This window comes from Pteropus medius, unplaced genomic scaffold (assembly GCF_902729225.1).
Source record: "Pteropus medius unplaced genomic scaffold, Ma_sr-lr_union100, whole genome shotgun sequence".
NCBI lineage: Eukaryota > Metazoa > Chordata > Mammalia > Chiroptera > Pteropodidae > Pteropus > Pteropus medius.
Window position 1 is genome coordinate 11,952,862 of NW_024342473.1, and position 269,940 is coordinate 12,222,801.

The window sequence follows — 269,940 nt, forward strand, 5'->3', positions numbered from 1 at the left end:
CTGAAGGGCCTTAGAGAAGGGAGGCTGCCTGGAGAAGGTGGTGCTGAGTCTGCACCTTGGAGGCCAAGCACATTTTATCCCGTGCCTGCTCTCTGTCCTCTGTGTCTTCCCACAATCACCCCACCTGGAATCCCCAAAAGCATCTCACCAAAACCTAAAATCACATCTCCTCAGGCTGGAAGGCTCTCAGGGGCCAGCTGACTCGATTTCTCAGCCACCTTTCTGCAAGAAAACAGGCCCAGAGAGGGATATGACGTGCCCAAGCTCACACAGTGTGAGATAGAAAGCAAAGATGGAAGCCCAGGTCTCTTGAATGCTGGTTCAGTGTTCTCTCCTGTGTAGGTAGTGTGTGCAAGGTTCTCTAGGGTCCCATCTCTACTCAAGGGTTGAGTTCATCAAGATGACTCATCCGCCCTATTCGATGGCTGAATCTCCTTCCTGGGGTGTGCTGGGCTCAAAGCAGAGTGCTTCAGGGAGCCTGGAGACCCTCAGTTTGGGCTTGGGTGGAAGGGGGACCATGGGCGGGGCAGGGCTAAGGGACTTTGGATGTAAAAGTCAAGGAAAAAGTGACAAGCTCCTCCCTCCTTCCCTGTTACCCAAGTATCCCCGCCAGGGCACTGGGCAGAGAGGACCCCTCATTTATTCAGGCACTGGGGTACTGAGAACGGGTTGGTGCTAAGCTTGAATGACCTAAGTGCCAGAGATAGGGGCTGGGGTTGGGGGGAATCCAAAACACAAAACAAACACATAACTGCCCCCAAAGGAAAAGTCCAGAGTCTGAATTAAACAGGAAGAACTAGGCGTCAGACTCAGAGGAAGATAACAGGACCTGGCTGAGCAAAGAAACAACAGAAAAAGAACTGAGGAAAGCTGGAGGTGGGGGGTGGAGGGCAGGGTGTTCCTACCCAGAGCCTAGGACCTTCCCAGCCCTCCCTTGTCCCTAGGGTACAGAAGTGCTAGGGTGCCGGCTGCCACACAGTGACAAGGGCATAGGCTCACCTGAGGCACTGTGGAAGGCCTGCTTGGAGGGGTACCAGTGTATTCAGGAAAGAGCCTGGGTTGGGGGCCAGGCAGACCAAGGCTGAAATCCTTGGGCAAGTGACTTTCTGAGCCTCTGTTTCCCCCTCTGAAAAATGTGACTAAGAATACCTACCTTGAAATGTAGAGAGGACTAAGGGAGACAGGAATGACCAGGGCTGGGCCATTTTATTAACTACAGAAGGCATAATTTTTACTATCCCAAGACCCCAAGGTCCACAGGCCCGACGATTAGGGCCTCTCCGCTTTTGGAAGCACTGGGACACACGAATTCTTACCTTCTGCGGGTTCTGACCGTCTGGTGAATCACAGATGGTCCTTCCAGGACCAGAAAGGCAGCATCTAACTCATTAGTCTGCTAGGGCTGCCGTAGCAAAGAACCACTGGGTGGCTTAAACAACAAAGACTTATTCTCTCACAGTTCTGGAGGTTAGAAGTACAAGATCAAAGTGTAACAGGGTTGACCTCTTTCGAGGCCTCTCTCCTTGGCTTCAGATGGCCATCTTCCCCCTGTGCCTTCACATGGTCTTTCCTCCACGGTCTTTCCTAATCACTTCTTCTTTTAAAGACACCGGTAATACTGGATTAGTGCCCACCCTAATGACCTCATTTTAACTAAGTTACCTATTTAAAGACGTTATCTCCAAATACAGTCACATTCTGAGGTATTGGGGATTAGGACTTCATCATGTGAATTTTGGTGGGGACACAATTCAGCCCATAACACCTGCCGAGTCCCCATCTGCCAAGCAGCCCTGTTCCAGACTCCATCCCAGAATCTTCCCCTTCGGCACTGGAAGGAGCTATACCCGTCCTAAAGTCCAACTCCTGTTTTTCAAGAGAGAGTTTATAATCATCTCAGGTACACAAAGAAAAACACCCATAAAATCCAGGTTCCTGGCGGATGGCACATCCAGAGAGAAGACAATGGGAAGAGGACAACCTGAGTCCCTCAGCTGAGGGCGCCCAAAAGTGACATCCTCATGTCTGTGTGCTCTGCCATCTCAGAAAACTTTGGGATTGAAGACTTTGGTGAGGGCAGGAAGGAGGACACAAGTCAGCCTACATCTTTTCCAGAGTGCCTAAAAGAAAACAGCTAGCACTTATGAGCACCTACTGTGTGCGGGCACTGTTCAAAGTACTTTATATGTGTTAACTTGTTTAAGCCGCAGAGCAATCCTATAATATATGTGACAATTTGTATAACCACTTTAGAGAAGAGGAAACTGAGGCACAGAGAAGTTAAATGACTTGCCCATTGTCACCTATCTGACAATGACTGTGTACGACAGTGCCAGGATTCAATCCCAAGAAGTCTGGCTCCAGAGACTGATCTCATCGGCAATGCTTTACTGCAGATGAGATGGCATGGAACAAACTCGGTTGGTCATCTAGCCTGGCACTTCTGTCACTTGCAGTGGGACCCTGGCTTTCAGTATCCTCATCTGCCATAGGGCAGGTAAGAGCAGATGACCCTTGAGTCCAAGGCAAGCTACTCCTTCCCTCTTCCTTGCCCCTCTGAGGCCTCCCTCAGGTACAAAAGAGCCATCTTTGGCCTCACTGCCATGGAACAAAGTTACCTCTCAGGGACGCAGGGTCTGAAGGGCAGAGCAGGGAACAAGGCAAGCTCTAGGCTACATTTGCCTCTGTGCATCCTCCACAGCTGCTCTGCCCACATTGCAGTGGCCCTAGCCAAGGGGCAGCCCACTGCTGGCTCAGCAAAGCAGTGAAACCTATTTTGGGGAAGCCATCCCCAGCTCTGTAAGAGGCCTCATGAACAAGCAGAGGAGGGCTCGGGAGCAAGCAGATCTGCGCTTGTGTCCTGGAGAGCTGGCCCTTCTTCCTCTCCAGCCATGATGTGAGTCCCCTCCCAACCTGAGTTGTCAGGAAACAGACCTCACCACCAGTAGGCCCCCTAGGCCTCTCATTCCACTCCCAGCCTCGCCACCCAGGGCAGATGCCTGGAGGTAGGAATCTTGGGGTGTTACAGTTTCTATCTCTTAAACCACTTGCGCCTCACCAAACCACAGTGGATCCATCCAAAACTCTCCACAGCCATGAGAGGGGAAAGGGTGCTGTAGATGAACACTTGTTGGCAAGGCAAAGTGCTATGGAAATATTGGTAAGTGAAAAAAAGGAGAAAGCTTTATGAAACAATATGTAAAATATTACTCTATAGTCTTTAACACACACACACATACATATATTTTGAAACACATGCATAGAAAAAAGGGGCTCCACCAAAATGCTAATAGGGGTTTCCCTGGGAATTTACACTATGAATTCTTTTCCTTCCTTCCTTCCTTCTTTCTTTCCTTCCTTCCTTCCTTCCTTCCTTCCTTCCTTCCTTCCTTCCTTCCTTCCTTCCTTCCTTCCTTCCTTCTTCTTCCTTCTTTCTCTCCTCCCTCCCTCCTTCTCTCCCTTTCTCTGTCTCTCTCTCTCCCTCCCTCCCTTCCTTTCTTTCTGCTTCTTTCTACTTCCTTACACTGTGGTAAAGTCTGTTTTGGAAGCAATAAAAAGACAAAATTAACCATACAAGCAAATATGAAAAATATAGTAGTAATGTTAAAAACATACACAGAGTTTGGTCACCTCCTGTAATAACCCTTCTCCTTGGATGGTTGTAATCTGTCTGCCCCCGGCCCTCTGGTTTTTCTGAGTTGTCTTCATAAACTCACACATGCCCTTCATTTTATACTTTTCAAAGAAAATCATATCCGTCCACTACATCCATCTTTGGGGGGTGGGCGAGGCCAGTGATCACCAGGAACACATCCTGCAGAGGAGGAAACTGAAGCTCAGAGAAGAGCTGTGACTTGTTCCAAAGTCATCTTGCAAGAGAGAGGCAGAGTGAGCTTCACCCCCTGCTTCAAGATCCCTCCCAGTCTGGGGGTGCCCTTGGGGATTTGGGGTACCTGAGCCAGAGCTTTGGAAGTCAGGGGGCTGAGAGCAGAAGGTGTTGGTATGAACTCTTCTTGACCCAAATGAACCACTTTTTTTTTTTTTTTTGAGGAGGCGGGGGAGACTTGGATGCAAAAGAAGCACAGTTGGGACAAAGTAAAAAAAGTAAGTGTGACTTAAGCAAAGAAAATGTCTTGGGGTGTGGTGACGCCGAGAGGAAAGGACTACAAAGTTAAGCAAGAGCCAGTCAGTTAGGAAAATTGGGTCACACGAAGGAGTTTGGATTTTATCCAAAGATTGGTGAGAAACCACTAGCAGGGAAGTTGCATGACTAGTTTCGACTTTTAGAAGGGTCATTCTGTCCAGAAGGCGGACAGGTGATTGGCGGCATGGAGAACAGCGGGAGTGTATTGCCTTACGTCAGGCGAAAGATGACGGTGGTGGTGTGATGTAAGGTCATTGCACTGGTAGTGGGGACCGGTGAATGATTTGACAGCCCGGGGTAAGTGACAGAAAAGGGACTGTCAGGGTTGACATTTAGGTTTCTGGCTTCAGCAACTAGCTAGATGGTGATGTGATTCACTGAGCTAGATGAAGAATATAATGGATTCTGTTTTGTATCTACTGAGTTTGCAGTTCCTGTAAACTAAGTCCAAATGTCCAACATGCAGGTGGATACATGGTTTTGTTGCTCTGCCAGAAATACCTATTTGAGACTCAGCAGCAGCATTAAGAGTAGTGATCAGAGACATGGGTATGAATAACTTAACAGGAGGAAAATTTTGAGAGGAGATTGCTTAGAATATGAATCACTAACTTACTCTGAAATGTTCTGCCTCAGTTTCCTCAACTGTAGAAGAGCGACCAGTTCCTCAATAGCAGGAAGAACAAGCCAGGCTCTCTCCCTGTCTACTCTTCCAACCTAAGGTGGCTGGAGGGTAAGTGAAAAAGACGTTATCTCCAAATACAGTCACATTCTGTATTTCAGGAGGGGGTCCTCCTGGAATATGGTCTGGGGCTGAGCCATATCCTGTTGTTTATCCTATGCCTCAGGCCTAACCCTGAGAGCCATCCTCCTCCACCCCTCTTCTTGGCTCCCACACATTCCCCACTGGGCCCTGGCTCCTTCGTGGAGGTGCTCGGCAAGTGCACTGACTGAACAGGAAGGCAGGGAGGGAAATGGGCACAGCACTGGCCTAGGGACCAGGCTCTGCTCCCCGCCCCCACCCGCCACCGTCCTGGCTTACCATGTGCCCCAAATCAGCCAGCCAGTCCTCCTCTCTGGGCCTCGTTCAAGAAGAGAGTGAAAGATGTACTTCTGTGGTCCTTGCAGAGCAAGCATTAACTGAGCACAGAGCTATGCTAAAAGAGGTTGAAGCTAAGTACTCACAGTACCATGGCTGCACCATGGACAAAAAGACAAGATCACTGCCCAGGGTCGGGAAAAGAGCTCTTAGCCTGCACTTAGAGGCACAACTCACCACTTAACAGCGGGTGACAGTACTTCACTTCTCTGGGCCTTGGGTTTCCTCTATGTAAAATGCGAGGTCAGTTGAGAGAGCCCTGAATGGCCAGTTTTTAAAAACCAATCATGACAAGAGCCACAGTTTCTCTGGCTCTGTGTCTGACCTGGGGGATGGAAAACCAGAGGTGGCCAAGAATAACAGTGGGCTTACATGGGCCCAGGGCTTTACAGATTATACCATATTCCCCAATTCCCAATGTGACCGCTGCCTCCCCAGATTTGCTAAAGGGTGGGTACTTCTGGTGAACAGATCCAGAGAGGGCAAGTTGCAAGGAGGGAGGGGCAAGGTCATAAGGGAGCATAGAGCACCTGGCCCCAGACCAGTTTGGCCCCCGTAGCCCTGGAGCTGCCCTCTGGCTCCAAAGACTGAGCAATGTGACCACAGAATAATAACAGTGGCATTAATAACAATCAGCACTTAAGAATCACTCACCTTGTGCTAAGAATGATAAGAGCTTTACTTGAATTAACTTGTCTAAACTTCAGACAACCCTATGAGGGAGGTTCTATTAGCATCCTCTGGTTTACAAATGAGGAAACTGAGGCACAGGGAGATCAAGTGACATGTCCAAGGTGAAGCAGCTGGCAAGCAGCAGGGCTGGGAGCTGAACCTAGGCAGCCTGGCACCAGCATTGACTCTCTTTAACCACTGTGTTGCACTGGCTCCCAGGAGAATGGTCCCAGATACAGGAGACCCTCAGTCTCTGTCTCAGCTGCGAGCCTTCCTGCTGCCCCTTGTCTCCCTGTGAGCACAAAGCACTTCCTGGCCCCTGACTGTGACTACAACAGAGAGGGTGACACATTAGGAATACAGGACCAGCATCCCATTATTAACTCCTGCTATGGCCCCATGATGAAGTTGATGCTATCCATCTCCACTTTACTGTTTTATAGGTGGCTTTGTGAGGCTGAATTAGGCAGGTGCCATGACACATCATGCAAACAGCATCTATCATGTGATCCTGTGCACATGAAAATGAATAAACACACACATCTATCTGTGTAGAGACACAACTAGAAGGGTGCTCCCCAGTGAGGTAACCGTGGCCACCTCTGGGTGATAGAACTTGTACATTTCTCTTTATACTTTTCTACACTTAAAACAAATTTTTTTTACGATCACATCATTTCTATCGAAATAATATAAAATTGTTTATAAAGCATCTTAGGACCAAAGCCAAGTTGAAATCCAGGTCTGCGGGGCTCCAAAGCCTTAATTCTTTGCTTTTTTCCATCATACCTCACTGAAATTCTGCTGGGAGGTGGCCCAGGCAGGCCACTCCTTCAGGCTGTGTCCTCCTGAGGCAGAGCCAGATTCCAACATCACCAAGTCTAGTGTTAGCCCCTCCCCAAGCTCTCCTGCAGAGAAGGGTGGTAGCTTATACATTCAGCCTAAGCAGAATAATTTGAGGCACTCTGAGAATATTTAGGCCATCAGCCCACATCCACCTCCAGTGCCTTAAATCCCACCATCAACACTTAATAATAATAAATAACAATAATCAATAGTAATTGGCAAAGGAACTACCAGTGGCTTTTTTTCTTATCTCTATATACTAATACTTTGACAATGATTCATATATTGCTTTATAGTAAGAAAAGTAATCTTTTCAAAATTATAGAATTAGCAGAACTCCAAGCTTTGATTCTTACCCCAGGACATAAAGGTTTTCTTTTTTTACATCTCCTATGTAAAATCTCTAAGCTAAACACTTTATACACATTAACCACAGTCTTCAGGGATATACACACATAATGCCCTTGCAAGTAAGAAACTCTTGTCTCCATTTGGGAGTGGAGGAGCTGAGACGCTGGGAGGCTACAAGGAAAAGTGAACTGCCCAAGGTCACACAGGCAGAAAGATGCCCAGTCTGGGTTCAAGCTCAGGTCTGTCCAAAGCCCAGATCAGGGCTCTCTCCCTGAAGCTGTTCCTTCCACCTTCCCCTGTCTCCTCCACATCACAACACTACCTTGCTTCCTCCCTGCTTTCCCTTCCAATCTGGCCATCAGCATCTGCCAGTCCACCCCCTGACCGACCACCGTAGGAGGAATTGGTTAGCATGCTTTCCACTTAGTAGGAGGAATTGGTTAGCATGCCTTCCACTAGGTTCCTGTAAAACACTTGGGTCCAGCCAGCCACATCCACGCTGTAATTAGAAACACATTTCTTTGGCTCAATGATGCCCGCACCAGACCTAGGGCCAGCATCACACTCTCGTGTGCCTGCCAGGAATACCTACCATGTAATTTCTTCCCTGTTGACAAAAGGTGCTCTTTGTCCTCAACCCACACAAAAACTCCCTCCAGGGGTCAGGGCTCAAGCCCCAAAATTTAAGGCCAGTCTCCTACAAATGAGAAGGATAGGTCCATGGAAAGGAGTCAGAGTCTAGTGGCCCAGGACTGGGCTCGGAACCTGAAACAGAGTACATGGGAGTAGAGCAGAGACCCAGACCCTTCCTCACCTGGAAGCCAGGAAAGGGGAAAGAGGCCAAAGCCATATACTCTTCAAGGCCCAGTGGGGGTTCCAGCTCTCCTGACCCTCAAGACAGGAAATCTCCACGATCCCATTCTGTGAGAACATGCCATTTCCCAAGCCCATTCTGGGTACTGGGAATACTGAGATGAAAGACAGACCCTGCCTTCAAAGAGCACCCAGTCCCACAGAGGAGACAGACACACACTCATAAATCAGAGTCCTTCCACACTGCCTAGCTATGTGTGCTTACACGTGCAGACCCAGAGCTGTGCAGGAGTCATGCAGAAGCAACCAGGGCCTGGGGATGGTGTCAAGAGTGGGGCAAAAAGGGGCCCCAGGGGAGGCAACAGCAGGGGCAAAGCCATAAGGGCCCTAGAGAGCCACTCTCCCCCGGCCGCCGGGCCCCCAGGTTAGAGAGCATCAGCAAGAATAAAGGGGGGGCGGGGCGGTGCTGACATAGTTGATGAGACAGTAAGGGTGCCTCAAAGGCCATGCTAGAGACTTTAGACAGTCTCTCTAGGTAGTGGGAGGCTTTTAAAGGGTTTAAAACAGGGGTGTAAATGGGTCACATCTCATTTTGGAGCTGGAACTTAGGGGAATTCTGGGGAAGAGAAGAGTAAGTGAGTGTTGGGGGAAGGGTGGACAAGTCTGGAGGCAGGGGAGGCCTGCTGGGGACTAGGGTTGGGGTCCTAAGAAGGAAAAGAGGCCAAGCCCCTCAGGGAAGGGAAAGCAGGCCAACGCTAGGGAGATACTGGGGAGGCAGGACTCACAAGACCTGGTGACTGACTGTCCCTGGGGAGTGAGGGGCTGGCCAGTAGCACACTCACATTTTAGTCTGGGTCCAGTGGATGGTGTGTCCCCACAAGAGCTGACACAGCTCTGGAGAGAGGTGATGAGTATGGTGTTGGACCAGCCTCATGGGGGTGCCTGTGGGAGCTCTTCAAGTGGTAGGGCCCAGCCCTAGCCTTCCCCTCTGCCCTGACTCTATCCCTCCAATCCCACTCCCCCACCTCCTACCTCCGGCCTCCAACAGTCTCTACTCAAAATATCCCACAGCTATAGAGAGCTTTGAAGGCTTCTCCTCCTTCCCTCCCTCCCCTTCCCAGCACTCCTCCCCACATCCCCAAAGAAGTGGGTTTGGGCCAGCCAAGCTAGCTAGGCCATAGTCTGGTCTCCCTGGGCAAGAAGCCAGGGGGTAGCTGGGCGAGGCCAGGCGTGCCGTATCTGGGGACCAAACCCAGTGGGGGGTTGACAGGCCTTTTGTGACAAAGGCCGTGGTTGCAGGGCAATCCTCTATCTCCTCCAATCCTGGCCGAGACCTCTGGGAAACAGGAAAGAAAGGTAAACATGGAAGGAGCCCCCACCCCTTCCTCTCTCTGCACACAGAGGCAGAAGTCCCTGTCCCATCCTCACACCTACCCTGAGGGCAGGGCCAGAATATCTGACCCCATCGCTGAGACAGGACAGTGAGGCCCAGAGAAGTCAGATGATGCTTTTCTGATCATGTTCCCCTCTGGCCTCTGTGTCCCCACCTCTCAATGAAGAGGCACTGTGGAGCTCATGGAGAGAATGGGAATACATCTCAGAGCTAGCTCTGCTGCTCCCTTGCCCCCAGATCTAGGACAAACCTGCACCCTCCTGGGCCTCAGTTTACCCATCCAGAAAATGAGCACCATGGTACCCACCTCCCCAGCAGCCGTGAAGACTGAATGAAGACATGGACATTACAAAGTACAGCACAAACTCTCACCCAACTGGTCTGTCTCCAGAGAGGAGGAACTTAGAATTCACATACTAATTATGTTATAAGGAGAATGCACTTTTTAATTACTTGTATAATTTTAAAACAACATCAAAAATCATTCTTTAAAATCCCATAGCAAGCCTGTGGCAGAGCAACTCCTGGGCCCCAGGCCTGGCTTTACACACTCACCAGACACCCCCACCCAAGCCTGACCCCTGGGAAAACACCCCCACTGGTTCCCCACCCTGGGCCATGCTGTCTCTGGCAAAGGACTGGGGGCCACTTTCCCAGCAGTGAGCCCAGCTCAGCCGGGTGGGACACAGTGGCGACAGCTGATAAGACAGCCTGTTTAGTTCTGTCTGCTGCAGGCCTGGGGGGAGGCCCAGGCGGCAGACAGTGTGGCTGTGGCCTCTTCCCCTTCCTGGGCCAGCTTGATGCCCCCCAGGCTGGGACAGCCCTTACCAAGGGGTCCTAAAGCCACTGTCTCCAGGCCCCTGAATGGAATGAACTGGGTGCAGGGGTGAGCGCAGGCGTACACGGTTGTTGGTTTAGATTATTTTATCTTTTGGTGTAGGTATTACATTCCCTCAGTTCAAAAAGCTGCGTAGGGTTTCCATCCCTTATCTCCCACACCTCCCCCGCCCCGGTGCTCTTTCCAGAGGCCACCACTGCAGTAAGACTCGTGGATATACAAACAAACACATATGTGTATATACCTGCCTTACTTCCCCATGCTTCCTCCCCCCAGCCCTTGCACAAGGGTGTCCTGGGTGCATGTGCCCACTGACTGTGGACAAGCCTTGGTCCATGTGTGCCACATTCTCACTGGCCACCAGCTCTGCCCACATGCCATTCCTCTCCCTGGCACACTCTCCTCCACTCCCCCCCCTCCCCCCCCACCTTCCTCTTTCCTTTCTTTGCTCAGCTTATTCTTTCTTATCCTCCAAGTGTCAACTTAAATGTCGTCCCTCTGGAAGCCCACCTTGATCCCCAGGCTTCAGTCCTCCCCTGCTTGGTGCTTCCATGACAGTCCAGACCTTTTTACTGTGCCTGCCTAGAGTAGCTTGTTTAATTTTCTGTCTCCTACTAAATATCAGGGTGAAAAACTTGTCCCGATTTACCACAGATATTCCCAGTTTGGGCACTGATAAGCCCACATTTCAGGAAAATCCCCAGGCCCTGCCAAATGAGGACAGTTGGTCACCCTGGTACATGAGCTCCATGAGGGCCAAGAGGGACTCTGCCTTATTCATCCCAGTTTCTCTAGCACCTACAGGCTCTATAAGTATTTGTAGCATCCTAAAAACAGCCCCATTTACAGAGCAATTACTCCATGTCAGGCACTGTTCTAAGCACCCTACACATATTAACTCATTTAATCTGCACAATAACACAATGAAGCAAATGAAGGCTAAGACAATGGCCCAAGGGCACACAGTGAGGGCTGGAGTCAGGATGTGAGGCTCTTTACCCAGGCCACTCTGGGTGCACAGCTATTCCCAGGTCTCCCACACTGACCTACACGAGCTCCTACAGAAGGAGAACTGGGCAGGAAGAAGCCCCCAGGCTCCCACGGACCTGCAACGGGCAGTCCTGCCAGACACAGGGCTGGCTGGGACCTGAGGAGAAACCTTGCCTTAGGCCTGCACTGCTAGAGTGAAGGCACTCCTGGAACAAGCCCTCCACCCCTGATGCCCCAGAGCTTTGCTACAAAGCTGAGGATTCTCTGCTGTCCACAGAGGGGGCAGGCTCAAAAATGGAAATCAGAGGAATGATAATCTTTGTCCTCATTTTACAAGCATGCTTACAAAGGATTAATAACCTGGGTTCCGAAGGCCTAAGAACTCTGCATAGCTGCCCTTCAACACAAGGGCCATTTTTGGAGAGAGAGAGAGAGAGAGAGAGAGAGAGAGAGAGAGAGAAAAGGAAAGAAAAAACCTCCTCTTTAGCATGGAGTCCTGGGACCTCAGCCCTGGCTCAGCCTCCTTTTCACTCTGGCTATGTGTCCTTGGGCAGGTTTTGAACCCCTCTGAGCCTCTTTTCTCGTCTGTAAAGTGAGAATAACGATAGTATAGTATCTACCTCATTAAATTGTGGATTCAATGCATTAACATATAAAGTGCTTAGCAGAGTCATGATGCAGAGTAAACACTCAAGTGCCAATTGATGTTATTTCATTTTTATGCGGTTCATCTTCCTAGAAGGCCCTTCCCCACAATACGGTGAAATTCCACACTCTTCAAGGCTTTCCTGTCCCAGGGACTCGCACCCACCTCTGTGTGCCTGAGATCAGGGGATACTTTGCAACTTGGGGATACTTTGCTACAGCCTCATCTATCATTTTGTAGTAAAAAGATGTCAATTGGACCTTAACCTAATCAGTTATATTAAACTAGCCATTGGGAATACCATCACAAGGATTGTGGCTTCCCTCAGGAGGTTTGGGGGGTGGGAATGGCTAAGCAGAACCTGGGGCAGTGTGTGATTAGGAGCCACATTACAGTTGTACAGTTGGATCCCAGCTCCCTTATTAGCTAACTCTGTAACCCTGGGTTCGGAGCCACCTAGTCCTTATCTGGAAAACGAGTAAATAAGTACCACCCTCTTTGTGCTGTTAGGAGGGTACGTTTAGGTACTTCTTCAGGACTGTGAAGGACCCGAAATGCAGCTGCATAGCTTCAGGCAAGTACTAGCCCAGGAAACATCAGTCTCTTCATCTACAGATCCACAGATGAAGACATGGAGACAGTACACCTAGCTCACACCATGATTGAGAGCAAAGTTCCTAATAAGGAGCCCGACAATAGTAGGTGTTGCAAACATGGAACTTCTCAACTTCCCTTCCTCTCCTCCCTAAGGGGAGGGACAAAGGTCAGGAGGACTGGGTTTTCTGTCACTCCTAAGTTGCTTTAAGCAAGTCGCCCAGTTCAGCTGGGCTGAATGGTGGAAGGAAGGAGAGAAGGAAAGAAATAAGGGAATGAGGAAGGGAGTTGGGGAGAGACGGAAGGAGGAAGGGGTAAAGGAAGGAAGGAAGAACGGAGGTAGAAAGAGGGGAAAGAAAGGGAAGAAGAAAAGGAGAAGGAAGAAAAGAAGGAAACGAAGGAAGAAAAAGAGAAAGTAACATCACTCCCATCAGCCAGCCAACATGGGGCGGGTGCAAGCTGAGCAGACCAAGAGAGACAATAGTGGGGAGCTGGTTGGGCAAACAATGTCCTCTACTCAGTCTGTGCTAACAGGAGCTTCCCAGGGTGGGAATCCAACCCCATCTTCTCCCCCTGGATCTTCCCAGCCTGCCACCCAGGGATACCAGTTCAAAATCTACTTGATGGAAATATGCCACATTAAAATATGGGGGAGAAAAAAGAACAATGTTGGAGGACTCAAAACATACTACAAAGCTACACTGATCAAAACACCGTGGTACTGGCATAAGACAGACATACATACATACCAATAGAACAGAATAGAGAGCCCAAAAATAAACCCTCATGTATATGATGAAATGATCTTGGACAAGGATGCCATGACTGCATAATAGGGAAAGATAGTGTCTTCAACAAATAGTGCTGGGAAAACTGAATAACCACCTGCAAAAAAAAAAAATGAAGTTAAATCCTTACCTTATACCACATATAAAAATTCATTCAAAATGGATTGAAGACCTAAATGTAAGACCTGAAAATATAAAACTACTAGTAGAAAACATAGGGAAGAAGCTTCATAACATTGAATTTGGCAATAATGTCTTGGATAAGACACCAAAAGCATGGGCAACAAAAGTAAAATTAGACTGTAAGTGAACTATATCAAACTTAAAAACTTCTACGGAGCAAAGGAAAAAATCAATAGAGTGAAAAGGCAACCTACAGAATGAGAGAAAATATTAACGAACCATATATCTAATAAAGGGTTAATACTGTATATATTCTTATAAAGAACTCCTATAATTCAATAGCACGCGCGCACACACGTGCACGCGCGCACACACACACACACACACACACACCCCGATTAAAAAATGGGCAAAGGACTTCAATAGACATTTCTCCAAAGAAGATATACAAATGGCCAACGAGCATATGAGAAGATGTTCAACATTGCTAATCATCAGAGAAAGACAAACAAAACTACAATGAAATGTCACTTTATATCCGTTAGGATGGTCACTATGAAAAAAATAGAAAATAACAAGTGCCAGTGAGGATGTGGAGAAATTGGAACCCTTGTGTATTGTCGGCGGGAATATAAAAGGGTGTATTGCTATGGAAAACAGTATGATGGCTCTCTAAAAAATTAAAAATAAAATTATCATATGATCCAGCAATTCCACTTCTTGGTATTTGCTTTTGTCCATTCAGGCTGCTATGACAACATATCATAGACTGGCCTATAAACAACAGAAGTTTATTTCTCACAGTTCTAAAGTCTGGGTGTCTGAGATCAGGGTGACAGCATGATCATTCCTGGTGAGAGCCCACTTCTGGGTTATAGACTGTTGGCTTCTTGATAGATCCATAGTGGAAAGCAGAGAGCTGGCTAGTACTCTGATCTCTTCTTATAAGAACACTAATAACATTTATGCGGGCTCCACACTCATGACCTAATTACCACACAAAGGCCCCACCTCTGAATACCATCACATTAAGATTAGGGTTTCAACATATCAACTTGGAGGACACAAACGTTCCGTCCATAGCAGTATTTATCCAAAAGAACTGAAAACAAGATCTCAAAGTTGTATTTCCTTATCCATGTTCACTGCAGCACTAATCACAATTGCCAAGAGGTGAAAGCAACCTAAATGTCCATCAAAGGATGAATGGATAAACAAAATGTAGTATACACATGCAGTGGAATGTTAATACACCTTAAAAAAATAAAAAGGAAATACTGTCATAAACTATAAGCATGGATGAACCCTGAAAACATCGTATTAAATGAAATGTCAGTCACAAAAAGACAAATACTGCATGATTCCACTTATATGAGGTATCTAAAGTAGTTAAAATCATAGAAACAGAAAGTAGAATGTGGTTTCCAGGGGCTGAGGGGAGGCAGAGCTGGGGAGTTGTTCAATGCATGCAGAGTTTCAGTCATACAAGATGAAAAAGTTCTAGAGATCTGTTGCACAACAATATGCATACAGTTAACACCACTGTACTGTATACTTAAAATCATTATGATGATAAATTTTATGTTACGTGTTTCTTACCACAATAAAAAAAAAAAAAAGCACAAAGCTAAAGAAAAAAATACTAGGTAAGGACTCTCACCATCCTAACCCAGTTTCATCCTAACCTTTCCTCCTTGCAACCACAATACACAAACACCACTGTATACTTCAGGGGGAAAAATATTCTATTGTTTTGTCATTGCAAAAGTAAAAATGTTCATTGTAAACAACGCACACCACAGAGATACATAAAAATAAACCCACCCCTTCAGCCCACCCCATGGCTCAAGTGACCTCCAACAGTCGGCCATGTCTTTTCCCAGCCTTCTTTTACTTACTTACAAACACAGGCTCTTCCTTTAACACAAATGGAACCACAAGGTTTAGTTACTACCCTGCAACTTTTCTTCTTTGTTGTGTGTGATCAAACTAATTGCAGTTTCTCCAAACTACAACAACACATGTGCCACAACAAGCCAACAGTCACAGAGATGGGGACCAAGAAAAGGTTGCCCCTCTCTCTCTCCACCACCAGTAAATCCATGGAACTATCCAGAACAGACTGGCAGAAACCTTTCCTCGGGTTCATATGCAGGGAAAGAAGGGTTTATATCCCTCATATATGGAATAGCTACAAATGAAATGGAAAAGGTCAAACTATGGGCAAAGAAAAATGGGCAAACAGATTGGTGGTTACCAGAGGTGGGGGTTGGTGGTAGGAGAAGTTGGTGAAGGGGGTCAAAAGACACAAATATCCAGCTGTGAGATAAATAAGTCCTGGGGATCTAATGTGCAACAGTGACTGTAGTTAACAATACCGTATTGTACATTTGAAAGTTGCTAAGAGAGTAAATCTTAAAAGTTCTCATCACAAGAAAAACAATTGTAACTATAAGAGGTAATAGATGTTAACTAGATTTATCATGGTAACCACTTCACAATATATATACATATCAAGTCATTATGTTGTATACCTGAAACTTATACAATGTTATATGTCAATTATATGTCAACAAAACCGGGGGAAAAAGAAAAATGGACAAAACCACTTGCCACTTTCTTTGAATATATGCACCCACTTTTCTTTAGAGTCATACAAACATAACCAACATATCTGCCCTGGTGAAGACTTAGAGGCTTGCCACGCCTCTCTCTCTCTTTCACACACACACACACACACACACACTTTTTAAAAAACACAAAATTGGAACATACTTTACAAACTACTGTACAACCTACCTTTTGTCACCTAACAATATCACAGACAACCTGCAACTCATGGGGTGTAGATTCAAAGAACTCATACTTAGTAGTCCACAATATTCTCCAGTATGGATATAACCAGATTTATCCACCCATATCCCTAGAGGTGGATGTCGAGATTGTCACTATGAAGAACACCAATTTTAAAAAATCTTTTTAGGGATAGATTTTATGGATAAAGTTCTGAAAGTGGGATTGGCGGGACGAAGGACATGCTCTTTTCTATTTTAGTAGTTAGTACTTGGTGAAAAAATGGTATTTTGTTTACGTTTTTATTTGCATTTCCCCAGCAACTGGGGAGATCATGTGCCTTTCTCGTGTTTGCATTTCCTCTTCTGTAAAATGTGTTTTGTCCATTTTTCTATTGTTTGACTTTTTCTAATTAATTTGTAGGGATTCTATATGAGGAATTACGACAGTTATGAGACATGAACCCTTTATCTATTTTATACATAACAAATATTTCCTCCCATCTGCTATTGTCTCTAGACTTGTTTGTGGAGTCTCTTACCATGTAGACATTAAAACATCTTATGTGGTCTAATCTGCCTTGTCTTCTATGGTCCTGGCTTCCTGGCTTGCTTAAGATCCTCTCTATCTCCAAGATTATGCAAGACTTTTCCTAAATATTTATCTTATCTTTTACTTCTAATTTTTCATATTTCCATCATTTATCCAGATAGATACAACTTTCTTTTTTTACTTATTGTGTGCAAAAAAATGTTCATCCTTCCTCATTAGTTTACACTAATTACCTCACTCTTTTTAAATGCTACATTGCATTCCACTGAAAGGTGCACTAACTTACTGAACTCGGAGTATTTTGGGATGTTGAAGTTATTTCCACTTTTGAATACTATTTAATAATAGCTACCAATTATTGAGTTCTTATTATATGCCAGGCACAGACTAAACACATTGCACATACTAGCTCATTTAACCCTCAAAATAGTCATGGAGTAGATTCTATTATCTCTTTTAACAAATGAGGAAATATATATTGTCAAGATTACACAGCTAGGAAATAAGTGGTGAAGGTAGGATTCTGATCCAATCCAAAGTGGAAAGACTCAAAAATCCCAAGCTCTTAACCACCATATGTACTTTCTATCTCTGCATTCACAAATGTGACTTGAAATATCCCATACTTTCATTTCCATAAAGATGGAGAAAGGAGGAAAATAAACATTTCTTAGGTTCTTCCTCTACTCCAAATTTTGTACTAGATGCTTTCACAGGTTGTCTTCTGGAATTCTTTACAAAAGTCTTCTCAGTTGTAGTGCTATCTGCTTTCCAGACACAAAATTCAGCGAGGTTAAGCCACTCACTCAAGGGCTGTAGATAACCATGGTGGGTTTAAGCCCAGTTCCCTATGACTCGTGCATTCCAATTTTTCACTTAAAAAGATATGTTCACTAGCTTTACAAACAACACATTGATAAACTCATAGTTTGGGGTGTTGTTTTTTTTTTTTGTTTTCTTTCTTTTGCTGCTGTTGGACTATTTCCTTGGGATACATTCCCAGAGTGAGTCAAAGAGTATGAATACTTTTATGGCTTTCCATCTATACTGCCAAATTGTTATTACAGTTTGGCTGCATCCACGTTCTCTGCCCACCAGCAAGCACTATGGGGAGTTTCAGGTCCTACAGATTCAAACATTCAGGTGGGGAAAATGAGCTTCCAAAGGGGAGGAGGTGGGGAGGTGCCACATTTAACCCATTAAGCCCAGAGCAGAAGTATTTTAGAGAGATCTGGTGGATACGCTTGTCTTTTAAGGAAAGGACAAATCGGACACCATCCCTCCTCCAAAAAAAAAAAAAAAACACCCCACCCTTTTCTGATGTGGTACTCCTTGGGGAAAGCGCTCCCATCAGCTTGACCAGGAGGGGTGAAATCCCGGGGAGGGGGCAGCCCGGGAGCGTTAGGCCGGGTTGGGGACTGGGGAAGGTGGGGAGCGGGGCGTGGGCGGGCCCGCCTTTGCCCCATCCCGGCGCCCGCGGGGCCCCGGCCCCTGGCGGGGGCGGTCGATAAGGCAGGAGCGGTCGGTCACCAAGGCGGCCCCGGCCGGGCGGGAAGGTGGGAAGGGTCCCAGCCGGGCGAGAGCAGATAACGCTCCGTGCTCGAGCCGCCGAGACTCGGAGACGCCGCGGCCGCGGGGGATAGAGGCGCCCTAGCCGGGGCGCGGCTCCCGGCCCCCGGCTCCCGGCGCCCTCAGCGGACCGGCCAGCGGGCGGCGGGGCGGCGGGCGCGCCCACGTCCAGGAGGCTTCAGGGACGCGCGCGGCCCGGGCCTCCTCTGTGACCTCAGCCTGCCTGCAGCGCCGCAGCCCGGCAGGACAACCAACAGCCCCCCATCAGTGCCGGGATCCTGGCCCTGGCCCATGTCTGCCCTACTGACCCCAGGCAAATGTCTTCCCCTTGAACTTCAGTTTCCTCCTCTGTAAAACGGGCCATTGAGGAATAGTCAATAACCCCTCAACAGGGGGCGTGTGGCAGGCCCTTTGCAGTGTACAAGGACCCTCCTCTCTCTGTTACCGAGCTTGGCTCTCCAACAGCTCTAGAGGAAGGTGGTGGTGGCATTGCCCCTTTCCCCAGGTGACATTGCCACCTGGCCACCTGGCCACTGAGCATTGGGTCAGGGTCCAGAATCCAGAATGCCATACTTCTCTTCTACTGCCCCACAAAGAGGGGCTTCTCCCTCTTAGAGGCATGAGGAAATCTCCAGCAGTGGCATTTGCATTCTGCCTTTTCAAATTCCTCAAATTCCCCACATAAAATTCAGTTGGCTGCCAGACAGCCAGGGAAGAGGAGGGCTGGGAGAGGCAGCACAGGGGCAGCCAGGAGCCATAAACTGGCCCCAGACCTCCGACAGAGAGACAACTTTTGGGGTGGGTAGAAATTCACACACGCACACAGGGAACCTCCCTTTACTCCCCCCACTGCCCAAACCAAACATCTGCAGACAGCAGCAAGCTATCCTGACTTCTCAGCCTGGCATTAAAGGCCCTGCCCATCTTGGCACCGACCCTCCCGTACCTGCCAGGCCTCCATAGCACCCCTTCCACTGTACACAGTTTGACTGCTGCAATGTCTCACTCACTCCTTTTTGACTCCTTGGCAATCCTAAAGCCTTCCTCTTTCTCCCCCAGTCACCCCACAGGATTTAACTCTTCATGGTACCTTCCCTAGAGATTTTTTTTGCATTAAATTGCCTTAAGAACCATGCCCCAAGAAAGATTTGACTCCGCTATAACACGGCTACGGTTAACTGCATGCCTACTGTGTGTCAGGCCCTCTCATACAGTATCAAATACTGTCAACAAGCCCAGGAGATAGGTGATATCACTCCCATTTTACAGATGAGGAAAACTGAGCTCAGAGAGGTTCATTAACTTGTCCAGGGTCACAGAGCCAGGAATTGGATCAGCTTACCTCCAGATTAAGGCAGAACATAAGTAAAAAGTAACAGACTAGAAGACCTTGGTTCTGCTAGGCACTAACTTAGTGTGACTGCTCGTGGGAAAGTTCCTTCCTTTTTTCTGGGCCTGGGATAGCAATGAGCATGATGAGAGGGCCTCCTTCTCAGGGCAGTTGAGGGGCTCTGCAAAGAAATAGACGTGAGGATGGGCCCAGAGGCCAGCATCTTCTCCTAGACAAATCTGGTTTAAAGGTATGGCCCTTTTCTCCTAGGTTATAAGCACCGACTCAAGGAAACTGAATTACCTATGCCCCCTACAACCCAGGCAGGCCTCTCCTGGAAACAAGTCTCCCATTTCCTTCTGGAGTGTGGGCAATACCATCAATCTCTAGGGCCCTTGGCTTTCACTCTCTGTGCACACTCCTATTCCTCTTTCCATTCCACCACCAGGCTCTCAGGGCCCTGTTTCCTCTCTCTTTCCCCATTTAAACTTGATAAAGGATAAGCCACACCATTAGTCAGTTATAGCTGAGTATGAATGAGTTCAAGTTACTAGCACACTCTTCCCAAAATATACATGTTATCAGCCTGGGATTCTGGACAGCTAATAATCTGGGGTAGTAAGCCTCTCCCTCTCTCCAGGCAGGAAGGCTGGTCCTACCCAGTGCATCTGGAATTCCATATTTTTATATTTTTATTGGTTTTTTTCCCCCCTGCCCCCCTATATCCTGAGCTGGGAGAGAGGGTTTATATGAGCCCACTAATTAGCAGAGAACAGAAGCCTTTTTATTTCATAAATAAAAGCATAGATACACTATATGAGTAGAAATGCAGAATGTTCCCTGGAGAGTGTTTAAACTTTTAAAAATATTCCCCCCAGGGTCTGGGCAGGTGGGTCCTGAGGGGCTTTTCCATGGAAGACCTTGGGGGTGTGAGGGTGGGGGGGTTGTCCCTCAGGAGAAGGGAGGTTCTCTGGGCTCTGAGCTGGACCCTTTCACAGCATGGCCTCCAGCTCATGGTGGCCCCCTGTGTGCTCATTCCTGCCTGGTTGTACCAGTCCTTCCCCATGTGGGCTTCTTTACCAGTCTTTGGGCAGCGGTGAGAGAAGAGTTAATGACAGCTGTCTTAAGGTTCAGTGGATCTGGGTTCTGGCATGATCAGGTAGGGCTGTGAGACCTTGGGTAAATCACTTCCCTCTCTGGACTTTCTTCCATCTGAGGAATGGAACGTTTGGATGAGATGAGCCCTGGAGTCTCTTCCCGCTCCAATGTCCTGTGCTGCAGTTCAGAGGCTGGTCTGAGAGCTGAAGGCAGAATCAGAGCTCACCTGTAGGTGGCTGGACTTTGGCCTGCAGGCTTAATACCTCAAATCACTTCAGATGTGGGCTGCTACTCAGCTTCATGACAACAGAAAACAGCCTCTACCATTATACCAATTTCACAGACACAAAAACTGAGGCTCAGTGTTTGACTTGACACCCAGACCCTATGAAGAAAGCCAGACAGAAATGTCTCGCACCTTTCTGCAAATATGGAAACCGAGGTCTAGAGAAATCTAGCAACTCTGTCACAGTCCCAGCTCCTTGCTCAACCAAGATAACAAACCTCGGGAAGCACAAAGTGCAAGCTGAGTGACTGTGCTCCTGGACTCAGTTTCCCTGGCTGCAAACTGAAGCTAATGGGATAGTGGTGTGGACAATGCTTGGAGGAGAGAGGCCACTCTAAAACACACAGGAAGAAACCAGCTCCTCTTCTTTGAGAGTATGGTGGTCTGCGTGTGGCCATCTGGTGGCCAGGTCTCATCACTGCAGAAACTCCAGAGGCTGGAAGGCTCTGGGCCTTCTGGTCAGATTTCCCAGTTTCCAGAAACAGTCTGCAAGAGTTGTGAGCCCAGACCATGATGCAGCCGGAAGAATTCGGAGGAAGACAGTTTGGCCACTGGAGCAGCTTCCACTCTGGCCCTGACACAGGAAGGGTTCCTTCCTACCAGGTCTCCAGGGACCCAGAGTGTAGGCTGCTGTGGAAGCATCTCAAATCCCACTCGAGATTTCTGTCCCCACAAAGGGGAGATTGAGACCCTAGAAAGCCCAGCCCCTGAATGCAATCACACAGCAAACAGAGAAGAAGACAGGCCCCAGAAGTAATTCAGTGCATACTGTGTGCGGCAGAGCCTAACGTGCTATGTGAGCTTGTACAAATGACACACCATCTCTGAGCCCCAGTTCCATTAGAAAAGGAAGGACATTGTGCAGATCAAACGACATAATGTGTGCAAGTTGCTTTGCACATGATAATTAGCTGTGCTTATCATTATTATTCCAGCAGATGTTTCCACTGTTACTTCTCATCCTCTCTACAGTAAGGGGCCCTCATAGCACCGCTTCACAGAGAAGGACCCGGACTTGAACAGCTGCCCTGGAATACACTTAGTAAGTGGCCAGTCAGAAATACGAACGCTGGCCGTTTCAGGAAATGCACGCTGAAGACATAAGGGACGTGGAGGGGTGATGCCGGAAGGCTACTTTCGGCTGGTTCCAGAAAAAGAAATTATAGGGAAGAAAGAATGGGAAAGCTAAATGGACAGAATGTAAGCAATTGGTGAATCTGGCTATAAGTTATACAAGCGTTCTCCGTTCTAGTTTTGCAACGTTTCCATAAATTCGAAATTATATTAAAAAATATGTTTTAAAGCCCAGTTATTTCAAAATTCTGCCGAATTTCCTCTACACACTCCTGGGAAGCAGATGAAAACCCAGTTCTCTCAGAGTCCTTTGCTCCAGACCAGCGGCCCAATTCCCTAGTCCTCTGGTGGAAAACGTGACTGCTAGCAAGAGGCCTGCGATTTCTCCATGGAAAGCCAGAGGCACCCTGCCCGGCAGCCAGTATCGCCCAGGACCCCAAGCTTCCTCAGGGACTCTCCTCAGCCTCCCTGTTTCCCAGGCCCCTACCCCCTCAACTCCCGCCCAGTCCCAGCCAGGCTGTGGTGCGAGGTCGAGGTGGGGTTTATTTATAAGTTCCCGCCGATTATGAATCACTAGAGGAACTGCTTGCAGACTGGAGACAAAAGTCTGGGGCTGCCTGGCCAGGAGGAAACACTCTTTACATTCGACTTTCCCCTTGGCACAGGCCTCCCTGCGCCTGGCCTGGCCAGGCTCTGCCAGCCCCTTCTGTTCTCAGAGGCAGAAGCGCATTTGCCGCCAAGTCCTGTCGGCCCGTCCGCCTTGCTGTGTAAACAGGACCCAAGGCAGGCGGCCGGGCCCTGCACTGGAAATGAGACTGCCTTCCGCAGCCCGGCTACTTCCTCCTCACATCCGGAGACTCTTCAGAGTTCAAATGAGGGCTCTTGGGAAGGAGCAAGGAGAAGCTGGGGCTTTGCCCACTATGGTATTCATCAGCCTTGGTGGAAGATCAATAGACAAATGAAGAAGAGGACTCTTAGGCAGCTATCTAAGCCCAGTATAAATGACACCTCCTCTGGGAAACCACCCCACCCTGGGTCTTCTCCTTATTGTAGTTCACAGTTTAGTTACATTCAGTGAACATGTACTGGGCACCTACTATGCACCAGGCTCTGAGTAAGGTGCCTGTGAAGCATGCGGCATAGAGATATCTTATTCATATAATTATTCATTCTTTTCACTTGACTAGAGCAACTTGGTTTCCCTTTATAAATACCTGAACCAGGTATCTCTCTGAGTAACTAATCATGTAGGTGATTTTATTTTAGGAGGTGCTAGAAACCCTCACCTCACATCACCCTGAAACATCTTCCCTACTACTCTAAGACATCAGCAATTTCAAGGCATACCTCTGGGTTGAGTGTTGCCTTCTTTCCATAGAGTCATTGATTTGATGGTGAATCTCCCCTCTGATGCGTAGCACCTCTGGGTGAATGAGGGAGTTCACTCTTGGTGGTTGGCATTGTATGCCCATTTTACAGATGAGAAAACTGTGGCTTAGAGAACTGACGTGCTTCATTAGGGCTGTTACAAGAGTCAGGTTTTGAGCTCAGCTCTCTGCAGCCGAAGCCCAGGAGTCTTCACACAGAGTCGAACTGCCTCCCCTTTATCTGATGCCAACTTCAAGTAGGAGAAAAAGGGGAAAGCTATGTCTCCTCAGAGGGAGGGAAGAATAAAAGTCAAGTCCAAAAGCTTGCTGTGCTAGCCATTCCAGTCTGTGACTAGTGCAATCTTCTCTTCACTCCATTTATTGATGTCCTCATTTAACAGAGGGCAAAATTGAGGCGTGGAGAGGTTGGAATGATTTCAAGGTCATCGAGCTAGTGATGACAGCTAGGACCTTTATCAGGCCCCCAGCACCGTCTGTACAGCCTAGAGTTGGTGCAGTTCCATGGAAAATCCAGACCGTTGGCCAGGGGCACCTGGGCAGAATGATTGTCAACCCAGGTAGGGTAGATGTGACACCGGGCTTTCTTATGATGGAGGCTGTGGGAGAGGGGCAAACATCTAAAGAATTTTTTATACCAGTGGCTTCTATTTTACTTGCCTCAAGGCTTTTGCAAGAGTCCTACACTGATGCAAAAAGCAAGGCCTTCTCCTTTTCTCAATAGGAGCTTACTCCCTCAGCTGGCTCTGGAAGCCTCTCCCAGAGGAGTCGGGGTTACCAGCTGAGGTCTAAATCCCACTCACTTGCTAGCTCAGGGACCTCTGGTAAAATTGACCAAGAGTCAGTTTCCTTATCTGGTCATCTGCAGAATGGGAATAATAGTAGCAATTCACAAAGCTGTCTTTGGGAAAAAATGAGTTAAGACATGAGATATCTTCATAAAGAGAAGTATGAGCAAAGAGATGGTCATTATGGTGGCCTTCGCTGGTCTCATTATTTCACACAGGATAGTCCTTCCTTACCCCAAGATCCTAAAGTAACTGAGGGAGGACAAGAAGGCTGACAGAGGTGCCATGTCTTGTTTGTCATCTGTACCTTTCCCTCTTCTCATTCCCTCCCACCTGTCCTTGCCCAGTATGCCAAAATGGTATGTACCCTATCAATTCTTACTGATGACCTAGAGTGATTAGACCTGCAGGCAGAGGAATAAGCTCAGGACTTCTCTAAGTCTGTCTTACCAGAGCCTTTTAGGAGATGAAACCCCCCTGAGCAAGTATCCTGAAACCTCCTGCCTCAACCTGTGAGCAGAGATTTTTACATTCGGTGCCCCACTTTTACCTTCACAGAAATCCTACCAATGAGATACTGTGACCCCCATTTTACGTATGAGAAAACCAAGGCTCAGAGAGGCTAAGGGACTTTCCCAAAGCCATTAGGTGGTTCCAAACCGAGGACAGGGGCTCAGCTGTACCAGTTTCAGTATCTGAGGTCTTGGTGCCCAGGAAAGACCGGGGTCTGAATCCTGGCCTTGCTCTCATGAACTGTGTGGCCTGGAGCAAGTTCACTCACCTGAGACTGCGTCTCTGTAAATGAAGATGATGACACCCTTTTGTTGTTGAGAAACTTAAATGAGACAATAGATGCAGACCCAATGCACTATCTGGCATGCATAAGGCCAGATCAATGTTTATGGGTCATTCCACCAACCCCCGCCCTTCGGGTTCACCCATTCTAGGGATTCTTCTTCGTCAACGATGACTGCAGTGTCCCAACTAAAAGAGCAGTAAGGAGGTTTGCACCAGCTCTAGGTGCAGGGGTCTGGCAAGAAAACACAGACCAAATAGCCGCTGAGCTCTGGAGTTTCTCTCTGTGGGCCAGTGCCTGGCATGGTGCCCACACGAAGTGGGTGCTCAGTAAACATTGTTGAATGAATGGATGTTTGGATGCCAAAAGTTTGGCACGGCCACCCATTTGCTGTTCCAGGGGACAATGGGATGGCCTATTTGGAATGGGGGGCTGTCCCAGAATATCTGAGGGGTGAGGTCACAGGGCTTGTGTGCACTGCTTACAGGAAGCACGCTAGCTCAAGAACGCCTGATGCCAGCCGGCAGACATTTCCTGGCTGGCAACAGTTCCCTACCTCTTCCTCCTCCTCCTCCTCCTCCCCTCGAGCCCCAGGCCTGGCCCTGGGCTGGCCTCTCTCCTTGCTTCAAGTCCCACGCTAGGATTGGAATGCCTCTGGGTCACCTGAGATCCTCACATCCATCCTTTCTCCTAAGGACCCAGGGCTACCTTGTCCTCAGAAAAGTCAGAGGAGACAAAACTTCCTCCCTTAGGAGTCCTGGGACCCCGCTGGGGGAGGCACCCCAATTGGACCCCTTCCACATCATCTGGCTCAGCCTAAGCCTGGTCCTGGGGTACCACCACCTCAATGGACTCTTGGATCATCCCATGAGACAGGGGGCCATGTTATACAAACAATGCCCAGGTGCTTCAGAAGCACGGCACCCCCAGCAGCCCTCGATGTGATTGACAGAGGGTGAAACTGAGGCCCAACAAGGTTAAAACAGCTTTCCAGGACTGCCCAGAAGTCCAGACTGGGGACTCCTGCCAAAAACTAGGACTGGCTCCTGTTCTTCCACAGTCTTTGGGCAACTCTCCTCCCAGCCTCTTTTTCCTCCTCTGAAAAATTAGCAGAAAGTGTTGGACAAGGCTTTTGCCCCTTCCAGCAATCTGACTAGAAGTTTATCCTCCCTCCCCAACAAACCCACCCATACCTTGTCTTGTGTTTTCACCAAGTCCCTCAGCCTTTTTTTCTGTACTTTTTCTGCTTCAGTGACAGAGACTTGGGTATAACTGAGCAGTATTAATAATCCCTCACTTGCATACACCAGTACAGTTTTAAAAATCACTTTCACACACAATAATTTTCCTTATACCTCATTTTAAAGATAAGGAAATTGAAGGCCAGAGGAGATATGTCTGTAGTTGGCCAGTGGCAGAGCTGGGATTTGAACCTGTACCTGTGCAGGTGCTGCGCCTAACTCATCATCCCTGCTTTCTTGGAATGGGCACAGAGCCAGGCACAACCAGATGTCCAATAAACCTATGCGGGCATGTGTTGGCCCTTCTGGGGTCTGATGTGCCCATTTGAATGAGGGGCTTCTGGAGACGAAGCCCCTTCCAGGGAATGGATTGGACCTTCAGACCCACAATAGGACCAAATCAGAAGGCACTTTTGTCTTCTCTTCTGCTCATCAGAGCTGGGGAGCAATTCCCTTAGTTTCTCAATTTATAAAATGAGAATAACTATCATGCTGAAGTCTTAGGGATGGTATGAGTACCTACTGGTGCCAAATCATCTCCCTCCACTTAGCCCAAGACAGCGGGCCCTGCCAGGTTCTGTGGTTTAAGAGTAGGAGCTGGCCCTGAGCCACCAAAGCAGGCTGGGAGCCCACACCCCCCATCTTCCAGCTTCAGCATCACTCACATCAAAGCCCAGCCACTCGTCCTTCCCACCAACCCAAACCTAGCTAGCAGGAGGGGATGCAGCCAAGAAAAAGCTGGGCCTAATGGGATATTTGCTGTCCAGCGCTCAGTGATTGTGGTATAATGACCTCAGTGGCTGCCAGAGTCAAAGGGGACTCTGTTCTCTGAAGCCAGGACACCCCCAGGGTGGGAGAGAGCCAGCTACCCAAAGCCTGAACTCAGGCCGACAGAGCCTCCGGCTCTGGGCCTGGCACAGGCCTCCACGCTTCACACGCATGACCTCATTTAATCCAGTGACAACCTTGCCAAAGTAGTTTGACTATCTTCATTGCACAGACAAGCTAACTGAGGTGCAGGAAGATGAAATGACTCATCTATGGTCCCGCTATTAGTGAGAGGCAAATCAGGTCTATTTGACTTCACTAGGCACAACGAATGACCCCAGCACCAAGATCTGGCCATAATCTGTTTCATAGTAAGCTCACACTGAAGGCTGGATTGGATTGATTTGAGCATATACTATGTGCCAGGCTAGCTGCTTTGTTTGAATGTTACTTGACCTACAATTGAATAACTTAGAGAAGGAGTCATCACTAGCCTTATTGTACAGATGACTAAACTGAGGCTCACACAAAATCAACTTCAAATATTCAAAGGCCCAGGGAACTTTCTAGTAGCTGAGCTGGATCCCTTTACCCTCTTCTTCCTTCCATGCTGGAAAGAGAGCAAAAGCACTCAACGACATTATTCTCCTGACTCCTCAGTAACACTCCTATGTGCAAGAGTGCAGCTATATAATGACTCCTCATTCTTTTGGTGCTTAGGAGAACCTGGTCCTCTCCCTTTTTCCTTGGCAAAATCAGAACTGTACAGCTCAATGAATTATAATTTTGGAAATGAACATAAACAAATATTTAAAAATTAAGAAAAAATATTGCCAATAATTATGACAAGCCAAAGATTAATTTGACAGTGTCTTTCATATGTAAAGCACTTTCATAATCAATAAGAAACACAATTCAAAGTGAGTGATGGATATCAGAAAGTTATAAAAGGCCTATAAATATAAGAAGAGGCATTCAATTTCACTTATAGTTGAAGAACGCAAATTAAAACACTGGGATACAAGCCTCACCCACCAGGCAAAGAACGATTTTAAAAATGTCTTGGTCATGATGTGGGGAAATAGGCAATTGCACAGATAGTTTGTGAACATATAAATATACAAAATTTGATTTTAAACTTGTATATTCTTTGACTCAGTACTTCTCCTTCTAGAAAGTTACCTAGTAGATAAATTTATGCAAGTGCACAAGGATTAGGTACAAAGTGTCATATCAGCACTATTAGCAATAATGGAAAACTGGAAATGACCCAGAAGCCCGTTAGTGCAGTCAAACAATGAAAGAGGACTCACGTGCTCCAACCTGGAAGGGTATTTGTGTTGCAAAACAGTATATAAGTTATAATTTTGTTTGTATAAAAAATATATAAATGTTTACACAATTCATATATGCATAGAAATGTCTAGAATGATACGTGACACTTTATATTAAACAATAAGATGGAGAGAGCTTTCATTTTTTTATAAAATCTCATATAATTCTGCAACATTCACCCGAAAGCACATACTACATTTGTTATAAGTAATTTTTTAATGCAATTGGGTTGTACTTCATACTCATTCACTGGTTGCTGGGACAGTGCTGGTTTGACATGGAGGGCAACATGCTAGAACTTTCTCAGAAGGACACATGGAAGTCTCATTTTAATAGTCATCAGTCACCAATACAACAAAATACATGCTATGTGGCTGGTAAAATCTATTGTTTAAATTAAGTGACAAAATATGCCTAATTATATTCCTAGATATGTCTTTATATTGGGCTATAGGATAAAATTATCAGCTCACTCCAGAAGAAATTCAGGGATAGAAGACAGAGAAAGGGACGTGGTCATGGATGACTATTTAATGGCTTATGATAGCACAAAGCTACATGAAAAGTTCCACTAAGTCAACCCTTATCTTCCCAGGGTGTGGGGGGAGGTGTGTGTGAAGGGCCCAAGGGGTGGAGCAGGGTCTTAGCTAGAGATGGGACCTCTTTACTCCAGAGCTTGGAGCAGGACAGCATCTTGGTGTTTGCTTAATTTGCTCCCTCCGCTGAGCAGGTGAAGGGCTGGGGCAAGGAGGAGGGGTTGGTAGGGAATGCTTGCTCTTGTGAATGGCAGCGGAAAGTTGACCATAGCACCCAGCTGACGAAGTCTGGGTCTGGGTCTCACTATGGAATAAGTGCTCACCTGCCATGCCCCTATGGCATGACAGCCCCTTCTGGCCCCCTTCAGACCTCCTGGACTTCTCATGCCCATCCCTCTTTTCTCTGTCAAATCTTATTCTCAAGGTGTGGGGAGGGAGGGGTCATGCTTCCCACCCATGCATTGGGAATCAGAGCTGGATAGAGCCTGGAGACTCCTTGGGACAATTCTCTCATGTTATAGCTGGGAAAACAGACCCAGAGAGAAGAGACTTGCCCAAGGTCATCTAGAAAGTTGGTGGCAGAGCTAAAACTGAGCCTTTGAGTGAGAAAATGTCACAGCCCTTCCCCTCACACTTTTCTGGATATGTCTGGCTGCCCTTCTCCATGGCTCCATCTGTTATTCAGCAAATACTTCCTGAACACCTGCTATGTGCCAGATAATGTTCTAGGTTCTGAGAATGCGATAGCGAACAAAACAGACAAAACTGCTACCCTCGTGAAGTTTATGTTCAAGCTTGATTACATTACCCGCCTGTTACATTTTAGGGGGTGCAGCTGAGAAGACTTGGTCAGCAAAAAATACTCTGCCTGTGTCTCTACTCTGCAGGACAGAGAGCCTCATTCCTAGAGGAAAAGGATCACCACCCACGAGTGGCCCCAAGGGCCTCCCAGGGCCCAGCTCTGCAGGGATAACACACCCCTACCCATAGGAATTATCTCCTTTGATTCTCAGAACCACCCTATGAACTGGGTATTCATATCCTATTTTACAAGTGAGGAAACTGAGGCCCAGAAAGTGAACACACCAGGCAAGTAAGTGGCAGGCCTGGGCTCTCTCCTGCCCACGGACAGGGGTTCTGGACACTGCCCAGGCTCAGGCAAGGTGGAAAGGGTAATGGGAACATTACCCTTTTTCTGTCTGGCTCCCACTTTTGGAGAGGAGAGTGAGGGGCTCTGTTGTCATTTTCTCAGGGTGCTCAGAGAATTTGCCTGCCCTACCTAAGGCATGCTAAAGTGGTTCAGGAGGTAACACTCCTATCCTGGGACTCTGGTACCCAGAGCAAAGCTCCTAACCATGAGGAGGCACCAGCCTTTTTTGTGATACTTAATGAAAACCATGGTCCCTCTCCCCAGAAATATTCTAAACATTCCCCTCACATAGTTTTGCACACAAATTCCCTAAAGCCCATCCTGGCACCACTCTGGGGAGGGTGGGTCCTCTGGGGAGCTCTCTGAATGAGGGGAAGGATCATACCATGAAGTTGAAAGTTCAGTCCCCACACCAACATATCTCCTGCCCCTCCAGAGCGCCACTAACCTAGGGGCCTGCAGACCATCCTGGAAGGTATTTCTGGCCAGACTGTGCTGCCCAGATGGGGCGTGAGTGCCCCCTGGGGGCAGCTCATCCAAGTATCCCAAGAAATATGAAGCCACCCCCTTCCCTACTATCATTTAATTTGATGCCAAGATATGGTCAAGAAAAGTTGTTATTTAAAACACTATTTTTTAATTAAAATTGTCACAGGTGGGTGTTAGAATGCAGACTGTGCTTTAAATGTAGAACAAAATCTTTCAAATTGCTTCATTTCCTGGGAATAGGAACTTGCCCTCCCGTCTTCAGCGGTGTGATCATGTGATAATATCTACCTCTCTCTGCCAAGTTTTCTCAGCTGTAAAATGGTCATAATAATACTCCCTCTCCCTCAGGGCTGCTATGAGCGTTAAATGCATGCAAAGCACTCAGAACAGAGCCCAGAACGGAGCTAGTTCTCAATACTTGGAATCTTTTATTACTGTTGCTACTGTTATTGATATTATCGAAGGTCTTAGGTATTAAAGTCTGAGAACCGCTGCTGGAACCAAGCCCCTGCTAAACAGAAGGACATGAATTCAAATCCCACACCCATTAGGAACCCAAGCTCCACACACCTCCAGTTTCCCCAGCCGTTCCTTCCTTCCCAGCTTCCCCACTCTATCAGGGCACCAGTACCAACACAGCTCCTCCAGCAGCTCAGAGGTGAGCCACAGACTATCACAACCCCCATGTTTGTAGGGGCCAGCCAGATCTGAGGGTCTAAACTTGGATACCCAGCGGCTGTGTAACTCTGGGCAATTCACTTTCCCTTTCTGGGCCTCAGTTTGCTTCTGGCAGTGAGGAAGGTTGGACTCACTGGATGAGTCCAAGTCCTAGAGAGGCCTTGTCTCTAGCCACCTGGTACAGAAATAATTTATTTCTTTGCCCAGATCTGCAGGACAGTGTCCTTGGCCTGCACTTCCCAAAGCCTAACAGTTCAAGACTTTGGCCTCCTGCTGGGCTTTCAAGGGCTAAATATGGGAGAAGTGTCAGGGTTCTCATCTGTGTGGGCTCGAACAAGTTTTGAGAGCTGGAAGGGGCTCAGTAGATGCTCTAAATCCAACCCTCCATTTCACGGCCAAGGATACTGGGAGTGAGAGGAAAGTGTACTTGACTCCCAAGGTCACAGAGCGAGATGGGATGGGCCCAGGGGCTCTACCTCTTGGCCATATTGATTCATAAGCTCCTAGGACCACCTTCAACAGGAGGTCAGCTTGGCGGCAGCCCAGCATGAAGACAGGAGGCACCAAAAATAATCCTTACTCCTTTCCTGGGGGTAGGGACAATAGGGAGGGCCGGAGCTGGTCTCCTTTGTTCCCAGAGACCTCAGAACATGCAGAATGATTCTCAGGCCCCTGACAGGGGCCCTACTAAGTCAGGAGAGAGCTGACCAACTGAATTGAGACCATCCTTTGGGGATAAGGGGAAGAACTCAAACTACCTGAGATTAAGTTGGTCCCACTTCCCCCTCTGCTTCCCCTCCCCAAGGAGGCTTAAAATGGATAGTAAGTGGAACAATGGAAAAAATTCATTTCTATTGCTCCTCATCTGAATGACTGGCCTGAGACTTACTCCTGCTACATTGCCCCATTCACACCCTGAAATCCTCGATCCCTGTCCCCAAACCCCTTAAACAAAGCCAGAAGGAAGGATAGAGAAGCTGATGGAAACATGAAGCCCCATCAGGAGGCACAGATGCATCAGTGTCCTAGGGTTCAAATACCGGCACTGCCACTTACCAGCCACAAGCCCATGCCAAGCTCATAAAGCTTCTGAACCTTGATTTTCCCATCTATAAAATAGGGATAATGAGCCCCACCTCTAGGACTTATGAATGAGCTAATTCACATAGATTGACCCTGAATCAGTATTCATTTCCTCCTTCTACCTGGGGCCTCGGTTTGCCCATCTGTACCATGAGCAGGCTGCACCAGCTGATCACCAGGTGACCTTCTGGATCTTGGGTCAGTTGGCTCAGGCTGGCTGGCTGTTACCCACAGAGGGTTCCAGCATGAAACAGCGATCTCTGCCAGAGAGCAACTCCAGCATTCGGGTGGGAATGCTGATTAAATCCTGCTGACAGATCTAGCTTGCCCTGGCTGGGCCCAACGCCCAGCACACACCTGTCAGGAATGAATACCCTTTATACCACACCCATCCTGGAGACCCCAGGCATCAACCCTGTGCCTCAGATAGACTCTCTATGCCGCCCTCTGTCTGGGAGTCCCCTTTCACACACTCGCACATTTTGTGACATGACTCTGAGTGGAAGAAGTGTTTGAAGCCACAGACAGATGGGCTGGGCTACTGGGCCAGTCACAATGCACAGATGGGGTGAGTTCAGGCCTCCAGGTGGATGGAATCCAGCATTTGTAGGTCTCTGTTCCCAGGATGCTTCTCTGGAGCCAAGAGAGCCTGGGCTTTCAAAGAACTGGGTGAATACAGCCTTTTCCTTGGGCACCCACCTCATTAGCCTGGGGTGAGGGGAGGAAGGGGCATGAGAGAGAAAGGAATGGATGGAGGTGCTGAAAGGAGAAGGGAAGAGATCCAGCTCAGACCCTGCGCTCTTCTAGAAACGCTCCCTGCTGCCCACAACAGGAAGTGGCCACCCCAGCCGGGACTCCTCGGGGATCCAAAGCCTGGCCCTGACCTCCTGGATAATGAGCTGCTCACGGCAACTCCCACCTCTGCCCCAGTGTAGCCACCTGGTTCTCTTCTGGGAACCCACATCGCAGTGTCTCCTTTTTGACCTTCACACCTAAGGGGCTGCCCATTCCTTCCCCGCTTCCTGGACAAGACTTGGTTGTCCCCTAGGGGACCCATGACTCTGAGATGCACACGAAGCTTCCAACAGGTGTGATTCCTCTTTGCAAAGGCACCACTTACCTCTTCCATGAGAAATCAAAGCAAAAAAAAGCAAAAAAACCCCAGCAAGTTTAATCTCCAATAGCGCCTTCTATTACACTTGCCTTGTAGTTATTCTTTTAGCTTTTAGGACAAACAGTTGGGGGTTTGGGTTAGCTTAGGCCTGGGCGATCCAGTGTGGAGGCCGCCTGCCACATGTGGCTGATGAGAACCTGTACTGTGGCCAGTCTGAGGTGAGATGTGCTGTTAGTATAAAATGCACATGAGATCTCAAAGAGTAGTAAAGAAAAAACAAAAAAATCTCGTTAATAATTTTTATATTGATTACATATTGAAATGATAACATTTCGGACAGAATGTCTTAAAGAAAATATATTATTAAAATTAGTTCTACCTGTTTCTTTTTACTTTTTTAATGTGGCTGCTAAAACAAATTATACTTGTGGCTCATATTACGTTTCTATTGGATGGCATCGGGTCGAGTAATTCCTCCCTACCAGGCTGCGTGCTCTCTGAAGGCAGCAAAAGCAGCACAGGTGGGAACATATGTAGAAAAGAATTCAGTAAAAGTCTGATGCCCAGCCAGCAAGTTCTCTGTCCTGGAAGCAAATGGTCTCCTGTGTCCTTCCAAAGATATTCTATACATATATAAGCAAATATAAAAAAAAAAATACACACATATATTTAGATAGATAGCTATACATAGATATCCTTCCCTCTCCATTTTTGTTCTTTATGCAAATGGTAATAAACTATATACACTGATCTATGTATTGCTTTTATCACTTCTAACATATCTTAGAGATCTTTTCATATTAATACATAGAGAGTAATTTCATTCTGTTTCACATAACATGGCATTGCATAAATATATCATAATTTATTTACTCAATCCTGTAATGATGGACATTTGGGTTATTTCCAATCTTTTGCAATTAATAGCCTTATATATTTGTTGCTTCATACATGTGTGAGTATATCTGTAGGATAGGTTCCTAGTAGAATTGGAGGGTTAAAGGGTATGTGTGTTTGTAGTTTGATAGATAATGTCAAATAGTCTGCAATAGAGATTGGTCCAATTTACAATTCCACCTGCAACATGTGAGCACAGAGTCGGATCTGAATTCAGGTCCATCTGATTCCAAAGCCAGCACTTGTTCTATTGCACCTTGACTATCCCTGCCATCACAAGAAAGTTTTTCCTGATAATTTAGGCCACCCCCAAGTCCTGCTTACTCACTTGGAATGCCTGCCTCCTCCTCTAGGAGCACTCAGCCCTACCAAATGCCCCATGCCCGAAGGTGAACTCTGCTTCCCCTGAAATCCTGTCCACCCACTATCAGTCCTAACTGGTTTCCAAGCATCTAACATCTCTCTCCTTGTGTCTTGGGGGTTACTGTTTCCCCTCCAATGCCCCTGCGAGGACAGAGGTGGTGCTCCATGTCTCCAGGCATGGTACCTCCCAAGCGGGATTCATTCAATAAATGTTGGCTGAATAAATGAACCCAATTTTGATATGGGATACACAGAAGTCGTCCCTGACTCCTCCTTCTCCTCACCCTCAATACTTAACTAATATCAAATCCTGTTGGCTCTACCTCTTAAATAGTTCTTAAATCTTTCCACTTGTCTCATCTTAACTGCCATCTCTCAGTCCCAACCATCAAATTTCTCACTTAGATTATTCCAGTGGCCTCTTACCTGGTCTCCCTACCTCCTTGCTCAGGCCTTCCAATCCACTCCTGCTTTGTGGATAAAACCACTAACTGTTCTCCAATATCCAGTCTCCTCTTCTTTATTAACAGAACCCCTGTGTTTCGGCTGGGCACCTTTCTCAGCCTGCAGAGTAGAGGTGGGACCATGTGACTGAGCTCTGGCTTCCAGGTGTGAGCACTTGTGACAGGCACAGCTTCCATCTGCCCTTAAAGGGGAAGGGTACACTTTCTATACCCCCCAACACTTCTCACTGATGAACAGTCAGCTTAGACCTCGAAATGGAGGCCAGGCATTGAGGATGGCAGAGCTACAAACTAAAAGGAGCCTAAGGAGGCCTCTGGGCAAAGGGCAGGGTACCTGGCAGGGACACTCCAAGCAGGATCTCAGTGGCATTGACCACCCTGCCTCCAGCCAGCCAGCGGGGGTGTGGCAGGAAGCAAGACCTGCCATTAAGTGTCTTTTAATTTAAAAATTTCTTGGGAATTGACTTGGAGCTCAGCCATTGAAATGTCATTCTCCTGGGTTCCTGCTACACACGCACGCACTCATGCTTCATGCCTGGCAGCTCTCTGCTAGGAAAGAATGCAGCCTTTTCCCTTTCGTCCATCATCACTATGCTCTCAGACAGCCTGCATTCCTCCTCCCTGAAGTCAGCAGCCTCTCACTCTGGGCAGTCACAGAGAACCTACACATACTCAGTGATCCATTCTTCTGGGCCAGCTCTCTACTATCTGGGCCAAAGGAAAAGTGGCAGAAACAGTCCCCAAAAATGTGATCGGTACACACATATAGTATGCATGTACATATATCCCCTTTATCTATAACAAGGAATGTCTGCTATGGGCTACGTGCTTAGCTGGATCTTACAGGATCCATGAATAGGGAGAAGACGCAGCCCTGCTCTCCAGAAAAAGGAAGCCAGTATTGGTGACATCATGTCATTCAGAGCTCAGATATGTGTATAACCCATCTATGTTTCACAGGTTGCAGTCCCCGCCTGCCAAGGCCACCTGTACAATCCCCTGCCAAGTTCTATGTCTTAGATTTTCAAAGCATATTTTATGTGATCTCACAGGAAAGAACAGTTAACAAACATGAGTTTTCTACCTTTTTTTCTACTATAGCTTTATAGTTAAGTTTTGAAAATAGGTAGTGTGAATCTTCCAACTTTGTCTTCTTCAAAACTGTTCTGGCTTTTCTAGTTTCTCTGATTTTCTGTATAAATTTTAGAATCGGCTCATCGATTCCTACTGAAAATGTACTTTTCAGAACTTTAATTGGAATCGTATTTAATGCATAGATCAGTTTGGGAAAATCTGACATCATATCAATCTTGAGCTCAACAATTCATGAACATAGTATATCTCTCCATCTGTTTAGGTCTTGATTTTGTTGTTGTTGTTGTTGCTGTTGTTATTATTTTGTAGTTTTCAGCATACAGATCTGGTACCTAAGTATTTCATGGATTTTGGCGCTTTCTAAAATTTATTTTAATCAATTGTCTATTGCTACTATACAGCATTAGGATGGATTTTTTTTCTTTGTAATAGTAACCTTTTATCCTGTGATCTTACTAAACTTACTTATTATTACTAATAGCTTTTTTTGTAGATTTCATGGAGATTTTCTATGTAGGCAATATTATATGTGAATTGTGTTACTCTTCCCTTTCCAATCTGTGAAACTTTTTTTTTCTTGCCTTATTGCTTTTCCTGAAAGCGTCACTACAATGTTGAAAAGAATGGGAAGAGTGGGCATCCTTGTTTTAGGTCTTCCCTTTGTGCTTCATCTCAGAGGGTCTCTCCTCCAGCAGTTTACTGCTGACTTTGGTTATTCATGGCTCGCTAGCTCCGTGATGAGAGGTGGAAGTGCTCACATCTTCTGTTCTCAGCAATCTTGTCCCTCCCTCAGCAGTAAAGGATCTCTAGTAATCTGGACCCACTCCTTCTTCTGTCTCTCCCCCATGGAGATGGGTTTTTTCTATTCCCTTTCTCTAGTTGCACTAGGTTTTCCCCTGTGCCCTGAATATTCCCTTTTCTTTTCTAAGCAGCTTAAGGCTCTTGTTTTGTTGTGGAGAAAATGTAGAAGCACCTAGGGTAGAGCTTTGTTTCTATCCTGAAGTGGCTACTATACATCTCCCCCAGGTCTCCCTTTTTTAGAGAGTCTTCTACCCTTTTAAAATCTTTTCTTCTTCTATAAACTCCATTGGTGAGAATTAAGAAGTCCCCTCACCCAGTGATTCTTGTTATACCCAGATGATCGCTCCTCTCTGAGAGCTAAGCTCTTTCCTGGGCCATGTCCCTCAGTCTGACAGGAGTCCAGGAGCCTTCTCTGACCTCATGTAAGTATCCCCCAGTGCCCCCTCCATAGCTCTGCACCTCAACACATCTGTGTCACAGGGCTGCACCAGCTTACTCTCAGGACCCTACCACAATGAAGACAACCTTCCCCATTTTATCCATGAGGAAACAAGCTCAGAGCAACTGACTTCCCCACAGTGCTCAACAATCACCATCAATTATTCATTCAGACATCTGTGAGGTAGGATAGAGGGAAAGATTTTTAGAACTGGGGAAACAAAATGGGTCCTCGAGTTTGGGTGATAGCAGGGACTGGGATTGGAGATTAAAGAGAGAAGATCCGTGGGGTGGGGGCGGAGAGGCAGATGTGAATTAAGGAGTCATTTCAGTTGGAGTAGCAGGGAGAGAAAAAGAACGTAGGGCCTTAGAACCACAACTCCAAAATAAAACCCTCTAATTTGGCCTCTATTTTCTCCAGTGCTGGAGGGTGCAAGGGCCAAGGCTGGAAATTACAGAACTTCAATCAGTTGCCTCCTTGGGCAACTTTCCCTAGCAGCCCTCCTGGCTTTCCAGCAGCCCTCCCAGCCAGGAAGCAGAAATGGAGATAAGATATGGACCCCCAGTGGGATAGGGTAGAGAAACAGAGGGCTGCAAGAGAGGGGCAGGTTGCACTGTGTTGCCCAGAGGGATTGTGCCCTGGTGCAGCCAGTCAGGGAAGGCTGCCTGCGGGAAGTAGACCCAGCACATAGTGGGCAGTCAATAAATGTTTTTGTAAATTGCTTTAAATGTCCCAGGAGACACCTGTAGATGAATTCTCTGAATTCCTGGATGGAGCTGATAGTGGAGACACTGCTGCTGCCATCACTTTGCATGCCTGAGCTCAGTGGAGGCAACTATGTCCTCACACCAGTAGGAAGATGTCTGCTCCTGGGCCTGAGAGAAGGCTCAGAAGGCTGTCTGTGCCAGGTAGCAGAGGAGGAGGGATGGTGAAGGCATGGGGACCAAGGATGCAAAACGGCCTCAGTAAGAGGGCTTTAAATGTCAGGCTAAATCCGATGATTCTGTACAACTGCCCAAGCCCAAGTTGGATGTCAGATGTGCTGCAGGGGCCCTTCATGCACATGTCATCTTCGCCTGTCGTGTTTGTGGCTGTATCTTCAGTAGCCAGAACTGTACACAGATAGATACTTGATAAATATTTGTTAAGTATATGAATTAATAAATTTAATCCTCACAATATCCCTGTGTGATATAATTATCCCTACTTTACAGAGGAGGAACTAGGATCAAAAGACATTCAAACCCAGCTTTTGTGGGAAGCAAAATTCTAAGAATGATCCCCAAAGACCCTTAACCTTGTAGGATCCCTTCTTCTTTGCCTGTAGGTGGTATTTGTGAGTATGAAGAGATTTCATTCTCATTATGTTACATGACAAAAGGGAGATCTGGGTGGGCCTAATCTAATCACTCAAGCCCTTTGAAAGCAGTTTTCTCCAGCTGGTGGCAGAAGGAGAATTCAGAGATTTAAAGCACCAGAAGCATTCAATGCACCCTTGCTAACTTTGAAGATGGTGGGGCCACATACAAGGACCAGAGAGTGGCTTCTAGGAGCTGACAGTGACCCCTAGTTGACAGCCAGCAAGGAAACAAGACCTCAGTGCTGTAACCACAAGGAACTGAATTCTGCCAACAACCTGAATGAGATTGGATGTCAATTCTTTCCCGAAGCCTCCAGAGAAGAGCCCAGTCACAACTTGATTTTGACCTTGCAAGACCCAAGGCAGAAAATCCAACCACCCCGCCTGGATTTCTGACCTACAGAACTGTGAGCTAATCAATGCATGTTGATTTAGCTGCTAAGTTTGTGATAATTTGTTACACAGCAACAGAAAATGAATACAGCCCTGTACACAAACATATACAGAGCACACAAATGCCACCACATTACATATGGTGCATAGAAAACTCACGCTCCACACTCACTGTAGCTCACCATTCAATCCAGCCTTCTCTTGTATCAGAGCCCCTCAGAGCCTCAGAGGGGCCCCACACCTCACTGTTCCCCCATCGGCCTCCAGTGCTCATAAGAAATGTGCAAATAAAGTACCTACAACAAAGGCACATCATTAGCAATGATGATGATAGTGATCAGCCAAAATGACCTTCTCCTCTTACCAGTCTCAGACCGTAAAGTCCTACCTATCCTTCATGATGGCACAAAGCCCACCTCCTGCAGGGGACCTGTAATGTTTAATTTTATGTGTCAGCTTGCTTGGGCTAAAGGATGCTAAAATAGCTGAAAAAGATTATTTCAGGGTGTGTATATAAGGCGTGTCCAGAGAGATTAGCATTTGAATCAGGAGATTGAGGGAAGAAGATCTCACCAATGAGGGTGGGCATCATCCAATCCACTGAGGATCTGAAAAAAAAAGTCAAAGGGAATGCAGTTAGCATTAATATGATGGCTAAGTGGAGGGCCAAGAGAAGGAAGGACATTATAGATGTCTAACCAATATACTGTATACTTGAAACTAATTTAAATAAATAAATTTTTTTGAAAAATCAAAATTAAAAAAAAGTCAAAAGAAGGGCAAACTAGAAGGGCGATTCTGTTCTGCATTTGAGCTGAGACATCCATCTTCCCCCGCCCTTGGACTTCAGAGCTCCTATTTCTCCGGCCCTCGGACTCAGACTGGGACTTACACCATTGGCTCCCCTGGTTCTCAGGCCTTGAGATTTAGACTGAAACTACACCCAACGCTGGCTTTCCTGGGCCCTCCAGCTTGCAGATGGCAAATCATGGGACCTTTTAGCCTCCATAATTGCATGAGCCAATTCCTCAGAATAAATCTCTTTCCATAGATCTATAAATTTCCTACTGGTTCCTTTTCTCTGAAAAACCCTGACTAATGCAGGGCCCTCCCAAATGCTGTGGTGCAGGGGGCCAATCTGGAAGCCAGTAGCTCTGGGTCCCCTGTGTGGCCTCCTAATGCTGATCCTCAGAGAGCAGATACTGTCCCCAGGACAAGTTTTATAGAATTGTGGGTATGTATGTTGGTTGTCACAGTGATGGGGGATAGGCCACCATTGCTGGTGAAAGAATTGTCCCAGCTCCCATACCGGTGAAAAACCTGCTTATAAATCTCCAATTCTAGAACCTAACTCTGTTTTATGTATAAACACAAAGTATTTTTGTTGTATGATTTTAAAAGCATATACTGGAATGCAACCACTCTGTAAATCAAGGAAAGATAGGTACTTTGTTTCGTTTGGAATTTTATCAAGAAATAGTCCTCTTTTAGAAAATCACGTCAGGTATTTGGCTCACCAGAACACCCCTGTATCCACCTGCATTTCACTAGGCACGTTCTTAGTGCTTCTATTTATAGCTAAGTAGTACTGAAACATTACAAGGTTTTCCTAGCGTAGTGATGCTTAAATATTTACAGATTGAAATACATTGTATTTATTCTCAATTGCTTTCTTTTTATTTCTCTTTTATATTACAATTAAGGCAGTATATTTGTTTTTTCATTATGTCTCTAGATTGGTGGCAATATCTGTGGATTTCATTTCAGGATGGTAAAAGGAGCATTCACAATATTTTATATTAGAAAGAGGGTGATAGGTCTGACAGGGTAATAACCTCTAATGTGGATTAGTATCTTCCTCGTGAGCCTGACCTAGCTCTAAAACTCACCCCATCACCCACACTACCATCACCACCACTGGGCAGGTGGGCTCTGAAACCCGTGGTGGGAGGGCGCCCTCTGCAGGCTTGGCCCCCCTCATGGGTGCACTTTCCAGGATTTATTCCGATTCTTCAAGCCTTCTCTGGGTATTTCAGCCAGTGTTACTGGACCCAGGTGGCAGGGAACCTCCTAGGGTAAAGATGGAGATCAGCCCACCTAACAGAGCGTATGGCATCAGTGAGTGTCTATGGGGAGCTCGAGTGTGTCCCAACAACCAGGAAGCTGCCTTGGGGCTAAGTAGGGTTACCAGGTAAAACACAGAATGCCCAGTTCATTTGGATTTCAGGTAAACAATGAATAATTTTAGTATAAATATGTCTCATGCAATCCTTGAAACATACTTATACTAAAAAAGTATAAGCTGCTCATCTGAAATTGAAATTTAACTGGACGTTCTGTATTTTTATTTGCTAAATCTGGCAGCTCCGTTCAGAACCATGTCCACATGTGCATCACCCAACACTGTCAGCGTGACTGAGTGAGTATGGAGACACTATGTGTGTGGGAGGGAGGGAGCCGTCCATAAACCCCAAAAGTACCATAAAGAGGCTGACCTGGAGAATGACTCTACAATGAATGCCAGGCCTAGGTGTGCACCTGTCAAGAAAAGGTGATGGGTCAAGAGCAGCCCATGTGGACACGACCTTGAGTCCTGAGCCTGAAACCCAGTTGTTCTCAATCCTAGTGGGGTTCCCGGTCCCCCAGGGTTCAGATTCTCAGAACTACCCCTTCACATATACATACCTCATCTCCAGATTCTGGTTCATTGGGTCTAGACTAGATCTTGGCTCCCATTTCTCATATACCCTTCACTGGGTTGGTGACAGCTTTGTCATCAGTGTAAGTTAAGGCCTAGATCTGGGCCTTGAGGCATTGGGGGAAGGCAGGGGACTTCCTCGAAGGGGAGTGGCTTCAGACCCTTAATGGATGCACTGGCTGGAGCCTGGCTTACCTTCTGATGATAGCAGTCCAACCTCATGGACACAGTACATCCTTCCTGCCCTCCCAGCGTTCTCCTGCATCCCTGTGGAGAAGAAGGTTCTAATATGGATGACACTGTTCAGATGATGAAACCGAGGCCACAAGATCGGGCCAGGACTGAACCCAGACTGCCTGAGTCCAGGCTTATTGAAGGATCAGATTCCAGAGTGATCCCCACCAGCCAGCCCCAGCCCAGGTCTCCTCACCTCCCCACCAAGGGCCCTCAGGCATGGCAACCATTCATTCATGTTTCCCACCCTGGACCAGCCCAATGGCAAAGAGTTCGTGTGCTATCCCTCCTCAGCCCACATGTTCCAAGTTCCTATCCACTCCTTCCTACCCTCTCTCCTCTACGCTCAAAAGATACCATGCACTATTCCTGCTCGTACCTGCACCATATCATGATTATCTGTGGCTCCCACTACAGGTGAGCACTTTGAGGGTACAGACCCAGCGCTATTCACCACTGTGTCCCTTTGTAGGGCGTTCTGGAAGAACTTGAAGAATGAATGGGGGTAGGGTGGGGACTATCTCATAAGTGGCCTACAAAACTGACTTTTACAACTATCCTCAGTTGCCTGAATATCATCAGAAAGTCCAGGAGCTGCAAACAACACCTTCTAAGAACCTAGGACTGTCGGCTATAGAATGTGAATACTCTCTGATTAGAAACAAATCAAAATGCTCACACATCAGTAAGTCCTTACACAGCCACACAGAAGGAGGAATTGTGAGGAATATAACTCCATGTCATCAGTGCAGTGTGCTATGCAAACACAGCCACATGGACAACCTGGAGCTTCCATTTATTCAGTAATTTTATTGTTGCAGTCATTGAAAAGTCTTTAAAGTTCAATGGAATGGATATTTACATATCTTAGGATCACACATTATTCAGAAGTCTTAGGGTTAAGTGAAAAATTGTATTTATATAATATACTAAGTTCCTATTGTTGCAGTAACAAATTACCACAAATTTAGTGGCTTAAAACAACACAAATTTATCATCTTACAGTCCTAGAGAACAGAAGTCCCAAATGGGTGTCACTTGGCTAAAATTAAAGGATGAGTAGGGCTGCATTCCTGCTGGAGGCTCTAGGGAAAATCAGTTTCCTTACCTTCTCCAGCTTCTAGAAGCTGCTCTCATTTCTTGGCTCGTGGCTCCTTTTCAGCCAGCAATCACATCATTCCAACCTCTGCTTCTGTTATCACATCTCTCTCTCTCTCTTCCTCTTTCCTCTCTCTCTCTCTCTCTCTCTCTCTCTCTCTCTTTCTTTCCTCTCTGTCTCCTGCCTCCCTCTTTCCCTAAGGACTCTGTGATTACACTGGGCCCGCCTAGATAATACAGGATAATTTCTCTTTCTCACGACCCTTAATCACATCTGCAAAGTTCTTTTTGCCACAGGTAACATATTCACAGGTTCTAGGGATTAGGATGTAGACATTATTGGGGGGATATTATTTTGCCAACAATACCTAGTTTAAGAGCCAAAATCCAATCAGATTATTAGTCTGAGAGGGAGCTGCACAAGAAGAACTGAAAAGTGTGTAGAAAATATGATACCAAGGATATGGGCTACTAAACCATGACATTAATATTTTTCTATTAAGAGATATTATATACATATTTGGTGCTCTATAATGCTTATAATGTATGAGATAATTTGGTCTTGTAGAGTGATGGCTTTTTAACTAATAATTAAAAGTGTATAATTGAATAATTTAAACTGAGGGGTTTAGGTTGAACTCTTCCCAACTTCATACACAATATTAGAACATATGCGAGAACTTTAAATTCACCATATTTTAATTTTTACTGTTATTTAATTTAAATTTTTACTTTTTATAAGTCTCACTTACTGGTTTTATAAATATTCCTAAGTTCTCAAGAAGGAAACTCTCGTCGATTGTCAGAAATTGGAGTACTGAAATAGGAAGTCTAATTTTTTAAAAAGTTTAAAGTATTTTAAGGTATTTGATTAAGTTTATAAACTGGACCAAACATTAGTCAAAGAGCTCCCAAAGGAGAGGGTCAAAATTTATATAAATAGGATAGTAAGATTTGCAAGCTGAATTTAAAGTCAGGAAGGCAACCCCGGTTTTATTCTCCTGGTAACATCAGCATAGAGGGGGAAGGTGTTGCCCAGGGCGGCTACGGCAGCCTGAGGAAAGACTGGAGTGAGGTCCCAAAGATGGCACAGACCCAGGATGAATCACAATCGGACTGATGCTGGATGGATGCCTCTCGCTGAGTTTTGTAATTGTTCATATTGGTATTGCGTTTTGAACTTTTTTTTAATATTGTCAGAAAAAGGACATATGTATATTTTTAGATATTGTATTTTCAATTTAAAAGAAAAAGGGGTACAGTTATAGGATCCAAAATTAAGTAGGAATACTATTATGTTAGAATCAAATTGGAGAAGACAGATTTAGATGATTCAGACCAACCTTGCTACTGCAGACAACTTACAAAACTGGCCACAATATTTTAAGAATCTTAAAAGCATCAAAAAGGTGACAAGCTACAAAGAAATTGCCCAGCCAGAGAGCCCAGCTTGAGAGGCTCCTCTGCAGTGATGCGGTTGGCCAATCACAGAAAGGCAGCGGAAAAGCTGAGCAGAACCTCTGAGAGCCTTGAGGGGGTCAAGAAACAGAACTTAGGGTATGGAACTGAAACGCCAACACCCACCCAGGACTGGGAAATCCAAGAGGCTGCATTCTAAGGGTAAGGGTGAACCAGAAGCAAACTGGCCTTTGCAAGGTCTATGCTCTGGTTTTGAATTATCTGGGTAAGCCACAAAGTCTTAAGACTTGAAATTGGACTAAGGTGATCCTGCATTGCTAGTGCAGAAGCTAACTAAATTTCTAACTGAAGGAAGATGGCAACATTTTAGGCCTCAAGTAATTTCTATAGGTAGTGTCTCAAACAATGTCCATCCTACAATTAAAAATAACCAGCACGCAAGGTGACAAGATCCCATAACCAAGGGCCAGCTGAAAGAAGAGATATCAGAAAGATCCATGTGATATGGAATGATCAGATCACACTGTAAAACAAATGTGTTCGTAGTTTTTCATAAACGAAATCATACAGTATGTACTCATATGTTTGTTCTCAAGGGGAAGAACTGGAAGAGAATGCTGGCCTCTGCATATTGGCCTCCTGCCCATCCCAATCCCCCCACTCACAACTCACACCCCCAGGTGACCCTGGGAAGTCTTGATTGCTTTCTTTTCTATGTTTACACCTTCATTCCAGGGGTTCCCAGATCCTACTGGAGCCCCCCACGATGGAGGCCATTTCCTGCAGAAAGCCTTCCCTACTCCCTCCAGCCAGAACCCATCTCTTTCTCCCCTATTATCTTTGTCTCTTGGTACCCTTTTGTCCCTCTGCCTTGTATTTTAAGTTGTTGTGTTCCTGACTCCACCCCTAATGAACCAAGAACTTTCTGAGGCCTGGGGGGACTCCTGCTGTTTTCACCTCACACTTCCTCTGCTCAGTGCTGGGCACTTTGGAGGATGACCACAGGGGGGCAGTAGACAGGCTTGCCAATCAACACCATGTCCGCGTTCCACCACTATCATCTTGCCCTGGGTTCCAAAGGCCAGGAGAACCCTCATACCCTACTTCCACCCAAACCCTCACAGGTGGACATATAAGACCTATTAACCTAGTGCTTACATTTTTAATGCGCCTGAACGCACCCAGGATCTCAATTTTTTCCCAGTAGCTGTGGAGAGTAGGCATCATTAGCCCCACTTGATAGGTGAGAGATCGAGGCTTAGGGAGTGACTAGCCCAGTGGTTCTCAAACCCAGATGCTCTTTGGAATCACCTGGGAGCTTTTAAAAATTAAGTCCGAATTGCTTGGAGTAGAGCCCAGGTGTCAGTATTTTTTAAAGCTGTCCAGGCAATTCTAATATATAACCATGCTTGAGAACCATTGGACAAGCTCAAGGCCCACAGCTGGTGAAAAGCAGAGCCAACTCTGGAATTCTAAATCTTAAGGTAGTGCTCTTCCTTTTATCTCAGGAAGAATGTGGGGAGTTCCTATACCATTGGCTATCTGAGATCCTACAAGTTGGAAGACAGTGTTGGAAGAATAGGCTCCACAGACAGTCTTGGATTCTATGAGGCCAACCTCTTCCCTCCTTGTCCTTCCCTGACTCCAGAACTAAGGCCCAGACAGCCAAGGCCCAGGGGACAATGGGTGACTCAGATGCTTCCTGTTTTCTTGGCCACAGTGACGGGGGGGGATGGAAACAGCCGGGCTGTTTCATGGCCTAAGCAAGGGGCCCTGGAGAGAGGACAAGGCTGAGCTGTGGGGTCAGCCTGCCCTGAGATGCAGAAGGAGCGAGCTAGGCAAAGCTACACAGGGTGATTTTCTGGCCTCGATGAATGGAGATGAGGGGTGGATTGTTGAGTGGCCATGTCAGAAAAGGGAAGGAGGATGTGGGACCAGATTTTCTTGAAATATAGGGATTTTCTGAGTCCTCGGGGGTTGAAGGAGACACCTGCAGCGCCTGAATATTTGGTTTAGGCAAAGCTGGCAAGCTGGGAGACCATTTGGGTCAGAGGGAAAAACTCTGCACCAGAAGCAAAGGATCTGCTTTACCTTGTCCAAGATCTGCCATGAATTACTGTGTGAGCCTGAGCAAGCCCTTACTCATCTCTGAGCCTCTGCATCCTCTCCTATGAGACAGGGAGGGGCTGGAATAAACTGAGCTCTGAGAAGCCCTGGGATTCTAAGAAAAACCTCTCCCAGCTTTACAGAGCACAGTGCAGCCTCTAGGGGACTTTTCATTTATGAGTTTGATCTCAAGCCAGACAATAACCCTGAGAGATAAGCAGGAAAACTACTATAATTACCTGACTGCTATTGTACGCTTTAATAATCAGAGAGACTAAGAAAAATAGATGCTGGTCCAGGGTATGTGGATATGGGGACAGGACTCTCCTGGTGGCCCAACTGGGTCACTCCTTTCCTTGGAGGACAGCAATTTGGAGATGTTTATGAAAAATCATACGTGCTTGAATCTTGGCCTCAATCATCTCCCTGCTGAGATCACCCTCAGGAAATGACCCTAACTTCAGAAAAGGCTTGTTGGACAAAAGGATATTCACTAAATGAATTTCATATTAATGAAAATTTAAACATAGTACAGACATTCAGCATTAAAAAAAATGTCGACCGTAGAACATGTATCAGCTACCTATTTCTCAGTAACAAATTACCTTCAAACTTAGTGGCTTAACAAGCATTATTATTTTCCAATTTCTCTGGGTCAGGAAGCCAGGCACAATTTGGCTGGTTGCCTCTGGCTGAGGGTCTCTCAGGAGGCTACAATCTAGGTGTGGGCTGGGGCTGCAGTCATTTCAAGTTTGACTGGGAGAGGATCCACTTCCAAGTCACTCACATGACTGCTGGCAGTCTCGATGTTGGTCTTTGTTGGTCCTTGTTGGTCTTTGAGATAGACATAGTTCTTCAACTTGTGGGCTCCTCCATAGAGCACCCACAACATGGCAACTGGCTTCCCTCAGAGCAAGCGAATGAACTGAAGGCACAAAGTCCTTCTGTAACCTAATCTTATTTTTCCCGAATGGTCATCTCTCAATATCTTTGGGGAATTGATTCCAAGACCCTTGAAGGTAACAAAATCCAAGGATGCTCAAGTCTCTTATATAAAATGACAAAGAACAATGCACATAGTCAACCCTCTGCATCGATGGATTCCTAGCCACAACTGAAAATACTGTTGAATCCACAGATGTGGAAACCTCAGCTAAGAAGAGCTGACTGTACTCTATTCATTATAAGTGAGTCACTAGGTCTAGCCCAGGTTCAAGGGGAGGGGATTACATAAATCAGGAGGTGGGGCCTGTATGGGAGGGAAAAGATCCCTGGCTGGGTCTGAAAAATAAACTGACAAGGACAGAGATTAACAGGAGAAAAGCACACAAACTTATTTAATATAAGTTTTACATGACACAGGAGCCTGCATAATGAAATGAAGACCTGAGAAATAGACCTGAGTATTTTTATACTAGGCTTGATGAGGAGTAGGGGATCATGTAGAAATATGATGTCAGAGAATATGACTCAAGTGTAGTAAGCTGGGGGAAACATAGCAAGCCCTGCTTGTTTGGATTCTTCTTGGCATCCCTTTGTCTTCAGAGATAAGGATGCTGCTTTTCTCCTGGTATAGGGAGAACACCTCTCACAGGTTTATGACCCGATTCAGGAGAGAAGGGCAGGGGAAGATCAAAGTAAACTTCCAGCTTCTGCTGTTTTCTCATATCCCTTCAGTTGATTCACTGTGCCAAGGTGCCATATTTAGGGGCAGTATGTCTTGATCCCTATCAAGACCACTGAGGGCCATCTTAGAAACTGCCTACCACATAGCGTATGTGAAATGTTTATTGTCTTAAGTGAAATAAAGACAACAGGATGATCACTTCTGAGTAAGAATACAGTAGGGAAAAAATTATTAAAAACACATGTATACACCTAAAAAGCAAATGGGATCTGGATGATAAAACACTTTTACAAATTGGGTCTTTTGCTTTTCCACACTCGTATTCATTTATGCTTCCCCCGCCCCCAATCATTTATTCTTCAAATTTAAGTAACTACTTTTCTGGCCCTGGGGGCCAAGGGGTTGGGTAGGAAGGAGTTCAGGCCCCACCTTCCATCCTTGAGCCTGTGGAGCAATAGGAAGCTACAAATTCTGACACTGGGACAACCTCAGGGAATATATTCCAGGGAAATGCTAACCGCCTCTAATCTAATTACCTATTCCTGGGTTTATTTCAACTTGAGGAGTTAGCTTTGGGGTGATCCTGAGGGTAGCATTGCTTGGGGAGGAGTTGGTTGTAGAGGGGATGGCAAGGAGTAGAGAAAGTGAGAAAGTGACCCAGTAAGAAAGGGAAGCAGCTGACATAGTGGAAAAATACTTGAAAGTTGAAGTTTGGGCCTGCCAATCACTTGTGACTCATTCAGGCCTTAGTTTCCTCATTGATAGAATAGGATGAAAATAAATAAGATTGTCCTTCCTCATTCAATAGGATTAAATGAGATTGATTATGCACAGAAATACACTCTGTAAACTGTAAAGCTCTGGACCAGTGTTGGTTTCTTCAGGGGTTAACTAGAGCAAATATAACCCCCTCTTGCCACTGAGCTCCCAGCAGGAGTCCAGCCCTTCCCCAACCACCTGCAGGCAGGGGGCCGTGTTGGCTCCCACATCCTGAGTCACAGTTCCATTCTCATCTCTAACAGGTTATGTTGGTTAAATGCTGACGTTGAATACATTCAGTTAAAAACAATGAAGTTACCTCTAATGAAGGATGATTTCTCATCATCCATCAAAATCACAATTGATTGAGCTATTCCACTTTTAAGACGAGATATACATACACACAGAGATATGAAATTACATGTACTGGCATATTCATGGCAGCATTCTTTGTCAGAGCAAAGCATGGTTAAAAAAAAAAAATGTCCATCCACAGGGAACTGGTGAGGTCAATTATGGAACAACTATGCAATGGAATGCTGTGAAGTCATTAAAATTAATAAGGCAGCATTGGATGCACTGATCCAGAAAGATCTCCAACATATATTATAAAGTGACAAAAAGCAAATTGCCAAACAATATCACCTGTTTATCTCCACTAAGGTAGAAAATCAAACCAAACTACCTTATTTGTATGAAAATACTGAGGAAATGCAGAGAATGGCTCTGTCTGTGGTCGGAAGTGGCCATCTGGGGAAGGGAAGGTGGGGAGAGGGGATAAAGATGAGGGCCTTACCCTTTTTTATTCCAGATACCTCAGGAACAGTTGCCATTTCTTTTTCCTTTCTTTCTCCCTTTCTTCCTTCCTTTCCTTCCCTCCCCCAAAAACTGTTTGTGTCTGTTTTTGTTGAAGAGTCTGGAAGAATAACTTAAGACGATGCAGAGGTGTTCCTACCCATCCAGTGGCCTGAGCAGTGGGGCTTCAGTAGGGGACTGCTGAGCAGGCACAGGGGGCACCTGCACGCCTCCAGACCAGTCTGCGACCTCGGGTTGAGCAGCAGTAAATTGGGGAGCTGGAGAGGTCCATTCGCCTTGAAATTCCTCATCAGTCACAGCCCTTTAAGCAGCAGCCTGCTCTCCAGGATCTCTGTGGAAGTAGAGAATGGGGTGGCTTCCTGCGGGTGCTCATGGGAGATGGTGCTGCGCATGCGCAGAGCTTCCAGAGCCAGTATGCACCACCTCGGACCTGATTGGGAGTTTCCTTATTGTTTGGAGATGGCCATGTCCACCTAGCGCAGAGAAGAGTCTGTGTTATACAGAACGATGGTAGGCAGGTTAACATAAGATGACTCTGTGAGAGGCTGGTGGTCAGCCCAAGGATCAGTAACCACCAAAAGTCACGTCTCCGGGAAGGCTGCCTGGAGCTGATTAGAACAGGTCACAGGAGTAAAGCACTAGCAATAGAAGTGGCTCCAGGGCAGCAGCAAACTTCAGCACAGCCTCTGGCTGGTAATCCTGAAAGATATGACACTGACATCAGCCCGGTTTTCTATGGCATCTATAGCACAAGCTGCCAACAGAAGCTTCTCCCAGGTTCTCCTCAGATTTGTGATGTAAGTGTCCTCACTTTTCCTTTTGTGGATATGCTGTTCCATTTGGAAGTCGAAGCTGGTATCATCTAAGTGGGTTCCTGTTGCAAGAAATTTGAGGACATCCTTCTACTTCATTTTCAGGATCTCAGGGGCTCTAGTCACTGTGAAAGTTTCCCTTTAAGTTACAACAGGAAAGCAGAAAAATGCATTGTGGACGACTTCTCTGGGTAGCATGGAAAGGAGTCGCCAGTTTTTGTGATGTGAATATGTTCATATATTTTCTGTGTACCTTTTTAATTTTAAAATTTATATATTTTTAATTTTTAATATATTGTATATTTTAAATTTTATAGTTTTCTATAGTTGAATTTTATATAATTATACAAAATCTTTTACTGTCTTTAAAATTTTTAATTCTTAGCTATTATTTTAGGAAACTTCTGAGATCATCACCAGGCACTTATTCATTGAAATGAAGTCACTTCTCTGTAGAAAGACCCAAGCTCCCCTCTTCTTAGATGGCACCTCTTCCCAGGTGAGGTATCTATGTATCTCTGAGGTTTGTCAGACCAGAACCCAGAACCCCTCCCCCAGGCCTGCTCCCTACCCAGGGATGTTCCTGTGAGCTAGTTCTCACACCATCTGTGCAGGAATGAAGGCAAAAAAAAAAAAAAATTTTTTTTTTTTAAATCTTCATTCATTTCTTCCTTAAACGAATAATATTGTCCTGAGCAAAGCCACAGGGATTCAGTGGTGAATAACAGCAGACAAGATTAGAGTATAATGAGGACAAAATCTAATCAAACGCCTTCTAAATAAAAGTGAAATGAGGTCTCTGATGGATGCTCTGGAATTGAGACCCAGAGAATGTCCTGAGGAGAGAAAAGCTAAAGAGGCTTTTCCCCCTCATTTTCACTGAGACTCTCCCTGTCTCCCGACCCCACATCTTCATTCTTTCCACCTTTCATGAACCAGAACCTGAAGACATGGTGGGGTCTTCAGCAGCTGCCCCACGGACTCCCCACAAGTGGAGATGAAGGGGAAAAAGCAAAGCAGAACCCAGAAAATCACCAGCAGATGACTCAGACCAAGGAGCCCTGGTGGGGACATGCTGTCCAGAGGGACAGGCTGTTTCCAGACCTGTCACCACCATCATCTCTTGTTCACAGGTGCTGACCTCGGGCCATCCAAGGCCACAGTCTAACCACCATCTCCCCCCCAAACTCGGCCCTCAGAAGTCCTGGGCAGCAATGCCACTGCTAAGTGAGATCTTTTTGTTTGAAAGCAGTAGTCTCACTACCAATGCCAGTGTCTGGACCAAGAAAAGAATTCTTCGTGTGTGTGTGTGTGTACGCACGTGCGCACTGCATACTATACACACAGGTTCATACTCCCTGGATAGGGTGTCAATTAATTCCAGATTGACTGGAACAGCCTCACTTTTCACATATTTGGATACCACAAACCATTGAAATATCCTGGAAATTCCAATATGATTATTTATGTAGCACTCCTTCAGTCTCATTCCAAAGAAAAGGATTTGAGAACCAGCTTGCAAAGTTGTATACACTTCAGAGGATTTAAACAGACAAGGGAATTGGGGAGAAGGGAGAGTAAGATGATACACTGAAATGCATAACTCAAGTCCTGTGCATCTGCAGGAGGCAGGCCATGAATGTATCTTGAAATTTCCAAGCGGCTAGAGCTAAGAAGGAAACAAGATGGCATGGATTTCTGCCCTTGAGACCTGCAGGAATTTTCCTCAAAAATCCTCAGAAAGATGCAGAGTGACTCAGTTAGAAAGGAACAAATTCGTATTCCATATCTTAATAGTGGTTTGGTTACACAAATGACTGCATTTGCCAAAACTCACAGAATAGTACACTTAAGATTTGTGCATTTTACTGTCAGCAAACTTTACCTCAAAAAGAAAAGAATTATAAACAAATGTAGTTAAATGAGATACCTGCTAAAGTGTTTAGGGATGAAGTGAACTGACATTCACAGCTTACTTTGAAATGCATCCAAAAAAAAAAAATAAGATGAATTGCTAGGTGAAAGGAGGAATAGAGGGATGGACATGCGATAAAGCAAATGTAGTACAACAGAGTCTCAGTGGTGGGCATACAGTGTGGACCGTATGATTCTTTCAACTTGTCTGTGTGTGTGAACATTTTTATAATAAAAGGTTGGAGGCTCTGAGAAATGAGGTAGGCTTTGGAAGTTACCATCAACACTCAGAAGGTAAAAGCCCTCAGTTATGTTCACAGAGCCAGAGCTAGCAGCTGATTACCTGGGTATTTGGCCCATGGGCAGTGACTGGAGCTCTTGCATGAAGAGCTCTGGCCTCAGCAGGCACAGAGATGCCTGGCTCCTGCAGAGCCCTGCAGCACGGTGAAATTTTGGCATTTCTCAGACAGAGTACTCAGATCATGGAAACCCCTTGTCCAGCCATCAAGGAGCAGTTCCCCTCGGAAGCATTGTGCCTTGCCCAGAACACCCTTTTAAGAGGCAGAGTTGGATTTCAGCCTTGACAATACAATGGCGTTGATGACAAGGATTATTTATTAGGGCTTTTCTCTCTGCCAGCACCACATAAAGCATTTACATGTCACTTAATGTTTAAATAACCCTATAAAGCAGGTACTATCTTTGTTCCTATTTATATGTGAAAAATGACTCAGAAAAGTTCAGTAACTTGTATGTAACTCTCAGCTGGTAAAGGCTGAGCTGGGATCCAAAGTTCTTTTTGACTGCGGAGGCTTCGATCCTAACCCTGCCCTTTTCTGCTCCACGACCTGCTCTCTCTATCCCTTCCACTCTCTTTCCTAACCCCTACCCCAAAGGCCTGTCACAGACTTGTCTCTGCTCTGGCCTCAGAAGAAAGCTCAGGAGAAATTCTGATGCAGGCCCAGAATGTTTCTTACAAATCAAGCACCCGACTCCTGCCCCTGTGCTTCTGCTCCCCAGGAAGCTGCTCTGACCGGCTTCCTTGCCTACTGTAAAATCAAAACCTAGATACTTGAAAACAGCCTGCCACCTCTTTATTAGAATCTCAGAGCTAGGGAAGGCTTCAGACAGCTGATAGCCAGGCTCCTTAGCTTTTACAACAGAGGAAATGAAAGCCCAGAGAGAGGCAGTGGCTGGCCCAATGTCACACAGCACACCAGTACTGAGCCTTGTCTCTTGGGGTTTGTCCCTTTAGCCCAGGGCTGGGCAGAGCTGAATTGGGCTGCAGGGCTGTTGGGGTGGTGGTGTCAGGTGTTGGATGGGGCCTAGAGACTCCCCAGGGGATAGAAAGACTAGCTCTTAAGACCAAGGAAGAGAATTGCTGGGCCCTGCACTATTAACCGAGAGGACCTCGAAAGAATGACTCTCATTTCATAGATGGGGAGCCTCAGTTCCAGAGAGAGGAAATACCTGTCACTGGATCCTACAGCCAGTTCTTGGCTACATGGAAGCAGGAATCTGTTTCTTGAACCTCAGTGTCCTTCCCACGTTGCCCTTGAAATTGCCCTGAAGGATTTGGAGACACAGAACAAGATGGGGTGGTCTAGCCCAATGAATCCCTGAGCTGTACCTCCCACCACACCTCATGCCTGGGACCCATCAGTGCTCCCAGGACCCAAGACCAGACCTTTGGTTTTTACCAAGTCCCTTCTTAAATGTCACAGAGCTTGGGCTACAGCCTGGGCCCTGCAAGGGCGATTGGGAGAGGGGCCACCACCTCTGCAGCCCCTGGCAAGGAGGCAAGAGGAGGAACTTACAGGGACCCAAAAGCTAACCTTCCCCCAACACACCTGCTGTTTAGCCAGACCAGGCCTCCAGGGCTTCAGACCCCGCCCGAGGTTAGGGTCCTGTCCCAGTTGCTCCAGGCCTCAGTGCCCAAGCAGCATCTGAAAGGTATGTACATGGGAGAGGGAGTCTGTAGGGGGCTCACCCAGCTGTGAGGCCCACATCCTTCCAGCCAGAGCCAGGCTTAGAGCCACAGAAAGAGAGCAGGATCAAGCACTGGAGACTGGGTCCACAGACAGATCCCAGGCCGCCCTGGCCATGTCTGGCCAACCAGCAGAACCTCCAACACAAACACGGGGCCCCTGGCTCTGTGGGCATTTTTCAGAAATGACATCAGCTCTTAAAGTTTTATGTTTCTTGCCTACCTCAGCCCAGAGAGCAGAGTCCCCAGAGCCCATGAGTCTAGAGAGGCAGGTACCAGCTCCAGTGCAAATGGCACATCACTGACCTTGGACACTCTCAGTAGTCCACCCATAAGAGAGAGATCTCTGACGGTAGCTGTCCAGTGGTAGCTGCTCACTCTGAGGACACAGCCCTGCCTCCGCAGGACAGATGCAAGGGGAGAAAAGATCTCCAGGTACCCAAACATGCCTCGGAGCCTTTGCTTATGCTGTTTCCTCTATCTATTCCCTGCCTTACCTGCTCTACACCATCTAGCAAACACCTCTCTATCCTTCAAGTATCTAGTCTAGTGTCCCCTCCCCTGTGCAGCCAGCCCCATCTCCCAGATCCTCCACAGTATCCTGTCTATCCTTCCACTAGAGATCTGGTCACTCTGAACCATGTTTGGAGCCACCTTCCTTTCCCTTTCCCCTCTCCTTCCCCCATCGGACTAGAGTCCCTGGAGAGCACAGGCCAAGTCCTATTTCACTCTGGTTCCCAGGGCACTTGCTGGAGACTCGGGAAGTGTTTATGGAGGAAAGGATGGAGAGCAGACAATGGGGAGATAGCACTACTCAGCATCCTCCATCCTTTTACCAGGTATTTGCTGAGGGACCAGACCTGGCAACCACTGAGAAAGCGGTCATGCCTCATGAATGTGCCTGGGAAGCCTCAGAGTCTAGAGGGAGAGAGCCTTAGTCTCCTTCCCACAGGCTTTGCCAGTGAAAGCCCAAGGGAGTCATCCGCAGCCCCCAGCTGAGCCGCTGGGGTAGGGTCGGGGAGCCAGAGGGAAAGCAGTCTCTGCCTCTGTCCAGGTACCTGCTCCCAGGCCTCCCTCTGCAAATCTCTGGACAAGTGCTGGGGCGGCAAGCCATGGAGGAGTTCAAGTAGGAAATGGTGGAGGAGTTCAGGATGGTCCAGCAGTGGTGCCAGCCTCAGAGCAGGGCCACCTTCGGGCTGGTATGAAGTTCAAAGGGGCCACTTCTGTCTGCATAGCAGTACAAACTTGCCCTTGTTGGGGGCCCAGAAATCCACACCCTCCTTCCCCAACCAAGGCTGAAGCTGCTTCTGCCGCAGGAGGTGCTGGGAGGATTAAATAGATCAATATGTGAAAACACCTGGACTTCAGGAAGCACCCAGTAAATGTTAGCCATTTTTAGGATAATTACTGTGAGTGTTATTTAGATTCAACTCACATGACTGAGTGCCAACTCAGTGCTGGCTCTGGGAAAGGTGGGTGAGCAAGGCAGGCATGCCCCTTCCTCCCAGGCACCTACAGGTAGGCAGGGGGCACGCTTTAAAAAACAGGTGCCATGGATGTGCAGGGCTGGATGGGTAACCCCTAACCTGGTCCTGGAAGGCTTCCTGGAGGTGGTGCTGCTGCCCATGGAAGACCTGAAAGATGAATAGAAAGAAATTAATCACTACAAAGGGATAAACCCTTCCCAGTTGAGAGAGCTACAGTGAGGGCTCAGCTAAAGGCAAGAAGGATGCGGGTTCAGTGAGGTGAAGGTAGCTGCAGGAGAGGAAGGGGCATAGGTAGAGGTCACTGCAGTGAAGGAAACCCTGGTGGGGAATCTGGACAATGAGGGTGAGGAGGAGATGCTGAGCCTCCAGGGAGGGTGTGTTACAACAGGCAGTCCTGGTTGAATGAGTGAGTGAAGGAATAAATGAGGGGTCTACAGAGAGGAGGGTGAGGTGGAAAAATCAACTTTCCCTTCTACAGTGAATTCTCTCCGGCAGCAGGGAGGGGTAGACACAGAGACAGATGCCCACATATGCTGATGCCCACCCTTCCACCCTCACCTTAAGCTTACCCGACTAAGGTGTGGCACACACATCAGGCCCCTACAAAGGGCCAGGGGGACTGGATCACTGCCCCTCTGCCTTGGGAGGGGGCTGACTGCATGCCCGAGGCCCGGGGCTAAGCTGCTGGGCTGCTGACTCAGGCCCCACAGGCCAACTCAGCATTCCTGCCTGCCCCACTGAATGGGGCTATTGAAGCTCTTTTTAGATCTAGGTTAGGCCACAGACCACGCCTCCAACCGAGAGCCTTCGCTGGGCTGTGGGCTCTGCTCTCAGGGAGCAGCACAAGCCCTGGGGGTCAGTCTGAGAGCCCTCTGGCCACCAGCTGCTGCTCTGCCAGTGTCTGGGACTGAGGACAATCCTAGGTAAGCTGGCTAGGCAGCTAGTGGGAGGGAATCACCCTGACCCTCAGGACTGGGGGTCCCCAGCTTGGGGAGGAGTCTGTCTCTCTACACATACCACAGTGTGTAGGTGGGGGTGCTTCAGGAACCCTGTGGTTGTCCTGTGTCCCCCATCAGACTGGAGCTTCCCTAAGGCAGAAGTCATTTCCCTATTAGATTGAGGCCTCTCACAAAATATGGGCTGGGTCTCTCCCAACACACAAAGGCTGGGAGTGGTTCGGAGCCTTTCCCATCAGACTTGGAGCTCCCCAAGCCCAGCGTTCATCTCCTTCTTAGTGTTTTACACAGGAATCGTAGCTTGTCCCCATCCTTAGCCTCTGCTGGTGGGTCCCAGCGTCTAGACCCATGGACCAGCTGCCCCCAGTAGAGCCAATGCTTCTCTAAATAAAGCACCCCCACCTCGTCCCATCCTCCGCTCCTCCTGGCCTTGCCCCAAGCTGTGATCAGGCCCCCCAGCCCTGGCCGTGTGGGCCTGTACCTGTTAGGTGTACTTTTCCAGGAATGGGGGAGGGCCGGGTGCCATGAAGTCAGTCTCGGCTGTCACCCTTTGGTGGGTGCTACTGCTGGTATCCAGGCTGGGAGCCACCAGGAAAGGGTCCCCAGAAGAGGCCTCCTTCTACTACGGAACCTTCCCACTTGGTATGTCCATTCTTCTGTTTGTCCGTCTGTCAGCTTGCGCACCTTGACTGGCTCGCCAAGGAGTCAGTGTTTTAGCTTCTGGACAGGTAGAATGTGGAATATAATTCTATATAGTTGTCATAAAATAAAAGAAGTTCCTAACAGATTTTTTTAAAGTTATTTTACGGTTAGTATGTTAATCAGAGCTAACTGTGCAAAAAAAAAAATGTTTTTAATGTATTATGTCTTCACCCATGCTGCCACACATGCTCCCACTCCTAGGGAGACAGGGACAGGCTACTGGGGAGGGGACTGCCCTGTGGCCCAGGAGGCACAGACTATAGTCCCGAGGCTGGGTGGGAAGTGGGAGGGCCCAGAGCTCAGCTTGGGGGTCTCTGCTTGCAGGCTTCTCTTGGGGTGTGGGCAGCTCTGCCTTCCAGACAGAGGGTGCCTGGGACCAGGATGGGAAAGGGCCCAGCATCTGGGATGCCTTCACGCACAGCGGGAAGGGGAAGGTGCTTGGGGGTGAGACAGCAGATGTGGCGTGTGATGGCTACTACAAGGTCCAGGTAAGTGAAGGACGTGTGTGTGTTTGAGCACTCACCTCGCTGAGTGGTGGGCAGCGATATACTGGGGGAAGCCCAGGTGACAATGTCAATCCCGTGCTCTGCTAAACACTCCCACCGAAGGATGCGGGGTCAGTGGGGACTGGGGACTGGAGACTGGGGGTGTGTGCAGGCTGTGGGAAGGTAGATATAGGAAGAAAGGAAAGCAGGGGCCCACTTGAGCCAGGACCTTGGTCCAGGTGGTGGGACCAAGGGGCAATGTCATGGTTCCAGAGCCTATAGGCCACAGTAGCCTGAACCCCAGGTCCCTGCAAGTGAATTGACCCCCCGTGGAGTGAGGCCAGCTCATCCTCAATCCCTCTGCTCAGTACCCACTTTCTTCTCTGGATTGACTTCTTGGGGGATTTACTCCCAAGTTTATTAGAAACACCCAGATGGAGTTCTCAAAGTGCCCCCGCCCCCGTATCCTGCATTTTATTTGACTCTTGGCACATCACCAGGAGGAAGCCGGGGCAGGTGGTATTGCACCTATTGTATAAATGAGGAAACAGCTGCTTCCTCACTCACTAGGGGTATAGACAGGAGTGAGCCTTGGCCTGGGGGACCCCAGTGTGACCCCTATCTGCCTACCCCAGGGTCCCCAGTGACCCTGCCTGCCTCCCGCCCTGTCTGCACAGGAAGACATCATTCTGCTGAAGGAGCTGCATGTGAACCATTACCGATTCTCCCTGTCTTGGCCCCGGCTCTTACCCACTGGTGTACGAGGTGAGCTAGGGCAGCCCCTCCCCAATACAAGTGTGACCCTTTTGGCCACGTTGGCTTTGCAGGGACAACAGAGTCCTGCAGAGAGAGGCCACAGACATGGTATTTTCTGGCAGCAGCTCTCACAGGCTCTGCAGGTAGCTGGGCTCCCAGGAGCACCTAGAGCACCTCTCTGAGACCCAGGTGCTGGTGGCCTGAGGTGCCTTCAGTTCTTCTGAATGCTGCATTTCAGAAGGCCAAGGCCATGGTCCTTTCTTGTCAAGTCACCTTTCATCTTACCTTCAGCTGACCAAGTGAATGAGAAGGGAATCAAGTTCTACAGCGACTTCATCGATGCCCTTCTGAAGAACAACATCACCCCCATCGTGACCTTGCACCACTGGGATCTCCCGCAGGTGAGGGCTGTGCAGGCTCAGAGGCCCATGGGGGACTCAGCAGGAGGGAGGCTGATCTGGGGACCTGGGGTAGCTAAAATGAGGGCAAAGACTGGGGTCCGGACTGAAAGGTGGGTTGGAGTAAAGAAGAAATCTGACTCACCCACGGCAGGGAGATCATGCTATTTTAACCGACATTTGTAATAAGTGATAAGTGCGAATTTTGAGGTTTTCTAAAACATGTGCCCTAAAAACGAGACATCAAACTATAAAGAAAGAAACATCTCTTGAGTAAAATCTGATGACATGGCATAATTAACAAGGTTGTTTAGCCTTTTTTTCCAGTTTGTTTGAGCCAGCACCATACGTGCTCATGTATGAGCCACACCTCTTCCCCAAGCAATTTCCATTAAGTCCCAATATGCTTAAGAACATCACTATTCAAGTGACTTATTCATTCATCAAGGCCCCATGGGGATCATGGCCTAACCAGGACAGGAGCTGTGTATGTAACTCTGTGACACAGGGTGGCAGGAAGGAGGTGAGAGGCTAGAGACATGGCTACAGGGAGCTGCTAGGAAGATGGAGTCCTACCAGCACTTTGAAGGGGTGGGGCAAGAGGTGAAAGGAGGGGATCTTCTAGTTGGAGGGAGCATGGCAAGGAGGCAGGGAGGGGCTGGGCAAGTGATTCAGTTAGAATTTGGGGAGTAGGCAGCAGGGGAAGGAGATTGGACAAGTAGCTTGGAAGGCTTCAGCTGCTAAGGTGACTGGGGTTTGTTCTGTGGTAAGGGGAGTCACCAGAGGCCTCTAAAACCAGGGCTGAGGCCATAGAGCAGGCTTTAGGGAGATGAACTGGAAACTTCCTCCCAGGTTCTTCCTTGGTTAACTACTTTCACTAACCTAACCCTTGAGCATCCTCTCAAACCCACCAAGGAGAGCTTGGTAGGTAACATTGATGGAATGGTGAATCTTGAGAAATACACCTTTTGGCAGATGCCTTTGGGTCGGGGAGAGCCCTCTGCTGAAGAAAGCAGAACCCACTCTCATTTCTGGGAGGTTTCTGACATCTACACGGCCCCCAAAATCCTAATCAGAGCTTCCATGCCCAGTATCATACTTTATTTCTTCGAAACTTATTTTCAAGATTTTTTCCCCATTATTGAACCTCTTTCCCTTAGCAAATTTTTTTAAATGTTCCATCTATCAAATTCCTCCATCTTGTCTGTATAAGGTATGTCACACAGCTCATCTCCACATTTATGTTGTTTCACGGTTCATCACTGCCACCGTCTTCAAGTCTTAATGCCCAAGACCCTGCGTCTTTGCTCGCCTTTCCTCTAAACATCCTCTGTAGCCGTAATCACCCATGTTTTTCCCACAAACTTGGCCAACTGGCTCCAAAGGTCTTTTCTGAATACGGACACTTGGGGCACCTGCTTCTCTCTCCACTTGTCTGTTTGCAGCTGCTCCAGGTCAAGTATGGCGGGTGGCAGAATGTGAGCATGACCAAGTACTTCAGTGATTACGCCAATATGTGCTTTGAGGCCTTTGGGGACCGGGTGAAGCACTGGGTCACTTTCAGTGATCCTCGGGTAAGCAAGGCCCTTCTCCAGTGGGGAAACCCACTTCCCAGACTGGAGCATACCCTGCCACTTCTCATGGTCCTGTGGTCCCCACTTGCCATCCATGTAGACAATGGTCGAAAAAGGCTATGAGACCGGCCACCACGCACCAGGCCTGAAGCTCCACGGCATGGGCCTGTACAAGGCGGCACACCACATCATTAAGGTGAAGTGGGTCCTTCTGGGAGGGAAGGCTGGGTTTAATGTGGAGGGATAAGCCTCAGTGTCAACTCGGCCTGCCCCAGGTCCGAGACTGAGCTCAGTCCTCTGCCATTCTACCTCAAAACCAGCATATTCCATAGCACTTTTGCACTGTCCGCTTCCCTTCCATGAGGATTGATGCGGGTGTCTTGTCATGCAGTGCTCTGCTGGACACTGCAACTAAGACAATATGGTGGCTGCTGTCTAGAGCTTGCAATCTAGCCAAGGGATGGAGCACATACATGTGAAAACTTGTCACCTGTAGGTCTAAACTGTCTTGTGTGGAATGGTGACAAGAGGAGGGGGCATGACAGTGAACTAGGGCTAAAATCCTCAGTGAATGAGATGTAGCTGGAGGTTGGTGCAGGACAGCAGTAAGAAGGGGTTAGGAGTGCTCATCTGACACCATGGACTTCAAGAGACCTGGGTTTTTGAAGGAAGAGAAACAGTTTGGAGGCAGCAATAAAGAGCAAGGCAGACACTTCCGTAAGGTATGGGCGTGAGAAAAAAAATGGCCTGTGCCAGAAGAAGTGGCAGTAGAGGTGGTCTTAAGGGGCAGCCAAGCTCAGTTAGGGCACGAAAGTGAAGGAGACATTCAAAGATGATGGTGACTCACCAAGAGTTACAGGCCTACCGGAAAGGCTTGAGAAGGGAGGGAGAGAATTGGGTCACATTATAGGACACACACATATGAGGGTATGGGTGATGATGACTGGAGGACGGGAGTAGGAGACATCACAGAAGGCCTCGACAAACTCTGAGCAGAAGGTGGAGAATCTGATCAAGCAAGAAGGCAAGGGGTCACTGGGGGACATACCAAACCCTCACATTCATGTTAGGAAGAGAACTTTTGAAATTTGGCTTATGACTTAGTAAACTGAATATTTTAAGAGCAGAGCTCTGAAGACATCAGTGGATCACTGGGAGAGAATAGAGAGAGAAGGCAGGTCGGCACATTTTGAATTCCATTTCTTGAGATTTTTCCAGATGCTTGGTATTTTCCTAACTTCCTGAGCTCATTATGGGAAAAGTACTATGTAATTGCTGTAGAAGACAATCAAGAATACAAGAAACTTTAGAAGAAATCTTAGAAATAGGAAATAGCACAAAGCGGTACTTTATGTGTGTATGCCACATTTAGACCAATTTTCCTCTATCGTACAAAGAAAGTAAGTGCCCCTGGAGGTCAAGGCTGGATTCATGAATGTGACAGGACTTCAACTGGATCTCTAGAGTTAGGAAGGAAAGGCCACCTCAGACGGAAGGTGAGGAGAGAAGTGGATAGGGCAGGCATCTCCGCTGATCTTTCCTCTTTCAGGCCCATGCCCAAGCCTGGCATTCTTACAACAGCACATGGCGCAGCAAGCAGAAAGGTGAGCTTTACCGCCACACATGTACTAAGAACAAACGAGTGCCCAGAGGAGCGATGTCATTTCTACCTGCCACCCCTTTTCTTTCTTTTCTTGTAAGGGCTGGTGGGGATTTCATTAAACTGCGATTGGGGGGAACCCATGGACATTAGTAACCCCAAGGACATAGAAGCAGCTGAGCGATACCTACAATTCTGCCTGGGCTGGTTTGCCAACCCCATTTATGCTGGTGACTACCCCCAAGTCATGAAGGAGCGTATCGGTGAGCCAAGCCCCATTTTTAAACTCCAGATGCCACAGCAACAGTATTGAACTCAAGTGAAATGACCCAAAGGCAGGGATGGAAGAACACACTGGGCTTGGGTGAGGCACTCAAGGGGATAATCCAGCCCCCAAGGAATCAGGAACCGGTCATTTGAATTGGGGTAGGGCTGTTGAGGGGGAACACTCAGACCCCTAGACATGGAAATTGAGTTCAGAACCCAGGAGAAAAATTTAGCAGGTCTCTGGGCTGCTTGCTCTTGTCTTCTGCTGTCCTGTCTCCTCCACCCACTCCACTCCATTTTAACTGCAGTGAAGTGGGAGAGAGAAGTCAAAGACACAGCCATAGGCAGTGTCAGTTCTATCGCTGGTTTCATTTGAGAAATACTTTCCAAGCTGTTTTCCAGTGTCAGAGAAGAGCTCACAAGATTGTTTCAGTCTGGATGCTGTTTAGTGCTATATAACAGAAAACTACAACTAAAATCTCTTGGAAAGTAGGGAATTTATCATCTCACTTGAGTCCAGAAAAAGATAATCAGCCTTCGGGGATGTTTTTGAGGACCCAGGCTCATTCCATCTTTCCACTCAGGCACTTTTAGCTAGACCATCACTACTCCCTATGGTCACAAGACAGCTGCAGCAGCTCTAGGCATCACATCTTTACACATCAACACCCACTCAGAGGCAGAAAAAAGGAAATAACTCTGTCATATCTGTTTTTAAGAACAAGAAAAATCTTCCCAGAAAACAGCTTTCACCTGAAGCTGCCTTCCTTTTGTGCCTAAGGGACAGAACTGTCACTTGCCCTGGAATGCCCTAGACCATTAGGACTAGGTTCTCAAAGGCTGGGGAGGAACCAGGACTCATACAAAAGAGACATCCCCTTGGAAGAGGGTGAGGAAGAGGCATGAAAGAAGACAGTATGGGACTACTAGGCAGGCAACCAGCAGTGTCTGGCTTTAGGAATCTAAATGTATTATTTGTGTTTAGATGTACCAGCATGCACTCTACTAATAAAGAGACAAGGATCACATTGAAATAGGTTACAGTCTCACACAACAAGGCTACCTTGGATGTTTGACTAAGAGAGACTGTCAACATTTCAAAACTTTCTCTTTTTAAAGCACCATTTATCAGACTTATCTAGAATAGTAGCAGCAACTTCTGATTCCAACTCTGCCACTAGTGAGTGACTGGACAAGGTGCTTCATCTCTTTGGATGTTAGTCTTATCATCTGAATATGAAGAATTAGACAAAATAACCTCTAACAATCTTTTGGCAATAACCAGTTCTGTGACACTCAAAATATTGAGAACGATTTCCTCAAGATGTACAAGGAGAAAACCCTCATGACCAGACAGTGCCCGTGTTCCTGCAGGCCCATCTCTTCATTCACATAGTACATTCACTCTCTCAGGACCCTCAGAGGCCGTTGCAGGAGGCAGAACAGGATTGCACTAAAAAAGCCAAAGTGATTGGTTGTCACAGAGCAGTTCTTGGGCTTAAGCCAATCAACTTCACTCCCAGACCTCACCAACTTTGTGATAACTAAAGTGGAAACTGGCTGAATTTTCCCTTTGTACAATGTGGAAAGAAGGATCCTCCGAGGAGTTAATATTTTCTTTAGTAGTGAAAGCATTTGCTTGAAATCTTGTTCACAAATTACTTCCAGGCATCTCAAGCATCTTTTTATTCACTATAAATATATGTATGAAAGTAATTCTAGACCAGTGCTGACCAACAGAACTTTCGGTGATGACTGAAATGCTATATATGATGTGCATGTGTATTTGTATATATACACATATATAGATATGACATATATGGATATACATTATATCTGTGATGTCCAATATGATAGCCTGTAGCCATTTGTGTCTATTTAAATTAAAAGCTTAAAGAAATAAAAATTCAGTCCTTCGAGATGACTAAATTAAAGATGCAGTTACCTTAGCCATATTCCAATAGCCACATGTGGTGAGTGGCTATATATTAGGAATAGTACAGTGACAATAACTTGCAATTTTTCTCAAGTTACTAAATATAAAATGGTAATATTTTAAAGGTATTTAATAATACAAACTTTTCACTCATTTAATCTAAACCAATAGCCTCTGTGTAAACATTTTTATGGTTATATTTTTATCAACTCACAAAATGTTACTTTATTTAAAACTTTTTTTCTGCATAGATTATAGAAAAGGACATGCACATTGCAAACTTTGAAAGTGAAAAGTGAAAAGTCAGGCTTCTGACCCTCCTCCTCCCCACTGCTCCCATCCTCCCCAGGAGGAAGCACACTTCTGGACATGGATTGTCCACATGTGAGCAGAAACACTGCTGCTAGGTGGTACCTGTTATTATATGCAACACTCTGCATCTTTGTTCCACTTAAACGTGTATCTTGGCATTCTTTTCATGTTGGTGTGCAAAGTGCTGCTCATTCATTCTAATGGCTGCATAGTGTTGCACTGATGGATATCCCATCATTTTTTAACCAGTCTCTCCTGATAGACATCTAGATCGTTTCTAACCTTTTGCTATTCAATCTACAATGAATATCCTTGTATATACATTCTTTCGCATGTGTAACATGTAGGATAAACAGATTTAGAACTGGTCAGGGAAAGGACATATACGTTTACAATTTTGAAAGCGAGGACAAAATTTCCCAACAACCAGCTTACACTTACAACAGTGCATAGATGTGACCATATCATTCCCCCACTCACTGGGCTTCTTGTTCCCTTCCCAGGGGCAACCAAAATACCCAATTTTGATAGAAGGAATAATATAGGAATCCAATTCTACTTTTTTCCAGATGGCTATATATTTGTCCACATACCACTTCCTGAATAATCTGTGAAAGTATTACTTTTAAGCAATGTAACCTTTTAAATTTGGGATAGTACTCAAATGTCAACATTCCAGTTTAAAAAGCTCAGGTTACACTTTCCATACAAATGAATCCCAAAGCCCAGCATTTGGATAACAGGTTATATGTCAACATGCTTAATCATCATGGTACATAAAATGATTGCAAAAGTAAAACTTTGTTAAATTCGATTTTTCTCTCTTAATAGGAAGAAAGAGCGCAGAGCAAGGCTTGGACTTGTCACGGTTACCAGTGTTCACACTCCAGGAAAAGAGCTACATTAAAGGCACATCTGATTTCTTGGGATTAGGTCATTTTACGACTCGGTACATCACAGAAAGGAACTATCCCTCCCGCCAGGGTCCCAGCTACCAGAATGATCGTGACTTAGTAGAACTGGTTGACCCAAACTGGCCTGATCTGGGGTCTAAGTGGCTATATTCTGTGCCATGGGGATTTAGAAGACTCCTCAACTTTGCTAAGGTAATTGTCACATTGAGCTATTTAAAAGGCATTTTTTGACCTGAATTCATGGTCTTAGAGCTTAAGCACAGGTGCTTACATTTTAAAGTTAATAAAACAAAATAAAAAGTTACTCATACTCCAGAAGCTACCAGATATAGACCTAACAGACTAATGCCTACTATGAATAACCATTTCAATGTATACAACTAGAGCTAAAAGCCTTATCCCACATTTTGTTATTTTGCTGCCCTTTTCATCTGAAATGGAATATGTGGGAAAGAACGAGACCTGAAATACATTTTCTCTACAATGATGCTAATTTGTTAACAAAACATATTCTTTCATATGAATTTGCCTCTTACTTACATGCCTATCTAAATAAACGTGCAAACTGGCATCTACTAAACACTTCTAGACACTCAATTAGAATATAGAAGGCTTGGCCTTGTATGCCAATATGTGCCTCAGACTCAGAAACCCACCTGTAAGTTGGAATTTTTAAGATATTTGTTACTATGACTTCCAGACTCAATATGGCGATCCTCTCATATATGTGATGGAAAATGGAGCATCTCAAAAATTACACTGTACTCAATTATGTGATGAGTGGAGAATTCAATACCTTAAAGGATATATAAATGAAATGCTAAAAGGTAAGATAAAAACCAAGACTGTCTTCATGAATTTTTCTAACTTGGACAAAATTTGATAATATGCATGATTGACTAAAACTTGTTTCTAAATCTCATAAAACATTTATCTTCACAATATTATTTTTCCAAGTAAATAAAATATATTAAATATGCCAAAAAATGTCTTTGCAGCTATAAAAGATGGTGCTAATATAAAAGGGTATACTTCCTGGTCTCTGTTGGATAAGTTTGAATGGGAGAAAGGATACTCAGATAGATATGGATTCTACTACGTCGAATTTAACAACAGAAATAAGCCACGCTACCCAAAGGCTTCAGTTCAATATTATAAGAAGATTATCACTGCCAATGGGTTTCCCAGTCCAAGAGAGGTAGGACTAATTATCCATGTTACTCATTCTGGATTTTAGAAGAGCTAGGCAGCTAGGGTGTAGTTTGGCAAGAACCTGTCCTCTTTCCACCCTGAAAGAAGACAGGGGTATGTGGGAGCATGGTCCTTTGTGTCTTCTCCCAATTTGTACAACCTCTTTGCTTATTTGCTTAGAATAGGGTAAACACACATTAAAATTCAATCCCAACATGCAGAATATTAAGGGCAGACAAGGGTTATGCAGGAGTCCTGTTTGCTTTAGGTTATAATAGAGACTTTTAGTTAAGTATTATTCTAAATGTTGTATCTTATCACAAATACTGCCTATTCTTCAACATATATGAAAAGTTAAGTAAATCAAATATATAATGACCATATAATTTTCATTTCTTTTCCCATCAAATGGCAGAGTCACACAAATGCACTGGTTCCCAAATGAGCTTAAAAAATAATCAAACTTAATAATCCTTTAAAACCTACCAAACATTTTCAATGACTTACACATTTTTCTATCAGCTCTCTATATTGCTGCGCCTAATGGCAGGGAATACAAATTGTATTTGGAGTGTATTAATAAAAATAATTTTTAAAAATAAATCTCACTTGTTTACCAACATTCTTTTAGAGTGAGCCCAGTGGGACTATACATGGAAGCAGTGACTGTTAGCTATCAGGCATTCACAAGTTTTGCATTACTAGAAAAACACTAGATTATAAACTCCTCAAGAATACTGTTTTTTGACCCCCTCATAATGATGCACATTGGTGTTCAATAAACATTAACTAAGCTACAAGCATATTAAATTTTTTTATTCCACATTATGCCAAAAATAACTTCAACAGCAAAAAATTAGTATAAGACAACATTACTCATCAAGTGGCTTTTTATTAGGTGGAAAGTTGGTACTACCAAGCCTTGGAAACTTGCTCTATCAATAACCAGATGCTTGCTGCAGGTGAGTATATTTTTAATTCTTCCCTTTGATAATTAAACCACATAATTATATAATGACATTATCAAAGTCTCAAAATGTTGATCTACCCTAAGTCAATCTTCCAAAACCACAATTAAAAATGGCTTTTTCTTCACTTTGAAGCAATGTCAAGTTTCTATCTTATAAGCATTTTAAATATTTTAAAAACCTTCCAGAAAAAAAATTATTTTATCCACTCTAGATTTATTCTTTCTGATTCATACTGTAAACTTATAAATCTACTATTTTATTATAGTGGGCTTTGTGAAAGGTAGAAAAAATTCAACTATTATATCAAATGGAATGAAAAAAAAAACGGTCAAAGAAAACTTCAGATATTATATTTATCCAGGAAGTAATTGTTAAACACTATTAGCCCGGGGGTGTTTTAAGCCCTAGGGATATAGCAATGAACAAAACAAAGTCCCTGACCTCATAGAAGGCATCATTTCTTATGCAATAGGATCTAAAATGCTACAATGTAGAATAACAAAGATGCAATTATACATCAAGAAATGCCAACGGCATATCATTTGTTTCTGTGAATTTTGTCTTTCTCTAGAAGGACAATCAGAGAAATATGCTTCTTGTTTTAACAAAGTCATCTTTAATGTGGTATCAGAGGTGGAAAGTGCTAGACCAAATCCTATCAATTCAGCTATTTTTATAGGCCAATATACCACTGTGCCCATTCCCCTGTCCCATCTAAATAACCACTAAGGATGTACATTCCATTAAACTAAAATAAAATGCATTTTATCATGTAGAAACATGATAGAGAATTTATTACTAAGCCTATGAACTCCATGAGAGCAGGGCCTGTGTCTTATTTCTGTTGATAACCATTATGTCTGACACAAAACCTAAAAGTGGGTATTACATCAATGTCCACTACTTTATTCATGTACATGGTATATGCTTAACATTTAACTCTTTAAGACTCTTACCGAACTATGTTAAGAACTACCATACAAAATTTCAATATAGAAATTCCTATATCTATTAAGATATACAATAACATCTTTGAAAGGTTGGAAATGTTTCCCACGGATTTTTCTTTCACAAATCCCCCCAGTGAAAATTATAGAAACCATGGAATATAGCTGCTAATATTGTGAGATTAATTATGGTAAGCATTAATTTACATGTAGATTTTATTACAGTAGCTGTGTCAGGCATTTCTTTATCCCATATTTTCTGAAGTATTTTCCAAAGCCCTCACATAATTTTTTATAACATTTAATTCATCAGGTCCTCTTTTACAGAAAATGAGAATTAGAAAGTGTAAAGCCATTTCCCAAGTTTCTTCAATACAGTTAAAACTTTCAGGATGAAGCTAGACTCGTTAAAATGATCACATTCCCATTTGTGGTGGTGTTCTCTCTCCCATTTCAGAGCCTTTGCTAAGTCACATGCAGATGGCGACGGAGATCATGGTACCTACGGTCTGCACCCTCTGTGTACTAATCGTTGCGGTTCTCCTAATGCTTCTCCTGCGGAGCCAGAACTGATACAGGGTTACTACCATTCTGCAGCTTCATCTTTCAGAGAGAATCTTCCAGATATTCCTCTTCTTTCTGCTTCAAAGGTTTACATACATTTTTGTTTTCAGGCTCTGTAATAATTTCTTTTTTCTTTTGGGGGTTTATGCTGGGATGTAAGAATTAGAAAATAAAAACAAACATTTAATAAATAAAATAAAAATCACCTGTTATCTCACCCCTCTCAGTCAAAGTTAATATTCTGCTATATATTATGCATATAGTTTCATTTTGCAAAAAAGGATCATACTGTACAAACTGTCTTATGACTTGATTTTTTTCATTTTAAAATCTATCCAGAAACATTACTTTAATGTAGAAATGAATGCCATCTCAGCGATCTCCTACACATGATAGTTAAAGCTAATCATCTGTAGATAACAATTCTTTCAGGTTGTAAATTTTATTAGGTAACCAGGGAATAGCATTAGGTGAATACCAAGCAAATGAGCACATAACACTTTTCTGAATTCATTTCACTCTGAGAAAAATCTTGAATATTATATATTTAATTTATATATCTTTTCTGTAACTAGATATTTTGTTTTTAAAATAAGTGTTCATTTTATTCTTAACTATACTAAAATTAACTAATCTCCATTTATTTGGGAACAAAACGGCTTAAGATGGAATAATGTCAGGTGTTTTACTCATCTGATTCTATTTAATATTTTTGAAACACAAAAATAGTAAAGATAGTAGAAAATGCTACTCCATTAATCCTTTTGGTTAATCTTATTTCAGATTAAACATTTTAAAATGATATTTACATTGGGGGCTTAGTCCTACAATTGGGCTGGGGTAAAATTGCTTTTAACAAACCTTTGCTTTCAATGTCACATTGATATGCCTGTTTATGGTTTTTCTCTTCCATAAACGTTTTTGAAATCAAACTCTCTTTCTACTCTCTATCCAGATTTAAAGTACAAAGATATTACTACTCAGAAAAAAAGTTTTTGTTTCTCTGGTTTTATGATTAAACTGACCTATTAAGTTGACTACAGAAGGTAGAAAGGAAATTAAAGACTTGCACTGCTCAGTAACATCTGGTGAGCCTTTTATGTGATTACTGATAAATAATCCATATTCCCAATGTATTAAGTCGGCATTTATAGAAAGAACTAAAACTTAAGGTACTTAACACATTACAAAACATTCGAAGAGAACAAAAAATGAACATACTACCTGATAGAGGACCCCCCTTCAGCATATATCACTTGAAATGCACCTGGCTGCAGGTAACCATGTTAGTAAAGGATATCCTTTCTTCCAGGCTACTGTTTAATGTTAATTCAGAAAAATCTGTAACCAGAAAGATAGTGAGATCAGAATTGCTTACACCCTGATGGCTTTTCTACCATCTGTACTGCTGAATTTTACCATAATTGAGAGGTAGTCTGAATGATTATGTGTCTTCTACTTTAAGAGAATTTGTTAGACAAAAATCAGCAAGGATGATTCCTTTAAATAGTAAACCCTCTTGGCACATTGAAAACATGACTAAACAAACTAAACAAACTAAAATATAAAGCAGATTTTTTTAAAAAATTAAATATTTTAAATTTGGAAACCTACGGCTTTATTTTTTTGTGCCTCATCCACTATGGTTAACAATCATCTTTTTTTCAATCTTAATATATATTTCAGAAAACATTATCTCCTTAGGATTTTCAGTCTTAGGGCTAGACATATATACACTTTTTTTTCTCCTGATGACTGTTGTATTTCAAAATAAATGGTACAATTAACATTTAGATGAAACTATATCCACTTCTTTGTGGGCCAACATTTTGGTTTCCATATTCCCACCATTATCAACAATCATTTGTTGAACAACCACTGGGTGAGCAGCACTCTACTGGATATTGTTTTTCTTCCCTATGAACCCCAAATCATTATTCTTTCTTCCCAAAGCAGACAAAGGTATACTTTTCTCTCTTAAGTCTTCCTGCTTTTGATATCAACTGTTTTACTTAAGAGTGTCATACCATAGATATTCTGAAAAAACTAGTATTTGACCAAAGCTCGGGCAATGAAATAGTCTAATTTCTTAAACGTATATATTTAGCCAAAAAAAGAAAAAAGAAAAACCACATTATTGGGCTCTAATATTTACAACCAGGGCTTTGCATGAATACAAATGAGGTCCTCCTTGAACAGTGGGTCTTGCTTTGGGCCAAAAGTCACTGAAAAATTTCTAGACAAAACACACAAAGAATATATGATGGGTAGAAAAGGTTATAAAATTCAAGGCAAAATTGAGTGTGTTTCTAAGCGTACAAATATACAATTTCATAAAAATTCTTTATTGTTATAAAAGGAGTCATTGGATCAATGCATCAATAAATTGTTTTAACTCTAACATTCAAAATCACTTTCACTCTTTTTGAAGCAAACTGAATTAAAAAGACTGAAAGATATGTTCAGTATATTTCACTTATTCCGCATCATTGGAAAAAGGTGTTTAATCTTGCATGAATTTCCTCAAAGGCGAGGTTTAATCTTTATGTAATAAAATTCTAAAACAGCATTTTTCAAAAATGTATCACATATGTTCATGTCTTTAAAACTTTCTTTTAATCATAAAATACATGTCTTTAAAAAAAAACACTTGAAACAACATATGTGGATAAAATAAAATGTTTAAGCTGATGGTTCTTAACCTTAGTTGCACAATGGAATGACCTAGAGAATTTAAACATTACTGATGTCCAGGCTCTACTTTCAGAGATTCTGATTTACTTTATGTGGGTATTAGAACTTTAAAAGCTTCCCAGATGATTCTAATATTCAGCCAAAGCTGAAAACCACTCATGCCCTCACCATTCTATACCTTGGGAATTTGGTTGTATCCTTCCTGACCTTTTTCTCCATGTTTTTTTCCCAATATTTTGCTGCTGTAAACAATACAGCAATTAATAACCTTGTTCATAGGTCTTTTTGTACATCTGGTTATATGTGTGGAATAAATTCCTCTTAATGAAACTGCTGGGTCAAAAAACATATTCTTATAAAATTTTGGTGGATATCATTCTCCACAGAAGCTGTACAACTTTACATTCCAACCAGCAATGGGTGAGGTTGACTGCCTGTTGTCCATGTCCTTGCCAGCACTGTGACATCAAACTTTTTGAACTTTGCTAAACTGACAGGTGAAAGATAATAAAAAACATAACATTTAACATAAATTTGCATTTTTCTTCTTGTAGGTGGGTAGGTATTTTAAGATGACATTTGAATTTCCTTTCTGGTAAACTATTCATATTAACTGATCATTTTTCTATTGAGTTATTAGTATTTTTCTTACTGATTTGAAATTTCTTTACTAGGGAATATAGCCCCTTTTCCGAACTTGAGCTGCAAATTTCTTTTCCTAGCTTATTATATATCTGTTGTTTTGCCTCTGGTATTTTTTGCCATACAGAAAATTTTCTATTTTTATATAGTTGATTTTCAATCTTTTAGAGCTTCCATGTTTTGTATCACACTTAGAAAAGACAGCATGATTTTAACTGATGATTCTCAGGAAAATTCTTTCGGTTTCTTTAGGACTTAAACAGTTCAGTTATATGAATAGAGAAGTTTCCATTCTAGTTGAGAGAAGTTTCACCATGCCTGAATAAAAATATATTTGGGGTAGAAGGATAAACATTTTCCGGAAATAATTTTGCAAAGTATCAATCATTTAAATAAGACAATATATTTGTATTCCCAGCAGTGGTTAACTACAGGCTTTTGAAATCTTCTTGCATTCTCTCTTATAACCAACAGATTTTATTTTAGATAATCCTTGCAATATTTGAATGCAGCCATTTAAGACCTACACAAATAAAAGACGACAGCACCATACAATCCACATACGTGAAGATAACAGTTTTATAGGTGCTTACTGAAGGAGGAAGACTTGGTGGACCAGCTAATTACATCAGGGACTGAAAGACATTCTTTGACTAATGTGAACCATCTTTGATAGAATACTAGAAATCTCAACCCTTATTCCAGACACAGAGAAGACATTAGAACAAAAATATCATCACTATTTTAAACAGTGTACAGAAATGTAAAGTATGGCATTTTAATTTTATAGCCTATTTTTATTCCTATGTCCCTATCACTTCGTCTCTTTTAAAAAAAGTTCTTCTATCTAGGATAATGAAAAAAAAAAGCACCCCTTCAAGATTTTTTTCAGAATAAATGTTCTACATCTAGAATTCAGGAAAATTATTTAAAATTGAACTCAAGAGCTATTATAATGATCTCTATCAATAAAACTTTGTTTATTTTCATTTTCAATTTACCTAAATAGATTAAAAACCATATTTACCAGGTTTGTGGCAATTCAGATGGTCTACAGGTGGACTGTCACTCAGTTGCCAAATTGTTTTCACCTTCTTTTGACCACTATTTATTTCCACTCTCCATTTCTGTGGCTTCTCACTAAGAAAAAACATCGAAGGAAAAAAAAACAAGTTATTTCCTTTCTTCCTTTATAGTCATTTAATGACTATAGTCCTTATGTGATAAGCACTAAGGAAGAAGAGATGAACAGGTCACAATTCTAAATTTTGGATTTTAGAGTTCGACCTACACAGGACACTGAAATTGGGGAGTCATATCTAATAGGCATTTATAAACATGGGTCTGAAGCTCAGGAGAAGCTGAAGAGATGGGTTATAAATTATAATTAGCCCAGAGGAATTGAAGCCTTGAGTATGAATGCGATCACCCAGGAAAGATAGAAAGTAAGAAAAAAAGAGGGCAAAGGATCGACTTCTGGTAAAAAATTCACACATAAGAAGCAGGGAGAGGAAGAACTTGATAGGGAATCATTCTCAGTCTTGGAGGTGGGTCAGAGAGGTAGAATTAAAATTAAGACAGAATGCTATGTCGGTTTCAGAAACGAAGGAAGGGGGCAGGTTCAAGAAGGCAATTGCGTTTAATGCCAAACAGCCTTATAAGTGTTTACAGAAAGAGAAAGAATTGGTGGGTCTGCTAATTACACAAGGGACTAAAAAACACTGTTATACTGGAAACTGTCCACTGAATTTGGCAAGTAGAAGGCCACTGGCAACCTTTGCCAGAGCAGTTTCATGGGAGTTCTGGGATTTGGATAAGAGAGAACTAAAGAGAGGGAGGGTATAAATAGAGCGGCTTGACTATGAGAGAAAGTTCAAGTATATATGCCGAGGGAGGACCATCATGAGACAAGCTTAGTGTCCATATGGATGGCCAATCTGTCGTCTTAGCCTCTACCTCCCTAATCCCAAATTCTTCTCTCACTTCCACTGCCATACCCTTGACTTTGTCATTACCTTGATCACTTCTTTTCCAAACTGTCACTTCCCTTCTGGCTATATGTTCTACCCTGTTTGCCAAAGGAATAACAAATTGAGAGAAAAATGGAAGATGCTGAGGCCTAAAAGTCTAAAGAGAGTAGACAAAAGGTCTGGGAGAAAGCAGGAGAACTCTACCAGAGTATGGCCAGAGAGGGGGTAAAATAATTAAGATTTCAGAGGTGAAGCAGCTTGGGTCATGAGGTCCCCATGAAACAGACACCAAAACTGTCGGAAATCATGACAACACTTAAGTATAATTTAATTATTAAATTGCTTACCTTTGATATAAGTTTTTTACAGCAGTTGGTCTTATTGGCAGCTGAAAAATGTGTTGCTCGTCAAGGTGATTTTGTTTATAATATTTTATGCAGGATCTAAAATAATTAAAAAATGAACCTCTTTTGGGAAAAAAATGTCACTTGGACATAAAGTCTTTTTGGTAGCCTAAAACTCATAAGGGAAACATTTTATTGAATACCACTAACCACAACCTCAACAACAATGCTTTCAGGGACACAAAAGTAAAAAACAAACACACAATACTCACCTCCCAACAAAACTTAGGTTTTTTTTTCTTTCTTTGAAAGGAAATACTCACTTTTAAAAAATTAATAGTAGATACAGTTCTCATAAATGTAAATATATTTAAGTTGAGCCCAAATAAAGGTTTAAGTGGGGAGAAAGAGATTTCAGAAAAAGAAAAACAAAGCAGCAAAAGAGAAAGATACAGCCTCCATGGTTTTCAGAGTCTAGGGAATTAAAGTGTTAACTTATGTATACTACTTATATTTAATGGAAAAAATAATAATAATGATTTCAAAAATTGCCCTCTATAACTGAGGCAAATTCTTATTTTGGAAAAGGCAGTGGTGGTACATTTCCTTCCACAGGGAAAAAGCAGCCCAGTCTTTCCACTGGATGGTTCACTAATTTCCAGTTTGAGGCCTTCAATACACATAAGACAATGGCAATCCATGCATGAGGATTATTCCAAACTTATTTTAGTCAAACTCATTGGCAGAAATCTCTTAAAATTACAGCAATACTATTAACAGAGGTCTAGAAATAACATTTAATTCCATTCAGTTACCATGTAGATGGCTGGCAATTAGTTTGGCCCCAATTTATAAGTATGTAAAAAAAAGAGAAGGAATTAATATTTATTAAGCGCTGATTAAGTATCAGGTACTTTATACACATTAAATCATTTAATCCTGATATCAAAAACATGAGGTTGGTAGATCCTTTTTATAGATAAGAAAACAAAATGCAGTTAAAGGAAACTTCTCTGTAAGTTAGGCAGTGCTAGAACCAAGTGTCAAACCTGATTCCTTCAGAATCCAAAGTATTTCCTTCCTATGACAGTGACTTAGAACCGTTCTGCTATTGTGAAGACAAGATACATAGATTCTATCCTGATAATAAAAAAAGTATATATTTTGGCTGCAACTACTTCAGTAGAGAATATATTTTTAAGTAATAAACCACAGAGAAATACTTACTGTGTTAAAGAAAAGAGGAGCTCATGTTGAGGTTTAATGAAAAGCTTGCAACTGACTAATATTTCTAGGATATGGTGGAGTTTTTGAACACGGTATACTTGTTCTTGTATATCTACTGATGGAGAAATGAAATATTCCTGGAATGAAAAAAGTATAAGCAAAATAGGGAGTTAAAGAAGTGGAATCTTTGGAAAGAATATATCTGTTCCTGCTAAACCTGAGTCTGGATGCTTCATTCATGGTGGTGGGGGCAGGGGCAAGACACAGAAGGCATAGCTAGATAGAATTTATCACCTTTCAATGCTATTCCTCTAACTGATCCACAAGTAAAGCCTTCACTGAGAACGTTTTAAGCAAACCATTACATGTATTTTCTGGTAAAGGCAAATCACAGAACTGCTTCATGAAGGAAGTTCAAGTGGGTGACTAATGCCACTTACTAACTCCTCTAGATGGAATAAATGGCAAATCCACAACATAATTCTTAACTTCAATACTCTTGCTAGGTTGATGACAATGTCCACCTCTAAAAACAGGTAGTAAACTTGAAGTACCAAGAAATTAAGCAAGTGTACTGATAAGATTCCACTCAAATATATTACTGGTAAATTGGTACAACCTTTTAAAAAATAAATTTGGCAATGTATGCCAAGCACCATAAAATGCTCAGATCTTCTAATTCTATTTCTGATAACACATCCTAAGGAAATAATCCATGGTAAATATGGTAGGTGAAATTCGATGGTGGCCCCTAAGATTCCCGCCCTCGGAGTATACATCTTGTATAATCCTCTCCCCTTGAGTAAGGTCAGAGCCTCTGAATAAAATGGGATGTCAGTCTCATGATTAGGTTACTATTTGACTTTGAATTAATCAAAAGGGAGATTATGGTCATTACTATGACCTCTTCAGGTAAGCCCATTAAAAGAAAGATTATAGATGCTCTCCTACTGGCATTGAAACAAACTGCCTGTCATGTTGTAGAGAGGGTCACATGGCAAGGACCAACAAGCAACCTCTAGGACCAGACTGATCCTGGTCCAAGGTCAGGATCTTGGAGACCTTTGTCATAGGGCCACAAGCCAACGAATTATACCAACAAATGAGGGAACTTCAAAGTGGATCTTTCCCTGGTTAAGCTTCCAGATGAATACACAGCCAGCTGATACCTTGATTTCTGCCTTGTGAAACCCTGAGCAAAGAGGACCTAGCTAAAACATGCCCAACTTCTGATCCCTGGAAACTAAGATAATAAACTTGTGTTCATTTAAGCTTTTAAGTTTGTAGTAATTTACTATGCAGTAACAGAAAACTAATACAGTAAGAAAAAAACATCAGAATCATTTGGAGTAGGAGATGGCTTATTTAAAAAGACATATTCCTGAGCCCTAGACCTACAGAGTCACTGGGGCCTAGGAATTAGCATTTCAACAAGCCTTCTGGAGATTCTCAACTTTAAGAACTACTGTGTCAAAAGTGTGGAATCAAACCATACTAAAAGAAAAAACAAAAGGCATATAAAATGACTAGAGGGGAATTCATAGTTTGGTGATAAGATTAAAGGAATATTTCCCCTATACAGTATTCTAACTTTCAAAAATGTTAATAAATGTTTAAAATTTGAATAGCAAAAAGAATCCAGTTGAGTCTTATTCTGCACAATAGACACAGCTAGAATTTTCTATCTCACATTTTTATGAGACAAACAACAAACAAGTTGATACTACAAAACTATTTCTAAAAGGATCTTCTAATGAATGTCAAGGGTCAGTACAGATGCCGTTCAATCTCCTAAACTTTCTAAATCAAAACACTAGAAAAATACATAATTTTGTAATTATGACCCCGAAACCTAGAAATCTCTTTTGAATCACTATATTAAAGAACGTCACAAATTTTTTGAAGTTTGTGCATAACAGAAATTTATGAGTAACAGCAATAGGTCAAGAGAATACAAAGCGAAAATTCCTTTATAGAGCCTATCAAAGAAAGGCATTCTCTAACCATTTTAGCTAAAAGAGAGTTGTGGGAGTACATTGGCTTGTCAGCATCATAAATTTATAAAGAATGAGAAATGACACTAAGTGGGATAGCTTTTTGTCTGTCTTACTAGACAGTAATTAAGCGCACTCACTGTCTCATTTATCTGTTTCCTAAGACCTAGGACTGAGGCTGACACAGATTAAGCACTTAATAATATATATACAGAATGAATAAATAAAAAAAATCAACTTTTGAAGAAAAAAATAAACTTACCAAATGATTCAAAGAAGCAAGTTCCTGACCTATTTATGAAAAATAATATACAAATGAGCTTGAGATATTGTCTGCTAAGGAATTTAAGTAAAAATTTTCGTAGTTCATATATAAAAGAGATGCTCGTGCTGAATAGTTCCTCAGAAATGGCCAAATTTTCCGGCACATTATACCATAAATATATATCATTATTTATTCTAAAAATGATCACAGCTTGCCCTGATAAAAATAACCAAGTGTTGGATATTAAAACAACATCTTATAAAAGGCTTCATATTTACTAAATTAACCTTATAGAATCTCAAAATGTTTTAACTAAAAACAAACAAACAAAAGCTATAATTATCTTTAATATTTTTATCAAAGGGGAAACTAAAGGCCGACAGAATGAAAATGTTTGTATCACAGTGAACCAGGAGTAAAGCCAGGACTACAAATGACTAGGGACAAGTAGAAAGATAAAATTTGAGAATACCTATGGGCTGACAAATGTGATGCACTTTTTAATTTTTTGAGCTGGGAAAGGAACTTACCTATGAAAAAACTGATATAATCTCTTTTTAGTTTGTCCAAACCAATTTCCAAAAGCATCTGAACTGGAATAGTCCCACTGAGAGAAATTGTGTTCATGGTCCCATGGTAAGACTGATGAATGAGTTTACTTAGTAAACTGTTACTTCCACTATGGAGCTAGAAATCAAGAAAATTTTATAAAACCACAAATAAATCCAATAAGGAAGAGAAGCAAACTATATTAGCTACAAGCTAAAAATTATAACCTTTCATCTTTAGTCTCCAGATACTATGAATTGTTTGAATAAAACTCCAGAAGTTACGAACAGTTTCTAAAGTACCATTCTTGCCTCATTTGCTCAAGTCCTAAGCAATTAAGAAAGAGTTTAATCTTATCACTCCCAGATGTAATTCCACCAAAGAGAGGGCAGAGTTGGTTCTCTGACGCTTGACAACTAGAAATTCTCTTCTCCTGGCTAAGCATTATCGGGCATCTTTACCCAAATTGAACGTCTTCAACTACACTGAAAATCCGCTGCTGTGGGAAAACTCTCCCTCAACGGTCCATGCATGTGTTATAAGGAACCCTTATTGGTTACTATGTCCAACATATTAACTTGATCATTTGCAAATTAAAAAGAGCTCTGAATTTACAGATCTAACATGTGTTCCAAATGTTAAACAATTAATTTTTAACATACCTAAAATATTTGATATTTTTTCATTACTGTCTTCCTATCTCTAATTTTCATCACAATCTTTTATATTTTCTTTTTTTAAACTATTTTCACTTCATTTGCACTCATTACACATGGTAGGGATATACTTGTAAACATTTCACAAACACAGAAACTCAAGAGAAAAATTAAATGGCCAAGGCTACAATGCCTAGAATGATTTATGCCCACTTAGGGGCAGAGTGTGCACCCCTTTGCTCTGGATTGTAGCTTTGTTCACACCTGTGAAAGTGTCAAAGCTTTATATTCATGAATTGGCAGCCACATTATTGAAAATAATTCCTATTAAATGATGAATCTTTTTGTTTCTAGCTTTTATTTAGCTTTTTCCCGATTATAAAAGCATAAATTCATTATGGAAAATTCATAAAGTACAGAAACACATAATGCAGTCGGAAAACCCCATCTGTAACCCTCCACTAGAGGCAACTGCTAAATCATTTTAGTATATTTGCTTCCATGTTCTTCTCTCCAAAATTTACATTTTTCAATAAAATAGTGTATACTCCTTTCTTTTTACCGATCTTCATAAGCATTCTCCACATCATCTGTCAGCATCATTTTTAGCAACTGTTATATGAACCATTATGTGATTAAATTATTATTTAGCTATTCCATTAATAGTGGAAATTTAGGTCATTTACAATTTTTGCTACCATAAATAAGACTCTAATGACTATTCTGATACATAAAATCTTGAAACATATTTTTGTGTATGAGCTTAGGATGGATCTTGACAAGAGAATTATTGATTCAAAGGTCATGACAATTTGAGGATCATTATCAAAATTACTTTTTAGAGAGTGTTCCAATTTGTACTCTAATCAGTAGTATATAAGAATTATCATTTATAGCAATAATAACAATGAGAATATTAGTAGCTTACAAGTACTGAGCATTTAACTATGAGCTAGGTGCTTTATATGAATTAAATTATTTAATCTTAAAACAACACTATGAGGAAGCTATCGTTCCTACTCCTACTTTACAGATGAGGAATTTGGGGCATACAGAAGTAAAGGAATCTGCCCAAGTTTACAAAGCTAGTAAGCAGCAGGGCTGTAACTCAAATTCAGGCAGTCTGCTCCAGAAACTGTGTCCTTAATTGTCACGTTATACTGCTGAAAAAACATTCAACACACTCCATCCACTAAACCTACCCATGGCTGTATATCACCACATTGTAGACTCTGGATGATCAATGTGAAACACTTCACCAAGTCTTGATATGAAATCACACCTTGAAAAACAAGTCAGTCTAACATTATTTTCATGGTATTTCTATAAATCAAATACGTCATTAATCTTAGGGATACACAAATGAAGAGGAAGAGAAGCATCTGTACTTTATAGATGGAGGAAGAGGAAAGAAAAAGGCCAAAAAAAAAAAAAAAGACAATACATTTCTAAAGAAAGAAATTAAACTGCCACAAAATAACACACCTAGTAAAATATTAAGAAATATCTTTTCCTTTTTCTAATAATTGCAATTTTACTAAGGTACATGTTTTGGTTCACACAAACAGCATAATCTAAGTCTTATACTTAAGGCAGGAGAAAGGAATAGAGTCTACGAACTGCTTTGTCTTAGTACAATTCTTGAGTAAAATATGCCAGTGCATTATTAGAAATGAATTTGTAAAACTAAGGAACCAGACTTCCACACAGAACTAGTAGTACACACTGTATTATTTCTAAAGACTTAATTAAAAATAAACCTAAGAAGTAACAGGAAAAATTTTATTTTACAATCATGATGGACACCTACTGCTACTCATTTTGCACCACAGCTGCTCAGCAAAATCAAGATCACATCGTACTGTGAAAAGGCACTCAATGGAACGATCAAATGCAGCACTGTCATGCTTCATTGTCTGAAAAAGAAGTGTCAGAGAATACTCAGTTTAATTTTTTAAAAAGTGAAATAATTTAAGGCCAATAAGCTTTCAAATGTTGCTCTGAGAAAATGTGGATCCATGAACACACACAAAGAAAAGAGATACAAATCAATAGACCATGAAAAGCTGGGCCCCTGAAATTGTTTTAAAACTGTGATACCTAAAAACAAGCATCAACTTTCCTTCATGCAAAAATATTTAATTAAATTACCATTTTCTCCATTTTCCTATTTGTCAAATGACAACACAATTAGCTTAATTTAATAATACCACCACTGGAATATTAACATGCCATCTTATATTAGTATACTAATGTAATACCATGTTATAGTATATTAAAATTCATTTCTACTTCTCTGCAGTTAAGCAATTAATAATAATACATATTAGTTCTCTTTAAAAATATTTATCAGGTCTTAAGGAAAAAAAAATGACCAGTGCTGACATTAAAGACCAAGAAAAAACTAACTTCAAAACAATGCTTTTGCTGTACCAGATCCATTTGATCCATGGACAACAAAACATGAAAGATAATCGTACAACCACATTTTAAAAGCTATTTCAGTGTATATTTCTAACTGATAATAATCACTTACCTCTGTGTCTTTTTTTGTAGAATCACCAAATCCATCCAGCTTATTTAAGTCTAGAAAGTGGCAAAAGCTCATTAATTCTGGATTTAATTTTTCTGCTTTCCAAATTATTTCCATCTTGACCTTTTTTCAAATGGCAAATGAGAATGGTAAAAGTATAACTAGGAATTTTAGCAAATTACTTAACTCTCCAATGGAAGTCATATAGATACCCAACAGGTAGGGGTGGGAGGATGAACTGAGATACAGTGAAAGCCCCTAAGGCACAACGTCAGGTACATGATAGGCACTCGAAGGATACTGTTCCAATCCACCTTCTCCTAAAAATCTCAAGTATGGTTGTAGTATATAAATTTTAAATTAAATCTTATTCTTAAAATTACTTAGGCCATTCCATCAGCAATTCAGAATGAAAGTTATCCTTCTGATCATGACAGACTTCATAGCTTTATATATCCCAACTACAAATACCAAGACTAAAAAGACAACTTATTTAAATATTGTAAATATAAATTCCCAATTAAGAAAAATAAGGTAGAAGCATAAATTAGGAAAACAAATACCATTCAGAAATTCCTGCACAAGTTCAACAGCAGATTTTGCTTCCAGAGGTGCAGGCCATTCAGTTATACCAGTCCTCAAACCATCAGCCAAAACCTATGCGAGATTAAAAAAACCCAAAAGCTTGTTAGCAGAAAACATTGTTTAATCAATAAGGATATATTTAGTAAAACAATATTAGTTACAATAAAATTTCTTGAATGTTTAATCTCATGCCAGGAACTGTTGTCTCATATTAGCACGTCATTTAATTCTCACAAAAACTCTATGAGGCAGATAGATATTAATATTTACCTCCATTTTATTTGAAGCTAAGAGAGGCTAAGTAACTTGCTTAAGGTCACACAATTAGTAACTGACAATAGCAGGACATATATCCAAAGATGGTGTTCTGAACTGCGATGCTACATGCAAAGATGTTACAGGATTCAAGGCTGATGAGCCTTCCCTGAAGATGCTTTTAATTTGGGTTAAGAAGGACCAATACAGATGAAATAACTAAATGGAAGTTTATATAAAACTAATACAAATGCATATGCTTATACATACAATATCTAAACCAAAGTATTATGGAAAGGGGTCAAGTTAGGCTGGAATAGCCAGAGGAACAATGTGAAGCCTCAGCTCAATTCCAGCTCAATTGTGGAAAGCATCAGCTACAGAGCAGGGAAGGAGCATGGAATGTGATGAAGAGGGTGGGGTGATTCCAACTAAGGTGGAGAAAATACCTAGGGAATACTGGGAAAGAAGATTATAAAGACTAGAAGCTAGACAGGAATAGTGATCTTAAAATTTAAAAATATTTTTTATTTCACATGGAAGACAATAGCCACTATTGATTTTTTTGACAAGAAAAATGACATGATCAAGTAGTTCAGAAATCCTTCATCAGAAATACCCAGGATAGATTCTAAGGAAAAGAGAAAGTACTATGTTTCTCAAAAGAAGTGATCTTATCCTCTACCTCCAGGAGGTCTTTGAGAAAATGCGCAGATAATTTTTGGTGTCACAATGGCTGAGGTTACAGGGGCACATAGAGCATTTAATTTGGTAGAGAGTAAGGATGCTAAACATTTTGAAATGTGTACAATGGTCCCAACCCACAAAGCATGGTCCTGCCCAAAATGCCAATAGTCTCCCTGTTAAGAAACAATGAATGACCATTAGAGTGGTCCAAGAAGGAGGTGACAAAGGCTTTAACTAAGATGGGCACAGGGAGAGAAACGAGAAACTTCAAAGGAACAACAATATATTCCTCCTATCCATTTATAAAAATACAGAGGATTGAACTCAGAGAGACTATGGCCCTGTGCACATCTAAGATTTGGTGAATTTATAAGGGGGATTATAACAAAGCACGGACTTTCAAGTTAGAAAGACACACATGTATTTGAAAGAGTTTTGAACCAGCTCTTGCACTTACCAGTTGCTGATGCCTCAGGCAAAATAACAGAGACATCTAGCACCCCATGGCAGCTTCTAGCTGTGGTAGTAAGAGGTGGTGATAGAAATAATTCTTATTAAAGTAAAATACAGTTGGCTCTTGAACAACATGCATACTTATATGCATACTTTTTCAATAAATACAGCAAATGTGTTTTTTCTTATGATTTTAATAATATTTTTTCTCTAGCTTATTTTATTGTAAGAATATAATACATATAATATACAAAATATGTGTTAATCGACTGTTTGTTATCAGTAAGGCGTCCAGTCAACAGCAGGCTATTAGTAGTTAAGTTTTGGGGGAGTCAGAAGTCATACTTGAATTGTTGAGTGTTTTGGTGGGGTGAGGATGGGTAAGTACCCCTAACCCCTGTGTTGTTCGAGGGTCAACTATATAAGGGAAATCGAAGGAATGGTGGAACCAGACAGGGATTCCTGATCTGGAGATCTAGTCTAGAGAAGATTTTATGTTTCATTTTGGATATAATGAGTTTGAGGCAATAGCACTCTACTCAAATTAGAAATAACTTGGTGGAAGTAGGAAAAATGGGGACTTAAAAGTGGGATCTGGAGTTCCCTCAAAGGCATTAGTCAAATCACTTAATGTATAAGCTCTCTGTCAGGGTGAAGAGAGAAGGGCAGAGACATGAGGATGGAAGTATTATGGCAGCCCACTGCAATGATCCTGAAAGAGGAGCTTTCAAGAAGGTGAGAAAGGTAGAAAAAGTATCAAGTTTTGTACAAACATTGAAATAATAATAATTGGAGGGAAAAAGATAATAATAATTGGAGGGAAAAAGAATGCTTGGTACTACACTAGTTGCTACGAGCACAGTAGGTTAACTGGCACTGAAGTCTAATAAGAGAGCCAGGTAAGTAAACAAATTACTGTTTGATGAACAGTCTGACAAGAGGTATGTGTGGAATTCTACAGCAGCTCAAAGCACAGGCAGCATAAACCATTCTGGGGGATCAATGCAATCATCCTAGGTGAAGATGTCACAGAGAGTTCACGCAGCAAAGAGGGTGGAAAAGTGTACACCAGGCAGATCAAGACACACACACCAGAAAGTGACAAAATGTGACAGGATCGGAGCTACAAAAGCAGGAACCTCAATATGGCAAGGGTTAGGGATTCACTGGAAGTGGAAGTAGGGTGTTAGATTAAGCTAAAAAAATAAGTAGGCACCAATAGAAATCTGAAAAGATGCTAAATGTTATTAGCCATCAGGAAAATGCCACATAATGAGATATTACTTAATCCTCACTAGGATGGCTATAATAAAATACAAAACTAAACAAAACAAAAACAGATAACATCAAGCACTTGCAAGAATATGTAGAAAATGAACCCTCACATATGGCTGGTAGGAATGCAGAATGGCACAGCAACTTTAGAAAACAGTTACAGTTCAGAAGTTCCTCAAAAGGTTAAACATAAAGTTACCATATGAACCAGCAACTCCACCCAAGAGATGTGAAAAGATATGTCACACAAACACATGTACATGACTGTTCATGGCAGCATTACTCAGAATAGCCAAAAAGTTAGAACGACTGATATGTCCATTAGTTGATGAACTGATAAACAAAATGAAGGGTATCCATACGATGGAATGCTATTCGGCAATAAAAAGGAACAAAGTACGACAGAAAGTGGTTGCCAGGGGCAGTGAGGATGGGAGGTGACTGCTAATGGGTATGGGGTTTCTTTCTGGGGTGATGAAAATGCTGTAAAATTAAATATGGTCATGGCTGTACAACTCAGTAAGTATACTAAAAACCACTGAACAAGTGAACTTTATGGGATGTAATTTATATCTCAATAAAGCTGAAAGTTAAAAAGAAAGAAAGAAAGAAAGCAGTGGCTGGATATAACTGAGTTTGTATATCAGGCTAAGACATTTGGAATTTCTACTGCATTAAAATGAGGCACCCCCTTGAGATTCAATTTGTAGAGTAGAGCTAAAATTATTGAAATGTAAGATTCTTGAGGTACGTGCTCATTAATCTTTAGCATCAATCATAACCTAAGTTATTAACAAGCAGATTATATGTGCATTTGAAATAAATTGCCAGCTAACCCACCTGGAAAGAAAGAAATCCATAGTATAAATAAAAACCAAACACTCAGTAGAAAACGCTGAAGAATTGTAGCTATTAACTATCTAATGAATGCTCCCTTTAAATGTAAGGACGACTACCACATAAAATTAAACTGTCTAAACTGCCAAGAGTATCCAATGCACACATAACATTTGGAACCAATTTCGAAGGACACAAAACTAAGTAACAATTTTAGCAAACATTTTTATGGAAACAAAAGATTTAATGCAAGTTACAAATTCCAGAAGCATACTCACAAGAAGAAATTTCAGTTCTCTGTGAAGATGATTCAAAGGACTTCTGGGATCACCCGATTCCACTTTAATATTCTAAAAAGTTTCCAAAGTCAGTTTTTACTGATAATCCCATTTTCTTGGCATAAGAGTCATAATTACTTGAATTTCAAACTGCCCATACATTAAAAATATATTTCATAAAGCATACTTTTTTCCTTTTGTTTGCTTAATAATAAGCATTTCCTACTTTATTAAAGATACTTTAAATAATGATTTTCAAGGAATATACCATATTTCATCATGGAAATCTATTTTCATCATGGAAATCATTTCCCTATTGAATATCCAGGTTTTATTTTTACTATTTTGGAAACACAGCTATATCGCTGTGACTATCTTCGTACATATATTTTTGTTAGCAATTCTGATTAATTTTTTAAGACAGATACCTAAAAATGTAAATACAAGGTGAAAAGACTTAATAGTATAATGATTTTTGATGTGTTGTCAATCTCTTTCTGTACTCTTTTAAGAACAGCAGAGATAACTCACTTTAATGATTTTACTTGTGTCCCAACTCGAGCCTTTATCACTGGAAACTTCTTAAGTTACATAATTGCAGCACTGTGGGCAACTGATAGATAAGATCACCTGACAAAACTTCCACTGGCTGCCCTGGTGAGACTTCAGGGGCCAGCTGAGCCTTTCAGAGCTCAGGAAGGGTTGGGATTGGAAGCATGCAGCAACAGCAACAAGCAAGTTAAAAGGAAATCTACATTGAGTAAATGCAACAGAAAATAGGGTTCATTCCTACCAGAGTTGCATTTGAAGAGAGTGGAGGAATTTGAAGAATCTCATCCACAGGACTCCAGGAAATATCCAAAGTGATTGTAGTTTGTGATGCTGGGACTGAATCATCCAAGGCAGTGGACTTCAAGAGCTCATACTGGGCAAAGCCCCTGGCTGTAACCTGAAAAGAGTGCATCCAGCAGGCCATTAGCGATGCTTTCACATGACCAAAGGCCCATTATCAAAACAACTTTGATTCTTTTCCCAAAAGAAAAAACGCCATACTTTTATCCCAAATGGAAAAATTAGACAATTATTTTTAATCACAAATATAAGCTAAAAGGCAAGAAGGCATATATATTAACTTTAGTCAATAGCTGATATGAAAATACAAATATTTTAATACTGTAGAAAAATAACTAGTCATAGTATGAGTGAAAAAACTTTAAACTAGGAAGGCAGTTCAATAACAATTTAAAGAAAATAATACTGTAAAATACTTACAGTAGACAAGTGATGTCTTTTCTTATGTGAATTTTTTAAGTCTTCAAGATTTACAGAATAATTTTTATCAGCTATGGTCATGAAAGAAAGAAAAAAATTTAAGATATAATTCAAAATGATATCTTAGCACTAGAAAATTCAAATTCTGAGAGTACCACAACTTAACAATAGTTGAAATTAAATTTTAAATGATAAATGAAATATTTATAAAAGAATGAAAGTGGAACAAAGGTCAATACCACCAAAAATATAATTATATGTCTACTCTGAAATTGGAATTATATTGTCATTATATTCAATTTTCTATCCTGCAATGAAAATTTCCAAAAAATACACACATACAAATCAAATGAAACTCAAATAAACAGCCATAGACTCCTATACAGACTTTTGCAGATCTGTTTCTGGTGTTTCTGGAATATCGCCTACATGCTACAAGTTACACACTAGAGTAGATTCATGGTGGCTAACACAAGTTCCATTGTGTGCACTTCCCTCTTAACAATATCCACTTTTAGGAAAAACCACAAAACAATAACTATCAAATAAATACACCCATAAAACTAGTAAGAGTGAGCACTCACCTTTACAACTGACCACATATAAGACAATTCCTGTAACGCTGTTATTTGTTGTGATAAGCTCAGCTCCCAGCCAACAGGTCCCTTCAGGATCTGAGCTGTCACACCTTACCCAAAGGGGAGGAAGGGCAGTAACTGGCCGATTAATCTTCAAATGGGTCATATTAGGATTGTGAGCCATGGTGTAAAGTCCAATTAACTGCCTTAAAAACAAGAGTAAGAAGAGTAAATTATAGGTAGAGGTTGCTAATCAGTCAAAAATTTTTTTTCCCCAAAAGTATCATGAAGGATTTCCCAGAAATAAAAATCTGGAAATTAGTGGCAAAATGCACATAAATAGTTCACCCAGTGAAGAAGTGAAAGAAGGGTACACCATGGAGGTCAAGACTCACATACCTGAAAGTGACAGGATCAGAGCTACTACAAGCAGAAAGCTCAACATGGCAAAAGTAGAGGTTCGGAGGGAGTGGAAATAGGGTGTGAGATTAAGCTAAGGAAATAAGGATATGTCAATTATATCTCAATAAAGCTGGGGAAAAAAGAAAGAAGTAGAAGCAAATAAGCACATGAAAAGATGTGTGAAGTCATTAGGACACTTAAAGAAATCTGAATATGGACTATGAATTAAATAACAGTATATAACTATGTTAAATTTCCAGATTTTGAGCATCGTTCTGTGGTTATATAAGAGAAAGTACTTGTTGTTAGGAAATACATAATGAAGTATTTAGGAGTAAAGAAGTACAGTATCACCAACATCCTGTCAATATTTCATAAAAAATTTGTGTGTGTGAGATGTGTATATTATACAGATGATAGGAATGGGGGAGGAGGAAAAGGAGGAGGAAGAGAAGGAATAAGAGAGAGACAAAGCTGATGCAGCAAAATGTAAACAATCTCTGTTAAGAATATACAGAAGTTCCTATACTATACTATTCTTGTAACTGTTCTGTAAATTTGAAAGTATATCAAAATTAAAAGTTACCCAATAATGTGACCTAATTTTTTTTCTAAAGAGATGAAAACTGAATTTATTACCAACAGATGTTCAGGAAAGGAATTTCTAAGGGATTGTACTTCAAAAAGGAAATACAATAATCCCAAAAGGAAGATCTGAAACACAAGAAGAAATGGAGAGCAAAGAAATGATAAGCATATGGGTAAATCCCAGCAAACAATGGCTGGAGAAAACAATACAAATAATTAATGTTTAAGTTGTGGGGGAGAAAAGAAAAAAAGCCAAATAGGACTTAAAATTAAGAAGCCATGAAAGAAAATGTTAATTTAACTACACGAAAATGTTAGAAGCTTCTATATAGCAAAACAAAAATCACCATGGAGAGTCATTTTATGATTATTGTCATTACAGTTATTATTCTGTTATTATTTATATGACTGTATCCTCCAGAACTTCTTGATGGCAAGGACTTTTTGGTTTTGGAGGTCGGAGAGGCCAGGCATGGCTACACAGGGAGAAGGCAGGAAGTGAAGCTGGCAAGGAAGACAGAGGCAACAGGGTTTCTAACAGGGTGGGATCATTCTTCATTGGGCAGGAGAGCCTCGTGCCTTGTAGGACATTTATAATCCATGGCCCAGGCCCATAGCTCCCCTCAGTCATCATGAAGACCAAAAAGTACCCTGCAATTTCCAAATGCCTGATGGGCATAGTACCCCTGGTGGAGGACCACTGGACTAGACAAGAGAGGCTCCTATATGTCACTCAAAAAGAATTTGGATGTTATCATGAGGCAGGGAGAACCACTGAGGGATTTATAAGCAGGGAAAGAACACAATCAGGCTTTCTGGCAGCAGTGAGGAAGAAAGATTGGAGGGGAACCAGATTAGACACAGGGAAAGCATTTAAGAAGCAACGACAACAAACAGTATAGGGGACTAGAGAAAGGGAAGATCACCACCACCTTTTGGGTCATGTTTGGGATACCTAGTAAAGCTATCCTTAGAGAGGTGGGTATACATATCTAGGGGCGAGGGGATGAAGCGGGGAGAAGGGATCTAGGATAGACACATATTTTTTCTCTAATGCTTCAATTTAAATTCCTACCCTCCACCCTTATTCTTATCTCAATACTAAGAAAAAACTTACCTTGCCCTCCCAACTGGTAAAGCGAGTGGTCCAATATTCTCACCAGTAGAGAAGTCAGAAATAGCAGTTTCTTCAGATTGTAGCTCTTCAACATTACTTGTTTCTTCCTTTTCTAAAGGCTTTAAAAATGTTTTTTAAATTATTTAATCAGGAAAAAGCACACTTAAGAAAACAGTCAACTCTTCACTATTCTAGAACATAATGTACTGATTTCTAAAACTTTAAACACAAATGATTGGGTTATGGCAAGAATCATAGTACAGATCAGTTTAGTACCGACAAATCTTGCCATCAGAAGTGTCCCCCTTGTCCTATCAAAAGATATTGCTGTAAATTGCTACTGATAAAGGAAGCATCTGACGCCATTAGAAAAGCAAGCTCTCTAACACATACAAAATGATGCGCTAAAGACAAAATACCAAGGGAAGCCCATGGGAGACTCCCTGATTTTGTTAGATTCCTCATGACTAAAATGTGAAGATCCATAGCTCTTACTCCTTAAAGCTCTTCTCAGAGCTATCAGCTCTCATTTGTGTTACAGGGTTCTGATACCTATGTGTTTAAGTAATTAATTAGCTCAGCCTTGCCAATAACAATAATTACGAGTTAACATTTCCTGAGCATTACTAGGTACCAGCTACTGTTCTAAATTTTCTTTTATTCTTCATAAAGGCCTTGAGATAGATATTATTAACCCTGTTTTAGAGATGGAGAAACTGAGGTAGTGAATGGCCAAAAAACTTGCCTAGGATAACATGGCTGCGTGCAAAGCCAACATTTGAATCTAGGTCATCTATTCTAGCAGTAAATCCTCTGCTGACTTAATAGGTATGAGACCTAGGTGTTTTTTCAATTTTGAATTTCTATTGCCAGATTCCAGATTCCCTTCCAGGCCTGGCTTTTCAAAAAGTTCCTAAAACTAGAGGTACCCAAGAAATATCATTTATTCCTTGTTTCCACTTTTCAATAGTCATGAACCTAAAACTCATGCCTTAAGCTCTACTGGTCTTTGAAGAAACAAAGGCCATTTTAATTGTTCACCATCCAAAAATTCCAGGCCTCACTGAATTCCAGGCAACTCCTCACAACTCCAAGCTGCATTCTTACTGGTATCCTAACCCAGATTTCCACAAATGCCCTCTGTCATCTTTACCTTTTCCAAGATAACTCATCTTCATCCGACCATCTTCATTTTTTTCAGCTTTTACTCTACATACATTTCCCCTCTCCCCATTAAAGTCCAAACTCAACCACATAATTCACCTATATTTTCCAAGCATCTACCATATATAAGCACAAATAACACTCATTCATTAACATAAAAGACAAGTAGCTCCCCTCCTCAGAAAGGAGTTTTCATGTGTGTGTATTTAAAATGAAGAACTCCCTGTCCATTTGTCACAATCCTTGTCCAGACAGAAAGAGTCCTAAACCAGATAGGGGCCTTCCTTCTAAAGGAACTTCCACTTTCCCCTATTAGATCTTGTTCCTATTTACTTCAGAAAACAATGTAACCAAAGGAATAGATGCTGGCTCTAAGCAACTGGTATCATGTGACAGCATTATCAGCACTCAATAAAAACCACACACCAAAACAGTTACCAGAATTAAAACACAAATGTTTAAGGTTGTAATTATAAAGTGATACAAAAAGTTTAAAAAGTTCCCTTTTGTTACATTTAACAAACAAAATTTAAAGTAGAACTTCATGAGTCATAGCTATTGAGCGCTTGAAATGTGGCCAAAACAATAGTGATTTTAAAGATGTAGTATGGAAAAAAAGAACTTAAAATATCTCATTAATGATTTTTATATTAATTAGGCATTGAAATAATAATAGTAGATATAATAGATTAAATAAAAAACATTATCAAACCTAATTTCAGACCCAGAAATCCCACTCCTGGGTATTTATTGTAAAGAAAAATTAAAGTTATGCTTATACAAAAATCTGTACAAAAATTATTATAGTAGCCCTATTCATGATTGTTGAAGACTTTAAACAACCCAAATGTTCTGTAAAAGGTGGATGAGTAAATAAACTGTGGCATATCCATACCATGAGACATTACTGAACAATTAAAAGAAATGAACCCTGATATACAACTTGGATGACTCTCAAAGACTGAGTGAAAGAAGCCAGATTCAAAAGATTACACACTATATGATTCCATTCATGACATTCTTAAAAGAGAAAACTACATTGAGGGAAAAGAGTTTAGTGGTTGCCAAGCAGTAGCAGCTGGGAGAGGGTATGATTTTAAAGGGATAGCACAAAGGAGCTTTTTGGGGTGATGGAACTGTTTTGTGTGTTGATTATACTGAATGTGTTAAAATTCACAGGACTGGAATAACAAAAGAAAAAAAGTCAATTTTACTGAATGATAATTCCACTTATTTCTTTTTTTTTATGAGAACATTTTAAATTATATATGTGGTTCACATTATATTTCTATTGGACAGCACTGTACTTATTCCTAAAAGAATTGAATCTTCTTTCAAAAATATGATTTAAAAAATGTATACATTTGAGATTGTTACCACAAAACCAGATTTGGCTATGAAGAATTAAACAACCACAAAGCCCAAGCACTACTTACCACTTTTTCCAAGATGAATACTACGTCACTTTCATTTAGAATATTTTTCAAAGGGTTTGGTTGACCTTTGCTGATCAACTGCACTTGGACATCAGCCTATTAAAAACAGATATCAACCAATGTTTTTTACATATATATACAAATATATATTTGTACAAATATTTAAACACATAAAGACCTGTTCTATGCAAGTAACTGAAAAGGAGAGTTTGAACAAGACATAACATTTTAAAAGTAAGATTTCATTTATTTGTTGTCCATGTTGCTTTTCATATTTAGAAAATCTAGCTCATATCTATACCTATACATGTTTCGAGACCCACCTAAAGTGCACCCTGCCTTGTAAAGCCTTCTTTCGATTAGGATCATACCAACATTTTTTCCTCTAATCATGTTGTATTTATTGTTATGTACCAAAATTAACCCTTTACTAAACATTATCCTCCTTCTGATTATACTATGGAATTTAGAAATATATCAGTTTATAGAAAATGAATATTCTTTTATTCCAATTACAACACACGTTTATTGTAGAAGAGTTGGCAAATAAATAGCTAACAGATTTCTTAAAACACCTATAATTTTACTAGCCAGAGTAATCACTACTAATATTACTCTCATTGGTGTATATTTTTCCAAATCTTTTTCCAGGCATATGTCTATTTAAATCAAAGTGTATCTATTATTTAGATACTCGGATAGGATTTTGCTTAATAAAATAAGACATTCTAATAGTTTTATGTCATGAACTTCTCATGCCATTAAATTTCTTTGGCTGTGTAGTACCATGGCTCTATCATCATACTGTTCAACATTTAGGTAGTTTCAAGTTATTTGCTATAATATACATCCTGAATTACTTTCTTAAGATGTATAAAATCATTTTGATATTGTCAAATTGCCTTTCAAATATCATACCCACACATCTGCATTGTCATCACTTATGTAAACACAGAGTATTTTCAGTATCTATTTTTACCATTTCACAGCAAAAAATAGTACCCTGTTATTGTTATAATTTTCATTTATTTGATCATTAATGAAAGTGAATACTCTAATATACTTATAATTGACAAATACCTTATTATTTAAATCTACTTAATTTCTTATTTTGGATATTGAAGCATTAGATGCCAAGTTCAGAGAACAAAGGATGCTGGGTTATTCTAATCTACTAGGTTCCTGAGTTCCAAATACTGTTGTGGGTTGAATATGTTCCCCCAAAAGATATACTTAAATTCTAACCCCTGGTTCCTTTGAATGTGACCTTATTTGCAAATAGGGTGTTTGCAAATGTAATCAAGTAGAGGATTAACCTGGTTTACAGGGGCCCTAAATGCAATGACTGGTGTACTTACAAGGAGTGAGAGATTTTAGAGACACAGATATACAGAGAGAAATTGCACGTTGACAAATGCAGAAATTAGAGATTAACATGGGTCTATAAACCAAAAAACACCAAGGATTGTTGGACACCACCAGAAACTAAGAGGCAAGGATCCTTTTCTAGAGCCTTCAGTGAGAACAAGTCCCTGTTGACACCTTAATTTCAGACTTAGCCTTCAGAATGGTGAGAGAATAAATTTCTGATGTTTTAAACAAACCAATCTGTGGTACTTTGTTACAGTAGTTACAATACAGGTATCAAATGGCAAGAATTCAGACAGGGAGAGATTAATACATTTACCTGCATATACTTGATTCTTGAGTATTCAGATAGTAAAAGATAACTATATTTGTATTTTTTTTCCTGTGATTACTTATTTGTATCCTTCTATTATGGCTTCTTTTTTCTTACTGATTTTTAATAGTTTATATATTTTATATATCTGGTATTACACTTATCATTTATGACTATTTCTCCCCAGATTATTAGCCTTTAGGCAAATAATTTACTTTAGTTCAGTAATTATTTTATGGATTAAATTCTCTGGGCAGTTTATCAATGGAACAATTGACATATATTAGATGCTTAATACATCCATGAATGTTTATAGCAGCTTTATTCATAACTATCAAAAACTGGAAACAATCCAAGTATCAACTGGTGAATAAATAACGGAATTGTACTGCATCCATACAATGGAATACTATTCAGCAATAAAAAGAAATGAACTACTGATACACAAACAACAAAGATGAATCTCAAATGCATTATACTTATTGCTAAAAGCCAAACCCAAAAGGCTACATAGTGTATGATTTCATTTATATGACATTCTGGAAAAAGCATAACAGAAGACAGAAAACAAAGATAGAAAACAGATTAATGGTTGCCAGAGACTGGGAGCAGGGAAAGTGTTGACTATAGATAAGTTATTTAAGGGTCCCAGGCCTTACACGAGGAGATTTTTGGAGGTGATAGAAATGTTCTATGTCTTCATTATGGGGGTGGTTATATAACTGAGTCAATCTGTAAAAATTCATAGAAACTAACTCTATGTAAACTAACTTCCATAAACCCAACTTTTTAAAATTCATAGTTTTAGGATTATAGAGTTGTGTTTAAAAAACAAATAAGTTTTTCATACCTCATAGATAAATGGATCTTTACAGATTCCTTTCTTTTCTTCATCAAATATCCTGAAATGTAGAACCACATGTCATTTAAACTCAGGAGTTAGTTATCATTTCATCTCTGCGTGACACCAGTGAGAAAAGCAAAATGCAAAGTAGTCATGGCAGCTCTAAGGCATAGTTAGGAAGAGGGAAAAAGACAGAAAAAGAGTATTAGGTTAAGAAGAGGACAAAGAAATGTGGTAGAAATTAACAGACTCCTGCCCACAATTGGGTACAACCACTTCTCAGAGGCAGCAGGAAATTAAGAGTACCTACCTCTACTCTTATGCCTTTTAAAACATATTACTAGCTACTATTAAAATGTAATTTACCACATGACTTTTGGAAAGTAAAAATGACTGGATTCTGATCTGCCATTAAAAAGTAAGCAACTATAGATAAGTTATTTAAGGGTCCCAGGCCTTAGATTTCTATGGCTAAAATGGAAGCATCTATCCTTCCTCTACTTTTATGAGATGTTACTAAATAATTAGTAAATTTGATGCTAAACAATTTCCTTTTTAAAATGTAAGCATAAACTCTTGGATATCATTTAATAATTATCATTTCAGCCCAGAAAGTTTTAAAATAGTGATCCCCAAGCATGTAAACTAACGTATGAAAATGCACATCAGCCTAATCTACATTCTGAAAGAGGAAAGAATCTTTAGACAAAGGAATTGTTTCAGGATGTCATTTATTATTTTATCTACTCTATGACTTACTGAAATAACTGGAGAGAGAGGCCTGTGACTGATTCACTTTTGCCATTTTGGACAAGATTGTGACTTATTCTTAAAGATGTCTATTTTATGTATAACTCAGGGATGTTATTCAATCAATCATTCAACAATCATTTCTGGAACGTGTATATTTCTCAAGCCATAGAATTAAATATTATGTAGCAGTTAATAAAAACAATGAGACTGACCTATACAGTCTTATACTGAAAGCTATCCAAGACATTGTTAGTTTTAAAAAGCTAGTGCTCTTTCCATAGATAAAAAAAAATTGACAGGAATTACCACTTCTGTAATCAGAAAAAAAGCAATAAAGAGTAATGATGAAAAGTTATGACATTTAGAAAATAAGGGGTTAATTATATCAGTGGTTCTCAAAGTGTGGTGTCAAGCCAAAAGCTTCTGCTTCACCTGTAATCTGTGAGAAAGGCAAAGTCTTCGGTCCCATCCAGACCTACTAAATCGAACACCCTGGAGGTGGGGCCCAGTAATCTGTTTTGACTACCCCCGCCCCGCGCCAGGTGATGCTGTGATGCACACTCAAATTTGAGAACTACTGGATTCGATTTTTACATTGGATGCAGAACCAGATGGAACCCTCTTTGATACTAGTACTTCAGTATGAGAATAAAATGAAGTCTTGGTGGACAGTGAAATAAAAGTGTTTCAAAAAACCAACACACCATCACGTTATCATTACAACTGTAGCTCATATGACAACTATTTTGAATAGGCTATAACAATATGTTTCAGCAGGGCTTGAAACAGATAAAGGATGCCAACATCTAGTTTTCTATATCCTGGAAGGTATAGCTTATTTCAAGTTGTGTGCATTATCCGAATGAATATAGTGCCTCTTGGAAAACTTGTCACCTTCCACCTCGATTGATAACGTATGGCTATTTTCTCCTAAACCAGACTACAACAAAGCCCCCACAGAGCCAACCCTACTCTAACAAGCAGATAACCGGCCTTTCCTCAACTCCCGGAGTCTATAACGTACTCGCTTCTGAGAACCAAGGGGCTAACCCTCAAAGCTGCAAGGAGGAGGCTGGCGAGGACTGTGATATCCCGAGGTAGTAATGCAGTGCCCGCAACCTAGGCAACAGGAAGGGATACAACTCACTGCAGGAGACGAGTGTAAAACTCCTCAGCAGCTCGGTTCATCCGCGACCACATCCCGCCCTTGCCTAACAGCATATCCTAAACCGCCAAACTGAACTCCGCGCCAGACGCTGACGTCCGGAGTCAGGACCCTCCCCGTCGGGACTACTTTTACTTCTCCCCACCCCCTACAATAGGTCCCATTTGTCCACAAGTTAAACTTCTGTTTCAGAGCACACAGCGATTCTTCCTGTCCCAATAATTTTCTACTTCCGTAAGAAAAAGTTAAAATACGTTCCAGTAGTAGAAGGGAAGGCACCGCGACTCGCGAGAGTTGGTCCCGCCTACTTATGAATTATTCCGCGAAAAGGAGTCCCCGCTTCTAGGCGCTATTATTGGCTTTAGAAATCAATAGATACCGTAATTTGACGCATGTAGAAAAATAATACATTACTTTAAAAATTTTTAGAGCAATAGAGAGATATTTTGTGTCCCTGGATTGGTTCTGAGGCGGGGCAGGGTGGGGGACGAGTTGAAGGTTACATATAGAACGCGGGAGTGCTAAGCACTTCCTTTTCCTGTGGGAGCCACGGGGTTGAGAGGAGTGCGGCCTTCTCCTCTCCCCAGCATGGTGAGTGGAAGTTCTGTCGACCGGACTTTCCCCAGCTCTCGGGCTCGCAGGAATGAATTGGGGGGTTCAGGGTATAAGATCTTCAGGAGGGAAAGCAGGGAAAAGGAGATGGGGACCAAAGGCCTCTATTGCGGAGATTTGTGTAGTGAGGCTATACGGCAGCCATCTTAGAGGCAACGTGGGCGACCCGGCATAAGGCACGCCTGGAAGCAACACAGGAGGACACCAGATTGTTCTCAGGCGCAGAGGGACCTTTGGGATTCTAAACCTCCTTGATCTTAGAAGGCATGGGCTCTACTGAAGATTTGGAAGTTTTTCGGGCCTTAGACAATTGTGAAAGTGAGTTTTGGGCCTTGTATTTCCATGTGCTGATTAGTAAAGAATATTGTCTTTTAACTTTTTCTACCTTTTTTTAAAAATTCTGGTCTATTCACCTTAATCGCTTCTATAAAAAGCTTTCTGAGTCTCTTCTAATTTTTCTTTTTGATGTCCTCTAAGTCTTAACTCTCAGCCAGGTCATAGTATGGACATAAGTGTGGCTCATGTTTCATGTACTGCGTTTCCAGAAATGTTTGTATGTGTACTGTGTAGTGTACTTAGCCATTAGGAGTTTAGTGAACAAAATAGGCAAAAAAGTGCTTGGATCGTAATAGGTAAAACACACAGTAATGTTTGATGGTAGTGAGTGCTGTGGACATAGGGAATTGGAAGAGAGGCAGTAGTTGGATTTTAAACAATGCTCTAAGGAGAAGATGACTTTGTTTTGAAAAAAGACTGCAGCTGCCAAGAAACCAGCAGCTGAGGAGGCAGTGGTTGGGCTTTAAACAGTGATCAGGGAAACTTAGAGAATGTCCTGAAGGAGATAAGGGAGCATGCTAGGAGTCTTTCAGAAGACCAGGTACCTGTGAAGGGGATGTCCTGTGTATGGAGACTGTATCTGGAAGAGAGTGTAAGAATTGAGGTTGAGCAGATTGTGTAGGCCATTCTTGGGACTAAAGTTTTACTTTCAAGTGGTCTTTGGAAAAGGTTGGGCAAAATAACATGACTGGTGTTTTTACTAATAACTTTGGAAGATGTGTTTGGACTGGGGGATGAAGGGTGAGGTTGGAAGTTTGGAGTAATAGTGCTTTGGTAGGCAAGATTTGCTGACATTTGGAATGAAAGTTTAGATGGTGGCTTTAAACAGCATTCTCAAACCTTACAGTATTGTTTTGATCATCTTGATTTGTAAGCCCCAGTTTGAAGTTTAATGATAAACCATTCTCTTAGAAAATAATGAAAACTACGTGGCAGAACTTGATTATGTTGGTAACAACCTTTGTTTTAGCTTTAATCATTGTCTACCTTACTAAAATAGTTTCTTGTAACTGAGAGTTTAATGATATTGCTGGCACATGAATAGAATGACTCTAACATTGCTTGTCAATATAAACGTCTTTTCCTTTTTCCCAGGCGTGTGCTCGTCCTCTGATATCGGTGTACTCCGAAAAGGGGGAATCATCTGGCAAAAATGTCACTTTGCCAGCTGTGTTCAAGGCTCCCATTCGACCAGATATTGTGAACTTTGTTCACACCAACTTGCGCAAAAACAATAGGCAGCCCTATGCTGTCAGTGAATTAGCAGGTATGGATATAGATCTTTTGTGGGCTGATGTTTTAAGAGCTGCTTAACAGCAGTGATGAAATTCTACTCCATTGGTCCGTGTTTCTGAATCAGATGATTTTCCTGGATGTTCTGATGCTGTTTGCTACCATGCATACTAGTCACATTGGTATGATTGGGTAGCTAAAACTTGTATTTCTTCCGATTGCAGGTCATCAAACCAGTGCTGAGTCGTGGGGTACTGGCAGAGCTGTGGCTCGAATTCCCAGAGTTCGAGGCGGTGGGACTCATCGTTCCGGCCAGGGTGCTTTTGGCAATGTATCCTTTGTGTCACTACGTAGACGGTCAGCCATCATGGAATTTGGCAGACCTGGTTTATTCATGTTAGTAGTTTGAAAATATGTTCAAAACACTGTTTCCAGGTTGTAGGCAGATTTGGAATATGGAAGATTTTTTTTGTCAAATGTTAAAAGACAATGAGAGCTTGACATTGTTTTGCTTGCAATGATGTCGTAATTTGCGTCTTACTCTGTTCTCAGTGACAGTTGCCTGCTGTCAGTAAGCTGGTTCAGAAGAGTGACGAAAATTCTTACTGAGCAAGACATAACCTTTTTTAATACCTAATATTTGAGAAATGTGATTCTTAGCTGGGAAAATAGATGTGTCGTGGAGGCCGCATGTTTGCACCAACGAAAACCTGGCGCCGTTGGCACCGCAGAGTGAACACAACACAGAAGCGATATGCCATCTGCTCTGCTCTGGCTGCCTCAGCCTTACCAGCACTGGTTATGTCTAAAGGTTTGTAATATTTTTATTACAGGAGTGATACAACATAGCTCATTTTTTTCCCTTCACCCGAACCTTTCGTTTTTGTTAATAGCCTGTAAATTTTTTTCAGCCCAGAATGCCTAGTTAAAATTCAGTCATCAGTGATTCAAATACAGTGATTTAGTATATAGTTTGAAAGCTTTCCTGTTAAACATCATGCTGCCTGTTCTGTCAAAATGATGAAATTCCACTTCATTGGTCCGTGTTTCTGAAACACATGATATATGTGGAAGTTCTGATTTGGCAAGTTGTAGACCATTTTGCTTTTGTGGGTTATATAAAATGCTTCTCAGTTTTTCAAAAGGTTCAGGGTTACCAGGTTAATGTTAATTGGCTTTGTCAGGTCATCGAATTGAGGAGGTTCCTGAACTTCCTTTGGTGGTTGAAGATAAAGTTGAAGGCTACAAGAAGACCAAGGAGGCTGTTTTGCTTCTTAAGAAACTTAAGGCCTGGAATGATATAAAAAAGGTAGGTTTAATGGGCACATACAGTTTGGTAGCCCTTAACAAATTTGTTGGAATTTTCAGAAGATTATTGAAGGCAACAGTATTAACTGAACCTTAGTGGTTATGAGAGCAAGGACTCTGTATATTACAGTTTTACACTGATTAACAGGGATATGTTCTAAGAAATGCAATGTTGGACGATTTCGTTGTGCCTAACAGTCCTTACACAAACCTAAATGGTACACACCTAGGCCGTATGGTATACCATTGTCCATGTGTAGTTCATTGACCAAAACATTCTATTAATGCAACACGTAACTACCTGAGTTTGAATCCTGGCTGTCATTTATGGCTGTGCTTCAATGTTAGGCAAGTAATTTGTGTCTGTTTCATCTGTAAAATGGGATTTTTAAACTGAAGATTTATTATAGGGTTCATATCTTAATCAGAAGGCCTAAACGCCTAAACCTCACTTTCTAGGTGTATGCCTCTCAACGAATGAGAGCTGGCAAGGGCAAAATGAGAAACCGTCGTCGTATCCAGCGCAGGGGACCTTGCATAATCTATAATGAGGACAATGGCATCATCAAAGCTTTCAGAAATATCCCTGGTAATTTTTGCATTGCCTATTATTTTAATCGCCCATACTGTGAAAGCTTACTCAGCTTTTATTATGATGAGATTCCACTTTATGGTCCGTGTTTCTGAAACACATGATTTTGTGGAACTTCTGATTCTTGGCTGAATGAGTGTCCTGTTAATGGTTGAAACTGCATGATTAATGATAGTTCTCAGGTACCTTATGTAGCACGTGAGCCATAAAGATGATTTGTGTTTCTTCTGTTGAAATACTTCCTGATTCTCCTTTCCCTTTAAAAGGAATCACTCTGCTTAATGTAAGCAAACTGAACATTTTGAAACTTGCTCCTGGTGGGCATGTGGGCCGTTTCTGCATTTGGACTGAAAGTGCTTTCCGCAAATTAGATGATCTGTATGGCACTTGGCGTAAAGCTGCCTCTCTCAAGAGTAACTACAAGTGAGTATTCATATACTGAACATAGATGTTTATACTGTGGATATTGATATTCACTCTTGGTTTGCATGTTTTCTAAGTAATGGATTGTGTTTTGTTGCCATTTCTCCTTAACATACAGATGTAATATGCTGAAATGGTGAGATGTTCTGAGAAGTGATAGTATAGTTGGAAATTGATTGAATTCTGAAGAGCTTTAAATGGTTACAAATTTATCTTCTGTTGAGGTTCATATTTAGTCAATCATATGAGAAATAAGAATTGAGCACCAATAGTCAACAGTTCTTGGTTTTTCTCTCAGCCTTCCCATGCACAAGATGCTCAATACAGACCTTAGCAGAATCTTGAAAAGCCCAGAGATCCAGAGAGCCCTCCGAGCACCACGGTAAAGTTAAAATATTTACAGTAATTCTTGCCCCAATCTCATGGAACTGATTATTTTTAAAATGTGGAAAATGTAAATAAAATGTTAATATAGTGTTTACTTTTTATAGCAAGAAGATTCATCGCAGAGTCCTAAAGAAGAATCCACTGAAAAACTTGAGAATCATGTTGAAGCTAAACCCATATGCAAAGACCATGCGCCGGAACACCATCCTTCGCCAGGCCAAGAATGTAAGCAATAATTTGTTTTTTTGCAGATAATGTTAAACTTTTTAGAAAGATTTGGTCCTTAGATTTTCTTCCTAATTTGTTGCAGCACAAGCTCCGGGTAGATAAAGCAGCAGCAGCGCTAGAAGCCAAATCAGATGAAAAGAAGGGGGTCCCAGGCAAGAAGCCCGTGGCAGGGAAGAAAGGAAAGAAGGCTGTTGGTGTTGTGAAGCAGAAGAAGCCTTTGGTGGGAAAAAAGGCTGCAGCTACCAAGAAACCCGCAGCTGAGAAGAAGCCCGTGGAAAAGAAACCCACCACAGAAGAAAAGAAGCCTGTAGCATAAACTGAAATTAGTTTATTCCTTAAAAGTCAAATGACTTTAGGACAGCTAATTTTGAATAAAAACCTGATCAAAGAGGCATTGAGAAACATGGCTCATTGTGTTGTGTGAATCATTTTTTTAGTGTCCAGTATAAAATGGAGCATTGGCTTCATACTAAATTCATGCTGTTGAATTAGGTAAGAGGGATGCTCCATAAGTTCAGATACAAAATCCATTTTATAAGTAATGTCTTGAGAACAGTGGTTAAAGACTTGTTTCAGAAATACAGAAGCTGTTAAAATTTAGCTGCCTCTCCTTACCCCGCCTCCCCCCTCCCCCCAAAAAAAATCCTTGGAAAATTCTGTAGAGTTGGCATTTTCAGTAACCACAAGAGGGCAGAATCAATACATATATTGAGCAACTGTAAGAAAGTTTTGGGAAGTGTTCTTGTTGCAACTTACTGTACACCTGGAGAAAATGCAGGCCATCAATATTTTGGCCTTCAAAAGTGCCAGAAGCATTTTTGAGAACAACTTGTGTACTTTACATTTTTACACCCTCTAGTAAAACTGCCTGAGCATGGTGCAGTGAAATGTACCCACCAGAGTTCTAAAGCTTTATTTGTTCTGTTAGTGTCTTAACACCCTAGAGTTGAACTATTGTTAACCCCCTTGTCTCATGCCAGAATCTGATTTTTTTTTCCCCCAAAATTAACAGCTAAGGTGATGTATAATCTCATTTGCGGTCAAGAGATCTCAGTTGCCCGGCATATAAAAGTGTCTCCTAATTTGCTAAAAAATGCATTCTTTTCATGCTCTTAATTTCACCGACCTCGGTAAATGTTTCCAAGTGGCCGAGAATACTTGCCTACAAAAACCTTAAACGGTGCTGTGTGCTAGGTGTTATCAGTTCCTGCTTTCAAATGGGTCTGCAGGTTTTATGGTGTTAAAATACCATTTGCAGCAACGATTGGAAATGGGCAAGTAGTTTAACTGAAGTATTTGACACTTTATACTTCGCCTTTTTGATCTACAGATTATAAACGGCTAAAGCACCCTGTGCTTTAGGAATCTAGATCACTATTCAAGCCTCGGTCTTTCTGATTTAAAACTGGGTTCATGCTGCGACAAAAAGCAGGAAGTATCCCGTCCCACGTGTCGCCAGCCCCGCCTTGCTCACTTCCGTTTCCGAGAAGGCGGAGGCTGTGGCGTCATCACCCAGCGCCTGGCCGACTGGGCCGCCTGAAAGGCCGCGGGAGTGAGAGGCGATGCTGAGCCGGCTCCAAGAGCTGCGCAAGGAGGAGGAGACGCTTCTCCGGTTGAAGGCAGCACTGCACGACCAGCTGAACCGGCTCAAGGTGAACCTGCGTCGTACCGCCCACCCCCGCCCCCGCCGCCCCTATCCCGGGTCCCCTGGCTCTCCGCTAACCCCAAGCGTCTGTGGCGTCCCCCTGCTGCGGGTGACCCCTCGCTCATCTAGCTGTCTGCTGACCCATGGGAGAGCTTGTTTTGAGGTCATGGGCCCACCTTAGAATCCTGAAACTTCAAGTCTAGGTTGAGGCCCAGCAATCAGCACGTTTGGCGAGTTCACTCTCACATCCGACACCCCGGAAATGCAACTGTTTTTCCCACCTCACCGCGGAGAAGTGCGACCTCCCTACGGCTTGCCTTGACCTTCCCCTTTCACCAGCCTCTTCCTCCCGAGCTCCTACAGCATTTAGTAGCCACTGTTTCCTAGCTTGTATTGTCAATTCAAACAGCTTTAGCATTGCAAAGACAGAAGACTCTCACCTCCTCCTGTTGTGCTGATAAAGACAGGCCCGTGAAAAGAGACTTTTCGCAGAGTTCCCAGTAGCTTCTCTTCCCGGAGCGGTTACTGACTCCACGGCCTTGAGAAGGAGTAGAGATTTAGGCCCACTAGGACCATTTCCCAGACCCGTGAAATTAAGCCCCAGTGCGACAATTCTAATAATCCCTGCTCAGCACCCTTCTTCAAGTCGAAATGACATAGGGTTATGAACACCCTTTTGTAAGCTGAAGAGCATTGTACAACTGTGACATTTCAAAATAAGTGTTTTTCCTCAGGACAATTGTGGTGGCCTACACTTACGGGTACATCTATGTATGTGTTGATCATCACCTCCAAAGCCTAGATTCCTTTATGCTCTTGGAAACACTTCCGCTTTTCATTCCTGTGTTCGGTTTCTTATTACTGGGTAGACAAGCTCAAGCCTAGGGAATCTGCCCTCCGTAGAATCAGAAGACACCTGGCTTTTTTAAGGGCACAGTTGGTTTTCTTCTTGGAGATGTTAAGTCTGGGGGAATGGAATCCTTGGCTCAGCACAAACACCTGTACACCCCAGGGGAAGGGGGCCAGCCATGTTCTTTGTTCATTTCCTTAAAAAGCAGGGAACGCTTAAGAGACCCATCCTTTCCTCTAGGGCTGCACCTGTATTAAACTGTTCTCACTTTCCCTCATGATGCCAACCTTTTACAATGTGGATAGTAAATTTTCTCACATCAGTAGACCAGTGAAATAGTAAGGGAATGTCCTTAACTCTTTTCTAGGTTGAAGAATTGGCCCTCCAATCAATGATTAGTTCTAGAAGAGGGGATGAAATGCTGTCTTCTCATCCTGCACCTGAACAGTCACATGATGTAAGTTAATCAAGTGTGGGCCTGGGGAGAGAATACAAAGCCCATTCTACTCTCAGGCTGCATGGAAGTCAAAAATTGTAAATCACATTACCGAGCTCAAAGGACTTGAGAAGTGGTGATAAGAATTTTCTAGTTTGATAAACTGGCTATTCCATAATACTCTTTTAGAGAGAGAACAGCCCACCTTTTACCAGCTGGTTACACTTTAATTGATTAACTAGGTAGTTATATTACCTCCACTATTCTAGTCATCTTTTCTAGTTACTCCAATGAAACGAGAGAGAGTGTGGAGATCTTTGCAGGATCATGTCAAACTCTTGCTGCTCTGTGAATAAGTAAGTTTGGGATTCAAAAACTGAGTAGCTTCAACTACAAAGCATAGTGCTAAAAAGTGAGTTCTAGTCTTCATCACATTCTCTTTATCAAATGCCCTCATGTAAATTAGTAAAATCATCTCTAGGTATACCATAGTTGAGCACCACTTCACCTAGGTGTGTGTGAAGTCATTTAAACCCATTTGAAATCAGCGCACATCTAAGCATAATTCTTATGTAAGAACCATGTTTGTAAATCAGGTAACATTCTTATCAAATCTAGGGCATTTACCCTCCTATTTTGGCAATGGGGGTTTAGGGGGAGGGTAGAATTTGGAAATAGGAAAGTGGCCATACCTCTTAGTGATAAATATTGAGAATGAATATGCAGTTAAGATTTGGTTTTAAAGTATTTTTAAGAATTTGCTGTTTTGAGGCCAGTGTCTTTCCTACTAATCTGTAATGTCCTTGGCTAAAGCAGATGTTGGTGCATGTAGACAATGAAGCATCAATCAACCAAACTGCACTGGAGTTGAGCACAAGGAGCCATGTGCCAGAAGAGGAGGAAGAAGAGGAGGAAGAAGAATCAGATTCCTGAAGGGGAAGAAAGAGACAGGGTTAGTTATACAAATTAAATTTTAAAGTCTCAGGAACTTTCACTCTTCAAAGAAATCTTGCCATGGGCCCTAAGGCCTGCTTTAAAAGAAAGCAAGAACTTTAGGAAGATGTGTACTTGCAAAAATGGTTCCATAAATAATTCAAGTTTCAGAATGCTTTCAAAAATTAGTGACATAGTAGAAAAGCAAAGATGCAGTGTCTTAGCATTGAGCAGTATGGGTGGTACTCTGTCTGTATTCTGGTCAGATACAGTAATTGTGTTCAAAACAGAAAATGCCCTCTGAAATGCTATTGAGAAAGCCTGACATTTGCAAAAAGGGCAGTGTAAATGCAAGCCAGCCTTTTCAGTCAACAAAGCCTCTTTTAAGAAAACCAATTAAAGGCTATTTGCATACCACTGAACCCTTATAAGCAGAGCCACTTGAGAGCTTAAGCTGTTGCCACCTCTCAGTGACATGGCAACACACTGCCCACTGTAGACTGTGTGGTTGTCATCACATTTAGGTTGAGACATCTCTATAGTAAAATGTACTTAGAAATCAATTATAGATGAATAACTATCATCAGCTTGCTGGTTTCCAGTAGCAACAGGGAAACAAATCAGTTCCTACTCTGGGGAAAACAATACAACAGGATGGTTTATAACCTGCTTTTGGACTTAGGGAAATGTGCCATTAAAGAAGGAATCACTATGTTTGGAAGATTACATTTTTATAATAAAGAGATGACAGTTGTGGAATAAGTGTTGTTAAAACTTGGCATTTGAAGGTGAGATTCTTGTCTGCATACTGTCCCTTTCCCACTGAATATAGTTAAATAGTTGTTTATTTGCCTTGTCCAAGCAGCAAAAAAGCTAAACGAACCACAAAGAACCTCTTCAAGCAGAACTTCTTATGTAACTATTCCAGAAGAGAACATGAATATATTTGTTCATCAACGTTTTATTAAAGTTACTTTGAGCTACTCTTACATGAAATAACCAAAAGTTTAACTGAGCATGTTTCTTGGAAAATACAATGTGAAGATAGTTTTGCAATGAAAAGCATCAAAGTATACATTTAGGGGGCCTTACTCAAAATATGAGCATAGGTTTTTAAGAGCTAGAAAACTGGCTTTGAATTCTAGCTCTACCACTAACTGATCACTTGTCCTCTCACCTCTGCAACTCTTTCCCATCTGTAAAATGAGGGTATTTATATCTGCTTCAGCATTTTTTACAGGTTCCTGTGAGGTGCTAATGACTTATTGAAAAATCCTGCTACTGACTGTTGGTGTCTCAGAAATTTGAGGGGAAAAAAATTGGCATGGGGAACTCAAAACAGCATCAGTCAGGGAACATCATTCTTGAGAATGAGATTGTTCTTAGTAATTACTAGATAAAAATATTTTGCCTTTGGATGTAAATAGAGATTTTAAAAACACTCCTCAAAAGATACTGAGCATGAAAGTGTTCAGATCCAGGCTTTAGACTCCAGGTTACACCATTCCTTCTTCCTCAGATGCAACTTGCACATTTTAATGATATCTTTGGTAGTGGTGGCATCTTCTGTTAGCAAAAGATATAGTCTGAGGAGGGTGTGTGTGGGCCTTAAGCTTTAGCCTGAATGTATGTCAAAAACGTTTAAGGGGTGGCTCCATAGTGTATTGGTTAGCACGTCTGCTTTACATGCAGAAGGTCCTGGGTTCGTGCCCCAGGTGCAGCCACAGACCATACCCCGGGTGCTCCAGGCTCCTTGAGTGCGCTGGGGGTGCCAGGCCGCGGGTGCATGCTGTAAGCATGTGGGAGGAAACACCCCACCTTCAGAGATCCAGTTCTTAAGGGGAAATGCAACATCCATAGGTCAGGGGTGGAAATGGAGTGGGGGGAGTAATTAAAGAGGGGAGAAAAAAAATTTGTAAGTTAGACTGTTGACTAAGAACAGATACTAGCCTCACAGCGAGGAAAAATGATTGACTAGCTGAAGCAACAGTACATGCTAACCAGCTTTTAAAATCTTGGCTCTCCAACCTCTAGTAGATCCAGAGTAGAATTACCTGCTCAGGAGATTTAATCAAGTTCTGTTTTTAATTTGAAAATAAAATTGGCCTTTTATTTTTAAATATATACTTACTATGGCTTTCTATAACCTCTCGCAAAGAAAATGAGGGAAGAGGTGCTGACCAGGCAGCCTCACACATACCAAGTTCCAAAAGTCACTTTTCAAAAAGGAAAGGGTACCAGTGGCCAGCTGAGACATGACTTTGTTTTCTGTGACCTCACTGCAGGATTGACAAAGCCAGTACCAGGCACATTTCCTCCCCTCCAGTAAGGTGTAGTACTGGTGTAAGGAGAAACTTGCTCAGTGAAACAAAATAGCACAGACTGTCCTGGGTAGAGGTTCCAATGCCAGCCGGGCACCGCTAGCCACCAGCAAAGGCACTCCTGCGAGCACGCTGACCCCCATCAACTGCTTTTCTCTTATATAAAGAGATGGAAGAAGTAGATGGAATCTGTTTACAGGTCCACAGGAAAAGTGGTTGGAACATTTACAGTTAAGGCTGTTTGCTAAGAAGAGTTGGACCAAGTCCAAAGACTGGAATTACAGGAAGCCCCATTAGTCCAAAGCACTGGAACTTGTCCTCAGGGTAGCATTCTCACCCTTCAGCCTCCTTCCTGTATTTATCTTTCCCTTCACAATAATGCTTGGCCAAATCATCTGATTTCTTGTGTACCAGAGACATTGATCATTCTACCACAAAAGTAGAAATATCTTTCGAAGCCTTTTAACTTGATAGTATATTTATTAGAATAAGATTATTTGTTAAACATCTGGATTAAAATGGTTAAAAGGATTTTCATACAATTTTTAGGCACTATACACACTGTTGGTTACAATAGCATCAGTACTGGGATTTGGGGAAAGATAAATCTCATACATTTTAATGCCTTGATTCATTTGTAACATTAAAAGTAACTCCACCATTAGAAACACTAATCCAAACTTAAAGAGACATATACCACTAAATATCCCACACAGTATATTTAAAAATAAATATAGAAATACAACCAGAAGTCTACAAATCATCAGAGTAGACAGACTGAAGCCCCAATTATCATGGCAGTGAAGGGCTCTGGGTAGATTTTGATGGCAACTGCTGAATTCTACACCAAAAGCAAAAACATAATAAAATAACATGATATACACTTTCCGATGCTCATTTTCATAGCAGCAAAGCATGCTTCACATGCACTGCCTGTGAAGGATCTTACAGGGCTCCTTAAGTAGAAACAAGGTCGCCCAGCAAGAATTAAGTACCACCAAGTGTCAAAGAATCCGCAAAATACAGATGGCCAGCCAGTCATGGTGAGGGAAGAGCAGTGCAATTTTCAGTAAGAATGACACCCACAGTCACCAGTTTCACTGTAATTCAGTGTTGTACATGTTTTGATCATCAACATACACAAAAATAGCCCCAAGCACAAAGCCAATCCACTTTGGGGAATAACAATAGTAACAAGAATAAAGACAGTAATATTAATGACGCAAATAGAATTTTGGCACATGCTGTGTTCTTCATCCTTTGTCATAGGTGAAATGCTATGAACAGACACATGGGAAAGAGGCCCAAAAGCAACATGGCATGCCACTGGGCAGGGGACTCGCTCTTGGCTGTTTCCCAAATGCTTAGACACCAGCTGCATGGGTTGGTGTGCTGGGCTGGTTAAGGCCAATGGTAGAGCAGAGCCAACCTGCAAAATCTACTTCCTCAGCATCAGATCTCTTGATAAAAGCATGAACCTGTGTGGAAAGAAACAGATGAAGTGGTGTTAAAAAACCACCAAGAAGGAAAATTCAAGAGCCACACTTGGAAGGAGCTCCTGGAGTCTGTGCCCTCGAGCAGCAGTGGAAGGCAGGAAATCAGGGCCAGCTGCTGGCCCAAAGACCGGCTCTGCCTGGCTCTGCCTGGCTCTGCCAGTTATACCAGCTGTGAAGCCTTAGGCAACTCACTTCCCTGAGCCTGCTTTTGTAGCACTGTGAAATGAGGATAGCAACTCTGCCTTCAGTGCCTCACGGGGTTGTTAGAAGTAACAAAGGAACTGATGGACTTGAAAGTCTGTTATACCATACAGGCTTTACAAGGCATGGAAGCTCAGACATTTACTGTATTACTTCCCAACTCCTCCCCCTACCACTACCACCAAAACAAGAGGAGGCAAGTGGAGAGTGGCTTGGGGAGGATGCTAAATACAAGGTAAGCCAGTGAGAAAAAGACCCTGTCCCTGTGAAGGGATAGGCTGGCCCCTTTTTTTCCCTGGATTCCCCGGGCTGCAGGGCCACCCCAGCTCTTCCTTTAAACTGATGGGAGGGCAGAGGAGACATATCTGGTATCCTGAAGCTGTGGGGTCAGCTGGACTGTAGTAGTCAAGGCGGAACAGGGAATGGGCTCAGAAGTACTGGATGGATGACTGACGGAGAACATGAATAAACAGATAGTGTAAGAATCTGAAATGGACTTACCATGAGTTGCTTCAAATCAGCTCTTTCTGCGGGGTTTTTTATTAAGCTTAAAGGAAGAAAGATAATGTGAGAACTATAGCCTGGAGCTGGTACTTACTCCAATTACTTATGTTTGCCTGCCTGTCCTCCCCACACCCTACAGGCTCTGAGGATTGCCTGAGTCTTATTCACCTTCCTGTTCTTAGCACAATGTCATTCCCACAGTAGGTTAATAAATGCCCACAGTAGGTTAATAAGTGCTTGCTGAATTAAACTAAGGTCAAAAGGCAATATGCCAATACCTGTACAGCAAGTGCCAAAAGCAGGAGCTATTTTACCCACTGCTGTTGTCAGGTCAATTAAGTCCTAGCACTCTGGAAGAAGAGCAGCAGTCAAAGGGATCACAGGAGACATGAAAGAGTGAAGCTGTGCTCCCCAAGATGGAGTGAGGAGACTGATAAAACCAGTGTACACTTCCAGAGAACAAGGAGCCAACTTACCATTTATTCACAAAGTCTTGAAATTCCAGACTGAATACTCCACTGGGTAGTTTTGGAGGAGGCTGCAAATACACGTCAAAATGTAAAAAATGCCTGGCTTCCTGCCCCAGCCATCTCTCCCCTCCTCAGCCCCCACCGCTGGGCAGTGCTGCCCTTATTCAGCCAAGGAAAGGCAGGGGTGAGAGGTCAATTGCTGCCTGCTGGGTCACTCTGGTGGAACCATCAGTCTCAAACCACAGAACTGGGGCCAGGTCAGTATTCTACCACTCACTTGTCTACTGACTGAACAAATCATTGTTCTCTTGAGCCTCAGTTTACCCTTCTATGAAAGAAGGAGGGCCAAATGGATCTCTGGGGCCCTTTCCAGCTCACTCTCTACAATTGTGAATCTTGGAGTGTGGCATGGAAACAAATGGCAATTACTAATAGCAGCAGCTAGGGGCATATGCAAACCATCAGGCATGGTCCAGCTCCGATAGCACCTGTGGAAGTCATAAGGCTAAAATGTATATGCCTTTTCTGAGCCCTGAAGGAACAGAGAAAGGTTAATAAAACATTAACTGGCAGAGGGCTGTGTCTGGAAGAATGTTAGCTGCACACTCAATCCAGGACTAGGGCTGTTTACAGGCATCAGAACAAGAACACGGGCCACAGCTTTCGTTTTCCCAGGGTGCATGGTGGACGTCACGCGGGGGTACACAAGACAAGGCTCTAAAGCACCAGGCTCTTGTGCTCCATGCAGCTCAGGAAACGAGATCCACCCTCATGTGACCTGTGCTGGGGCTGTGTGCAGCTTCCTTGTGAGCTGACCCCCAGACACTGCCCAGGATGCCAATGTTCTGATGTGCTGCCCAAATCAACAAGTGATTCAGGACTAAAAATTAAATATTGACACCACCAAAAAAGTCCAGCCTAGCCCTCTTACCCTGAATGCCTTACCAGAACAGCAGGTGAATAAGCCTGATCTGAGGTCAGGGACTAAAACACAGCTTAGGCCCAGTCTGCAGACTATCTCTGCTGCTGAGGGGGATAGGAAGAGAACATTCAAGGGAGAAACTGGCAGCTTGGCCTCCAGAGGCCAGTCCCATCCCAAGTAGAAAGAGGCTAAGAAATGGAGGGACTGTATTCCAGAATAGTGTGAGGTGCATGCACCTGTCACCATGCAACCCAACTTCCAGTGAGGAGGGAGTAGGGGTTTGGGAGGGCTGTGGGATAGGAGGAGTACGTGATAAGGAAGGAAAAGCACAAGTGGGAAGAACTTGAGCCTTAGTTTCCTCACCTATATAAAGAGGATAACAAAACCAATTTGACCCGCCCGAGCAGTGTTTGGAGAACTGAGTAGGAAAATATGGAAGAAAGCAGTGCATACTAGACAACTGGCAGCTGTATATTTAGCCTCAGGCCATCTCTTACTGTGGCTCCCACCCAGTACCACTTAGCTTAGGTCCCAGCAGTAGAGGATGGCTTTCAAACTACAAATGGCAATGTGCATGGCCTTCCCCAAGGCCTTACGCAGCAAAGATCAGATCCTGAACTTTTCAATATCCCATAGTTCTTAGTTTAAAGCTGTGCAGACAACAAAGAGAGGTCAATTAACCTCCCTAGTAGACTATGAACCAGTGATTTATTAACTGCTAGAATGAACCAGGATATTCCCTGCTGAATCTGTAATAGATAAGATCTTTTTGAGCTTTTTGGGATCTGGTTTTAGAGAGTAGTAAGAATTATCTCTAAGGAAGAGGAAAAGACTACGGCGATGCCCTTTACCATATATCCCAGCTGAGTGGAGGCCTCCAGCCACCTCCCAAACATGCCAGAACCTGTCCCTTGTCCACTACCTGTGCTACTCCTGAGGCTGGGCATGCTGGCCTTATTATCTAAAATCCTGGCCTGACCCCCAGCTCAGCATCTCCAGCACTGCGTCACCCCCTCCAAGCAACCGTGGTGCTAGTCAATAGCGTCTCACACCACCCACTAACCCACCCAAATTTGATGAATGCTTATCAGTGTCTTCCTTCCTTGATCTTTTAATATATGTTCCTTGTATTAAAGTCAGCTAATGGCAATAAGCAAAAAGAAACCTTTATTCACTTGTAATTCTATCTCTTTCCAGACTTTATATGTACATATATGTATACATAGATTTTTTTAAAGAACTGATCATAATATACAAACCATTTTATAACCTTTTTTAATGCAACAATTTATAAGTGAATATTTTTCATAGCTATTTCTACACTATCATTTTTAAATGTTCATCTCTTTTTAATGGCACTTAAAAGACAAAACTTATAGTGCAGTTATATTTGCAATCCGGTGACTAGATTTTCCATTTTTGGATCCCTACCTCATTCCTACCACCACCCCACAGTGCTTAGCACACCGTAAGTACACAAGAAATGCTTGGCAAATGAAGGAATGAGAATGTAAATAGGTAAGGTGGAGGCTCCTGAATCTAGGAGGAGGGACTCAGAGTTACCTGAAGATGTTCCTTGGGGAAGGGACTCCTGCAGCCTCTAAATCAGGCACTCAATTACAAGATGTACAAAGCAGAACCCATGAATCCTGGGGCCCAGTAGCCCATACTGTGGTAACAGTCAAATCAACTGATTTTTTTCTTAAGAAGAGCAAATAAATTCCAAGGTTAAGGAAGCCATGCAGTACTTACCTCATTGACTATATAATCCAACAATTCGAAAATTGCCATGGGAGGTCGGCTATCCATTCCATAAGCTACAGATTAAATTTAAAATAAAAAAGGAGAAAATACTTCTCAGAAACAGACAGGAAGTTATTTGCAAATAAGAGGCTAGGGGTTGGAAATGGATCCCAGGGGCCAGAACAGGGAAGTAGGTAATAAACAGATGGAATGGCCACAGATCAAGCCTGAACACAGGATCAGCAAAGGCCACAGAGTCTAGGCTCTGCCACATCCAAGGTTTGTGACCTTCGGCAAATCAACTGAATGCTAAGCCTAGTTTTGAGTTTTATAAAGTAGAGAGATACATAATATTTACATCTGCCGTTCCTTCCTCCCTTATACTGAGAGGAGCAAATGAAATAATACTAAACAACTAAAAGACTTAATTTTAATTCTCCCTTGGACTTGGATTTCTCCCTTTTATACCCGACTCACAGGCCAGCCTCAGGCCATAGCCACCAGCCCCAGGGCCATAGCCACCAGCCCCTCCAATGACCTACCATCAGCTACCTTTAGCCCCAATGCTTCTCTCTTCATGAATGCCTTCTCCCATGTAGACCTCATGAGGGTAAAGACCAGGTCTCTTTGGTCAAATGGGAACATCTTGGCATGAACCACATTAGAACATGGCTAGGCCAGAATCTCACGAGTACCAGCTTTATGCCACAGTATTCACATTCAAAGAGGCAGACAGTGCTGCACAGTGCTCACCACCTCAGAGTCAGACTTGGCCACTTACAAGTGGTCTTGGCAAGTCAAACACTGTGCCTCAATGTCCTCATATCTAAAATGGAGATTATAATAGTGCTCACACACAATTGCTGTTAAAATTAAATAATGCTAGGCAAATCCATGGAGATAGAGAGTAGATTAAGCAGCTGTCAGGGGCTGGGGTCGGGGGAGTTAGGAATGAATGCTAATGAAGATGGGTTTTCAGGGTGATAGAAATGTTCTGGAATTACATAGTTGTGATAGCTGCACTACACATTTAGTAATATACTAAAAACCACTGATTTGAACACTTTAAATATGCATTTTATGTGTATTTTAGCTCAGTAAAAAAAATCTAAAAAAAAGTCATGATTTTTAAAAATTAGATAATGCATATAAGTACTAAGTGCACTGCTAGAAACATAACAGTCATTCAACAAATAGTTGAGTGGAGACCCCTGCTCTGTTTCTCCCGAGCCCCAGCCTGACATTCAGAGACAGGGAATCAGTCTTGGGGAAGTGGACAGATAATCAGCCCTCTAGAAATGCCCGATAGTAAGAGACTCCCCCAGTCTAAGCTGGAGACACACAGGAAACTCACAGCTGAGGGGCCTCCCAGGGGTCCTTGGCCTAGGCGGTGTCTCAGCTGCATCTCCCTCCACTTGGCACCCAAACATCAGTTCCAGCTCCTTGGCATCTGGAGGAGGGATGGGATACCTCCCAACTGCCATCTCAACCAGAGAGAGCCCCATACTCCAGATGTCCGACTGCACCGAGTAGTGAGTCCCCTGGAGTCTTTCTGGCTGCAGGAGAGACAGACACAGTTATTGATCATCTGTGTGAGCTAACCCAGGCCCACACAAAAGAGGGATGGGTGAGTCCCCATGTTGTTTAAGGGGGCCTCAGGACTTGCTGCCCCTTTGAGACTTGCTTGCACTGCAAGAGAGTGGGCTGCCCTGGCTGGTCCCAACTCTAGGTCTACTGATATATTTTATCTTCTTCTGCCTCTTTCTCTCCAGAGCTCACATCACATTTCAAGACCCCCACTTATCTCTTAAATTCAGCCTCCTGCCTGCCTCCAAATACTGTGCTTACCAAATCCTAGCCACCTCCCATGGCTCTAAGCCCTCCTCATGCTCTGTCTCCCCTGTAAACTGCCCTGAAAAGCATTCGAACTGGTGGAACTCTGGTGGCCACTTCAGCTGTAGTCCAGCTTTGCCCAGCCTGATCACTGTCTTGCGTGGATAGAGCAGCCTATCCAGAACCCAGCATGAGAGGCTCATCTTGTTACCTGAGTCTGAAACATGAAAATTCTGGAACATGGATCATGAATGAAGTAGTGCGGTCAGTAAAAACACTAGCCATAAGAGTCAGTAAAACTGAGTTCTAAGCCCACCTTTGCCACTGACTCACTGTTCTTAGACAATACAAAATAGTAGAAAAGGCAAAGGATCTGAAGTTAGGAGACCTGGGTTCAAATCGCAACCCTGGGACTTCTAAGTCCTGAGCCTCTTGTTTCCTCATCTATAAAATGGGGCTGATGATGATGATAACAGCAGTAACGACCTAACAAAGTACTCACTCTACTTACTAGGGTTAAGAAGGTCAAAGCAAATGAAAATTGATGTTGCAAAATGCTGTATAAATGAGATGTTATTGGTGGGAAAAGTCAAAGAAAAAAGTATATAGTGCTATAGAAAAGCATTTTTATTGAGCATTATTTAAACTAGCACATGTATTTCAAAGATACTACAAAAAATCTTTATTCTGACCATCACATTTATTTTGACATCAAATTAACTTCTCCCATAGGATTTTCCCCTAATTCTAACACTGAACTATTTTGGAACTGACCATATAACCACAAAAACCCAAACCATTAAACCCTGGATCAATAAATCCCAGGGTCTGTTAATTGATTTTGAATTTGAGAGTTAGCAGTTGAGTGGTCCAGGGTGCTAGTTGCTCAGTTTTTAGACTTGTAAGAAAGAAGCAATGAGGGGGATGACAGAGTAGAAGAGAGTTTTGAAGGACCCATGAGTTTCATGTTTCTTAAGACTGTGGGTCACTGGAATGGAGGGTGGAGATGTGGGTTAGCACCAGTTGAGTAGTGCTGACAGTGACTGGAACTGTGGTGGAGGAGGAAGCAAGCAAGAAGGAATGAAGACCTGGATGTGAACTTCCACACAGGGAGGCCAGGAGCAACTGATAAATCCTACCTAAGAGGCAAGTGAGGGCATGCTGTGCAAAGGGAGACTGGCAAGGAGACCCAGCTTTCAATCCTGGCTCTGCAAGGTTAGGTGAGCAGGTCACTTAACTTCCCTCAATCTAGATTTCCTCATCTCTAAAATGGGAATAATAATCTTTACTTCCTGGGATAACCAAACAGATCGAATGAGATCACTCAAAGATAAAGTACTTGAAAGAGAACATATAACACACTCTAGATGCCAAGATGCCCTGAGCCTCTGTGCCTGCCCCACTCCAATCCAGGCCTGCACTTATGTCAACCTCTATAGAGACCTCTTGCTCACTCTAATGCTCCCCTACCCTGCGCCACTCAGCATTCAGTCCCATTTCCCCATTCTGAATCATTCTCAGGAGCATGCGAGTCATATACCCACCCATTCAGTCAAACAAACACCCACTCACCAAGCATTCCCTGAGCACCCACCATGTGTGTCAGGCCCCAAGCCAGACCCTAGGGACAACAGAGACACCTACGGCCCTATCCCTGCACCTAAGGAACTCGCTGTATGGAGGAGGGAGAAGAACAAGCTGATGCTGCCATGGGCGTGGGCACAGCTGCACAAAGAGCTCTGGTAACAGTGGGAACCACTGAAGTTAGAAGCAGGAGGGAAAACCTCTGTGATGGGGTGTTGGTTAAATTAGAGCAGAGACTCCAGCCAACGGGCTAGGTTGGTATGCAGAGGTGAGAGGCAGGAGCAGTTAACTGGGAGACATGCAGTAAGGAGGGAGAGGAGAGGCTGAATGGGAAACAATTCTGAATAGACTCGCAAGAGTTGGGGGCCACTAGATGATGAAAGGATGGGGAGCTGAGAAGGGAAATCAAAAGCTGATGTTCAGGTCCCTACCTTGGGAAACTAAAAACTGTGATGCCACTTACTGCTAATGGAAAAGAAAAGGTGGAGCAATTTGGGGTGGGGTCATGTCTGGGCATGTTGGGTTTGAAGTTCTGAAAACAATCAGGTAGAGGTGTCCAGAGGGTACAGGGAGTGCACGAACTCTTCAGAATTGAAGCCGAGCTCTGGAAAACATCCGAGTGCTGGCAATAGCTGGAGATGTGATCAAACAATCTCTTCTAGTAAGAAGAGGCCCAGTACCCCAATTATGCTCCAAGGCCTATGAAAGGCCGAAACCATTTCCCCATTAGACTGCAATCTCCTCAGGGAGGAACCACAATACCTCAGACCTCATTTCTCCCCTCAACCCCATCACCAGGCTCTGGCTCCACAGGGAAAGGCACCCACCAGACAAGAAGCTCGAGAATGGAACCCACTGCTCATACCGACATGTAGGACCTTGTGCCCACGAAGGAATTGGCCATGGAGTCGATGAGCTGCCCGCTGACCCCAAAGTCACAAAGCTTGATCTCCCCACGAGAGTTCACTAGGATGTTAGAAGGCTTGACATCTGTAAGAAAATAAAACAGAAAAGTTGGGAATTGATACAGGTAGGCTGGGAAGGGAATGGGTCAGTGCTCCATAGACCAGCCCTGACCATGAGTCCCAGGACATACCCCTGTCCCCATCAGAGAGCCATCCCTCAGCTTGCAAACACTGGACACCGAAATCCCTATTCCCCCTTGTTCAGGGTTCAAGGAAGGATTGTCAGGAAAGGAAACAATAAGCTGCTGTAGAAGCAAGACAGAAAGCCGGTGGATTTCCACTCTTTGAGAATCCAGATTTGGCCAGATGACCCACAGGAAGGAATCAGTTACCATGAATAATCAAAATTTCAAAGTCTATTGCTTCAACCACCCCTATTAGCAAGACACAATATCTATGGCTGGATCATAAGGGAGGAAGAAAAACACAAATCATAAGACCTGTATGCTTGCTGAGGCTATAGACCAAAGACTAAAGAGGGGTGTGGTGGGGGTGGGACTTCCTGTTCTTGATCTCAGTTCTAAGCACAAAGCATGTAAATTTTATGAATTTTATGAATGTGTGGCAGGAGTTAGGAGCTGACATGATTCTCTTTCACTGAGGTCATTTTCCAAACAGCCTATACACCTGCATCTACCTGTTAATCAAGAAGACTCCCTCACTGTTGGAGAACTAGGGAGGCCTAAAAGACTGCTCCTCAGGGTGGTCAAGGCAGTGCCCCTAGAACCAGTCCTGATGTCTCTGATTGAATCGGCTGCCACTATAAAGTGGGCAGACCAGAGCCATGTAGTCTCATTTACAGCTGGGAAAAATGAGGCGGGGGGTCAGTAAAAGTCCCCAGGCCAGGGCTTCGTGAGCAGAGATCAGCAAACACGAGATCCACTCAAGAACAGGCCACACCCAGAGGCAAAATCATAAACCATGACAGGGAATCTTTGATGGAAGTAGTAAAGACACTACATAGGACATCTGGAGAATCTGAGAAAAAAACCAAATCCCCATAATTCCAACCTGCCAGAACCACTATTAACATTTTATTTTTCCCTTCAATACTGTCATGTGAATGCATTTATTTATTCTTAAACAGAGTCTAACAGGTCTATTTAACTATCTTACCACGAGTAAATTGAAAAAAAAAAATCACTCTCTTATATCCCGGTAAGTCCTTCCCTGTTCGACTTCCACCTAGCCTCTCATCATTTCCAGGCCAGGTAGCGTAACCACAGCCCCTAGCCAGCTCTAGCCCCTCTCCACCCACCATCAACTCCACAAGAGAGAGATGTTGGCTGTCTGCCTCACCACTGTAACCCCAGAGCAAGGACAAGACCTGACACACTACAGGTGTGGTCTTTCTAAGACCCAGCCCTCATAATGTCACAGAATAAGAGAACATAGGATACGAGACCTTTCCAAATACCTCAGCAACCTCCTACCTACAGACTTTCAGAATATAGGCATCAGAAGTGGCCTTAAAGGGTATCTGGTTTCTCCCTTCATGGTAGAGACAAAATGTCTAAGGCCCAAAGAGGTCCAGGGACTTGTCCAAGGTCAGATAACAAAAGGTGGGTAAAGTTGGAACCAGAACTCAGACCTTCTGATGCTTAAAGCTGTCCTCTTCCCATGTACCTTGCTCTTACTGCCACATTACTCAAATGTTTCGCTTATCACCTAGTGTTCACTGATCACCTACTACGAGCCAGGAACTAGGCACCTTATCAGGGAGACAACAGTGAGCAAACTGATCAAGTTCCAACAGTGAGAAAACTAATCAAGTTCCCAGTAAAAAATGAAGCTTATATTTTAGTGTAAGGAAACAGACAAAATCAAGCTGACAATCCGACATGTAATGTCAGGTGGTCTCAAGTGCTATGAAGAAAATAAAAATAACAGAACCATGCAATAGCATAGACAATGAGGGGGTGTTGCTGTAACACGGTAATGAGAGAAGGCCTCTATATAGAATACCTCAGCAACAGCCTGGATGAAGTGAGGGAATAAGTTGTATGGCCTCCTGGAGAACTACTTGAAGCACATAGGGAGATTATAAACTTCGGGAGCTCAAGAATAACTTTTCTTTTGTTTCTTTCCCAAGTCTAATATTAGAACAGGCCCAGACAAATACTTTCAACCCAGGAGGTCCTCCTCTCCAAGCACTGTGGCCATTCTCAAGCACTGGACCAACGCCTGACCCTGGGAAATCAATGCTCATTGTGGAAAGTGATGCTGAGTAACAGCACAGAACTGGAAGAGACAGGAGTATGACAGTGCTTGCTGAGGCCGGGTGGGGAGAGCACACAGAAGGCACGCCAACATGAGCCTCTTTCTCACTCTCACCAAATGCCATAGCCCTCCATCCCTGTGCCTGAACCATGAAGCCCTCAGCTCCTTCACCTTCCCAATATTCCCGTGGCCTGTTTAGGAATGCCCTAATGGCCTTATTTTAAAGCAAAAAAGCAGCAGTGGCAAAAGGGACAGAGCCTGTATTCAAATCCTGCCCCTGCCACCAGCTCTACATGTGGCCTTGAGCAAGTCACCTCACTTCTTTAGTCTGTGGTTTGCCTCTCAGTAAAGCAGTGATAACAACTGTAGCTCTCATAACCTCACCAGATGGAGATCAGGATCAATCTAATGAAGTGTGGGCATTTAAAAAGCACAACATGTTACAGAAACACAAAGAATGATTCTTTCATAGGTTGCCCTCCAAGTCAAGACACCATCAGCCCTTTACCCCAAAGCCCAGGGACTCTTTCCTTTGTGGGCTCAGAAATGTCTCTCCAGGCCGCAGCTGCAGCTCAGGAGTAGCTGCACTGCCTCTGTAGCTGTCCTCATATCTGATTTCTATTCACATGGCAAGCAAACCTTTTTTTCGAACTTATGTAACACACTTTTCTCCATCCTTGGCTGCAGCTCTGGCTTCCCCCACCCACCCTAGGGAATAGCACTGCCTGCAAAGCTGCAAAGATCCACAATGGGGTGGAGTCAGAGAGTAACAGAAGGAAACCCTGAGGGGACCACATGTGTCCTGGGAGCCAGAAACACTGCACATGGCTCCTCCTGGTGACCCAGGAAGCCAAGAAGTTGCTTGGAGACCTGGGCACACTAAATCTCTCAACTCCAGAGCATGTAGCTAGAATGGCCAGGTTAAGACAAGATCCTCCCTGGCAGCCCCAGCCAAGTCAGGCTCTTCTCTGGGGGCAGACAGGAGGTATATGTCAGACAATGCCAGAGAGAATATTCCCTCCAACTGTCAACATCCAAATTTACTTTCTAAAATTGCGACCCCTCCCTCCCGTGTTCCTGCCCCCAGTATCTTCTTCCTCCAGTGGGACAGCCCCTGTACAGAGCCTGCACTGGCTCCCATCTGCCTGAGAGTACAGTCCAAGCCCCTAGACCTGCCTTTCCAAGCCCTCCATTATCCCTCCCTACCTCTCCAACGTGTCTCTGTGTCCACCCCCTCCAGACTCAGGCTTGCCTCCCTGTCTTATTGTGCTGGTCTTGTGCTGGTCCCTGCATCTTAAGCATCCTCCTTTTCCACCCATCCTCTCACCTCTTCGTCTAGGTGCCCGGTTCTTTTGAGTCCCCTTCCCAACTTGGAATACTGTCCTGCTCCTGGAGCCCAAAGGCTTAGTCGGCTTCCTCCCACATCTTTCCTAGCAGCAACTTCAAATGTTTAAATCACAGGCTCAGTGCCTCCCTACTTCCTGAGGTCTTCTCTAGGCCCTGGGTTCTCTTTTTGACCCTTTAATATCAAGAGGGTGAGGCTGGGAGGAACCCCAGCATCTGATGGGCCAGGTTGCACTCTGGAGGAAACATCCACCACTGGCTAGGCTCCCAGGCTGACAAGCTTCTCTAGGAAACCCACAGACTCTAAGGTTTGATACTCCTATCCTGCTCAGCCTCTGTAACAATGAGGATGGGTAAATCCCCCTTCTCCAAAAATGAAAAAGGAAGTTTTATGAAAAACTAGTGGAAGAAAATATGTTCCTCTCTGATATTTTCTGCCCCAGAAATAATCACTGTTTAAAGCTCCCTGATTTCCCCCCGAAAAGGACATGGTTTTAACTTAATTTCTCTCTCTCTATAATAAGGGGTTTGGATTAAATAATTCAGCAGATCATTTGTTTATTTTATAAACACTTATAGAGTGCTTGCATTGAGATGAGTAGAAAGGATACAGTCCCTTGTCCCTATCCTCAAGGGGAGACAGAACCCAACAAGTAACAAGAACATGTGCACATGTGTCTGACAGTAAAGGCAAAGTGAGATATGGTCAGGGCAATGCGGACTCAGATAGCTTAAATTCTTCCAACCAGCTGGGATCTAACTAGCTGGCAAGGCCCCATAAGGCAGACGAAGCAAGGTATCAGACCCCATAGGGTACTATGTTCAAGTAACCTCACTGAGTTTTGTTGAAGCTAATATTATAAGAAGTCACATTCCCTACTGGAGGATGGGGGAAAGGCAAGATGGAAGAAGGTGGGACATGAAGGAATAGAGGGGCAGAGGATCAGGGGAGGCAATGGAGAGCACAAGAGAAACAGAAAAGAAATAGAATAAATGAAAGCCCCAGGGAAGCAAGCTCAGTGACACTTGGACACCAGACTCTGTGACACTCATCTATGACAAAGGCTGAATCCAAAAGTAAGATGATCTTGGATAATTGAGAGTTAAGGTTAAAGAAAAAAAGGGAAATGAGATTTTAAATGGTGACTCTCGGCTTCAAACGACCTCTTCTTAGCAACCCTGGTGGAGCCTTAATAACCCTTCTCTAAAGATTAAAAGGAAAGAAGGGAAAGGTAGCTGACCCTGATAAGTCAAATAACAGTCCCCACAGAGCCACCTCTAGTTATCCATGGCCCCAAGGAGCTAATTAAGTAGCAAAGATCATTAAAATTTAGAAAAAATCCTAAACCCTTCAGTTAGCCATGATCTGTAACCTCTTTTTCCCACCCAACCTTCCCAAGAGTATTAAAAAGAAGCTCCAGCCTTCTCCCCTGGATGCCTTCCCCCAGCTAAGGTGAATGAACATAGCTAAAAGACTGGAGTGGGAAGATGGGGAGCTAGTGAGCCCAGCCAACCCAGGAAGACACCACGATAGCTCTGGGTCATTGAGCACCTACTCTGCCAAGCCTTTTAAATATACTGTCTTCTTTAATCCTCATAACAATGTGGTGTGAAGTAAGCATTATAAACCCTTGTGCGTGAATGAGACACACTGAGGCCCAGAGTTATCTGTCAAGATTACATAGCGAGCTAACAGCAGATGCCAGAGTAGAACTCAGACTCTTGATTATCTAGAGCTTAGATAATCTGGGTCTATACAACAGAGCAAATGATAAACAGTGAGATGCGCTCCAAAGTTTCAGAAAAGCCATTAAGCTATGGATGAGGGTGGTCAAAAGGCACAAAGTTCCAGTTGTAAGAAAAATAAGTCCTGGGGATGTAATGTAGAGCACAGCAACTATAGTTAATACTGTACTGCATATTTAAAAGGTGCTAAGAGAGTGGATCTTAACAATTCTCATTACAAGAAAAAGACTATACGGTGACAGACATTAACTAAAATTATGGTGATAATCTTTTCACAATATACACATATATCAAATCATTATGTTGTACACCTAAAACTAATTCAATGTTACATGTCGATTATTTCTCAATTATTAAAAAGTTGTGGCTAGGAAAGGGGGTCACTCATGTTATAGACATAACAAGCTTTATCTGGGAAAAGAATCTGACTTGGGGTAGGTTGAAATCCTTGACATCTGGCTGTGAGAGAAAATAATTCTCTGTTGTGCTTTAGTGAGCACTTCCTCTGAGCTCCAGCTCATTATCCTCCTTGACAAGTCTAACTTGGAAGGAACAGCAGGAACTAGAAGTTGTTTCCCACCTCCTTCTGATTAACAACTAAGTTCAACAGGGAGCCTTCGAAGCAGTGTGCCAGGTCTTAACAAGAAGCTATTTTTATCTCTCCACTTTCAAGATTTTTGCAACCAAGTCCAGAAACTGCATTTAAAAATTTTTCTTCCCTCTCAAGATTCATTAGTTTTGAAATGCTTTCATTCTCTACCTCTGTGCGCCTCTCTCTGCAAATTCACTGGTCATCCCCACCCAAAAGGCACCCAAATGCTGACAATTAAAGCTGAGATAATTGCAAGAGTCAGGGTTTGGTTTTCAGAAGCACACACCATTCCAATAAATGGTCTAAATTTTCTAAATAGAATGTAACAAAAGCCAGAGCAAAACATATAGAGGTTACACTAGAAAGAGAGAAAGAGAGAAAGAGGAAAAAATGGGAAGAGAGGAGTAAAGGAAATAGCTTATGGTCCCTAGATCCCCTGATCTTTCATTTCTAATGACCTATAATAATATTTAGAAGAGCATCCCCAGTTTACAGCTATGGAAATTACGGCTCAAGTGAACTCCCTTGCCAAAGATCATAAAATAACCTTTCCATTAAAAGAATGTGCCTTAAAGTAGTGTCTTTCTCCCTGCCGACTATCTAGGCTACTTCAGAAGACGAGCAAGTAATCTATCACAAAGCCAATTACCCACCAGTGGGCAGGAAAATAATACTAACTTGGATACTCCTGCTATTCAAGAAAGGAAAATTAGCTAAAAACCAGTTTTGACCTGCTAAAGACTTATTTTGCTCAGCTGGAGGAGAAGAGAAAAAAAAGACAATGGAAAAGAAAAGGTAGAGACAAGCTGGAGGTCTGTTCATTTTAAAATGGAGAGTGAGACCGATTTTCTAGTAACATCACTGTATTTATGGTGACCCAAACTCCACCAAAGTAAGGCATTACTATTTGTGCCTGGGCCACAACTCAGCATGATTCACCAGAGAGGTCTGGAAAGGAGGTTAAGAGACCACTCACTAGTTATTTCTAGCTTAGCTTGGGACAAGTCCCTAAAGGAAGCACTAAAACAGTGTTTTTGCTGATTAAGAAGGAATATAAGCCAAAAGTAACAGACGTTCCTTGTGTAGTCTACCGAGAAAATCCTCTCCCTACCACACGCTTCTTTGGAAGAAGTGCTCCTTCCTCACTCCAAACAGCTGCGTTGGGTGGAGAATGACCACCTCCTCTATGATGCTTCCCTAAAAGGACCTGAAGCACTCTCCCTCCTCCAACTTCCCATCTGCCTCACTTGAGCTAGAGACAAACTCATCTGGAGCCATAATCCATCGCTGTGCGTCTAGCAGCTGAGGTAATTCTAGAGAGAACGTGACTCTCATTTCTAACCAAGAGACCAGCTTACTGGATTCCAGCTACTAATTAGTCACTCTGTTTCTCTCCATCTGTAAGGTGGGGCAGTCTAGACAGAGTTCAAAGGAATCTCCCTGTAGATTCACTGCCCCCTTGAAGCTGTCACCACATGGCTGGGGATGAGACTGGTGGGCAAAGGAAGCAGTCTCAGGGGGCGCACAGACTTTCTGCTCAGGGAAGCCTGGCAACACACCAGAAAACACCTGGCAGGCGGGACAGTGCCTTAAAAGGGTTGCAGAAGAAGCTACTCAGAAATTCATTACATGTGAGTCAGCTACCAACAGCTTACAAAACACAAACAAACTTGGACCACTGCAGATCTTGCCTATCAGTGCCAACAGCAAGTCTGAAGTGAGAGGAAGACTTCAGAGGTTGAAATCCTTACTGTGGCTGAGGACCCAGTTCCTCTGGAGGCTGCTGCTGGGATACCCATGAAGTATCCCACCTGCCCCCATGACTAGGATCCAAAAACACACTTATCGTCTCCAAAGAAGTCTTAAATCTTATTCTGATCTGAGATCTCCCTGTTTTTATAACTCTTTTAATCCTGGGCAGTAAGGAACTCTTTTAGAGTGCACTCCAAGCAGGATGGCTCCAAGGTACAAACTACTCTAGCTCTGAAGAGACCCATCCAGTTTGCTTCAATTATAGTCTGGCTCAAAAATCGAGGCTGGCTTTCTTAGTACACTGGAGGCCCAGGCTACTAATTCAATACTAGGCATAAAGATCAGGCAGGTTACACATTGCTTCATCTGATAGAAGGGAAAGAAAAATAAGTTGAGGCATAATTTAACACTGTTGTTAGCCATTTATTGATCATCAGCCAGCAACTCCAAGGCAGAAATAATTTACAAGCTAAGTTGTATGAACTCCATTATTGATCCAAATCATGCAATGCTTCTTTAGGGTCTTTATCAAAATAAGAGTGGGCTAAGTGGGTAATTAGTATGGACTATGAATGACGGATTAACAATGCAAATCACTGCTTTAAATGAAACAGAGTTGCATTCTAGCTCCCACCATCCTCCACACAAATGCAGTTTAAATCAGAACCTAACTACCTGGGGGTGAGCTTTGAATGAAGTGGACCTATGACTTCCTGTGACAGTAAGTGGAAAGACTACACAGAAACCTTTATAGCTAATTCCTTTCAGAGCTCCACAGTCAGGAGAAAACCCTCTCTCCTACCAATGTCATCTACCATGTTTTCATTAAGGACTTTAAAACTGATAAACTTAAAGCTGAGTTTTGTGATTAACTTCTAAAGTTTCCTCAGTCAAGGGATTCTTCTTCCCCTTAACTCAGTAATAAGGAAGCTTTTTCTATAAAGGACCAGAGAGCAAACATTTTAGGCTTTGAGGGCCACAAAGTCTCTTTCGTAAGCTTTGTCATTATGGCATGAAAGCAGTAATACACAACACTTAAACAAGAATATCTGTGTTTCAATAAAACTTCATTTACAGACACCGAAATGTGAATTTCACACAATTATCATATGTCACAAAATTCTGAAAAACAATTCTTAGCTTGCAGGCCATACGAAAATAGACAGCAGGCTAGATTTGGCCTGCAGGCTGTCAGTTTGCCCACCCTTCCCTTAAAAGCTTAATTATTGTTTTAATCTGTGTTAACAGTTTTTTGTCTTTTTGACTCAATGCTTAATAGTATTTTCAGTGGGAAAACTTTTTTTTCTAATTTGCTTGCTTTAAGTATCCATTCCTCCTCCTCATCTTCTAGTAATAGAAACACTCTTTTTCATTTGGGATATATTCCTCCCCCAAGAGCAAGCGTTTCTGCTGGGGTGTCAACTAAGGTGGGCTTATAACCCAGGATGGCCAGCCAGACTGCTCTAGCCCCCGGGACATAATGATTGGTCCAGGAGTGGGAGGGCAGTCCAAGCTGAGCCAATAAATAGAGTTCAAGCACTAATCTGGATGCTGGAAAGAGTGGGCAGAGCTCTTTTTCTGAGACAGGGAGCCTGAAAGACTAGATGTATCTAAGGTTAGTGAGGTGCATACTGCCTCCCGTGAAGAAATAAGACTAGGAATCTCACATAAGGAAGAGTAAAGCCAAGAGATAACCAGAGTCTTGAGACTAGCATTTTCACCCCAGACTCATCCCTGTTTTCCGACCATGTGGTAAACCCAAACCAATACATTCTCTCTTTTGATTAAGTAGTCCTGAATTGAGTTTCTAGTTATATCACATCAGATTCTATTTGAAAGTTGACAAGGTAGTGATTCATGCATAAAATAATGACACTGGCTGTGTTCCACCAGGTATTAGAGTCAATTACAGATATGTCTCTTTTCCCCTGTAAGACTATAAGCAATTAGAGGACACCATTTATGAGCCATCTTTATGCCTTCTGTAGTGATTTATCCAGTACCATGCACTTGGTAAATATTCCATGAATATTTTACAAATACAAAGCACTTTTCTTGGACGGGGAAAGTGTCTGTGAGAAGGGCAAAAAAACAAACATGGAGGAATATGTGCATGTACCTACCCATGATTACCCACCAGGATGTCACCCAGAGATTTCACAGAAAACTTAAACTCCCAGAGGGGTCGCAGATAATACCCACCCTCTGATCTACAGCACACAAACCACATACACCAAGCTGAGACACACGGATTGCTTCGCCCTTTGAACATGCAGGGGAAATAAAATACAATGTCTGCACAACGCCAGGACAGATCACAGCGGACCAGTTCACCACAAATAAAATTCAGAAGAGCTGGCTAGAGCTTCAGACAGTGGGACTATCAGCTGTGCTTGTTCTACCTAAGAAGTCCTGCTCTATGATGGCAAAGACAAATCACTTTAGGAATCAAGGGTGAGAATCTGCTTATCTCTAGGTTCCCATCCAGCTTGGACACATTTGAAATGTAAGAAAGCTAGCATGTGCACATCCAAGGTGGTGTACCTCATTAGGACCAAGACGAAGATAGGTAACTGAAAAACTTTTAAGATGCTACTGCCTAGCTGAGAAAACAGTACCTAAATAGCACCTGAAAACAGCTGGTCTCCCACAAATATCATTATTGTGCTTCCTCTTAAAAAATAATTTGTAAGTGCAGGTATGCCTAGTTTTGTATCACTAACATATCCCTAAAAAGAAATGTTTGAATCAAATTAATGTGATTTGCTTGCCTTTTTGAAGATTCTATGAGAAGCTATATTTGAAAGATCCTAGAGTGAATGTTTTTAAAAAGCAAAGAATTGCTCCCAAAGCAAATTGTGTTATAAATTATTGTTGTACATTAGTTTTACTTAGAGTGGGGCACACCTAGAAATCACTTTCAACCTAATAATTAAAAAATTTTAAATGTCACCTCTTCGTGCTAGATAACAGGGTGTCAACCTGCCTCCAACACTCAGCAGGAGGGGATATGTACCTACGTGATTGTTGTGGGAGTATAGGCTTCAGAAGCACTGACCCCTGAATCTTCAGGGAGGTGACTGAGCTCACAGCATGCACCACCGCCCCGCCCCCCCCACCCCGCCGCTAACACACACACGCACATACACATAAGGCTAAGAAGGGCCAACTGGCTCAGCAGCAGCCCTCTGTAGTAGGTGTGGCCTCAGGGCAGCTGCTTTTCTGCTTGAGTGACCAAGCTCCCCAACCAGAGCAGCCCTGGTTCCTAACTTATCAAAGTATATGAGATCAGCTTTTCAAAGGATCCTTCTAATGAGTAAGTTTTGAGTGGCTTAAACAAAGTTAGGCTAGTTTCTGTTGCTGGTAATCATAAAAACCTATACCAACTCATCTGCTAAGCAGTAGCTAATGTTTATTAATGTCTATTATGTATCAAGCACAATTCTAAGTACTTTGTAGGCATTCTCTATTATTGTTATTTTTTATTATTGGCATTATCTCAAATAATTCTCACAACCTTTAGGTAGGCTCTATTTTCTCCATTTTCCTGAGGTTTGGAAAAGTTAAATAACTTGCCCAGGGTTACACAGTAAGTAGCATAGTCAGGATTCAAACCCTGAACTTTTATAATTGTGATAGAGTGAAAAAAACTGGCCATCATATTTTGTAGCTTCCCACAACAAGAGATAAGAGTCTACCCCTCTATTCTTTGAATACTGGCTTGACCACACAACTTGCTTTAGCCAACAAGACAGTAACAAACCTGAGGCTTATGTGATACCTGAGTACTGGGGTTATCCCCTCCTGCTACTGAAACTCTAAGACTATCACGGGAAGAAACAAAGGCTTTCGCCTCTCAGAGGACGAATGAAAACATGGGGGATAGGTCCTGCCAACCCACAGAACTGTAGAAAGTAATACACTGTTATTGTTTTAAACTACTAAGTGTGGGGTGGTTTACTACACAGCAAAAGCTAACTGAAGTAGTCACTAAGCTATCACCAGCAAATCAACATTGAGTAGGAATAAGTAAAAATCTAAAGCAGAGAAAAAGCTTCTTTATACTTCCTCATTTTTCCTCAAGGATAGAATGAGAATGAAGTTTAAATTTCATCAGGAAAGAATGTATTTAGACCAAAGGAAGAACTTACTGGCAGCAAGGAGGCCTAAAGACACCCTAACTCAGGTTTCCAGGAATCATCTACTCATTGTGCTTCTTGCGCAGGAATCAAGCTGTGCAAGAGTACCCACCCACTGGCCAGGGCTTACAGCAAATCCTTTCAGAACTTCTGGAGAAGACCCACAAACAGGAGTCTGAAAAGCTGAGCAGCCAGACCGGGTCTGCCTGCACACACACTGCTCACTGGGGCAGAAGTACTTCTAGTGACTCCCCTTTCTTGGCTGGGCAAGTAGTGAACACTCCACCAAAGACATCTGTCCAGAGATCTATCTGGCTCACAAAACAGTTCCTCATGCCAAAGATTAATAACTAACTGGTGGAGCCAGAAAAGAAATTCCTAGGAAAGTGGGGGCAGCACCTTTCTGAAAGGTTATTCCAGGAATGAGTTAAAACATTGAGATGGAAATGAAGTTACAGCTTTCTGTCAAAACCACAGAGAAGGCACATGGTAGAAAAACACACAGGACTGGATTAATGACTGTGTTAAGAATAGGAGACATTGGTTTTTGGCCCAGTTTCACTGTTGATTCCTGTGTGTTCTGACAAAAGTTATCACATATCCACCCATTTAACAACTCTTTAAGGAGGAGCCATTTTCTGAAATTACATTAGGGACTGGAAATACAAAGATGAATTATACCACCACGCCACCCTGAACAAGCTCAATCCCATCTGATCTCAGAAGCTAAGCAGGGTGGGGCCTGGTTAGTACCTGGATCGGAGACCACCTAGGAAGACCAGCTGCTGTAGGTGGAAAAAAAAATAAATAAGGGATTGTAAGCTGACAAGATCCTTGCAATCTGTGAGGTCAACCAAAGGCTGTCTCGCCTAAAAAAATAAAATAAATTAAAAAAAAAAAACCCACAACAACAACAAAGATGAATTAGACGTGTTTCCTGATTTGAAGAAACTCAAAGCCTAGTGAGAGAGACATACAAACTCTGTGTGCTTTTTTTACACAGGTTTCCAACATGTGTAAACTAGGAAAAATATACCTATTTCACAAGGCTGTTGTAAACAACAAATAAGCATAATGCTCATAAGACGGCAGTTGGTACATAATAAACCCTCAATAAATAATCATCATTATTGATTACAATAAAAAAGAAATGGACACTGTACCAAAAGAATACAGAGGCAGAGCACTCAATCCATTCTGGGAATGGACTGGGTTCATGGGACAGCTTCTCGAAAGAAGAGATGACTGAGCTAAATAACATTATTACTATTAGCTAACATTTATTAATGATTTATGAGGAACACTATTTAACTCTCGCAACTATATGAAGTATGCAACGTGCAACTATTGCTCTTTGGCATGAATTATCCTCATTTTACAGATGAATAGAAAACTCAAAGAGTTTATACACTCTTTTACATAAGCGAGTCAATATTTGAACTTGAACTGGCTGATTACCCAGCCTCAGTGCTGTATTTAAAAGATGAGCAGACTCAGTCTAGCAAAGGTATAAGGGGGTCAGGGTGGGGAGAATCAGAAAGGAAGTATTCCCAGGAAAGGCAGCAGTAGGAACAAAAGTGAGGAGCACACAAAGGTACAGTTCATAAAAGGAATTTAATCTCACTTGGGTCTCAATTTCCTCACAAATTACATAAAGGAATAAGGAAGGCAATTACCATTTGTTAGGCCCTTCTACATGCAAAACTCTTTGCTAGTTGCTTCCTTTTATAATATCATTAATCCTCACAGCAACCTAGGAGTAGGCATGAGAATTCCATTTTATAGATGATGTAATGGCTTTACTCCATCAGATCCTTCTAACAACACTGACCTTATGGGCACCTCTCAGTGAGATGACATATGTCAATAGCAGCCCTAGAACACAGCCCTATACTCAAGAAATGTTCATTCCTCTTCTCCTCTCAGTTACTCCTATTTCTTAGAAATTAACACACTAAAATATTCTAACATGGAATTCAGAGGTCTTAAAAAACCATAGATTAAGGGCCATTAAACTGCTGGAAAACTGCTTTCCCCTCAAGCCATACCATACCTCCTATTTATACTTTTAAATTGCCAGTGGAAAGAGGCAAAATGGTAGCCAGTGCAGTTAGAAAGCAGAAGATTCCTACAGTTTGCATTTTCAGTGTATAGTTTGAAGAATTTTGAAAAAAAAGTATATATCTGTGAACCTACCACCAAAATCAAGATTTACTATTTTGATTACTCCAGAAAATTCTCTCATGTCCCTTTGAAGTTAATCTCCACTCTACCACCCTCATCCCCAGACCCTTCAGGCAATCATTGATTTACTTTATGTTACTGTAGATTAATTCTATCCTAGAATTTCATATAAATGGAATCATACAATATGTATTCTTTTGTGTCAGGCCTCTCACTTAGCATAATGTTTTTGAGATTCATCCAAAGTGTGTTTCTCAACAGTTCGTTCATTTTTATTGTTGAGTTGTTTTGTTCTTTGAATATATCGAAATCTGTTGGTGATAAACATTTTGGTTGTTTCTAGTTTGGGGCTATTAGGAATAAAGATGATATGAACATTTATGCACAAATCTCTGTGTAGACAAATGTTTTCATTTCTCTTAGGTCAGTACTAAAAAGTGAAGTTGATGGGTTCTATGATTTAAAAGAAACTACCAAACTCTTTTCCAAAGTTGTCCCTTTCCCTGGCTGCCTTTAAGAATGTCTATCACTGGTTTTCAGCAACTTGACTTTTGCTTTTGGGTTTTTTTATAGCTTGATTGGTATGTAATTTTTATATAATAAATCCATATATGTAATTCCATCATTTAATGAATATATACAACTTCATTACAATCAACATTATAAATATATCACCTCAAAAGTTTCTTCATGTTCCTTTGTAATTCTTCCCTTCTTCCCTTCCTTCATTCCCCAGGCAACCACTGATCTAAATTTTGTCACTACGGTTTGCAATTTCTAGAATTAAACAAATGGAATCACAGAGTACGTGCTTTTTGTCTGACTCTTTTCACGCAGCATAATTCTTTCGAGATTCCTCCATATTTTATCTATGGTTTATTATTTTTACTGCTAAGTAGTATTCTATTTATGGCTATAACACAATTCATTTATCCATTTAACTGTTGATGAACATTTGGGCTGTTTCTAGTTTTTGGCTACTACAAATAAAACTACTTTGAACATTCACGTACAAGTCCCTGACAATACATATGTTTTTATTTCTTTAGGGTAAATCCTGGGAGTGAGATGGCTAAATGTATAGTAGGTAGGTATAGGCTTAACATTTATGAAACTGATATGCTGTTTTCCAGCAGGATTGTACCATTTAACATTCCTGCCAGCAGTATCTGAGAGTTCCAGTTGCTCCACATACTCAATAACATGTAGTCAGCCTCTTTTGACAGTGGATATTTTGTAATGTCATTAAAACTACAACCTCATTGCAGTTTTAATTTACATTTCCCTAATAACTAATGATGTTGAATATCCTTTCATGTGCTTTTTTGCCATTCATATATCTTCTTTGGTAAAGTGTCTGTTCAAATCTTTTATCTATTTTTTATTGGGTTATCTTTTTATTATTAAGTTGTAGAGGTCTTTATATATTCTACATAAAGTCGTTTGACAGATGTTTGTTTTGCCAATATTTTCTTAAGTCTATAGCTTGCCTTTTCATTTTTGTCACAGTGTCTTTTGAAAAGCATATGTTTTTAATTTAGATGAAGTTTGACTGATTTTTATTTTAGTTTGTGCCTTTGTGTCCCATTTAAAAACTGTTAAAACACAGGTCACTAAGATAGTTCCATGTGCCTTCTTTTAGAAGTTTTACAGTTTTATCTCTTACAGTTAGACCTATGATCTACCGAGAGCTGATTTTTCTATATGGTGTGAAGTAAAGGTTCATTTTTGTGCATAGGATATCCAATTGTTCCAGTATCATATAATGAAAAGACTATTCTTCCCTTATGGAACTACTATGTAATCTTTGTCAAAACTCAACTGATTATATATATATGTGTCTATTTCTGAACTCTTCATTCTGTTCTATTTGATCTATTACGTTTAGCTTTACACCTATACAATACTCTATTGATTACTGTAGCTTTGTAACAAATATTGAAATTAGGTAGTGTATGTCCCACAACTTTGTTTTTCTTTTTCCAAGTTGTTTTGACTCTCCTACATCCTTTGAATTTTCATATAAATTTTAGACACAGTCTGTCAATTCCACAAAAAAGACTGCTGATATTTTAAAGGAAATGGCCTTGAATCTATAGATCAATTAAAGCAAAATTGGCACCCTAACAATACTAATGGTGGTGGTGGTTGCGCAACGATATGAAATGTATTTAATACCACTGAACTATAAGTTAAAACTGGTTAAAATGGTAAATTTTATGTTATGTATATTTTATCACAATAAAAAAAATGCCTATTTTAAAATTCAGAATGTTATCACCTAACATATGGTCACTCATAAGCTGACCAGTCAATTTCACCAGTCTAATCCACTCCACTTCTCCTCGGCCTTCCCTCTTTATACTTGTTGTTGTTAGCACACCGCAGCTGAAGGGACATGGTTGACAGCATTTTCAATTATTCTTTCCTCTAGCTTCTTCGTCCTTTTTTAAAAATACACTTGAAGTATAACTTATATACTGTAAAATGCAGCCACTTTAGTGGAAAGTTTGACTTTTGATAAAAGCATATATCCACATATATACCATCACAAACAAAATATAACATTTCTATCACCCAAAAAAGTTCCCTCATTTCACTTTGAAGTTAGGTCTCCCCTAAACCCTCAGGCAACCACTGTTCTACTATATATTCACTACAGATCCATTGTTTTCTCTGTAATTTTATATAACTGGTAACAGCATGTACTATTTTGTGCTGGGTTTCTTTCATCCAGTATAAATGTTTTTGAGATTAATCAAAGTTATGTCTATCAGTAGCCTGTTCATTTTTATTGATGAATAGTATTCTCTACCATATGGAGATACTACATTTGTTTATCTCCTTGCCTGTCAAAGAACATTTTGGTTGTTCCTACAATGAATACAGTTGCTTTAAACATTTGTACAAGAGTTTCTGTGGACATACATATATTTTCATTTATCTTGGATAAATATGTAGAGTGGTATGATCATATGGTTAAGTGCACATGTACCTTTATTAAAAGAAACCAAAGTTTCTTTTACAGTTAAACTCATATCTAGTCATTTAGTCATGGCTTTGGGCCTATGCACAGTCTAGTCCAGAGGGCAGACAGTGACACTGGGGGCAGGGTAACTAAATTCCAGCTGAGCCTCTGGGCTGGGCTTGCTGTGGATTATGCCTGTCATAGCTTCAGGTAACAGGTGTACAACAGACCAAAAAGAGGTTGCTCCAGCCATCAAGCTAAATAGTCAAAGATTTGTAATAAAAATTAAAAATACTATTAAATGGTTTTTACACTAAAACACAAAAGAGAATGCATTTAGATTTTAGCTAAAATTTAAAAAGCGATAACTAGCAAGTAATTTCTTACCTCTATGCATAATCTTGTGCTTCTCCCTCAGATACGTCAGACCTTTAATCACCTAGAGAAAAGAGAATGTAAAAAGATAGGAAACTGAAATAATGGTGTTTCAAAAATACTCAATGTCTCTTCTTAAATAATCTAGAAAATATCTGATCTAACATCACAAATTTGCATTCTTCTCCTGTTTTTTCTTTTGTTTGATTTTTTAACCTGCCTTATCAAGAAACATCTTTTTTACATGGCATATAGAGTATTATTTTTAAGTAAAATTGATTATTGCAAGATTAAACATTAAAAAACACTTTGCTTGAATTCGTTCCTTTCTACATCTGCAATCTAAAAAGAGGCTTTCTGATGCCACAAATAGGAATTCTTTTGGATACTCTGGTATTTTTCATATAGAGAAAATTTTAAACAGAGGAAGTCACTTTTCTAGTTTTAATGGGGGTGGGGAAGAAGAGAGAGAGAAATATCATAAATAATCTAGATAGGGAAAACTCTAGTGAGAAAACCCCATTTTATTACAAACTTTCCCTTTGTAGACTTCCTAGCTTCTTCCATTGTCCATTTCCTACCAACTCATTATCAGTGAGAGGACTTAGAAGAAAAACTTCACAGTATACTCACAGCAATGCTAACTTTTCCTAAAATTTGTTCAGGAATTCTTCCAGCTTTCTTCAGCACTTGATCCAAGGAACCCCCATCCTAAGAACAAGAATACCAGCCCATTTAGTGACAGTGTTTCTAACTATTCTTTCAAGTGTTAAACTTCAGGAGGAAAGTGAATCTCACAGGTGGCAAATACTCCTAGAAGAGTTAAGTACCCTTTGGTTTGTTCCAGACATCAAATATCATACGCATGTGAAACACTGTGAGGGGTATCAAATAACTAGTAACTCAAATCCTATGAATAATCAGTAAACAAATTACTAATTCAGTGGTTAAAAAGGGGGGTCCTCGTTTGTGACAGTATATGTATTGACTAGGAGGGCTGGCTCTAGAGGGAACCCTTTTAAATTCAAATCCCTACTCTTCTACTTACCATCTAGGGGACTTTGACCAAGTTACTCAACTTATAAAATGGGGGTGATAATAATTATAAAGCTATTATAATAATCATAGGGCTAGTATAAGTATTAAACAAGCTAAAACATATAAAGCACTAAGAACCAATGTCTACAGCACATTAAGTGCTCAATAAATGTTAGCCATTTTATCACCATCATATAAGTCACAACTTATAACTGGCATTACCCTAACAAATCATAATTAATAAAAATCTTTTAAATGTCAGAGAAAGCAATATATTCACTTCACAAATCCTACAAAGTGCCAAAGACTATGTTAGTTCTATGGGGGATAGAGATATGAAAAAGACCTAGTTCCTGACCTCAATAAATTTACAAAGTAGTAGTGGGAAGAAAAATACCAGTCTCTTTATTATGAATACAACTCTTAACAAAATATTTTTTAAAAAAAAAATGTATGGAAAGGTGCTATAGACATGCAGAAGGGAGAATTCTGACTTCGTTTACAAGAATGGCATTTGAATATGTCTGCCTTCTAATCATATTCATTCTCAATCTTAAAGAACGAGTATGAGTTCCATACCTGGGAAAAAAGTGGGGCAAGGGGAGAAAAGAACAAGATATTTTAATAAGATCAAAAGGAGAGAAGAATTAAATTGTGTACTACTTCTGGGATGACATGTGGTTCATTTCACCATGGATACATTTAGAAATGCAATGATGGGTCAGGCTAGCAATGGGCAGCTATGGCCAGATCACAGAGCCACATCAAGGAACCAAGACTTGACTTTGTCAAGGCAGAAGGAAACGAATCTAACCAGAGTGTTTTAAGATGAAAACCATAGCAGCTGAGAGAAAGGCAGGGAGATCAGCAAGGATTAAATCAGGGGAAGACGACATAAGCTGGACCCTGGGCAAAGGCAGTGGAAAGAGAGAATGTTAAGAGAGAACCCAAGTGTATTTTGAAGCCAACCTCTGCAGGACCCACATACCAGGGCCTTTCCAATTATGGATTCTACATTTTAACTGGAGATCTTGAAGAAAATGCTTCACTCAAGGAACTCTGATGTGTCAAGGCAGAAATAGGTTCATGCCCCTATGGCTTCAGGTGTAACCAATTACCAGCCGCAATTTAAAATTACCCTTAGAAGTAGGGAGAATTCCAAACTCACACTGATTTTTCTAAAGTATACTGTCTACACTGAGAAGTTACCATCATTATCTATCATTTATTAATCAACTCTGTGTAAGGCACAGAGATACATGAGGAACTAGGGATGGAAATCTATAACTACAGTAAAAAACAGTCTGCTTGGAAGATAGGACATATTCATAAAGAGGCAAAGCACTTTAAATCCTCCTCTGAAACAAGGCAGGAAACGAATAATTAAAGAGAACACACATTGCTATAGGTGCTCAGAGGAAGAAGTGATTCTTGCACCAAGTAGCTAAAGGAAGGACTCGCAACAGGAGTAACAAAGAAGCCAAGCAAAATCTTGGAGGTGGGCGAGACCAGAGAAAAGTTCCCTCCAAAATCACCAAGCCTCTACAATGCATCTGTGGAATGTAAAGTCAGAGAACAATGTATAAGATTATAAACTAAAGAAGGACGGAGGAAAATCCCATTTTTATAAGTAAAAAGATGTGTGTGTACTCACAAAACCAAAACATCAAAAATGTTATCAATAGCTATTTCCAATCTAGGTAATAAGATTATCAGGGATTTTTGTTGCATGATAGTTTCTTCTTTGTGCTTGTCTATTGTTTATAAATTTTCTACATTGAATGTTTAACCTTTTTTGATTGAATTCATTTATGAAAGTGGAGAATTAAATCTATAAATAAATTAACAGATACTTACTGAGCACCCATTTTGTGCAAAGGCACTATTAGGTAGATACAACACTGCTTTCTTTCTAAACGAGGTGAGAAAACAAGGAAGATTCACTGAGGGATACAGACATCTCAGGAAATGTTACCAAACACTTCTAAAAGTAGATTATCAACTTAAAAATTCCATGCTTATAAAAAGAATAGTTTGGACCAATCACTTTCTGTCATGTCAACTCTGGATTACCGATGTGAATCCTCAAACCCAAATGAACACCCTGAATATGTCTGCCTTCTAATCATAATTAACTCCCTAGCACAGAAATAACTCCCTTATTTGTGGGTCCTAATGGTGGGTCTGTCCACCAAGGAGCACGGTGGAGGAGTCCTAAATTCAACCTAAAAGTGAAACATACCATCATCTCCATACAGACAAAAGAATAGAATTATGAATCTAGAACTAACCAGAACTGCCCTGTAAATACACTTATTTTCTAAGAGCCCTTGGAAGAAAGAGCCCTAACTCAGGCTGAGGTATGGGTCATCTTATGAGCCTGGTAGCCTTCAGAATGCCACAGGCCCTTGGTGGCCATATCAAGACAATACCACAGACCAAATAACTACACCCAAGTCAACCAGCTCCTAGAAATGCCCAGCACCTCTCAATTTCCTTTACTGATGGAAGAGGAACTCCAATGCAGAAAGTTTCTGAGCCATTGCTATTTTGCTTCCAATCGAATGTGGCTTCAGATCCTTTGAACGGCTTTGCCTAATTCTCATGGAGGACTTAAAACCAGGTAACAAAACAATCCTTTCAAAAGCCACCTGCAAAAGAATGAAACTAGACTGTTGTCTATCGCCATACACCAAAATTAACTCAAAATGGATTAAGGACCTGAATATAACACCTGAAACAATAAAATGCATGGAAGAAAATAGGAACTAAACTCAAAGACCTTGGACTTAAAGAAGATTTTAAGAATTTGACCTCAAAAGCAAGGGAAGTAAAAGCTAAAATAAATGAATGGGACTACATCAAACTAAAAAGCTTCTGCTCAGCAAAAGAAATCATCAACAGGTAGTGACAACCATCAGAATGGGAAAATATATTTGCAAGCAACACCTCCAATAAGGGCCTAATATCCGAAATATACAAAGAACTCATACGACTCAATAACAAAAAAAAACAAATGATCCAATCAAAAAATGGGAAGAGGACCTGAACAGACACTTCTCCCTAGAGGACAAGCAAATGGCTAACAAATATTTGAAAAGATGTTCAACATCGCTAGCTATTAGGGAAATGCAAATCAAAACCACAATGAGATACCATCTCACACCTGCTGGAATAGCTATTATCAACAGGACAAGTAATAGCAAGTGTTGGAGAGAGTGCGGAGAAAAAGGAACCCTTATACACTGCTGGTGGGACTGCAAAATGGTACAGACACTATGGAAAACAATATGGAGATTCCTCAAAAAACTAAGAATTGATCTACCATATGATCCAGCAATCCCCAAAGACTTGAAAATCCACATCAGAAAATATATTTGCACACCATTATTCAGTGGCCAGGACACAGAAGCAACTGAAGTATCCTACGATAGATGATTGGATAAAGAAGCTGTGGTACATATATATAGAATGGAATATTACTCAGCCATAAAAAGAGATGAAATACTGCCATTTGCGACAACATGGATGGACCTCGAGATAATCATGCTAAGTAAAATAAGCCAGATAGAAAAAGTTGAAAATTACATGATATCACTTATATGTGGGATATAAACCTAAAAGCAACAAATGAACAGGACAAATAAACAGACGCATGGACATGGATAATAGACTAGTGGTTACCAGAGGGTAGGGGGTGGGGTGAGGAGGGAGGTAGACGGGATAAAGGGGGTCAATATGTGGTGATAGAAATCTAACTATGGGAGGTGAACACACTGTGTAAATATATATATGCCTTATTATTAAAGTGTATAGCTGAAACTTACTGGATTTCGTTAACCAATGTCACCATAAAAAAATTAATTAATTAAAAATAATCCTTTCAAAATCTGATTCAAACGAAGTAGAAAAGTTAACCCTGTGGTTCTCAGGTTCCACAGCCTGGGATAAGGGCAGCACAACTAACCATCTTGGTTTACACTTTCTCTGGGAATTATGGTAAATATTTCTATTAAAAAAGAAGAAACCTTGGCTCTTTTTAACTTCCTTCCGAGCTATAAGAAGTTACAATGTGAACAATGCAATTAGCAAGATTTAAGAAGCATGAACCACAGTCAGGATTTCCCAGAGTTGCCTGCAACTCACCTCACAACCTTTTAATTCTACTTCACTGTTGCCAAGGACTTGCCTTCACTGACTAAAGCTGCTGAAATTGTGCGTATTTTTAGAAGCTGATTATTAACTAAGTCAATGGTGCTTTTGTGAAGGTTTTCTATAGAAGAGACAAATGCTTTATGGAAAAAAAAAGAGCTCAAAAGCTTTTACTCCTGCATGAGAACCATAAATCCTGAGTCCCCAATCTTATGGTTGCCCAGCTACCACTGGGGCAGGAATCTACTTCCCCAAAACAACAGCATACCTGTTCTGATCAAGGAGCCCTCATTTACCCCTTGAGTATCAAAATTCAGAATGGACAGTACACACAGCTTATTTCTATGAACAGTCAGACCCTGGCCAAGTGCTTTAGAAGATGGGACTCAGTGAATAAAATTGTGATGACACAATTTTACTTTAAAATGCATCCCCAAAATAATCTGAGCAATGGATAGATGGACAATATGTGGTAAAGCAAATATGGCAACATGTTAACTGAAGAATCCAGGTGATGGGTTTACAGTGTGCATTATACAATTCTTTCAAATTTCTGTATGGTTCAAATTTTCATAATAAAGTGTTGGAGGAAATTATTAATGACAAAGAATATCATACAAAGACTTGTGACAGAGAGGACCACAGAACCTCATAAGTTGGGATATGGCTAATAAACAGAGTTCTACATGTCAACATCTTTGAAATAGAGAAACTGAGGCAAAGCAGAATCCCAAAAGAGAAGTAACAGCCAGAAGTCAGTCTTCCCATCAAGGGCAGCATGTGCAGGAGCTCTCCTGCAGGAGGGCCTGCTCAGGGACCAAGGAAGGGTTGAGTGTGTCCAGGGAGGGCTAGAGCAGAAAGCTACTCTGGCACTCAGGGCTGCTTGGACTTCAAGCCACAACTGCTTCCTGACAGGGCCTTTCTCTGGCTGCTCTGAGCCCCTCCACTAGTATTAACAGACTGTTATAGCTGCTGTCTGAACCTGTGTATACCCAGAAAGACAGTCTATTGCTGACTCCAATACCTCTTTCCCATTGAGCCCCAGGCCTGATCGTGACTTTCCCAACCCTAGCCTCCCTCGATTCAGTCATCTAACATATATAGTCTAACAGGTGCCAGACACCATGCTTGGCCCTCAAAAGGTTCTGACCCTTCTAGCCTCTGACAGCCAGTTTTCCAGGCTCAGGCTTCTCAATTTCAGAATTATCCTCTGCTTCATTGTATGGCAGGACTCCACTATTCCCAAGGAGCCAAATCCATGGCAGGGGGGATGATCTGCAGATACTGAGACCAAGAGAATAGGAAACCAAGCCTTGTCATGTCCTTTGTCATCTTCTCCTGGAAGGGAGGGCTGGAGGGGATGGAGGGAGACAGGGCAAGAGGTACAAATGTCATGATCAATATCTATGAATCCAGAATGAATAAAGATTCCAGAACGACAAAGCCTCAAAATAAGTCAATTTAAGATAAATAAAAAGACTGTCCTCCACATGGCAAGAGGCCACATAAAGCTAATAAAAGAGGTTCCAGCAAGGTCTGAATAAATGAATAGGCCACTGCCTATCAATGTTTGGGGCCTAATCCTAACCTCTGAAGCAAGCACTCTAGAGTTCAACCATACTCACCCCACAAACAGCCTCCTGGTTTCCCTATTAAAGGCAGAATTCTGGGTGGCACAGACTTGAAGGAAAGGATTTCTGATGGTTTAGAAGGTATGAAATGACACATACTTGGTGCTAAGAAGCCCTTACATCCACAATGACACCCCTCGCTTGAGAAGGCTCTAGAATACAGCCATCCAGCTCTAGGAGGCAGAGATGCTGCTTTTAATGTCTCCATCTCCTCTGCGGTTCACAGGGCACCTTGCATATAACAAGCACTAAAATAAATGTGAAGCAGAACCCATGTTCATTAATGTAAATCCTGACGGGCTGTAAGTGCCAAATACCATAGAAACACAAGATGTTAGCATGGGGAGGATTCCCTACAGAAGCTCTGATCCAAACATTTCTTTGCAGAAATGAGAAAATCCTGAGTATAAGTATATGACTTGGAGAGAGTATTAAATTGAAAGAAAGCAGATAGGTTAGATACAGTGGTTGGAAATCAGCACTTACACTTATTGGTTATATGACTTAGACTAATTACTAAACCTGTCAAGGCCTTACTCACTCCATCTACTGTCTGGGGTGGGGAGTGGAGTCAATAATCCAGCTCATGTGATACCCTGACGTGATCAATAACTTACATAATGTGAAAAGGACTCAGCAAGTGGTAGAAGATGTGAGAGCCAGTTGCTTTCATGTCTAGTCATGCCACCACCCACTTTCCATTATTTTGGTGAAACCTAAGAGGAAAGAAGGCTACTCTGGCCTTTCCTGTCACTAGTTTATCAATATTACCTCCACCCTCTCCCCCTTCTAGTTTTCCAGGACCTCCACTGCCGCAGACACATTCATCCAAAACTCAGCCTAGAGCTGGAAAACCAACCATAATGAGCACAAAGAGCCCAAGAAACCCAAAGGATAAGAAACAGCACCCTTTCTCAGCCCCACCCCACCAATGGAAAGCCAAGACCCAAGTAAAAAATAATCAGCACCACAGGCCTGGTCTAGGACGAAGCCAGAAATGTTCACATGGTTCCCAGAGAAACTACTTTACTCTCACTAAAGCAAGAGGGAATGAGTACTTTCTCAGTAACCTTTAGACACACAGATGTTTTAAGGATCCATGTTCCATATGGCACCCAGAAAAGTCAACAGATGCCTACAATAGTGTGTATGGCATTTCTTGATCATTAAGAGATGTTCAAAATAATGGGACACCAGCTAGGATCAAAACACAAAGAGAGTGTGTTCTTCTAGAGTTCATTGAGACCAAGCACCAGGGCTCTCATTCCAGGTCTACAGAGTCAGGAAGGAAGTGGAGAAGTTGCTGAGGGACACTGAAAGCATAGCAGTCTTGAAGTATCGAGACTCAATCACGTCAGCCTATATCTCTGAACTGTCGGTGCCAGTAATAATAAAGCAAAAGCTTAATGTTTGCAGAAGACATGCTGAGTCAGACAGTGCTGGAAAACTTATATCTGTTATTTGAATTAATCCTCACCACAAAGAGACAGGTATAATAATGGCCACCTTACAGATAAGGATACTGAGAATCAGAAAGATAATGAAATTTGCCCAAAGTTATGATGAGATGGTGACAACCAGTAAACAAATAATTATTAGCACCTGCTGTGTGCCAGGACTATTCTGGGCTTTGGAGGCACAGTGGCAAACAAGACAAAGTACCTACTTGAATTTCTGTGGAAAAGAGAGATATGAATAAACATTTCAGATTCCAAAGGTTCCCAGTGCCATTCTGCCTAATGGGGACTGAAAAATATAGAAACCATGAAACCAGCCTCTCTCTTTGAAGTTCTAGGCATCAAGGAGGAAACAGGGCCCCAATAACTATTCGGTGGATTCATCGAACTACAGGCACTGGGGTCAGATTGCATCGGTTTAAATTCTACCAATACCACCTATGACCTTGGATAAGTTATTCCATTTCTCTGATCCTGTTTCCTTACCTGTAAAATGTGGATGATGTACTTACCCAGTAAGATTGTGAAAATGCAATAAAATATTAATTTACTTAGGATAGTGCTTCATATACACCCAATAAATATTAGTTTATCATTATTAACGCTGCTAACATTATCGTTGTTGTTATTGTTGTTACTGCTAGTCACTAGGAAGAGAAAAAAGGAATTTCAGGCAGCTAATCGTAAGAAGACTGGCAGCTCACATATATATAATTAGCCCATAAATGCCCTCTCACGTGTCCTCTCTACTGTGTATCAGGTGGGATTACTTCTCTAAACACCCAAAGAACCCATTCAGACCACAAATAAAGAAGATTATAAACTCTCTGAGGGTAGGGACTGTCTCACTTATCTTCATAACCCCAGAACCGTGTACTTGGCACATGGCATTGCATAAAATAAATGAATCTTAACTATATTAACCAGATTTTACCTATACCAAAATTTTGGGGTCAAGAAAACTGGGAGATTAATCCTCACCACAAAGAGACAGGTATAATAATGGCCACCTTACAGATAAGGATACTGAGAATCAGAAAGATAATGAAATTTGCCCAAAGTTATGGAGGCACAGTGGCAAACAAGACAAAGTACCTACTTGTTATGGCGGTGTCCCATTATTTTGAACATCTCTTAATGATCAAGAAATGCCATACCATACAAAGTTATGGAGGCACAGTGGCAAACAAGACAAAGTATCTCTAGGGAACACCCACCAGTGATAACTGGTTGCGCCATCTCTCTTTGAAGAAAGGCAGGACTCAGGCAAGAGGCTTCCCAGAAACCCAAAACAGTATGGGGGATCCAAGAGAACCAGACAGCTAGTCCCCTCTCAGATCAAAGATTAGACCAAAGCCACCCAACTCCCAGGCTTCAGAGGCCAACAGATTGCCACATACCATATGTTCCATGCAGATGCTGATCTCGCCATCACTGTAAAATGCACCATAGAAGCCCACGATATACGGAGAGTTACATTCATGTAGAACTTGCAGCTCTCTTATGATCTGGTTCCGGATTGCAGGTTTGATTTCCAGGTGAATTAACTAGGGAAAGAAAGGTGGGAGGAAGAGAGGCTTTAAAAATATATGGATGGATGGGTAGATAAACACTTTCTTAAATGCTTAAGCTCCTAAAGGTAGAATGAGAGGAAACAGGCCTCTTCTTGTAGCCTCTTCTGCAAGGCCTCCAGGTTGGTCCTATTCCAAGGGAGGAGCACAGGTCAATACTGTCACCAGAGAAATCCACCCAGAAGAGGAGGCTGCAGGGAGGCTTCCATCTGCTGTGGCTATGCCCCTTCACTCCACCAAGTTTTAACAAGTCTCTGCCTAACCAAAGTATTGAGTGCCAATATGTCAAGGCAGGTGTTGGCATCTGAGGAGCTGTAACCAGAGGAAGGCCAGCTATACTTTTGATCCTGGGAGCCAAAACTGAGGAAAGCTCTTCCCTCCCAAGAACAAAGCTGAATGAAGGAGTTCCTCCAAAAGGAACCAGGAAGTAGAGATGAAAGGAAAGTAGCCTTGAGGACCTGCTTGATTCTATAGGGTTGTAGGAGTAAAAGGGAATGAGGAACTGGGTATGTTGACCTAACTATGAAGTTGTCCAAGAGATTTCTCTTTTGCCTGAGGAGGCTAATGTTGTTGAGATTTAGTTAGGGCTTCAGGTGCCACCTTATATCTCCCTAATTTGTCCTTTGTTTCAGCTAGATAACAGGTAATAGATACATGAAATGGTTCCCTACTAAGGCTGAACTTCTAAAAAGAGCCACTCATTGTCAGAGGACATTCATTGTGGTTATCAGTGTGGGCTGGAGCAGCTAGTGAAAGCTAGACAAGAGGTGGGCCTTGAAGATGTATACTGTTTGAAATGATGGAAGGAATAGCACAAGCAAAAGTATGTGAACAGGAATGAACATGGTGGGCTGAAAACATGGAAGAGTCCAACTTCCCTGAAGCGGGGGGCTGTGTTCAGAAAGAGAAGAACCCAGGGTAGATAGGAAATGAAATCCAGCTCAAAGACTACATGCCTTGGTGGGGATCCGAGATATAATACTTACTGTAGGGAAATGAGGGGAACCACTGGCAGGGCTGGAGCATGGGAACGCAACTTGAAATGGTGTTTTGTGCATCCTTGGGGCTGGGTCAATGAGAGAAGCTTCTCCTCCACTTGATAAATTACAAACATGCACCCTAGCATTTTTTCCAGGACATACAGAAAGCTAACAAAGGGTTACTTGCTGTTATTTTCCAGTCTGGGGATGGGATAAATATACTAACACATCGTTAGTGTGTTTACCTATAATCTGATACATAACATGAATTCGAAATTCAAACAGCATGAAAGGTACTGAGTGAAAAGTCAGTCTTCCTTTCACCCCAGTCCCCAGGCTCCCAGGTCTTCTAAGAGATGATCCACCTGTTTACCAAGTAAGCTTGATTCAGCCCTTTTCTTTTCTTTTCTTTTTTTTTGGTTGCCTCACCTTTCTAGCCATGACCAGGCCGGATGGCTTGTGGGAGACCTTGAACACCACACCACCATTGCCAGCACCCAGCTCACTGATCTTCTCAAAGTCATCATCCTTCAGTTCCCCCACCTTCTGCTTCTGGGTAAGAAAGGCCTCAAGGCGCTTCCGCTGCTGCTCATCCAGCTCCAGCTCCTCCAGCTTCTTCTGCAAGGCCTCCAGGTTGGTCCTGTCCCAAAGGGAGAGCACGGGTCAGTACTGTCACCAGAGAAATCCACCCAGAAGAAGAGGCTGCGGGGAAGAGTTCCATCTACTGTGGTTCTGCCCACTTCAGTCCACTACCCCACACAATTCACCACTGACAAGGCCTTGGTTTCCTCGTTTGTAAAATAAGGGAATTAGGTCTCCCTCAATATGCTGTGAGTCTACAAGAGGAACCAAAGAATCTACAAAAATCCAGAATGAGCCACATAAATTTGCTTTAAAACCTCAGTTTCAAAAGCCCCACTAAGAAAATAAAATAAAAAATTTTAAAAGCCCCACTAGTGTTTGCTGTATTAACTTGACAACATATACAAAATAAAATCTATTTCCTAAGACCAATAAACTGAAATCGAACCAAATCATCCAAACAGGCTCTAAACTAAATCACAACAGTAAACTCTCCTTTCCAATGTAATCAAGTCAGAAACCAGGTTAATCAAAATAAAGCAAGGAATCATAAAAAGATATAACTGAAATTTTTATTTTTGCATAATATATATAAACGTGCGTTCATTCACCCACGTTCTAACACAAGGCAAGGCCGTCTCTTTGAATAAGAGTCCACTGGTAAGAGCCTCACATCATCTTCCTTACATGAATCAGAACATAATACATTGTCTATCATTTCCAATTACTGAGTCTTTGTAAAAATGTACACACTTTACAGAGTAATATCAGAATTCAATTCTAAGCGTTTTATGATTTCCCCAATCTTAATTTACTTGAACAGTAGTTCATTTTTAGTGACTTGGACTTATTGAGTCTTTCCACAGCTTTTAACCAGTGTTCATGGTGAGGGGGAAGGGAGAAAGCCACCTCACTTGCAGTCATATTTCGTCAGTCTATCTGATATTTAAATACATTACCTAGTTACAATACCAGCTACAACTGTACAAATGGCTTTGGGAACAAACTGGCTCTTGGTAAGCACATAATTCAACCAGTGGGTGCTGAAGCGAGTGGGTAATGCAGAGAGCAGCCTGCTAGCTGTGCATTCGGCAAGCTGTGGGCACTATTAAGTTTGTTTTACAGAGAGAACTGAAAAGTATTCATTACTCCTGGGAATTCATTAAGAGGAGAGTAGAAAAGAGACTATGTTTCATTTGATTTCAGTCCCTAGTCTAAACAAACAACACAGGTGACAAAACAATGGTGCCCCTCCCCCAATATACACCCATTTCTGAGCTTGAAGTATAGGAGCAAGCATAATCTTCCACCCTTCATTCACACTCTACTCCAATCTCAAGAAGACAGGAAGACGGAGACCCCCCTCCCCCATTGTACAGGCAGATCCAATACTGCCTTATACAAACAACACAGAACATGGGGCCAAAGAGGACACAGGCTGACTTTACCAATTTTCCTCACTGGGTAACTCTGGGAAGGAGGAAAGCTGATGCTATGGACTGAACTGTGTCTCCCCAAATTCATATATTGAAGCCTTAGCCCCCAAATGTAACTATGTTTAAAGAGAAAAATTTTAGGAGGTAATTAAGGTTAAATAAGGCATAAAGTAGAGTCCTAATCAGAAAGGATTGGTGGCATTATAAGAAGAGAAGTGGCCTCCTCCCCAACACACCCACATACACTGGTATCCTTATCTTGGGCTTTAAGCTCTAAAACTGTGAGGAAAACAAATTTCTGTTGTTTAAGCTACCCAATCTATAGTATTTTATTATGCAGCTCAAGCAGGTTAAGACAGCTGGTCAATATTCTCATCTTGCTAAAAGGCTCAACTTAAGTCTCAAAGCTGCCCCCAGATCCTCAGGTATGGGGACATGGTACAGTGTAACTGGAGTACGCAGTACACACCCTCTGGTTTCTTTTCTCTCAGGTCTCTCCACAAAGTAGCCCATTGATGACAACATTTAGACACGCATGTCCAATACAGACAAACCCCAAAGCTTAAACTTGGTTAAGGTGTTATAGTTGTCTGGAGAGTTCATCAGGCCAGGTGGAAACGCACTCTGAAAGACACAGATACAGACACACACACACACACACACACACACACACACACACACACACACACACACACACACACTGAGTGGGTATGAGGGAAAGATGAAAAGAGGGCTAGATGGAAGGAAAATCACTCTCCTCATAACACTGTGTATTCTTCTGTTTTATATTTATTAATGTAGTTAATCCACAACACTATAAATAAAACAGATGGCAAACTCAAGCCCAGGCAAGTGAAGCAACTTGTCCAAGATTACACAGCGAGTAAGATGCAGAGTCAAGATTGAAAACCTAGGCAGAGAGAATCTCTAGAAGTCTTTTTTATTTCATTAACAAGTTCAATGCTTCAGAGAAGCCAACTTGCAAACATCAGTAAGATGCTAGTGTGGAACATTTAACATACTAGGCTCAATCAGACATCAAGATGGTGTACCTACCCTTTACCCCAGATGAAATCCTGTTTCCCCTGCACATCAATCTGAACACTGTCTTGCAAGTAACACTGGCCACAAGAAACCCCACCCATCTAAGGGGACAGGGGGGAAGGAATGTTGATTCTGTTCATTTTCTTGACTCTCTATAGAAATAATTCTCCCACCTTCAGAAGAAAAATTAAATCTAAGCTTTGTGTCACCTTCCTCTCTCCTCTACCTCCTATGCTCTACTGTCTAGCCACCTACCCCACCAGTAAGGATCTGGCTCCTGCTCTGTGTTTTCTGAAGGTGGAGTGGGGAGAGACATGGCAAAAACGATAAGCTGTTATACAGCAAGACTCTCTTAATGACTGAGGGCGGTACAGTGTTGTCAAATTAACAAATCATTAGTTATCTGGTATCTTGGATTCTCATAATCATTCTTATCGCTCTTATTGGTCATCAACTAACTGTGTGACCATGGGTAAGTCATTTTAACCTTGACACATCTTGGTTTCTCTTCTGTAAAATGGAGTAGTAACTCCATGCTTACTTCACTAGGGGAGGATCAAAATTGAAAACTAATGAATGGGAAGAAACACTGGAATTTTGACACACTTCTACCTTATGTTAGGGCAGGTAGAGCAACAGCAGAATTAGAAATACTGCCTTTCCTTTAATTTAATAATTCTTAAAACCCTCTAAAAGTTTTTTTTTACTGTTTCAGAAAATCTAAAGGTGAAAGGAAAAGCCTGGCATCAAATGGTTTTCAGTACTCATTAAAAAGGAGTCATTCAATAATGTAACCACATTCAGTATTGCTTCCTCTTGCATAGGGAGTTTATGATGTTCAACAGGGCTCATTTCTGCCTTCCCAAGGTGAAATACCTTAAGCAAAGAAAATAGGAAGAGAGGGGCCCCTCACCCTCAACCATACCACAAACCTCTAAAATTCAGAGGGCAAGAAACTGCCTCCTTCATAATCTTTGGTTTTAACTGAAAAACAGCAAAATCAGAACTAGAGATTGAGAAGAGAAACTGGAGCCTGGCACAATAAATCTGACGCACACATACAGCCCACTCCAGGGACCAGCTATGATGGGCTCTGACCACCCCCCTCAGGTTCATCACAGCAGAGAGAAAAACCACACACTGTAACACAAATTCTGCACAACAGCTATCTTACAGTAAAAGCAGTTCATAAAGATACAAGAAGATTATAGGTTTGAAATGGGAATGCAGAGAAAAACAAGGGTTGTCATTTGTGTTCCAAAAACACTAGGGAGGCACATGAAGTAGGTGGGGAAAAGACGATCCTATAGGCAAGAACATCTCCTTCCCTCTCATCTCGCCCATCTGCTAAGTGTAATTACAAAACCACGAGTGGAATCTTTCATTTGTAGCTCGGTGGTTCAAATCAATTAGTATAAAAGGTAGCATAGGGAAGGACCTTAAAGACCACCTGATCTAACCCACTTTACAAGTGAGGACACTGAGGTCCAGAGAGGACAAGGTCACACAGCTAACTGGTGGCAGGTCTCCCAACTTCTAGAACAGAGCTCCTTTCAAGGCCCCCACACTGCCACCTCCAACCCTGATGGTCACAGAAATGGGAAGCTGACCTAAAGGAATGACTGAATGAAGAGGGAGGTGATATCCAAATGAATAGGGTCTTCAAACTGCCACATACTAAACAGAAATGGGCCACAATTACATGTCAAACACCAGCCAGATTTCTATCATCAACCTGAGCCTTGTTCTAGCTTGACAGAGCAAGGCTGCTCTAGGTGGCAGGCCTTCTCTCTGCCAAGAGGGAGCACAGAGGGAAGAGCAAAGGATGACAATCAATTACAGTGCTGGAAGGAGAGAAAGGGTCCCAGTGAAGGTAACTCTCCTCATCAGAGACCCCAGGGAGTTGTTAAGTTCTCTCTCCCCAGTGAATATGGCAAGTAGGAATGCTACTGGGGCAGAGAAGAGGGAAGGAAAGGCAAAAAGACTCAAGCTAAGAAGGAACAGCACCCAGAGACTAAGGCTGCAACCCCTTGATCCATACCCTATACCATTCCCCATCTATAAGATCTCAGGAAAGTTACCTCCCTCTCTGGTCCTCAATTTCCATACACATTTTTTAAAAAAAGGCATATGGAGAGAAGAAGGAGGGAAGAGTTGTCTAGATATCTCTAAGGTCCAAGCCTGTCAACATGACAGCCAGCTGAGAAGGTACAGAATAAAGCTGAGGTATGTTCAGGTTGAAGGAATAAGGAGCTGCAATAGGCAGTGGGGGAAATCTCAGGAAAAAAGAACTGGCATCAGGGTTCTCTGCATAGTCAATCCATGGCCAGCAGGGGATGCGGGGAAATTACAGAGTAGTAAGAAAGGAAAGGAGACTACACCGGAAGGATGAAGGCAGAGAGGGCCAAAGGTGCAACTTACCAACTTCCCGACTCTACACTAGCCCACCTATGTTAGAGAATGCAGATGTGCCACGTAGGGATAGCCCCAGACAACATGGTGAAAAAAGGCTTCTATACCTTACTACAGCTCAATCTTGCAGGCCACTCTGGGAAGGGCTGGTCAACTAACTAGGCAATAAAATCCTAGGATTATGTATACAGGCCCTGTGAAGGAAGCCAGATGCAAAAGTATACTCTGCTGTGCCATCTACATAAAATTCAAAAAAGAAAAAGAAGGGGAAATTAATCCATGCTTTATAAACAGGAATCACCCTTTATGGGAGAGGGTAGTAAATAGAAGGGGGCATGTGATGGTTAATTTCATGTGTCACTTTGGCTGGACCACAGTGCCAAGATATTCAGTGAAACGTTATTCTGGATGTTTCTATAAAAGCATGCTTTTTGGTTTTTGGCTTTTGGTTTTCTTGGGGGGCGGGGGGCGCGGGGACAAATCTAGTGCTTTACTCAGGTCTAACAAACTGGTAGACCTGAGTAAAGCACTAGATTACCCTCCATAATGTGAGCAGGCCTCAGCCAATCAGCTGAAGACCTTAATAGAACAAAAGACTGACCTCCCTGAAGAAGAAGGAACTCTGCCAGCAGACTGCTTTTGGACTCAAAATGCAACTCTTCCATGGATCTGCCGCCTGCTCAACTACCCTGGAAATTTTGGACTTATCCAGGCTTCCACAATGGCATAAGCCAATTCTTTTAAAAGTTCCAGTGTCTGTCTCCTCTCTATCTCAATCCTTCTCTCAATAGACAGATAGACAGACAGACAGACAGACTGGATATTCTAGCCTGAAATTACTTTTTTTGGTGCTAGGCTTATGGTAGGGGCAGGTAGAGGGTGGTAGGTTCTCTGTTGTACTGGTCCAGCTTCAGTCTTAAGCAGCTACTGTGAGCACAGACTTCCTCTCCACTCCATGGCAACCAAACTCTACTTTATATCTGTCATAGTTGTTGGGCAGGAGAAAGTTTCCTATACCTCTTCCAGCAATAGTTGACCTTTGTAGGCCTCTGCTTGTTGGCACTGAGTCTAGCTTTGGACTTAGATTCTTAAGCAGCTGTGGGAAGCCATGCTTCAGTACAGCCATTCTCTTGCATAGTTCATAATGTATTTCACTGAATTTAGCAGAGGTATTTCTTTCCTTTTCCTTGATGCTGGCTGCTCATATCTTGGCCTCCTACTCTTCACTGTCTACCTGCTGACAGATGTGTAGGTGAGAAAAGTCTCACAGCCACTGTCCTGGAAAGCAGTCCCTGGACCTATTTCCAAGGCCAAAGACATGTGCAGGAAATCACGTGCTTCTGGGTCAGCACAGAACTGGTCTTTCACAAAGGCACATGAAAGTAGAAAAACATGTCAGATACCCTGTGCTTGGGAAATAGGTGTGAAGGTTTTGGGAGTCAGAAGACCTGAGTTCAACTTTAATAGTTACTTGCTCTATGAACTTGTACAAGTCAATTCCCCTCAATTTTTCTCATAGGTAAAAGAGGAGAGTTAAACTAAGTGGTCCTTAAAGTCCTCTTCAGTGCTAAAATTCTCCAAACCTAATATTGAATTCTTCCTGTAATATTCCAAGGATAGAACTCTACAGCTAAGGACCGTATATTTCTGCAGAGTGGTTGGCTTCCCCTGTTGTATGGTTTGAGGCCCTGGTTATTACTTCTTGCCCACATATAAACCGCAATGACAGTTATCTCATCCTCATTGCGTTTTCCTTCGAGAATAAATTGATTACTTTATCTTCCCAGCTACTCTTTGAGAATGCATACTTTTTGACACTAGAAGGCCCTCACTGAAATAGCAAAAGGAATACAGACAGCTAAGGGCAGATTAAGACAACGATGTAATGATGTAATGATAAATAAAAGGTGGCTGCAGAGATGAAATGAGAGTGTAATGTAAAATATGTTAGAAGCATCTAAAATGCTAAACAAATATTAAATATTGTTATGCTGTCAACTAATTATTGGTTAGTAAGACACTTGATTAACAGTTCCTACTGCATACCTGCTATATATCACGTATTCTGCTAAATGTGGATGAACTCCTTTAATCTCCTAACCATGATGTGATTAGCACTGTTAGCCCCATTTTACTGATGAAATTCTTATATTTTCAATTTTCATGCAATAAATAAATAATCTGGAAAAAAATGCACAATGTAGTTAAATACTACCTTTATTGCCTTTCATTTGTTTCACCACCACTCCCAAGAAACACTATGAAACAAAGACTCCCACAGTTCCCCTAATTCTCACAAGAGGTCTATGATACAAATAGTTCTGTAGTTCAGGATACACTGGAGTAATCAGAATAAGTTTTATATGGATATGAGACCTGAATTGATCTAGAAAATACATAAAATTTAGATGATCTTGTACAGCTGAAAATTATATAATGTTATTAACCAAAGTTACAATAAATTTAATTTAAAAAGTTTAAATTTTCCATAGCAAAAAAAGGAGAAAGGGCATTCTAATGGGGTCCACTCTGTAGACAATGGTACAGAATTGAGATCAAGAATATTATAAGCGACAGTTGCGGTTCAGATGGTGGAGTAGGTAAATGCTGTGCTCGCTCACTTCCTCTCAGACCACCTCAAAATTACAACCAAACTACACAACAACCATCATTGAGAATTGCCTGAAGTCTAGCTGAAGAGAAGTCCTATAAGAATGTACAAAAGTCATATTGAGACTGTGTTATATGTCAACTATAATTGAAAAATAAAAAATTTTAAAAATAAACTAGAAGATTATTATAAGCAAATAGAAAGTATTGGGGGAATAAAACAAAAGTAAAAAAATGAGTAAAGACAGATGTTTATCTTTAATTTCACTTTAAATCAAGTAGCTTTCAAGCTAATAAATGTTTCTAGAAATCAAGAAAACCAGTTTAATTAAAAAGAGAAAAATAAGAATCACATGTTCCTATCCTTAAACAAACAAACAAACAAAATCAACTTACCTCTTGGAATCAAACAGGCTTCTGAAATCATATAAATTACCTTCCCAAGGCATGTTTCCACAGACAGACTCACTGAACCAAACACACGCGCGCGCGCGCGCACACACACACACACACACGCACCCCTCTGGAGTGAAAGGACCACCCACTCGCAGACTTTTCTTAAATACTGAACAACATCCTGAATCAGAGAGGGGGTGTCAGATTGTTGCTTGAAAGAACTGACAGCCTATAGTTCTGCCCCAGTGGACAAAATTTGTTTCTTATTAGCCACATATGAATTAAGTCCTAAAAGATCAGTATTCCATAGAAGTACAAAAAGGAAAAGAAATGAAGTTTGGAGAGAGAGGAGAAAATAGATCAGAAGATAGATGACACAGGCAAGAGAGGGACATAACAGTCTGATTAAGAAGGAAATTTAGATGCAGTTAAGAGATGAGCTTCCTAAATGCTAGCCGTGGTACAACCATTAATTCATTTAATCCTCACAACATTAAAACAGAGGCATGTTGTTCTCATTTTACAGATATGGAAATGGAGGCCAGGAGCGGTTAAGTAATTTACCCAAGATAAGGGCTGGAATTCCAAAGCTTGACATTTTCTCCACATCTTGCTGAAGAGCTCATGTCCTTCAAACACATCTCCCATCAGCTCATCCCTACCACCAGGTATTTACCCATTAGTGACTTATTACTTTGAGGTAAAGAACTGTGTTCTGCTAAAAGATCAAAGTTCCTGGAAGGACAACAAATTAAATCTACCCAAAGAGGAACTCCCTTCAAAACATCCAAGACTGACACATTTTGATTGGGGTAGAAAGGGAACAGACACTGCCCAGGTAAAGCACGTTGGTAGAAGCAGTAAAATTTCTGGTGGCCATAAGAGAGCCAGGGCACTACTGAGGAAGGGAAAAGTAAAGATGAAGGGCAGGGAGGATCGAAAGGAAGAAAGCACCAAAGACAGCCCAGGCAGAAAATAAATAAATGTGTGGTCATCAAAAAAACAAAGGGAGCCATGTAAATTTTAAGATTATTTGTTCTAACTCTCTGAAAAATGCCATTGGTATTTTGATAGGGATGGCATTTAATCTACAGCTTGCTTTGGGTAGTATGGCCATGAACACGGTATATGTTTCCATTTATTTGTATCTTCTTCAATTTCTTTTTTCAGTGACTTATAATTTTCTGAGAACAGGTCTTTTACCTCCTTGGTTAATTTGATTCCCAAGTACTTTATTGTTTTTGATGCAATTTATATGGAACCATAAAAGACCCCGAATAGCCAAGGCAATCTTAAGAAAAATGAAGTTGGAGGTATCACACTAACTGATATCAAACTATACTAAAAGCCTACAGTAATCAAAACAGTATGGTACTGGCAAAAAAAAAAAAAACAGATACATTGATGGAACAGAATAGAGAGCCCAGAAATAAATCCACGCCTATATGTTCACTTAATATAACAAAGGAGGCAAGAATATACAGTGGGGTAAAGACGGTCTATTCAATAAATGGTGCTGGGAAAATTGGACAGATACATGCAAAAAAAGAAAAAGAAAAAGAAACTGCACCACCTTCTTACACTGTATATAAGAACATACTCAAAATAGATTAAAGGCTTAAAAGTAAGATCCAAAACCATAAAACTTCTAGAAGAAAACATAGGTAGTGACTTCTCTGATATTGCTAACAGTAATATTTCTTTTCAAGTATATCTTCTCAGACGAGAGAAACAAAAGAAAAAATAAACAAATGGGACTACATCAAACTAAAAAGTTTTTGTACAGCAAACTATCAACAAAACAAAAAGAAAACCGACTGAATGGGAGAAGATATTCGCTTATGATACATCTGATAAGAGGTTAATATCCAATATATATAAAGAACTCATACAACTCAACAAAAAAAGCAAACAATCCAATTAAAAAATAGGCTGAAGACCTGAACAGATATTTCTCCTAAGAGGAAATACAGATGACCAACAGACATATGAAAAGATGCTCAAGTTCACTAATCATCAGAGAAACGCAAATTAAAACCACAATGAGATAGCGCCTCACACCTGTCAGAATGGCTATCATCAATAAATCAAAGAACACCAAGTGTCAGTAAGGATGTGGTGAAAAGGGAACCCTCATACACTGTTGGTAGGACTGCAAATTGGTACAGCCACTATGGAAAACAGTCTGGAGGATTCTCAAAAACTTAAAAATGGACATACTTTTTGACCCAACAATTGCACTTCTGGGAATTTATCCAAAGAAAACCAAAACAATAATTCGTAAAGATCTACGCATCCCTATGTTCATGGCAATACAATTTACAATAGCCAAGATATGGAAGCAACCTAAATGCCCATCGGAAGATGATTGGAGAAAGAAGTTATGGTTTATATATACAATGGAATATTACTCAGCCATTAAAAAAATGAAATCCTACCATTTGCAATGACATGGATGGACCTAGAGGTTATTATGCTGAGTGAAATAAGTCAGAGAAAGATAAATACCATATGATTTCACTTATATGTGGAATCTAAGAAACAAAAAGAAAAAACTAATCAAAAACAGACTCACGAATATAGAGGACAATCTGGTGACGGCCAGAGGGGAAGGGGGGTGGGAGGCTGGGAGAATGCGGTGAAGAGTTAAAGTACAAATTAGTAGTTGATGGATGGTCACAGGGATGGGGAGCACGGCATAGGGAATGTAGTTAGAATTAATGTAACGGCTAGGTAGAGAGACAGAGGAAAGAAAGCAATTAAACTATATAAATGTCTAACCAATGTAATGTATACTCGAAGCTAATAATAAAATTTTTTTAAAAAGTGAGAATAAAAAGGGAGCCCTGGGTCTGGTGGTGGCCACAGAATGGGCGTAGCTGGCTGTTTCTGAAAGGACAAGGTGGTTGATTGTGGCTTCAGAAAAATGACGTATTTGACCTCACCTATTCCCTATTTTTGAGAATCTGACCGTTTAGAAACACCCTGTGTAATAACGGCCCATACTGCTCTGTATCAAAGATGCAGGGTGCTCTTCAATGAGAGGAGGTAGAGGACACAACGTGACCATAACTCAGACCAGGAGGATGGTCCGGTCCCCTGAGCAAAAAGATTAACAGTGAATACCCAAGAGCACAACTAAGGGCAGGAAGATGTAGTCAGAAGAATCACAGCATTCAAAACATCTCCAATTCTAGTCCATGATGTTGAAGAATCTTAATTCCTCACACCTGTTTACTCCTTTAAACACACAAACATGTTTGGCTCTTCTCACCCAAAGTACACATAGACTGGTCAGCAAACCTCATCTTTGAGCAAACATCACCTCTGGAGAAAAATCTCACTCTCTAGATCACTCCCTAGCAATGCTCAGGGAATCCTGATCTCATGATCAGGGATAGAAATCCATACAAGTGCTCACCTAGGCACTCAACTTCTTAATCTAGAACATGGAAAACTACTAGTCAGGCCCTCAAAAAAATAGCAGTTGGCCTGGTAAGGTCAAAACTCTACCAGGGTTTTGAACCAGAGAAAACTAAATTTATCTAAAATCAAAACTGACAGTGCTTGCTTCTGTCTTCTAAAAGAAGATGGAGGATGGGAAATAAGTGTTTGTGCTAACCAATCCCCTCATAGCAAAGGCTACCAGAGGACCAGAAGGCTTGCTCACAGTTTACAAGGGTCTGCTCCTAAGCCTTGGCATAGGCAGAAGCAGGCCTGAGCAGCACATAGGGGTGGAGCTAGAGAGCGGACTTTTGTGGCAGAATAAAATGGAAGAGGCTTGCTTTAGGGGTGGCTATAAAGTAGCAAGAGAAGAAGAAAAGGATGCACTATGGCAAAGTGGCAAAGGTTATTTAAGACCAAAAACATCCAATACTAGTAGATTTTAAGTTGTCTTTATTGCTATAATTATCCTCCCCACCCCAGACCCTCAGTCCAATCGTCCATGTACACAAATAGCTTATGTACATTTTGCTCTTATTGTTGTTTGGTCAAAACCAGGGAAAGGGGGCCAAATTCCAAGCTGGTTAAACACAAAGCAAAAAGAAGAGAAAATCCACAGAAAGGGAAACGTGAGCCTCACAGAAGCAGAAGTGACCATGAGAATGTGACTGCTCCAAACTGGAGGACAAAGGATAGGGAACTTGAGTAGACATCTGGCTTACACCCATTTATGTCTACAGCTGTGAAAATGCAATGCAGATTTATTATGGAGCACTCACTGTGTAAGAGGCACCATTCATGCTATGCTAGAGGCTAGGAAGGTACAGGTGAGGAAGACAAGGTCCCTCCCTTCACCAGGCAATCTCAATTTGTGTATATGTAAGAGGCATGGAGATAGAAATACAGAGATAAAAGAAACAGAGTATTGCAGTAAAAGCCAAACACAGGGAAGGATACTAGTAAGTACAGCAACAACTGTAGGGTAATGCAGATCATAATACTGAAAGTGAAGTAGGCAGAGGGGGCTATGCGAATAGAAAAAGAAGACCCCAATTCCATCTAAGATGAGGAAGGGAAAGTGAAAGTCAGAAAATGTAACACCCAAGTTTAGTGCTGCAGGATATCAGTTTTTGCAGCAGAGGGAAAAGCACTCTGGGCTTGGGCAGCAGAATGAACAAAAAGGTACTGAAAGTTACAGCTGTTCCAAGTGGCCAGAGAGTAGATGCATCCAGAAAAGAGCCCAGATGAGGTTGGAGGGTAAAATGGGACTAGACCATGAAGGGCACAGTACACCAAGCTAAGGAATTAGGTTTAGGGAAAAGGAAGAGGAATTAGGAAGATGTTGGTCAAAAGGTACAACCTTGCAGTTAGAAGATAAATAGGTTCTGGAGATCTAATGCACAACATAGTGATTAAAGTCAACAATACTGTATTATATACTTCAAAGATGATAAAAGACTAGATCTTAAATGTTCTCACCACAAAAAAAAAATAATTATGTGACTTGTGACAGAGGCGTTAGCTAATGCTATGGCGGTAATCATATTGCAATACATAAATGTATCAAATCAATACGTGGGCACACCTTAAACTTATACGATGTTATATGTCAATTGTATCTCAATAAAAAATAAATTAAATCTTAAGTTTAAAAAAAGTGCTCTTAGCACACCAGTCTAGAATGCCTCAGGATGTTTAGGGTTCAGCAAAGAGCTGCCTGACATCTTAGCTTCTAAAAAATGCCATAAGAATACTTGTTTGAATACTGAAACATCTAAAGTGTATGTAAGATATCACAATTTGACAAGAATGCAATTTAAGTATGCAGTTTTGGGATCAAATCACCTATAATGTGCTTGTGCAAAGCAGATATTTGGATAAGTGCAAAAATTCTAGTTTGGAACCTTCACAGAAATGGAGTCAAGAGCTGCACGACTCAGGAGATATTGGCTTTCCAGGTCCTTGGAAGCCCACTGGGGACTTCTTTTTTAGATAATTAACTTCTTATTACCTAGTCTAAGGAAATAACCCTGAACTTGAAGTCAGGAGATCTGGAGCCCTCCACCAACTCTACTGGTAACTGGTCATCTAACCTTGACATCTCTTACGTGCATTAAATAGAAGTATACTCTTGTCCTGTATCACAAGGGACTGTTATGGGCACCTGGATAGAGAATGGGTAGAGAATATGTTCCAAAACAGGTAAATAGGTAAACACAAGGAAAAGGTATTTTTTCTAAAAAAAAAGCAATAACAAAAAATGCCTTTCTTCTTCCTTATTGTTGATTAGAAAAGAGTGTGACACCTCACATTAACTATAAATCCTCTAACAGCATTAAATATATCAATGATCAAGATTAGAAAACAAAATCTACTAAGACAATACTCCATTGCATATTAAACTTGAGTTTATTAAACTTGAGCTGTGGAGAAAAACAAGACAACTGCAAAACCAGCATTATTAAGTATTCTTTGGACCTTGGTTGCTTTGGGTCAAAACTATATAGGCTCTGCCTGGCACTTAAAAGAGTTGCATGTTCTTACAAAAGCAGATAAAAAGATTTGTCCACCAAGCTCTTCCTCTTCAATTCTCCCCCACCCACTTCCTTTTCTTCCAAAGAAGAACGGCTCTCATTTACTCACTGGTTTGCCACATCCTGCCTCTGAAGCTACATCCTAGGAGCTGCTTGGGCTATTCTGAGAGAAGTTTTATTAACATCTTCATACCCCTAGACCACCAGTATATTTATGACATTCTTACTCACCACAGTCATTTACAGTCTAGTAACCAGATAATACTCCCAACTTCCTTCATGACAGGCACTGAATTAAGCACTATACCTACAACACAGTCAGGGAGGAGCCACATCTCTTGGTACCATCTGGGGCTTCAACAAGCCCAGATTTTGCTTAATCAGTCAAAAAAGAAGAAGAGAAAAAAAAATGATTCAAGAATAGTTAACAAGAAATTCAATGCAGATAACACTGTATTTGATATCAGTGAAAACTCAATACAGGCACACCTCGTTTTACTGTACTTTGCTTTATTGCGCTTCAAAGATGTTGCGTTTTTTACAGATTGAAGGTAAGACTCTCCACCAGCAAAAAGATTATAACTCACTTTATTGCCATACTCACTTTACTGCTGTGGTCTGGACCGAACCCACAACATCTCTGAGGTATGCCTACAGAGCAAATCTCCTGTTTCATATGAACTCTGTAAGCTAACACCAACAATCATTCATTCCACACTTACAGACCACCACACCAGGCCTGGACTAGAAATGGGGCATAGAAACTGAATTCTTGATCTCCAAAAGTTTATAGGATAGGTAATGAAATGCAACAGATATGTATGAAGATTACCACACACATACACACATACACTCCCAAGTGGTTTGCCTCCTTAATTCATGGACAGTCTCAGGGGAGCTTTTCCAAGGGAGATGAGGCAAAGTTTCATGGTCAAGATAATATCTGACTTCAACCTTAAAGGAGAAGTAGGCTCCCAAACACTGGCAATAAACTTGAAGGAGAAATTCCAAACAAAATGTAAATAGTTATGGGTAACATTTTATTGAATGCTTAGTACGATTTAGGTGTTATGCCAAAAACCTTACATTTAACCCTCAAAACAACACTACAAGTTAGGTATTACTACCCCAAAATTTACTAATGAGGATTCTAGGTGTAAGAGAGGTACAGCAATGAACCCAACTGACACAATTTGTTTATGAGTGAAGCCAGGACTCCAACCTCAGCTGTCTGCCTCCATGGATCACTTCTATGACACTAAGAGCCGCAACAGAGTTTGTATCTGTGGGGGAAGCTGGTCATGGTATTAGAAGAGATGCAGGCCTAATTACCTCCTCTTTTCCCCTTAATTAAAGAAACTCGAGATATTTGTAGCCAAGAAAAAAGAGGAAAATATATTTTTAAAATAAAAAAATCAGTAAACACAACATATTACATGTAAGATCCTATGCAAAGAATTATCTTCTGCTGTGTTACAACTGGGCTTCCTTCTACAGACATTACCCCAGGGCGGGTCAATTGGGTCCCACTGGCTAGCCAGTCATGTGTTTCTCTCCTAGAAGTTCCCACTTTAACAAAGAATACGCCCACCCCCAATAGAGAGAACCAAAGACCAGCCGATGGCACACCAGTTGCTGAGCTCTCAAGCCTCCTTCATAGCAGGAGAACATAGAACACTGAAGCTTCTATGACAAATGAGAAGTATTATTTTTTCAAGCTCTAGAGCTGGAGCTGTTGTTTCATTTTAATAATCTTCAGCAGTCTGGACACCTGTCTTATTTGAAACATCAAAATCTGATGATTTTTAGAGTAAAAGAGCCAAAAGGTATACTGTTAAGAGAAAAATGAACAATAATTTTTCTCTCCCTCCACACATATTTATCATCCTTCCCTCTTTTTCTTTTGTTTGCTAAAAGTTAAATTCTATCAGTCAAATCCATACAGAGTTACCCCTATGCTGCAGCTAACTATACAAAAATATGCCAAGACTTTAATGGCCCTACCAAAGACATTAAGAGAGGCTGAGAGAGTTAACAGGAAATGAATTCACAGTGCTGGGGGCCTTTAACAATGAACAGCTAGTCATCTTTATTCATTTAAAACTGAACAAACTCTTCCCTTGTTGTAAGACAGATCAAAGGGCGGACAGAAGGGCAGGGCAAAAAACATGAGCCTGGAGAGAAGGCAGGGGCCATGGACTTCAATCCAGATCTTCACTAGCCATATAACACTGAGTAAGCTGCCCAGCTTCTCTGGGTCTCAGTCTCTTCATGGTACTTTCAGCAGGTAGAACTATCAAAATCTCTTCTATCCCTAACATTTAAGGACAGGCAGCTGTACTGAGGGGAGAAGAAATTAAAAGTGTTGGTGGTGAAAAAAACGATTAACATATGTAATGCTATCCTGGGTTTAGAAATAGCTTGGCTTTGTGCTGCATTCACCTTATCAGCCTAGACTAGGGGAAGGGGGTTGATGTAGGAGGACTGGTGGGTGGGAATCACAGCCACCTACAGTGAAATTAAACTCTGTTCCCAAATGAGTTCTGCTGAAGTGTGATTTATCCAGAGTGTTAACAACTACCAGCAGTATGAAACCACGTTACTGAAATTGTGTTATTGCACAAACTTAACTCTTCCTCAAATGTGATTTGCAGAGAGGATGCAAAGCTGAGAATTCTGTGTCTCTGGCCATCTGTCCTACCCCAGTTCCTGAAGAGGCGTGGGGGGAGAGTGTGAAAAGCCACAGGTGCCATGTATATTCAGCCACCAATGTCACATATCCATCAAGCAGCCCGGCATTTGCTGGGGATAAGTGTTCAGCTCACCATACAAATAGGCTCACAAATCCATTTGGCCCCAAACATTCTCTGAGCCTTCCTCTGTGCCAGGCATGTGGCTGAGGAAACACCACAGAATGTCACTGCCAGTTTCTCCTCTGGGCTAGTAAGGGACCACTGGCTGAAAAGGCAATACAGAGGACTACAGGCACTCGCAGCTGCCTGGATGACTTGCATAAAGCCCTTAGCCAGGATCAGTTTCCTATCTATTAAGTATAGACAACACGCATCCCACATGCCTCATGTGACTGAGGAAATAAAAGGATGTGAAAAGAACGAAGAGTATATAGAGCCTTGCAGAACAAATGCTATGATTACCACCAACACTGTGACCCTCTTGGGCCAAGACACTAGAAGTTGAAAATACTCAACCACCAATAAAGTCAAAGTCAGCCTTAACAGAGATTAGCAGAGCCTTGTTCTTGGGAGCAGAGGTCTTCTGTCCTCTGCCTTTACTGCCATCTCAAAGCTTGGTCAGTCAACTAAATTTTAGCAAACCAGATGCCAGGGAACATACTAGCACTAGAGATAAGGATGAATAAGATCCAGCTCCAGACTTCAGCAAGTCCAGTCCAACTGGACAGAATCACACAAACAACTGAACTATGGTGGGGTATGTACAGAGTGCTCTAAATGGTGAAACAGATGACCACTACACGGAGTGCGGCGGCGGAGAGGTCTGTGACGGACTTGCAGAAGGTGTGATGCAAGGATTTCAACATGCATTGAGGGTGAAGAAGAGAATCCCCAACAGAAGACACAGTTTGAGCAGAGGCCAGGGCCCACTGGGGAAGAAATGTGGATAAATCACGAAGGAAAAGCTAGAGCTGACCCCCAACATCTGGCTAGAGCTACAGGAAGGGAGTGTTACCGTTCCTTTATGTCAATACCCCTCCCTATTCCTACACACACACACACACACACACAGCCCAGGAAATCCTCTTTAAACTCTTGAAAAAGAAAGCTGAGCTTCCTGGGGGTGCTTGTCAGGCAGATGGCAGTCCTAGAGAAGCTGGGAGGAGTCTATATTGGGATGTACTGTGTGACAGTTGTTTCCTAAGCACCTTTTGCAGCCTCCTGTTCACTGAAAATAATTCTTTTGCTTCCTGCACATCCCCAAAAATTCCAAGTATGCCCGGCATCATCTCTATTCTAAGTCTATGTAGATAAAGAACAGTTGAAGAGCCCCATCACTAGAACTTCTTCGGGATGTAAGAATTTTCTCTCTTTCTCACCTGATAGAGAATAAGGCACCCTGGGCTGGGAGTCTTGTTCTGGTCTTTACCACTAGTCCTGTTAATCATAAAAACAGTTTACACATACAGAGTGTCTATTAATCCTTTTTGCTGAGGAGGTGTTATTATGCCCATTTTATAAATGTGGAAACAGACCAAAGATGTGAAAGAACTTGCACAAGACCATTCAAATAGTAAGAGACAGGGTCAGGAATCAAACTCGTCTGTTGGCTCTAAAGCTTTCTTGCTGTGTCACACTGTCTCCAGGCTATGCTTACTCAAAAGTCACACTCACAATTCAAAATAGAACCTGCTGTGTGATAAGGCCAACTTCTCTTAACCCTTCTTTGTAGTTCTGGATTCTTTTATCTGCCAAAAGATAGGACTGCAGCAAAGATCTCCAAGATTCCTTTCGGCAATAATATTTAATCCACTTAGTATCTTAGAGTTTGAATGTGTGCTCAGTGGTGTCCTATATGATCACGTGGAGTTCATTATATAAACCCTGAAAGGTAGCAAGGCATTACCATCAGCCTTACTGTGCAGAGCAGCAGCAGGCACAGAGGGGTCATGTGGCGAGTTAAGTTTTACCAGGGAAGGAGATCAGATTACACACACTTTGCCTCTACACAAGGCACTGTTATTCAAAAGCACTGCAGCCTGAAAATTCTGAAGCCAGCAGACTTTCAGACCCCTCTGGAAGAGACGATGGTCTCTGGATTCAAATAAAACACTTGGGGAGGCAGAAATATGCATTTGAAATCTGATTGAGAAGCTGGGCTCTTCAACTATACTGCTAGCACCCAAAACAAGTAACTGAGAGGTGAACAGTATGTCCTCCTCAAATCACCCCGCCTCTGGGCCTGTTCACCCCAAAACTCTCACAAGTCTATTCCCAACTTTCTATAAATTAGACACTACTCTACAAATAATAAAGAGAGTTGTCTGGGTGCTCTGACCCACTCCACCATCACATGAGCTCAGGAAGTTAGAAAGACCAGATGTCAGAGGCCCCTGGGTTTCCTTCCAGCTGTCCCCACTACCTTTAAAGATTTCTCCACCTCTGCATTTGCCTCCTCAAGGTAGACAGGAACTTTCCTGGATACCTTGCCATCACTCTAATTTCTCTGTTTTTAATCTCTGAGCATACTCATGCATATGACTGTCATTTTTTTTAGGAAAAAACCCCAAAACTTTTAATTTCTCAGTTTCTGAAAGACAACTTTCTAAACCATGAGTCTGTTATAATGAAATCAAACATCACGTTTAGATTCCCTAAAAACATTACCCCAGCACGATGCCTTCTTTTTGTTCCCATATGCCCATCCTCCAAACACACACACATATACTTTAGACTGTCATTTAGATATCAGAGTGTATAATTTAAATGTCTTTAACAGCATCTACTAAAAGGACATTTGCACATGATTCTTCACTTTATTTCAAAGCTACAATCCAAACTGGAGCTTTTATTGAATTTGGGGGCTAAATAGGTAAATACATGGATGGCAAATACTAACAATAAAATTCAGATAAGAATTTAAGAAACATTCAACTTGTCCATAACATTGGCACCTTGTTCAATTTTCAGTAAAAGTACTTTCTGTCCAACTCTCAAACCAGTGCCTGGTATATATTAGGTATGTACTAAATATCAGTCAAATGAATGTTAATATATCTTAATCTTAACACACAAATTAGAAACCTTTTGCTGTAATTTTGGTCATAATCAAAATCTATTTGACCTCAACACAAATGCCATTCGAATCAATAGCAAATAACAAGCAGCTGCTTGCATTCAAAATATATATACATGTCATTTGACCTGTTTTGAAATTGTCTTGTTTGGAAGACATGGTTAACAGCTGTCAGTTCAATTACAAACTGCTTGGTAGGAAGGCAGACAAAGAACCAGCAGAAATCAAAGTGCTATTTCATACGTTAAACTTGGAATTCCTTTCCAACAAACATCTTTTATTTCGTTAGGGAAAACTAATTTAGACATGCCCTTTGAACTTGGGAAAACACAAGGCTGTACTTTGGGAGAAAGAATCTAGTTTGAAGGCCAGGCAAAGCTAGAACAGTAGGGGAGTCATTGCTTTTGCCTATCTCCATTCTGTTAATTTTTCTTTGAGAGTGTGGAGCAAGGGAAAAGCCACCAGTCCAAAGACCTGGATTATTTAGATGTATGATAATGAATCAGTTACTTCTTGCCTTTGTCACTTTTTCTTCTCCACAAAATAAAGAAGCAAAAATCAAATAAAAGGGTAAAATTGTATGACCTTTACGTGCAAACAGAATTTCCTGAAATGATAAAAATGTTCTAATTTGTGCTCTGCAATACAGTAGACACTAGCCACATGTGGCCGGGCCACTGGGCCCCTGGAGTGTGCTAGTGGAACTTAGGAACTGATTTTTAAACTTATTTAATTTTAATTAATTTAAACTTAAATAGCTACACATGGCTAGTGGCTACAGTTTTGCAGAGTGAAGCTCTAAAAAGACCTCAGCATTTTACACAATACTTGGAATGGCAATCTTTGGAAGGTGTGCGGGAAAAGCATGGGTGTTCTAAACTTAGTTCTACCACTTACTAGTTGTATGACCTTGTGCAAATTACTTAACTTCCTTGAACTTCATTTTCCTTATTTGTACAAGAGAATATTATGACTTTTCTTGCAGAATTTTGGTGCATATTCAAGGTAATGAAGGTAATTAAACCAGACAGGTCCTCAATAATGGTAGTTATTTTTCCAGTTATGATGTCCTTTAGTGATAAAAGTTTCATGTCTTCTGACTTCATCCAACTGTTCTTTCCTGATCTAGGCCTCATACTTAATTATTACCCCATAGATTAACAGCCGTGGTTAATATGGTTACTGATGCAGCCACAGATGCAGCCCTTGTCTTTTAAGAAAGCAATTTGCTCAGGAATTGGTCCAGGTCCTCAGCTGTAGGCAAGCCTTCTGTAACCCAAGTCCTCTGTGCCTCCGGAACTGCTGATTTCCGCTTACCCTGTGTCCCCTTCACCTTAAACCAGCATTCAGGAATTCACAAAACTCCTCCCTGTGACTGCCTATCAAGGTGAGACTGTTCAATGCAACTAAAACATTTGTTGGTGGTTTCTGGTACTTTCCTTTAACTCTCCCCTTGACTTCCCCTAATAAATATTTTATGGCTTCTTTTTTTAATTTAGAAATGCTTACGACTGTCTTTTTTTTTTTTTTTTTTTTGGTAATTGCTCAGTGATTTAGAATACTCAGAAATAGAAATGTAGCAAGCTACATTTATGGCTAACCCAGCATTAGTTTAGTTACCAAAATAAAACAAGGCAAAGGAGACTGTCGGTGTTCCAGTAAAATAATAAGTGTTGCAATCTTAAATTAATATAATGTGTTAAAAGCTTGTTCCAAATGTTCTACAGGTCCTTCCTTTGGTACGTGGAACCTTTCCTCAGTTCCAATGACCAAGTTTATCAGTGAACACAAATGAATGACTAAGGGAAGCAGAATAAGTTTTCTATTAATAATTGTTGGAATGTTAAGCTGCTTATTTCCCCACAATTCCAGACTCAGAGAGGAAGAGACGAGAGGGAAGAACTGAAATACAAGCTGGCATTTTGGTAGGATTTCAATCTGGATTTGAGTAAGCCATTAGACAAAAAAAGGTTTACAGCTTGGAATTCATGTTAATTTCTGAGGCCTCTCTCAAGGACATTCTTGAAGGATTGTTTCCTGAAGGATGGTTTAACATCTAATAGGGCAAATAATTTTGACTCTGGACTCCTAAATGTGGTGACGGTCTTATCTAATTTTTTAAAACCTGGATATGTAAATTATAACTCAATAAAGAAGGAGAAATAATTAACCTGAATCCAGACAAACCTGTGAATATGACAATATGGTTAGCTAATTAGTCATGTCTTCTTACAGCTCCCCAAATTTCAAGATTTAACCTGAATCTAGAACCAATGTGGATCATTCACTCAATTCTTCCACTAAGTCTTAAAAGTAAATGCACTTAACAGTATTCAAGATTCTGAACCGTTCTTGGTAACAGTTAAACTCAAAATAGGTCAATTCCAGAAAGGCATTCATTTCAAGGGGACTTTTGTCTGTGGTTATTTTGAAAACCACTGCCTTTAAAGCTGACATTATGAAGCTTAAAAATAGGCCCTCCTACTAAGGATCCTAAACTAAAATATCCTTTCCTCCCATTTCCTTATTCCCTTTCCCCCTCAAACACCTAGAAGAGTGGTATCTTCTCCAGAGTTTCAGATTGTTACTTGAAAAGAGGTTTTTTTAAAAAAAAAATTAGGAGATTAGGTAAAGTTACCAAAATTCAAGGTTGGGTAAACCTGGAAAATTTTCAAAGCAATAAAGTGTCTCAAATGAAAACATACAACATATACACCATAAGAAAATAAGATGGGATAAGAGTTCAACCACTTCTTTCCATGCCAGCTGTGTGAACTCCCAGCAAGTTTCTTCACTTCTCTGGGACTGGTTTCCTCCTCAAATGAAGGTACTAGGCTAAAGGACCTGTAAGGTCCCAATCAGTCCTAAGAGACTCTACCTCTTTAAAGCTGGGCAGCTGCTTTCTAATTTCATGGCCCCTTGGAAAGAGCATAAAAGTCCCTGGCCAGAAGGTGCTTGGGAAGCCTTGTTATACATAGTTATATATAATAGTGTTCCCTTGGGACACAACAACTGCTACTGAGAGCAATAAAAGATGAGATGGCTATAAAATATAATAAGTGTTGAGAGGAAAAAAAATATGTTTGGCAGTTGACAGTAGTATTCAACCAAAACGTTACTAGATATAATAAGTAAATTTAATAAAGTTATAGGATATAAGCAATTCATACAAATCAAACCATCAGCAAGATGGGAAATACAAATTTAAAAATGTTAAATGTTCAATCACAACAGCATCAAAATGTTAAGTATTTGAAATATTAACTCAGGACACAAGAGATTTACTCAGCGGAAATTATAATACTATTAACCATAGATTAAGAAGGAAACCAATAGAAAGATATACCATGAAAAAATTTTAAGTTTTCTTTAAACTTATCAAATTAAAATTTTAGAAACAGAACAAAATACCATGAAGGCTAAATAAAGGTAAACCTGAAAATACAACAGATGAATAAATAAATCATATTCAATAAACTCCATAAAATACTAGAACTCACTGTGGGGAAAAATTAACTTAGACCCATAATTCACATCAAACACATTAATTCCAGATGGGACAAAGAGTTAACCACATAAGGCAGAGAAAAGGCTAGAAGAAAATGAAGCTATATTCTCCTGCAACTTGTGAAGAGATGGCAGAGGTCTATTATAAATACTAAAGTAAACTATCCCATACAAAAGACATACTTTTAAAGATAAAAACAATACATATATTCTTTCTTAATAAAATATAAAAGGAATACATCACAATGGGACAATGTAGTACACATGTAATTTATAAAACTTTAAAATACAAAGCATACTGACCCATTGCTTCAATAAGCCAGAGACAAGTGTAGGGGTTAATAAAAGATCAACAAAACATGAAATGAAATACAAAGTACATAAAAACTATTCAGACATTATCTTAAAAAATGATCAGAAGAAAAGAAAAGTTCTGCATGTGACCCTTCAAAATGGCCAGCTAGCACCAAAAAACCATCCCACCTACCTCTCTATCTTCATCTCCTGCGACCTATACTAATGCACCTGGCACACTAAACTGCTTGCCGTCTCCTCTACGTATCCTAAGCTTTCCCACTTGCGTGAAGTGGCTCATCTTGAGCTCTCTTCCTGCTCCCCCACCCCATTCGCATGGAAATCCTAGCCATCCTTCAGGACCCAGCTCAAATGTCATCTCCATGAAGGCTCTCCTAATCTTCCTCACTGGATGTACATCTTCCTCCTCTCAATGAGCTCCAACAGTATTTTCTTTGTACTTCTTCTTTTAGGGCACTTTTCTTACTCTACAGCCATCTGTTTGCTTCTTTTGCCTCTGGCAACCTCTTTCTCCTATGAGATTTAAAAATCCTCGGAGGCAAAGACAGCCTTACTCATCTACCTATAGCTTCAGCAAAGTGAATTCCATTCAGGAAGCAGTCAATAAATATTAAACTGAACTGATGAAATAAAGAAAAATAATTCCATTTCAAATACACAGCTTGGCTAACCATTAAAGTAAAGAAGATTTACTTTTAAAGGAGCTCTTGTATTGCCTATTAAACTATCAAAAAATCACTAAACTTTTAAAAAAAACTTCCTGAAAATTGAGGAAATAGTTGAAATACATGTTGTAAATTAGTTTTGTCTTTTTTTGGAACATATTCTGTTCATGTGTAACAACAGCGGTAATAAGGTTCATTGCCTCTGATTCTGCGTATGAATTAATCTAAAAGCAGAACAAATTGGTTTAGAACATTTACAAGAATACCAATAAAAAATAAAAATCTAGAAGCTACCTAAATAATTAACAATGTCATTTGGGAAGCCAGATCTTAATCAAATTCTACTCTTCAGCCAAAAATAAACAACAAGCAAGAGGATTATGTCCCTGCGTAAAATCTGGGGAAAAAAAAGACTCGTCGACTGATCACATCTAAATATGTATATAACAGAAAAACAAAAGTTGAACTGGAAAACTTAGTGTCAGCTAGTTCTTTCTTTAAAAGGTCTTTATACATACAAATTTTTTTGAAAGTTGTACGTAAGCAAGCATATATTCAAAAAAGAGGTGAGAAGAAAAGAGGTCACCCTTTCCTTGTCCACTTTTTTTTCAACCCCCACTGTAACCTCTTAATCTGACTCCCTTGCTGACATCAAAGCAGGATGCCCCTGGGAGCTACACCAAGAAATCCGCAGCAGGATCAGCATTTTTAGCAGTCAATCCTGCACCAAGATTCAGAGAATATCTTCTATCTTAAAACAAAACACCATTCATTCTGGGAGGTATTAACTTTGCAAACAGGTATGTGAGCCTCCAAACAGTTCTACTGGCTTTCATGCAAGAGAACCAAGACATGAGACGCGAAGTAAAACTATAATCAAATGTCAGTAAGAGACCAGGATTTTTCAAAATTGGCAGCTTCTGGAAGGGAACAACAGAAACAAAATTGGGACCCTAAATTTTCCTCTTAGGCTCACCTGATCTTCTTCCCAGCCTGTGGGTTCTCTGGATTTGTTTTCTCAAAATGTCAGAAAGATTCACCATTGCTTGACCTGTGCTTCCTGTAGATGTGCTGGAAATAACTACCAATCATAGAGGAAAGCTAGGAAGGAGTTTTTTTGTTGGTTTGTTTGTTTAAAAATTATTTTGGCTTTGTCCACTCTACCAAAAATTGTTTACTTGGTATTAACAGCGTTATAACACCCAAGGGTTCAAAAAGGTATGGTCTCTAATAATCAAGTTAAGAAAATAAAGACATAAAAGGAACACTTAGTGAATAAGAAAGCGTTATGATTAAAAAATGATATTGCATTTAAATGTGATGTTTATTATACTATATAGGCCAGAAGTTCAAAAAGGGAGAGAAAAATGTGAGTTAACATTAAAAAAGGGCATAAGACTTAGGATAAATTTTGTTCTTTGGTTACTTCTAAAAATGTATTATGAATTCTTCCAAAAGTACAGAAAAATAAAAAGACTAAAACAGTGACACGCATAGGCTAACCAACTAAAACATCTGTCCCATTTGCTTTATCCATTATGTGTGTATGTGTATTTTTTTCCTGAACTATTTCGAATAAGTTTCATGTATCATCTATGAATCACGACATTCTCCTACATAATCATACTATTATTACATCTAAAAACAATAACTCTCTATTCAAATTTCCCTAATTGTCCCAAGAATGAATTTTATCACTATTTCATTTTTTGATTCAGTACCAAATCAAGGTTCATGCATTCCATTTAGTCGGCATGTTCCTTAGTCTCTTCTTCTAGAACAGCACCATTTACCCACCCTGCCCCCCTTTTCCATGCAACATTGGCTTTTTAAAGAGACTGGTTCAGTTGTCTTAGAGAATGTTCTACATCCTGGATTTCTCTGATTGTTTCCTGCTGGTGTCATTTAACTTGTTCCCTGTCCCTCTATTTGCTGTAAACAGGAAATTAGGTCTCAAGCCTTGATTAGATGCAGGCTTCGGTTAGATTTTAAAGGATGGGTCACACATATATGGTCCAAATCAACATGATTTATCAACATTTACAATTTGGAGTTAAGATCAAAGGAAACAGCTTTCTGAGAAAGAAATTACAGGTGTTTTCTTTAACATTTCCGATTTGCATTTCAGTAACCATAAAGTGCTTTCACACATTATTTCCGGTGATGTTCACCTGCTCTCCTTACCTCACAGGTTTGTCATATTATCATCCTTACTTTACTAATGAAGAAAACCATGGCTCAGTGAAATTAAATGACATGCCCAGGATGAGCAATTAAAATGTGGTGTAACTAAGTCTCAAACCCAGATCCTAGAATAGCATGGAGTTAAGCATGGTGGCAAGCACAAAACAAAATCACAAAGGAAAGTAGAGGAGGGCATTCCAGACAAAGGAAACCATGTGAGCAAGACTAGACGGAGGTAAGAAGCAGTATGCTGGGGCAAAGGAAAGGAGAGTAAAGGAATGAGTCAGTCTGGATCACAGCATGTGAACTGGGAAAGAGAAAAACCAAACTAGATGGGTAAGGCAGGGCCAACGGCTGCTCTACTGAAGTATCCTCTCCCTTTCTTTCAAAGATGCATAAATAGGAAAAAGTAGAATTTTGTAAGTGTTTATGTTCAAATAAGAGTCCCTCACATCTCCTTGCCATGAGCTAAGTCATCTTTATGAATCTTTTGCCATTTCTGTATCTGCTGCAACAATAGCAGAGACCTTCCCAAGGACACGGCCTTCAGCTGGCCTTACTTTTCACTGGAAGCTGTTCTCCAAGTCTGTATCAGTGTTACTGCAGCAACAAAGCAGTAGAAGCATCCAAGTTCAAAACTACAAAAATCAGTTACAACCACTTCAAAAGCTCCTAGTTATCATGGTGCACATCCCTGAAAAGGCCATAAGAGACCCCCAAAAAGCACATCACCCTGTCTCAATCTTTTTGTTCCCTTCCTTAAGGGCCTTCACACTCTAACAAATATGTGTCCCTTACAAATCTGCCAGAACTGCTGATGCTATAAATTATGCTCTGAATGCAAACACTAAGTCTGAGTGTTTCAGGGTTACCTTGAAACAATTTAAAACCCAAAATCTATGGATGCCGCCAAAGCCACCCTTCCTTTTATTCAGCACCTTACGACCTTCAAAGTACTTATTTAATCTTCATAATACTCCTTCAAGAGAAGAACAATTCAATCATTTAATCAACAGGTATCTACTGAGTACCTACTACCAGGGGCCAGATACCGTTCTAAGCCCTGAGCAAGTAACAAAGCCAAGACCCCACCTTCATGAAGCTTACATTTTGGTGAGTGAGAGGGGTACATAAATACTTGTACACAATGCAATGTCAGTTACTGGTAAGTGCTATGAAGAAAAACAGAGCAAAACGAAGGAGTAGAGAATGACAGCGAGTGCTATATTAAATAGTGATCAGGATGTCCTCCATGTGGAGACATTTGAGCAGAGGTCTGAATGAACTGAGGAAGGAAGTTACGTGAGGAGGTTATGTGGGTATCTGGGAGAATAACATTCCAGGCAGAGGACTCTGACAGGAATGGGCCCATCCTACTTCAGAACAGCACAGAGAACAGTATGGCTAAAGTGCATGAGTAAAGGGGACAGTGGAAGAAAACAGAGGACCTGATAAGGTAGGGTCTTTTAAGCCATTAAGGTAAAAATTTTGTAAACCATTATTTCCACTTTATAGACAAGGAAACTAAAAGTCAGAAAGTACATAGGACTTGCATAAGGTCAAAGAAACAGTGAGGTCTTGGTAAGTACCATGCTGTTACTGCAATTTCTACTCAGGATTCATGCTTATCCTCACAGAGGTTAGAAGTGTTCTTTAAAAAACAAAGAAAGGGATTAAGTATTGTCTCATCTTGGAAGGAAAGGCAAAGTACCATACGACCCAGTAATCCCAAATTTGAGACATTTCACAGGGAACTCTCACAAGGGTCCAAAAGGAGCTATGTACAAAGATGGTCATGGCTGCACTGTTTGAGGCAGCAAGGGGCTGGAAACAACAAAGTGGTCTAATTCTAGGGGAATAATAAGGAAAATGTGGTACATACACATGATTAACTGCTCTGCAACAGAGAAATAATTAACTAGATACACATGTAGCATCATAAACAGAGCTCAGAAACATGCTATTTGTTTTTTTAAAAAAAAAGGATAAGAAACTGAAATAAAAGTTTGGGGTGGGCACTGCTGCTGTTCAAATATTCTGGTTCTCTTCCAAGAAGACCCCCACCCCTTGTGAAGATCAGTGTGGCCACGTGATATACTTTGGCAAATGAAATGAGAGCAAAAGTGATGCATGTTACTTGTGGGCAGAAACTTTAAGAACCAAAATGTGGTTCACAAGATTCCCTTCTCACATAATCACATTTCAGAGATGGTGCGTACATCAGCCTGACCCCCAATGGAATCCAATCAACAGTTCCTCAACAACCTGCAAGTGTGTTAAAACTAATAAGATTTTGTGGTTGTTACCTCAACATAACCTAGTCTATCCTGACGAATGTATATTTATAGTACAATAGCATTTTTAATAAAACCTGAATATACTTAAGGAGTACATACGACATGATGATGCATACACAGTGGAATAATTACTACAGTCAAACTAATTAACATATCCATCTTCTCGCATAGTTACCTTTTTTTTTAGAGGGGTATCTGTCTGCATCTATTTAGCTCTTGTTGGGTACCTGGTACCATACTAGACTCATTTAATCTTTACAACAATCCTGGGAAGTGGTTAATAGCTCCATCTGACAGTTAACCAAACAGGCTCAGAGAGGTTGACTAACTTGCCTAAGGTCACAGCTAAGCAGGTGGCAGAGCTGGTATTTAAATCTAGTTCTGTGTAATGCCTAGTCCGTGGTCTTTCTTGTCTTCAGTCTCTTTTCCAATCCCATGGCTTTTTCAGGCTGTACCAGAGACAGGAATAAGGTGGGTAAGCCTCTTATGTCTTTATTATTTAAACTATGTAGAACTGAGGGAAATGATTTAATTTTCATTTCCTGGATTTGGGGGGTGGGGGGGACACTGACATGAGTCTAAGTTGTACTGAATTTTCTTTAAAGTTTCAGCCTTTGCCCTGATTCTTACAGCTGGTAAGTTTACACAGGAAGCAGCTGGGGCGTGAAGGGTCACCGGCTAGAAGTGGGATTCCAACCTGCATAGCCAAACTCCACGACCCCTCTCTTACTTCCGTGTTGTAGACCCTGGGCCTTGAGTTACCTTTTTGTGTGCGTGTGTAGTAAGAGAACTTAAAATCTACTGTCTTAGCAAATTTCCAGTATTCAATCTAGTGTTATTAACTACAGTCATCATGCTATCCATCAGATTTCTAGACTTATTCATTCCACATACCTGCAACTCTGTATCCTTGGACCAATACCTCTCCACTTCCCCCACCTCCCCACCTCTGATAACCACCTTTCTACTCTCTGCGTCTGTGTAGTGCACTTTTTTAGATTCAACATGTAAGTGATACCATACAGTATTTTTCTTTCTATGTCTGGCTTATTTCACTTAGCATAATGTCCTCCAGGTTCATCCGTGTTGTAGCAAATGGCAGGACCTCTTTTTTTTAAGGCTGAACAACAGCACAATAGCATACAGCATTCTAAGCACAAAAACACTCAAAACAATACTACCTACCTCCCAAAGGTACACATATATCCAACAAATGGGTGGAATTATAAAACCATATATTAAATAACTTAAGAGTGGATGAGTGGTGTCTGTGAAAGAAGAGAAAATGGGGATGAGGGAACAGAATAAGAGAGAATATAAAAGAAAAAGTGAAAAGATATAAAAAGGTTTGTTAAACACATTATACAAATATTAGAAATTTCATTCATTCACTGATTCACTCAACAAACATTTGTGCACTTATTATGTGCCAGGTACTACTTACAGAGCAGTGAATCAAAAAAAAGGCAGCCCTATGCTGAGTTTATGGTGTACGGAAGAGAGAGATATTTAAAATACCCTAGTAAAAAATTACAGACAGTGAATGAGTGTAATTAAAAAATGAGGTAGCATGAAAAAGAGGGACCTACTTTAGATTAGGTAGTCTGTGAACATCTCTGAGAAAACATTAAAGCAGAAAGGTGAAGATTGCTTCCTTCCTAGCTTGGGAAGAGGAAGGGATGATTCAGTCCAGGCAGAAGGAACAGCATGTGCAAGAGCCTGGTGGGAGTCTGACCTATCCCACTGAGGAAGTGAAAGAAGACCAATGTGGCAGAAGAAAGGAGCAGCAGGAAACGAGATCAAAGGGGGGAAGGGAGCGCAGTAGGCAGATCACTTAGTCCCATAGCCCAATTTTGGATTTCATTCTAACTGCAATGGAACCATGAAAACATTTTAAACAGGGGGATTTGATATTATTTCCAATTTATTTCATTCTAACACTTAGCACCCTTGCAATATGATCATATGCTTTTTGCAAAACCTGCAAAAGAAGTAGTTTTGCATTCATTTTCTTCAAGAACCTCCCAGACCTTGTATAAACTTCAGGTCCCATATAACCCAGCTCCGTCTGATCAGGGTAAACGTTAGAGGTAAATCCCAAGATGTCAGGGAGCCACAAAGGAGAAGCAACCTTGACAATTTAGTACCAAAAGTTCTTTACTATCAATGGGTTTTTTTTCCTTTTGTTTATATTCTATTATAGTGTTCAGAATTGTGCCCTGGTCTAATCACAGAAATTATAAGAACAGTAGCTTTGCTTGAGAAACACTCTCGAAGGTGAAAGATGAAGATGTGTACAGCTTTCCCCGTTAGTGCCAGAAAATGTAGTGGAACAGTCCCTGTTTGTCTCAAGCAGCCTACACAAAGATGCCTCTTATTGTAATACAGCAATGAGTCATGGAGGTAGATGCAGATGGCACAGAAAACTAAGCGAAGGAGAGTCATTTATCCAAAAGCAAAGGCACCTTTACACACATATTCGCCACCAGGAATTAAAATTACTTTCCAGTTTCCTTCAGTCTTCTCAACGTCTACCCAATAACAAAGGCACCAACAGCTAACATTTATGGAAGATATACTACATATCCAATCTTTTAATCTTCAATTATTTAATCTTCACAACTACCCTAAATCAGTTCTATCATTAGTCCCATTTTCACAGATGAAAAAACTAAACCTAAGCCTTAGAGAGACTAAAAGATTTGTCCCAAGTCACAAAACCACAACAGAGCCAAGCTTCAAACTTAGCCTGACTCAAGTACCACCTCTTAACCACTATTTAGAATCTCCCAGTCGCACCCAAATTTTTCTGCCACCAACTCCACAGTAGTTTCTTCTTTTCCTCCCTGTATTGTTTTCTGTTAATGCAATTTATCCCCTTTGCAAGAATAGAGCTATGGTGTTACAACTAACAACAGAAGACAACAGGTACTTCCGCTTAGTACCTTCCTCTACATCAAATAGGAGCAGCATGATCGGCCACAAAATTCAGCCAGAATCCACTGTGGTCAAAACAAAAGGTCACAAATTTGTCCCCAAAACACTGACAGTTACTAAGGAATCCCCTGTCTCTGGGAGTTTTCAGTCTATTTTAAGAGGATAAAATTCTGTACACTAAAACTGAATATTTTCAAAGCAATTCACTGACCTGTACAAGTCAATATGCAAAACACACACTACAGTACTGAAGAGTGTTTGTTGGGAGCCAGTGTGGAGAACCTGGGCTGAGCTCGCACCACAGGTCCACCACTGGTCTTATGATCATTACAGGGATGGAGAGTCACCAAGCCAACAGGTCCCTGGGCTATTAAAATCTAGAGAAAGAAAGGAAGGGTAAAGAAATTACCAAAAGGCAAAAGATCCAGGCCTACTCTATTCACCAACTAGCTTCCTAAAGTCTCCAGTGTGCAGGTAAAAGAGAAAGAGCCAAATCTTTCCTAGTTATTTCTTCAACTAGCAGGGTGTCTCTCTCACACACACACAGTTGTTCTTGTCCCTCACCCAAAACCCAAAAGAGTTGTGGGAGATCAGAAACTCCCATGAAACAATCTCATTATTTAATGTAATAAAGTGCTGGTTCATGAGTAACACTGGAAGTTGCAAAGATGGAGCACTCTGTGTGTAGTTTCCACTGCCATGGTGTTTATTTCTCAGGAGTTTGGACTCCTGGCAAGTAAGGAAAGCCAAGAGAGTCATTAGTGAGGAGTGATTTGTTGAATGAATGAAGTCAGATAAAGAGGAAAGCCGCTCCCTGTCAGACCAGTTTCCAGGAAGGGCAAGGACCTGAAGTCCCCCAAAACGGAAGAGCCACGGGGATGTCTGTGTACACACGCCCCCGCTGGCCAGGCAGCGGGCCGGCATCAAGGCACTCCCCGCCCACAGGTGTCAGGCACTAAGGTGAGGATGCTGCTAGCTGGTCCCAGCTCCACTCCATATACCCCGAAAGAGACGCGATCTTAATTCTTTCTAAAACATATGTTCCCTTCTCCCCTTACAGGCCAGAATCCCAGAGGATCGCATTTAGCAAACAGCTGGGGAAGGGCGGTGGATGAACCAATTTTTTATTTTCTTAAGGCCAGAGAAGGCTGAAAGGGTCGAGAACGGGGGAAAAATGAGACTCGCTGGTCCACTTAACTGGTGTGAGTCAGGAGCACAATCAGTGCTTAGTCACCGATACCTCGGCGGCCGGGAGTTCCTCGCTCCTGCCAGTCCGAGACGTACGTGACGAACTCGAGCGCAGCCCCGCGCGCGGCGCACACACGACTCTGCTCCTGCACCCCCACAGGGGCCTCCCCAGCCCCGCCAGGCGCTCGCCTCCCACCCTATACTTACTCCGCCGAGCTGGTCCCGTTAACCGCGGAGCCGTCTGGGGCTGGATTCAGCTGGATGGGCGTCGGCTTCTTCTTGGGCATTTTGAACCGGGGAAAGGCGCTACCAACTCCGAGGGAAAGGCGGCCCCTCTTGCTTCCTCCCTATGCGCTGTCCCGCGCCCGCCGCGCGGGACCAATTCGGATCCAGGGGCCTGGGGACTGCTTTGGGGAGGGAGGGTCACGCACCGCAGGGTCTCGTCAGCGCCGAGAGGCCGGTGGCGGTCTCACGGGACCCCCGCCCTACTCACCCAGGGTTCAGCTAGGCGCGCAGGGAACTGAAGGGCTACCCCGCCGGCGCAGTTCGGCAGCCGGGGATTCCCTCCGTCTCTCCCTCAGTCAACCCGTCCCTCAGGCTCGAGCGGCTCCGCGAAGCGCGCACCAGAGCCCTGCTCCAACCACAGCCCGAGAAAGTACTGCCGCTGCCGTCGCCGCGCTCCTCCTAGCCGCTCCGCGCAGCCGTCCCAGGGAGGGACTGGAGGGCGGGGGAGGGGCGAGGAAGGGGAAAGCCTCGCCCCCCCATCCGGGCTGCTGCCTTTTCGACACACCCACTCGGCTCCGCCCCATTGCCTCTCTGACAGCCAATAGGAGAGGACGGAAGATGACGCGGAAATACGTCATGGGGCGGTGCGCTGTCCTGGGGGCGGAGTCGAGCGCGGGCTCCACAGCGTCCACAGTGCCCTCTGCTGGCTGGAGGCACTGCCCAGGTGGACCCAACAGGAAGGGGGAGGTTCGTGCATCCTGGTTCCCGCAGGTAGCGGTGAGGTGAGCTTGTACTGGCCAGCTGCCGGGTGCCAGGTGCCATGCTGCCTCGTCTTCTGTGGTGACTGGAGCCCTCTGAGCTGAGTTACATTGACAGAGATAAGATAACAAAATAAAATAAATAAGGAAAAGGACCCCTTCTCACGTCCAGAGGAGACGCAGAGTGGGGGAATAGAAAACTTGTTCAGAGTCCCGACTAACAAACTGGCAAATAGATATACAAATTATAGATAGATAGATAGATAGATAGATAATACTATTGATCTACTCACAAGGGTACAGGGAGAAGAGTTCTTAGTGTTGATGAGATTGTAAATCAGGGCAACCTTTTTTGAGAGCAGATTGGTAATGGTTTTTAAAACCTTAAATAAAACACTTCTACTCAATAATTCTGGCTCTATAAAACTTGAAGAATTAAGATGTGAATAAAGAGCTTTAAATAAGAGGTACAACGCCTATTCAAAAATACACATTCAGTCTTCCTCATCTCCTTTGCCGTTCCTAAAATTTTCTGTTCTAGAGGCATTAGGTGTGCAGAACAAAGTAATCATCTGCACCTGGTGGTCCAGAGCAGGGTGACAGTCACATAGCAAGGAAGGAGGCTGTAAAAACCCAAAAAGGTGAAGAGGGCTTGCCCACCAACGAGGCAGCCCTACACTGGGTCTTGTGAGCCCCAGGGCCAAGTGGAGAGGACAAGGCACCCAAGATGCGGAGGCAGGACAACTTAGAGGGGAGCCTAAATATACTTAAGGATAATAAAGCCAGATTTCTCACTGTGGGAAAAAGAAGTTTCAAATCTGGAAAGGAAAGAGAGGGAAAGGGAGAAAATCCTGTAGTGTTCTATCGGAATTGGAGGTATTGCTGTGAACTCATGGTTTTCATTACCTAAGAAAATATGTAAATTTGTGTAGATGTGATTCTCTATTCATATTAAACATGCAAACTTTTCATAGCAGAGTAAAATAGTAAACATTAAAAATTAATTGAAACTTTTTTTCAGAACAGTATATTGAGGAGCAAAGCAGGCTGTCTGAATTTTAGTGTACTGTTACATTAACTAGTACGATTTTGAGCAATTATTTGAACTTTTAAAGACTTCATTTTTACCCTATGAAAAATATGAAATTCTTCCAATATTGAAATATTATGATTCTGTGAATGCTGTTGAGGGTCTGGCTTCTTTGAGTAGTATTCCTAAACCCTTACTGTGGCCTGTGAAGTCCTGATCAAGAAATGCCCTAGTAGTTTAAGTTTGTAAAATAGTCTAACATAGGAGAGTTTTCCTCATTTCCAATTCAGACTGGCAGTGATTCATTGGTCCTGTCACTCTTCCTGAGTGCCTAACATAGTGATGACCACACAGAAAAGAATAAGACTCAGATATATGTGTGTGAACAAGTGACTACAATATGATAAACATTGTACATATTAGTCTGGACCACGTGAAGTTGCCATTTTTTCAGGTAAAAAATGTTTGTATATTGACAATTTCATATGGCTCATATGAAATTACATACATAGCATTGTGAGATCGCAAATGTGAGGAACCGGAAATACAAGGTCAACCAATAATAAAAATGTATCATAAACTGAGAACTACATTTAACTCAATCTTTTATGATGAGATCCAAAATCAAATAAAAGAAAAACAAAAAAAAGAGCATGAATTTGAGAGAGAAGGACCTAGATTAATTCCACTTCTGCCTTGGGCTGATTACTTTCTTTTGGGCCTCGGTTAACTCATATATAAAATGATAATTATGCTACCTACTGTACCAGATTGTTGTGAGCATTAAATGACATTGTGAAAGAACAATGCCCAACATGCAAAAACCAAATAAAAGGATGCAGGTGGTAGTTTTTTTTATCATTTAAACATAATCTGCTGGAAGAACAATTAATAGAGGCTTTCTGGAAAACAACTTGTTTTTCAGTAATATTCACACACTTCGACTCAGTAATCCTACTTCTACAAATCTCTTTTAAAGGAATTATGAAAGCTATGTAACATAATAACATTATTTAAATAGCTAAAATCTTGACCACCTAAATATTCAACAAAAGGAAATGATTGCATCATTTATGATATACCCATGCGATGGAATATGGGGCAAGAAAAGGCTTTTCTCTCCAGAAATTCCAATCAGTAGGCAATTTTTTTAGCAATCATTCTTAAATGCTATCTATTTTCTTACCAAGAAAGAGAAAAATTGACTTGCTTAATGTTACCTTCTGTTTATGTTAACACTCAAAGAAAACCAAAAGTGGAATGAGCCAGCATTGGGCCACACTATTTTTGGTAAAATCTAATAGAAGGTATAGACATCTGGGAAATGTCTAGGACTTTCAATTACACAGACTATTCAATAAAGTGTACAGGGACAACTGACTGGCCATTTGGAAAAGAAACAGAGGTGCCTTGTACAAAGATGTAAGTGCACAAGTGACAAGCTGAGAAAAGATTGCAATATATATAACAAAAATCTAGTTTTCTTGACTATTAAAATAACTCTTCCAAATAAATAAAAGGACTATCTACCCAACAGAAAAATTAGCAAAGCACATAATATAGGTAGTTCACAGAAAAAGTAATACAAATAGTTTTCAAATATATGGGAAAATGTTCGCCCTCATTTATTAGAGAAACACACATTAAAATTAGATGTCTAGATATCGCCTTTCACTTATCAATATTAAAGGTGTGAGGGGAAGAAGCACTCTCATACACAATTGCTGAGAGTATAATTGCTGCTATCTCTTTAAATGGCATGTTGGCAATAACTTTTTTTAAGTCCCGTAACTGACCCGGCAATTTAATTATTAGGGGTTTTTTCCTACAAATTTACTTAGACGTGTGTACAAAAAATTTTTTAAGGCATGTTCACTGCAGCAATATTTAAAATGTTTTTTAAAACTGGAAACAACTCAACTATTGAGAGGAGAGGAAAGTATGACATGTAATTAAATAAATTATAACACATTTATACAAAGATATACTATACAGTTACTCAAAAGAATTAGATTTATCTATGCTGGTATAGAAAGATCTCCAAAATGTATAATGTTAAGGGAAAAAAAAATGTAGAACATTGTGTGGGATGGTCTTATTTGTTATAGAAAAATGGATATATTTACACATATGCTTATATATAATAGAAAAATTTGAAAAAGACACAAGAGAAACTGTTAACAGTTGCCACTGAGAAGGAACCCTGAGAAGTCTGGAGGTAGAGTAAGGTTTCCTTTTCACTTTGTAGACTATGGCATTGAATGAATTTTATTATATATATAACTTATTCAATTAAAAACCATCTTAAAATTTTTTTTTAAACATTAACATGGGAATGTAAAATAGTGTAGACACTTGGAAAACAGTCTGGCAGTTAAATATAGAGTTAATATATGACCTGTCAATTCCACTCCTAACTATATACTCAAGAGAAATGAAAATGAACATCTATACAAAGTGTGTACACAAATGTTTATAGCAGCACTATTCATAAGAGTCAAAAAAGTAGAAAAAAACAAATGTCCATCAACTGATGAACAGATAAACAAAAGGTGGCATGTCCATACAACAGAATATTCCTCATCCATAAAAAGGAATAAAGTACTGATCCATGCTATAGCATGGATTAACCTTGAAAACATTATACTAAGTGAAAGAAACCAGTCACACAAGACCACATATTATATGATTCTATTTATATGAAATATTTGAAACAGGAAAATCAATAGAGACCCAAAGTAGATTAGTGGTTGCTTAGGGCTTGGCAGGGAAGGTGAACAATGTGTAGTATGACGATAACTAATGGGTACGGGGTTTCTTTATGATATGATGAAAATGTCCAAAAATTGATGTGGTGATAGTTGCACACCTCTGTGATTTATTAAAACTATAAATTGTATACTTTAAATGGGTGAACTGTATGGTTTGTGAATTGTCTCTCAATAAAGCTGTTATTAAAACAACAACATGAACGAGGAAATTCGTGGGAAAAACAGAATAGTCAAGACAGAATTAAAGAATGAAGCTGAGGGATTTACACTACTAGATATTGAGATCCATATAAAGATTGAATATTGAGTATTTAAGACAATATTATGCTGGCACAAGGACAGACAGACTAATGTAATAGAATAGAGAATCTGGAAACAAACCCATATGTATTTGATCACCAAATTTATGACAAAGATGACAATACAGTGCAGTGGTAGAAATGATGGCCTTTTCAATAAATGGACCTGGGTTAATTAAATATCCATATGGAAAAAATGCCTTGACACCTGTAACTCATCATATATAACAAAACAACTCTGGATGGATTATGGAACTAAATAAAACTTTTAGAAGAAAATATTGGAGAATATCTTGATGACATTAGGGTAGGCAAAGATTTCTTACGCAATACACACACACACAAGAAAAAAAACCACAAATCATGAAGAAAATATATGATAAATTTTACTGTATTAAAGTTAATTACTCCTGACCTTCAAAAAGGGTAAAAAGAGAGAAGACATTTGCAATTCATATGTTGTAATAAGAACTCATATCCAAAATGTCTTAAGAATATCTGTACATTAATAAGAAAAAGACAGACAATTTAATAGAAAAATAGGCAAAAGGCTTGAACAAGTCTTCATAAAAAAAGATATTCAAATTGTCAATAATTATACAAAGATGCTGAACTTCTTTAGTTATTAGGGAAATGCAAATTAAAACCACATCGTGACCTCGAGATAATTATGCTAAGTGAAATAAGCCAGACAGAAAAAGTTGAAAACCACATTTGAAAACCACACATTATATGTGTGATATAAACCTAAAAGCAACAGGACAAACAGAGACTCATGGACATGGACAATAGACTAGTGGTTACCAGAGGGTGCGGGGGGAGGGCAGGGGAGGGAGGTAGATGGGGTAAAAGTGGTCAAATATGAAGTGACAGAAAGAAATCTATGAGAGAAGAACACACAATACAAACTAGACTTTTAAATTGTAAAAAAATAAATAAATAAAAATAAATAAATAAATCCACATTGTGAGTACTTTATGCCACTAAATTTTACATTTTAAATGGTCAAAGTGGTGAATTTTTCTATATATGTATTTTACCACAATAAAAAAATACACACTATGATGGGAGTATAAATTTGTGCAACTACTTTGTAAAACTGGCAATATTTACTAAGGTTGAGCTTACATCTACCCTATGACTCAGCAATTCTACTGCTAGAAATCAATATATATCTTCACCAAAAAACATGTACAAGAATGTTCATAGCAACAGTATTGTAATAGTTATTAGAGAAACAACGGAAATGTCCATCAACAGTAAATGGATAAATTGTGGTAAATTAGTACGATGTAATACTCTATAGCATTGTGAAAAATACACTATAACTACTTGCAATAATATGAATGAATCTTACAAACATCCTCTTGAGTAGAAGCTACACACAAGAAAGTAATACTACCATATCTATATCTATATATAAAACAGGTACGTATTATTTATGATTTATGTACTTTTCTAGATGTGTATTTCCCTTCAATAAAACAATTACTAGAAAAAAGAAAAGGAAACTCGCCATAAAATTTTTTTTCTCAAAAAATAGGACAGAATGACCAAAATGTATTTTTATTCTTTCTGCTTTTCTTTTTAAAGTAAGAGAATAATATAGGCTTCTCTTACATTAAACATTTATGTCTTCTGAGCATTTTGTTTTTGTTTAAAATTTTGTGGGTCTTGAAAAAATTATATAACTAATACCAGCTTATTCTGTGGGGGAAAAAAACTAGAAAAATATAAAAAATACCATACAAACCATTCTTGATACATTACTCAATGACAACTTCTGTTTACACTATGGAGTCCTGTATTTATCTTAGCCATACTTACACACAACTTGATAGTATAGGATATTATCAATTTATGAGTCCATATTTGCCTCTTACAAATTAAGATCTTTTATTCTCTTATTATGAAAAATTCAGTTGAGATATTCAAAATAAAAAATGTCTAGTTATTGCAAACACAAATTATTTCATATGAAGGAATTCCCTTATGATATTTTCTCATTTTAATACCATATTTTCTTACTCTCTAGTTATGAGAGACTCCTACTCTTTATTCAATGCTTTACTATTATTAATTCCCTTTGCCTATAATTCATTCTGTTCAGGGTGGGGCTGATTTTTTAAATGTTTAAATAAATAGCTAAAGAATACAATTCTTTGTCTAGATTTTTAAGCTCCGTGAGTTTGGCAGCTGTTCTATTGAGTAATTGAGTGAAGGGTAATACTATCCTTCCCTCCAGCTTCGGAGGTGGTACATCCGCTTCCTCGTTTTGGATGTCAGACATTCTGAATGCAGTGAAGCCACTGGGTTATTTTGGGAGCCCCTTTTAATGATTATTTGGCCTTCATTTAAAGGAAAGATGCCTCAACAAGGTGAGAGATGATGCAATTTCAATTGTTCTCTAAGGATGTGGCTTCAACAAGACAGGATGTTAGATCCGGCACCTTTTTTTGGAGGGTAGCGAGGGTAGGGACCTGGCTTGGCATTTGAGAGAGGAGATGTGCACCCTTGGGAAGCACGTTGAAAGACGATATACTTGGACATAACAGCTTCCTAGATAGCAGCTGTGGAGAAGGAAGTCTTGACTTCCTTTAGAATCACAGTCCAGAATCCCAGATATTCTTATTCTCAAATCTGATCTGAGATTAAACAAATCTCTTTCCCAAAATCATTTGAATGCTTGTCATTATTGATCTTTTAAAGTTTTTTTTAGTGCTTTCTTCTATTCAGTGGAAAACTCCTGCATCATCCTTTTCCTGCCAAGTGCTTTGCAAAGATTACAAGCAGGAAATTTAAAATGAGAATAACCATTTGAGCTACAGTGGTCTGGGAGCTGTGCTAAGAGCATATGGGGCCTACATGTGCAGAGCCATCTTAAATCTATCAATCTTTTTTATAATTTACACTCTTGGTTAGGGGCCAGGTCAGCTTATAGAGACCTGAGAATTTGCCTGAGTTTCATCTCTGACAATGAAGTGTACATAACACATAGTTCTGGGTTTATATATACTTTAAGATATTATAAACTATAATTAATAATACATTGATATATTTTATAGTTTTATATACTCCTAGAGGGCAAGGAATCTCTTCTCCATAATGTGCCAGATTACTTTAATTGTACAGCTTCATAAATATAAATTTTGTTATTATAACGATAGCATTGTTGTGTCATTATAATTGCTACTGAACCATATGGTTATTTATCCTTGCTCCTATGTGTGCTTTCTCTGGATAGACCTTTATAACTAGGACCTGGAATAGCATCTGATATGGGGCTTCTGGCTATAGAGAATAACAAACAGTTCACTGTAGAATTTTAGAACTGGACCAGAGAGGTCATGGTGTCCAATCACCCCATTTTATAAATGGGAAAACTGAGCCTCGGAGGGATCAGTGGTAACCTTCTATGTCACACAGTTAGGTACAGGTAGTACAAGGACACATCTTCTGATTCCCAGGCCAATTATGGTTTAAAAAGTCTCAGTACCATGCCAAATAGTAGATAGGTAAAGTTTGTTTTGTTTGATAGTCGTCAACGAGATTTGTTTCGCTGTGACATTTTCAAATATCTTTAATTATAAAGACACTAAAGAGCTTGGTAATGCCAAAATGACAATAGTATTATTTTTCTTTTATCTATCATCCCTTTCTCTAATTTTGATACTTACCTTCAATTTCAAGTGCTATCAAACCATATTTGGCATACGTTCAGCAGATTTGCATGGATCATAGTCCATACTTCTTTTGAGTTCTTTGAATTTGGGACCAGACTTAGAAACTGCCAAACTAGATGCCATTCAAATGTAGTTTATAAATGTTTGTTTTTTTCAAAAAGCAATTTCATATAATGTCCTTAATGCATACAGTTCAAATTTAGGAATTTATTTTAGGGAAATGATCAGAGATGTACACGAAGATCTCACTGTGGTAAAAAGAAGTTTCAAATCTGGAAAGGAAGGAAAGGGAGAAAATCCTGTGGTGTTCTATTGGAATTGGATAGGAGGATAGAACATATTTTATTTAATGGTCTGCAGCTAAAGTTATAACTTTTATATATGTAAGAATTTCGGTTTGGGCTTCCATTTGTTCTCTTTCCCTGGGCTCTGCACCCACCAGGGTGGGCCTGCCTTTAAGTTCTGTCTCCCAAATATATAATCCTAACTGGCCCTCTTTTTTCTCACTGGCCTCCTAATGATACTCCATTCTCCATACAGCAGCTAGAGAATCTTAAAAAACAAACATTAGTGTACTGCTAAGGCCCACCAGTGGCTCCATCTCTAGAAACCCTTTTCAGAACTATCCAGCAATGCCTTCTCCATACCTCACTTCGTCCTACTTTCCTCCCTAGTCACCAAATTCTGGCCACCATGACCTTCTTTCCTCCTTCTGAACACCCATGCTTATCCTCACCTTTGGGCCTTTGGGCTTCCCGTTTACTCAGATTGGAGCAGTTTTCCCTTAGTCCTTTGCTTGGCTGCCTCCTTCAAGGAAATATCTGCCCAAATTCTCACTCTTTCTACATTGTCCCTATATTCATTCTCTGTCACATTGCCATTTTATTTTCTTCTTTTATTATTTTATTTATTTATTTACTTATTATTTTCTGGTTCCCTATTGGAAAAGAGGGACCCCATCTCTCTTGTTTCCCATTTCATTGGTGACTCTGAGAACCACATCTGCCATATAAACAATAAATATTTGCTCAATGAATAATTTTCTCCCTTCTCTTTCTGACCAGATCCTGTAACAATATCTTGAGGCACATTAATTACATAATATGATCCAATGTATCTCTGTTTTATAGAAGATGCTAGTTGCTGGAAAAGGTTGGGTTACACTATAAATCAGTAGCAAATATTGGACGGGATCCAGGTCTAGCATCTCTCCAGCCCCATGCTCTTTCCACAGCAACATACCTGAGAGCTAACTGAAGCCAAAGACTCCATTCTCCTCATGCCTTTTCTTATATTCTTTGTAAAGATATCTATAGAACCGTACCATTTTAGAGAAGGAAAAGTCCTTAGTGAGTTTCTGAAAAACTCTATGATGTGCTGTAATACCCTCTTATAAAAAAGAAATATTCCACGGCTTTTACTCAAAAATTTTTGTCACAGATTTTTAGCCCTTATTGACAATAAAAAATAAATGTTTTTTTTCATAAAATTATTTTGTTTTATTTCAAGCTGTTAGCCAGTTTGCAATGGAAACATAAAAAGAAGCATTTTCACTTGAAGGGTTAAGACTTCTGGAGAGAACAATTTATAAAATGAAATAATCAGCTAATTCACATGGCCCTTTTTATTCCTCCCCTTACAATCATAGTACTTTTATTGTTTTGTTTTGCTTGCTTTTTAATACAAAAAAAAGGACAAAAAATGATTACTCATTCAATTCCTATAAAAGGTGCTATATATCCCAGTTCAGTGCTATATATCCTCAGTAACTGGAAACTCAATAAATACAATCAAATTAATTTAAATGCCATTGAGGGAATTTTCTTCTCTATTTTAAAAACATTTTTCATACTTAGAATTTTTTTACAACTTTCTGAGGTATAATCACATAAGATAGGTGGCACTGAAACTATAAAATTTGAACAGTTTTGACATATGTGAAGAAATCATCATTAAATCAAGACAATGAACACATTCATCACTAGTTTCCTCAGGCTCCTTTAGAATCCTTCCCTCATCTGCCCATTGCCCCCACTATAGTTTGCATTTTCTAGATTTTATATAAATGGAATTGTATGCTATGTACTCTTTAATAAGCTCCTTTTTAGTCAGGCTTCTTTCACTCAGCATAATTGCTGAGTTTAACTCATGTTGTCTATATCGACAGTCCATTGATTACTAAGTAGTATGCCATTTTATGGATCTACCACAATTTGTTTATTTACCTTTTGATGGATATTTGTGTCATTGCCAGTTTTTTGGCTCTTCCAAATAGAGCTGCTATGAACATCTGTGTATAAATCTTTATGGCTATGTTTTCGTTTCTCTTGGGTAGATAGATACCTAAGATAAAATGGCTTAGCCATACAGTAGGTGTATGTTTAACTTTTAAGAAACTTCCATACTATTTTACATTCCCACAAGTAGCGGGGGAAGAGTTCTAGTTGTTGCACAACTTTGCCAGTATCAGGTATGATCAGAGTTTTTAAATTTTAGCTGTTCTGCTGGACGAGTAGGGGTATCTCATTGTGGTTTTAATTTGCATTACCCTACTAATGATATCGAGCATCTTTACGTACTTATTTGACATCCATATATCTTTTTCGGCGAAATGAAGGTTTAAATCTTTTGCTCATTTTGAATTGGATTGTTTGTCTTATTATTGAGTTGCAAAAGTTCTTTATATACTCTAGATACAAGTCCTTCGTCAAATATACGATTTGCAACTGTATACTCCCTGGTTGTGATTTGTCTTTTCATTGAAGAACAAGTTTTTAATTTTGAGGAAGTTTGATTTATTGATCTTTTTCTTTTGTAGTTCATGTGTTTTTGTTCTAGTTAAGGAACTTTTGCCAGTTGAATGCCATCAGGGAAATTTTCTTCCATATTTTGAATAACATCTCTTAAACTTTGAATATTTAAAATATGCTCCTTGGTCATGAACATGCTTAAAGAATCTCTCCTCAGCTCCCTCACCTGGTGAGACCGCTCTTATAAAACATTTGAACATAAAACATTAAAAAATTAATGTTAATATTAACATTATTATTAAAATTAAATATTAATATTAAAATTGAGAGTCAAAATAACTTAATGTTTTTCTTTTTTCAAATTTTTCAAATTGCAAAATTCCTTACCATTGGGAACACAGAAGAAATAATTAGAAAATGTGAGACATGAAAGTTGGATAGTCCTGGTCTCAATCTGTCAGATGGCTGAGTGCTTGCTTCTTCTATTCTGCTCTACTTTGGGAATACAGTCATGTGCTGCTTAATAACAGGGATACTTCTGAGAAATGTGTCATAGGCGATTTCCTTGCACAAACATCATAAAGTGCACTTACACAAACCTAGATGGTATTCGCTTACTACACACCTAGGCTATAATGTATAAACTATTGCTCGTAGGCTACAAACCTGTACAGTATGTTCCTGTACTGAGTACTGTAGGCAATTGTTATAAAATGGTAAATACAGTACTTTTATATGACTGGCAGCGCAATTAGGTTCATTTATACCACATCATCACAAACACATGAGTAATGTCTTATGCTAAGACCTTTAAGTTCCCAAAAAGGTGTTCAAAGCTCTGGGCAGAGGAGTGTGTCTTGGGCCCACAGGCTCTAGGCTCCTCCCCAACTGAACCTGGGCACATTGGGGGAGGGACAGACGGAGGGGAGAGGGAAGGAAGGAGAGAGGAATGGAAGTAAGGAGTGAGTCCATGAGAAAGTCAGGTAGGACATGAAAGGCCACCTCATAGTCAACCTTATAGCCACACTCCGGGGCCTGCTGGTTTTACATTAGACATCACAAAGTAATAGGAATTTTTCAGTTGTTATAATCTTATGGAATCACTACTGCGTATTTTGTTGAGCAAAACATCATTAGGCAGCACATGACTGTACTTATCACCTTTTATTTCCATTAAATTCTAAAAATTATATGGATTATAATAGGTAACATTTGTTAAGTACTATCATTTAATCCTCATAACCCTATAAAGTAGGTATTATTATTAATAATGAGGAAATTGAAACAGTCAAAAGTCACTAAGTCGTAAATGATGGAACTGAGATTCAAACCCAAAGCTTCTGCTCTGGGCAAATTTTTTTTTGGTGGGAGAGAGGGTAGTATATAACTTTAATTTCTCAAAGTGCTTTTTTATTTACTTTATTAGACATAGAGACTAGAAACTATTTGGATTAGAAGAATGCCTCTTGCTTCAGTTATTCAGATTCTAGAGGTTGACATATTTCCAGTTCAAATTCATGTTAATTCAGTTGTTTAACATTGTTATTTTGCATAGAAATAAAACCATAAAATTAAGGAAAATGTGGTATATACATATATTTGCACACATAATTTTAGATAGCTAAACTTACATTTTTTTATTTTCACACATTCGATTTATTCTAATTTTACTATTTCGAGCTATAAAAAAAATGGAATGTTGCAGGGACTACTCATCTTGGTTTATCAAATCTTGGTACTGTATTTGCTGCAGATAACTTTGTTTTTTGAATAGTTAATGCATTTATATGTTCAAAAAATTAAAGTTTCTATCCCCACAGATGAGTTACATATTTCCCCCCCCAGTTTTGTGCATGTGGCTACACTCCTAACTCTTTACCTTATTTTTTCACAGTTCATTATTCAGTAAACAATAAAACTCTCATGTTCAAAGAATTGTTAACTCCGAATTGGTAGTTCTTCGTCAAATTTTCTGTCTCTATCCTTTATACTCCACCCACAATCCAGTTTTCTAAAAAATTGAGACATTTCCAAAGTCTAAAGTACCTAGAGCTCAACAAAGGTGAACATCATACAAATATGTGGGCTTAAAAGAATTTAGAAGGAAGGAAGCAGTGGGGACAGGGTCGGTGGGACCGGCGGGACGCCGGAAAAGCAGTCAGTGGTGAGTGGTATGACCTGAGGGAGGCGGGTCTGGCAGTACTGCTCTCGCAGCGCGCAGATTTGGCGCCAAACACGGAGGGCTCTTCTCGCGGCGTTAGCTCTAGAGTCTCGCGAGAAGCACGGCTTGCGCGTTGCGCCAATCCTGATTCTGTGGCCACTGCAGTCTGCGTGAAGTGAGAGCGGTCTGGCGGGAGAGTGAAATTCCTGGGGAGAGACAACCAAGGGAGTCAGGCTGGGCAGCCGGGGTGCTGAGGAGTCGCAGGTAGGGAGTGAAGAGGCTGGAGGACGGGACTGAGGCGGACGTGGGCTGAGCGGAACAGGAGAAGAGGCCTGACTACCCACGACCTTGCGGGGAGAGGAGGCAGGTGGGGAAGGGGGCGGGCTCTTTTACTTGTTTATGGTTCGGGTCGGCCTCTATCTCTAAACCGAGCCTTTAAGCGGGAGGGAATGTGTATCAGATACATTGTTACGTGGCCAGATTCCGTCCAGGGGCCTCTAAACATTCAATGAATGAAGTTGAAGTGAGAGAATAGGCAGGAGACCGACGATGAGAAGGTTGGAGAATGGATGGGACGGGGAATTTAGTGATTTTAGGGATGGTTAGCAAAGAGGTACATCTAGTCAATCTGGTAGGACTTCCCTTGCGAAAGGGGCCTCTCTTTTGATAAGTTGGAAAACGTACATTGGACACCTAAGGGTCTGGGAACAAACAGTAGTTCCATTGTTACCTTCACTTCTCTGGGAGCTTGACGACTAGAGGAAGAAGTCAAGAGAATTTCATCCATGTCTGAAAAGAGACAGTATGCAACCATTGTCAGGAAGTGAAAGATAGAGATATCTTATTCACTACCAATTTACTGACAAGCCCCATCCCATGCTTAGTACCTTATGCTGCATCTTGCCACACTTATATATAGTTTGTGCGTTGTCATCAAACTCAGAGCTCCCTGTTGGCCTCAAAGGTGTGAACCCCATTTCTTCCCAGAGGCCTTAACTAGAATGGGGCTAACTATATTTATTGTCCATAGGAAACTGCTTGAGAGTATATGATTTCTAACTGCCTTTCTAATTTTGAAAATCTATGGTTCTTGAGCCTTACTTGAAGATACACTGGGTCATCATCAGCAGTTGATACTTGTTTTGTTTTTATGTACTTACGGTCATGGAAATTTAGAATTGGAGAGACTAGAGATCACCTAACTCCAGTAGTTTTAGTTTTGGGGAAGCTTTGGAATTCTCTTCTTCCTTCATTCAACAAATATTTATTTAGCATCTTCTGTGTACCAGCTTTGGGGATACAGTGGTGAAGCACAAAGAGACCTACATGGTTTTTGCTTCTTTACCCTTTTAGAGCTACAGTCTAGTATGGGAGACAAACATTAATCAAATAATCACACAAATAGAACTTAATATTGAAATTGGGTTAGTGCTATGAAACTTGTATTTGATGCATTTTTGAATGCTTATAAGAGGATTTAATTTAGGGAAATTGGGGTAGTTTTCTGCGAAGGTGATATTTGCAATCTGAAAGTCAGGAAGAGCCTTCAAGATAGGAAACAGCTTTTGCAAAAGTCTGAGGAATATGGCTCTTTAAAAAAACTGAAAGAAAAGAGCATGGAGAGTAGTGTTAAGTGAGGCTGGAGAAGTAGGATACCAAACCATGCAAGGCCTTGGAGTTTTATCATTATCCTAAGAGCAGTAGGAAGCCACTGAAATATTTAACCTAGTGGTAATGTGGTCAGCTTTACATTTCCAAAGGTTCAAGTTTGAAGTGGATAGGAGCAATGGAGTAATCCAAGTAGAAATATTAGGAAGTGGTTGTGGAGATAGGGGGAAATGGACAGATCCAAGGGATATTTAGGAATTAAAATGGACAGGATATGTAGGGTAGGGGAAAGAAAGTGTCAAGGATGACTTGTAGGTTTTTGACTTGCGTAGCTGGATAGATGACATTCAGTGAATTGGGAAAAGTAGAAATTTGGTTTTGCACATAATAAGTTATAGGTGCTTTTGAGAAATTTAAGAGCTATAAAATGAGAAGTAGGGATCTGGAGCTCAGATTTGACTCACTAAAAAATTAGTCATCTGTAAATGTTTATTAAAGCCATGTGTGTAAATGAGTAGAGAGGACCTAGGATGGAATCTTGGATACTTACTAGGTTAGAAGAAAGATGAATCTTCAAAGAAGATCCAGGAGGAGTGTCTGGAAAGGGAGGGAAACCAGGTGAGTATTGTTTCAAAAGCCAATGAAAACACTTCCAGAAAAAGGAACTGATTAAAAGTGTCAGATGTTGCTAAGAGGTCAAGTAAAATGATACTTCAAATGAAATCTTACCTAGAAAATCAGTGTGTAAATAGACTTTTGTTAAAAGCTGCTCTGGTTGAAGTGGGAGATGAGGTACCTGTACCCTGTCTATTTCATACTCATTTGGACCATGGTTTAAAGCCCTCTGAAAAGTCCAAATCATTTTATGTTAGGGGAAATGGAACAATAGAAGTAAAATGATTTGTTCAAAATCATATTGTTGTTTAGTGGTAGGGTCTACATTAGAACTCAGTTCTTTCCATTTCTAGCCCAGTTCTTTTTTACATAACTATTATAGTCTCTACTTCTTTTCATCATGTGTGAGTTTCAAATATGGTTTAGCTGACTGAAACACGTGAATTTTGCTGCAGGTGGAACTTAACTGTGTAATATGAAGACTACTTGGATGAATAAACATGTTTACTTTTTTTTCCCCATAGGAAAAGATGCTGGAACCACAGGAGAATAGCTTGATTGACCTACCAGATTATGAACATGTAGAAGATGAAACTTTTCCAAATCCTTTCCCACCTCCAGCTTCTCCAGAGAGAGAAGATGGCGAAGGAGCTGAAGTTGATGAAGGTTTGTATAGAGTTCCAGAAAAATGTCCATGTTCATTTATTTGTCTATCAGCTTAGAAATGCTACATTTTATAGATGAGGCTTAAGTTATTTAATATTAATCTTGGTATATTTTACCAGAGCCAGGAAGAGGAACACCTATTCTTGTACCTCCAAAGAGAACAGTTAAAAGGAATATGCCCAAGCTAGATGCTCAGAGGTACATTTACTATTTCCTTAGACATTTATACTTTTTCTTTGCATTTTTTTTTTTATTTGATAAGCTTTTGGTTGGAATGACTTGGAGATCATATTTCTAATGACATTATTTTCATGTCAGTGGGTAATACTTTTTTCTTTTTATGGTCTTGGTTTGGCCTTGATGGCTTTAGAAAACTTGTAATTAAAAACATATTTCTATTCACAGATTAATTTCAGAGAGAGGGCTTCCAGCATTAAGGCATGTGTTTGATACAGCAAAATTCAAAGGTAAAGGTCATGAGGTAAGAAATGTCTGATTTTTATTTTAGATCTTTGTTTTTTAAAATAGTCATCCCTCTGTATCTGGGGGGGATTGGTTCCAGGACCCCTGTGGATTCCACAGATGCTCAAGCCCCTTATAGAAAAAATGGCATAATATTTGTATTTTACCTACACACATACTTTACTTCTAGATTACTCATGATACCTAATACAGTGTAAATGTTATATAAATAGTTGTTAAACTGTATTGTTTAAGAAATGACAAGAAAAAAGTATATGTTCAGTACAGATGCAACCATCATATATAGTCTAACTAGATAGCAACATCAGCAACAATGTGACATTTTTTTCTGAATATTTTTGATCTGCTTTTGGTTGATGCAGAACCCACAGATATGGAAGGCCAACTGTATTTATAAAAGTAGGCCTGCTTTCATGTTCTTAGGAATCTTGGAATATTTCACAGATACTATCATTCATCATCATATCTCTTGAGAAACTAGGATGTTGTGGAAAGGGCACTGTTTGAAAAATCAGAAAACATGCTTTGTAGTCTTGGTTTTGTCTCAGTATAGCTTTTGGAAAATCACATCTGAATCAGTAAGCCTGAATTTGTACTTTATAATTTTGAGGGAGAAAATTTGTCTGCATCAAAGAGTGATTTTAAGCTTCATGAGAGCAAAGACTTTGCCTGTATTGATCACTTTGTGTCTTCCAGATATGGTACTATGCCTAGTTCATAATAGGCATCAGTTAAGTTTTGTTGAAAAATGGAGACATTTAAGAACTGTCAATCACTGAACAAATGGACATTTAAAAATTTTCTTACCTTTGAATCATGTAGAGTGTAGATATAATTTTTTTGCAGCTATCTTTATAGAGTTTTGCAGTTTATGAAGTATTTTCAAATATATTCTTTGAATGTTCAACCTGTCGGGTAGATGTTGGTACCATTATCCAATTAGGGAAATTAAGTTTTAGAGTTTTAAGTGTCCAGTACCAATAGTTAGGGCAGAGTCTAGATTTCCCATTTTATAGCTCGGCTAGAATAATGTTAATACACCAGTGAGCACCATCTTGGTGTGGTATGCAGGATAATTGGAAAGAGGGAAGAGGTGGGAGGCAGATAAGAATTGAGAGGCTGTTGCACTACCAGTGAGTGGTATGAGGTGAAAATGCTTGGATAGGGTAGTCAAAAGGTGAACAACATGTAGTACTTGTAGTTGATTGGATACAAGGAAGTGAAAAAGGAGTCAAAAATAATCCCAAGAATTCAAACCTAGGAGGCCGAAAACTTATACATTTGCTCATCTTCGGTGGAAAGGAAGAGAATATAAATAACTCTGTGTCCTATTTTGCCACAAAATTAAATGTAAGTCAGATTTATTATAACTATACCCAGCTCAGTTAATTCATTGCCCTTATTGAAATTTTCAGGTAGAAATGATGAATTTGCTTTGAATTTATGAAGTCTTCATCATTTTCATAATAAGATAGACAGATATCAGAGATATTTTGTTTCACTGGGTGAGGTGGGCTCCGAAAGAATTTATCTAGTTTTCTGTACTTTGCCCTTGAAAATTCTTATTTTCTCACAAGGTTGAATCCTAATTGTTTTTTTCTTTATGTGTGACTTGAGACTTCCCACTGTATTTAGGTATTTCTATTCTTGTGTCTCTTGGGTCTAACATGACATTGTGACGTGGCTGACCACATATCTCCAACAATTGGAAAATGATCTTAGGTGATTGAATTTTTTAAAAAACTTCTATCTGTATTATCAGAATGAGAATAGTAAGACATTACACTCTCAATATCACATGTTTAGTTATTGGTAGAGTTGATTGTCTTGACTATTGGCTTCTTAGACAAGATGAAATAACAGCAACGATAATTGCCAACATTTGAGTGCTCACTTTTGTGTCAGTGCTTTACTTGTATTACTTAATCTTCCTAATAACCTGATGAGGTATATATATTATTCTCATTTTATACATGAAGAAAAAGGCACAGAGAAGTCATTTGTTCAGAGTCACAGCTGTTAAATGGTAGAATTGAGATTTGAATCTATGTTGTCTGATTCAGAGCATGTGCTTTTAACTATTTTTCTACTTTAAAATACTGTTAAGAGAAGAATAAAGTATTTTATAGTAAAACCAGGGATTTGGAACTTTCCTCATTAGTCCAGTTTATTAAACATGTTTTTCATTTTAATTTTAAAAAAATTTAATGTTAAGTCGAAATTTCAAATATAGACAGGTATTGTGGTCTGAGAACATTTAAACTATTCTTGCTAGTCTTTGGTACTTTGCCCTTGGGATTTCTGAATATATTTTCACAGTGCTGAATTCTCAATACTTTCTTCTCCATATATGATTTAGGCACCTGCCACTTTGTTTAGTTATTCTTAGTTATTCTTAAAAGATATCTTGACATATTTTATTAAAGTTTATTTTTAGTGTTATTTTAGAATTCTGAAAATACACGTGATTATTTTTTAACTTTTATGAAGTTTTCATGTTTTTTTCCTCTGATTTAAAAAAAAGTCTGTATCCAGTGCTCTTTTAGACTGTAATCCTCTATGCCCTTAATATTATTTTTCTTTTTAAAGTTTCTTCACCTGATAAGTGTAAAATGACACCAGTGACTTTGACATTACTATTCAATTCTAAAATCTGCCGACAGGGTCAGTTCTGAGAATGAGGTTTTTATTTAGCATTTTTATTTTTATGTGCCAGGCTGAAGATTTGAAAACACTAATCAGACACATGGAGCACTGGGCACACAGGCTATTCCCTAAACTGCAATTCGAGGATTTTATTGACAGAGTTGAATACCTAGGAAACAAAAAGGAAGTTCAGGTAGGTGTTGTGCTTATTATGAATATATTCACAATGTTAAATAGTACAAGGAGAGATTTAGTTAAGGCTAAGTAGCTGTTTGGGGTCTTTATTTTGAAATCTGTCTTGGTAGAGAGAAGGAAAATTGGTAGTTATTTGAAGAACAGCTTTTTTGAAACAATTGAATAAATAACCATTTTCCCCTAAATGTTGTTAATGAAATTGTAAAAATATCTCTTTATTTTCAGACCTGTTTAAAACGAATTCGACTTGATCTCCCTATTTTACATGAAGATTTTATTAGCAATAATGGTAAGAATATAGGTTTACCTACTTTATAACAATTTTTCTTTTAGAAATGGATTTAGTTGGGGTAGACAGTATTGCAGGAGCAGGTTCTTAGTCTATATTGAGTATAAAATTAAAGAACTCTGATAGTGACCGACTAATCCTTTGTAGTGCTTGTTAGTAAAAATATATGATAAGATTGTGTTCATATACATGTACACTATTAAAAGTGGCTCTGGGGAATTAGGTGGAAAAATTTGATGATGAAATAGTTTACATTTCACTTAAGAGTGCAGATCCTGGATATAGGACTTTGGTAAGACCTATGTGACTGTTCCTGGTATTGATTGCATTTGTTAGTTGTACAATGCAACCATAGGCAGTCACGTACATCAAAACATGGTTCCTGCCGACAGTGTCTGTATAGTTATCAGATTTTCTGTGCGATGGCTCCATACACGTTTATTTGGTTTTGTTTTTTAAACTTTTAATAGATGTAGTAGAAAATACAGGCTCCAAATAGAGTCCCCCAAAGTTATTTATAAATTGCTTTTGAAAGTACGAAGGAGTGTCATTTAAATAATCCAAGACTTAATTTTTTGGTAATATATGGTATGTACCGATGGCATGGAGAGAAATTAGTTATAGTACTAAGTCTCACAGCATATACCACTGGGTTAGTTAGTTTATTTAGCAGTACTTTTTGAATTGTGTACTGTGTGCCAGAGGTTCAGTGATAAAGATGAGTAAGATAAGACCCTTTGCCTCATGGGCTAACAGACATAATGAACAAGTCAGACATACAACATTGCCAGTAGTTTGATAGGTGCTGTAATGAGAGAGATGGATAGGGGTAGGGTGCAAAGGAGCATAGTTTCATCTAGGGGAGGGGAAAGCTTCACAGTGGAGCTGGATCACAGGTATTTGATAGATGAGCAGTAGAGGCCAGGCAGAGATGATTTTGGATAGAGAGAGCCATTTTGCAGAGGAGTAAATGAACAAGGGATCATTCATGGAATTATAGGCATGCTGAAATATTATAGGGTACAAAGAGGAGGCCTACATCAGAGTGACTTGTTTGTTGTTGAATGTTTTCTTTGTATCCTAAGAGAATAGTCTTCAAATCTTTTGGATCAGGCACTACAACAATAAAAATGTTTTGAGCATTTGATTTACTTATTTTATTAATACATGTACTACTGTACCTTTCATAATGTACATTTTTGTTGTCACCAAAACATTACTATACAGTTTTAAAGTGAGAACAATATGATTGAATTTTCTACCAGATTTTTTTTCCCCTAGAAATCTTGGCTAGAACTTCTTGATCAGTGATTTGATAGTACTCTTGTAGATTGTTTTTCTACCCCAAATCTTGGTTTTACCTTACTAAGATCCATAAAACCAAATGTAAGTAGATCATTAACTGTACTTAATAAATCTCTGTATTCATTTTTTAATCTCATTCACTTATGCAAGGATTTTTCTTAGAGTTTATTAGGAAATATTTACTCTTTTTTAATCAGTTGATTTTCTTAAAAATTAAACAGGGGTTATGTTGTGTTATTTTTAATAAATGTGTAGTCATGTCACTCCTCTGCTCAAAGCCCTGTAGTGGCTCCTTATTTCACTCGAAGTAAAATCAAATTTTTATAATGTTTGGCTTAGCTCTACAGAGTCTGTTCCTGTGTCCTCACCCATCCCTCTTGCCTCTCTGACTGTATCTTTTGCTATTCCTTGCCACACTGCTTCAGCCACACTTGCCTCCTAGCTGTCCCTTGAATCTTCTGGGCACATTTATGTCTTAAGGATTTTGCACTCTTTCACTCTGCCTTGAACACTGTCTTCCGTCCTCCCTCCCACATCCAAATCTGCAAATCTAATGGCCAGCTCTCTGACTTAAGTCTTCCAACTGTGCTCAAATGTCAACTCTGTGAAGTCTCTGCGACCACACTGTTAAAATTGCACCCCTTCCCTATTCTTGATTCTTTTGCTTTTTTTCCCATAGCAATTATTTCCTTTAATTATTATTAAATTTTCTTATTTGTTTATGTGTACCAAAATGATAACATCCTGCAGTACATCGAATATTTCTGGCATTGGCTTCTTTGCCACAATAGCTTGCCTATGAATGCTGCAGTGAGTGAATTTCATGTGTGATTCTAATTTGTTTTTAATCTCATTTTTATCCTAGTCAAAGCTCCATCAGTGGTTGTGTTCACATTGCTTTTCCATAAAATGTTGTTTGTATTAAAGAGGTCATTTACTACTGATGATATCTTTCATGGCTCAAAAAAATAATAGTTCTTTTTTTATTTCATTATTATTAATTCAGAATCCTGTAAGCCCTATAAGGTGAAGCATGTTAGAAACCTTATATGTTGTATAATTAGTTCTAATATTTATTTCTTCTCCAGCAATGTTTTCTACATATACTTCATCAGTATATTCTTACAAAGGAATGCATTTTAATTTCTTGAAACATATTTTTTTCTGTGTCAGGAAGGAAAAATATATGGCCTTTTGTCTTTCATTATTAAGGAAGAAATTTAAAAAGGGGTTTGGATTGTAAAAGACTGGATTGAATGTCATGATTTTTAAACCTTACTAGAATAACTGTAAATATTCGTCTTCATGTTTTAAATGTTTTACTGGTTGTGATGGTTTTTACTCTCACTAGCTAATACTTCAATGTACAGTATAATACATAGGACAAAGATGGTATATATAAATTCATATTTCAAATGGTGCTCTTGGTAATATGAATTTTTTTTGCCTACTTGTCAGATATGATGAGGTTATCATTTTTTTTAAACCCAATAATGTGAATGCTGTAGAAAAAGTGAAATGTCAGCTTTGCCATTTTCTTTGTTCTTGGTTGGCCTTGTATTATCTTCTACCTGCAGGTGTTTTATTTTGCAAAAATCTTTTAAGCTACCACTTGTGCATTTTGTTGGGGTTGTTTTGGTTGAAATGATCTATCCTGTCAGTCTCCTTAACGGGGCAGTCAGAATCAGCTGTAAGTCGCAATATGCTGACATTAATAAATGAGTGAGGGCTTAACCTTCCTTTCCTCAGTGTGGAGCTGCCTTTGTTCAGGTAGCTTACAGCCCAGATAACTGTCGTATGGATAAGTGATAGTTTGTCACTTCCAGTTCTTATTTTAAATGTGTGTTAGTAATACTTATTTTTTCTTAATTCTTAAGTGAAATATAAATGGAAGATCTAATATTTACTTTCCGTATCACTGTGAACTATTTTAGTGATATCCTACTTGGCGATAACTGGTAGAGAGCACTGAATTTTTTAAAAAATTAACTTGGAAATATGTCCACAGATCTCTAAATTTCTTTTCCTTTTTCACTTTGTGTCTGAGTTTTACCCTATTAAAAAATAGCCTTATGTAAAATTATTACTGACACTGACAAGCTATTAAAATGTTTTTGTTCAATGTAAAACAATATGCTTTGGATTCTTTAAGTTCTTTTATTAGACCAATCATAAAATATTTCTAAGCATAGCTAAGAACCTTTGTTTTCCGTTCATGCATATTTTTAAACTAGTATTTCCATTTGACTTAAAATGCCTCTTTAAAGTGATTTTTAAATATTCCTTTTACTTGTTTGAATCAAGCATGTGTTGTAACATTCTCATACCTCACAAATTGTTTTGGTTTGCACCTTGTCACTTTAAACTGGTTTTCAGTTAATAGCTGTATAAGCTCTTTTTCTAACTATTTTAATACTAGAGATATACTCACTTTTTTTTTTCTACTGCAGATGAAGTGGGGGAAAATAATGGCCATGATGTAACTGCTGTTGAATTAGATCCCTTTTTGATAAACTCATCTGAAAGTGAAAATTTTGCTTCTGAGTCAAGTAGAAGCCTAACTGAAGAGCAACAACAAAGAATTGAGAGAAATAAACAACTGGCCTTGGAAAGAAGGCAGGCAAAGCTACTGAGTAATAGTCAGCCCCTAGGAAATGGTAAATTTTATGCTGGTTTTTATGTGCTGCCATTAATATAGCAAGGGCATGTTAGAAATTTTAACTTCTCTACTATCTCCCAAAATAAAATACCTCTAGGGATAGAAATATGATATAGTATATTAAGTTTATGTACGTTTGAGAGAGAGATAGTGAGTGTGTTAGCTATTTGGAATCCTCAAAGAATAAACAGTCCAAGATGATTTTCTGAGTAGCTGAGTACCTCTTAAAAAGTTATTTTAATCATTTAAAATTGATTGTGAATCTTTCAAAATCATATCCTTCCTTGACTACTTAAAACGTGTGACACACAATTTAATTTTAGGATTATAATTATGAGCATTAATTATCGTGGTACTTTCCTAAACATATAAAATGCCTTTTGCACCCATCGAGGATTTTAGAGCCATTTGCTATGATGTGAATGTCCTAAAATGTTTTTTTAATTGCATTGTGTCACTTTTGTTGTGAGCTATCAGTTTATCTGTTACAGTCCCTTCTCTCTGTTAAAACTGCCTTAATATTTGCTGTTTTTAAAACAGACTATGGGTTTGGAAACTAGACAGCCAAGCTTTTAAAACAAATTGGTTTTGAATGAAGCAGGATGACATGTTATTTTCAGTTTCTACTCCAGTTTTTCCTTTTGAAATAGGAAAATAAGAATTATAATAAGTAGTGAAGATACCATGTTATAAAACAAGTTTCACCCATAATAAAATTCTCAAGTGAAAATTGACATTATCATGAAATGAGTTTAATTTTTAAATTTACAAATAGATGCTTTATTACTACCATGTGAAAAATTACATGAAGATACAGCTGTTGTTAATAGCAGTATCTTCCTTGCTGTCATCAAAGTATATCTAGCAATAAGCATTTTAAGGCTCATCTTCTATTTATAAATATACAACTTTATTATTTATTTATTTATTTATTTGGTGAGGCAACCTTTGGTTGACCTCATAGATTGCAAGGACCTTGTCAGCTTACAATCCCTTATTTTTTAATTTTTTACGCCTACAGCCCCTGGTCTTCCTAGGTGGTCTCCCATCCAAGTACTAATCAGGCCTCCTGACCCTGCTTAGCTTCTGAGATCAGACAGGATCAGGCCTGTTCAGGGTGGCACGGCTGTAGACATAAATATACAACTTTAAAATTTGCCCAAATAGAAATAACTATCTTATATTTTCTTTACTATAGATCACTCTGACAGCTAAGAGCATTTGATTTTTAAAAACTTCCATCTAGTAGTGATTTTGAATGAGAACCGTTGCATTTGCCGTTGCATGTCTTTTCAAGACTTGCATTTTTTAATGGATTTTATACATGTATAAAAATAGCTTTATTTGGAAGAAAGTGGTCATAATTAACAATTACAGTGGTCGTAGATGTCATTTCTATTCAGGATCAGGTGCTTATAACGTGTAATAATGATTTCTCTTTCAGATTTGTTAATGAACACACCCAGGGCACAGAGAGTTGAAGACGATAATATAGGTGAAGAACAAAAAGAGGAGGAGTCAGATGGATTTAACAAAAACATTCTAGACAATTCACATAATGATGCTGCTGCTAATACTGTAAATGAAGAGGAGGAATTAAAAATAGAGAAAACACAACTGGACCAATCCTTTTAAAATGTACAGCGGTACCTTTATGCTTCATCCAGAAATGTCACTGAGGTTGGATAGGCCTCAACCAAGAGAATGTCTGTTAACTTGGTATCGTCCAAGTTTGAGATTACTGTGTATTTTGTCTGGTTTGAAATCCTTATGTAGTGAAACCTTTACAGATTCCTGTTTAAAATCTGAGATTTATAATAATGCTTGTTTCTTATTAACTAGTTAAGTCTATTTATTCTCTTTAGTGTTTATATAGATATGACTTCATAACAATGATTAGTAGTTAATAAGCAGTTTCTGCTGCTAGGGTGCTATTGAGTGCCTTGTTTTCCCTAAATTGAGTGGTGTTTTAAGTTGTAAATATATAATGAATATTGTCCATTAAAAAAAATCTTACAAACTGTCTCTAGAGGCTTTATGAAAGTTTCTCATTGCTGTTTAGTTCTGCATTTTACACTTTGGGTTAAACATTTAAGGTTTTTATATATGTTCTCATGTATTCTGAGGAGTCACTTTAATACTTATGAAAAGGTTGATATATTTACTGGCCCGTATTTGTTTGTAGGTGCTAGGGAGGTTCAAATGCTCTTTGGTACCTACTGGCCAGTTGAAAAGGAACTTGCAAAGTATTATGAGGAACACTGAGCACCTACAGAGGATTCATCAGAGACCATTGAGTTAGTGGAGATTCCAAGGATTGGGAAGTACATGTATAATAATGATACAGAAATGAAAATCTAGGAAATAAGATTTGGGAATGATGAATATGAAGCTAGAAGTGTTAGGGCCAGATGATGAGAGGACCTGATTGGAATTTTTCCTGCCTGAGTTTATCAACTTGGTGGAGGGGTAATTACAGATAAGAAAGTACCACAGTGACAACCAAGTTTAAAGGTCTATCTAGTTCTTGGCAGGAGATTCCCATGGAGGAGAGGGAAAGGTAAAACTAGTTTTTACAAACTAGGAGATGGGAAGGTTGCTTTTTGTGAGAAAAACTGGCAGAGCAATGGTGCTAAAGTGGCTTCTATCCATGAAGTTGGGATGGGTATCTTGCTCATTTCAAGTAGGGATGGAGAGTGACAAAGATGTTTTGGTTGAAAGGCTAGGAAGCTGAGTATAAGAGCATATGGGGTTTGGTGGGTGGTGGCTTTAGGCTTGCTGGGGATGAGCATAATGAGGAGCCAAGAGGCATAAGCCTCAGAGGATTGTGACTTATTGCTGCCAATAGGGGATCAGCTGGAAGATGGAGCCCAGTCTCTTCAGATGCAACCAATACCTAAAGTGCTTCATCAGGAGGGCCTATTCTGGCCTCTGTCTACCCTCACCAACTGGACTTGAGATGACTAAAGAGTTATTTTCCCAGTGGTGGGCTTTGCTAGCAGGGACAAGTCTCCAACGAGGGCAAGACTAATGCAACTCATCATCCGAGGAGTACTCAGAAAAATGAGGGTGGAAAGGGAGGCTTGAGAGAACAGACCTTACCTGCATACCTCACCCATTTCCTATGTCCCTATGCCCTATCACCAACTGGTACTAGGGATAGCAGGAGAGGTTAGTCGAATATGAAATAGTGGGTAGGTAGACAAGATTAAGTTTTATCAAAGTGACTGAAAAGTTAATCTGACAGTTGTCAGAGGGGCCGATGACCCAAATGGCCCAATGTAGCAATTACTGGAAAAATTAAAACTTGGTTTGAAAGAACTGATTTGAGACAACCTAACCAAATATCAAATCTGGATTAAAAAGTGGTAACCTGACTTACAGTCACCATTCATTTCTGAAAAATCAATTTCCATAGTGTCCTAATTATATTTTATTTAATGAAATGTTGATGAGAAAACATTTTACACATAGTAGTCCCCCTTATCTGCAGAGGATATGTTCTAAGACCCCCAGTGGATACCTGAAACCTTGGATAGTACCAAATCCTATATACAGTTTTTTCCTATATATACATACCTATGATGTTTAATTTATAAATTAGGAACAGTAAGACATTAACACTAATAAAATATAACAATATGCTGTAATAAAGTTATGTGAATGGTGTCAGCAAACTAGCATGAATTTTTTACAATTTCATAGATTCGTTCTTCCTGTAGATCTTAGCAACCTCAGCATATGATTTTTTTCTTAACTCATAAACTCATATTTTCACTTAGAGGAAGCACGTTATGGCTTCTCTGGGGTATATCCAAATATACTAATATCACTATTCTTGTGCTTTGGGGCCATTATGAAGTAAAACAAAGGTTACTTGAACACAAGCACTGCAGCCCTGCACAAGTCAGTCTGATAACGGAGATGGCTAAATGACGGGTGGGTAGCATATACCCACTGGTATGTGATGGATATGGGATGGTGGAGCAGGATGGTGAGAGATTTCATCATGGTATGCAGAATGGCATGCAATTTAAAACATGAGTTGTTAATTTCTGGATATTTCCCATTTAATATTTTTGGACAGTGGTTGACTATGGGTAACAAAACATGGAAAGAGAAACTGCAGATAAGGGGGGACCATAGTATGTGAAATATGTACCTAGTTCCAATCAACTAGAACATTGGGTGACACAAAATTAGATTAACGTTAATGTTGATAAAACATTCAATAAGGCAAAAAGCTCTTTTAATGAAGTAGGAAGAGTATTATATTTCATGACTGTTTGAAACATCCAGGAGAGCTAGGTCCCGTATCTCCTCCAGAAGTGTGTACAGGCTTCTTCCCTTGGTTTGACAATATTTTTGATAATCTTCTTGAATGATGTTTACTTTGACTTCCTGGGCAAGCTGAGCTTCCTCCACAGATCTAGTTACTTCTTTCACTAAATCACTCTTTAGCAAGAGGGAACTCTGATGAAAAAGTTCTGTATCTGGTATCATGTATGGTTGGTTTCTCATTATTTCAAGCCTGATTGTATCCGAATGGCAACGTGAGGCCTGTACAGATATTCTCACCTATCAGAAGAGAAAATGCATATTACTAAATCACATTATTTGTTCTTTACATTAAAATCAATACCTAATGTAAATACAGACTTACTGTTACATGGTCAAACAAGTGGAATGTTACAGATTCTCCTCCTGTTGTGGTAGAGGTGATTTTGTTTTGAAATCGTTGAAGGGATCCTGGTTTCCATTCAGAACAGCTATCTGGGCCACATGAGATCACTAAACCATCTTTATTTTTTAGATAAGCAGCACCTTTAATCCCAAACCTGAATCATTGCCAGAATAAAAATCCAGAGATAATGTATTCTTAGTATGCAGATCTTATACACTTATCTAGAATGCTAGTTTTTCTTCTAGATTAAAAACAACTTTTCCTGTGACTTACCTTCAAATACTTATTTCATTGATCAGATAAAAAATATCTTGCTAAATAAGAAAGTAAAATCCTATCCTAAGACTGATACAGAAAGTAAAATCCTATCCTAAGACTGATACAGATATTCTAATCTTTTATAATCACAGTGAGTTATATATTATTTACACATAGTAACTACAAATAATTGCTAAAATAAATGTTTTAATAAATGATACCTAACATACTGTTTGTGTTTAACACTTTTAGTTTAACTATGATTTCTTAACTATTTGTTAGACATAACATACCTTGGTATAAATACAAGCACACCATTTGTTCTAATTGAATAAATAACCCCATCGGATATGCAACGCTCCTCAGTTTCTTGGTCTTTGTCTTTAAAATACATGCACTGGAAGAGCTCAGTAGACTGCTTCTGAGAATGCTGTGCTGCCTGTGAGAAGAAACACAACCCTAAAGCATGATGACAGACTTCCCTGACATTCCTAGAAAAACCATGGAATTCATAGTCCCACAGAAACAATGTCTTTAAAAAGGCTTGATTCTATAAAACCATTAATACGAATATTCTCTATTAGAGTTAAGTCAATTTTTGTGGGAACCAAACCATCCAATATCATTCCTTCAAAAATGTCTTAGAAAATTCTTTAAGAAAGCAACCAGTTTGTTATTTAGAACCTGTGTATAGTTCATTCAGGTAGAGAGAAAGTATCCATATCTATGTCTATCTTTATTTTCAAGTCTGTCCTACCAAAATCCTGTTGGTGGAAGTATAAATTAGTACTACTATTCTGGAGGGCAATTTAGTAATATGTATCAATACGTATACCTTTTATCTCAGCAATTCATTATCATCAGGAATTTATCCAGGCAATAACCTGAGAAGATTGTAAAAGTGCATACACACAAGGATGGTTGTAAACTGGATTGCCTAGAACAGCGCTGCGCAACAAAACTTTCTGCAATGGTGAAAATGTATATCCGTGTAGACACTAGCCACACACATTTATTGAACATGTGAAATGTGGCTAGTAAGACTGAGGAACTGAATTTTTAATTTTAAAAAATTTTAAATAGCATAACAACATGGCTGGTGGCTATAATAACTGCAGAGCACAGAACTATAACATTGGATATAGAAATTATATTAAACATTTAGGTAGTTTCTAATTTTCTGTATTACAAATGGGCTAGTTCTATGTTGTGCAGTATTGAATGAAGCCACTAGCAAGAATATGAAACAACCCAAAGCAGCTTCTAAAACGATGATATAACTATACTGACATAGTGTGCTATCAAGAACAGATGTGTTAAGTAAAAAAAAGGCAGATTTCAAAACAATGGGTATGATTTTTATTAAAAAAACTGTCTAGAATTGTTAATAATAGTTATCTCTGGGTTGTGAGATGATAGATGATCTTTTATATTTCTACATTTTGGGAAAAACATCTAACCTATTGTTAAATCTCCTAAATCCACATTAAGGTATTTTTGAACATTTGTAAATGTACTGAGAGCTACTCGACAAACTTTATAATTTTTCATGTTATTTCACTTGTTAGAATTCTAGAATTTGCTAGAATATGTGATACTTCATTCTATTATACAATAAAGCTGATATTCTCTTAGCAAAAGAGAGAATAGGTAAGAGAAATTAAAGTCCCCTTACTCGGTTTCTGTTGTTGATATGTCTGCATAATTCTTCAAGATCTTTGTTGCTGAACAAATTTTCCTTAATTTCCATTTTCTTATCTTTTGAAATGGCTGCCATTAACAATCGGTGTACTATAATATCTGAATATCTTCTTATTGGAGAAGTAAAGTGAGTATATTTATCTAATGCAAGACCTTCAAAAAGAAACCAAATGATCTAAATAAACAAAAAAATAGTTTTTAAGCAATCTGCTCAAGGTTATGGCTACAAAGGAAAATTTATCATTCACCATAATGATGGAACTCTTCCTCCGCACATGATCCGGTGGAGAAATACAGTGCATTAGACATGGCCTGCGCAGCCATAGAACGCAGCAACCTGTTGACGATGGGATCGCTGGGGTCATTCGCGTTATCCAGAGAATCAGCCAGTGTCTTATTGGACCTGACAAAAATATGGAAAAACTTTAATTTTGTCCCCAGTAATGATTTATAAGTCAACACTCTGAGGAAAACACTTCACTCATCAAGTCTGAAGACTTTCATCTTTCAGTAGTTAAATTTATTTTGGATGCATTTCTGAAGAAACTCTTTTCAATTTAGAAATCTAGTTTGCTTTTAAGGTTTAAACAATAAAAGTGTGTCAGAATCTAAATACGTTTCTTAAGTAGTTAAGAGTAATGTGTTGATATCTATGAGGCTAATGCTTGGCACACAGTAGGTGGTCAAGTACCTGTTGAATTGAATGCCTAACCCTCTTAACTTTAAACATCTTGTACAAGTCAAAAAATGAACTTTTTCTTTTTTTAAATCAAGAATTGAGCCAGAGTTAAAAAAAAACAAAGCTAAATTAAAACTAAGGTACACAAGTAAAAGAAATCTAAATTATTTTTCTTTTTAAAAAGATAAAGTGGTAGGAAGCATTCTATTTATTTACTCTCAAATAACAATTTGAGAAACATAGAATTATATTAAAAATTAAACTCATAATACAGTACATAACTCAGTTCTGTAATGTAGCCCACCAAAATAAAAGGGGGAAAGGAAGATGGGAAATGAACAGAGAAGCAAAATGACGGAGTAGGCACTTATGTGAACTTTTGAGTCTGACAGACTTGGATTCAAATTCTCACTCTGCCCTGGCTAGCTGTTAAATTGTAGTTACTCAACCTCTCCAGACTTAGTTTCCCTCTCTGTAAAATACGAATGATACAAGATGCTGTCTGAAAGTCTGTAACTCTTGCGCTTGGCACACACCACACAGAGCTCTGCCACCAAACAACCAGCAAGAGATACTATTACCTAAAGATAGAGGCAAAAAAAAAAAAAATACATTTTGATAAAGGAATAAAATATATTTTAATTAGCACCTGTTACTTGACAGAAATTTTTTGAAAAATCCTCTTTATATATCATTTTTAACAGGGTAAATATTTTATCCTGGAGGTAGAGTGTAAAACGTCTCGCTCTATGAAGGGTTGGTATAAATTTACCATCAGTATGGTGTCTTATAAAACACTGAAATATTCTGTTTTTAAAGTACTGAAATAAATAGGTTTATTTTTTTGTATTTACCTAAGAGGTAGATGAAATTAAATCAAAGGTAACAGGTTCCTTCTGTATTACAAATTATAGTGGGTCAAAATTATGCCTCAGTAGACTTGTTTTAATTTTAAGTCTCTATACCTATATTATAGTAAGTGTAGAGAGCCAAGAAGTTTTCTATTTTTGGTCAAAGATCTGGCTGTCACATTTTAAGAACTACTGTAAGATAAATAAGTGTATAACACTCCCTTCCATTCCTCTGCCCCCTCAAAAGAGGAATTACCGTGTATCTATGAAGAAGCCTTTTGCTTTAGCACATTCTCGCAGTTCAGAAAAAAACTCCTGGTGTGGAGGAGGGTGTTGGCGCAACAAGGCCTGATGAGGGAAGCTCTCCCAGATCTTCTTGGCTACCCAGTGGTTGGCCAGGATCATGAATTCAGCTACCGTCTCATGGACTTCCAGGGGCTGCTTGGGGATGAGGTCCTGAATGTTCTTTTTTTCATCTAGCTGTACCCGAACCTCTACCCCTTCCAGTTCCAGGGCACCACAGCGGTCTCGTTTAGCTCGGACATGGCGTGCTATGTCGGTCAACTTTCCAATTGCCCACACTAAGTCCTCTAACTTGGCTTGTCTGCTCTTCTCATCCAAGTCTCTGAATTCTGGAATGTCATCAATGATGTTGAAGTTTCCATCCAGTAGTTCCTGGGCTGCTTCATAAAACAGTTTGTATGATGATCGAATAATGGTTCTGCCATACCACACTTTCTTTATTTCATAGGAGGTTTTATCCAATTCCCACATGACGCTTACAGCATACCTACAAAACCAATAACACTGACATCATTATTTAATTCTTCCATTTTTGAAGCAAACAGAACTTGACCCTAAATGTAACTGGAAAGAAATGGCATTGCTACAGGTTTTTGTCTCAATCCGAACATTTCACCACTAAATCAAAGCTAGACTAGGTTCTGTTGAGCTCTGAACCAATTTGAAATGAGTTCACATGTCATGTTACAAACCCTATCTTACAGTTCTCCATTTTCATTAGAATAGCATAGCACTAATAGAGGGAGTCAAGCCTACTGGGCTCTCTAGTAAAAAAGAGCAAATCCTATAGAATGACACTGAACTATGATATTAGTTTTGGTGGTAAGGAAATTAGCAAAAACTTCATTTAGTAAAGAACCACTTAGTTACCAAATCATTCTATTTAAAAACATGCAACATTTGCAGCTCACATAAAAAACAAAGGGCTAATTTTCCTAATAATCAAAGAGCTCTTATAAATCAATTAAAAATAGATAAAAAACTCAAAGAGAAGGGCAAAGGAACAGAAATAATTCACAAAGAAAGGCTATGTAAATGACCGTTAAACATATAAAAAATGTTTAACTTTATGCATAGTAGTTGAGTTAAAAATGCAAATTAAAACCACTCTAAGATACCATTTTCATCCATCAAATTGAAAATGAAAAAATACAATATATTGTGTTGGCAAGGCTGTGGGGGAAACAAGCATTCTCATGCATTGTTGGTGGAAATATAATTGTTGTAACCTCTTGGGGGGCAATTTGATTAAATCTAACACAAATATATATACTTGTTGACAAAGAAATTCCACTTCTAGGAATTTATCCTCCAGATATGCTATACTTTTAAAAATATGAAATGACTTATGTTCTAAGTAATTCAGTAAAGTTTTGTTTGTAATAGCAAAGGATTAGAAAAAATCCATATTTCCATAGATGAGCAACTGTTACTAACATAGAATGATCTCCAAGATACATCATTAAGTTAAAAAAAAGCCAAGTGCTGAACAGTATATGTAATGTTACAAAAAAAAAGACCAAATGTCCATATTTGTGTGTACATATATTATAGCTAGAAAAATTTGTAAGAAATTGGTAACTGAGGGAAAGTAGTATCTTTTATGAATTTTAGATTACGTGGTTTTATTACCTATTCAAAGATAATAGACTTAACTGTAACGAAAAACTCCCTAAGTTTATGATCTTCATGCCTCAACCAGAGAATACATACAAAGTTGCACCCATTTGTTCTCAGATGTTAGCTGACTTTAAAAAGCCAAAAAACAAAGGGAGGAGCAGTCTCACAGCTAGAGACAGAAGAGGAGAGGAAGGAAAAGGAAGCGTAGAGAAATAAAGCTGTCTGAAAGTAAGTGACACAGAGGGGTGTAGAGGATACAGGAGGGAAGGAGGGGTGGGGAGTGTGGTGGTAGAGCATATTGGAAAGAAGAGGAGAAAGAGGTTGGAAGCAAGAACACCAGGCACCACACAGGTAAAATTAATGAACAAACTTACCTATCGACGCCTCCTAGGAGGGAGCACAAATCAGCACTGAGGATGGAGGGCAGCATGTCATATCGTCGGTCTGCTAAATAATAAGTGGTGGCCCTGTGAATGACACACATGCAGGTACATGACCTTCAGCAACAAGAAGAACTGCTGACTGCATGGACTGCTGTGAGGTAAACGGCCAAATCTCAGTACAAATTCCCGAAGGCTGTTGTTTTTCATAAAGTGCAGCCGACTGAGTAATAAAGCTATTCCCATGTTCCCACTTTCCTAAACAGTACTGCTTTGGGCTGAATACGCTCTCAATGATACATAAAAAAAGAAAAAGTGACACGAATCTTAGTTGTAAAAGAAAAATTAGAGTGTAATGATCCAGTATTTATATAAAATAGTATATTGTTACATGAAAAATTTAACCCGTTTCAATTTAGAAGGAAACAATGTGTGAAAAGTTTCTGTTAAAAAAGGTAAGGTACATTGATCAAGGTACTATTTTTCTAAAGGAAAAGGAAAGTGACCTCAATTTCTTTTTTTCTGGAAGAGATCTTCAATATGGAATTGTGAAATCTTTGTTTTGAAAATCTAAAACTAGCATAGTTACAAATTATATTATAGACACATATACATAACCATGGTGTTGATTTCAAATAGCATTACCTTGTCCTGGCTTCAATATCAATATAAGAATTTGGTGCCACGAAATGTGTGACATCTGCAATGTGGACCCCAAGTTCCAGGTCACCATTACTTAAGGTTCTGACTGAGAGTGTGTCATCAACATCTTCACAACCTTTGGGGTCAATACTGAATACAAGATGGGTTTTCCTCAGGTCTTTACGTTCTCGTTCCTCTTCGGGACTCACCTTCCAGGGATTTTCTGGTGTGTTTACTGGCATCTCACACATCTGTACAATGAGAGGCCAAATATTCAGCAATTCTTGTACCACACATTTCCTACAAAAATCCATTCTCTAACATTCTCAATGTGACCTCACAGAAATCCCATTCATTCCCCATTACCTTTAGCAATTATCCTCTTTTTGCTTCTTTTGATCAGTAACAATTTATTAGGTGCCTCATATGTTTCAGGAACTGTGCTAGGATCTGGAAAGTTACAGTCCCTTGCCCTTGAGGGCTCTTACAGTCTGACAGGACTGTCCCACAACTTTCACCAGCCTCTTTAGTTATGGAAGCTGAAGCAGGAATGAATGGGTGGCTTATAAAGAGCACATCGATTTCATTTCGAATGATCCATTTATTTAAATATAGTTGAGCTTTTAATTCAAGTCAAGCCCTGAAAATAAAATCAATATGTCTCAAATAATAAAAAGTTTATTCCTCAAAGATAATTTAGGTAGGACCAATCTAGGGCATTTTCTCTCCATTGTTACCTGTTTAAGCCATCAATCTGCAGTTAAGTATGCTAAAAGAGAAGAGAATTCTAGTTCTGTGAAGTCTAATCCATGCTTTATTTTATTCTAACATTTTCACTAAGAGCTGAAACAAGTCAACAAATAATTTCCAGAAACTAATGTTAAACATAAAAATTTAATAATGTAAAATATTCTAAAATATTTTACTATTATAGCTACTGTTCTGTCAAAAACTAATGAAAATAAGAAAACCTATATGCTCTTGATGGCAATGCAAACTGGTTCAATTTTTCTGAAGAACAATCTGCCAATATGTAACAAAAGCTATTTAAATTTTTTATGCCCTTTGATTTGATAATTTTACTTTAAAGATTGCAATCCAAAGAAAATGATCAAAAAGAAAAAATAGTAATGTTTATAAAGTGTTTGAAGTAACATACTGAAAAATTAAACAGCCCAAATGCCCAACAATTGAGGAACACTTAAACAAACTAGAGTACATCAATATAAAATAATTTGCCATAACTATTAAAAATAAGTAGGCTATGTCAATATATAGAAAAAAAATTAAATGAAAGAAGCAGAAAACAGTATGTGCACACTGTGAATATAGTCATGCAAGAATAATAAACAAGATTTATGAGGATTTTAAAAGATCACAAAGTGATGAAAATAGCTAATTTTTTATGTTCATGGAATTTTTGTTTTCTGTAAAGGTTACAAAAACTGTTTCATAATGAGCATGATTTTTTTGATCCATGGGTCCGATGTATGGAACCCAAGAAGCTGCTCCCTGCGGCTTTCTGCAGGCCTCTTGTTGAATGATTATGACAGGGAGTGGAACCCAGTGGGTCTGTAACTAGGTACACCCTTGTAGTTGCTGGGGATGAATGTATACTGACTATAAGACACTGACATGCCATTTTTAAGCACAGTTGGAAAATGTGAAAATTTGAAAGCTGTGAGGCTATAGGAAACTAATTCTGTATTTGAAGCTGACTTCAGTCTGGTCCAAACACAAAGAGGAGTGAAATTTTCCATTATCTGTGGAAAATTAGACTGTAGGTTGTAACACAGTATAAAGATTTTTTCTTTCTCAATGATGAAACAAATAATGACAAAGGCAAAAAGAAAATGTACAAAATGTCTTTGACCAGACCAAAGTTCTCAGAGAAATCTGACCTGAGCTTCTGAGAAAGGGGCAACTGAAATACTGTTTTCCACCAGGATGGTTGCAATTTCTCCTTCCAGATCTCCAATTTTTCCTAAAACACGCACAAAATGTCCATTAGGATACACAGATGTCGACTCCCAGGAATCGATACGCACAACCACCCTGAAATCCTGAACAAAGGGAGAAAAAAAAAAACATGAGTCAAACATGAGTCCAGCACCAGGAGTTAAGTGGGTAAATTAGAAGCACTAAACAAACGAGATAAACAGCATCAAGCTCCAAAGAGAGTGGCCAATTTGTTAATAGTGGGATTTTTTTTGTTGTTGTTGTTCTTGTTTTACTAAATTGCCAGATAGTATATAAATGCTTGGCCCAGTGCTTTGAAGGGAAGCATTACCTCTTTACATCAAATGGGCTGAAAAGTTTAGTCTGTTAGAGAAAGCCAATTGTAACTCATTCTAGTTAACATTTGCAATACAAGAGAAAAACTCAATTATGCATAGTCCAAATTAAATTTCAAAACAAAAATCTCAATTTTGTGTGTTTGGGAGTTACTTTCTAATGTCTTAATACATCTTTTGGTGAGGAAGAAAGTATCAATGTGAACTGAACTCTAATGCCCCCAAACTCCAGCAAACCATGGATAAGGAAAACAATAGTTGCAACTGGCCTTGGAAGGCCTGCATAAGGCTTCAAGAGGTAAAAGTTCACAATGACCAGGTTCCTGGCTGGGGAAACCCTACATCAGTGTCTCATTTAGAAACTGCAAAACATCAGGCAAATCAAATTGGGTGATGCCTACACTATTCGCCACAGTAAAGGTTAATTTCAGACTTTCTTGTTTATGTCTTCTCTCTGGTGCTATACTCCCTTACAGATAATCGATTTTGTGAAGTACCACTATATCATCCCTCCAAGGCAGAGTGATCGTATTTCTATATTGCTTGCTAGAAGAAAGCTTGTTAGTGTTGGCATAGAGTGTATCTATTCAAAGTTTGTGAGTTGGACAGCTGGATAATGTATGCTCTCTCCAGTGTCTTACATAGTTCTTTCTAGGACGGTTTCTCTCTGGCCTTCATTTATTAACCAAGGACTATTTAATAGATGGTTCTATATATTTAGAATTTTTAAAAAACACGATCTCAGCATGCCAGATGCCATCAATAATTTATCCCTTATATAAAAGAATCAACATTGTTTTCTGGTACTGCTCAAAAGCTAGCAAAAACAGAAGGAAAACAGTAGAGGAATAATGTTAGCTACCTGGAGGGCTTCTGCTTGTTGAGTGCTAATTCGGATTTTGGGAATTCTGTAATCCCAAGGTGTAACTAGGATTTTCTGAGCATTTTTGCCCTGAGATTGGACCTCTTCTTTAGATGGAAATGTCACCACATAATCCCGCCAGTTCTTCTGAAGGATGCCTACCACTCTGCCTTTGGGAAAACAAAACAAAACAAAACAAAACAAAAGAAAGTCTTAAGTGGTTCAATGTCACCTATCTGGACTCTGACCAGTTCAGCAGTGAGTGAGGAAGAAAATAGGAAACACAATGTCCCAGTTTTTCAAGCACATTCACACAAGTTGAGAGATGCTTAAACATTTGCCTTCCTAGCATTTTATTATTAAGATGGATTTTTTTTTTAGATAGATAATTTTTTAAGTAAAATTGTCAGTATGCCCTTTCTCCTGTGGGGCCTGATGTGACATTTAGAATCCATTAGTTCCACTTTTTCTTTTGCCCTTACCTTATCAATCTCATGTATAGATAAGTTGGAAAAAGTTAACGATTTTCACTTTTTTTAAACCTATGCTCTCTACTGTGCGTTTTCAGTTTTTCTTGCATTTTCTGACCAGCCAAGATCAACTGGCCCTATATAATATACAGAGAAGTATACAAATCATTTAAGTCTGATACACAATACTTTTAATCATTATTGACTGAAGTCAAGGAAAAATAAATTTTAATAGTTAAAAGTGCTATCTTCTCTTTTCACAAACATTTATTGAGCCCCTACCAGGAATCAGGCACTGTCCTAGGTGCAAGGAATATATCGAAACAAAGTCTTTGATTTCCTGGAGTGTATCTTCTAGTCCAGGTGTCTGTGGGGTGGGAAACAAACAGTAAAGAATAAATGTATGTGAGGTAGTGATGATTGCTAAGAAAGATAAAAAGTAGGGTAAGATGACCAAGAGTGATAAAGGGTCAGAAATAGCAGCTATTTTCAATAAAGCAACATTTAAGCAGAGACTTGAAATGAGGAAAGGCGGTGTGAGGATGTCTGGGGCAAGCTTGTTTTTGGTGGTGGAAAGAAAAGTTGGTCAATGTGGCAGAAGAGTGATGAAGAAGACAATGACAGAAGACAGCCCAAGCTGGTGGGGACTTGTAGACTAGGGTAAGGACTTTGGATTTTATTCTGAGAGAAATAAGAAGCAGTCACTGGAGAGTTTTGAGCAGAGACATGGCAAGACCTAGATTTGTAAAAGGATCACTATGGCTTGGATGCGGAGAAAAGACTATCCGGGAGCAAGGGTGGGAGCAAGGAGACCAGTGAGGAGGCTGCTGGGAAAATCTCACCAAGGGATTATAATGCAGGAGTCCCCAACCCCTGGGCCCCAGACTGGTACTGGTCTGTGGCCTGTTAGGAACTAGGCCACACAGCAGGAGGTAAGCAGTGGGCGAACTAGAGAAGCTTCATCTGTATTTGTTGCCACTCCCCAGCGCTAGCATCACTGCCTCAGCTCCAGTTCAGATCATCAGGTATTAGATTCTCATAGGATCACTAGTCCCTGGTGCCAAAAAGGTTGGGACCACTGTTCTAATGCACTGAATTAAGAGAGAAATGGTGGAGTACGAAGTGGGTGAATTCAGTTAGAGCTGCCAGGACTTTGCTAACTTGTGAAAGAAAAGTTGAGGGTGATTCCAAGATCTTTGGGTTGATCAACTGTAAGAATAAACTTGCCATTTATGGAGATGGGGAAAGACTTGGGGAGGAGCAGGTCTGGGGTAGAAATCAGGAATATATTATTAGGTATGTTAAATTTGAGATGCCTATTAGACATTCAGGGGAAGATGCCAAATAAGACAACTGAGTAGACAAGACTGGAGGCTAAGGAAGGGTTCTGAGCTGGAGAAAGAAAGCAAGAGGAATAAATGAGATCTTCTAGGGAGAGTGTGCAGGGAAAAAAGAGATCCAGAGAGGAGCTGGTACATCCAAGAGGACAATTAGATGAACCAGCAAAGGAACTGAAGAGGACCAATCAATCAGCAGGGGAGAAGAATCCAGAAGCCAAAGATGAGGCAATATAGTTCATTAGCCAAATGCTGCTGATAGGTTACAGATGCTGAGGACTGCTGGCAATGAGGTCACTGGTGACCTTGACAACAGGGCAAGGATTTTGTGTGTGTGTGTGTGTGTGTGTGTGTGTGTGTGTGTGTGTGTGTGTGTGTGTGTGTGTGTGTAAGGGGAGGTATGCCTGCATGTAGTGGCTTTTGGATAAAATGGGTAAAGAGGAAGCAGAGAGAATGCAGAGTTAACTGTTTCACTGAGTCTTGCCATAAACTGATGCAGAGAAAAGGCTGATAGCTGCAGGAGATGTGGGATCCAAGAGGGTTTTTATTTTTGTTTTAAGATGGGAGATATTAGAGCATATCTAGGTGCTTGTGAGAATAAAATAAACCCACAGAGAGGGGAATCTGATAATGTAGGAAAAGAGACGATAATTGTACGTTAATAACTGCAGTATTTTTGTTAAGGAGAGGAAAAAAGTGTTTATTTTTTTGGGCGAGGCAACCCTTGGTTGACCTCACAGATTGCAAAGACCTTGTCAGCTTACAATCCCTTATGTTTTTATTTTTTATGCCTATAGCACCTGGTATTCCTAGGTGGTCTCCCATCCAAGTACTAACCAGGCCCGACCCTGCTTAGCTTCCGAGATCAGATGGGACTGGGCTTGTTCAGGGTAGCGTGGCCGTAGACAGGAGAGAAAAAATAAACATTCCACAAGGAAAATGGGTAACTGGGTGACTTTCCAGCCGGCTCACCTGTGGGCATGGGCTCACTTGGGGACTCTCCTGAGGCCTTGTCATCACTGTCATTCTCACACAGGGCAGCAGTTCTTCCTTTCCATTCATTTTTAGGGAGCAGTTCCACAACTACCATGTCTCCATGAATTGAGCGGTTTCGAGCCTTCATCCCATGGATTAGGATGTCACTAAATAAACCTGTGTTTGAGGCAGTACAGAGACACCCCATGAAGCCAAGGGGGATGCCACCCCAGTGTGGTACTTCAAACATAATATATCTGAGGTCTAATTAGCATTCCTACAAAGAAGAGCTTCCTCCTTTCAAAGGTGAAGTCAAGTTTCTCCCGTCCTGCAGGTTAGGAATAAAGAAACCCAGCCACCATGTCATACTGTATAATGTGCTTTCATAAGGGCCACCCTCAATCGTCTTTTAAGGTAGGTAATAGTTCCCTGCATGAGATCGTGTAAGCCTATACTGTAATTCTGCAGGGGCCACACAGCCAGGGAGTAGTCAGTAGGCTGATGAACTACGGACACCGCGAGACTGAGCAAAGCCATCGCTTCTCATTTTCCTTCAACCCAGCCATGTTTCCTTGACTGTCAGGGTTTTTTTCCATCTTGTCATTACAGAACTAGGACGTCCACTCTATCACAACATGATTCATTTACACATTTTTTTCCCATTTTTATTACTTTTTTAGTGATTCCTATAAGGCAATATAGCACATTGAGGCAGTTCAGGGCAATGTCTTAAAATAATGGCAAACTGCCTCAGTGGCAGGTTCAGGCCCCGCCACTTAGCAGGTGTGTGATCTTGGGCACGTTACTGTGCTTCTCTGTATTTTAGTTTCCTCATGTGTAACTTTGTGTATCTTCATGTGTAAAAGGTGGAAAACACTAATAATACCTATATTAAGTGCTTAGAATAGTATCTGACAATAAAGTCAGAAATTATCGACAAAAAGTTAGGGAAAAAAAAACAACCCAGATCCCACACACCCCGTGTATGTGGGGATATCTGACATGGCATATATGATGTGAAAATTTCAACGTTGCTTTCTTCATCGTGTAATATTGGGATAAAAAAGTCATATGGAGATTTATGTAAGGTTTATACCGAACCTGAATCTTTACTGCTGGCTCCTTGAAGTCGCACAAAAGCTTCTATTTGTGCTCTGTGTTTGTTGACATTCAGAATTCCCTAAAATTGTAACAGAAGTCAATGTGAAAAATTTCTTTCTTGCCTGCTTTACCTCCAAAAGGTAGTTTTTAAAAATTATACGAAAATATCTCCATAATATTCTTATAAGGTCTGTGATCCCTGTCTTTAGGAAGAATATTCATCACCAAAGTTTCTTTGCTCCCAAGAACATACATTCATTTTGAACTACTCTTAGCTATCCCAAGTTTAAAGGTCAGGATTGACCTCATCTAAGCGATGAGTGGTCTTTAAGACATCATCTTCCTCAAAGTAATCTCCCAGGGATGTTGTGAAGTTTAATTTACTCTCAAGTTGGAAGTATTAGGCATTCTAGGTATACTCATTTAAAATACTCACACTTCAGGGAGGGCCAGGAGAGGGAGGGAGCAATTTTGAGGATCTTTTATGAACTATATAGATGTCTAACCAATGTACTGTATACTTGAAACTAATTTAGATAAATAAATTTTAAAAAATAAATAAATAAAATAAAATAAAACAAAATATCTACACTTCAGGGAGGAATGTTAGTGTGGTATTCTCAGACTTCAGCCTGCATAAAAATTATCTGAGTGGCTTATTAAAAATGTAAAATCCATGCTGGAACAGTTCAGTATCTTGACTGTGGTGGTAGATACGCAAATCTATGCATGTGATAAAACTGCATCCATACACATAACGAGTACATGAACTCTTAAAATCTGAGTAACAATTTTATCTGATTTCTTCTCAAGACCCTGACAGCATCTGGGTCCTGGGAGATTATAAAAGAGCCCTTGAAAGATATAGGAAAATGGCAAAGGAGTGGAAAAGCCAAATTTCACAAATTTTATAATTTTGCCAAACCTCCAGACCTTAATTCAAAAATACATTCTCTTTTCCAGTGACAGGAGGCATTTACAAGGGTACTCGTGTAATGCTTAGTATGTAACCCAATTAAGACTCTATGGAGTAGCTCCAACCAGACAGCTATGTCTATTGGAAGAATGACTCCTAAAGCACCTTAAACATCATCAGCCTTGGCTTATTCATACCCACCTTTTTAATCGCCTTTGAAATTAGAGGCCTATAACAGGAGGCAAGTAAAGAAGAGAAGAAAACTGACGCCGATTCTTCATTACCACCTTACCTGGATATAGCGTCCAGACTTAATGCCAGCTTCTAACACTTCCAGAGGAAGATGTTCTGGGTACTCCCTCCTATGGCTCTCCTGACTCTCATTCTCTCTTTCCCGTCGGGACTGAAGGATAGAATCACAAAGCTCATGGGCAGCTTTTAAATCAGGCCAAAAACTGTCCAGGTAATTCTGCATTTGATAAACGCACAAGAGAAACATGGTCAGAAGAAAGTAATTCATTATAGTAGTATTACCAAAAAACCTGAACAGGAACTGCTAGCATGTAGTTTTGAAGAGGTGTTAAGTGAGTATTACTCTCTCAAGCATCACATTACCAGTTCATTTTCTACCATTTCATTAATCCACAAGGTCCTGCCAAATAAACCTCAGGGAGGCTGTTCCTACCATGGAACACATCTACTTCCCTGGTTACTCTGACCTTTCAAACCTCTCTCTCTCTCCTTCTCCCCACATACACGCACGTACACATCCAGTCTGCCTATCTTTACATGTATCTCATTGCTGCAGATAATGGCCTAGAGTGAATGGACAGGAAAAGCTCCTACATGTGCATTCTCGTCCTTTTTTTTTTTCCACCTTGAAATGTTTGAAATTTGTAAGAAACTTAAACACATAAAAATGGCAAGGAGTAAAGTGTATAAGGGAATGTCTCCCCTACCCCAACCCACTGGCAATGTCGAATGAGCAGAGAGCAGGGAAAGTCAAGTAAGTGAAGTGTTTTTTGGTGTTAGGCTTTTCTCTGCTTCATAGGACCTACTTCATAGGTCCTACTTCCGAGGACCAAGTCTTCTTCTGTGACACCCACAGATGTAGTACCTCTCCTCACCTAGGTGACGCCTGATGTTGCTATTAGTATGATGACGTGGTATGAAACATAGCTTTGAAACAAGGGGTCAGAGTCCTGATTAAGTAGACTATTACTGAATATTACTGTATCTCTTGATGTAATTCCTTCAGAAAGGCTTGAGACAAAACCCCAAGGTGACCAGCCATGAGAGGTTGGTGGGTGGTGAGGATGGCTGTGCTTCATCTACTTACTCTGTGAGTCTAGGGAACACTCCAAATGGTTGACTCTCACAAATAAAATCAAATTTAGCTATGATTTTAACTCAGCTTTAAGTCTAAGGTAGAGTCTCACACATTCTCTTTACACAACTTAAAAAGAAAATAAATTATCCTTATTGTTAACTCTAGCATTTCTCTCACTAATTTCAGGGTCCTGTTTAAAATGCTTCCTTTCTTTCCCTAGTCCTTCCAGAAGTTCTATCTGTGCTAACATCAGTACCTCAATTCTATGGTCACTTATCACTTATGAGCACCAACAGTTAGTCTCTGCTCAATTAACAAGGACAAAGAGCAACTGTTGTACCACCGCCAGTATAAGCCACAGATGCCAAAGTTCGGTAAAAGCTGGGTTTAACTGTTTCTAAGGAGAACAGGATATGTTTGTTTAGGATTAGTGGCAACTGCTCCTGTGGTACAGCTGTGGATGGTGGAAGACGGAAATAAGAAAATTGTGTGAGGGACACTGGGAAAGCCACCAGAAGGTACAGGTAAAAGTTGTTTGCATAGGCCTTTGTGTGTATGTGTGTTTAAATGTAGGCATTTTTATTTAATAAATAACATTAGTAAACAGCACTGGAAAAAGTGAACTGTTAAAATTAAAAGGCACTTGCAACAAGAATGTGATTAGAATGAAACAAAACGGGCAACTCAGTAGTCTGTTACAGTACTATGCAAGTGACACTTGCTTAAGTGATAGCTGTTGTATAAGCCACGATACAACTTCCCAGGTTCATTAAAAAGATAAATTTATAGTGAAACTGCCAAAGAAAAAGTATTGATAAAAAAAAAAAGTCTTACCCCCAAATTGCAAATAAATACATTAATGATTAGAAGAAGTGATAAAAAAGCACCAGGCTTTAAACAAAATAAAATGAATAAAATAAATTAACCTAAAGGTACCCAATTAAGCAAATAATATATAAATTAAGGACTTTATATAAATAATACTAAATTATGAACTTTACGTAATACTAAATCAAGTACTTGGTTTTGCAGAAAATTTCCCAATACTTTTATCTAAGGCTTGAATTTATAAAGAGAAGGCATAAAAGTTACTAAGATTAACTTTTGCCACTATGAACCACCTCTTCAAGAGGATTTATGGTCTTCTCTCTCCTCATCTAACTTCTGTTCCCCACAGAAAATTCTGGGGTTCTTTCTCATCTGAATGTCACAGTATCTCTTTTTTTCTGCTATCATTCACCTGTATAAAGCCCTTGGTCACAGTTTGCTTAGGAAATGCTATACAAAATAAAACTGTACTATACTAGTGAACTACAAAGAAAAGTAATTTTCACAAAAAGTAGAAAAATGTAATTTTAGTCAACTGTCCTCTGCAGGAACAAGACATGATGTATTGCAACAGAAAAAACAAGTGACACTGCCATTAATATCCAGTGCCCCTGGAATTCTCTGGCATGCCAGAGCACTTTTTTATAGCAGGGCCAAGAAAATTCTATTGGCAAATCTTTAGCAATACATGTACCTGGGAACGCTTGTAGAATCTACAATTCAATATCCAACTAGACTTTCTGTAAACTGACAGGGTTAATGAAGGGCCTCATTCTAGTTTCTGAATCAAGAAAAGATATCAACCATTGGAACCTGACTGACCAACTGGGCAGATAGAAGAGACCAGTAATCCACTGAGAGATTAACAGTCATCTTACTCTTCCAAAGGGTACCAAAGAAATAGGAGAACTGTGTTAAGGCAGCCAAGAAACTGTCACTGATAAAGCTGCTCCTGTCTATGATCTGTACACTAAGTTGATCTGATAGCCTTCACATAAATAATATCACATCTCTCCCTTCCTTTATTCCTATTAACCCCCATGCACATTCACAAGTGGAGAAGAGTGAAGAACCGTGGTGAAACAAGACTGGCCTTTAAAACTGTGTTTTGTACGTATTCAAAAGAATAATTTGGGAGGCAGTTAAGCATGGTGGTCAAGAACTTTGGAGCTAGACTATGTTCTAACCCCAATTCCACCACTTTCTACCTGTGTGATGTCGGCAAGTTGTTTAGTCTTTCTGTGCTTTAGTTTCCTTACCAATAAAATAGGGATGATCACATCTATCTCAAAGGTTGTTATAGGAATTAAATGAAATAATACATTTAGAACAGTGCCTAGCATAGATAAATGTTGGCTATTGCTATTAGGTAGAACCATATAAAATCGATATTTTATAGGTTAAAAACAACAGAATATTGGCAATTTTATAAGATTCAACCTATTATCATCATCATTAATACTAACATTGTTATTACTGTAGCTATAAACATGAGTTTACTATCAACAGGGGCTTGTTGGGCTAAAGCCTTGGATACTGTAGGCCTTATAGTCACAGGTAGTTTGCCCAGATTTGCTAAAGTCAAGATTAGTTGGGGAGTAATGAAGACATGGAACTTCTTGAAGTCTTCCTTCAATGTTTATTTTCCCTTTTCTGTATTGCCAAAGGGATCTAAAGTCTTCTGGGAACTACTTAGGAAATACACATACACACACACACACACACACACATGCACTCACAAATACACAACAGCTGGAAATACCTTGAAAGAAATCACAAACACTCCTTCTGTTTCACTTCCATACTGTTGCACTGCCTCTTCATCTTCTGTCACCATAACAATTGGCATCCTATCCTGGCAGTGGTGATAGTACCAAACTGCTGCATTGTATATGCTCCTAGAAGAGCAAAGGGCACATGAGGCTCCAAGGCAGACAAACACAAGCTATGGTTCAGAACTTCACAGCTGGCTTTTTAATCTGCTACTCTTTGGTTTATATAGACAACCATTTATTCATCCAACAGATACTTCCTGAGTACCCATTATAAATATGCCCTGGGTTGGGTACTCTGGGGGATAGAAAGATGAATCAGAAAGTGTTTGACATATCTTCTTCCCTAAGACATCTAACCACCACAGCAACCTTTTTCATTTCTTGATATGGCCTAGAAAACACAAGGCTCTGCCATCTTTTAACAGCTTTTAATTGGAGGGCTGACTGATATACCGCCACAGGGATGACAAGCTGTGCAAGGCTAAAAAAAATGAAGAAACAAGTCTTTGGTTAAGAAAAAAAACTAGTCTGCAAGTAGCTGAAGATCATAATCCAGTAAGGTCTGATATGAAATCACACAAAATATCTCAAAATTTTCCTGAAAAGAATCTGAATTGGAAAATAAGAGTCGAGGTCTGGAGATGTGTGTTCAAGACTGGATTATGTTTCCATTGAAGTATATAAATTTCGACAGTCAACTTGTTTCCCTTCCTGCAAATTAAGATCCTATGTAAGGTTCCTTTAGTTCTAGAACTTAAAAAAATTCTGCTGACATATACTGAGTACCTATCATGTGCGAGGCTGTGTAGTTAGCTAAGTGTGATCATTCTGAGTACTCACATGTGACCCAATAAAGAGAAAGATTTGCTTTTCCCTTCTCATTTTGAGGCCTGTGGGAATTTGGGGGCTGTTATTAAGGACTCACTATGTATGTATCAGTGTTATTTTCCTTTAGAGAATTTAAATATTTAATGGCTATATAAAGAATTACAAGGAAAAAAATGATTTAAATGTTTTATATGGACATTTGAAAGTTTTGCTCTCTACAGAAGTGCTCTAGGCCCACCTCTGACTTTGGCTGCAGCTGGGTGGGCAGTTCCATCCCCCCTCAAGGGCCCACTGAATGGAGTGAACACCCCTGGGGAATGACCCTCAGCTCAGGGAGGACTAACTAAATGCCCTAGCCTCCATCCTTTGAGGTGACTTCTTAGGCACACTCTACACAGCTTCTCAGAGGTTTCCAGCAGGACTTAGCCTGTTTCCCACAGCAGTAACACATTTTTTACTGCGTTCTCTCCTTCTCTGTCCCACTCTCCCCACTTCCTCACTCCTGCTTCTGGGAATCACCTTGAAGTAAACAATCCACACCAAGTCCTAACTTCAGGCTCTGCTTTTAGGTGGATCTAAGCTACCACGAGCTCTTCTTAAAACAGCTCTGCCAGAATGAACTTACCAGTTTCAGTTTAATAAGACTAGTTGGGATATTAGAGCATACTATAACAGAAAAACTGAGATGACTCTGGCTTAAAAGTAGGACCCCGCCCCCCAGCATTAAATTTATGACTTGTGGATCACTGGAATGATCCTGCTAGCCATTAAGGTCTGGGGCAAACTTACTCTGGGTGTCTATTTGTCCCTAATTATAATTTATAAAATCCATCAATTATATATTCAAATGACATATCTAAAATATTAACACATTAAGCATTTCAGTATTAATCATGGTTCCAGAAATAATTGTTGATTTTAGCATATGACTTAGGTCAACTCCCAAATAGCCAATATGGAGACATTATAGATGATGATCATGTGAAAACACAGCAATTCAGTGCCATACCTGGTCTGCCACTTTTCCATGGATTCTCCTCTTTCCCGAGGGAGATAGCAGTACTGCTGGAATTCATTAGCAAAGAGAATGCAATCATGACGTGCATCCTTCAGGAGGTTTCGCAATTTGTTATACTGTCTGTGACACAGAGGAGAAAAATAAATCTAATATAGCAGGTACTCATCTACTGCCAGCTCTTGCTAAGGATCAAAAAAGATGAGGTATTTTAGAGAAAAATGTTGATTATTTAAAACTCAAGAAATACTCATTCAATATTTGGCCTTAGTGTACACAGTACCATTGGGCTGCTGCTTCTCAATTTTGCACGCTAGAACGTGCTTGGGCAGGGACTCCTTAATTAGTTTGTGGATCAATCCAAATTCTTTACTCCCCATTCCCCTTCTGAGACTTCTGGCCATTTATTACATAATTATCTGATGCTGCCCCACATAGTCCCCACTTCAAAGGCTCACAGAGAACACAGAGGCAAGCAGACTCTAGCACTTTATTTTCGTACCTCACTTTGTTCTATAAATGGCATTAGGAATCAGTATATTTTACTTTTTGCTGGCAGCTCTAGAAAAGAACACATAGGGTAAATAAGCTTGGGAATTTATCTCTAAATTTTATTTATGCATTCACTTCATTTGCATGAATGAGAACTAGCTTCATCTGTTAGAGAACAGAGTTCTAAGGTTTCCCACAAAGAGATCTTTCCAATAATGCTAACCAAAGTCACAAATCAAATACAAAGTCTCATATCGGTCAGTTTCTAATAAAGTGCTTTTCAATAGTCTAGGTAATAGGAACTACAGAATAGTCACGGTTTTTTAAAGAAAGCCATCATTTATTTAAAAATGGATTGGTATGAAACTAGATATTAAATTAACACATAAATTATTCAAGGTAGATGACTGGCATTTAATATAATAAAATTTGTGCCTTCCATTCTCACCAACAGCCTGCCACCATGGATTTTTTAAAGATGAGGCTTTTCATTAAAGCAAAGGCAGAACTCTCCAACTTATGCTCTCCAAGTAAATGCTAACTCCATTTTCTGTGTGGTCTCAACACTACATCAGAAACCAAGAAACAATGATTTTATTTTGTTAGTAATTCTAATTCTAATTTTGAGCCATCTTAAAAAGAATCATCAAATAACAGCAACTTGCAAAATTTCCTGATAAACAAAGGGATTCAGATTCCTATCTGTGAATGGCAGCTTTTCTTAACAGAATTCCGCTTGTGCAAACAAAAGCTGCCCTAACCCCAAATGCTTATAACATATTAAACTGGTAATTTCCCCATGTTCACAAAGATACACTTACAATCATTTTTAAAACCTCTTGGAATACACAGAGAAGAGTCTACCTGCTCTGTTAACGGTGGTCATCCCAGCAGAGTGGTGAGGCAAAGACTTTTACCTCCTGCTTTACACACTTCTGTCATGCATGAAGTTTTTAAAACGAGCACTTGTTTGTTAAGTAATAAGAAATATTTTAGAAGAGGCTTCATAAACATCTGTAATTTATTATTCCAGATGAAACACTGAAAAAATACTGCCCATTTTTTTCTGATCTTATCCTCCATAATTTTTGCTCCCTTTATCTACCAATACATTTTATACACCCCTAATAAAGCACCTGAGCTTAGTGCAGTTATTTGTTTACAAATTATCTCCCTTACCAAACATCCTTTATCCAGCAAATGTTTGTTCTATGTTCCAGGCCTTTTGTTCCACTGAATGCCTTCAGGGGCCACCATCTAGACACCCCACTGCTGCTGCTCTTCATCTGCAGCAGTCCTGCTCATGGTGAAAGCACAATAGAACCATCCATTCCCCCAAAAAGTCAAAACCAGAACTACCATATGACCCAGCAATCCCACTCCCAGGTATAGACCCCAATGAATTGAAAGCAGGGTCTCAAAAAGATATTAGTATACATGTTCATAGCAGCATTATTCACAGTAGCCAAAAAGTGGAAGCAACCTAAGTGTTCATCGACAGATGAATGGATAAACAAAATGTGGTGTATACATATCATGGAGTATCATTCGCTTTAAAAAGGAAGTCCTGATATATGTTATAACATGGATTAAGCTTGAAGACATTATACTGAGTGAAATAAGCCAGACACAAAAGGACAAATATTGTATAATTACACTTATGTGAGTATTCCTGAGTAGTCAAATACAGAGACAGAAGTTAGAATGGTGGTTGCCAGGGGATGGGGGAGGGAGGAGTGGAAAGTTAGTATTTAATGGGTGTAGAGTTTCAGTTTGGGAAGATGAAAAAAGTTCTGGAGATTGGCTGCATAAAATGTGAATGTATTCAATGTCACTGAATTGCACATATTTTAAAATGGTAAATTTTACATTATATATATTTTACTACAATTTTTAAAAATATAGCTATGTTAATTGGAAAAACAAAATAAAACAAAAAACAGAACCATCCATTTCAGTGGGATCAGTGCCATTAAAGTAAAAGTACAGGATGTGACAAGAACATGGGAGGAATAGGGAAGGCATCTGGGAGGAGGCAATATCTGAGTCCTGAAGGATGAATGAAAGTTAGCTAGACAAAGGTCCCAAGGGAGGAGAGAGGGGACAGATGTTCAAGACAGCAGACAGTATGGTTCATTTTTGTATCTGCAGGGCTTAACCCACAATAGGTGCTTCAATAAACGTTTTCCAAATGAATAAATGAACTCACAACCCTTTGTGACAACAGTGATCCAAATACAAGATAATGTCTTAGAATAAACATTTGCTAGTCTTCATGCACATCACTGCATTTGTTATTACACCTGTACTTTAGACCTAGGTATTCTCAAATCCCGGCCTCCTCAAATATTGATATCTATAAGCCAGACTCAGGAGGTTTAGCACCAAATGATAGTAATGACAATTCTTCCCAATATTTAGAAAAATATATAACTTAAAAAGAATTTTCTCAATTTTAAGTTTCATTCTCATGTGTTTTCCTTAGACTTTTAGTGTGTGTTTCCATTTGTTAGCTATCTATCAGCCAGATAAAACAAATGAACAAATGGCACAATAATATTAATGGGGAAAGCAGGAAAATAACAGCGAATCACTCTGAATGTGACAGTTGGGTTTTTCTGTAGGCATGTGGGCTTATGGTTATAATTTAATAGTGCACACATACAATACAGTCATATTTTTTGCTAGTCAGAGTTGGTGGTGCAAATGATAGAATTAGATACATGAGTACCCTGTATGGAACCAGCAAGGAACATCATAGTGCCTTGAACAAGTTTGGCCTAAATGATAGAATAATAGTTTCATTTTAAAAATTCAATTTAAAAATTCCAGTCTTAGAGAAAAGCCCTAGTTTTCCTAGACTAGCTTAAGTGTTTTCTAAATCTTTATTACCAAAACATTACAAACAATTTCTTTAGGGAGACAGCTGAATTTACTTTCTTTAGACTTGATTTTTTTTTACTATTTTTAGTCGATGGGTGATCTTATTTACAGATGCAACATCCTTTCTCCCTGCTGACTATACTCTCTGAGGATTCGAAGTAGGCGTCCCACAATCAGAGGGGAAATGAGTTCTGTATTCAATGTTGTGTTTCTTCGACCAGATTTCCCAGAACCCTGGCAGAGTCTTGTAGACTTACTTTCAGAGGTCCTTGAGTTTTCTACAAGAATTTTAAGTTTATGTTTCCATTTATATTAGGCAATACTCTTAAAACATTTCTAATGAAGTATATTTTGGACGAGCTGAATGACCACCTTCTAACTGCAATGCCATCCGGGGTCAGTGACTGCCGTCTTGGAAGCCTTAGACATTTCAAACTCAAAACAACTATCTACCTCCTCCCCGTCAGACCTCTTCCAATGTATTATCCACTTACATAAGCCAGAACCCTTATTGTTATCCTTGACAACACCTTCTCCCTTACCTTAGTTATCTAAATTCATAGATTTTTTAAAAGTAACAGCTTTATTGAGATATAATTCACATACCATAAAATTCACCCTTTTAAATGTACAATTCAATAATTTTTACTACAGTAACAGTTGTTATGTAACCACCACCACCACCACTATCGAATTCCAGAACATTTCATCACCCTCAAAAGAAACATACCCCCACTAAGCAGTCATTCTCCATTTCCCCTGACCCCCAGCCCCTGGCAACCTAACTAATCTTTCTGTCTCTTGGATCTACCTATTCTGGGCATTTCATACAAATGGAATCATACACTATATGACTTTTTTGTGTGGCTGGCTTCTTTTATTTAGAATAGTATTTTCAAGGTTCATCTATGTTGTAGCATGTATTAGTATTTCACTTCTTTTTATGGCTGAATAATATTTCCTTGTATAGATAAATTACATTTTATGTAATCATTATTAGTTGACATTTGGGTTGTTTCCATTTTTTGGCTATTATGAATAGAGCTGCTATGAACATTCATGTACAAGTTTTTGTCTGGACCTGTTTTCAATTCTCTTGGTCACATACTTAGGAAAGTCTATAGATTTTACCTACTAAATAGCTCTTAGAAATGTCTACTTCTATCTCTTAGCTACGACATCTCTAATCTGAACTAAAGCAATAGTCTGGTTTTCTTTTCTTCTTGCATCTTCTAAACAGGCCCAGCAATCTTTTCAAAATAGCAATCTGATGTTATCCCACCCTGCTTAAAACCCTGAGGCCCAGGAGGCCTACTACCATCCAATCCAGGGCCTTCTTCCAGTTCCTTGAGCCAAATTCCCCTCCCCGCGACCTTGCACAGCAGTTTCACCACCTAGAAAGCTTTTCTTTGACTGGTTTACACCTACTCAAACCTTAGAGCTCAGCATAGGCATTACCCTTAGGAAAGCCTTTCCCAGTCTGACTAGTTTGGGTTCTCCTGGAGCCACATGCCTGTACTTCAGTGCATTTTGCCACAGCTGCAGTTCTTCGTCTGTTTGTGTGATTATCTGATTACTACCACCTGTCTCCCCCTCAAACCATGTCTGCTTTTGTTCACTACTGCATCTTCAATGCTAGCAGTTTCTGGCACAGTTTCTCAATAAATATTTGTTAAATTAAAAAAACAAACACCTGAATAAATGAATGAATGTGGTTGACAAGACAGCCTCACAGAGTTATCAAGTAACTCCTCATTAAATAAGCATTTGAGATGGCAGAATGTGTCACTATCCTAAATGATCAAAAACTTGACATTTTCCATACTGTTTTGAACAATACTTATGTGAACATGCCATTTTCTGCATTAATATTATTGACATCAAAACCATATTAAATATAGAACCAGATTAGAGCTATGTCTTTTTATTATTAACCCAACACTGGTAATTTCAATAAAACAATGTGATCTGTCACGTTAACTTAATGTTCTTTGCGGTTTTCTGATTTTGTAGCTTTGTTTATTTAATTTGAAGGTCCGATTTGATTTTAAGGTTGAATTAAAGACTTAAGCATGAGGATTTATACCTAGATTTATATTTAATCATATTTAACAGTACAATAAAACAATTTAATTTAACACTGGGTGTCTGAGAATTTTTTTTCTTTTAGAAAAAAGTTGATAACATTACTCATGCTGAGTAACACTGATGTATTGGATGGGGAGTTAAATCATGTTGGCCTTTTATATACTTTCCAACTATAACATTCTATGATCCCTATCTTATGTTATATATTGAGAAACTGAGACATGTACTGTTGAGACTCTGAAGCTATAGAGAAGGAATTCAGGAGGGGGTGCGGATCAAAGGAGAAAACAAGGCATCCTTATACCAGACACTAGACCAGACCAGATATAGATATATGTATTTTTTTAAAGTGAGGCAACTCTTGGCTGCTGACTTCACAGACTGCAAGGACCTTGTCAGCTTACAATCCCTTATTTTTAATTTTTTTTATGTTTTACACCTACAGCACCAGGTCTTCCTAGGTGGTCTCCCATCCAAGTACTAACCAGGCCCGACCCTGCTTAGCTTCTGAGATCAGACGGGATTGGGCTTATTCAGGGTAGCATGGCTGTAGACCAGACTAGATATTTTTAACTGACAAAGCTTTCCTAAGAATGATGTTCCTAAAAGCATATCAAACAGAATGAATTATTTACTAGCATCTCAAAACTTTCCAAGAAAGAACTGAAAAATAAAACAAAATGTTCCCCAACATTAAATGAAGCAAAACACCACCAGCTTTTGCTAGGCCACATTTGGTTAAACATAAAAGTCAAATGACTCATACTTAACACTTAGGAAGTCCAAATTAATAAAGCAAATCTCCTGGATGTTCTGAATTCAACAGCTATCATTAATTCCAAAGTTAGCTTTCAATATATGACACTTTCTAGGGCTTAGGTCATTTTAGTCATTTAGCTGTTTCAACTTGAATATACCAGGTGATTGCTTAACAGACAAAGCACCAAGTCCCAAACTTGCTGATTCCTTTTTCCTGCCTCTTCTTCATCAATCATGTTCATTATCCCTGCTTTAAAGACCAGTCTCAAACCTAATTCCTTCAGAGAGCTTTCTGGCCTAATTCCCACACCCCATATTTACTTCTGCACTTTGCATACAGTACATATCAAATTATCCTGCATGTATCTAAGCTGTATTGTAATTACCTTCTTGCTTCTTGCATCTAACCCCAATAAAAAAAAAAAACAACAGGTTTGTTGAGAGAGGGACTAAGACTTCTTTTTGTAGGTCCAGAAGGCCTGGCTCAAAAGTAGTATTTACCAAATGGGAAAAATAGGGTGTAATCATATGGGCCTATTTCATAACTCCTCATCTTTTGTTTTTACATTTAGTGTAGAGAAATGGTAAAGCAATAGAAAACCAATAGTTTTTCATCAAGTTAACTACTTTTGAAATGTTCAGGAGAAAAGACATTTAAATTCCAATTCTTTGCTTTTGAATGTCCCAGGAATTGGTTTTTAAAACAATCCTTAATATTAAAAATATTTTGGAAAACAGAAGTTGAAAAGGCTCTGCAGTGTACTAGCAACCTGAATGATAACAACAAATTGATTTTAGTAGCAGAAATTGAAATACGACACCTGGAGCAGCATTTAAACCTGTATGTGTGTAAACATCTATATCTTTGTGTCTGAACAAAATCAACTTCAAGCTCATTTAAAAATATTCTATCTGAAAAACCTACACGCAATCTAGTTAATGCATATATTTTTTGAACTGAGCATATAATAAAAACAACTTATCATTTTCATATACAAATAAACACATTTCATCTTTTACTACCAAGGTCTGAAGAAACCACATTTAAAAAAGAATGAACTCGTAGTTTCTGCTTTTTAAATAACTTGCGGTGGTAAGAGGTGGATGTATAATTCTAATACTGTATGCTGTTTCCATACAGCATGAGTCTTCAAGTTTAAATCATAAATCTTTTCCCGATGAAACAAAACCAATTTTTACGTATTTGTTTAAAAGGTACAAGGCAAGCATTTTAGGCTGATTTCAATCAAAAATCCTTTGTTTAGCAAATACAATTTCTATGGTTGGTAGTAATACTAGTAACCTAAAAATAAAACAAGTTATTTGTAGTTTCATTGAATAAATCACTACAAATACAATTTGTATCCACAATAAAGGAATATTAAATTTAAAAGTAAAGTGCTCTCTTTTTCTCAAAGGAAAAAAATAAGCTTCTGAAATAATATATCTATAAATAAGATTAAATAATATGCATTATCAACAAGAAATAAGCAATAACTCTGCTATAAAATGCAAATCAAAAGCTAAGAATCTTAAATACCCACATATTGGGGACACTGCAGTTTATTGATCTACAGTCAGATCTGTTGGCCAGATGTTGAAGCAGAAATATAAAACAATGTTACTGCATTCCTACTAGCAAAGAGAATACTAAACTGGTTCAAAAAATAGTTTCTGACAGAATAAATTCCTCTCCTTCCCCTGCAATGAGGGACCTTTTTTAAAGTATGGTGAGTGGGGGGAGTCTATGCCATAAATAAATAAATAATGCAAAACAGATACCTCCGGCCTCTTTGATGCTGCACAGCTTGACAAGCCGTTTGCATGAAAATAATTCCCTTTAATTCAGGAAACTCAAGGATCTCGAGGTAATCTTGAACAACTTTCCAATCTGGAATCATGTAATGAGTCACATCACTAGACAAGAGTTTCCCATCTGAAGCATAATTCAAAATGTAAGAGATTAGACACATTTGCCAAACTCGTTTATTATTATTATTTAAATGTCATGGTGCCCCCCTGTGCAAAATAACTTTCCATCTTAACTAAACTGTGAAGTTTTTAAACGACAAGACAGATCTACTTTGGTAGAGGCCCAAAGTTCAGGTAAATTCAGCACCTTCATTTTTCTGAAGCTGTGATAAATAAAACCTCAACGTGGTTTATAGTGTTGCCAGTGGAAGAGATGACTGATCTTTTTTTTTTTTAAGGCAAACAAACACACCTTCAGCACAACCTGAATATTTCTGTGTTAACTCACTGACATACACTCACATTTAAAAGGGGCCCCTTAAAATTTATAGGTATTAACCACTTGTTTCTGTCCAGCAATTTCAAATCGGTTCTGTCTCAAGTTTGTGAACATGCTCAGAAGTCTCCAAGGGCCAGAACTGACTAGAAAAGATGCTCAGTACAAACCAGGGCCCTGGTAGGATTTCCACCCAGCCCATGTCAGGAAGCTCGTCGCACAAGCAGTAACCGAAATGTTCACCTTAACCAGCAATCCTAAACCAAGGTGCGGATTTCAGTAGTCGCTGAAAAGGCCCAGAACACTCATCTCCCACGAGGGGGAAGAGAACCAGTAACCTTCTTCGTTCAATGGGGCACCCTTGCAGCCTGGAAATCAAGTGGGGTAAGGTCTAGTGCACAGCAGTCCTAAATCTAACTTTCCCCTGACCTTCCCAGATAATTCACAAATCCTTTGGATAAATGCCTGAGGCATCCGTGCTGGCAAGTCAGATTAATTTGTGGGGAGCAAAGAAATGTAAAATGAACAACAGCAGTAGCAGCAGCAGCAGCAGCAGCAGCAGCAGGTTTCCGGGCTCCCGCCTCTCACCAAAGGGCCAACGACTAGGATCCTCCTCATTTCACCACCCAGGGCAGAAAGGGGGCAGGTTCCTGCGCCCAGGCCCCTTGGAAAGCCCAAATCACAAGGCCTCTGGGGCCCTGGGGGCGCCTGTCTCTGGGCCTTTTCATTTTATGGGGCGCAGCAGTCGGGGAGGTCCCGTGCGGAGAGCCCCTGACGCAGCGGCCCACGGCGGTCTCCAAGCGGAGACGAAGGTGATGGCGGGGAGCGGTGGAGGCCCGGGTGCCTTGGACTCGGCGCCTCTTTGGCCTCGCGCTGCGCCTCCTGCCGCGCCCTTCCGCCTCACCGGACGCACGACCCCCGCCCCGCCGCCCTCGCTCCCTGGCGTCCAGGGCTCCCCTCGCACCCGGCCTCGGGGCTCCTCGTCCCCGCCCGGGTCGCTCTCGCTCCCTCCTGGGCCCTGACCGTTGCGGCAGGCGGCGGGCTGCGTGCAGAGCGGGCTGTTGCAGGGCACGCTGGGCCGCAGGTAATGCTCCCGCACGATGCGCAGCGTCCGGCCCTGGAAGGTCCTCAGAAGCAGCACCTTCTCCCGCTTCTGCAGCATGGCGGCGGCGCTCGGCTCGGGCAGAGCTCCGGGCCCGCGAGGCCGTCCCGAGCGAGCGGCCAGGAAGTGGCGGGCGCGGCCCGGCGCCGGTGGAGGCGAGGCCGCGGCTTCGGGCCCGCCCCCTCGGCCAGGTCCCGGCCCGGCCCTCCTGGCAGCCGCCCGAACGGGCCTCGGGGCTGAAGGCTGGAGGCAGCCTGCGAGAGGGGTCCTCCTGCGCGGCCGGGCGGCGTCTCCTACCCGGCTTCAGTTTCTCCCTTCCCCACAATCGCCTGGGGACAGGCATGGGGTGGGGGTGGTAAAAGACTTAATGGGAGATAAGATTATACAGGGATGCTAGTGAAAAGTTTTGTGGAGAAAGATTTGGTACAGCTATAAGGGATTATTATGCTTTGTTTTTACTCCCAGGGGCAGGCAGCCATATTAATATGGTTAATCATTAAACATTTTCTCTTCGGTGCTCTTACTGTCCCTGAAAGAGCTACAAGATTCAGCAAATAAGCCAGCAACTCTGCCACGTCAACATTTTTTTCCTTTCAAAAAGTTGTATTTATGCTCGCTTCGGCAGCACATATACTAACAAAAGTTGTATTTTAACCCGTATAAATATGCAAACAGTGTCCGAGACCATGAAAACCCATCCCTTGCTTTGAGGTAAACACTATTTAACCCCAGCTTTATAGCATTTGCAGTCTCTGGCAAAGGAATTTTCTTTTAGACTTGATGGAGACTTACACAGTCTCTTCTGAGAACATATGCCCTTGGTTGGATAGAAGCCACTGTTCTTCCAAGCTCTTAACAAAGACTTTTGAGCCGCACCAGAAGCTTTACATACAAGTGTCACATTTAATTTCCACTAGTGAGTGGAGTCAGGCATTATTATCCCCATTTTACAGGCGATGAAACAGAATTAGGGAGATTAAGTTGCCAGAGTTACCCAGCTATTAAGCGGTAGAATCAATATTCAAGCCAGAATCTGGCTGAATCCAAAGCAGGCTCTTAACTAATTGCCGTGATATTCACAGATGAATAAAATATAGCTCATATCTAAGGAGTTTATAGCCTGCTTGTTGAGCTCTAGTTAGGCAGCTCAACCAGCTGGCTGGGAACATGTGAGCTTCCTATTTTGCTGAAGTGAGCAGAACCAGGGTGTTCTGTTGGATGGATGGCTTTTGCTCAAGGGGGACATATTAAAAAGAGCCATGGTTCCTCACTCATTGTATTTTTATTTCAAGTTATCTGCAGTGAGGGATAATGTGAGTGAGATCTGAGATGGAATTGCACAAGTTAGGAAAACATTACAATGCTGGTCCACAGGACACAGCACTGTGAGGCCCATAAAGCAACCAACAGTGTAGGAGGCCCTCCCTAAATCAGAATGTCAGTGCAAGGCCCTTCTTAATTCAGGTCAGTTCTAGAAATCCCAGAGGACAGGCAAGTAGCAAAATTTGTCCCCAACATAAAAATGCTTCTGACAACTGCCCACAATTCCCTCTAAAGTTCTCCCATTTTAATTTTTCTTTTACTTTTCATTTTATGTCCTTAACATCTCCCTTTGGTGTTTCGTAGCTTTAAACTTTCTCTAAATTGGTACTAATAATTTTTTAAGGAAGAGAGTGTGTCTGGCATTGTATTGAAAATTGATTTTATCAGTATTTAAAATAATTCAAGGCCCATCAAGCACTTCCTTTGCTTGCATTGAGGTAATGATGTATGATTTATGTTCTTAAAAGCATGGTCCCTTAGTTCTTGCAACCGATGATCTAAAATGGACGAGAATGCCTTTTTGTTGGTTTGTTCACCAACATTCTGATGCCTCTTGCCTGAGAAAAAGGTTTCTATGTCAGAATAAACTAGGTTATGTTGCAGTAATATACAACTTCAAAAATCCTAGGGACTCAAAACAACATGTTGTATAGGTTCCTAGAGGCTCCACTCTGTTTTGTCCTTCTCCAGGACCAAGGCTGATGGAGCCAGTTCTCTCTAGAATACTGTTTGCTGTTTATTGGCAGAGGGACAAGAGCTCTCTAGACAGCCTTACCCCAGCAATTAAAAGGTCAGTCTGGAAGCGATATATGTCACTTCTGCCTATTGGCCTGAACTAGTCACATGACCACACACTCAAAGGCAGAGTGATGAAACCTTTTGGTGAGCAGCATTAGTGATTACCCGAGTGCCCCCAACTCACACCCCTTAGTCTGCTCTGCCATCACCTTAACCCTTGTGTCTGTGACTACTCCAGCTCAGCCCACTATCATCTCTGCTTGGGCATTCTACTGCTCGCCTCTTTTTACATTCTCACACTCCTCCCCAGTAGCCAGTGAGCCAAGCATGCATCACCATATCATCTTTAATCTTTATCACAATCCTTCAAGTAAATATGTGGGTTTTTGTGGCAGAGAGTGTCACCGAATCCATGTCCTCGTCTCTGGACACACAGATGAACTACATTTCCCAGCCTCCCTTGCATATAGATAGGTGTGGCTACCAAATGTAATGGCACCATTTCCAAGACTGCCCCATAAAAACCTCCCATGAGCACTCCTCTTTTCTGTTCCACCAGCTAGATGTCAAATCCCAGGGGATCTTGGAAGCCAGCACTGAAGACAACAGGCCCTCTTCTGCGCCATCAGCATGGGTCCCAGAAGGACTATGCGGAGCAGAGCCCTGCCATCCCCCCCACCCAGGAGCATCCACAAGAGATTATTGTAAGGGAGAAATAAACTCTTGTTATAGCAGCTGGAATTAGCCTAGCTAATTCACATCTACTTTACAAAGGAAATTGAAGACTGAAGAGTTGCCTATTTGTTAAAAAAATTAAAATGCTCATTAGATATTAAATGTCTTGACGAAGCTGCTCAAGGATTGTACAGCAGTTCTAAAGTATACAGTCCTCTAGGCAGTGGGAGAACAGCAGTGGTCTTTAGTGTTCTGGTTTGGTCTGGCTTATGGTGCCACAGCAGTGCCACACTGGGAAGGATGCTTGGTGGCTTGCTTTTCTTTTCAGTTTTCCCTTTCCTTGTCTGTCCAAGTGCAGATGGACAGCCAGTGCCTAGGCAGCAGAACGCTGTGACAGCTTTCAGTACTCTGTTGCTGGTGGAAATAACGATGGTGGCTCGGTTTCCCTGGTGCATGACTGCAGTCCTCTTCAGGCTGAGCACCAGCGTGCTTACACTGCAGGAGTCTGTAGCATGCAAGCCTTTTGCGGATGCGCTCTGGGAGTGCAGACATCAGCAACCACTGGATTATAATCAAAAGGTCTCATCAAAAGGTTAGTTTGGAGAGGATGGGGCATCCTTACAAAGGGTTAAGAGGACAGGGAGGTTAAATGTATAAAAGCAATTCTGAAAGATGAGCTCCAGGGGCTAGAATGGATTACTGAAGCAGGGTTTGAAATATTCTGTCTTGATTTATCTATTTTACAATAGTACAACATGCTTGTTGCAACACATTCCAACAATACTGAAATGTGCCGAATAAAAACGTTGAAGTTCTGCTTGCATCTAAAGTCTACTTCTCCTTAGTAATTTACCATCGTTGATAGCTGGTATGCATCCTAGGTGTCTTTAAATATAACCCCAAATTTGCAACTTTTCAAAGAGCTTGCCAATCTATGCAGTATCAGCTAATTACAGCTAAAACGCTTTTCTTGTGTTTTCTTAGTTAAGCCTCAAAACAATGCCTTGACTGTGGTACTGCTACCACCTGCATTTTACAGGTGAAGAAACTGAAGTACGAAAGAATTGAGACACAGGCCATACACTGATGGTATGATAAAGCCAGACTTGGACTCCATGCAGTTTGGTACAGAGCGCAGGCAGTAATGACTTGGCCATCCCACCTTTCAGCTAGCAAATGGTGAGTTATAGAATGGAGTGCATTCTATACAGTGGACCATGGATGAGCCCCGTCATTTTAGGGTTAAGGAACTGGAGATAGTGCTACTCAAATATTGACCCTTCTACTTTCTTAACTTCCCTGAGCCTTAGTGATTTCAACTATAAAATATAGTTAGCTAGATATTGCTGTATTAACGAGTTGATGATTCTAAAGTGTCGTGTAAGTGTCTAAAATTATCTCATTTATCTGAAGAATCAGGTTACTTTCAGTTGTGCTCCATCTCAGTGGAAGAGTCATTGGAGGACAAATGGCTGCTGAGATTGTGCTGCTACTTGTATTTGGGATAATTTAATTTCCTATATGTTTAAAGGCTGTTAATCCTTCATTTTTACTTTTCCCAGCAGATATAATGGCTCCCTTTTGGCTTTCTAAACACTCTATGAATCCCCATAATCCATTTTGCAATGATTATTCTGAAATATTCTACGTAACTCTTTCTAAATTTTAAAGAGAAAATTATTTTGTACTTACCAATTTATATCTCAGCAAGATTTTTACTGTACTGTTGACCTACCAATAATTTTGTCCTTCTACCACTAAAGGGCGCTGTTCATTGTTTTTTTTTTGTATTGTGGGGAAAGGTGCTGGCGGGGGAAAGTGCTTCTTCTGAAGTCCCTTCTGTGTTTGAATAGTTGAAATGTGGCCCTTTACATACTACCAATAAAATGCATCCAATTATTTGAGACAAAAAAAAACAAACAAAAAACCTTAGTATTAAACAATATGTTTATCCAAGGAGCTCAGTTTCAGATGCTCCAAAATTAATTAGAAACTAAGCTTCATTGATTAATACTGAAGAGAAAAAGAAAATCCTTTAAGTCTTGACTGGAAGAAAATTCAATTGTATGGATAGCCATTTATAAATCAAAAATAGAAACATTACTATTTGTCATTTAATTTTTTGTATTGATATCATTTGGTGCAATTAAATTTCATTCATCTTGTAGGATTATTGTTACCAGTGGAATACCAGTTATCGTATATATTTATCTTATTATTTAATATGAATGTATTACAAGGAGTTTTCCTATTTTACTATATTGTTGCGGCATATGTTTGAATTTGGGAAAGTGAATTCCATTTTATGTCTTATAACGATAGACTGAATTCTCAAACCTTATAATTACAATAGAAAAGTTGTGGAAAAAAATGGAAGAATAAGGAGTACTTAGCAATGATCCTAACTTCTAGGAAACCTTCTGGGTTTGGGATAAATATAAACAAAGAATTACAATTTTCAATTTAACTTTTATTTAATAAAGAAAAGGCTTATTAAACTATACTTTTGTATTCGGTTCTTGAGGAAGAAGAAGGCTAAAAGTTAAAATTACATTTATACTTAACTTTCTCTACATTTTAGGCCAGAGCAAGTATCTATATCTGCTTGTTTTAGATTACTATTGCTGCACGACTATCTCAAACTTAGCAGCTTAAACCACACTCATTTATTATCTCAGTTTCTGTAGGTCAGATGTCTGGGAATGGGCAAGTTAGGTTCTCTACTCAGTGTCTCCCAAGACTGAAATCAAGGTGTTGGCTGAGCTAATTCTTTTCTGAAGCTTGGAGGGTTCTTTCAGGCTCACAGAGTTGTTGGCATAATTCAGTTTCTTACAATTGTAGAACTAAGGTCCCTGTTCTCTTGCTGGTTGTTAGGCAAAGACCACTCTAAGTCCCCAGAGGCCACCCGCAGTTCCTTGCCATGTAGTCCTCTCCATATGTCCTCTCAAACTTTGAATCTCTTTCACCAGAAGAACCCAGTCCCTTTAAGGGCTCACCCGATTAAGTCAGGCCCACTCAGGATAATCTTCTATTTTAAATTCAGTTGATTTGGAAAACTTAATTGCATTTGCAAAATCCATTCACAGCAGCATGTAGATTAGCATTTGACTGAATACCCAAGAGAAGGTGTGTGTATACCAGGGCACAGGAGTCTTTGGGACCACCTAAGAATTCTGTCTTAGTCTGCTCAGGCTGCTATAACAAAATGCCACAGACTGGGTAGCTTATGAACAACAGATATTTATTTCTCACAGTTCTGGAGGCTGGAAGTCTGAGATCAGGGGGCAAGCATGGTTGAATGAGAGGCCTCCTCTGGTGACAGACTTCTCATTGTATCCTCATATGGCAGATGGAGCCATATGAGGGATCTCACTGGAGCTTGTTTATAAGGCACTAATCCCATTCCTGAGGGTTCTGCCCTCATGACTCAAGTACCTCCCAAAGGCTCCACCTACTAATGCTGTCACTTTTGGGGTTAGGATTTCAACACTAACATTCAGACCATAGCACCACCATAATAATTTATAATAAACATTTGATCTCAATAAATTGTATTTAAAACTATGGTATTTATTAAATATCTGAGAGCAGCATAAGTTTTGTTCTTAAAAAAGGAATGAGAGAACTAACCCAGTAATCCAGAGGATATAACAAAAGTAAATGAATGATAGATAATGTTGCCTTGGTTAGTTCAAACTAAGGGAGAGAACTCTGCCAAATACAAACCCATATTCTATTAATCTTAAGTAGCAATGATTTCCACTGGGCCTGGAATTCACCCAGGAATCACTGCAGAGTCCAGCCCCTTGTGCTAATACAGGATCAGCCTGGAGAGAGCAGTGTGCCTGGAGCGGCCGGGCGGGGGTGGGGCGGAGGAGGAGTGTCTTGTGGGCAAGAACCATCTTCTTTTGTCTTACCTCTCAGTTGCTACCTAAGAGGAATGATGCTGTATCCCCCAGATTAGGATCCTTTCCTAAACCCCACTGTGACAGGTGATAGGAGGCCTTGGCATTTTTTGAAGATTTGAATTTTAAATATAAAATGTCATCATCATTATAGGCATCCTTTATTGTATGGCTCTCTGCTGTCATCAAACATGGCATAGTGAGAGGCTGCCGGTATTTGCTGCCTATCTTCCATGTAGAATTGTGATGGGGTTAGAGCTGTGATTAAAGAACCTTCTGATTGCATTGTTTGGGGTGGGAGAAAGCAGGACGATTTTCTTTACATTTTTTTTCTATTAAACCTGACATTTTAAGAGATACCATTTGAAAATATTCTCTCCAGGAGAGAAAAGGCTTGGGTCTTTGATGTCTTTAATTGAAACTAGAAGACTTGTTATGTTTGTCATTTTAGCCTTTAAAGCCTTATCTTTTCTGACTTGGAGAACTGAAGACATTTTGCTCCTCTTCCAGTTCTACAATATTGTTCTTTAATCAGCTTGAGGTAGCATCGTTGATCAGAGAAAAGCACTTCCTCCCCGCATAAAGTGAACAGCACCTGCCAGCCGCACTATCCAGAAGCAAGAGAGAAGGTCTGTTCTTTGAGCTCACAGAGCGCCAATATTTCAAATGTACAAGAAACCATAAAATTAACCTAAAACCCATTGCCTCATTGATAGATACAGAGCATAGAGGCATTTATAGACTCAAAAGCAAGGCCATGGACCCACATATCCACCAAACATATTTATTTATTTATGACTAGTGTAATATTGAAAACATGGTGTTTCATTTCCACTGGAATTAGGTTTATCATCTTAGTGAAAATGTAAAAAATAAATGACTACATAGGAACTAAAAGTGTATTGTTAATCATATTGATGATTAATACTGAGCAGGCTGCAATAAACCACACTTTTCCCCTTCAAGCTACTTGTTTTAAGCTTTCTTCAATTTTAGAAGACTAGGGGGTGTATATATTTTTATTTTTATATATATATATGAGATAGATACATTATATATGATATATACATCATGTGTATGATATATACATCATATATATATATAAAATCAGTTATGATTGGCTAGGTTATGCTGAAGTAACAAATAGCCCTCAAATCTTAGTGGGTTAAAAAAACAAAGGTTTATTTCTTGCTCATGCCATATGTCCCTCTGCTCTGTGTCGTCTTTACCAAGAGACCTAGGTTGATGGAGACTCCCTGTCAGTGTTTCTGCAATTGCTTAGCAGAGGAGGAGAATGAGACAAATTGTGTACTTGCTCTTAAAGCTTCCAATTGAAAATGACACAAGTGACTTCTGCTCACATATCACCAGCCAAAGCAAATCACTTGGTCATACCCAATTCCATGGGCAGAAGATAGAAAGCCAGAAATATTTTGTGAACAGAACTAATCACACACACACACACACATGTGCACATTTTAATGTAGATTGAGAAGGGAGAAATAACTCCAGTCGTTGAAGACAATCAACTCTAACTATCATTGTAGTACTGTTACATTGGTAAGTTTAGAATCAGTGAAAACAATGACATAGGCTGTATTCATAGAATATATTGCAGTCAATAAGAAGTATATTGCAGTCAATAAGAAGTATAAGATCTTTATGTACAGACATGCAAATATATCCCAGAAATACTGAGTTTTAGAAAAGCAAGTAGCAGAATACCATAATCTCATTTATTTTAAAAGATACAAAAATATGTAAACATATTTATGTGTTTGTGTCAATTGCATAGGAAAAGGCCTAGAAGATTTATTACCAAACAATTACTATTCATGGAGAATACAGAGGGATTTGTATGGCATGTGGGGGACTATCACCCTTTTTACTTTACATAATCCTATATTATTTGAATTAATTACAACCATATATTCATACATTACTTGTATTAGTTTCCTAGGACTGCTTTAACAAATTACCACACACTTGGCAAAACAGAAATTTACTCTTTTCACAGTTCTGGAGGCCAGAAGTCTGAAATCTGTTATGCTCCCTCTGAAGGCTCCAGGAGAGCATCCATTCCTTGCTTCTTCTAGTTGCTGGTGGCTGTCAGCATCCTTGGACTTGTGACCACATTATTCCAATCTCTGCCTCCATAGTCACGCTGCTTCTCTTTTCCATGTGTCTCCTCTGTGTGTCTCTTATAAAGACATTTGTCACTGGATTTAGGATCCACCTGAATAATCCAGGGTAATCTTCTCATCTCAATATCTTTAAGATTCTTTTTCCAAATAAGATCCCATTCATCGGTTTCAGAGAATAGGACGTGTATATAATTTTTTTTAGGTGGTGGGGTGGAGGGCATCATTCAACCCATTACATTTATGTAATGTGAAAAATAGGAAAAGATTTTAAAAATCATTACTAATGATTACTTCTAGGAGGGAAAATTTCCAAATTTTCTATAGTGAACCTATGTAACATTAATAATCAGAAAAAACAGACAAAATAATAGATAATAATAACAACCACAGCAAAAGCAAAACATGAGACAGGCCCTAACTTACACATACCCTATTAACAAGTGACCCTGATACATAAGGACAGAGTGGAAAGGTCATTTCTGCAGACTCAGTAAAGGGGCCGTGATGGGGGCTTAGACTTAGGCCAGGGGCCCTGTATTAGCCTTGGGTTCTTAGACAGAATCCTAGAGGCCTTAGCTATACCTCACGCAAGGTAAGCCTGGGTGGGACTAGTGCCCAGGAAGAGCCACCCACCTCACCAGAAGAGAGGAAATGCTTTCCTGGTGTTGACTTGTGGAAATTAAAATGCTTTTTTCCAAAGAAGCACCCTTATTGAGTGGAGGTTGCAAGCATGAGCCAATTTCAGTCCACTTATGTGTCTTGTTTCACCTGCACTGTATATAAAATATTTTCAAATTAGTTGCCAACTATTTTCACGTTAAATTTTGGTTTTTGGCTTCTGATCTGCTGCATTGGGTCTGCATTCTTCCATGGCAGCTATCGGTCGGGAGTAGCTGCTCTCTTTAGATGGAGCATGCTCAGCACAGTCTCTGTCATTTCGTATTTTCCTGACCTGACTCTCCTTATTTATATTGTCCACCTGGCTACTAAGGCATTTGAGTTTGCAAACCCCTGATAAATAGAATAAAAATCACTTGTGGTGTTATAATACAGAACATTATGGATTAAGTGGGTTTATGCACATTCTTGCTTCCATGGAAAAATGTCTTCTAAGTTCCAAATAGCCAAAAAATGAACCTGAAGCAAGCAACCAGTTCATAAATTGGTGACTCCTTTACAGTGGTGTTTTGTAGTCTGCCTAAACAAATAATGGAAAATGCATATCCATATATGCACTCAGATATCAGAAATTCAATTCCACAGGCTATTTGGAAACGAAGTTTCAAAATTCTGCTGAGAATGATTATGTTGTCTGTCTGAGTATGTGTGCAGGCGGGTGTGTGGCACCCACGGGGACATGAACATGCTTTCGCAACACTGGGGCCGGAGCCTGTCCTCCTACCCCAACTTGGGGGACTAATATGTCATGAGCCAATGTTAACCTCATCATTATTGAGTTGGAACTAGGGACCTATAATGGGATGGGTATTTACTCCTGCCAGGTGTTTTCAGTGAAGCTTTTGAATTTTTAATTTGAGTTGAGCCATGGAGGTGAGATGAACTAGGTTGTAGGGATGTTGCCTCAATTGGGACTGGAGTCTTTGGGGAAGACAGTTCTTTTCTGTAATTTCCAGAACAGATTGCTGATTTTCAAGACCTCTGTGGCAAAGAATGTTCTTAAAGTTTTCCCCTCCTAAATTGTTAAGTATTTAATGAGCAAATACTCCATTCAGAGCACTAGGCTAGGGCACACAAGAAAATTAAGACATGGATGGTGCTTGCAGACCAAGGAGCTTTCAATCTGATCAGGAAGTAGAGATACAAAGTAGAGATACAAATTTAACTTTAAATAACAACACAATATTATGTAAAACAAATGAGATGCCACAGACAAAATACACATGCCAAATGGATGTGTATTTGGACGTGTATTGCCTGTAAGAGACTGTAAGTCTTTACCTTCAGGGAAGAGAAGTATTATTTCAGGCCAGGGATGGCCAAACAGCAGAGGTAGTGGCTGAACTCAGTCTAAGCAGAGTAGAAAATGAAACACCAAGAAGACACATGGCAGTGGGAAAATGGAACATGGCTTTGCCCAAGACAGAGTTAAGTCAGAAAGTTTAAGCCAGCAGGATTGTGGAGGACCTCAAATGACAGAACACTCAATCCTGGGCATAGGCATTGGGGAACACTAGAAAGTTTTTGAGCAGAGGACGGTATGATTCAAGTAGTATATTCAAGATCAATCTGGAGATGATGTCAGGATGGTTTGGAGGAAGAAGGAAATGAGAGCAGAAGGGACACTGGGAGGGAAGTTCCTGTAGAGGAAAAATGGCTTAACCTTGGAGAGGCAGGAGGGCTTGAAAAGAAGAGATAGATTGGGGACTTAAAGGACTTTGGGGCAGACAGATTGTAATGAAGGGGGAAGGAGGAGGAGCAACAACAGCATGGTGGAGGGATGACTAGGTTTGGGCTGGAAACTAGGACGACAGTGGTACCACCACCTAAAAGAGCCAAGTGTGGCGGGAGGTCCACTGGGAGATGGCAAGAAGAACAGGTTGATTTGAGTCCTGCTTTAAGGCCTGATGGGGCACCTAGATGCAATGATCCACCTCTGGTCCCACATTCTCAACTGCTTGGTGGTGTTTTCCACCTACACATGGTCATTTCTTTACTTACACCCCACAGGCCCGACACCAGTAAGTGGATAAGACCTATTGTAGATGCTGACACTCACTTAGTAGACCTGCAAGTTTCTTATGCCTCCTCCAGCTGGTGGTCAGTAGTCTCAGATCCAGCAGACCACCTACCACACATCCTTGCTTGGTTGAGTAAGTGTTTTGTAACTGAACCATTTGAAAGATTTGCAGTAGTTATTCTAGCCCATTTCGCTACCTTCGGGAAGCCCCACACCTCTGAAATTCAATAGGTTCTTTTGACTATGCTTCCAGGGTTCACCACTCCCCACCATCAGAATTCTTCCTTATGCTTACTTTACATTGTTCACATTGAGCTTTGACCTTCACAATGGAGTTCCAGTGTACTCCCTCCCCCTTTTTCTCTAGTCCCCTTTAAAGTTTATGAGCCCATGTATATACGGGGTAATTCTGTTAAAGGAAATGCCAGTAGTGACATGATTACATTTCTGCTGAATATGCATTAATTACTGCAGTGCCTTCACCAGAATGGGGAGAAGCAAAGAAATTGGCACCCCGACTGTTTGGGATTGTTGCTAAATGCAAAGACAAAAATCACCAAGTGAAGCCTGTACTTAGGTACAACTCAGGATGCATTGTTTAACAGGATTCTGAGTAAATCTGTTCTTATTCTTTTTTATTCTTCCTATTCCTTTGTCCTCTTCAATCTTCCCCTGTCAGGCATCAAATACCTTTTCTCTGCCCTTTGTGTTCCCTCCACTTCTATCTGCATCTCTCTTCTTTGGCGCATAACCAGTCCACATTGATATTTATTCCCCCAAAATTACCCAGTCCATTTTGTGGTAGAAAGCAGAGACTGGTGACTGATGCAACTGTTAGAATATATAAACATGACTCTTTTTCAGGTAGCATCTGAGATGCCAGTCTTAGCAGCCTCATTTTGAAAACTATTTAGATGCACAAAAGTCTATAATAGCATTTTTATTGTGTATGCCTGTGATTTGGGTGCATTTTTCCCCCATGCCTGTTTCTTATTATTGTTCAACACTGACTACAGCCTTAAATGATAATGAAAACAGAAGCACTCTTTTTAAGAGGCGGTGACTGCTTTCTGTGTCCTTCAGTATATGTGTACTCCCCTGCCTGAAGGGGCCAGGTTAGTGTTTAAACCGTCCGAATTGACTGTCAGAACCTGAGTTCATATCCTTGCAGCATTGACTCAGTCTTTTATTCTTCCGCAGAGAATAAATTGAATACCAGGCTTATTTAGTGTGTGAGTGTCTTTCAGATGAGATCTTAAGACCCAGAAGCTCTCTGTGACCGCTGAGGACATTGGAGTTCTTGTCCTGATGTCCTTGCTCTGGATTCCAGAACTTGGTTTGGCTCCAGATGTCACACACTTGCTTTTGAAGAGAAATGTTTATTTGGGCCTTTCTTCCCTCAGCCTTTGCTGTTTCTTTGCTTCTATAATATGACCTGCTGCTTTCACCTCTTAGTTTTCCGGTGCATAAAAAAAATCAAGTAACAAAACAGTTTGCCTCAGAGTCAAAGTGCTACAAATATAAGCTTATTATCTGTATTCCATTATTATGAATAACTCACTAACTCTATTGCCATGTGTATGATTGACTTTCAATTATGGGTTATGTTTTAGAGCAGCAGCTCTGAATGATATTCTCCCCTGGCTGTTCCTTAAGCCAAGCCTGGAACCCCTGGGTCACATGAGAAAGGGAGAATTTTATAGACTCCATCCTATCGTTGTTGCTTTTTTTTTTTTAACCCAAGCCTAACTATTGGATCTGTAGTTAGTGATGCAATAATAATACCTTCCATTTACTATTTTATGCCTTTTCAAAAATGCTTTACATCTTCTAGTGATTGATTCTCACACAAATGCTTTTGGCACAGGCAATGTAGATCTTAATGGCCTGATTTTATAAGGAAACAGACAAAGCAAGGTTAAATGATTTGCCCAAGTTCTTATATAGCAGGTCTAAGACTGGAACCAGATTTCCTGATTTCAAGTTGTATAGTTTTCCTATGGCCACTGCTGCATTTGTAACAAACTCAATGCAATTACTTTTACATCTAAGATTTAATTTGATCTTATGCCCTTACAAGATAGGACGAGCAGGTATTATTATCTCCATCTTCTAGATAAGGAAGTAGAAGCCAGAGAAACTGAGTTACCAAGATAATATGGTGATAAACTAAAGAGGCAGGATTTGACCCCAAGGCTCCAAGCCCACTGTAATTGGTGACACTTTGCTACTGATTAATGATACCACCACTCATTCAGTTGCCTTGGACAAAAACTTAGATTCATCCTTGACTCTCTTTTTTCTCTTATCCGATATCTAAGCCATCAGCAAACCTTACTAAGTCTACCTTCAAAACATACTCCAGATCAATCATTTCTTACCACCTTCACTGCTATTAATCTGGTCTAAGTCTTTGTTTTTTCTCACCTGGATTGCTGCAACAATCTTATAGGGCTAATTTGCAGTGATGATCCCCAACAAAACAGGCCTCCTGGAGTCATGTGGTTCTACAACATTGAATCTCAGTTGGTCTGTGTTTCCTTTTAATGAATAGAATGTGGTAAATGTCATTCTGTTTATTTCTGGCCTAAGTATCAAGAAGGCTTTTGTCCTTATGGGAGCCCTCAATGACCTAGAAAAAGTCCAGCTACTTTACTGGAGAGACTTAAATAAAGAGACCATTTGGAGAGGCCATGCGAAGAGGGAGAGGACCTGAGACTGCATGGAGTGAGAAAGAGAGAGGCCCAGCAGTCAGTGTCCCAGCTGAGCCCAGCCTTTTTACTGTCCCACAAAGGTGCCAGACATGTGAGTGAGCATCGTGGGCATTTCAGCCAGTTGTACGCTCATAGGACTGCAGCTCAAATTGATGTCATATGGAGCAGAAGAACCATATAGCTGAGCCCAGTTGGCCTGCAGAATTGTGAGAGATAATGAAATGGTTGTTGTTTTCAGCCTCTAAGTTTTGAGTTGGTTTGTTATGTAGCAACAGATAACTGAAACATCTAAGGGTCTCCCTTGCTCCCAGTCTCATGTACCAATCTATTTTCCACACAGAAGATTTTTTTTTTAATTGTGGTAAAATATGCATAACATAAAATTCACCATTTTAACCATTTTTAAGTGTACAGTTCATTGGTGTTAAGTACACATACGTTGTTGTACAACCAATCTCTAGAACTCTTTTCATCTTGCAAAACTGAAACACCTCCCCATTTCCTCCTGCCTCCAACCCCTAGTTCTAGGTACCTCATATAAATGGAATCACGTAGTACTTGTCTTTTTGTGACTGGTTTATTCCACTTACCATAAGGTCCTCAAGGTTCATTCATGTCGTAGCATATAACAGGATTTCCTTCCTTAGGTTGCTTCCACCTTTGGGCTATTTATTGTGAATAATGCTGTTATGAACACAGGTGTACAAATATCTCTTTGAAACCTCGCTTTCAATTCTTTTGGATATACACCAAGAATTGGAATTGCTGAGTCATATGGTAACTCTAATTTTAATTTAAAAAAATTTTTAAGTTTTTTAATTAGTTTGACATACAATATTATATTAGTTTCAGGTGTACAACATAGTGATTATACATTTGTATAACTTATGAAGTGGTCACCCCAATTAGTCTAGCAACCATGATTTTTAATTTTTGGAGGGACCACCATACACAGAAGATTTTAAAACATAAATTTTGTCACTCCCTTGCTCAAAACTCTTCGTTGACTTCTTGTTATTTTTAGAATAATATCCAACACTCCTTCTATGGCCCACAAGGAACCAGTCCATGGCCACCTCAGCAGCTTCATTTCCTGCTCTTTTTCTCCTTCCTCTGCCCTAAGCCACTCTTAGCATCTTGTTCCTTGTCACCCCAAGCATTGTCCTACTGTGGGGGTTTTGCACTTGTCATTCTCTCTGCCTAAAATGCTTTTCCCTGGTAACTAGCATGGTTTGTACCCTCACCTCATTCAGGTCTCAGTTCAAATGTCCTCTCCTTTAGACAGGGCTTCCCCTACCACCCAATTTAAAATAACACCCTCATCATCTCTATGTCTTTATTTTCAACTTGCCATTTATTTCTACCTGATAAGTAGGGAATTTATATTAATGGCATATGCATGCAATATGATGTGCCTGGCACACTACACTTTACATATATTGACATAACTGATCTTCGTAGCAAACTTGTGAATTAGGTATTATTATTATCTCCATTTTACAGATAAGAAAACTGAGACACCAAGTGGTAAATAACTTCCCTAAGGTTCTACAGCTAGTGATCCTACAGAGATAGGATTGAAGCAAGGCAGTTGGATCCAAAATCCACTATATTATACTCATCTCTTTATAAATGTATATGGGTAAAATATGTATATATCATGTATATACTTGTTTATTGTCTGTCTCTCCACAAGGACAGGAATTTTGGGTGTAAACTCCACAAGGACAGGAATTTTGTTTTCTTTACTGTTCCTCAGGGCTTAGAATAATGTCTGGCACATATTAGATTTTCAATAAAAATGTGTTGAATAAATGAATCAGTGAATGAATGAATAGGTACTTTGTATATTTTTAAAAAGGCTCTCAGTTGTTCTCCTTGAATTCGATTGTGTAGAAAAAGCACAGCTAGCCAAGCAGAGCAGTTATATATATAGCAGATACTCAATAATTGTTTATTCAGTGAATGATTTGTGAGCTCCTTGAGGATAGAGACCTGTGTCTGTTTTATCTCTGTCTCCCCACAGCCCCCTGGCCCACTGCTGAGCTGCCCAACCTTTGTTGCTGTTGTGGAAGAGCATTTATTGAGTGAATCTAGCTCACTTTGTTGTGGCAGTGAGTGGGTGCACTTGTTTTCACAGAAGTAGCTACAAGGAAACCAAGTGTGCAAATTCCAGGCAAGAAGCTATGTAGAAGAGATACCATTTTCAGAATATTTTATTTTTTCAATCCTATGCATCAAAAACATAATTTTTCATAGGAGTTAGTGTCAGCTTGTTTTAGACATTAAAACAAATTTCTAAAACAGTATTTTACAAAATATCCATGGTCTCTTTCATTATTCTTCTCCTCTTAAAGAATTTCCATAATGTAAAACAGGCCTCCTCTTTTTGGCTTTTGGAAGAACCAGACTTCAGAGGTCTACCCAGTGCCTCACGCAGAGAAATTGCTCCATAAACAAATGCTGAGTTAATTAACTATTTAGTTAATTGTTTAGAAATAGTTATGAGGTACTCGGTTCCACGGCTGGTGAGCTTTTAGTTAGGATCCAGCTGTTGTTCAGCATATTATTTTTTTCTCTCTGGTTTCAAATATATGTAAGAGAGTCTTTCTAGCTACGCTTTTTCACCAGATTGTCATCGAAATGCAGTTCAGAAGAAAAGAAGACCGGCGTATATTGAAGAGTGGTATCAATGCATTAAAAGGTACCCTGGTGGCCTTAAAGACTTAATGCAGCTTGACAAAATGGCTAATTTATACACTGGGCTACTCCAGCTCACCCTGGCACGCTTGGATCACATTATACAGAAAAATAGATGGAACACACATATAATAGGCGATGGCTGGGCTCAGTTATGACCTTATTTTCACTGATAAAGACAAATCTCATAATTCACTGGTAGCAATGTCAGTCTTTTATCTTTCCCTGGACTCATGAAGATCCAAGTCACATCCACGGAGCCTGCTCTGTGTGTGACAAGGAAACTCAGGCAGCGAATCATCACAAAGGTGATTCATTCATTTGCATTCAGAAGTTCTGTTGGTTAAAAAACAATAAAAGTAGGGCTTTTTTTTTTTCACTCTATAAAAAGTGGCTCACTGGTGAAATATACACCTTCACTCATCTGGCAGGACTGCTGTAAAAAAATAACATTTGGCAGTGGGAAGTGGGACTTTTGCTTGAGGAACTGATGTGTATATATAATATTTATACATTTCTTAGATGACCATGGACACTTGTCAATGCTTTTGTGTTCTAAAGACTTGTATAGATAAAATTTACTGGGCATGGGTCTTGATTTTTTAAAGTATATGTGAGGATTTGTAATGCGTGAGATTGCAGAATGAAATGGTAAGAGAAATGAGGGGATTGGAGCAGTAGGATGGTGACATTAAGTCAAGTATTTAATTTGACTCACATGCCAGTTGTGAGAAAACACTGTGCATTCTTTCCTCCATGCTACCTGCCTTCTCTAGCTCCATCTCAGTCTTGGTGCCCACTTTGCTTCCACCTTCGGCTCCATTCTTAGAGCCTTGATTTTGGCCACAGAGGCCAGTGTAGGGCCAAGCAACCAACACAGGGTCTCAGAACACTGAGCAGATTCCAGAAGACCTGAAGTTTCTTAGAGAAAATGAAGATACAACATCAGGGGGTGGAGGGAGAGTGGAGTGTTTCCATGTTGCTGAAGGCTGGTTCTCCCTGCTGGGCGTAAATACAGTAGGGGAGCCTTAGGTGTTTATTTTCAAAGCAGGAGCTGCATCTTCCTTTATGCTCTGCGCTGTGCTAAATACAATGTTGGCACTGGATGAATGTTATTAACAGCAGCCATAATGATGGTGACAATAATGTGGTAACCGCACCTCCCACATGCCAGGGGAGTTTAAGAGATTTAACCACTTCTTGTGATTGATGTTAATATACCCAGGGGTAGGGTTCCTTGTCCGCAGACCCCAACACCCTGGTATTTTTCTTGTTTTCCCATCTTGGAAAGACTCTGGGGAGGTCGGAAAGAGGTCTCAGGGACCAGGGCTTCCGTCATATTCAGAACAGCCACTCTGAGAATGAGCGCATACCCGTAATGTGTCTTATCTGCCAATCGGACCCCTCTGTCCACTGAGACCCTTTTAAAAACAATGATACCTTCATTTTAATTATTCTCTTTGGTCCCACTTCAGGATTGTGCCTTTTAAATAAGCTACGCCAGAGTTTCTTCCTTCTCATTTTGCTCCTAATTAAGGACGGTGGGGGGTATCTTTCAGTGTTATTTTCTTATAATTTTAATTACACTGATCTTGGCTTAAAACAGAACCCATTTAAGTGCTGAGATGGTATATATTTTCTGGTTCAGTGAGGGATTTTTCCTCCCACACCTCTTAAAAGAGGACATAGCTGAGAGATGGCCCTTCCTTGAGCACCAAACCTAACTAAGCTTACCTTGTCATGGATGAAGGACAAGGAGTCCCTGTGGGGATTCCAGCTGCTGCAGGAGAGATCCCTGTATCGGCAGAAGGACTGGCATTTTGCCATAAGGAGCCACCACCATGGTGGGGAGTCGGAGTTGGGATGTCCGATCCAGGAAATGTTCCAAGGTAATGCAGTAGGGGCTGTCTCTAAATTAGGTGAATGCTCTACTAGTTGGTCTTCTCTGCTGTCCATAGCACCTGGCCTGGTCATGCTTAGAAAGATAGTCATCAGGCCATTTCCCTTCTCCTCTTCCTTCTAGATCATGGTATGGCATGGCCTTCTTGAAGTACTATCACTCTCTAGTTCCTAGGGTCCATGTGATTCAGTTGTAAAAGATTATGAGCACTGGAGGCCATGACCAAGGTTTGACTCAGTCTGGCCAATATTGGTGATGTTGTCTTAGGCAAATGATTTTTCCTTTGACTCTGGGGTCCTCTCCTATAAAAGGAGACCATGACATCTGCTTGGCTGGATGATTGAAAATGATGCATACGGTAATGAGTGCTAAGTGAATAATGCCTCCCGGCAGGAGGTAGGTGCTCCATAAGTGTTTCTTGCCCTTTTCCTTTGTCAAATAGGCATGGGTGAGTACCTGGAAGGGTGGGCAGGTATTCAAAGAGCTGAATAATAAAGATAGTAACTCCTGACAACACACACACACACACACGCACACGCACACGCACACGCACACGCACATGCACACAATATCTTATCCTCTCTGCCTGTCCCCATCCTATCTTTTTCTCATGCCCTTTTCCACTGCCTCCTCCTCTGTGAGGTTTACTCTGATTATTTCCAGCCTATGTGGATTCTGCCCAGCTCTTTTGTGCTTATTGCCTCAAACCACACAACTTAACATTTCACTATAAACTGTCATGGTTTGTTTGTTAAGATCTTCTTTCTCTCTAATTAGATAAGCTCCTTAGAAAGAGACTAAGCATGATTCTTTTTCCTGTGTCTTCGCAGCATCCAGCACAGTGCCAGGCATGCAGTGAATGTGTAATAATTGATTATTAAGTGCAATGCCATTACCAGTCTTACCCGAGGGTACAGGCTATATTTTATATATATGTATATATTTTTTGTATCTCCATAGCAGTTTGTCCAGTGCTAAGCATCTGGATACGCGTAGGTACTCAATAAATATTTGTCAGATTAAAATTACCATAAGCTTTGAGGAATGGCTTTGAGGGGGCAGTTAACCACTGATACAAAAAGTATAGCAAGAGACCTGAGTCTACAAAAGGTTTTGAAATTCCTGGGATTTGGGAAAGACATATGTTCCTTTATAATAGTTTGTGAATCATGTCATGACAGGGCAGAAAAGCACTGCATAGAGTTTGGAGACTTGGCTTCTGGTCTCGACTGGGACAGTTTATCTGATCCAGCCAAATAGACCAGGTCTGGAACCAGGTGGCCCTCTGGCTTTTGGTAAAAAAGAAATTTCCTTTTGACTCAGGGGCCCTTTGGAAACTTGTCACCTTTCAGTGACCCTATTGACAGCTTCCAGTTTCTTCCAGCCTATAATCCTTAAATAGACAAAACTTCTAAAGAAGCTGATTTGCATTGGACTGAAAGTCAATCAGGCTGCCACAGAATATGAAATTAGGCCTCAAGGGAAGGATTGGCAGTTATTTTTCGATTATCCACATGTCAGAGGCAGTAGTAGGGCTGCTTATCCAGAGCAGCCTTGAGAAGGTGACCCTCTGGTTCCCTAAGTGTGGCCAGGAAACTCATCTGGGCTCCTCTCCAGGCTGCTCTCTATTCCCTGGCCTTTCATGAGGCTCATTGTCCACCTGTGTGTATGCACAGCCCTGGCTCCATCTCTTCCCAGGGCCCTGGCTGAGTGACTCTTGCAGCTGGTGGTCAGCATGATCCCTGACCTTGGAAGCTCAGTTCTATAGGCCTTTGTGCCTCTCAGTGTCCACTTAACACAGTGGATGCTACAGGAACATGAGATGTAGCCTCGTAGGCTATAAAACCCAGCAACAACAAAATCCAGCAAAGGCACAGTCCCAAATTCTGACCCTGAGCTAGGTTTATGCTGTTCTGTTGGCAACATGCAGGGGTGACCTTAAACACACAGGACCAGTGGGCAGAGTAAGTCCTGCTTGCTGTTGGTGTTTCACACAGGCTTGGTTTTTCACCCAGTCTGATTTCTTTCAGCCTTCCTTTGCATTATCCCACAGGGAAGGGCAGGAATCCTTCCCAGCCAAATGTGATGAGAGTTTCAGGGCAGCAATGCAGTTGTCCTGGAGGGGGCTCTTCAACTGCACAGTTTGCATGCTTCTATTAATTCACAAAGCACACTCCATGAGGAAGCCAGACAAGCAGCATTATTATTATCATCAATCACCCTGCACTAAAGAAACTGAGGCAGCTGAGGGCATGCGGGCTGCCTAAGCTTGCTCATTCAATGGGAGGAGGAGGAGGCTGCTTCAGCCTGGTTCCCTCTGCTAAGGACTTGGAGGTAAAAAGGTGAAAGGATGACCAGCCTAAGGGAGCCACATTTTCATCGGGTACCCTACCCATCGGTTTCTTTCCGGGTCCCTAAATCGAATATATTTTGATTCAATTTGGATGTTCAGGATTAGTGGGAGGGAACGAGGTTTAAAAGAGGTCAGCTCCATTACTCAGCATTATTAATGATGTTGTCGGCTGTTAAAATCTCAAAAAACTAAGAAACTAATAAATTTTACATATTGAAAAATTACAGATGGATCAGGCAAATGGATAAATTCTTAAAAGTATTTAATATCTGTTAAGAGGACAGAATGATAAATTTAATATTGAAAACCAATATCAGATTCACAATTACAGGCCATTTATCATAACCAACTGCATGGACAGCGTCTTATGGCGGGGAGCACGCTGTGATTCATAAGCAGAGACCCGGAACAAGTCCATATGAAATGAGAAATAAATCTGCTTTACATATTGGAAACTTATTTCCACTTCCTATCTTTATTGCCAACAATAATGTTAGCTTTCAAGAACAAATTGTTACACATTAAACCCATGCATAATGAGCCCAATTGAGTCAAAAACTTCCCTAAAAAGAGCTTTAAATTATTCCAAATTGGGTTATTAGCTTTAACTCTAATTCCTCTGAGAGGGCCCACCAATCTTATAGTAAGTTTCAGTACTTAACCGGACAGTTAGTTTCTCAGGTTGGGCCCCACGGTTCTTGATTTTTTCTTTCTTCTCCTTCCTTCCACCTCCCCTGAAGGCTAAAGAACAAACAGGATAATGTTTAACAGAAGTGTTAATTAGACAAATTTTAATGTTCTTGCAATTTATATATTTTATTTTCAGGTGAAATTTTCTGCTTTCTTTGAATGTTTAAGTACCTATGAATAATTGGAATGATTGGAATTTGGACCCTTGAGGGTCACCGCCAGGACACCAACTCAGTGAATGTTCTGGTTTCCAGACATTCCAGGATCAAGTGGCAGGGATGTGATTTGACTGTGACATTTCTCATTTTACTGACTGCTCAGGTTGATTCAGAAGACATGACTCTAATCAAGACGCAGGATAAATTTTTTAAAAACTTTATTTTTTCCTTATTTTAAGAATGAGGTGCTCAAATGTAGAAGATTTGGACTATAAAGGGAGAAAAAAGCCTAACCCCTCACAGAAGTCACTACTAACTACAATTTGACATGTCTTTTTTCATTTTTTTATTGCTGTGCATTTTTTCTTTATACAGTTAACTATATATATACAATCTTCTATCCTATGCAATCATAATTTTAATGGTTATATAATGCTCCATCATATTATAAAGAATCTTTTTCCTAAGATTGGGCACTTAGGATGTTTCCAACTTTATTGTAAATAACATTGTAATAATCATCTTTGTGCATGCATCTTTGGGTGAATTTCTGATTATTTCTTCAAGATTTGTTTCCAGAAATATCCTTACTGGGTTAAAGGGTGTGAACATTATAAGACTTATGATATATACTGAGGCAAAAAAGAGAATTTTATGTAAACCTTTCATTCATGAGTTTGTTAATAGTTTGCATAAGCTGTAGCCACAGCCTGGAGGTTAAAAATCATGGGCTTTGCAGTCAGACCCATCTGTGTTCCAGTTCCAGGTTAGACTAGCAGGGTGACTTAACCACTTGGAACCTCCATAGCCACATCTGTAAAAGGGCATCGTGATACTTACATCTCAGGGTAGTAGTAAAGATAAAATGTGACAATGCCTATCAGCTGCTTAGCATAGCTCCTCCCCCCTGCCCCAGTAAACACTCCATAAAAGGCAGACAGTGTTAGTCTTTGCATATATTTTTTGTGACAGAATATTATAAATTTGTCCTTATAACGTATATACTATATACATAAAAGCATTATAAGCTTTAATGATATTCTCCATTATCTCTAGAATAAAATTCTAACTTGTTTTTAGTCAGTTCACACCCTTTCCAACTCTTTTCTCTCCCTTTCCCCTGCAGTTACATTTGCTTCAGCAGCCTATCACAGGTATCCTTCATGGTACCATATGCCTTTTATCACTACCCATGTCACTTCTCTTTCTAGCCTGTCCTTTCCCTTCTTTTCACTGTTACACTCTGCTCATGAATTTAGGCTTGGCTCAGGTATCACCACTTTTGTTAAGCCTTCCCTGATACTTTCCCTAGCAAAATGAATAAGTTTGTCTTCTGTGCTCCCACAGCACCTCGTGTATATCTGGGTTGTAGCATGTCTCAGTCTCACGTGATACAGTAGATAAGACTGGAGGCTCTATAAAGGTCAAGATCACATCTTATTAATCTTGTTTTTTTTTTTTTTAGTGCCTACTACAATGACTGACACAGTAGAAGGAGTCAATAAAAGTTTGTTAAAAGTAACATAGGTAATGCATATGATCAAAGAAATCTACAACTGACATTTAAAGGCAAATAGAATTTCAATTGAATTGCAAGTTGACTGGACTTTTAATTTTTTATTTACCATGGGATCTTAAAAATACAAATGTACTTTTTAGTGTTTTCTAAGCCTTGAAATATTTAATGCTATTTATTTGCAAAGCATTTCTAGGCAAATTACTGAGATTTAAAAATGTGCAAAGAATTTCAGAGGACTCTGTATAAACATATATCAGAATATCTCATGGGACACTACAGCACATGTTCATTATATAGGCAGGGACACTAAAGTCCAAGAAAGAGAGACTACTGAATTATTGAGACCCTGAATTTTCTGCCTAACTTAAATAATATTATGGTTCAAGTTGAAGTATAAAAGTCTTCATATTAACTCTATATACCACTTAGCTAGACTGGTAAAATATCTGGGCCATATTTAATTGACAAGCACTATCATTATCATTATTTTTGTCTGTTTGTCTTAGTGCTGGATCTCTAGTACCTAGAACAGTGCTTGGCACATCATAGGCCTTCAATCAATATTTGCCAAATGACCAAATGAATCAGCAGTCACATTTGGTATGTTCCAATCTGCATCCACTTGGCGTTGTTTAGTTCAACTTGATAAATCTTTGTAGAATGCTTTCTATGTTCCAGACACCTTGCCAAGGAGCTGAGAGTAAGAGAATGAATAGTGTATGGTTCCTGTCTTCACGATCTCAAAGTCCAGTTTGGGAAGCAGATACATAAGAGATAAATACAGTATGCTGTGGTTAGTGATAAAGAGGCCTATGCACAGGGTGCCAAGAAACCCAGAAGAAAGGTGTTTGGCCCAGCACAGGGGCTTCAAGGAAGTCTCCCTAAGGGAGAATATGCCTGAGCTGTCTTGCTGGATGAGTAAGATAGGTTAAAGAAAGATGGAAGACCATTTTAAACAGAGGAGACATCACTAGCAAAGACAAAGATATGACATCTCATTCATTAAGTCATCCAAGAAACATTCACTGATGGCCTACTATGTTCCAAGTGCTGTTCTAGGTGCTGTATATGTGGCAGCAAACAAGACAAAGCTCCTCATGGAGCTTGTGTTCTAATGGACACAGAGCCCATCAGCCTTTCAATATTGCTGAAGAACCAAGTGCAGAACAGGGAGTGGTGGCAGAGAATGCTAGAGAGGAGGGTTGCAGTTTGTTCTATGGGTGAGAGTTGAGTTGATACCTTACCTACTTCCATAAAGGACTGAGGCACTTATAAAAAGCTAAGGATTTACCAAATCAGGCTACCACTGGACAGGAGTCCCAGACACCGCTCTCCTCCTCTGCTTCCCCAAAGTCTCTTGGTTGCTGCAGGGAGACTGCTAACAATACTGGAGAAAAGAGGCTGCTCCTGGACCCTGTGTGCTCCTAGAAATCCTCTGGGGTTGATTTAGCAATTTGAGTTGTGACTCAAAGCAGTGAGTGAAGAGCTTGGCACATCATAAGAACTGCATAAATGTTTGTTGAATGAAAACATGAAGGTGATGACTTTATCTGTAAAATGAAGGAGTGCCTAATACCTTTGAGCTTTGACTTAAGTCTACAAATGAGTGGCATTACGAGCTTCCTGGAAAGGAGGACAGCTTCTACCCCAACACCCCACTCAACTTAAGTCAAAGGATGAAAAGCCAAAAGTAAAACCTATGTAAGCAGTTTATATCCTGCTGGGCTGCAGCCTGCTACGACATAAGGTCTACTTCCAAGTTCAATCATTCATCCCTCCATACAGTGTTAGGCCAGGAGGAAGGTGAGGGGGCCAAGGGAGACCTTGTCAATGTGTAGTTTTACAGGATGAGACTGGAGTTTGCCAAGCTTGAAACAGGATGGGAAGGGCTTTCAGGCTCTGAGAACAGAAGAAATAAAATCAGTAGGTCCAGAACACTATGTTGAATTCAAGACATTCAGGTAAACTCATGTGGCTATCAGGTAGGATGTAAGGGTTGACAGATTACTGAAGATGAGAAGAAGTGAAAGTTTTAGAGGTATACTTTTTCCAATTGTTTGTTGCAAATAAAAATAATATCCAAGAAGTCTGACTACACTGACTTTGAGTCTCCACCTAATGGTGTCATTGTCTACTCTTCTTTTGGCAGCATCATTTACATTTGCTTTAGACCCCAAATCAAAGCAAATTAGAATCTGACAAAGGTGTGTCCATGACATGAGTTATTTGATGGAGAATGTATTTGCTCTCTTTTGTGAGTATTCAGTTTATATCCTGCTGGGCTGCAGCCTGCCGTGACATAAGAACTATTTCCAATGATTTAACTTTGGCCTCTAACAAACCACATTTTAAAATTACTTATTACCCAGAAAGCATCATTAATATAATTGTAACTTATGTAAAATCTGCATATGTGGATGTGCAAAGTTCATTCATTAATTTCCAGAATCTCAAATCCTCCAAGGACTTTCACGAATCTTCGTGATGCCTCTGAAAGCTGCATTTGCATCTGATTCTCTTATTTTTGTAAAAAAGATTCAGAAATTCATGTTGCTTGTCTCCAGTCCTGAAAACAGAGTTTCTTCTCTTGAACAAATTGGTCTTGGACAAAGTATACCACATAAATTGCTTCCAGATCATCTTGTGCCTCTGGGAGGACTAAGGGCTTAAGATAAGATGCATTTCATAGTGTCATATTTGGTTCCTTTTCCTAGCAAACATAAAGGAAAGAGAATAGACCAAATCCAAATTTGCCTGAAGGCAAGGAAACTCAGTGTCTAAATGCCACATTTCCTGAGACTGTGTAGTAATATATAATAGTGGAGCATCATAACAAATGATAGAGTAATAAAGTCATGATGATAACCTGTAATTTAAATAAACCCATGAAAATGTAGAATGGAGAGAGCTCCAGCTTCTGAGAATGAGTCACAAGTTCAATTCTCAATTCAAAGCAATTGGTACTTCTCATGTTTATATGTAAATAGATCTCAACCAAAATCATTAAATATTCAATCCATATTCAAGGTTATAAAATATTGAACATAATTTAATAAATACAACCAAGTTAATCAAGACTTTGGTGGTTGTGGGTTCAAATAAAGCTTTTGAAAAGAGTCATTTCACTTGGGTTTTATTCTGATCCTCTATTTCCCTCTCCTGTTTTTGAGTGCCAAAATTGTATTAAATGAGTGTCTAGGTGCTTGAGGTTGTGCTGGTGTGTTAAATTATCGAGGTGCTTGAGGTTGTGCTGGTGTGTTAAATTTAACACATAGATGTGTTAAATTATTATCTCTTAGTAATTTTTGTACTGAGCAGGATTGTGATGTATGGGGGATATTTGAGGATGTGTTGGGGTGTACTCTGTCAGTGTGTTATGTAAGCAGATGTACCACTGGTGAGTTACCTTAGATCTTGGATGCTCAATAGTCTCTTCTCTGTACCTCATCAATTGCTGGGACACAGGGATCCCACAGTCCCCTAGAATTCTTGGGGGAATATCCAAATGTTGCTTTTTCTTAGGGTTGCACAAGTGTAGATGGCACCCGAGAGTGAGTACCTTCTTAAGTTTTGGCTCTAGGCCTTTTGCTTATCTTACCCTAGTCTAGCCCTGCAGTGCAAGACACTATAGCATTGAGAAGAGAGCTTTGAACAGGCTTGAGTTCAAATTTGGGTTCTGGCACTTGCTGGCTATGTGACCTTGGGTAAGTAACCCTCTTGGACCCTCAGTTTTCCCCTCTGTGAAAGGGGGATAATAATGCCTGCTGCATAGAATTGTTGGGAGGTTTAAATGAAACCATGTCTATACCCTATTAATATATTGTAAATATTTAATCTTTTAAAAAGGCAGGCCCTATGCTTGGCTTTGTTATAGACATAAAGGTAAATAAGACCCCAACTACATTAGAGTCTGGTGGGAAGATAGAAATTTTTCTCAAACACTCTCATACGTTAGGTTTTACTTACGTTTAAAAGATCCTACAAGTTCTGAAATCTTTCCATCACTCACCAGTCATCTCTGGTGTGTGCTGGATGTTTGTCCCTAAGGCTTGGAGCCAAGTGCTCTGTAGGAAGAGGGAAGGGAAAAGTCAATTCCCCAGCAAGGAAAGGAGAGCAAGGGAAGGAAAATAAGGGGAATTTCCTGTATACCCGAGTGAAAGAAGGTGAGAACCATCATAGTCTGAGTCCTGGACATTCTTCCCAGTGTCCTAGCCTTCCGATAGTTTATTTTTTAGAAGGAAGAGATCCTCCCACTTTATAGTCATCAGAGTCACTTCCTCATCTCCCACCCCTGTCCAGACTGAAGTATGTAGAGGGTGGAAATGAAGCTAGGTTTTGGATGCCATTTCATTGAAGAAGAGACCCTTGGGAGCCCTGTAGGAAGAAGGATCAGAGAGACTGAGGGCAGGAGCAAAGGCTGTGAAGTGAATTCTGCTCAGGCTCTGTTTACTTTCTGAGTGACCATGAGCTGGCAATTATCATTGAGCCTTGGCTTCCTCCTCTGTAAGATAGGGATAATAGCAGTGCTTATCTCACTATCATTCCCATTTTGCAGATGAGAACAGTTAAGGCATAGAGAGATTAACATGATCGTGGTCACATAACTAACAAGCGGTGGAGCCAGGATTTGAACTTGGGCATATCTGCTTCCGGGGCCCCTGCTCTCAATCATCTTACTCCACTCCTCTGTTTTACTGTCTTCTTGCCCCAGTCAGAGTGTACGTTTTTTGAGAGCAAGTCTTACAGCTCAGAATAGTGGACGTCTGTCTCGGATTATGCCTTTAAATGAGTGGCGAGGTCTTAGATGTTGCCATAACTTCCCAAATAAACTTATTGCATCTGGATTGAACATATAGACAGTAATAGGATGTGCAAAGCAGCACCTTTCATAAACAGGCTCTCAGGGACTAGCAAATAAGTGATGGATCACGAGCTCCAATGTGACCCCTAGTCGACTCTCAGAGATGTTTGCTAAAAGTGTTCCTGGCTCTATGGGGACATGAGTCCTTGGAGGCCTGCCAGCTGGGTGGAGAAGGTGCAACCTTATAAATCCATGTGGCTTTTTAGAGTATGGCAGAAAACCAGGCAATCCCAGCCCAGCCTGGAGGGGCCTAGCACCTCTTAGCCTCACAATTCCTGCCTGGCAGTATGGGAGTGTGAGAGAGATGGGGGAGCAGGCGGCTTCCTATTCATTTGCTTGTTGAGATGGGGTGAAATAATTTTCCAGGAAGACCTGCCCACCTCCCCGAACCTCTTAGAATTGAGAGTCAAGAATTACAAATGGACAGCTATCACATAGAGGTGAAGGTGGGAGTGCGTGTGGGAGTTGCAACTCATAATCCAAAAGGGAATATGAAGATGAAGAAAAGATAGGCAAAAACTCACCTTGTGTAATATTGCCAATAGTTATCAAGTGCTACCATGTGCATTATTTGGTTTATTCCTCCCAGGACTCACAGTATTGTTATCATTTCCATTTTACTGATAGGGAAACTAAGGTCAGAGAGGTTAGGTGGCTGTCTAGTGTCACAGTAAGTGGCAGAGCGAGAATATACGCCCAGAAAGTTAGAACCCATTTTCTTAGCCTTTGACATCTCTGATTCCCCACCAATGATAGCACCTCTGAGTGGGAGAAACTCTTAGAGAACATTTATTTCAGACTCTTCAGCATCAGGTGGGGAAACTAAAGGCCAGAGATGCAGTGATGTACCAACACCACACAACTGGTTAGTGATGGCTGGAAGATTTGACTGCAGAGGCAGGAATTAAGGTGAGGCAGGAAGGCTCTAGGGTGCAGAATTTAAGGAGACGCTCACTCTCAGATGCCAAAGCTGCACTTGTACAACCCTGAGAATAAGCACTTCCTTAAATTTTGTGCCCTAGATGCTTGACTTGCCTCACCCTAGATCCAGCTCTGACCAAATGCTTTTTCTGGTTTTGTAGTATGACAAAATCTCAGGCATGAATTTATTTATTTGATTTCTTGATGGGATATTTGTGTGTTTTGTCAACATCTAAAGGTAGGTTTCTACTTAGGGGCTGGATGGAGGATCTGCTTCTGGTTGGTACCAGAAGAGACAGTACTGAAGGGGACAAAATCTGGCTCCAGTAATTAGGCATGAAACTAGGAGAACTGTGATTCCTGCCTCGACACAACAGGGTGGCAGAATAAGGTCTATGGGGACTGGGACCCTCTCTCTCTCCTCTGGATCTCACTGAGCTGAAATGGGGAAGTGCCAGGAAAAGCTTGTAGGGGTAGGATTTGCCTCATCAGACCCAGAGTGAAGTCGATTATCAAGGTTTGAAGCAGGGGGGCCACCTGCTCAGACACATGTACAGATTCACATTTCCCAAAGCCTCAGGCAATGTACCTGCTATATTTGCAAACAAACAAATAATTCCTTCCAGAGATTTGGGCCTTTCTGCTATTATTGTAGTTCGAAGAGAAAAAAAAGACAAACCACACAAGCAATGCATCCGGCTGCCACTCCATCCCTGATATGTAGGAGTATGATGGTAAATCCTACATTTCTTGGGGAGGGTTTGGATTTGGAGAGAAGGGTTCCCTGCGCTACTTCTGAGAGTCAGGTCCTCCCCCTCGCCCGGGCTCGGCATCCTGGGAGGATTGTGGGGCAGTGAGGCGGCCCAAGGTGCTGTCGGGAGGGAGAAGTCTGCCTCCCCGTGGCCCTGCGGGTTGGGGGCCGGGGGCTTGGGGCAGGCCGAGAGCCTGAAAGGAGTGGATCGGACTCTGGCAGCCTCGCAGTTCCAGGGTCAGCGGAGGAGCCCTCCCTGCCCCTGCTGCGAGGAGCAGAGGTGGACTAGGCTCTCTCTCTGGAGTGGACTTCGTCAAGGAAGGTATCTTCTCTCTGGGCCTCAGTTTCCTCATGTTCCCAGGCGCGGCTCAGCCCGGCATGCCTAGGGGCCTGACATTCTGGGTTCTTTGCCTTCTTGCCCTTCCAGTCCAGATGTTCTTCAAGCCCTTATCTGGGATCCCAACTTCCAGCTCTGGCCCGTCCCTCTCTGTCCACAGCCCGTGACCAGCACGGCTGGAGGTTCCCCCGCCCCACCCCCGCCCCCGTCCCCGTCCCCGGGGAACCCCCATCCGGAACAGCGAGAAGGAGTCGGCACGCAGGCCACTATGACCCACCCGGAGGGAGAGGGGGAGTAGGGATAAGAAAGGAGTGTAGAGACGGGAAAAGGTTAAAAGGGGGAGGAAATAGCAAGGAGAGATAGAGAGGTTAGAGAGAGAAAAGAGGGATTGGAGAGAAACAAGCAAAAGAACGAAAGGGAGGAAGGGAGGTGAGAAGAGATGATGGAAAAAGATTGAATCAGAGAAAAAGGATCCCAAAGGAAAGCTGGAGGGAGAGACTAAAAGAAAGAAAAAAGAGTGAGAGAGCAGAGTCTACGAGGACCGAAGAGG

General features: G+C 40.7%; 7 protein-coding genes, 5 non-coding genes and 3 pseudogenes across 23 annotated transcripts; 9 read left to right on the plus strand and 6 right to left on the minus strand.

The window, feature by feature from the left end:
- Positions 1 to 56,942: 56,942 nt before the first annotated feature.
- Positions 56,943 to 69,732, plus strand: LCTL (lactase like). The gene is made up of 14 exons (XM_039865245.1): positions 56,943 to 57,054; positions 57,590 to 57,729; positions 58,114 to 58,277; positions 58,952 to 59,039; positions 59,322 to 59,431; positions 60,874 to 61,002; positions 61,103 to 61,198; positions 62,552 to 62,606; positions 62,704 to 62,865; positions 65,949 to 66,223; positions 66,732 to 66,858; positions 67,030 to 67,229; positions 68,121 to 68,184; positions 69,598 to 69,732. Exons 2-14 carry the CDS (start codon positions 57,612 to 57,614, stop codon positions 69,711 to 69,713), a joined length of 1,704 nt encoding a protein of 567 aa, XP_039721179.1. The 5' UTR covers positions 56,943 to 57,054; positions 57,590 to 57,611; the 3' UTR covers positions 69,714 to 69,732.
- On the minus strand, positions 68,018 to 98,195 carry ZWILCH (zwilch kinetochore protein). 3 transcript variants are annotated; one of them, XM_039865237.1, is made up of 19 exons: positions 97,931 to 98,195; positions 96,037 to 96,088; positions 93,506 to 93,601; positions 90,906 to 91,024; positions 88,805 to 89,004; positions 88,221 to 88,291; positions 87,742 to 87,897; positions 86,949 to 87,020; positions 83,142 to 83,235; positions 82,582 to 82,631; positions 81,856 to 81,961; positions 81,248 to 81,327; positions 79,371 to 79,527; positions 78,838 to 78,866; positions 76,582 to 76,718; positions 75,358 to 75,453; positions 74,068 to 74,180; positions 70,929 to 71,045; positions 68,018 to 69,852 (listed from the first exon to the last, which is right to left on the minus strand). In XM_039865237.1, the coding sequence occupies exons 1-18, from the start codon at positions 98,002 to 98,004 to the stop codon at positions 70,957 to 70,959; spliced, it is 1,791 nt and encodes a 596-aa protein (XP_039721171.1). In that variant the 5' UTR covers positions 98,005 to 98,195; the 3' UTR covers positions 68,018 to 69,852; positions 70,929 to 70,956. The 3 variants fall into 3 exon arrangements, with proteins under 3 accessions (XP_039721171.1, XP_039721172.1, XP_039721173.1); XM_039865238.1 differs by having other exon boundaries at positions 97,927 to 98,194; XM_039865239.1 differs by lacking the exon at positions 97,931 to 98,195 and adding an exon at positions 97,808 to 97,826.
- Positions 98,196 to 98,357: 162 nt separating this feature from the next.
- On the plus strand, positions 98,358 to 103,473 carry RPL4 (ribosomal protein L4). The gene is made up of 10 exons (XM_039865240.1): positions 98,358 to 98,539; positions 99,992 to 100,163; positions 100,354 to 100,460; positions 100,802 to 100,940; positions 101,314 to 101,438; positions 101,897 to 102,026; positions 102,296 to 102,452; positions 102,751 to 102,834; positions 102,944 to 103,064; positions 103,150 to 103,473. The coding sequence occupies exons 1-10, from the start codon at positions 98,537 to 98,539 to the stop codon at positions 103,381 to 103,383; spliced, it is 1,272 nt and encodes a 423-aa protein (XP_039721174.1). The 5' UTR covers positions 98,358 to 98,536; the 3' UTR covers positions 103,384 to 103,473.
- On the plus strand, positions 100,212 to 100,282 carry LOC120604766 (small nucleolar RNA SNORD18). Its single transcript, XR_005653415.1, has one exon. It is a non-coding gene; the product is annotated as a small nucleolar RNA SNORD18 (small nucleolar RNA).
- On the plus strand, positions 100,643 to 100,741 carry LOC120604767 (small nucleolar RNA SNORD16). Its single transcript, XR_005653416.1, has one exon. It is a non-coding gene; the product is annotated as a small nucleolar RNA SNORD16 (small nucleolar RNA).
- Positions 101,142 to 101,213, plus strand: LOC120604764 (small nucleolar RNA SNORD18). Its single transcript, XR_005653413.1, has one exon. It is a non-coding gene; the product is annotated as a small nucleolar RNA SNORD18 (small nucleolar RNA).
- LOC120604765 (small nucleolar RNA SNORD18) lies at positions 102,085 to 102,154 on the plus strand. The gene has a single exon (XR_005653414.1). It is a non-coding gene; the product is annotated as a small nucleolar RNA SNORD18 (small nucleolar RNA).
- Positions 103,474 to 104,541: 1,068 nt separating the features above from the next.
- On the plus strand, positions 104,542 to 107,930 carry SNAPC5 (small nuclear RNA activating complex polypeptide 5). 2 transcript variants are annotated; one of them, XM_039865243.1, is made up of 3 exons: positions 104,542 to 104,719; positions 105,930 to 106,019; positions 106,812 to 107,930. In XM_039865243.1, the coding sequence occupies exons 1-3, from the start codon at positions 104,630 to 104,632 to the stop codon at positions 106,929 to 106,931; spliced, it is 300 nt and encodes a 99-aa protein (XP_039721177.1). In that variant the 5' UTR covers positions 104,542 to 104,629; the 3' UTR covers positions 106,932 to 107,930. The 2 variants fall into 2 exon arrangements, with proteins under 2 accessions (XP_039721177.1, XP_039721178.1); XM_039865244.1 differs by having other exon boundaries at positions 104,559 to 104,719; positions 106,815 to 107,930.
- Positions 107,931 to 109,698: 1,768 nt separating this feature from the next.
- MAP2K1 (mitogen-activated protein kinase kinase 1) lies at positions 109,699 to 181,170 on the minus strand. Of its 2 annotated transcripts, XM_039865241.1 has the most exons (11): positions 180,647 to 181,158; positions 147,549 to 147,759; positions 145,969 to 146,115; positions 136,924 to 137,001; positions 136,303 to 136,354; positions 118,871 to 118,995; positions 115,943 to 116,144; positions 114,598 to 114,662; positions 111,930 to 111,991; positions 111,451 to 111,496; positions 109,699 to 110,730 (listed from the first exon to the last, which is right to left on the minus strand). In XM_039865241.1, the coding sequence occupies exons 1-11, from the start codon at positions 180,724 to 180,726 to the stop codon at positions 110,617 to 110,619; spliced, it is 1,182 nt and encodes a 393-aa protein (XP_039721175.1). In that variant the 5' UTR covers positions 180,727 to 181,158; the 3' UTR covers positions 109,699 to 110,616. The 2 variants fall into 2 exon arrangements, with proteins under 2 accessions (XP_039721175.1, XP_039721176.1); XM_039865242.1 differs by lacking the exons at positions 109,699 to 110,730; positions 111,451 to 111,496 and adding an exon at positions 111,269 to 111,398 and having other exon boundaries at positions 180,647 to 181,170.
- Positions 181,171 to 187,880: 6,710 nt separating this feature from the next.
- Positions 187,881 to 206,607, plus strand: TIPIN (TIMELESS interacting protein). Of its 6 annotated transcripts, XM_039865247.1 has the most exons (9): positions 194,244 to 194,380; positions 196,278 to 196,342; positions 196,864 to 197,005; positions 197,125 to 197,203; positions 197,411 to 197,486; positions 200,205 to 200,327; positions 200,555 to 200,618; positions 204,374 to 204,580; positions 206,027 to 206,607. In XM_039865247.1, the coding sequence occupies exons 3-9, from the start codon at positions 196,870 to 196,872 to the stop codon at positions 206,215 to 206,217; spliced, it is 876 nt and encodes a 291-aa protein (XP_039721181.1). In that variant the 5' UTR covers positions 194,244 to 194,380; positions 196,278 to 196,342; positions 196,864 to 196,869; the 3' UTR covers positions 206,218 to 206,607. The 6 variants fall into 6 exon arrangements, with proteins under 6 accessions (XP_039721186.1, XP_039721180.1, XP_039721181.1 ...); XM_039865252.1 differs by lacking the exons at positions 194,244 to 194,380; positions 196,278 to 196,342 and adding an exon at positions 187,881 to 187,900; XM_039865246.1 differs by lacking the exon at positions 196,278 to 196,342 and having other exon boundaries at positions 194,225 to 194,380.
- On the plus strand, positions 200,922 to 201,055 carry LOC120604775 (small Cajal body-specific RNA 14). Its single transcript, XR_005653422.1, has one exon.
- On the minus strand, positions 205,595 to 205,716 carry LOC120604689 (uncharacterized; annotated as a pseudogene).
- Positions 206,608 to 208,796: 2,189 nt separating the features above from the next.
- DIS3L (DIS3 like exosome 3'-5' exoribonuclease) lies at positions 208,797 to 239,141 on the minus strand. Of its 3 annotated transcripts, none has more exons than XM_039865254.1 (17): positions 238,925 to 239,141; positions 237,436 to 237,589; positions 229,426 to 229,554; positions 227,576 to 227,711; positions 223,948 to 224,124; positions 222,740 to 222,818; positions 221,636 to 221,815; positions 218,857 to 219,026; positions 217,602 to 217,763; positions 215,704 to 215,951; positions 215,053 to 215,145; positions 213,012 to 213,545; positions 211,474 to 211,628; positions 211,200 to 211,378; positions 209,818 to 209,963; positions 209,246 to 209,420; positions 208,797 to 209,160 (listed from the first exon to the last, which is right to left on the minus strand). In XM_039865254.1, the coding sequence occupies exons 1-17, from the start codon at positions 239,061 to 239,063 to the stop codon at positions 208,852 to 208,854; spliced, it is 3,165 nt and encodes a 1,054-aa protein (XP_039721188.1). In that variant the 5' UTR covers positions 239,064 to 239,141; the 3' UTR covers positions 208,797 to 208,851. The 3 variants fall into 3 exon arrangements, with proteins under 3 accessions (XP_039721188.1, XP_039721189.1, XP_039721187.1); XM_039865253.1 differs by having other exon boundaries at positions 208,810 to 209,160; positions 238,866 to 238,991; XM_039865255.1 differs by lacking the exons at positions 218,857 to 219,026; positions 222,740 to 222,818; positions 223,948 to 224,124; ... (2 more) ...; positions 237,436 to 237,589; positions 238,925 to 239,141 and having other exon boundaries at positions 221,636 to 221,689.
- Positions 221,452 to 221,570, minus strand: LOC120604792 (uncharacterized; annotated as a pseudogene).
- LOC120604781 (uncharacterized) lies at positions 235,331 to 235,449 on the minus strand (annotated as a pseudogene).
- Positions 239,142 to 269,940: the final 30,799 nt, after the last annotated feature.

Excerpts from the sequence above, each read along its gene's own strand:
- LCTL (XM_039865245.1), top strand. The coding sequence starts at position 57,612 with ATGAAGTCAGTCTCGGCTGTCACCCTTTGGTGGGTGCTACTGCTGGTA. Across the intron at positions 62,607-62,703 it reads ATGGCGCAGCAAGCAGAAAG|GGCTGGTGGGGATTTCATTA; the intron begins GTGAGCTTTACC and ends TTTTCTTGTAAG. Across the intron at positions 68,185-69,597 it reads TAACCAGATGCTTGCTGCAG|AGCCTTTGCTAAGTCACATG; the intron begins GTGAGTATATTT and ends CTCCCATTTCAG.
- ZWILCH (XM_039865237.1), bottom strand. The coding sequence starts at position 98,004 with ATGCTGTTAGGCAAGGGCGGGATGTGGTCGCGGATGAACCGAGCTGCT. Across the intron at positions 87,898-88,220 it reads AAAGACATCACTTGTCTACT|GTTACAGCCAGGGGCTTTGC; the intron begins GTAAGTATTTTA and ends CACTCTTTTCAG. Across the intron at positions 74,181-75,357 it reads GTAAAAAACTTATATCAAAG|TGAGAAGCCACAGAAATGGA; the intron begins GTAAGCAATTTA and ends GTTTTTTCTTAG.
- RPL4 (XM_039865240.1), top strand. Across the intron at positions 100,164-100,353 it reads TGCTGTCAGTGAATTAGCAG|GTCATCAAACCAGTGCTGAG; the intron begins GTATGGATATAG and ends TTCCGATTGCAG. Across the intron at positions 101,439-101,896 it reads CCTGGAATGATATAAAAAAG|GTGTATGCCTCTCAACGAAT; the intron begins GTAGGTTTAATG and ends CTCACTTTCTAG.
- SNAPC5 (XM_039865243.1), top strand. The coding sequence starts at position 104,630 with ATGCTGAGCCGGCTCCAAGAGCTGCGCAAGGAGGAGGAGACGCTTCTC. Across the intron at positions 104,720-105,929 it reads ACCAGCTGAACCGGCTCAAG|GTTGAAGAATTGGCCCTCCA; the intron begins GTGAACCTGCGT and ends ACTCTTTTCTAG. Across the intron at positions 106,020-106,811 it reads CACCTGAACAGTCACATGAT|CAGATGTTGGTGCATGTAGA; the intron begins GTAAGTTAATCA and ends CCTTGGCTAAAG.
- MAP2K1 (XM_039865241.1), bottom strand. The coding sequence starts at position 180,726 with ATGCCCAAGAAGAAGCCGACGCCCATCCAGCTGAATCCAGCCCCAGAC. Across the intron at positions 137,002-145,968 it reads GCATCTGCATGGAACATATG|GATGGGGGTTCCTTGGATCA; the intron begins GTATGTGGCAAT and ends TCTTGTTCTTAG. Across the intron at positions 111,497-111,929 it reads CAAGACTTTGTGAATAAATG|CTTAATAAAAAACCCCGCAG; the intron begins GTAAGTTGGCTC and ends TCTTCCTTTAAG.
- TIPIN (XM_039865252.1), top strand. The coding sequence starts at position 196,870 with ATGCTGGAACCACAGGAGAATAGCTTGATTGACCTACCAGATTATGAA. Across the intron at positions 197,006-197,124 it reads AGGAGCTGAAGTTGATGAAG|AGCCAGGAAGAGGAACACCT; the intron begins GTTTGTATAGAG and ends ATATTTTACCAG. Across the intron at positions 197,487-200,204 it reads TCAAAGGTAAAGGTCATGAG|GCTGAAGATTTGAAAACACT; the intron begins GTAAGAAATGTC and ends TTTATGTGCCAG.
- DIS3L (XM_039865254.1), bottom strand. The coding sequence starts at position 239,063 with ATGCTGCAGAAGCGGGAGAAGGTGCTGCTTCTGAGGACCTTCCAGGGC. Across the intron at positions 224,125-227,575 it reads TGTTTGTGATTTCTTTCAAG|AATTACCTGGACAGTTTTTG; the intron begins GTATTTCCAGCT and ends TATCAAATGCAG. Across the intron at positions 209,964-211,199 it reads ATATCAACAACAGAAACCGA|GCAGCACAGCATTCTCAGAA; the intron begins GTAAGGGGACTT and ends TTCTTCTCACAG.